This window comes from Bos javanicus, chromosome 27, assembly GCF_032452875.1.
Source record: "Bos javanicus breed banteng chromosome 27, ARS-OSU_banteng_1.0, whole genome shotgun sequence".
NCBI lineage: Eukaryota > Metazoa > Chordata > Mammalia > Artiodactyla > Bovidae > Bos > Bos javanicus.
In genome coordinates this window covers 37364788-37607523 of record NC_083894.1, presented here as the reverse complement: position 1 = coordinate 37607523, position 242736 = coordinate 37364788, and the positions used below count along the sequence as shown (strand labels likewise).

The 242736-nt window shown below is 44.1% G+C and overlaps 5 protein-coding genes, 2 long non-coding RNA genes and 1 pseudogene across 13 annotated transcripts; 4 read left to right on the top strand and 4 right to left on the bottom strand.

Moving 5' to 3' along the window:
* Window positions 1-24000: 24000 nt before the first annotated feature.
* HOOK3 (hook microtubule tethering protein 3) lies at window positions 24001-112355 on the bottom strand. 3 transcript variants are annotated; one of them, XM_061404615.1, is made up of 23 exons: window positions 112196-112260; window positions 107923-107975; window positions 103693-103778; window positions 89651-89723; window positions 86689-86739; window positions 85016-85148; window positions 81574-81641; window positions 74881-74943; window positions 73290-73373; window positions 67776-67939; window positions 64521-64661; window positions 62889-63090; window positions 59492-59602; window positions 58427-58514; window positions 53593-53662; window positions 51505-51645; window positions 46549-46636; window positions 42178-42212; window positions 40088-40170; window positions 38945-39045; window positions 37670-37774; window positions 36888-36959; window positions 24001-33726 (listed from the first exon to the last, which is right to left on the bottom strand). In XM_061404615.1, the coding sequence occupies exons 3-23, from the start codon at window positions 103713-103715 to the stop codon at window positions 33586-33588; spliced, it is 2037 nt and encodes a 678-aa protein (XP_061260599.1). In that variant the 5' UTR covers window positions 103716-103778; window positions 107923-107975; window positions 112196-112260; the 3' UTR covers window positions 24001-33585. The 3 variants fall into 3 exon arrangements, with proteins under 3 accessions (XP_061260599.1, XP_061260597.1, XP_061260598.1); XM_061404614.1 differs by lacking the exon at window positions 107923-107975 and adding an exon at window positions 34182-34353 and having other exon boundaries at window positions 33639-33726; window positions 112196-112355; XM_061404613.1 differs by lacking the exon at window positions 107923-107975 and having other exon boundaries at window positions 112196-112355.
* Window positions 58612-59485, bottom strand: LOC133240065 (uncharacterized). The gene is made up of 2 exons (XR_009734087.1): window positions 58830-59485; window positions 58612-58750 (listed from the first exon to the last, which is right to left on the bottom strand). It is a non-coding gene; the product is annotated as an uncharacterized LOC133240065 (long non-coding RNA).
* Window positions 103905-104404, top strand: LOC133239747 (large ribosomal subunit protein eL24-like; annotated as a pseudogene).
* A 120-nt stretch (window positions 112356-112475) lies between the features above and the next one.
* RNF170 (ring finger protein 170) lies at window positions 112476-146014 on the top strand. 3 transcript variants are annotated; one of them, XM_061404617.1, is made up of 8 exons: window positions 112476-112636; window positions 113117-113219; window positions 118643-118786; window positions 128100-128175; window positions 129682-129790; window positions 134889-134962; window positions 138956-139066; window positions 142961-146014. In XM_061404617.1, exons 3-8 carry the CDS (start codon window positions 118650-118652, stop codon window positions 143228-143230), a joined length of 777 nt encoding a protein of 258 aa, XP_061260601.1. In that variant the 5' UTR covers window positions 112476-112636; window positions 113117-113219; window positions 118643-118649; the 3' UTR covers window positions 143231-146014. The 3 variants fall into 3 exon arrangements, with proteins under 3 accessions (XP_061260601.1, XP_061260600.1, XP_061260602.1); XM_061404616.1 differs by lacking the exon at window positions 113117-113219 and having other exon boundaries at window positions 112491-112636; XM_061404618.1 differs by lacking the exon at window positions 113117-113219 and having other exon boundaries at window positions 112507-112636; window positions 118643-118712.
* On the bottom strand, window positions 143528-150030 carry LOC133240064 (uncharacterized). Its single transcript, XR_009734086.1, has 2 exons — window positions 149944-150030; window positions 143528-149478 (listed from the first exon to the last, which is right to left on the bottom strand). It is a non-coding gene; the product is annotated as an uncharacterized LOC133240064 (long non-coding RNA).
* THAP1 (THAP domain containing 1) lies at window positions 149976-158517 on the top strand. Of its 2 annotated transcripts, none has more exons than XM_061404620.1 (3): window positions 149976-150304; window positions 154501-154696; window positions 155682-158517. In XM_061404620.1, the coding sequence occupies exons 1-3, from the start codon at window positions 150234-150236 to the stop codon at window positions 155988-155990; spliced, it is 576 nt and encodes a 191-aa protein (XP_061260604.1). In that variant the 5' UTR covers window positions 149976-150233; the 3' UTR covers window positions 155991-158517. The 2 variants fall into 2 exon arrangements, with proteins under 2 accessions (XP_061260604.1, XP_061260603.1); XM_061404619.1 differs by having other exon boundaries at window positions 149980-150304; window positions 155616-158517.
* Window positions 158518-181082: 22565 nt separating this feature from the next.
* CHRNA6 (cholinergic receptor nicotinic alpha 6 subunit) lies at window positions 181083-195946 on the top strand. Of its 2 annotated transcripts, XM_061404611.1 has the most exons (6): window positions 181083-181801; window positions 184150-184289; window positions 190094-190138; window positions 191242-191351; window positions 191452-192430; window positions 194727-195946. In XM_061404611.1, the coding sequence occupies exons 1-6, from the start codon at window positions 181723-181725 to the stop codon at window positions 194856-194858; spliced, it is 1485 nt and encodes a 494-aa protein (XP_061260595.1). In that variant the 5' UTR covers window positions 181083-181722; the 3' UTR covers window positions 194859-195946. The 2 variants fall into 2 exon arrangements, with proteins under 2 accessions (XP_061260595.1, XP_061260596.1); XM_061404612.1 differs by lacking the exons at window positions 181083-181801; window positions 184150-184289 and adding an exon at window positions 186934-188683.
* A 3614-nt stretch (window positions 195947-199560) lies between these two features.
* CHRNB3 (cholinergic receptor nicotinic beta 3 subunit) lies at window positions 199561-236411 on the bottom strand. Its single transcript, XM_061404610.1, has 6 exons — window positions 233897-236411; window positions 223610-223761; window positions 222383-222427; window positions 210946-211055; window positions 209810-210692; window positions 199561-206761 (listed from the first exon to the last, which is right to left on the bottom strand). Exons 1-6 carry the CDS (start codon window positions 233946-233948, stop codon window positions 206627-206629), a joined length of 1377 nt encoding a protein of 458 aa, XP_061260594.1. The 5' UTR covers window positions 233949-236411; the 3' UTR covers window positions 199561-206626.
* Between the last annotated feature and the right edge of the window lie 6325 nt (window positions 236412-242736).

Genomic DNA, 242736 nt, shown 5'->3' with positions numbered 1-242736 from the left:
AGAGTCAGACAACGACTGAGTGACTGAACAACAACAAAAATCGAAGCAGCTGCCAGGGACTGTGGTAAGAATTTGGATTTTTATTTTTATTGTGTTAAAATAGTTATGGCGTAAAACTTACCTTTGACATCATTTTTAAGTGTGTAGTTTGGTGATGCTAAGTGCATGCACACGGTTATGTAACCATCTCTACCATCAGCTTCCAAAACTTGATCATCATCCTCCCAAACTGAAATTGTCTCCATCAAGTGCGCCCCATCCCCCACACCCAGCCCTTGTAACTACTGTTCTACGTTCTCTCTCTGTGACTGTGGCTGTTCTACATCCCCACAGAAGTGGAATCATGTCGTATTTGTCCTTTCATACCTGGCCTGTTTCAATTTGTGTAACGGCTTCCAGGTTTATCCACGCTGTACCAGGTGGCAGAATTTCCTTCTTTTTTGAGGCTGAATAATAGTCCATTGCGTGGATGGGCCACATTTTTTTAGTCCATTCATTTATTAATGAACATTTGGGTTGTTTCCACCTTTTCGCTGTTGTGAACAATGAAATATCTGTTAAGAGTCCCTGCTTTCACTTTTGAGTATTTACCCCGAGTGGGATTGCTTGACATCTGGTAATTGTTAGTTTTTTTGAGGAACTGTTTTCCACAGCATGTGTGCAAGGGTTCCCTTTGTTTCCATACTCACCCAGGCTTGTTTCCTGGTTTTGTTTTCATAACCATCTGAATGAGTGTGAACTGGCATTGTCACCTGTGGTTTTGATTTGCATTTCCCTGATGGGGAAACAGTGGAAACAGTGTCAGACTTTATTTTGCGGGGCTCCAAAATCACTGCAGATAGTGACTGCACCCGTGAAATTAAAAGACGCTTACTCCTTGGAAGGAAAGTTATGACCAACCTAGATAGCATATTCAAAAGCAGAGACATTACTTTGCCAACAAAGGTCCGTCTAGTCAAGGCTATGGTTTTTCCAGTGGTCATGTATGGATGTGAGAGTTGGACTGTGAAGAAGGCTGAGTGCCAAAGAATTGATGCTTTTGAACTGTGGTGTTGGAGAAGACTCTTGAGAGTCCCTTGGACTGCAAGGAGATCCAACCAGTCCATTCTGAAGGAGATCAGGCCTTGGATTTCTTTGGAAGGAATGATGCTAAAGCTGAAACTCCAGTACTTTGGCCACCTTATGCAAGAAGTTGACTCATTGGAAAAAACTGATGCTGGGAGGGATTGGGGGCAGGAGGAGAAGGGGACGACAGAGGATGAGATGGCTGGATGGCATCACTGACTCGATGGACGTGAGTCTGAGTGAACTCCGGGAGTTGGTGATGGACAGGGAGGCCTGGCGTGCTGCAATTCATGGGGTCGCAAAGAGTTGGACACAACTGAGCGACTGAAGAACTGAACTGAATGTTTTGTGATGTTGAGCATCTTTTCACGTGCTTATTGACCATTTGTGGGATTGGATTTTAAGTGGAAATTAGTGGAAGGTTTTGAGTAAGGGAGGAACATGTGATTTACATTTTTAAAGGACTCCTTTGGCTACTGTGTGTGTAATACATGCAGTAGAAAGGCAAGAATGGAAACAGATGAGAGTAAAGCTCTTGTAGCAGTCCAGGCCAAAGGTCAGAGTGTTTAAATTACGGTCCACAATTCACCAATGGATAATATAATCATTTGAGTGGACCCTAACGGAGAAGGCAATGGCACCCCACTCCAGTACTCTTGCCTGGAAAATCCCATGGGCGGAGGAGCCTGGAAGGCTGCAGTCCGTGGGGTCGCAGAGGGTCAGACACGACTGAGCGACTTCACTTTCACTTATGAGGACAAGGTGACCCGCCAGTCTCCTCCAAGTAAGGACTTGCTGCCCAGCTTTGGGGAGTATAGTCAGTGGTCAGCCTCCTGCATCGTGGCCTGAGGACAGCCCACTGAGGGAGGCAGGGCCAGGGAGGCCTGGCCATTGCAGCTTGATGGGGAACACTGACAGACACCCCCACACCCGCGAGGCTGAGGCCACCCAGTGCCTGCCTTGCCATTTGACCATTGGGTATTTGTCCCTAATCTTACATCCCAAGTTCCTTCTTGGTATCTGATCCCATGACCAGCATTTTTTGGTGTGTGTGACCAGCATTTTAAAAAATGAAACAGATGGGAAATAGTGCACAGGGCACTTAGAAAAAGAAAGTAATTTGGGGGTGAAGTTTTGTTAATTTCAATATGTTGAGGAGTAATAGATCATGTTGTGAAATGTACTTCTTACCCTGGGTCATGATTAACAGTTTTGGAAAGCAATGGACTGTATCAGTTGAGGTGGAGGTGATGAGTAGTGGATGGATTCTGGATGTTCTTTGAAGGTTAATCTGATAGGATTTGCTGACGGCTTAGCTGGATAGAGGATGCAAGACCCAAAAATAGTTAAGAATGACACCAAGGTCAGTGTTCCTTTTGACCAGAGTAGACAAAATCCTTTGACCATCCAGTCCTGTTTTAGTTCAGTAGTCCTCTGTGTTCTTTCCCTGTGGTTCTACATCCACACATATGTATTTCTAGTGACTTTAAAAAGTCATTTTTATATGGCAGACTTTAGTATTGACTGAAAAGTTTTTTTTTTTTTGGTCACAATATATCCTCTCTGTCCTTCTTGATCCAGTGATATGTATCTCTCCAAACCCCAATAACGTAATAACTCCTCCAAACTCTAATAAATGACAGAACATACTGTTTCAAGTTGTTAGTTATAGGAAGGGAAAATCAACTGCTGTTGCCACTCTTTCAAGGTAGGTGCACTACACTCTATTAGCTCTACCAACAAATCAGTCCAAATAGGAATACAATCTGAGTAAGAAGACTGGCTGAGCCTCCTTCAAGACAGCTGGATACCTGTCAGCACGTGGACCTTCTCAACATGTCCTTGTCTTCTAGATCCTTGCAGTATGCTTGGAATTGTGCACTAACTATGCACTAACACCCCTGCCTTCATACCAGTCCCTGAGGTTGTATGAGAAGCAGCCTAAAGATGCTTGGTGAAAATATGATCAGAGAGATGGAAGTCAGAGAAGGGAAGCTGTAAGATGGGGTAGAAGAAAGTCATCACCAAAGAGGAGGAGGGACAGATGGGATCTGGATGAATATCCATAAGGACACAGGCTTGCGGGACACACAGATGTCTCATCTGAGATGAGAAGAACCCTGGGGAGAAGCAGGGCACTTGTTGGTCCCCCACTTTACAAATGAGAACCTGGGCCAGACCTTACGCACTTGTTACAGGACATGGGGAAGGTCAAGAGTAAGGAGCCAACGCTCATGAAACCCAGGCTGGCCAACCCTGTTTCAAAGGATGCCTTCCTCTGTCCAGTATTTCTTTTTTTCTTTTTTGTTAAGAAAAAAAAATGATTTGGCTGCATCCGGTCTTAGTTGGGGCACCCAAGAGCTCCATTTCCGTGGCGGCATGCAAATCTTTCATCGTGGCAGGCAATCTAGTTGTCCCGCAGCATGTGGGATCTTAGTTCCCTGACCAGGGATTGAACCTGTGCCCCAGCAGTGGAAGTACGGTCTTAACTGTTGGACCACCAGAGAAGGCCCACCTGGACAGCTTTACTCAAACTGCAGTGCTGAGCCCCAGCCTCAGGAATCCTAATTTCACTGGTCAAGGGTGAGGGCGCGGCATCAGTGTATTTTCAAAGCTCCCCTCATGATTCTGAGACACAGCCCAGGTTGAAAACAACTGCCCTACTGAGTCCGTGGTGCAGCCCGCTGCTTTGTTGTCAGGTTTCCTGGGGATGTTAAGACGCCGTAACACTAGGGAGAGAGCCTAGGCAGGGTTGATTAGCAACCAGTATGGTATTCTTGCCTGGAGAATTCATGGACCAAAGAACCTGGCGGGCTGCAGTCCATGTGGTCACAAAGAGTTGGACACGACTGAACAACTTACACACACACACACATTTGTGCTAAATGTAGAAATCAGCCAATCAATAAACAACTTTAAAATAGTTTTGTTGTTATTTAGTCACTAAGACGAGTCTGACTCTTTGCAACCTCATGGACTGCAGCATGCCAAGCTTCCCTGTCCTTCACCATCTCTTGGAGTTTGCTCAAACTCATGTCCGTTGAGTCAGTGATGCCATCCAACCATCTCATCCTCTGTCGCCCCCTTCTCCTCCTGACCTCAACCTTTCCTAGCATCAGGGTCTTTTCCAATGAGTCGGCTCTTCCCATCAGGTGGCCAGATATTGGAGTTTCGGCATCAGTCCTTCCAACGAATATTCAGGGTTATTCAATGAATATTTAGGATTAACTGGTTGGATCTCTTTGCAGTCCAAGGGACTGTCAAGAGTCTTCTCCAACACCACAGTTCAAAAGCATCAATTCTTCAATGCTCAGCCTTCTTTATGGTCCAACTTAAAATGGATTACCACTTATTATATAAATAAACTAAATCACACGTGTGTGTAAAACTACTTAACAAGTGATATAAGTTGTAGTGCAAATTGTTCATCAGTTCTTTGATTATTATTACTAATTTTTTGGTTGCATTGGGTCTTTGTTGCTGCGCTTGGGCTTTCTCTAGTTGTGAGCAGGGGCTACTGTTTGCTGCGGAACGCAAGCTTTAGGCACAAGGACTCGAGTAGTTGTGGCTCATGGGCTCTAGAGCCGGCGGCTCAGTGGGTGTGGCCCATGGGCTTAGCTGCTGTGCAGCATGAGAAATCTTCCCCAACCAGGGATCGAACCTGTGTCCTCTGCACTTGCAGGCAGATTTTTATCCACTGTACCACTGTGCCACCAAGGAAGGCCCATCAGTTTTTCTATGGAGGTATATTTTACTTGTTGCAGAATTTACCTTTTTCAGGGGTCCAATTCATCATCAGTTTATTTCTGACTTTTAGGGATTGTTGATATGAGCTTTTCATTTATATGGCTAAATGACACTTATTTTGGGTTGTTCCAGGTCTTAATTGCAGTATGCGGGATCTTTAGTTGTGTCACGGGAAGTCTTGGTTGCAGCATGTGGGATTTAGTTCCCTGACCAGGGATCAAACCTGGGTCCCCCTGCATGGGGAACCAGGAGTCTTAGCCCTTGGGCCAAGGGCCACCCAGGAAGTCCTGATGCTCTCAGCTTGATTGCACTCTTCTAGAAGTTTCCCCATGAGTTGGATAGTCATTAGGTGCCTAGGGACTGTGTTAAATGCTTGAGCTTTCAACTTCCCCAAAGCAGTGACCGAGTGGAGCCCAGTCACTACATGAGATAGTGATCCGGGCAGGGGAGGATGTCCTCAAGGTGCTGAAAGAGGACCCTGCTAAGGCAGAAGTCTATGGCCAGGAAAAGTATCCTTCAAGAAAGAAAGCAAAGTAATGAGTTTTCAGATAAGCAAAAATAGAGTGGTTTGCCACTAGTAGTCACTCAAAAGTAGGATTTTTTTAAAAATAATTTTTAAAATATTTACTGGCTGTGCTAGGTCTTTGTTGCTGCTCGGGCTTTTCTGTAGTTGCGCAGCGCAGGGGCTACTCTCTAGTTGCGGTGCGCAGGCTTCTCACTGCAGTGGCTTCTCTTACTGCTGAGCACAGGCTCTAGGGCACTTGGGCTTCACCTGTGGCTCCCAAGCTCCAGAACATCCCAAGCTCCAGAACATCCCAAGCTCCAGAACATCCCAAGCTCCAGAACATCCCAAGCTCCAGAACATCCCAAGCTCCAGAACACAGACTCAATAGTTGTGGCCCGTGGCGCTCAGTTGCTCTGCAGCATGTGGAATCAGCATGTGGGATTGAACTCGTGTTTCCTGCATTGGCGGGTGGACTCTATACCATTGAGCCACCAGAGAAGCCCCTAAATGTAGGATCTTCTAAATCATGTATTTTAGGCAGAAGGACGGAGAAGGCAATGGCACCCCACTCCAGTACTCTTGCCTGGAAAATCCCATGAACGGAGAAGCCTGGTGGCCTGCAGTCCATGGGGTCACTAGGAGTTGGGCACGACTGAGCGACTTCACTTTCACTTTTCACTTTCATGCATTGGAGAAGGCAATGGCAACCCACTCCAGTGTTCTTGCCTGGAGAATCCCAGGGACAGAGGAGCCTGGTGGGCTGCCGTCTATGGGGTCGCACAGAGTTGGACACGACTGAAGCGACTTAGCAGCAGCAGCAGCATGAAGTCTTATAGCTTCTGTGTATATTGTTAGATTTAGAGCTCTCTTTTCTGTTTCTGGTACACAAAAGTAAAACTGACTTTTATATGTAAGCACTTTGCTTACATATAAAATGTAATCAGAATATATTAACATCAAAACATCTGATTGATAAAACATCAATCAGAATATATTAACAATGTGGGCAACATTGTCTGCAGTTGCCACAGACTGGAAACAATCAAAATGCTCATCAAAGGTGTGATGTGTATTGTATAATGGAATGCTATGGGCTTCCCTGGTAGCTCAGTCAGTAAAGAATCTGCCTGCTATGCAGGAGACCCCGGTTGGATCCCTGGGTCAGGAAGATCCCCTGGAGAAGGAAATGGCAACCCACTCCAGTATTCTTGACTGGAAAATCCTCTGGACAGAGGAGCCTGGAGGGCTACAGTCCATGGGGTCGCCAAGAGTTAGACATGACTTAGTGACGAAACCACCACCACCATTCAGAAATTAAATTAACTAGAGGTCACGTGATAATAAGGATGACTGTATAAACAAAATGCTGAGCAAAGGAAACCAGACTGTATAGTTCTATTTACCCCAAGTTTGGAACAAGCAACATCGTACCATCTTGTTTTTACTTAACAGTGAAACTATAAACAAAGATGGGATGGCTGGATGGTATCACCGACTCGATGGACGTGAGTTTGAGTGAACTCCGGGAGTTGGTGATGGACAGGGAGGCCTGGCGTGCTGCGATTCATGGGGTTGCAAAGATTCGGACATGACTGAGCAACTGAACTGAACTGAACTGAACTGAAACCATAAACAAAGATGGGAATCGTTACCATAGTCAGGCTAGTGGTTACCTCTGGGGAAGGGGGAGACTAAGAAGGGACGTGTGGAGATTCTCAGGCACCTGCAATATTTAATTGCCCTGGGATTGGGAAGATCCCCTGGAGAAGGGATGGGCTACCCATTCCGGTATTCTTGCCTGCAGAATTCCATGGACAGAGGAGCCCTGTGGGCTACAGTCCGCGGAATCACAAAGACGCAGACACGACTGAGCGACTGACACTTGTACTTTTCTCTGGGCTGTGGTACACTGGTGTTCACCATTCATGACAACTTGTAAAACTATACTCTGTACTATATTAAGTATATTTTCATCTGATGTATTTTTATGTGTTTGTATTATATTTTAGAATAAAAAATATTTTAAGGAAACAAAACTGGAGTAAAATGGTGAAAAGCCCCAAAGGAAAACAAATTACATTTGACAGTTGAAAAACCCAGGAGTTAGGGGTGCCAACACCCGTGCAATAGAAAACATACATATAATTTTACAGTTGACTCTTGGCATTGGTTCTTTCTGCATCTGTGGATTCAACCAACCATGGATCCCATAGTACTGCAGTCTCTATTTATTAAAAAAACAAATCCGTGTATAAGTGGACTCATGCAGTTCAAACCCTGTCATTCAAGCATCAGATCAGATCAGATCAGTCGCTCAGTCGTGTCCAACTCTTTGTGACCCCATGAATTGCAGCACGCCAGGCCTCCCTGTCCATCACCAACTCCCGGAGTTCACTCAAACTCATGTCCATCGAGTCAGTGATGCCATCCAGCCATCTCATCCTCTGTCGTCCCCTCTTCCTCCTGCCCCCAATCCCTCCCAGCATCAGAGTCTTTTCCAATGAGTCAACTCTTCGCGTGAGGTGGCCAAAGTACTGGAGTTTCAGCTTTAGCATCATTCCTTCCAAGAAATCCCAGGGCTGATCTCCTTCAGAGTGGACTGGTTGGATCTCCTCGCAGTCCAAGGGACTCTCAAGAGTCTTCTCCAACACCAACAGTTCAAAAGCATCAATTCTTTGGCGCTCAGCCTTCTTCACAGTCCAACTCTCACATCCATACATGACCACAGGAAAAACCATAGCCTTGACTAGACGGACCTTTGTTGGCAAAGTAATGTCTCTGCTTTTGAATATGCTATCTAGGTTGGTCATAACTTTCCTTCCAAGGAGTAAGCATCTTTTAATTTCATGGCTGCAGTCACCATCTGTAGTGATTTTGGAGCCCCAAAAAATAAAGTCTGACACTGTTTCCACTGTTTCCCCATCTATTTCCCATGAAGTGGTGGGACCGGATGCCATGATCTTAGTTTTCTGAATGTTGAGCTTTAAGCCAACTTTTTCACTGTCCACTTTCACCAAGAGGCTTTTTAGTTCCTCTTCACTTTCTGCCATAAGGGTGGTATCATCTGCATATCTGAGGTTATTGATATTTCTCCCGGCAATCTTGATTCCAGTTTGTGTTTCTTCCAGTCCAGACTTTCTCATGATGTACTCTGCATATAAGTTAAATAAACAGGGTGACAATATACAGCCTTGACAAACTCCTTTTCAATTTATACACATTCAAGTGTGATGAAGATGGTGCTGGAAAAAAAGTACCAAAGGCGAGGAATGTAGAATCCTGTTTTTCTGGAGTTTCATATAAGTCAAACCAACTCTAGCTAAAGGTTTTATGCTAGGCTGATTTGAAAGTGATGACTTTTGTAGAAAATTGTTTAAAAACTGTACTGCATTAAAACAATTTTCTGTTACACAAGAAAGCTGTAACTGGCCTTTCTGTGAAGGCTGCCTGAAATTATGTGAGGGAAGAGACACAGCTTTAGTTTAATTAAGGCAGCTTGCTTCTGTCTGAATACTCAGACAACTGTTAAAATACATTGGCCAAATATAATGTATAACTTGGCTTCTTCCATGGAACAGAGTTTTTAATGACTGAATGATATTCCTTTTAGATATTATACTTTATATAATACTTAGTAACTTATCCATGGTTGAGTATTTATCATTATTTATAATTTTCTCCAGTTATTTCATTCAATGAATATCTTCGTTTTAATACACATTATCTAGTAAATGTTCATTTTGTGACTTCAGTGGACCAGTTTCTGTTTTCAACTGCAAGGGAAAAAACCCAACAAAATTCCTGTTCTTATGGTATTTTCATCCTAAAGAGAGAGATAAAAAATTATAAACATAATATTTATTGAATGGTGATAAATGCCAAGGGAAAAAACTCAGGCAAGGGGGTATAGAGTGTGGGGGTGGGTTCTTATGGATGTTGCTAGGGAAGCTCTCAGGTTGTCGGTGACGTGTGAATAAAGAACTGCAGAAGGTAAAGATGGTAGGTCAGTGTGATTGTGCAGAGGACCGGTCCTGGCAGAGGTCCAGACTCTGAAGAAAGACAGGCTGATGGGTTGACCGGCCTGGGAGGCCAGTGTGGCTGGAGTGGAGTAAGTGGAAGGTTGGGTAGTAGGTGAGGAGTCAGAGGGTTAAGCTGGAGAGGGCAATGGCACCCTACTCCAGTACTCTTGCCTGGAGTATCCCATGGATGGAGGAGCCTGGTAGGCTGTGGTCCATGGGGTCGCTAAGAGTTGGACACGACTGGGCGATTTTGCTTTCACATTTCACTTTCATGCATTGGAGAAAGACATGGCAACCCACTCCAGTGTTCTTGCCTGGAGAATCCCAGGGACGGGGAGCCTGGTGGGCTGCTGTCTATGGGGTCGCACAGGGTCGGACACGACTGAAGCGACTCAGCAGAGCAGCAGCAGAGGGTTAAGCAGAGCAGAACATGCAGGGGTGGCGGAATTTTGGCTTTCACTCTGGAGTTAGTTGAGAGGTCACTGAAGGATTCCAAGGAGTGGAGGGCCATGACACAACCTGTTCCTTCTGTGATGAGAATGGGCTGTCTTTCAGCTCTTCAGAAATGGGAGAGTGGGGCGAGGTAAAATCAGGGAAGACCAGAAAGGAGACTGCTGCCTTGACCAGGAGAGAGAGTGATGCATACTAGGGTGGACATGGCAGAAGAGGTCAAAATCTGGCTAAAATTTGAAGGGAGAATTGTTGAGAGTTGTTGACCTATTGGATATGGGAGTGGGATGAGCAAAAGGGCGGGGAAAGAATGACGCCACATCCTGAGAAACGACAAGAAGGGAGCTGACATGTACAGATGTGGAAATTCTGCTGCAACAGCAGAAATTCCGTTTCATCACATGTGCATGCACGGTGGCTGGGGTGGTGATGGTTAGGAGCTGTTTCAGATGTGTTAGGATTCAGAAACCTCTTACAAATCCAAGTCTGTAGACTGAGTAGGCGTAGGAGTTCTGGAGTTCTGGTCTATGCTGGAGATTCGAATTTGGGAGTCTTGAGTCCAAAGATGTTATAGAACTGGCATGAGACTGAATGAGATCCCCAGCGGAGACAGTAAGGAGAACGGGGCTAAGGACAAATACTGGGGCATTTCAACCCTGGAGGTTGACGAGAAGGGGCAGCTCCAGTGAGAGAACCAAGAGAGCGCCCTGCAGACGGGGTAGCAGTGGAATAACTACGAAAACATGGTGCCCCGATGGTCAGTGTTGGACGGACATGAGGGTGACCCACTGCCAACAAGATGACTTCTGTGTTTTCCTTCTAAGTTGCATAGTGAACTCTTAAATTTAGGTGTATCATCGAATTTGATTTCATCTTTATATATGGTGTGGGCTAGGGGTCCACCTTTACTAAAAGGCTTCCCTGGTGGCTCAGACGGTAAATAAGCGGCCTGCAATGCAGGAGACCTGGGTTCGATCCCTGGGTTGGGAAGATCCCCTGGAAGAGGGCGTGGGAACCCACTCCAATATTCTTGCCTGGAGAAGTCCATGGGCGTTAGAGCCTGGCGGGCTACAGTCCATGAGGTTGCGAAGAGTCGGACACGACTGGCTGACTACGCACGGCACTGGGGTCCATCTTTACTCTTCTGCATGTGTAACCACCTCTCCTAGCACGCTTTGTTGAAAATAATTCTCTTGCCCCGTTGGAGGGTCTTGATACCTTTGTCGGAAAGCAATTAACCATAAATATAACGGTTGTTTCTGGACTCTCGCTTCTATTCCCTGATGTCTGTGTATAACTTTCCTAAGTATCACTTTGGTCTGATTACTGTTGATTTGTAGTCAATTTTAAAATTAGCATGAATGAGTACTTTATTTTTCATAACTGAACATTTCAAAAATACAAATACAGAGGAAAAATAATACACTGGAACCACCATTTTTACCTGTCAGGCAAATACTGAAATCATCCCCTCATAGAAACCCATTTCATCAATATCCCTCATTTGATTTCACAGTCTAGTGGATCATTTTGAAGCAAATCCAAGCATCATATAATTTTATTATAACATAAAAAATACAACTCTAGTGCAATTATCCTGCCTACATTTTTAACAATGAGAATTTCAGCTACAGCAAACACAGAGTACCAGGGACTGGATTTACCCTTCAATATGAAATAACTGGAAAACTAGGTCAAAAAAGTGAGGCGAACAGTCCTCAGATCACTGGGCCTCAGGAGGACAGTGATTCCTGGCTGATGGGAGACACACAAGGTGGATCCAGTGACTGTCCCGGCTTCCAGGCTAGGAAACACCTCCAGGTCATGATGAGGTGAGGGGAAAGCAGGCGGGACACAGTGGTCATCCTGACACGAGAGGCTCAATTTTACAGAGTAGAGTATCTGAACAGAAATACTACAAAGAGACCTCTGAAGCCTTGCAGAGGATCTCTGTATGCAGATATAGTGATCAGTGTATGCATGAGAGGAAAGTAACCAAGGTTGGACAAAGTGTCACACAAAATATTCAGTTCAGTTCAGTTTAGCCGCGCAGTTGTGTCCGACTCTTTGCGACCCAGTGGACTGCAACACGGCCTCCCTGTCCATCACCAACTCCCAGAGTTTACTCAGACTCATGTCCATTGAGTCAGTGATGCCATCCAGCCATCTCATCCTCTGTTGTCCCCTTCTCCTTCCACCCTCAATCTTTCCCAGCATCAGGGTCTTTTCCAATGAGTCAGTTCTTCACGTCAGGTGGCCAAAGTATTGGAGTTTCAGCTTCAGCATCCGTCCTTCCAATGAATATTGAGGACTGATCTTCTCTAAATGGACTGGTTGGATCTCCTTGCAGTCCAAGGAATCTCAAGAATCTTCTCCAACACCACAAAAGATAAGAGAGAATTCCCCAGGCAAACACAGGCTCAGAAGTACTGCCTGTTTTCCCTTTCTAGAGTAAGAATCTCATAACCCACAAGGGCACTGATTAGAGCACTCAGAAGGATCTTGCCTGAAACAACACTGAGACACCAGTACACACCTGCTAGAATGGCCAGAATCCAGAACACCAACACCACCAGACGTCGATGAGGGTGTGGAGCCACAGGAACTCTCACTCACTGCTGCTGGGAATGCAAAACGGCTCGGCCGCTGTGGAAGACGAGCTTGGTAGTTTCCTGCCGACTAAACATACTTTTACTGTATGATCCAGAAATTGCACTGGATTTACCCACAGGAGTTGAAAACTTAGCTCTATACAAAAACTTGCACAGGACGGTTTATAGCAGCTTCCCAGATGGCTCAGACGGTAAAGCGTCTGCCTGCAATGTGGCAGACCCAGGTTCGATCCCTGGGTTGGAAGATTCCCTGGAGAAGGAAATGGCAACCCACTCCAGTACTCTTGCCTGGAAAATTCCATGGACAGAGGAGCCTGGTAGGCTACATTCCATGGAGTTGCAAAGAATCGGACACGTCTGAGCAACTTCACTTTCTTTCTTTCTTTATGCATAATTACCAAAGCCTGGAAACAACCAAGATATCTTTCAGTTGGATTAAATGAATTAAATCTTTCAAATGGATTAAAAAAGAAACTGTGGTTCATCCCAGACAATGGAATATTATTCAGTGCTGCAAGAAATGAGCTATTAAGCCTTGAAAATACAGAGGAAAGACTAGAGATCTCTTCAAGAAAATTAGAGATACCAAGGGGAACATTTCATGCAAAGATGGGCTCGATAAAGGACAGAAATGGCATGGACCTAACAGAAGCAGAAAATATTAAGAAGAGGTGGCAAGAATACACAGAAGAACTGTACAAAATAGATCTTCATGACCCAGATAATCACGATGGTGTGATCACTGACCTAGAGCCAGACATCCTGGAATGTGAAGTCAAGTGGGCTTTAGAAAGCATCACTACGAACAAAGCTAGTGGAGGTGATGGAATTCCAGTTGAGCTATTTCAAATCCTGAAAGATGATGCTGTGAAAGTGCTGCACTCAATATGCCAGCAAATTTGGAAAACTCAGCAGTGGCCACAGGACTGGAAAAGGTCAGTTTTTATTCCAATCCCAAAGAAAGGCAATGCCAAAGAATGCTCAAACTACCGCACAATTGCACTCATCAATGGCACTCCACTCCAGTACTTTTGCCTAGAAAATCCCATGGACGGAGGAGCCTGGTAGGCTGCAATCCACGGGGTCGCTAGAGTCGGGCACGACTGAGCGACTTCACTTTCACTTTTCACTTTCATGCACTGGAGAAGGAAATGGCAACCCACTCCAGTGTTCTTGCCTGGAGAATCCCAGGGACGGGAAGCCTGGTGGGCTGCCGTCTATGGGGTCGCACAGAGTCGGACATGACTAAAGCGACGCAGCAGCAGCAGCAGCAGCAGCAGCATACGCTAGTAAAGTAATGCTCAAAATTCTCCAAGCCAGGCTTCAGCAATACATGAACTGTGAAATTCCTGATGTTCAAGCTGGTTTTAGAAAAGGCAGAGGAACCAGAGATCAAATTGCCAACATCTGCTGCATCATGGAAAAAGCAAGAGAGTTCCAGAAAAACATCTATTTCTGCTTTATTGACTATGCCAAAGCCTTTGACTGTGTGGATCACAACAAACTGTGGAAAATTCTGAAAGAGATGGGAATACCAGACCATCTGAACTGCCTCTTGAGAAATCTGTATGCAGGTCAGGAAGCAACAGTTAGAACTGGACATGGAACAACAGACTGGTTCCAAGTAGGAAAGGGAGTATGTCAAGACTGTATATTGTCACCCTGCTTATTTAACTTATATGCAGAGTACATCATGAGAAACGCTGGACTGGAAGAAACACAAGCTGGAATCAAGATTGCCGGGAGAAATATCAATAACCTCAGATATGCAGATGACACCACCCTTATGGCAGAAAGTGAAGAGGAACTAAAAAGCCTCCTGATGAAAGTGAAGGAGGAGAGTGAAAAAGTTGGCTTAAAGCTCAACATTCAGAAAACGAAGATCATGGCATCTGGTCCCATCACTACATGGGAAATAGATGGGGAAACAGTGGAAACAGTGTCAGACTTTATTTTTTGGGGCTCCAAAATCACTACAGATGGTGACTGCAGCCATGAAATTAAAAGACGCTTACTCCTTGGAAGGAAAGTTATGACCAACCTAGATAGCATATTCAAAAGCAGAGACATTACTTTGCCAACAAAGGTCCGTCTAGTCAAGGCTATGGTTTTTCCTGTGGTCATGTATGGATGTGAGAGTTGGACTGTGAAGAAGGCTGAGCGCCAAAGAATTGATGCTTTTGAACTGTTGGTGTTGGAGAAGACTCTTGAGAGTCCCTTGGACTGCGAGGAGATCCAACCAGTCCATTCTGAAGGAGATCAGCCCTGGGATTTCTTTGGAAGGAATGATGCTAAAGCTGAAACTCCAGTACTTTGGCCACCTCATGCGAAGAGTTGACTCATTGGAAAAGCCTCTGATGCTGGGAGGGATTGGGGGCAGGAGGAGAAGGGGACGACAGAGGATGAGATGGCTGGATGGCATCACTGACTCGATGGACGTGAGTCTGAGTGAACTCTGGGAGTTGGTGATGGACAGGGAGGCCTGGCGTGCTGCGACTCATGGGGCCGCAAAGAGTCGGACACGACTGAGCGACTGAACTGAACTGAACTGAAGGGAAAGGAGGCAGTCTGAAAAGGTTACATACTATGATTCCAACTATATGACATTCTGGAAAAGTCAAACTATAGAGACTATAAAAAGATCGGTGGCTGCCAGAGGTTAGGGGGGAAAGGGAGAACCAGCAGGAGCACAGAGGAGTTTTAGAGTCAGTGACAGTCACTGTATGGTCTATAACGGTGCATAGACGTCATGACACGTTTGTCCAGACCCATAGAATGCGCATGAGCAGCAGTGAACCTTGATGTAAACCCTGGACCCTGAGTGATAACCCTGTGTCAATGCAGGGTCCTCATTTGTAACAAATGTACCGTCTGCTGGAGATGTTGATGATGCAGGAGGCTGTGCAGGAGTGGAGACAGAGGGTATGTGGGAAACCTCTATACCTTCTGCTTGGTTTCGCATGAACATAAAACTGCACTAAAAAAGCCTGTTTTTTTAAAAAAAGGTTCTTGCCTCAGTGATCAGACATAATGATCCTAGGCTAAGCACTGCTCTGTTTGGGAAGGACCCAAAGTTTCCAGTGAACTTTACCCATAAACAAATTTAAGAACTGCTACAGAAATTTAAAAAATATTCAGCACTCACCACAATAAAATTCACAGTGTATAGCATTCAATTAAAAATTAGCAGGCATGCAAAGAAGCAGGAAAATTTGACTCATAATAAAAATTAAAACCTATGAATCATAATTGACCCAGAACTGACACAGATATTATAATCAACAGACATAGACATTAATATAGGTATAATTGTGTTCTATATTGGTCAAGAAGTGACAGGAGAGATTAAACATGTTAAGTAGAGACATGGAAATATATATATATATATAGTATATAAAATAATAAAAACATTAGATCTTCTAGAAATGAAAAGTATACTGTGTGGCATTAATGGCAAATTACATTACAGAAGAAAAGTGAATTTGAAGAATTCTACAGCAGTAGAAACTACCCAAAATGAAACAGAGAGGGATTAACAGCACCAACGAACTGAAGGACTTCAGCTCACTAATACATTTGTACCTGGGGCTCCCAATGGGGAAGAGCAGGGAGACAGACAAGTATTTGAATAGATAAGGGTTGCAGTTTTTATAAGCTGGAGGAAAAGTGTATACTTAGGGATCCATGAGGCTCAATGAAAGCCAAACTCAAGAAATGTGGAAAAAAAAGACATAATGGCAAATCAAAGTCAAATTACTTAAAACCAATGATGCTTTTAAAATCAGCCTAGAAAAGGAAGAAATGAAGAACCCCAGGGTCTGCACTAGCAAAAATCTGGTTCTTTGACGCCAGACTTCAAATCACCTTCATTATTATCAAAATTATATGGTTTCTTAGCCTAGTGATCAGACCCATCTGAAATTGGGCCCAAGGGCTTCACAGCTGCTACCAAAAATTTAGAGAAGAGCTTATCCGGGCAGAGGACTTCCAAACTCATTCTATGAGGCCACCATCACCCTAATCCAGACAAAGATGAAAACTTATCACCATACAAAAATAAACAAATTCTAGCAATCAGAATCCAACAACACATTAAAAAGATCATACACCATGACCAAGTGGGCTTTATCCCAGGGATGCAAGGATTCTTCAATATCCGCAGTAATACACCACATCAAAAACCATATGATTATCTCAATAGATGCAGATTTGACAAAATTCAACAATTTATGATAAAAACTCCAGAAAGCAGGAATAGAAGGAACATACCTCAACATAATAAAAGCTATATATGACAAACCCACAGCAAACATTAAGTGGTGAAAAATTGAAAGCATTTCCTCTAAAGGGAACAAGACAAGGGTGCCCAACCATTACTGAACATAGTTTTGGAAGTTTTGGCCACAGCAATCAGAGCAGAATAAAAAATTTGAATAAAACTCTCACTATTTGCAGATGACATGATTCTCTACATAGAAAACCCTAAAGACTCCACCAGAAAATTACTAGAATAATCAATGATTATAGTAAAGTTGCACAACACACAGAAATCATTCCTATACAGAGAAAACAGAAAGAGAAATTAAGGAAACAATTCCATTCACCATTGCAACGGAAAGAATAAAATACAGGAATATATCTACCTAAAGACTAAAGACCTATATATAGAAAACTAGGTGAAAGAAATCAAAGAGGAGATGGAGAAATATACCATGTTCATGGATTGGAAGAATCAATATAGTGAAAATGAGTGCACAATGGCTACCAACAGTATTCTTCACAGAGCTAGAACAAATAAACAATTTGTATGGAAGAATATCTTGATGGAACTGGAGGAATCAACCTACCTGACTTCAGGCTCTACTACAAAGCCACAGTTATCAAGTACTGGCACAAAGACAGAAATATAGATCAATGGAACAAAATAGTAAATCCATGCACATATGGACACCTTATCTTTGACAAAGGAGGCAAGAATATACAATGGATTAAAGACAATCTCTTTAACAAGTGATGCTGGGAAATCTGGTCAACCACTTGTAAAAGAATGAAACTAGAACACTGGATTAAAGATCTCAATGTAAGACCAGAAACTATAAAACTCCTAGAGGAGAACATAGGCAAAACACTCTCTGACATACATCACAGCAGGATCCTCTATGACCCACCTCCCAGAATATTGGAAATAAAAGCAAAAATAAACAAATGGGACCTGCTTCTGCACATCAAAGGAAACTATTAGCAAGGTGACAGCCTTCAGAATGGGAGAAAATAATAGCAAATGAAGCAACCGACAAACAACTGCAACTCCTACAGCTCAGAGACCCAATCAAAAAATGGGCCATTAAATAGACATTTCTCCAAAGAAGACATACAGATGGCTAACAAACACATGAAAAGATGCTCAACATCACTCATTATCAGAGAAATGCAAATCAAAACCACTATGAGATACCATTTCACACCAGTCAGAATGGCTGCGATCCAAAAGTCTACAAATAATAAATGCTGGAGAGGGTGTGGAGAAAAGGGAACCCTCTTACACTGTTGGTGGGAATGCAAACTAGTACAGCCACTATGGAGAACAGTGTGGAGATTCCTTAAAAAACTGGAAATAGAACTGCCTTATGATCCAGCAATCCCACTGCTGGGCATACACACTGAGGTTACCCCAATGTTCATCGCAGCACTGTTTATAATAGCCAGGACATGGAAGCAACCTAGATGTCCATCAGCAGATGAATGGATAAGAAAGCAGTGGTACATATACACAATGGAGTATTACTCAGCCATTAAAAAGAATACATTTGAATCAGTTCTAATGAGGTGGATGAAACTGGAGCCTATTATACAGAGTGAAGTAAGCCAGAACAAACACCAATACAGTATACTAACGCATATATATGGAATTTAGAAAGATGGTAAATAACCCTGTATACGAGACAGCAAAAGAGACACTGATGTATAGAACAGCTTATGGACTCTGTGGGAGAGGGAGAGGGTGGGAAGATTTGGGAGAATGGCAAAACATGTGAAATGTCATGTATGAAACAAGATGCCAGTCCAGGTTCAATGCACGATAACTGGGACGACCCAGAGGGTTCAGGATGGGGAACACATGTATAATTTTTTTTAATTAAAATTGAAAAAATAAATAAATAAAATAAAATCAGCCAGAGCAGCAAGACACACCACGTGCAGAACAAACAGGCTGAGCAGAAAGCTCACTGGAAGCTGCTGTCTCCACATGGTTCCTAGTGACCCTACCTCCTGTCACTCACTCCCCAAGCTGGACTTCGGGACTAGCTTTGTAGAAGTAGAATGGAGGCAATAATGATACCTTGTTTTATTGCACTTTGCTCTACTGCACTTCATAGGTTCTGTGTTTTTCACAAGTTGAAGGTGTGTTGCAACCCTGTATTGAGCACGTCTTCTGGCACCGTTTTTCCAACAGTATTTGCTCAGCTTGTGTCTCTGTGTCACAATTTGGTAATTGTAACAGTATTTCAAACTTTTTCACTCTTATTATATTTGTTATGATGATCTATGATCAGAAATCTTTGGTTATATATATATATATATATATCAGATTTTGAAACACTGTTGAAGTACCATGAAACAGTGCCCACATGAGACAGTGATCTTAATTGATAAATGTGTGTGTTCTGGTTCCATCAGTTTGCTGTTTCCCCATCTCCTGGGCCTCTCAGTTCCCCAAGACACAACAATTTTGAAATGAGGCTAGCTAGTACCGTAGGGTGGAGAAGGCAATGGCACCCCACTCCAGTACTCACCTGGAAAATCCCATGGACGGAGGAGCCTGGTAGGCTGCAGTCCATGGGGTCACTAGGAGTTGGGCACGACTGAACGACTTTACTTTCACTTTTCACTTTCATGCATTGGAGGAGGAAATGGCAACCCACTCCAGTGTTCTTGCCTGGAGAATCCCAGGGACGGGGGAGCCTGGTGGGCTGCCGTCTGTGGGGTTGCACAGAGTCGGACACGACTGAAGTGACGTAGCAGCAGCAGCAGCAGCAGCAGCAACAGTACCGTACATTGATCTCTAAGTGTTTAAGTAAAAGGAAGTGTTTAAGTCAAAGGAAGAGTCATACATCTACTTTAAATCAAAAGCTAGAAATGATTAAGCTTTGTGAGGAAAGTATGCTGAAAGCCAAGGCAGGCTAAAAGCTAGGCCTCTTGTACCAGTTAGCTGAGTTGTGAGTGCAGAGGAAAGCTTCTTGGAGGAGATCACAGATGTTCCTCCAGTGAACACATGAATGAAAAGAGAGTGAAACAGCCTTCCTGTTGATGTGGAGAAGGTTTAGTGGTCTGGATAGACCATCAAAGCAGGCAGAACATTCAGTTTGCAGGGTTTAATCATGAGGTTTCCATAAAAATGAAAAAGAGCTGATACAGAAGCTGTAGCAAGTTACCAGAAGATCTAGCTAAGGTAATTCTGAAGGTGGCTGTGCTGAACAACAGATTCCCAAAAGGAAGAGTGCCATCTACATCTACTTAAATCAAAGGACAGGCTAGCTGGTTAAGAATCCACCTTGCAATGTGGCTCAGGTAGTAATGAGAAGGAAATTTTTTAGCATTAAGGGCCTATATTAGAAAAAAGAAAGGTTTCAAGCTAATTACCTCAGTTTTTCCTTGAGAAACTAGAGAAAGAAGAGCAAATTAAGACTACAGAATAGGTATCAATGAACTAGAAATCTGAAGAAAATCAAAAGCTAGAAATGATCTCTTTGTGTCAGTATGGAACTGCTGTTTACAAAAGCATCAAAAATGTGACATATATACTTTAAATCAAAAGCTATAACATTGATCCTAAATAAATAGATGAAAGACTTAATATTAAGGTGCCAACTCTCCCAAACTGATCTATAGATTTAATACTATCCCAGTCAAAATCCCAGCAGGCTTTCTCTGTAGAAATTGAAGAGCTGATTCTAAAACTCATACAGTAGGATTTTCCTGGTGGTCCAGTGGTTAAGACTCTGCTTCCACTGTAGGGGCAGGGATCCGATCCCTGGTTGGGAACTAAGATCCCACTTGCCACATAGTGGGGCCTGATAATAATAAACAAAATGGAAAAAATAAAGAGTATGAGGAAAAACTAACATCAAAAAATAAAATTCATATGGTAAGTAATGCAAAGGGAAGAGTTATACATTACTTTAAATCAAAAGCTAGTAATCAAGATTATTACCAGTGTTCAATGTAACAGCTGACATCCAGAAATAAGACACATATAGACGACAGATGTTCAACAGAAGTGTAACATGCGGTGGAGCACCAAATGGTGCTGGCCTGCACTTGGTCACAATGTAATATGTATATAGGGTTCCACTCTAGGTGTTTAACCGAGAGGAAGAGTCATACATCTACTTTAAATAGCTGCAAAAGCTATGAAATGAACTGAAGCATATCTGTACAATTAGCCAGCAGTCAAGCTAACTGTGAAGCACCGAAGAATTGATCTTTTGAACTGTGGTGTTGGAGAAGACTCTTGAGAGTCCCTACTGCAAGGAGATCCAACCAGTCCGTTCTGAAGGAGATCAGCCCTGGGAAAGGAATGATGCTAAATGAAACTCCAGTACTTTGTCATGTTGACTCATTGGAAAAGACTCTGAACAAGAGTCTGGATATCACTGACTATGGAAGTCTGAGTGAACTCTGGGAGTTGGTGATGGACAGCCTGGCAGCTGCGAATGGGGTCTCAAAAGCTAGAAATGATTAAGCTTTGTGAGGAAAGTATGCTGAAAGCCAAGGCAGGATTCCATTTACATAGAATTGTATACTATGTAGAACAGGCCACAGTGTCAGAAAGCAGAGGTATCGTCCAGGGATAGAGGGGAGCTAGAGGGCTGGGAGAGATCACCAGGGGGCCTGAGAGAACCTTCTGGGGTGATGGAAGTGGTCATTATTTTGATCGCTGTGATGGGTTCATCGCATTATACATTTCAAAAATTATTGAACTGCACACTTAAGAATACACGGTTTAAAAATGAATAATAATTCATTAATAAAGACAGCCTGGAGATATGAGAAAAAAAAATAACAGCATGAAGGAAGGATTCAGTAGAGTGGAAAAAGCTGACAATGCCAGCCTGGGACATGGGGGAGGCGTCTGAAAACGTGTCCTTTAGGAGGAGCCCTTGTGCAGACGGAGGACTTCGGCAAGGAACACGGACAGTTTGTCACCTCACAGAGGCATTCATAGTTTGGACAGATTCCTTAAAATATCGTCCCAGAAGTTAACTGCCAAAGGTGGGAGTGGAAACATTTTATAGCTCACGTTACATGCAATCTGCCTGCAATGCAGGAGACGGGGGTTCAGTCCCTGGGTCAGGAAGATCCCCTGGAGAGGGAAATGGCAACCCACTCGTCTTCTTGCCTGGAGAAACCCATGGATGGAGGAGCCTGGCGGGCTACAGTCCACGGGGTTGCAAAGAGTCAGGCACGACTGAGCAACTAATACTTTTGACTTTTCACATACGACTAGATACCTGTCAAAAAGTCTGAGTGTTTTTTGTGGCTTCAAGCTTTGCAGGTATTGTTCAGTTTAGTTACATACCTGCTGGTTCTGCACCCCTGGAAGTGCATTTGGCGCGGGGATTAGAAAACGGGAAAATATTCTGACTTCAGAAGTATGACCTTCATAGCAACAGTCTTTCTGCTTTTTGACTCCAGAACAACGCAGCTAGAGTAACTGCGAAGTGGAGGGTCAGCCCCTTGGACCCGGTCTCGTCCGTGACAATCCTGACATAAAGGAGAACTGATGCTTGTGGTGTCGGAGGCTGGGTCCTGACAAGCTTTGGAGCTCTCTCTCGGGTTTCTCAGGCCTCCTGCTGCGTCACCAAGTCCCTCTCCCCCCGAGACTCCACCGGCTGAGTGGCCCCCCTGGCCACGTCAGGAGTTTGCGTGACGAGTGATCTGATCCCTCCCAGGTGCTCTGTGCACCCCAGTCTGGGTGCCACACGGGAGAACAGTCTGCAGACATCCCTAGCCGTGGCCATCACCAGAACTGAGTGAACGAGGGGCTCTCATGGAGACAGGCTGGTCTGTCCCAGCCCCGGGGAGGGCACGGCATCGCCAAAGCCCCGCGGTCGTGCTGCGCTGTGTGCTGCAGGGGTGACCAGATGCCGCTAAGCATCCTCACAGCTGGCTGGGGTCTGCTGGCTGGACCACGCTAGGTGGGAATTTTCCTGTCTTGGCCCCCATTTGATCACACAGCTGGTTGATCATACAAAATATATATTCTGCCTCCAGTTTTGTGATTCAACCTACCTTCTCACTTCTTCACCCTTGCTTCAATATTCAGTCCTTAGGGCAGACACTCAATAAAGGCTAAATTTAACATGTTGCATCCACGCTGGTGAAGGAAGAACACTTATATTTTGCTGACACTAAAATGTCATATTTAAATGCACATAAAATGGGCACTATTCTGGCCAGGTACATAACCGGGTTTGTTTGTATTTAATTCTGGTGCTAACTTCACTTTGGAATTATTGTAAATATAATCAATGTCTCCACAGTTGCTTCTACTCTGTGCTGTGCTGTGCTTAGTCACTCAGTTGTGTCTGACTCTTTGCGACCCTATAGACTGTAGCCCACCAGGCTCCTCTGTCCATAGGGATTCTCCAGGCAAGAATACTGGAGTGGGTAGCCGTTCCCTTCTCCAGGGAATCTTCCCAACCCAGGGATGAAACCCAGGTCTCCCACATTGCAGGTGGATTCTTTACTGTCTGAGCTACCAGGGAAGCTCAAGAACACTGGAGTGGGTAGCCTATCCCTTCTCCAGGGGATCTTCCTGACCCAGGAATCAAACCAGGGTCTCCTGCATTGTAGGTGGATTCTTTACCAGCTGAGCTACCAGGGAAGCCCTGCTACAATCTACTTAACACTGAACATGCCACAGTTCAATCATGTTGAGAGTGGACGTGGCGGATTGTGAATTTGAAAATGGGAAATTTCATAATTTTGAAATTGTGTGAATTTCAAAGGTCTACAGGCAGGAAAAGGGGTATTTATGGCCTAAATTTTGGTGTTTATTAGTCACTAAGTTGTGTCCGACTCGTGGCAACTCCGTGAACTGTAGTCATCGCCAGGCTCCTCTGCCCTGGGGTCTTCCAGCCAAGAATACTAGAGTGGGTTGTCATGCCCTCCTCCAGGGGATCTTCCTGAGCCAGGGCAAACCCACGTCTCCTGCTTGGCAGCTGATTTCTTCACCACAGAGCCACCTGGGAAGCCCCATGGCCTAAATAGGATGCTTCCAGAATAATATATTGTGAAAGAAGGTAAAGTATCTACTGTGGTTCCTGTTGGACTGTCTGTGAAGAGGGGAGAACCTAGGTTTACCTTTTATCCCTCAGGACTTTGGACAGCCAACTTACACACGGTATGTACCAGCCTAAATCAAAAGAGAACCCATTCTAGGTACTGGGAAAAAGTTCAAAGAATATTCCTGATTTACAGTAAGTCAGTGGCATAATATTTAAATTGACGGGACACTATGGCAAGTGGATGAATACTATTAAGACAATTATCAAACATGTTTGTGTCAGGGTTTAAGAGAAGAAAAAATAATCTAAGCTGAATTTTTATACAAGTCTTTATTTACAACTTGTTTAACAACTGTACACTTTTTGCAGCCTTGAAAACATTTTTGTACTTGAATGGGAAAATATAGTTTGACCAAATCTTAACTTTATTCTTCATATACATATACATATATTATATGCATACATATAAACATATACATATAATTAATACCATAACAAGTTGGCAGTCATAAAATTAAAATGAGTGACATCAAAAGGAAATACAATATAAGATTTCAAAAAATTAAAAATCTGTCTTCTGGTGATTTCTTGGACTTCATGTTTTTGTGAGTTTGGTGAAAATTTCTTTCTGAGGCTCTCTAACAAGTCATCTACCTCAGAGAAACAGTGAGAAAACTCACGAATCTAACAGAGTCAACGACTGGCAAACAGGTGCGACATTGCTCGGATGCATTTTTGTACGAAGTTGCTAAAACTGCACTGATTCAGTTTTCACTGTGAGGTGAAAAATTTAGTCCTACATGGTTTTCCTTTTTGGATTACAATGACTCAGAATGAAATTGTGAAATCACAAATTCAATAGTCAACCAGAAATAAGAACATACCTAGCAATATCCTTTTTGCAAAGGCTAAACTGCAAGGTGGATAACTACAGTGTCAAATGTCAAACTAACAATTCATAGAACAATCAGTAATACTTAAGACATGAGTATAAGGCTATAGAGCTGGGACTGTAACCAATACAACTCCAACTCCAATGTACTAAAGTGTTTTCCAGCTCATCTGAAAAGTTTAAAAAATACTGTAGGAAAAAAAAAAAAGCCTCTTTCTATCCCCAAATCTTTGATAGAATTTGTTAATCGAAATAAGGCAAATTATTAAACTATTAGATATGTTTGAATTTTACCATTCATTATGCAACCAAAAATTGGGTGCTATAAATGGTGGGGCAAATTTCAAAACAACAAGATTAAATCTGGAAATTATTCTTCTGAGCACAAAGCATTATGAATTACATATAATCTGTAAACAGCAAAGTTAGTGACAGCAATGGCATATTAGTGCATCTGAATTTTTAATAACTAAGACTATTAAAAAAACAAAAGACTACTAAAAAAAATTAAAAGGCCCCAAATCACTGATTGGCATTTGTGTACAGTCACTTCCTGTATTTATACTAGCATGTTCTTTCTTATTTCAAGCATCTTGAAAATTTCCCTTAACTAAGAATATGAGTCTCTGCAGAATATACAGTTAATATTCTGCCACCAAAAAATAATAAACTCAAATCATGCCATTTACTCATCTGTACTTGAATAAGAATTTCTTTACAGCTGTTTGTAATTTGATACTACTGGATTAAGTCTGCAGCTTGATTAAAAAGACTGAAAAGGCAGAGGAAAGTATCTGACTTCCTGACAGTATAGTTTTCACTAAATACCAAGCTGACTCCAAAGAGTTACAATTAGTTTCTTCTATTCACTAAAAAATTCAAAGATGCATTTGTATAGATCTGTTTAGTCATGCTAAGCACTTTAGTAATAAGCCAAGGCAATGAATAAATCTTTAAAAAATGTTTCATTAACTAAGTCACTGGAATAAAATCTGCTTCATACAAGAAACTTAACTTGATCCACAATCTAAGTAGTTAAGAACAAGAAACTAGGAAGAAAATCAAAGAACTATTTAGATCTTGATATGCCTTTAAGGTGATAGATGGTCAAATGTGATTTTGGGGGCATAAATGAAAAACTGCTGGCAAATCTCCTTAGATCTATATATATGTAAAAGAAACAGAACAGAGATTTAAAAGTAGCAGAATAGAGGACTATGATGTCTATCAACTTTTACCTGTAAATAAATAAGCATTCATCAGTTTCTGCTGGATAAGTGTTAGAAGCTATCATCAATTTTAAAAGACTACCTAAAAAAGGGAAGAACCTGAAGATACTAAGTTATGATTTATGAAGTTATTTAATTATACCACTTAAAAAGTAAAGTGCTAAGAATCTGTTTAAAAAATATATTGAAAACTAGTTTCAAAGAATGGGGTTTTGATTTTTCAAGGTCTTTAAAAAGGGCTGGTATTAATTTTTATAAAAAAAATACCTTTCTTTAATGATGCCAGAAAAATCTGTAAGTGTATCATAAGTTAACTGAATGTCTTTATTTCATCCTTATTTTCTCTCTGGGCACCAAATGTCAAAAGCGCCTTCTTCGATGATGGACGCGTTCTGGATCTGTGCTGCCTGGTATGGTAACTGCTTTCCACAGGTGGCTTCTGATGAAATGTGGCTGGGGGACTGGGGAACCGGATTCTTAATTTTACTTGAATTTAAATCAGCACATGTGGCTGTGAATTGGCTAGTGGATTGGACAATGCAGGTATAGTATCTGCTCTTAACTAGATTAGCAAGAAGCCAAAGGAGGCTCAAGACATTTAGAAGGTGATTTATCCGTTCAACGTTCTGTCCCCATGTGTGAGTGTGACTGTGTGTTTAATTTTTTTGCTCTGGGAGGATAAAAAGTGGCTCTCCTCTCACAGGTTAGAGTCTAGCCTTCTCTATCTGTGCTTCTGTCTTCCAGGTGACCTGCCTACGCCAAGCACATCAGCGGAACAGAGGGTGACAGGGAAGAAAGCACTGCAGCAACTGTCCACACTCTACAAGCACTTCTCTCATCTAAACCTAAGACAGAACCCTTACGAGCATGTTCTTAACGAGCGCATCTCCCTGTTCTTTGGCAGTAATCACTGTGTTCATGTTTATGTAACAACAAATACTTCAGTATGTTTTGACTATGATTTGAATATAAATATATTCAAGTACAAATGAAAAGAGTCCTGACTCCACAAAACATCTCTCAAAAGAAAAAGCTGAAAACTTCGCCATATTTGAACTTAAGAAAATGGCCAAGTTCATAAGGCATATGTTCCAGTAGGACTAAGACCACTTTTGTAGCATCCTGCCACGGTTGGTACCTGCTCCTTCCCATCACCTCATCCCCAGCGTTTTCCAGATTCTTGGACATCACAGCTCCTGGAATCTGGCTTGCTTTCTTCTGTGTCTAAGTACATGCAATGATGAAGAAACTATGAAAGTGAAGGAGAGTTTGCCAGTCTGTTTTTAGGAGACAGGCAAATGAAGGGTGACAGCATCTTCTGATGAACCAGAAGACTGTTCACTTATTGTTAATGCACCTCCAGGAAACAAGGAGCTTAAAGTGTGTCTGTATATGAGAGACCCTGCTTCATAAGTATTAACTTCACGAGTCTTATTAACATGACATAAAATATAATCAATGACTCGCAGCCCCGACCCAGCTTCAGATAGCGTTCTAGACTCAGAACTTCAAATCGGACTTTAGACATTTCAGGAAGAGAGCACAGCCCATTTATTTGGGCTGTCTTTTACGGCTTCCTTAGTGAGTCTTCCAAAATAAGGAAAAGAACCCCGGCGGAAAAGATGTACATGGAAAATGCCACAGAAAGGTAGAAGGAAAATACTTATCTAATGTTAGTAAGTAAAGTGCTGTGACTCTTGCAGTAAAGTATAAATAATACATGTGAGTAGAAGTAGTAAATAATATTAAGACATTCAACTCTAATAGTGACATATATAAAATAAACACTATATATATATTCTACACATATAGAATGTATATACAGTCATCACTGTCCACAGGCTGACAAATTACACCAAGAATAAACACAAGTCCCTTTTATAAGTTTTACAGTATCAATGCTAATCTAATTATTTTCCTTTGTCAGTTCAGAGATCTCTAAAGCAATGACGACTGCTCAGAAGTCTCCCACATGCATTAAAGCCTCAGCATGCTTTGGTGAATTTCTTTTTCTCACTCTGAGCTTGAAACTTACTCATCCTTTTAAGCTCTGAGTTGATATAATTTAGGGTATTTGATAGCCCCATCGTCCTTACATTCCGAGGCTACCTACACGCCTTCTCTGATGATTTCATCTTCAGACCCTGAACACCTAGTTCAGAGCTGGGCAGTCATGTTACCAGGTATACAAAGGCTCTCCTTGAATATATACACATAGGAAGTCTACTCTTGCCTTCATTTTAAACAAGATCTTCTGCGGGGCCACTATGTATAATTAAGGCAGACATAAAACTGAGTGTATGGTTTGTAAACTGTACACAGCAGCAGAGCCAGGTTACTTCTAGGGAGTTGGTAGTGAGTTTCAGCCACCGTAGATGTCTCATCTCATCACACCATCCTATCTTCACAGTCTTAAAGATCTATCTTAGAGAGGAATGGGTTACCAGTTTCAAGATGAAAACTGATGCTTTCCTCTCCACTCAAAAACATGTACAGTTAATCTATGCCCAGGGAGTGCCCACTGAAAGGAAGGACGATTAGAAAATATTTTTGTCTACTCTTTTTTTTTAACAGAATGACCATGGAAATTCAGAAGATTTTATGTAAACTATTACTTTAGTATTACTATTAAGACCAAGTGTAGGTTGAATGGTGTCAGCACTTCCATCTGCCTGGATACTTGTTTGTAATTAGGTCTTTTCTTCTTCCAATAATTGATCTATTCTCTAGGAATGGATCTGCCTTGGCAGCCTTAGATTACTTTCTCAGAGTTCTATGCTCTTACATGTAGCATACAAGCTTATCTCATAGGATATTATTGGAAAACGTTAGAAGGTAGAAAACTATGTGAGAGGCATAATTGCTGAAGCAGAACGCTTAGGAAACACTGATAGGCTACAACTGCCAGACTCATACAGAACGCTCAGGAAACACTGACAGGCTACAACTGCCAGGCTCATACAGAACGCTCAGGAAACACTGACAGGCTACAACTGCCAGGCTTATACAGAACGCTCAGGAAACACCGACAGGCTGCAACTGCCAGGCTCACACACTTGCCACAGTTAGGTCCAGGTCTCTTGTCTCTCAAGTAATGCCCCTTCTCTGTCACTTTAAGTGCAGTGTGAAGAATCCAAATACATCTCAGGATAACAGTAAATACAAATTTTAAAGCTTTTATAAATACATGGGAATTGGGTTGGTAAAAGGCTGTTTTAAAACAAATTATTGGTACATATTTCTCAAGAACATAATCAGTGACTGAAAAGAGATGGCGGTCATCACACCTGCCTTTTACTTTATGAAAAAAAGGAGCAAAATTTTGACACTTCCATGATTTAGGGGAATGGGGAGGGGGAGCTGTGTCAGTAGCAGATTATTTTATGTTTTTTAGGCTTCTGAGAAATAAACATTATTTGTTGTACAACTTAAGAACAATAAAATTACTGTGCTTAAATTGGTCACTAAAACATTTTCAAAGTTTTCAACAGAATGAACATACACCAATTATTATTTAAATATGCTTTATAGAAAGTAAAAAAAAAGGATGACAGAGAATAGCTTCCCTCATATAAAAAAGTCATGATACAAAATATTCGAATCATTATAGTTACAAAGAATAAGCTCTGAAACTGCTTTTTAAATGTAGTGAAACTGGGCTGTACATTACTAAAATGAGCTGCCATTTTCACAGTTGGAAATAGAGGAAGAGAGATGATCATTATAAAAAGGGGGGAAAAAAAGGAAAAAGCGTGCTAAAATAATTTTCAAAGATTCTGAGAGCCCCTCTTATTTTGTTCCTACCCTGTGGGGTACCACACAGACATCACTGCTGAGAAATGCACTCCGTAGTTCCACAGCCATTTCTAGGCAGAGTCACTTTGTAATTTGAGGATAAAAAGTCAAAACGTGGCCCACAGCTTAATGAACAGACAACAAAACTCATGTTGCTGTTTTGCTCTCAGCAAAACAAGCAAAACGCCAAGCACTGTCCTCTCCCTTCAGGGTCATAGAAGTTCTTATCTAGGTGTCTCTAAACTAACGAGGTTTACACTATCTGGGTTACAAGTGCTTTGTCAGATAAACCTCACGTGTTCCAACTGGGGAAAAGTTCTAACACTCCCAGAGTCTGAGATCTGGACCACTGGAGATTCAATGCAGGAAGTTAGGATAAGTTCAAAAATTTAGAGTTTTGCTTCAAGACAATTCTTACATTTGGATAAAGATTTTCAGACTTTTAACAGGGTGTTATCTTTAAAAGATGAATGCTTTTTGGAGAGCAAGAAACTCCAAAAACTATCTTGTATCATTAGATGTGAATAAATAAAACTGCAACTGAGGAGGAAGTGTGAGTAAAAAAATTCGTAAATAAAAATGTACCTCTCCTTCAACCTTAAACCCCACTTCCCTTCACATGGCTTACTGCTGGTCTGTCTGTAACAGCACAGATTCGCATGCCTTCCTGACGCCTGCTGATGGAATGTGGGCGGATGCTTCTGAGTGGAAACATTTAGCTTAAGTTTGTGCAGTTGAGTTGTTACTACACAGACAAAGCGGTTAAGACCTCAACAAAACAAAAGCTGACAATATCATCCTTATTATAATGAATCATCTCACTAGTCAGTTTTATCAAACAGAAATAATTCAATCCTGATCAGTGTTTAGAAAACGGAGCCTTGGGACTACCCTGGTGGTCCAGTGGTTAAGACTCTCCTGCTTCCAATGCAGAGGACACAGGTTCAATCCCCGGTTGGGAAACTAAGATCCCACATGCCACGTGGTGTGGCCAAAAAAAAAGAAAATGGAGCCTTTATTTTGGGACTTCTTTTTTTCTTGGTTATTAGGTAATCAGACAAATACTAAACAGATCTGATGGAGTTTGTATGAGTTCTTGTAAGGTAAGTACAACTGTATTTTTTATTCTCTTTTAAAGATGTGGTAAATTGTAATATTTGCTGGATTTTTTCCCCCATTACAAACTCGTTAAATACACACTGCAGAATATAAAATGTATGCTTTTGTGGTCTTCAGTTACTAACTTTGTATTTTCTCACCCTGGTTAGAAGGAAAACAGAAAATAATGTTTTTGTTTAGAAGAATTCAGACCTGGGGTGATGCCTCGCCCCACCCTTAACGCAGTAACTCTGTGCTGACTCTATGGCGCATCAGGACTGGCTCCACTGCCCCAGGGAGCTCAGGCTTCATGGAGCCACTGTGTGTGGGCATCTGTCCAGCACGGCCCAGCTCAGCTCCCATCTACCTAAGGTGCCCAGTGTCTCGCAACTTGCAGAGAGATCGTGCATTGGCACAAACCTCCTAGAGATTAATAATCATCACAGAGAAAAGAGAAATTCATAAAACCCTGCCCAAAAGCTGGGCCAAGGAAATAGGGTTCTCACTGGGACAGTGCAGTTTTATTCGTGCTTTTCAAAAAACATCACAGAATGTTTAGAAATAAAGTTTCTGTTATGGAGTGAAAGCAATATATTAAAACTTAGGATACTGTAAGGGTGAGTGAAGGTTATGAATGTAAACACCAAAACAGTGGGATGCCGGAGAAAAATGGGATGGAAAATTTCCTTCCAGGAGCTTGGCACGTGCCCATATAGAGAAACAAATCTGGGTAGGTGGGCGGGTAGTAGGCCAGGACGGGGCTAGCACTAGAGAATTAAAATGAAAACTCCTTATCTTATGGGATAGAACCCACATAAGAAACAGCTCAGGGACTCTAGTTTCAGTCCATCTTATTCTGCAGGTGTTATTTACCAGTAATTTCAATTTTACCAAGGTTAGTGTTCATGCCTTATTTTAAAACAGTTGGATCCATTCTCTAATTTGTGAAATAAGGGGATTGGAAGTGGTGGGGTGGGCGAGGCTGAACCATCTTAGATTTTAATCTTTTATTGTCAAAACATTCTATGGGCTTGGGTCTGCCCAGCCTCCGGAAGCCCCAGGATGCACCTACCCACATGGTTCTGTCCTTTACTACTAAGTCCTCCCGCTTTTCTTCTTACCAGGTGGAGGCATTCACACTGAGCTCAGACTTCTGTACTTAATGTAAAAAATTAGCTCAATGCATGGAGTCATTCCTGCACACTTTCTAATACCCTTCTTCAGGTATAGTTTCCGAGGACAAATGAAAACACCTAAAATAATTTTAGGTCCATTTTCTTAAAGAAAAAAGGAAATAAGGATTAAAAATCAGACATCCAAATATACTTTCTGAAAATTCTTAAGTACATTTAGCTTGATTTAAAGTTACTCATTTATATTTAATATACAAAACTAAATGAAACCTGAACTTCCAAACAGCAAGTACACGAAATACAATCTTAACAGGTAACCTATCTAAAACCAAAACCAAATAAACGATCAACCTAATTTCAGTAAATTTTTGCTTTTAAAAAATGGGTTGTGGTGTAAGAGAAAGGCTGGAGGGGAATATATTTAATATAATTTGGGGCCAAATATTTAAGCCAATATGGAAAGCGAGCCAGAGACATTTCATGTTTAAATGAATGATATTTTGCATTTACATAGCACCTTATATAGTCAAAGTGCTTCACAATCTCTGTTACTTGACAGCCATTCATCAACGTAAATAAATAGTTTATAATCTGTCAACAAATGTAAGCACTTTGGGGCAACCAAATACCCGAGAGAAAATCTGCCTGGCAGCAAATTCTTAGACTCATCCACAGAATTAAGAAAGAGACCTGTCAGAAACGTCACACACAGGAAGTCACTTACTGATCTTAATGACTGATAGTAAGATGTTAAGTATTAGGAATTAGTGAGAAACAGAAGGGTCTATATTAAGGAATAAGTAAGACAAATGAGGTGCAAGTCAGCAAGGAAATTACCCCGAAGGTAAGGCCACCTGTGACTTGTAAGTATATAAAAAATAAATCATTTAGACGTGGAGGGTGGTTGAAATTCAGTGTTATCCCCATTGCCAGAATCTGATCCTCAGTTACTGTGATATTCCAAAACAAAACAAAAAAAAAGAATGTACTGCCTGATTTTTGTTCTTCTGTAACTTCTCCTCGAACAGCCTAACCAACACATTCACTTCTGCCAGCAAACAATATAGCAGGAAATAATGAAATTCCATTTATGTTTTAAAAATAGTTTCCAAATCTTCAAATTTAATTTCCTATAAAACAATGTGAAAACTCGTTTTTTTCCTCTAAATAATTCTCTCAGGTGCCTTGGGTGAGAGCTGATTAGCACCTCTGCCCATGTATTTATGTCTTTGCAAAAAGTGCACTTGCCAACCATTTTATATAGTAAATATGTAAGTTATTTGAAGTGCATTTGGAAAACAATTGAAAACACAGATTAATACATCATAAAAAGATTAATTCCCTTTAAACAAAGACATTCTTAGAAAGCATGGTAACACAGAGGCACGATAGAGAATATAAATTGTATCTCAATTATTGGCAGAAAATCTAATTCATTACAAAGCCTACACCGTTGGGGAAGGGACATTTTCATACAAAGAAAAGTACTGCACTAATATACAACACGTTTAACTGGGCATTTAAAAAGGTTTTGGCACATTAAAAGGAACTGACAGGACTACAGAATAAAGGACTGAGAAACGAAAGCATTACAGATACAGAAGAGAGAAAGTCCTCCAACGAGACACAACTGAAGGGTAACGTAAAATGGAGACGAAATACAAGCTGGCTGAACCTCCTGAAACGCCGTGCCATGTAACAGAAGTGTGTGTTGAACGCGGGTGTTTCTACCCCAGCGGCAGGACTCGTCTACCTTGCGGTGGCCGGCTGGACGTGGCCCGGGTAAGACCGCCGCGTGCTGGTGGCCTGCCTCTGCCTCGCCAGGAACGACTGCCCCGACCCCGTGCTCGCAAGCCTGTCTTCAGCCGCCTTTTTGTGCAGAGTCATCCCCTACATCACAGGGAAGAGAAGTCATCAGAAACCAGGGGAACGCACTTTCACAGGGGAAAAGATCATGCAGAATTTGTTACGTGGGGTCAAAAGGCACGATTTAATCTGTAATTCTCTTCATTACAGATTAAGGTCTTAGAGACATTCTAGTTCCAACAATTAGGTACAAATCTTCCTGTGGAGAAATGAAGGCTGAATTTTCTGAATTTACAATAATCCAGACGGTAGATAATAAGAGATGGATCTTTGGAATTATATCACCCACATGAAATCATACACACTTCCCTTTCAGATCAGATGTATAAAGTGATTTTCCAAGGCAGAAAAAGGGCAGTTGATTGGTAGCGGCTGATTCACGTGGGGGGTACGGAAATCACAGGGTTCAGGTAGAACAGAAGACCACACAGCACTTGTCCTTTCTGAAGGCGGAGAGTCACACCAGGTGTAATACATACCACCGCGCTGCTTTTCTTCCCAGGCAGACTTGTGTTCTCAAGTTAAGGGAAGCTCCTGATGGCCCCCAACAGAGGGCCCACTGCACGCAGGGGTCTTTCCTGAGGACTGGAGAGGAGCCCACCCGCCGGGCCCAGGACCTCCGAACAGGAGGGAGGCAGGCTGCAGCCCTCTCTAAACAGGGAGGAGCCAACAGTGAGCACTCTGAGCAGAAGGGGAAAGACGGCCTCAGTGCTCATTGAATGAGCTGGAGACAACCCTGGCCAGAGAAATGGGAGGAGCTGAGGGTGGCCGGCTCCTCTCGCCAGTGATTGCAGACAAGACGATGGGAGCAAGTGGATGCTGGCGACAAAGAGGCGGAAGGACGAGGGCCAGGAGGAGAGGCAGAAAGACGCCCAGAGAAGCTGGGCAACCAGCACAGAAGACGAGATACACCTCCCATCACCGGTCAGCTCCACAGAAACAGGGGTCAGGGCTCAGCGTTTTAGGTAGGCCCAAGGACACAACATCCTCCATTTTCCCAATGAGAAAATCCAGGATGTGCTTTTCACTAAGTTTGAAACTAAACCATTTAAGGATCTGAGGACAATGGACAAATATCTATTGGTAATATTTAACCCACTGATTTGCCTACATATATTAACATATATTAAAGGTATATTATTAAAATACACCTTTTTTTAAAAAACTTTCATAATCGAAACAACTTATTCAACTTCTTGACACAATGTTTAAGATCTCAGGATCCATCACAAGGCCATTCTCTGAGATACTTAATACCTTTCACCAGGTACTAAGCTACTCATCACCTTCACTTCCATTTCAGTTGTCTGAAATGCAGAACTTGCTGAATGTATATATGAAGTTTTTGTTGTTGTTCCTTTAATCACTTAGTTATATCTGACTCTTTGTGACTCCATGGACTGTAGCCCACCAGGCTCCTCTGTCCATGGAATTCTCTAGGCAAGAATACTAGAGTGAGCTGCCACTCCCTTCTCCAGGGGATCTTATCGGCCCAGGGATTGAGCCCACATCTCCTGCACTGGCAGGTGGATTCTTTACCACTGAGCCACCAGGGACGCCCATGAAGCTTTTCCAGCTATCTCACCTGAACAGAACTTGTGAGATCCTGCTGGGAGATATTCCTTCATTCTCTGTGAACTTGAAAACTATCAATAGGCTTCTTCTTTAATACCATATCACGGAGTAAATCAGTTTGGTTCCATAATATGTGAAATCATAAAAATCAATCAGCTCTATGAAATTACTAGTAAGGACGGAGGGCCCGAGCTCCAAGGCTGCTGCTAACTACCCCTGACGGAGGACAGAGAGGTGCCAGCACCGGTAGAGTCAGCACCGGTTCCCAGAGACCTCCCCTAAATACAGTTTTTTCTTATTTTTTTTACATTTTATTTTCAACTAATCTATATTAACAGTAGTGGTACCATAAACCCAGTAAGATTCCCTCTTTACTTTTTTAAAATTGGGATAAAATCTTAAGTATGTATCTTTAACCAAGGCAAATAAATGTGGACATGGCATAAAATTGTGTGAATTTCTGACAAAAGCTCAAATCACACTATTAGCAGACCTGGGACACTAACCTTTAAGACACAGTACCAACTGTAACTGTAAAATGGTATAATTTACAATTATAATTATAAAATGGTATTGTGTCATGAAACACAACTACAGGGTCAAATGGGTATGGGGAAAGGAATCAGTCTCAGGCGACTAAACTCACATTTGGAAAAGGCAAAAGTGGTCGTGTTGGGAAGAAGAACAAAGAAGAAAAAGAAGGGCTTCCCTGGTTGGCTCGGTGGTAAAGGATCCGCCTGTCAATGCAGGAGACACGGGCTCGATCCCTGGTCCGGGGAGATCCCAAACACTGAGGGCAACTCAGCCCGTGTGCCATAAGTGCTGAGTCTGTGCTCTAGAGCCCGGGAACTGCAAGCACTGAGCCCACGGGCCCTAGGGTCTGTGCTCCCAACAAGAGAAGCCACTGCAGTAAGAAGCCTGCGCACCCCAACTAGAGTACCCCCCACCCCCGCACTGCAGCTAGAGAAAAGCCCACACCGCAACCAAGACCCAACGCAGCCCAAAAGGAAACAAATAAATAAAGTTATTAAAAAGACGACGAAAAGGTCTAGGAAAAAAATATTGAAAAAAAGTACAGCATTCTTCAAAATCCACAGCTCTTTGTATCTGGAAAAACCTTACTGAAAGTCAAAATGCTGGTGAGCATTTATTTTCCCCTGCCATATGTACATTTTTGTGTGTATTGGAAAATTCAATTTCAAATTTTAGGATCCCACACCGAACATTTACCAAACCCTGTGAGACAATTAAACTATCTTTGTTATAAGAACCAGTCCTGCAAAGCCAGTGAAATAGTCCCACAAAAAAACACCTACTCCATCTGTGTTTAGATATGACTGAAGTCACTATGCCCAAGGACAAATGGTTCTGAGAGACAGAAAATTTTCCATCCTTCAGGACAGTGCCCACAGTGTTCTAACCCCGTTTATGGTGGGTTCTCGTATCTGCTGTTCGGCCCTAAGATCAGCGTTAGGGTTTTGTTAGTGTGTGTTAGGACGGCAATTACTTTTCAGATTCATTTGGTAGAATGACTTCTACACTAAAGGAGTATAACAAATAATACACATTCATTGAACTTTGTGAAGTGTTTTGACGTGTTATTTTCTTACCATGTTGTACCAGGCACTGACAATATATTTCTCTTCCATCTCTCTTTGACTCTTTGTTTTCTCATATTCTTTCTAAAAAGCAAGCACATGTAAGCATGTAAACATGAAAAACATTCAACACCAGTAAAAATCTAATTTATGCCCATCTAAATTCATGGGCACCACTGTACAGCTGGCCCTCTATATCCACAGGTTCCACATCCACAGAGTCAGCCCACTCCAGGCCCAAAACAGAAAACACAGGGCTTCCAGGTGGCTCAGTGGTAAAGAACCCTCCTGCTAAGGCAAGAGACACGGGTTCCAGCCCTCGGTCGGGAAGATCCCCTGGAGAAGGAAACGGCAACCCACTCCAGTGTTCTTGCCTGAGCGATTCCACGGACAGAGGAGCCTGGGGAGCTACAATCCATGAGGTCAGGGGGTCACAAAAAGTTGGACACAACTTAGTGACTAAACAATGACAAAAAACAAACAAAAAGCCATATATTCCAAAATAGAAAAAAACAGACAAAAAAATCCATAGCATTTACACTGCATGCAGGCAGACTTGTTACTGCCTGAGCAACCAGGGAAGACCTCGCATAACTAATCTGGAGATGGTTTAGAGCACATGGATGATATACAGAGGCTGTATGCAAATAACCACATTCACTACTGCCTACAAGGGACTTTTGCATCCACAGACTTTGGTAACTGTGCCCTACAGATGTGGAGACTGTACACAGCAAGGCTTCTAGAATCAAAAATAAAAAAATCAAATGTCTTATCACATTATAGTAAACTACCTCCAATGAATGGAATTGCCGGTCCCGTTCCTGGAGCTGATTTTTAAGAGCTTGTATTTCTGGTGCTGCTCCTTGATTCTGTTTAGGATCTAAAGTACGGATAACCTGCAAAAAGGAATAAAAGGAAAAAATTTAAGTCTCAAATCTACAGTGTATAACATCTATGGCAGCAGTTATTAAAAAAATAAATAAATAAACCTTATGAGAGTCCAAAACTATCTCACAAGGATATTTTAAAATTTGAATGTATGAAATGATGTTCCCTTGTTACAACTTCTAATTATAGAAAAATTTAAAATTAAGTGAAAGAGTCCATTACAAGAAGTAATTCTGGCTTAAAATTCATCAATCACAGTGCAGTGGACACGACTGACGGCAGTCTTCCCCTTTCTGGTCCTCTGACTTGATTCAGGGGCCTCTGCCTCTGACCAGGTGTGTGAGCAGGGAACGGGGCTCGATGTCCACACGCCTGTCACTGTGACCGTCTCTGCCAGAGGCTGGGTGGGGTTTAGACTCGGGCAGGGGACACAAGTCTAGCTGGGACACCTGCAGGCTTCTGGGAAGGGTCTTTTTGGCCCAGCAGTTTTACTATCAAAACCAGTCAAGCCTGCAGAAAAATGATCAATTCTAGAGAAAACCTGAAAGAGCACAACAGTGAAACCGCATTTCCTTTAACACAGACTCCTTAGGCTCCCCCTCCACTCCAGTGCCTATTTCTACTTTTCATAAAATGGATTTTCACCCCAAAGTCCGGATTGACTTTCTAAAGGTAATTTATTTAACTGGTTCCAATGACCTCATTCTCCCTGGGAACTGCCAGCTGGGCCCAGAAGCCAGCTTAGATTCAGGCTGATCACAGCTGAGGCTCTTCAGGAGGCAGAGGTTGGCCCGCCTAGGGCGTGCAGCTCATCTTTTTGTTTTGGCCGCACAGTGCGGCATGTGGGATCTTAGTTCCCTGACCAGGGATCGAACCCATGCCCCCAGCCTTGGAAGTGTGGAGTCTTAACGACTGGACCACCTGGGAAGCTGCTCACGCAGCTAACTTGAACTATTAGGCGATGTGAGGACTGTCCCTCCTCTCCTACATGGAAAGGTGCTTTCCTCTTGATAATCAGAAGTAGCCCCGGGCTGGGGCACCGTTTCGGTCACTGCCTCCTGCTCGGGTACTTCTGGTCCGGTCTCCTCGTGGTCTGAGAGGTCATGGTTCATGCGTGTATCACGAGACGTCAGTGAGCCACAATCAGAAAGCAGAGAGACCCGCAGACTCACACTTACACTTTTGGCTTTCTCTAGGTATTTCTTATATCGTTCTTCCATTTGCTTCATTTCCTCTTCTTTCTTCCGTAAAGCTTCTTGTAATTCTTCAATTTTTAAGGCTATTGATGAGACAGTAGACCGTAACAACTTTAAAAAGACTTCAACTGACAAAACAGTAAATAGTTAACAGCTTTGAGAGATCGTTTGGTCTATTCTTATATATAATTTAATTTTTAAAAATCCACAATCTTTTTTTAACAGAGAGCTTTTCTTAGAAATAAAAACTACACTATGGAAGTACACAAATTATAAAAAGCATTCATTGAAGGCTAAAGGGATAACAAAATGTGGTCTATGTATACAAACAGTTGAGTATTATTCAGCTTCAATCCTGATACACACTACAGCATGGAGGCATCATACCCAGTGAAAATGAAAGCCATTATGCGAAGTGGAATAAGCCAGACAAAAAAGGACAAATATTGTATGATTCCACTTATACGAGTTGTATACAAGAGTCAAGTGCAAGGGGCTGAAAGCAGAATGGAGGTGACCAGGGGCTGGGAAGAGAGGAGGTGTGGAGTGGGTGTTTAATTAGTAGAAAGTTTCAGTTTAGGCAGATGAAAAAGTTCAGGAGATAGACAGTGGCTGTATGATATTGCAAATCTACTAAACATGTCACTTAACTGTATACTTAAAAATGGTTGAAATGGTCATTTTTATGCTATGTATATTTCACAACATGAAAAAAGTAAAAGTCTGTATTGCTCCCACCTCCACACAAAAGAATCGACAAAGTCAAGTTACCTACATGTGCAAATACCAACAAAAGTAAAATAAGTCTGGTTGACATACTGCCAACTGCACTACGAAGGTAATTTCATAAAATATACATTAGCATTCATAGTTAAGGGAAAATCACAATGGAATTAGAAATCTAAGCACTATTGTATAGATGACCATACACACACACACACACACACACACACACACACACACACACACTCTTTCTGTGCTTTCTGTGAACAGGGCACATTCCTTGATTGCTAGAAAATATACAATAGGGCCTATTTCTAAAAGAACAAAATTTTACATAAACTTATTATCATGAGGGTAATGCATGGCTAACCAACTGAAAACTGATCATCAGGAAAAACTTACAGCTGTTGTTAAATCTTGGCTCAAGATCTTCGATGATGGCCCTCTTCTTCTGCAGCTCGTTATTGGCTTCATGCAGCTTCTCTCTGCAACAAAATATGTAACTGTGTCACTTACTACTGTTTTGCATTTTCTTCACTTGAAAGATGTAAGTTCTTTATTCTTAGGATACAGTAGCATATAGCACACAAATGCTATGAAACAAAGATGCAAAGACTTAACCAACATAAACATATTAATATTTTCTAAAGGACTAAAACCTAGAGATAAAAATCTCAGAGTCTGAGATAGCAGCCATTCTTTCATATAAACTTTCAGCCCGGGGGGCCAAGTTCAGCCGTGGCCCGTTTCTGTGTAGAAAGCCTTTAGGACACAGAGCCTTGGTTTACATACTGTCTACAGTTGCTCTCAAATCAGAAATCGGTGGTTGTGACATAGACTATGGTTTGTAAAACCTTGTTCCTTATAGAAAACGCTTCTGACTCCTGATCCAGAGGGTCGCAGAGTCCTAGCTGGGACCGTAACTACTACTGTCAAGACTGTTGTTTTCAGCTTTGCAGCTTGTGCTGATTTGTCACGGGAGCCATGGGGAACTGATACAGGCCTCCCCTTCACTAATAAGGTGTTTTTGATGAAGATTTTTACCATGTAGACGACTGAACAAAGAACCATGGTCAGACAGTAGTTTTATGAAACAACAGGCATTCTATTTTCTGCAACAAGGGGTGGGAAATGACAAAAGGACAGACTTCAGCATGAAATTCTCCCTGCAGGTCACCTCCCAGTGGCTGGGAGGTGACAGGTGCTGTTCTAGAAGTGTAAGCACCTGCCCAGGGTTAGACCTGCTACCCTGTGTCAGTGGCTCGGAGCACTCGCTTTCCCCACATTGAAGAAGAAAGTGGACAGCATGCAGAAACTGCCAGCCCGGAGAACTCTTTCCAATCCCCGCAGGACAACCACGCGAGCTCTGTGCACCCAGGGTGTTTGGTTCACCACAGCCCACCAATGGAACACTCCACCAGGCTGGCAACCCACGGCCACCCACACTCAATGTCTGTAAGGACAGAGTTCGGCCAGGGTACAACAGGGAGAAGGACTCAAGTTGATACTAGGTGTGAGAGAAATCACAAAACACGCCTAACATCGTCAACCTCCGATAAAGAGGTTGACAAACACTTCTTCATGAGAAAACGAATGTTGTATTTTAAAATGGAATCTTCTAGATTAAAAAGTTGTGTTCAGGTATGCTTGCAATGCAAGGAAGTGTTTGAAAAGCTGCTACTGTTCACAAGCTTAATGATACTTTAAAACATTTATATAAAAAGGAAGGTTCAGCTGGCCACAGGCTCCAGAGCTGGTAGAGTGCAGCCTGGGGGCCAAATTCAGCCTGTGGCCGCTTTCAGGGTAGAAAGCTTTGGGGACACAGTCAGAGCACTGGTTTAGATACTATCCACGGATGCCTTTGAGCCACAGCTCAGTGGCTGTGGCACAGACCATGGTCCGCAGAACCTGAAGCAACTGCTCTCTGTTCTTACAGGAAACACTTCTGCCTCCTGATCCGGAGGGTCACACAGTCCTACCTGGGACCATAAACACTACTGTGAAGACAGAAAACTCTGGAAGCGCACGTGAGAACACAGTTCTAATGCAGCAGTTGGTTGATTCAAGGACCTTGGGTGCAGATGACCCTTTAGACCAGGAGACCCCCAACCCCGGGGCCACAGGCTGGCAGCAGTCCGTGGCCAGTTAGGAACCAGGTGGCACAGCAGGAGGCGGGCAGCCAGTGAGGCGGTTTCGTCTGTATTTACGGCCGCTCCCTGCCGGTCACATCCACACCCGAGCCCCGCCTCCCGTCAGATCAGCAGGGGCGTTAATAAATGCCATGTGCTGGAATCATCCCGAAGCCATCTCCCCCATCCCTGTCCGTGGAAAAACCGTCTTCCATGAAAACCAGTCACTATTAACGTGTCTCATGATCGTCTCCACCTTGAGGGCCACCCGGGCCCCTGCCTAGATGCTCTGTAACCACCAACACAAAACACTTCTGCTTCTCTGGACAACCCGACAACGGCTGCAACAGCTTTTATACTCACAGATGCTCTTCAAGCTTCTTCTTTAGAAGAACTGACTGAAAATGGAAAATAGAAAATAGTTTATTACTTGACATTTTAACGAATACATTAATTACTTTTAAAAAAAAATGACGAGTACTTGTTCAGGGTGGCAAATAACTCTGAGCAAGCCCTCAGTAAGTCCTCTGGTCAAAGTTTGAAAATACATGATGTACCCAAGTTTGTTTCTCTCTTATAAGGGAGACAACAGCTCATAAGTGATAGCAATCAGTATAAAAAAAACCCCAAACTGCATATCTAAATTCTCTATAGCCAGGGAAATGAATAAAAAAGTCCTTCAGGTACAGACCTAATATTCTTGGACACAACAGGCAGGTAAAGTCTAATAATAGCAAGAGACTTTCCCTAAGACTTTTTGGGATTCCCTGGTGGCTCAGACGGTACAGAATCTGCCTGCAAAGCAGGAGACGCAGGTTTGATCCCTGGGTTGGGAAGATCTCCTGGAGGAGGAAACGGCAATGCACTCCAGTATTCTTGCCTGGGAAATCCCACGGACAGAGGATCCTGGTAGGCTATAGTCCATGGGGTCACAGAGTCAGAACCAACTGAGTGACAAACACATACGCAAGATACTTTTTATCCACGCTATTGTTTTCCGTGCGTCATGGGACCAACTCATGCAAACACTGAGTGACTCAATCCGAGATTCCTGATATGCGCGGGCTGCAAATAACTTACATGATGGAACGCGCAAATGAAGGAAAAGTCAGCCACAGCGTTTAACATGCTGGGGAATGCAGCTTTGACTGGGTATTAAAAAAAAGTCTCCTGAGATGCAGGAGATCAGAACGTACGCAAAATAAGCAAAGAATAATGGCATTCCATACAGGACCGCCAGGTTTCATGATCAAACTCAGCACTAGCGGGGTACATATTATGAATGAATTTTATGAAGTAGTCCATGTTGAGATACATGGTTACATAATTAATTTGGTTGAATTCAAATAATACAGACTTAGAAAACAGACTGTCCAGTCAGTGCAGAGCCACATGGGGGGACACACCCCTCACACCGGGCGCTTCCAGTTTCAGCCCCCTGACTCAATAATGATTGCTGTAATCGCTTACTCCGGCCCATTCTGAGCCAGCCCTGCAATATTCAGATGCCCTGCTCTGCTGAGTGTGTCAACTGCAGCCAGGTGAATGGGCCACAGTGTTCACCACTGCGTCCCCCAGGCAGAGAGAAAGACAACAATCCTGCTGGCTTTTGATTACTGCTGTCCCCAATCCAGTGCCGAGGGTGAAATGAACACATTTTTTAAAAAACATCTTAGCTTTCATTTTGCACTCTTGTTTTGATTAGGTTCTAAGCAAAATTCATTGTCAATGTTTATTCTGAGACAGTATGCAGGAAGTAAGATGATGATTTAATCTCTCAAAAGAGAGCGGTTACCTGGCTGGGCACGGCCCTGAGGCTTGTCACAGGTGTTGACTTGTGTTAACCTCACCACAGTGGGTGCCACCAACCCCTCTGGGGGCTGAGGGATGCCCGGGCGTTTCCAGGGGCAGAGCCCGCACTAGAGCCCAGGCCTGCAGAGCCCAGCGTCTACGCACGGCCTTCATGCCCCCGCCTCCTGGGCCACATGCCTCCCCAGCTGAAGACTGGTACTCTCATAAAGTGTGGCAGGAGGGGGTCAGACCGTGGCAGCAAGCTCGCATCAGAACACTTTATAAAACAAACCAGTTATGACACTGGGTAGGAGCGCGGTGGGGAGAGAAAGGAGCCGAGTTCCTGTCAGTCTGACTTATTAGGTTTTTGATATCCTTTAAATATCTTAATTGTAAAGGACATAAACCTATATTGGTTATCTTCATTTTGCATACAAGCCCCGTAATTTAAAATTTCAACAACATCAACTATGATGGCAGATAATGCATAAATCAAAACACTGCTCAATATATAGAAATGAATAGGAAGCCATACTTACAATAGCCTTGAGCAGAGACCATGCCAAGAGACAGAGAGGACACATTAGTATGAAGCATACACAGCAGCCAACAGAAGGAACGATTTAGTAATTCATGAACAGAAGTAAAAGATATGCATTTTGTTCAAAAAATGTACATTTTTCTTTCTTCTACGATCTCATCCTGTCTTGTTCTCTGGAGTTTTATACACTGTGGCTAGCTCAAATTATCCATATGCCTGGATAGAACCAATGCTTTTCTGCTTCCACGCTAAAAATAAATGACATAAAAATAATAATAAAAATGTGCAAACCATGCTACTCTGCCTTAGGTCACAGGACTGTGCTTTTGATAACAGAAATAAGCGGAAAGTGTGTTTCTTCAGAGAGGACGCATCTCACTTGGCAGGGGTTCTGTGCATGGCATGTTTGTTGAGGCAACACTGCAGGTTGAGTGGGAGACAGAAGACAAAGCATCAAACATCTGCTGGGCAAGAACTGCACGGCGGGGCCCACGTGTTCCTCCACATCGTGAGAGTAAGGAAAGCTTCTATCTGAATCTTTATAGAGGAGAGCGCTCTGAGAGGAATTTCAGGAATTTACAGCAAAACATCTCATTAGCATGTGAACAGTCAAATAAACTAATTAACGCTAACAGTACTTTTAGGGTTGGCAACTCATTTCTGAAATATCCTCTCTTGAAGTAGTGACATGCAACGTATTTAATTAGATTTCATTCCCACAGCGGTATCTAATCAGGCCATGTAAAATTATTTTTTGTAGAATAAATCTCTTTCTGTATGTTTTAATATTAGAGAAACAAGTATAGCGGTTATTGCCCTGAGGCTGAGCAGATACTGATGTTTTGCCATGTTTACCTCCTATGACCCACACATTCTTCTCCTCTCTGCAGATCAACAGGAAGTCTCCTCAGTTTCCAAGACCAAAACCAAGATTACATTGACCTCAGTTTAAGGGACCTAGTGGTGCCACTGAACTAAGAGACGTCACTTCGGCTCACCTCTAAGACCCCCTTGGTTAGGTTTACTAGTATTTTCACACCCGAATGGTGGCTCTGCTTGGCATTTAGTGTTCTGGATAAAAGTAAATTAGTTCCATTTTAATAACGGAATGAGGTAGTTTAAATGCTGGTGAGAATCTGGGGAACTGGGAATCCACGTGGGGAGCTAAGAAGAACAACAAATTAGAGGATAAGCTGCAACCTGTGACCTCAGAGAGCACGTGGCCAGCATAACCCAGACGGTGCTTAAGAAACCCAAGAAATCAGGTCACGGATGAGCTTTCGGATCTCACACCCTGAGGCCTTGAGCAATAATACTGTTTTGTCTTCACACCCTCTTACATTACTAAGGCTGGATGGAACTGGATGGGTCTACAGCTTTGACGCGGAGCACCCAGAATGACTCCAACGAGAACAACCAAACAGGTTTATACTCAAAAGCCAGATTACGCTGGTAATGAGAAAAAAATCACCAATTGATGGAAGCAAAGATTGGTCATGAACATTGTTTTTATCGCCTCTTCACATCACTTTTGAGGACTCTGCAAGTGTAGCTCTATTGTACACAGCTCATTAAATGTACAGGATTTGTAAAACTTGACTGCTGCACGCCTTCATCAGACTGACTGCTACGTGCCGCGTGAGCACCTTGATGGGCAGGGAGCAGAAGGAGGTGGAGGAGGAGCTGTTTCTGCCTCCACATCCGTGCTGTATCCTAGGCGAGCACCCGCCGAACAGGCAGGGCTGTGACACACGGGCAGAGGGAAAAAAGGTCAGCGAGCTTCTATCTGAGCGTGTGTGTGTGTGTGTGTGTGTGTCTGTGTGTGTGTGCGTGTGTGTGTGTCTGTGTGTGTGTCTGTGTGTCTGTGTGTCTGTGTGTGTCTGTGTGTGTGTGTGTCTGTGTGTGTGTCTGTGTGTGTGTGTGTGTCTGTGTGTGGCCAAGGGGAAGGGCAGAAAGAGGGACTCATAAACCTGGAGAGGGTAGGATTCTCGGAAGGGCATCATTTTCATAAAACCGATTTCCATCGAACAGTGCTACCTGAGCATGCTGAGATCGTGTCAGCACTTTTTTTTTTGACCAGAAGGAAAATCAATACTCTGAAAACTGAGTTGAGCATCCATGGAACACAAAAGCCCAATACCTTAGCTAAAAACTACAAATGAACTTCTAATTCCCAGCAGGGTGAATCTGAGACACAAAGCACTGTCTGGTCTTTTTATAAGCAATGTTAGTAAAAGGAAAACACTGTTTCTTTTCTATAACCAATATCATCACAATTATGTTGATAGAGACCGTCAAAAAAAAAAGTTACAGCTTTTCTAAACATCATGAAACTATTGGACCATAGTTAAAAGTATATAATATACTTTTAATATACTCATAGTATAAAAAGTAAGACTTACATCTTCTGCCTTTGAGCCTTGATCCTGTAAAGACTTTTGCAGTTCTTCCACTTGTGACTGTACTTCTAGGAGTCTTTGATTCACCAGCCTAGGAATCAAATGTACATTAATTTTCCAAGTTCTGACTGAACTTATACCTTTTCCCTTAGGTTTTCACATAATGAGCAAAACAAATTCTCATATTACAGTTGGAGCAATTCACTTTTCTCATTATTTTTGTATAGCTTGAAGTTTTGACGATGACATCCATTGCAGTGTTTGACAGACACATTGTGTTGAGCTGGTGTACTTGTGCACGTATATTCGTCTGAAATTCACTTCAATATACACTTATTCAAGTGAGTGCTCAGTGCAGTGCTAAAAGGTCCTCGTGGGCTGTCGCTGGCGGTCCAGTGGTTAGGATTCAGCACTTTCACTCCCAGGGACCCAGCTTCAGTCCCTGGTCAGGGAACTAAGGTCGGGCAAGTCTCTGGGTGCAGCCAAAAACAAAAAAACTGCACTTGGGGAGGCAAAATGTAAACAAATAAAATTCAAGATAAATACTTCAACACAGCACACAGAAGTATACAGAGGAGTGAGAACTGCTCAAAGAAGTGAGGACCGCACCTAATAGTGTGGAGGGGTCAGGCCTCACCTGAACCGAGACCAGAACAATAAATAAAAGGCTTGTGTGGTTAATGGTGGAAAGGGGATTCGAGACCGAGAATTCAGCACGTCCACAGTGCACAGAAAGGGAGCAGGCACAATGAGTTCAGGAATTATATGGCTGAATTCTACATTATGACGACATTATGAGGGGAAGGCAGGCTGCAGATGAAACCAGAGGAGAGGCTGGGCCACCTTGTGTGAAATTCAAGTGTGTTTTCATTTATCCTGGGCTCAGTCGCTCAGCTGTGTCCGACTCTTTGTGATCCCATGCACTGTAGCCCGCCAGGCTCCTCTGTCCATGGGATTTCCCAAGCAAGAATAATGGACTAGGCTGCCATTTCCTGTAACTGCACCTAAAATTTGGTTGCAAGGGAAAAGAGCCCAGCCAGCATTTAAAAATGCTGACTCTGGAGCTCTGTCTCCACAAATTCTCTATAGATCATTAGGCTGCAACGGTCGGGGGACTAGTGGGTCTTGGGTGATGCTGAAGGAGCCGAGAGTATTTCAGAAAGATCACGGTGCCGTGCAAGTTGAAGAGATCATTTTGGAAGGCGGAGAGCAGCAGGAAAGTAGGAAGCCCGGGCGGAGGCCACCGCAGTGATGACTACGCTTCCCTGAAACAGACGGGGTCAGAGGAGGAGATGCACAGAAGACATAAACGAACAGAAGGAGCAAAAAACCACCAAGGACTGTACTCTCAGCAACCAAGAGCCACTTACCACGAAAGGGAACGCAGGAGGAACAGGCTGAGCCACAGCACAAAGAAACTTGCTTGCTATTTGTTGAAAACTGAGTGATGGAAATGCCTGTTACAACGGCTGGACCCTTGCAACTGGTGCCCAGCAGGAGGGCACAGCGGACCCTGGGGCCGTCTGGCGACGACTGGGGCCGTGAGCATGAACGACAGTGGCTGCAGCAAGTGCGGCCCGGCGCACAAGAGACCAGGAAGGCCCCCAGCAGATCACCAAGCAGAGGGCGGAAGGGACGGCTCACCCTGGAGAGGAACCAGGGACTCAGAAGGAACGAGCCAGGGCTGCTCCTGAAGCTGAGAAGAACTGAGGAAGGGGAAGTGATCAACCATGAACATGGTAAAGAAGGGAGGAAGAGAAGTCCAGGATGCTCCCATGGGGCTGGCAGGTCTAGTAAAAAACACTTTAGGAAAAGTCAGATGCCCCCCAATTAAGGACAAAACAGGGCAATGACTAGAATCCAAACAGCCAAGAATTTCGGCATGAAATTTTTTTTACTCAACAAGAAATTCTTATTAGAAACCTCCAGGTGCTATAATTTAGTAAGAATCACAGTAAAGATATAATAAACCTATAATAATAATTGGTATTTTTTCACATGAAGGAATCTGCTTTTCCACTCAGTGAAAGAATTACATGAAAATTCATACTCAATATGGGAACAGAGGTACATAAGTACATAACTGACTGTAACTTTGTTTAATTTTCTCAGGAAGCAATAGGGAAAATATATCAAACTCTAAGACTATTTCAACTTTCCATCCTAGTGATTTTTGAAATTTATTTCGTCAACAAATACTACTACTAGGTGGAGGCCATTGTAAATGTCATAACACATAGTCTAAAATACTAGTTAAAGTACAGCTCAAGCATGTACACACGTGTATGAAGCTATAAAACGTGTGTAAATATGTATGAGAAAGTTCACCGACAAAAGATGTGAGGATTGTAATGCCGACCTCGAGGGTCAGAGATTCCGACGTGGCTCTACTCTGGATCCTTCGTGCCTCTCCTAATACTGCTGGAGGGTCAGCAGGTATCACGGATTTTAACAAATGCCAACTTACTGGCAAAACTAACTGGAGAGGACTTTGGAGGCTGAGCTCTCCTTCTAAGGTGAGGAATGGCGTGAGCAAATTGGATTCACGGTCACACAGCCGCAAGGCCCAGTGGGACTGAAACTCTGCTTGCGTGGCTCTAGTCCAGTGCTGGCAACTGGCAGGTTAAGGCAGAGACCAGGTAACGTGAGTACTTATTAAACTCAGCAAGACAACACACGACAATTCACCTAAGAGGAAAAGCATCCAGTGAGGGGGACGACGGGAAGGAGAATGTTTCACAAATATGGCAGAAGACACACTGGTGGACTAGAGGCTTTGCAGTCAGGTAGCCTGGGTCTCAGTCCGAATTCCTCCATCTGCAAAACTTTAGTAAAGTAAGACCACATGTTTAAAACACTCAGCACAGTGTTTGGAACAAACAGTGGCTTAATAAACGCTAGCTGCTATTATTATTACTGTGGCAGGTCATAAAACCCACAGATGGCTATGACCCACAGTTAAGTTACTCGTGTTGCAATCTGATAAACCAACACAGCTGTAAGTAAGAGGCACTTGGAGGTAACCAGTCATCTGGACGTGCAAGTGCTACAGTACAAATGTCAAGTAGTCGTTCTGTTTTTAAGGAGAAAAGCTGTAGTAAGGCCTGTAAAAGACATGGCAAGTGTGATAGAAGATGTAGCAGGTGTTGATTCCTGACAAGAAATCAGTGTCGGGAGCAGGCTCTCCTGCTGCTGCTGTTGCTGCTGCTAAGTTACTCAGTCGTGTCTGACTCTGTGCGACCCCAGAGATAGCAGCCCACCAGGCTCCTCCGTCCATGGGATTTTCCAGGCAAGAGTACTGGAGTGGGGTGCCATCGCCTTCTCCAAGGCTCTCCTGACTAAGATACTAAGATACAGTGGAGGCCGAGGATGGATGGGTCAATCAAGGTGCTCTCACCTGGGCTCTGCATGATTGCCACCTATTTTCCACTGTTCTCATTCCTCTCCCTTCTCTTTTCCCACTTTTTCTAAGTATTTTTTAAATAAAGTACTCATCTCTGCTCCTAAGAGCTGATATGCAAATGTCTCCTTCTGTTTATATTCAATTACGCTCTAATAAATCACCCTATTGTGTACACTGTTTGCTGATTCTCCCTCAGCAGGTTTAAAAATTAAAGTCACAGGAAGAAAGGTAGAGTATGTAAAACTGTCATAACAATTTTGACTCCCAAGACTGACTCATACCTGGAAAATGCCAAATCTATCAGGCATAATAAGCAAAGAATCTGTAATATCACATAAACTGTGAAACTATTTATAAAAATGTCAAATCCCTCAAAAAATGACAGAATATCACAGCTCTAAGACAAAGAAAAGACACCATGTGTTTGGGATCTAAGAAACGTTTCCAAAAAGGAAAAGAATCAGAAGATTGTCACAACAAAATATAAAAGTAATCCTTGCCAGAGTAAGAATTGCTTTTAAAAGTAGTTGGAATGACTGCCTACTGCAATACTCTGAAAACTTACAACTTACAAGCAGGAAAGTGATGTGCTTATTAGATTTGCAGACTCCAAATTTTCAAAATAATTGAATTATTCATAAGATGGATGATTTCAAACAGATTAAAAAAAGAAAGCTCTATCAATTCGTTATGAGGGTTCCCACTATTTTCCTTACACCAACTGATTCTTTGAAACATCAGCTTGTCTAAACAAGGCAAACTTATTAATCTGATCATGACGACGAAGTAAAAGTGTCTCCAAAGACTGTCAATTAATGGTGACATTATTTTATCCTCTAGGTTTTTTTTAAAAAGATTTTATTTATTTTTAATGAATTAATTTTGCTTTTGGCTGCGCTGGGTCTTCGTTGCTGCGTGGGGGCTCTCTCTAGCTGTGGTGAGTGCGGGCGAATCTCCAGTTGTGGTGCGTGGGGTTCTTATTGCCAAGCCTTCTCTGGCTGCTCTAGGGCGTTCAGGCTTCAGTAGCCGTTTCCCCGGGCCCTAAAGCATGGGCTCAGGAGCCACGTCCCCCGGGGCCCTAGAGCACGGGCTCGGCAGGTGTGCACCCCGGGCCCTAGAGCCGGAGTTGCATCCCCCGGGCCCTAGAGCACACGCTCAGGAACCGTGTCCCCCGGGCCCTAGAGCACGGGCTCAGGAGTTGTGGTGCACGGTCTTCATTGGTCCTCAGCACGTGGGGGCTTCCTGGACCAGGGATCGAACCCGTGTCTCCTGCACTGGCAGGCTGTTTAAGCTTCTAGTTTTAATTAGTGATTAGGAAGGGGAAACGGCAGGACTTCGGTATCATTTTGCCTGAAGAACTGAAGATGGGGCTTCTATCACAGAGACACAGCCCTTTTGGGCAAATCTGCCTGTAAGTGGAAAAAGTACTTGTGAAATGAGATGGAGGAGAACACTCTCATTTGCCCCTGCAGCTCAGATCATTTGCCCCTGCAGCCCCTGCAGCAGTGTTTGAAGGGATCAGATCACGGTGACTGGAGTGGCCGCCGCGCCCTCACCTGTTTTCTGTCTCTAGCTCATTCTTGCGGAGGTTGGCGTCATCCAGAAGGCTCTGCAGCAAGGCGATCTTCTCATTGTCGGAACCCTCCTGGTTGATTTTCAACATCTTATTCTCATGCTGAAGACGAATGAGCTTCTCCCTGAGAGCGGAAGAAAAACAGATTAACATGGTTACCAAAATCCAGCGAGGCACCATTACAGATTTAATACGTAGAACAGAAATGAAAGAAAAAAAGAACCTGCAAGAAATTTAGCTCCTAACTGGCTGAGACAGCACATCTCAGGTCTCAAACCTTTTCTTTTTATAATAGAATTGATGGTCTGAAGATAAACAATCTCCAAGTATCATGATGTATAATGAATGAGGTTTCAAAATCCTATTTTCTTTTTGATTTAAACATTTACACATTCTGCCAAACTGCTCAAAAGAACAGCTGTATAACCACAAGAAAAAAAAATGTTTTTGTAGTTCTCTGTGGCGATGGATACTAACTGAACTTACTCTGGTGATCATTTCACAACACATATGTATCCTTCATTCACATGTCAAATCATTATGTTGTACACCTAAAACTACTACAGAGTTATACGTCAATTATATCTCAATTAAAAAACTGTATCTCTTTATTTTTAGTTTATGAGGTTTCTAACTTTTCCACACCCTTAACATTAGTGAAAATTATCACTTTTAATAGATTTTTGCAAACTGGAAAAGAAAATCTCACTATGTGTCAAGAATACTGACCTATGTCAATACTGGTCTATTAACGTGTTGAGAAGTTTCACCCCTTGCACTGTTTCACCTTGATAGCTCTTGTAGACACAGAGCATATTTTAATTTTACTGAGTAATACTCAATAGAAGCCATTTTGTTGAATCTTCATCATTGTTCTTTTCTCTCAGTTTAAAAATTCAACTTCATTACCTAAAAGCGTCCTTAAAATTTGTTTTTTGGACATAACCATTTATTTATAGGGGCTTCCCAGGTCGTGCCAGTGGTAAAGAGCCTGCCTGCCAATGCAGGAGACATAAGAGACGCAGGTTTCATCCCTGGGTTGGGAAGATCTCCTGGAGAAGGAAATGGCAACCCACTGCAGTATCCTTGCCTAGAGAGTCCCATGGTCAGAGGAGCCTGGTGGGCTACAGTCCATAGGGTTGCAGAATCGGACATGACTGAAGCGACTTAGGATGCAGCACGCATTTATTTATAAATATTCATAAAATAAGTATTTATTTGTGAAACAAATTTTATTGGTCCAATAATAAAGTACCATATCAGATGGCAAAAAAGTAAAAGGTATTTAAGATGCTTCCAAAATTGGTGTTGCGTTACACACCTTCTGTACTTAAACAAATGCTAACAATAATAAATACTGTCTTCATTTATTCAACAAATGTTTGAATGCCTATGGCAACTTTCACAGTTTATAACTTTTACATAACTGTTATTTTAGCTAATACCTCCAAGGATGCTATCAAGAATCAAGGCTGGTGTTAACTTAAAAAGGGGGCAAATTAGCCCAAATAAGGTAAAAGCAATATTCAGGATTAATCATTATCCTTTTGCTGGACAGCTGATGCTTTCCAATCATTTACTCATTCTCATACATAAAGCCAGGCATACACTAAAATAAACAGAATATTTAAAATACAAATGTAAGGAACTTCTGAGGGAAGAGCAATAGAGACAGGGCGATGTTTCCTCCTGACTCTGCTTCTGTCTTCCCCAGACCATTTCTTGAACTTAGGTAATAAATCTCAGCGACTAAGTATTTTGCAGGCTAATGGCTAAGCATAACCTTTGTCTTTGGGCCACGTGGTTTCACGGCTAAGTGTCTGCTGAGGATACCCAAGCAGAGATGTGTCTGTCTGCATGTGTGAGACCCTGTCCTCCCCAAGAGAGAAACCAAGCTTCTGTACGGCCAGCTGAGAAGGTCTCTAACGTGCTGAAATCAAGGACACAGAGCCTCGAGTTCAGATTGAAAGTGTCAGTGATAAAGAGTAAGGAACTGGTCCTCTATATCACAGAGGAGTAAGTTTTCTACAACAATACTGTGAAGTGTGACTGGACTTCCCCATCTCCTTACCTGATTTCCGGTGTGACGATCTCTGCTGCAAGACTGTCTGAAGACTCCTGACTTCCCAGAGGCATCAACCCTATAAACACACAAGCACTGACTCAAGGTCAAGAGAGACCACAACCACCTCCTTTAGTCCCTATATGAACCCTACTTTGAGCATTAAAGTACAAAAACTATGTCACAGTTGCCTTCCATCATCATCATCATTTTAACATTTTTAAGTGTACAGTTGAGTAACGCGAAGTCCTATGCTGATGCTAAGGCACCATTTTGTGGAAACATCACTACTGTCTATTTCCAAATGCTTTCATCACTCAATACATAAAATCTGTAACCATTAAGCAGTAACTACTCCCCACTGCTTTCTCCTTTAGCCCCTTGTAACTTTAATGCCAACATCTGGCCATTCTAGATACCTCACGCCAGCATCTGTCCTTCGGTGTCTGGCTCACTTCACCTAACACGCTGCTTTCAATATTCATCTATGTTGCAGCATTTATGAAAATTTCATCTCTTTATATGGCCCAATAATATTCCATTATACATACATATCATATTTTCTTTATTCATTTATCTGTTGACGGACACATGGTTGTTCCTGCCTTTTGGCTAATGTGAATAATGCTGCTGTGAACATTGGCATACCAGGATCTAGTTGAGTCCTTGCTTTGATTCTTTTGGGTATATACTTAGGAACAGAATTTTTAGATCATATGATAACTTTAACTTTTTATTATAAAGAACCACCAAACTCTTCCACAGTGGCTGACCCAATCTTACATTCCCACCAGCAATACAAGAGGGCTCTGATCTCGATACATCCTCATCAACATTTGTTATCTCCATTTTCCTTCTTTTTTAATGACAGCCATCCTGATGGGTATGAAGTGGGACCTCACTGTGGGTTTGATCTGCATTTCTCTAATGACTAATGATGTTGAGCACTGTTTCATATACAAATTCTGGCCATCTGGATATCTTCTTTGGAGAAACGTGTCTGTAAGTCCTTTGCTTGTTTGCTGCTAAGTTGTAGAAGTCCTTTATACTCTCTGGACATCAACCACTTATCAGATAAAGGATTGGCAAATATTTCCTCCCATCTTGCACGCCACCTTTTCACTCTATTGACAGTGTTCTTTGACACAGAGAAGATTTTAATTTTGATGAAGTCCAGTTTACCTGTTACTCCTTTTGCTGCCTGTGCTCTTGGTATCAATTCCAAGGAACCCCTGCTGAATCCAACATCATGATGATTCTCTATGCTTTCTTCTTAAAGTTGTACAGTTTTAGTCCTTACATTTAGGGTTCCATTTTGACTTCCTTTTCGTATATGGTATAAGGATGGACACCTTCCTTCTTCTGGATGTGGACATCCAGCTTTCCCAGCACAACCTTCTTGAAAGACTTTCCTTTCCTGCACTAAGCTGTCTTGATGCTCCTCTTCAAAATCAGCTGACCGTCTATGGGAAGGTTTATTTCCAGGCCCTTTATATTCTGCTCCATTGGTCTATACATCTGCCCTTTCACCTATACATACTATTTGGATTACTCTAACATTTTACTAAGTTTTAAAATCAGGAAGTGTAAGTCCTCAAGCTAATTTTTTTTTCAAGATTGTTTTGGCTCTTCAGGGTCCCTTGAAAGTCTATGTAAACTTTAGGCTGGGTTTTTCTATTTCTGCAAAAAATACTATCAGCATTTTGATAAGAATTGCACTGAATCTGTAGATTGTTTCCGTGATGTCATCTTAACAATATTAAGTCTCCAATGAACATGGATATCTTCCCGTTTAGGTTTTGATTTTTTTCAGCAGTGTTTTGTACTTTTCAGGGTACAAGTGTCTTCCTGGTTAGATTTAGTCCCAAGTATTTTATTCTTTTTAATTCTATTGTAAATCAAATTGTTTTCTTAATTTACTTTCCATATTGTTCACTGCTAGTGTATAGAAATGTAACTCATTTTTGTTGTTTAATTTTATATCCCGTAAATTTGCTGAATTCATTTTATTTGTTCTATTTTTTTTCGTGTGTGTAGTTTTTAAAGGGTTTCAACATATAAGAGCATGTCATCTGCAAACAGAAATATTTTTGGTTCTTCCTTCCCAATTTAGATTTTTTTTCTTTGTCCAATTGCTCTGGCTAGAACTTCCTGTAGCATGTTAACCGAAGTATAGAAGTGGTGGTAGCAGGCGTCACTGTCTTATTCCTGATCTTAGAAGAAAAGCTTCTGGTTCTTCATCACCGAGTACGCTGTTAGCTGTGGGTTTTTCGTACGACCTTCCTCATGCTGCAGAAGTTTCCTTTCTAGTTTACATTATTTCTTTAATGAAAGGGTTTTGGACGTTGTCAGTTGCCTTTCCTGCATCAATTGAGAGGATGATGCGTTTTTTCCTTCATTCTACTAGTGTGGTATATATTACACTGATCTCTATGTCTCTCTTATGCGAGTTTCACATTGCTCAATTATAGCAGTTTCACAGTAACTTTTTTTCTGTTTTTTTGACATGGACCGTTTTTAAAGTCTTTATGGAATTTATTACAATATTGCTTTTGTTTTTTACATTTGCATTTTTTGGCCCTGAGGCATGAGGGATCTGAGCTCCCCGACCAGGGATTCAATCTGCACGGCCTGTGTTAGAAGGTGAAGTCTTAACCACTGGACCACTGGGGAAGTCCCTAAAGTAACTCCTGAAATCAGGATGTGTAGGCTCTCTAGCTTTTTATTTTTTTTTGGTTATAGTGGACACTTTGTTTTTTCGTATAAATTGTATCAGTAAAATCAGCTTGTCAATTTCTACAAAAAAGTCTGCTGAGAATCTGATTGGGATTGCATTGAATCTTTAGACCAATATGAAGAGAACTGCAGTCTCTCTCCACAACTGAATGTGGAATGTGTTTACATTTATTTATATTTTTAATTTATCTTAGTAATGATTCATAGTTGTCAGTGTGGAAGTCTTGCATTTCTTTGCTAAACTTATTTGTAGTTCATTCCTTAAGATAACTACTGTAATTTCACTTTCTGATTATTTACTAATAGTACACAGAAACGTATTTACACACTGATCTTGGACATTGAAACCTTGCCGAACTCAGCTGTCAGATCTCCTTTCCAATCTGAATGCCCTTCATTTCTTTTTTCTTTTTCTTCCGTGACTGCACTGGTGAGAAACTCCATGTTGAATACTGGTGGCTAGACTGAACAGCCTTGCTTTGTTTCTGGTCTTAGGGGAAAAGCATTTAGTCTTTCATCACTAAGTATGAGGTCAGTTGTAGGATGTTCACAGATGACCTCTACTAGGCTGCAAAAGTTTCCTTCTATTCCTAGGTTGCTAAGAGTGTTTACCATGGCTTATTTACAAAATGGAGACAGACTCACTGACATAGAAAACAAACTTATGGTTACAAAAGGGAAAAGTGGGTGGGTAGGGGAATAAATCAGGAGTTCAGGATTGGCAGATGCAAGCTACTGTGTATACAATAAACCATAGGACTTCCCTGGTGGTCCAGTGGTGCAGAATCCACCTGCCAATGCAGGGCACACAGGTTCGAGCCCTGGGCCAGGAAGACTGCACACGCAGCGGAGCAGCTAAGTGCGTGAGCCACCACTACCGAAGCCCACACACAGAGAGCCCATGCGCCCCACCAACAGAAGCCACGGCAACGAGCAGCTCGAGCACTCTAACGAAGAGCAGTCCCCGCTCACACAACTAGATAAAAGCCCACACGCAGCAACAGAGACCCAGCACAGCAAGAAAAGAAACAAACAGAGAAACAAAATTATAAAAAAAAAAAAAAACTGAGCTAGGGTTTGATAAGCTGGTTCAGAAATAGGTGAAGAGGATAAGGAAAGACAGTGGTGACGAGAACACAGCTGAAATGCAGGTATGTAGGCTGGGTGACCTGGGAAAGAAGGCCATCAGCATGGTCATTAGAGGCCACAGAGGGGGCTGAAGGACGATGGAGCGAATGAGCAGGTTTGGCAGAAAGAGGGCGCAGGGAAAAGGAGGCTGCAGTCAGAGGAAAAGAGACAGTCTAGTTTCAGGCAACAGGAAAGCCAGGGGCTGGAAATACGAGTGGGAGTGAGCAGATGGTGAAGTGTACGAGCACCCAGCCAGGCTCACGTGCTCCCCAAGAGGTGGAAGGTAAACTCTCAGCTAAGCGCTGCTCCTTTCCTGTGAGGAGGAAAAGGTTTCTACTTTGGACGTTAAGTTCCCAAGTAGTGGGTGTTAGTGAACTGCTACCCACCTCACTTCTCAGCTGAAAGAAAGATCATTGATTTACAAAGTCTGATATACTTTTAAAGAGGTCACTAGAAACTTTTCAGGTTTATTATTAACACAAATGATTTAACAAATGATTTATGCTTTTGATTTAATAAAACCCAAACATTTGAATGCATTCCCAGGTGGCACTAGTGGTAAAGAAACTGCTTGCCAATGTAGGAGACACAAGAGGTGAGGCTTCAATCCCTGCATTGGGGATATGGCAACCTACTCCAATATTCTCGCCTGGAAAATGTCACGGACAGACGAGCCTGGTGGGCTACAGTCCACAGGGCTGCAAAGAGTCGGACGTGACTAAGTGACATATATATATATATATAATATATAAACATTTGAATATAAAATTAAAAAGTAGGTAAATAAATTTGGTCTCATAACTATCGTCTATTTTCCATAAAATCTGGGTAACAGTTGAAAATCTGTATCAATCTCATGGCCTCTTCTCCAACTTTAAGTTCTTGTTTTTTTGGTGCAATCATCTTAAAATGAATCCTAACATTTTTCCTGATACTACGGAAACAAATAATCCTGCTTGGGCTTCTGAAGCATTGTTACCTTGAGTTGTGAGCTGTCCTTCCTGAGCCTGAACACAGCGAAGCTCTTCAATGGTTTCCTTCAGAGAATCCCTTTCCGATCTCAACCTCTGGAGGGACATTAAGAACAAGGGAGGTCAGCTTCAACCTTCATGAATTTACTCATTAGTGGTCTCTGCCTGACCTGACAGAATGATAAACAGTGCGGAACATGAACATGTTACAGGTTTTAATCTTTTACAGAACAATCACAGAAGGAAAAGATTAGGTTTTTTCCAGTTTAACCACACTGAATACAGTCCATGGGCAAGGCAGTATTTTATCTAGTGAACCGTAAGAAACAAAACTATCCACTCCATTCTTAACAATGAGTATCTTATTACGGAAATAAAATTCAGTATTTTATCTAGTTAACCGTAAGAAACAAAACCACTCCATTCTTAACAATGAGTATCTTATTACGTAAATAAAATTCTTTTCATGAAACATAAAAATCACACAACAAAGACAGTTCATGAATTATGACAAAGTAAAAATACTTTTAGAAGCTTCAAAATATGCTGAACAACAACAAAAAGAATTGTGTCCTCTGTAGTAAACATACAGAAAACAGAAAAGCTACATAAATTTATAGCAAATCACAAGTAAGATGATGGAAAAGAAGCATCAGTGGTACAAAAGTTAAATATACAGAAAATAAATTAGAATGAACAGTCTCTCAATCTTTTATTTTAGATCTATTTCTGAAACACAAATATGAATCTTCTTTAATTTAAAAATCAACAGGTGCAGGGAGCTCAAATCCGATGCTCTCTGACAACTCAGAAGGGTGGGAGGCGGGAGAGTGGTTCAAGAGGGAGGGGACATGCATGTACCTATGGCTGATTCATGTTGACAGATGGCAGAAACTGACACAATACTGTAAAGCAATTAGCTGCCAATTAAAAATAATTTGAAAAATCAACAGGATCTCTAAACTTTAAATTTATAAACAGAACAAGAAATTAACGTACCCAAAATAAGAATTAAATATCATTTTCTTAATTTTGACACTGATCAAAACCAAAATGCCAATATACATACTCACATCCTTTTCTTTTTGAAGACTGTCAACTTTTTCTTTTAGCCGCTTATATTCAAAATCTAATTTATCGGCTTTCTTCGATTCTTCAGATAATCTATTCTGCAGTTCTACTACCTGGTATAGAAAGGTATCATTAATTTTTATAATTTGACACATTAGAAATTATCAAATTTCTTCTACAGATCTATGAAGATTATCTTCCCCACAGATACTAAAAAAAAATAGATAAGTTACAGAAGCCTGACTCAGTGGAGAACCTAGGTACAGAAATCTGCCTGGATACTGTGGGTTCTAAAACCAGACCATCTGGAAGAACAAATGCTCAAACCTAGAAAAACCTACAGGACTTTCGTTTCCTGTAACACAGGTAACTGGGCAGTCTGGAAGTCCTTTCAGCATGAAGCAAAAGAAATGCTAAGGGGGAAAAATGTCCGATGGCATTGATAAGCTTGTAAGAAAGCCTGGGAGGTCAGTTCAGTTCAGTTCAGTCGCTCAGTCGTGTCCGACTCTTTGCAACCCCATGAATCGCAGCATGCCAGGCCTCCCTGTCCATCACCATCTCCCGGAGTTCACTCAAACTCATGTCCATCGAGTCCGTGATGCCATCCAGCCATCTCATCCTCTGTCGTCCCCTTCTCCTCCTTTCCCCAATCCCTCTCAGCATCAGTCTTTTCCAATGAGTCAACTCTTCCCATGAGGTGGCCAAAGTACTGGAGTTTCAGCTTTAGCATCATTCCTTCCAAAGAAATCCCAGGGCTGATCTCCTTCAGAATGGACTGGTTGGATCTCCTCGCAGTTCAAGGGACTCTCAAGAGTCTTCTCCAACACTACAGCTCAAAAGCATCAATTCTTCGGCTCTCAGCCTTCTTCATAGTCCAACTCTCACATCCATACATGACCACAGGAAAAACCATAGCCTGGGAGGTCATCAGGGGCTAAAACTAGAGTGGAGGTTTGTGAGGAAGCTACGGGCACTGTGAGATGCCACCGAAAGTGCCAGGGGCCCAGGCCTTTAACATATTGGGAGGCAGGTGGTGGCTGTTAAACCATCTTGGATTCTGAAAGGTAGTGAGTCAGTAAATAGGTAGGTTAGGGAAAAAATCCATCAGCTGGCAAAGTCAGTAAGGAAACTTGCCTGCCTTAAAGTGAGTGTTCTGGGTTTTATAAAGTGTAACTTGAAAATGTGTAACCATAGCCTGTGGATAGATGGATTTGTGTTAGAATTTTTGCCATATGTCTTGTCTGGCAAACCCTAAACCAAGCAATTAATTTAAGTCACCTTGGTTGGTAACACAGTGGTAAATTTGGCATACGAAACACACGTATTGCCTGGAAGAACACAGCCTCAACCAGGTCCCCAGTACTCTCAAAGCTAAAGATGAGAGCAAAACCCCAAATCACAAAAGTGTTAAAGAAATAAACCACTAAGAACAACAGCAGAAAAACATTAACAGTACGAACAAAAGCAAAATAGAAGAATAAGCCCTCCAAGCAAGTTAAACTGGAGTTATACTTAAAGAAAAGAAAGAAACCTAAATTATAAAAGGAATAAAATACCACTAAATATGATCACGTAGATGTGAATAGCCACCAAAAGAGAAGTTGCAGAAAGAGAAGTATTACAACGAAAAATAAAATAACATTAAGCTCCAGATCAGAAACTAGTTCATGGGGTCGCAGAATTGGAGACAACTTAGTGACTGAACAACAAGATCAGAAACAGAGAGAATGAGTATAATATTTCTATATTCTATAGCACAATTTCACCATAATAATTATAGGTGTAGAATTCTTTTTTATTTATTCAGTTTGTAATTCACGGTTAATACTAAATCTGATGTCTTTCATTAATTCTGAAAAACGCTCAGCCATTCTTTCCTTCAAATAATGTCCCTCTATAATTCTGTTCTTCTCTCTGGAACTCTGATAAAATCATTTCTTATTTTAATTTAATACCCTTTAATCACATTCATAGCTTCTTTGGACTACATTTAACTTTCAGTAATCCTTTCAACTTAGTTGTATGCTGAAAATTTTCATAATGAAATGTGGAAAAATATATTCACCAAAAAACCCCACCAGCCATACATGGTGTACAGGGCTGTTCTAGTAAAACGTCTCTGTTACATTAAGTGAATATAACTTTGATGCCAAAATCAGAAGACAAGGAAAGCACGAGATAGAAAACTGAGTAAACTAACTGTAGAGGTAAAATATTCCAAGTAAAATAAACCAAGCGAATCTAACAACGTGAAACAACAAATAAACCTGCTACGACTGAACTGAGCTTATCTCAGGAAGGCAAGGATGGTCAAGCACAGGGATCTATCGATACAGTTCATCAGATTAACAGGAAGGAGAAGCAGCACAGGCGTCTCTCAAAGGTGTAGCTGATTAAATTCAACATCCGCTTATGAAAAACACTCATGAAATTAGGAATACAACGAAATTTTGTTACTTAAGAAAAGGTGGCTACCGAAACCAAAAGCAATCCTTATAATATTCTGGTAAAACATTTAAAGTACTGCATAAAAAATCAACAACAAGAAATGGTTGTCTATTATTATTGCTTCTGTTCAAGACTATAGTAAAGGTCAGGCATGCTGACTAAGAAGGGAAAAAAGGATATGCTGTAAAAAGAAACAAAAAGATTTTTATTTGTGTAAAATATGACTTCTGACAAGAAAACTAATAGACGTGGTTAGAAGTCATATGGGGGACTTCCATGCTGGTCCAGGGATTAAGACCCTGCCTTCCAGCGCAGGGGATTCAGGTGCCATCCCTGGTCAGGGGGCTAAGATCCCACATGCCTTATGGCCAAAAAGTCAAAGCATAAAATAGAAGCAATATAAAAACAAAATAAGACCTCAAAAATGGTCCCCCCTCCCAAAAGTAGTAATATGGGAATTGGACAAGATTGTAAAATCAGCATACAGGACTTCCCTGGTGGTCCAATGTTTAACAATCTGCCTGCCAATGCAGGGCACGTGGGTTCAGTTCTTGGTCTGGGAAGATCCCATATGCTGCAGGGCAACTAAGCCCGTGCGCCACAACCACTGAGCCCAGGTGCCACAGTTACTGAAGCCCGTGCTCCTAGAGCCCAGGCTCTGCAGCAAGAGAGGCCGCTGCAAGGATAAACCCGAGCACCTCAATAAAGAGGATTCCCCGACTGCTGCAACCAGAGGCAGGCTGAGCACAGCAGCCAAGACTCAGTGCAATACATTAAGACGTAACAGAAGTATCTGCTGTAGGGACCAATCGATAACCTCTGGATAAGAACCAAGTTTCAGAGGTGAAAAACCAAACACCGTGGAAACAAGTCAGTGGACTCTGATGAGCCAGTGTGACTCTGGGGAATTCAGCTGCAAACAACGTCAAGAAACCAGGCCAACCTTCTTACCTGTCTCTTATATGTCTCGAGTTGACTCCGAGCCGCGTTGGCTTTTCGCAGCTCCTCCTCTAGACTGACTGTGTTCTGCATATACATAGTATTCTTTTCTTCTAAGAGCTTAACTTGCCGCCTCAAATCACCTAGATCTTCTAGCTTCTTCTTATATGATTCTACTTGGCCTTCTAGTTTAGAAACTTTATCAGAAGAATGTCTAGAACGAGATGGGAAACCAGGAATCACAAACACACCCACAGTTGAAAGCTGCTGTAGACAGGGATAAACCAAGAAGATCGCCAGGAAGTAACACGTTCTAATGAAATGACGAGACCAAAGGTCGAGTCCAGCTTAGTTTTTTGGGCAGGTTCAAAAGTATGACCAAAGTGACAGCAAAATTTGTAATGAAGAACATTACATAAAATTTAAGGAATGCACGCAGGAGCAGGTAGTCACAGAGTTCCATGCAGCACAAAAGCAAAATATACTGTACAGTGTCCAAATAATTTGGCAACTGGATGTTATTAGTGACCAGAGGAACAGCTGTTTCAGAGGAGCAGTTGGGGGGGGGGCGGTGGCGAACTCTAGTGGGTTAAGGAGAGAATGTAAATCTGACCCCGTGTAATCTAAATCTGTTCTGGAGAGAAGCAGAGAGTAATACTTCTCTCACTGTTTCTAAGAAGAGAGGAACCGAAACATACAAATAGATGCTTGGCGGGGGCAGGGGGGGGGGGCGGTGGCCGGAGATTCAAATGGGAAGAGAAGTGATAACTGATGTGGCACCGGTCCCTGCAGAGCCAAGAAGGGTTCAGACCAGAGCACCAGGAGTCAGCAGTGGACGGGGCACCAGTCTGCACGCAGGCAGCAGAGGCCAAACACGGTGGGGATGCAGGAGACAGCACGCAGCGGGTCCACGGGTCATGACCCCGTCCCTCGGTGCAGGGGGCAACGTCATGCACCGAGACTGCAGCTCAGGAGTGGGGGGGCGGACGGAGAGGTGAGAAGAGTCAGGAAAACTCAGAGCAGCGACAAGCTAGGTGGGGACAGAGCCGTCCACGGATGGGCAGCAGAACGGGGGGCACATGGGGGGAGCCCAGAGGAGGGCGAGGATCATCAGTCTGCAGGAGGACAAAAATGACATCACTATGTGATTTTCTCTATTCGTTCTCAGCATTTAAAGAGCCAAAGGGTAAGATACAGATGGTTGGAAGGATCCGACGGAGGACAGGTTAAACAGGCAGAACAGTGGAGAACCGAAGCAGCAGGGAGCGAGGGGCCCGGTGAGAGCACAGCTGAGTCCAGCAAGGAAATGAGCCTCGTAGGGGAGACAGGATCTGAGCAAGTGGACGACGGATCAGCCGGACGACACAGAATGACAACCCAGGAGCAGCAGAGAGAAAGCTCACAGCTACGCAAGCATGAAGTGCTGGTCAGAGATTAACTCCTACTTAACCAACATTTATATGCAGCACTTACTGCCAGATACTGTTCCGAGTGCCTAGAAACATAGGCTCACTCAGTTCCACGTGTCAGCCTGAGTGGGCGTGTGTACTATTCCCGCTTTACAAGATGAGAAATGGTTCCATGGAGGTGAACCCCGGGGGCCTGGCGGGTCTGAGATCCCACAGGGATGGGGGGCTGGGTTACCTAAGAACATCTATTTCATCCTTCAGAGACTGAGCATCGTCTGCCAGAGTGGTCAGCTCATCGTTCTGCTGCCGAAGTTCAGAGATCTCCTTCTCCAGCTCTTCACAGCGTATTCGATAGTCATCTTTGGCTGCTTCAAGCCTGTCATCGAAACGAAACAGACCCAGAAAGCTCTACTGTCTAATAATTCTTCTTAGAACAGCAAAAGTAAGTTAAAAACAATGACAATACGTTCTTCTTGAACTTGTCTCCCACTTTTGTGACCATATGCCGTATTTCCAAGTTTTAACTATCCTGGAAACAGATTCTGCCGTTCTAAGACTTGAAGAAAGACAACAACTGCCATCCTCTACTCAGAAAGGTAGACACCAAGTGCTATTTTTCAAAATATATCAGCTATTAAGTTTTATTTTTAATTAGGAAATGAACATACTCCCTTTAGAAATTTAAAAAAATGCAGAAAAACAAAGAAGATAAAAATCATGCATTACTCTAGGCAGGTACCTACTGTTAACATTTATGGAGTGTAACTTCCAGCCTGACTTCTTTTCATAGATCTTTTCACCTCTCAAATATGGATAATATGGTTCCTAATTTATTTTAATCTGTTGCTGCTTTTTTGGCCGTACCTCACGGCTTGTGGGACTGAACTCAGCCCCTCTGCCATAAAAGCGCAGAGTCCTAACCACTGGGCTGCTGGGGAATTCCATGTACGAATCTGTTTTGCTTAACACATACACCTTTCCTTTGGATTTACAGGATTCTCTCTCACGTCACAAATATTTATCACTGGTTATTTTAATTTTGTTTATGTATTTAAAGCATAAGACTCCTAGTTTTTATCCAATTCAACTAATATATCTCACCCTTCATAGTTTTTGCTTCTAATGCACAATTAGAATTTTTTTCTTCTAATTCGTTATTTTCTGTTAGTATTTATAGGGTTCCATTTTTTTAACATTAAAGTTTTCAATTTCTCTGGAAACCATTTGGGTATATGATACAGAGCAGGAATCTAACTTTTCCTATCAAAACACCTACCAATCATTCCCAAACTATTTAACAAATAACCTTTCCCTATTGGATTAGAAAATGCCACTTTTATCATATTATAAATTTTTATATATACTTGGACTGGTTTATGGATCATTTGTGTCACTGGTGTCTGTATTTTGTTGCACGGGTACCAAGCTGTTTCCATTAGGGTAAGCATTACAATTTTTTCTTCTTCTTCATTTATATACTTATGAGCAGAATTTTCCCGGTGGTACTAGTTACTGCTAGAAAGACCTGGGACATAAGCAAAGGTGAACATAACCCTCTCTCTCTTAAATGTTTATTGGTTCTAAGGACTTCTCAGTTGGTTCTCTTCTATTTTCTGGGTGGACACACATTATCTATAAATAATGATCATTTATTTTTTGTCTTTCCAGTATTTTAATCTCATTTCTTTTTCTTATTTCATTTTCTAGAAAAGTAACAACAGCTAAATCTTATATAGCTTCTATGTGCCAAGCAATATTCTTAAAGTACTTTACATATATTAATTCATTTAATGCTCACAAAAATTCTAGAGGGTAGACAAAACTATTAGACCATCTTAGAGAAATGGAGGTATGCCAAAGGTTATACAGCTAGCAAGGGGCAAAGCCAGGATTTTTAGAGTGTCAAGAAAAAAGTCAAATAATACTAATAGATTAATACTCATCTTCATCTTATATTCTTAACTTTACTGATAATTTCATGTACCAAGCTTATTGTTTATTCTTCCTTTTCCTTTAACTTATGGAGGAGGCATAATACATTTATCTACTGTAATAGAATTAATAGTTATTATAACAGATTTAATAATATTTCTGGGATAAAGCTTATTTTTACTATAGCACTGGATTGAGTTTGCTACTCTTCTTTTCAGATTTGTTTAAAGAATACTGATAAATGAGATGTTAGCCATTTGAAAATAATAGTAATAAACCCATTATGTTAATACAATATATTGTTTATGAAACACAACTACTTTCTAAAAACGGTGAGAAGAGTGGCAATGTTTTTTACATTCTGTGATTCAAATCACTGGTTTACTCGAAGACAGCTGGGTTCTCCTGTTTCTACATGCGTCTGATGTGAGGGTTTTTTGGCTGAGGTTCATGAAGGAAATCCAGTCTAACAGATATGCAGCTGGAAGAGAGGGCCTGAAGACTCTCCAAAAGGGTCCTCAGATTACAGTCTAAACTGCGGTTGCAGACCAGAAGCAATGGACTATTTGCCTTAGGTTTCGGGGAAGACTAAGAAACTGCACTTTTTTCTGGTCAAGGCAAACAAAACAAAACAAAACAAAACATCACATCACTGGAGAAAAATAAAGACTGGTAGATACGTAACCATATCAAGTTAGTGGATAAGTAATGATACTTAATTTCACCCACACTTTTAACACTGAAAATCTATGGCTAGGTAATAAATGGGTCATGATACATTTTCTAGAAAATCGTTAACACAGTATTTTTATCATCCTGCCAGGTCCTTAGACTTTGCGCTCTGTTCTGTCTTGGAGGACACCAGATTTTCCTTTTACCACCTGACTGCTAGTGGGCCCTCTTCCTTTGTGGCCCTTTCCTCCTCGAGAAGATGTGTTAGAGGACGACTCCCTTACATCGGCTTGCCCTTTAACTACATCTGTCTCTATAAACGTCACCCCTGGCCTTTCTCTTATGCCCTTAAACTGTGCGCTGGAAGGCACAATCTTTAAATTCCATGCCTGGTTAAAAAAAATTTTTTGGGGGGGGGGGGCATCTGGCCCTTTAAGAAGATACACTTAATTTGAAATCCTATCCCTGCAGTTTGTGATCTAATTTCCTTTTTTGGTTTTAAATTTGATTTCCAATTTTGAGTGAGCTTAATCTTTCCAGTGACCATTCCTACTCACCCTCAGGCCCCTTTGCTAGTTCTTCCTGATGTTTTTCTCAGTCTGACTTTAGTTGTCTCCAAGCACCTGGTGGGGTGGGGGTGGGATCTGCTCCTTCCCTTCGTCCACAGTCACGGTTCAACTGGGGCGTTCTGTCTGCAAGTCAGGTTGAGGGCGAGAACTTTCCTAGACGTGTGCTCATTTCACAGTGTGTGGGAAGACTTTTGGGAAGTGGCTAATCACAGAGCCACCTTGGTCTGCAGCTACCCGGAAGCCCTAACACTATATTCTTAACTGCCAAAGACATTACCAGATTTTAAAGGATTAGAGCTGAGTGAGGGGTCCTTTACCTGAATGTTTCTTCCTGGAGCTGCTCTAACTGAGTCTGGAGCTGCAGATGCCTCCTTCCTGCTGGACTGTTAGGATCTTCTATAGAATCTGATTGATTAAGTCTTTCCATTAATACCTGATTCTCGACCAACAGACTGCTTTTCTCCTCCTGCAGTGCTGCGACCTGTTAGAATGTAGAAAGACAGGGGTTGTCTTCTCCAATTACGCTGGAATCTGCATTAATCACTTGTAAATCACCATTATGAATTGTGTGTGTGTGTGTTAGTTGCTCAGTTGTCTCCAACTCTTTGTGACTCCGCAGACTGTAGCCTACCAGGATCCTCTGTTCATGGAATTCTCTAGGCAAGAATACTGAAGGGGGTGGCCATTCCCTACTCCAGAGGATCTTCCCGACCTACACTGCAGGCAGATTCTTTACCATCTGAGCCGCCAGGGAAGCCATTATGAATTAAAGCCTGTTTTTAAAGAAGTACAAGTAATGTCCACTTAAAACATTTATATTATTTAGGAATATTGTACAGACAGACCAGTATGTAAAAGCAAGCAATAATTCATTTTAAAAATTTCCTATTTGAAAAGACAATTCACCAAAGAAGACATGTAAAAGGCTTCACAGGTGGCTCAGTGGTAAAGAATCCACCTGCCAATGAAGGAGATGCAAGAGATGCAGGTTTGATCCCTGGGTCAGGAAGATCCCCTGGAGTAGGAAATTGCAACCCACTCCAGCATTCCTCCGGGGAAAATTCCATGGACAGAAGACCTGCTGTGCTACGTACATGTGGCCGCAAAGAGTAGGGCAAGACTGGGTGAGAAAGCAGATACACACCCAACGGCAACTAAGTACACAAAAGAGACACTCACGATTACTCGCCAAGGAAAAGCAAGTTGAGACCATAATGTTATATCCATACACTCACTCCCACTAGGAAGCCGAACATTAGAGACTGGCTGTACCAAACGCTGGCGAAGATGCACACAAGTGGGATTTGACACACTGGTGAGAATGTGTACTGTTCTGAACGCTGTGAATACCTGGTTTGCATTTTCCTAAAAAATTAATCATGGAACCACCGCATGACGCAGGCAGTTTACTCTTAGGTATTTATTTACCACAGAGAAACAAGACATATGTCCACAAGGAGATGCAGAATGTTTATAGCAGCTTCGTTTGTAACAGCTTCCCTGGTGGCTCAGATGGTGAAGAATCTGCCTGCAATGCAGGAGACCCAGGTTCAGTGCCTGGGTCAGAAAGATCCCCTGGAGAAGGGAATGGCCACCCCTTCAGTTTTCTTGTCTGGAAAATCCCATGGACAGAGGAGCCTGGCGAGCTACAGTCCATGGGGTCGCAAAGAGTCAGACAGGATTGAGTGACTAACACAAACACAGAAAAACAAATATTTATCCACAGGTGAATAGCTAAATAACAGCACATCTATTCAACAGAAAACTGTTTGACAACAAAAGAATTAACTATTGATACCAACAATATGAATGAATCTCAAAAAAAAAAAAAAAGAAGCCAGGCAGAAAGAGAGTACAGTGTGTGTGACTCCTTTTACATGTGATTCTAGAAGATACAAGCGAATCCACAGAGACAGGAAGCAGCGCCGGGACTGGAAGAAGACGACAGAGAACCCCGTTACCCTGACTGTGGTGATGCCAAGAGGCATCAGAATTGTACACTTCAAAAGTGGGCAGTTTACCTTAGGCCAACTACATCTCAAGAACCTGGAAAAGCAGAAGCCACCTCCACTTCCAATTCTCCATCTCCGCCCCTATTTCCTCTTGAACCTGTTCCAGCAGGGCTCCTGCCCCACCACCCCCAGGACCAGCGGAGCTCTGCTTCCTGCGGCTCCCAGAACACCTCCCTCTCCTGGTCCTCTCCATGGCCCTGCCTTGGAGCACCCATGGCTTTTCCCTCCTAAATACACGGATGTCTTTCAGTAGCTGGGCTGTAAACACCACTTATTCACTGAGAGCGCGAATGTTTCTATTTCCAGCCTGGGATCCCAAACTGGGATCCTGTCCACGAAGCGTCTGACTTTAACCTGTGCAGGTGGGACTCTCACCTGCACCCTGGCCAGCCTGCCCGCCGTCTCCCCATCTCAGCAGTGCTAACTCTGTCCTTCCACTTGCTCAGTCAGGATCCGTCACAGCTCATCCTCACATCTACATCCACTCTTTCAGCAAACATCAGTGGCTCTGCCTTCAAACAGATTTTCGCCACTTCTTACCACCCCTCAATTCTGATTTAAGCCAACCTAAATTTTCACCTGATTGTTCCAAAGGCGTCTGAATCAGTCTCCATAAGTTGGCCCTCCCCCTCGGTCTAGTCTCCACCGAGGAGCCATCAAAACCCACGAAAATAAAACTCGGATCACAGGATGACTCTGCTCACAAGCCTGCAATGGCTTCCCCTTTACTGAGCCTTTCCCAAGGCCTGTCTGGCCTCTGTGGACGGTTCCTCTCTCCAGCTCCACTCAGGTGCACTGATCTGGACGCTCCTCTGGGGAAGACTGGGAGGCCAGCTCCTCCGCGTTGTTAGGATCTCTTACAAACTCGCTGCCTCCGCTGGCAGGCTTTGCTGACAACCCATCAGAACAAATTCCTCCCACCCTGCTCCCCCGAGTCTCCCTCTCTCTAGAACTCTTATCGGCACACGACAGACTGTATTCTTATCCTGTTTATTGTCTGTCTTCTCCGTGCGCACTAAGCACCTGGGGGCAAGGATGTTCATCCAGTTCTGTGTTCCCCTCAACTTCACTGTATCCACAGCAGCCACAGGGCAGGGGAAGGTCTGGAGTGGGTGCTCAATGTCTGTTGAATAAACGAATGCGTCTGAAATGCCAGCTGTCTATCTTGTCAGATTTCCATAACCGCACGAGTGTTTTCTCAGAATAGACCAACAGCTCAATTCTATACCGGGGGTCTATTTCTGCTCTTGTATTCTTTTTTAAATAAATATTTAAGGCTTTAAATCTTAAAAACTCATTTCTTTGTTCCTAATTTCTTTTAATTTATGTATTCATTTTAACTGGAGGATAATTGCTTTACAATGTTGTGTTGGTTTCTGCCATACATCGTCAATCAGTTCATGAAAGTGAAAGTCGCTCAGTCGTGTCTGACTCTTTGTGACCCCGTGGACTATATACGGTTCATGGAATTCTGCAGGCCAGAGGACAAGCTGTGAACAGCTCAGCCCTTCAGAGCCACGGGTCTCACCGTGGGTCCTCAGCCCCGACTCTGCAGCACAAAAGCACCACAGACAACACACCGAGCAATGAGCTGGCCTGTGCCACCACGTCACTCATGAGACAGAGGGCCAATCCCAGCGCACGACTGAATGTTATACTACCAAGGATAATACTTATATTCTGCTGGTAAAAACAACCAATCTTATTATCGTGAATAATTTATGCATAGCTACATTTTAAAATCTGAAAAGCAACTAACAGCACTCACATGTGTGCATGCTCAGTCGCTCAGTCATGTCCAGCTCTGTGTGACCCCATGGACTGTAGCCCACCAGGCTCCTCTGTCCATGGGATTTCCCAGGCAAGAATCCTGGAGTGGGCTGCCATGCCCTTCTCCAGGGGCACTTACATTATGACTAGGTATTACTTACTATACAACCGAACAAGTCTGCTCTCATCACAATTCTACCCGCATCCGAAGCAACGACCAACTATTAATGCCTTCAAAGAAAAATGCTTCTGGCAGAAAGCATCAGATCTGAATACCACTACCCAGCTTTAGTAAGTATCAATATGCGGCCAATCGTGCACCATCTGGACCTCGTCCACTCTCTCCTCCCCTCTGGTTTTGCTGTAAATCCAAGACAAATACATTTTATTTCTTATTCTCTTTTTATCAATGAAAGATTTCTTCAACTTCATTTTTAACTATTCTACTGGATTTTTATTTTGACAATTCTATTTTTAATTTACTTAAGTGTTCCTCTCAGTCTGAGGGGCTTCCCTGGTGGCTCAAACAGGAAAGAATCTGCCTGTAGTGCAGGAAACCTGGGTCTAATCCCTGGGTCAGGAAGATCCCCTGGAATACTAAATGGCACCCACTCCAGTATTCTTGCCTGGAGAATCCCATGGAAATAAGACCTGGCGGACTACAGTCCACGGGGTCATAAAGCATCAGACACGACTGAGCGACTAATATTTCATGTGTTTCTTGATCTCTGACTTTTTTCTTTTGAAAACAGCATCTTGTCCTTACTTTAGAGATGCAGCATCTTTGCCAGTTTCACAGGGGCATTAAATAATCAAAGAGAAAACTTTTCTACTACCCCAATTTCTCTACTTCCTCTAGGGCTAGTTTCCTGTTCACCTTGACCCTGCTCTTTTTTGCTACGCATTTTTCCTCACATGCTCTCTGTAAACTCGAGAACCCGGAAAGGTCAAAATGCAAAGAGCCTAACCCTGCGGTACTAACACTGAGTCTATCGTCCCATACTTCTGTTCGCTTAACTCTTTAGAAGAGCACCCTCTGGTAGCAAGCCGGCTTCACGTCAGGGTGTCTGCAGCGGGTGACACGCGTTGGGGGCGCTCTCCTCCAGGAGACCCCGTTGTACCTCGCTGCAGCCTTCTACCATGTGGGGGTGGGGGTGGGGGGCTCCGTGCCATTCTCTGGGGTTTGGCTACAGCAGCCCATCCCTCTTTATTGTTATTTTTAAAACTATTTATCTTTGTTTTTGGTGGCACTGGGTCTCTGTCGTTGCACTTGGGCATACTAGTTGCAGCAAGTGGGTGCCACTCTCCAGCTGGGGTGCCCGGCCGTCTTATTTGGTGGCTTCTCTTATTGCAGAACATGGGCTGCAGGCGCCCAGGCTCAGTAACTACGGCCCTCAGGCCCTACAGTGCGGACTCAGAAGTTGAGGGGCACAGGCTTAGCTGCCCTGCAACATTTCCGGGGCCAGGGATTGAACCCACATCCCCTGGGTTGGCAGGCAGATTCTTACCTACTGGAACACCAGAGAAGTCCCCATCCCCTTTTATAAGAGTTCCTGGTCACTGCATTGCTCCTCTTAGGCCATTCAGCACTTTTCCCAACTGTCTTTGGCCTTCAGAAGTGGATAACGAGTGTGGTGCGCTATTGCTGGCTGTAACCGAGCTGCTTGTTAAATATTCAGGAGACAGGTGAGCCGACTGTTAAACCATTAGCAACTGGTACTGGTCACTGGGAGTGTGTATACCGTGGAGACTGGCAAACACTACAAAAGTCAGGACTTTTAAAAATCTCCCCCTGTCTCCTGAGTGCTGGTCTCCCTCCTCTTTCTTTCTGTGGGCTTATCCCATTTTCATTCATTTATCGTGAATTTACTGGAGTTGTGAGAAGGAAGGAAAACTCTGATCTTTGCTAGGTCTGCACTCTTTTCCCAGGATTTTTCTTCTCTAATTAGGCTGTGTTATAGTCAAACTGAACTGCAAGAGGGACCCACTGTGTGTGGCGGGACCCACAGAGTGCATTTCAGACAGGTGGTCTGGGAACAGCCCTCTTACCTGCAGATCCAACTCGTGGCACCTTTGAGCAATTTCTTCCTTGGCCGACAAAGCTTCGTTTAGTTCTTCTGAAGTTTTCTTCAGCTGGGCAGAGACAAAGAGCTACAGTCAGCACTGGAATATGACACGGCAACAGCTAATAACCACACATGTAGAGCACAGAACTCCCTTCTCTTTCTGCTGACAGCAGAAATCAAGAACCCTTTTGCATGAGTCAAAACAAGACATTTCTTTTTTTTTTTTTTGATGCGTGATAAATGTTCAATGAACAAATCTGGAAATTTATAAATAAACTTCGCATTGTTTGGAAATAATTTAGACCAAATTTCTGTTGTTAAGTAGCCACTTCTAACTGTGAATATCTTTTAGTCCTAAGCTTTGTCTTTTCTGAACTTTGAATTTTGTTCTCTTGTACATCTTTTCTTATCTGGGCTACCTGGTTCTTGGTAATGTTTTGATTCTGTAATAACTGAGAAATTTTACTTTGGTAAAATCTATACAAGCTAGAACAGGGGTTCAGCTGTTAAAATAAATAGCTAGTATATTTTCAACACAAATGTTCAATCATATTAAACCTCTGTGTTAATTTTATCAGTTTCAGAATGAAAGGTTTTTATTACCCTGATTCTCAGCACAAACCAAACAGTCCCATTATTATGATAAACTCTAAGTTAGCAATATATGAAAACATTAAAGTTAATTGACTTTTTAGAAGAAAAAAATTGATGAAAATAAAATTATATTGGCTTTTCATTTCATGTGATCAAATCTCTGCGTAATGGATACAAAAACAAAAAGTGCATTCAAGGTAACAAGTTTAAACTCAGATGCCACAGAGTAAGGAAAAGACAAATAACAATTTGGGCTAAAATTATAGCATACCCAAAGATTTTCCTGCAAAACATTTAGAAACCATGGGGAAGAAATGAGAGGAGACAACACGAAGGTTTCTATTCATGCTGTGGAACAGAGGTCCCAGAGCAGAATACAGCGACTGACAATGTAACAACCTTTCATTAAAAAGCAGTAATTAAAATTACAAATCAACTTTTCTGTTAAAAACTCTAAGAATATATTGCAGAGTTCCTTAGAAAGATATAGTAGCTCCTTAGTGCATTTAAGTATCTCCTGACAGACTGTTCACATCTTCAGAAAGATGAAAGGAAAAAGAAACTTTTTCCATTGAAGAGTAACATGAAATAAAAGGCAAAATATCTTTTGTGTTCTAAATAAATCGTAGGACTAATGCATGCCATATTCCAGGACTGCATCTGTTTTCTTAAACCTGGCATACAGAAAGCTATCACTAAAAGAAAAAGAAAAACCATGACTAGAAAACACAAAATATAGTAAATTAAAGAAGCTAATTTATTTAATAAATTATGTTAGTTACAAATTACAAATTTTATTACAAATGTTTACCATCCATTAGTAAAGTGGCTTTAAAAAAAAGTGACTGTAATTCTTGCATTTTAGGTAAAAAACAAAGAATTACACCAATATATTTCATGAGCTGAAACATCCTTTTCATTAACATCCAAAGTTTACCCTTCAACCTCTGCACAAATAGAAACAATGCAAAACCAGGTACCTGGCGATCAAGGTCAACATAGGCATCATTCCCAGCAGACACAGGGGACTCTTTACTCATCAGCTGAAATCAAGATTTAAATGATTACAACCAGGAGACAGAAATGACATTTGACATAATACACTTACAACAACAAACGGGAACGCCTGGCTGCCGGAGAATTGTAAAAATTACAATGAAAAACACAAATGTAAAAGGAACATTTTCTTATGCATTAAAGCTTTGTTTTGCAGCAGGATTAGCCTTCACCTAAAATCATACGTGTGCAACTTCAGGGCGGGGCCAGTCATGAGAATCAAGTGTTACCTATCCTCACCACGAAAAAAAGACAAGCCTTTAAGTTGAAATGTGGCTAAATATTTTAAAACATTGACTTTTTAGTACAAAAAAAATAGCATTGCTAGGTAACTATTTCTGAAGAATAAATGTGGCTCAGATCAGTGTCAGCCCAAATGAACTGCTGATGCTCAGAGATGACACGCATGCAAACACAAATCTACCTCTCAGCCTCTCCCACCCTTGTGCTGCTCAGAGAAGATTCAGGCGGTGTGTGAGGGTGTGGGGAGAAAGGGTAAAATTCTGACCGTGACAAATGTTGGGGGCACACAAAACATCTCCCCATTTTCTCCTGTTTCCCATCTTACATTCTGTAAAAAGGACAAAAGAGAGGGACGATTAGAAAGGTGGGGACATCTTACTGAGAGATCTTGTCACCTCAGCCTTTATCCCACTCTTTACAGAGCTGCTCCGCTCAGCTGCACCTTCTTCTCTGTATCAGTGGTTCTCCAAGTGAGGGCCCCACACCACCACCACCAGCATCCTAAGAACTTGCCAGAAATGCACATTCTTGGGTCCCCAGCTCAGATTTACTGAATCAGAGACTCTGGGGTTAGGGCCCAGGACACACACTGAAGTTTGAGAACCACTGCTCTCTAATCCTGTCATGAGAAGAGTCAAAGTCCCTTAGCATAATTAGGAAAAAAATAAAATCTCAGGAAGTATAAAAGAAAACCGGCTTCAATTTTTTTTATGCTTTCATGGTAAGAATATTAATAAAAAGATGTTCAAAAGAGTTTTCTTCCAATTGGGAAAAAAAAACAACCCAACACAGAGAAGATGAAATTCAGAAAAAAAATACAAAAATAAATGCATTATTCTACCATCCGGAAATAACCACTTCTGCAATTCTGAACTATGTAAGAAGCCGCCTGTGCTCAAGAAAGAAAGACAGCTCAGGGATAAGGGCGGTGCCGGATCTGATTCAGGGCAGCGGTGGAGGGGGTGGGCACGGGAGTGAGGCGTTTTCCTGCGGTCTTCTTCCCATCCCCACTGTTACAAGTTAGTCCCGCCCGAGCGCAGCAGCACGCCTGGCACCCCACGCCAACACCGCCTTCTCCAGGTCACTCACAGACAGGGGGTCTGCCTGCCCCTCCCTCCCGGGCCCTGCGCTTCCGTACTCCCCTCTGGTTTTCACTCAGTCCGTCACCCTTACGATCACGTCCCGCCTCACTCTGCTCAGACTCTCCGGTGAACGTCACTGTTGTCCTGGCCCGGAGTTTACTCTTTTGTCGTCTTTTCTTTGACAACTGCCTCACTCCGGACGTCGGCTGATACAGTTCAGCATCTGTTTAATCAGTTACCTTCGCCTTCCGGCCTAGGCTTCGTGGTCTATTATTTGGTTCTAATATAATCAATTCTCTTACCTTAGTACCTTCTCCCAGGGAAAATCTCAATCCAAAACCAACCCAACCACCTTTCTCTTCTGGCTGTAAACCCTGACCGCTAAGTACTGAGAGAGTCAAGGTATTTTATAAACCACAAAACATGATGTACGGTTTCCAGGGTCAGCTAGGCCTTCAAAGTTGCCTGTTTCCGAAGTATAGCTGTCTCCCCATCATCAGCCTCTTTACTCCATTAGAGATTATTCCTGCTTCTCAAACTTCACCAACCCTCCCTACTCTTTAAGACCAGACTTTGCCTTCAGGTAAGAACAGCATTCATGCCCACCCTTCCTCCTTTAATCTGGTTAAAACTTCAGTGCTGTTCCTCCCACCCCAGGCTGATCCCTCCACTTAACACTCTCAACCCTGTCTCTTCCCAGCTTCTCAGACCCTGGACCACCTACCATTTTCTTGTGTTATCTCAACCTCTCTCCTGCTCTCTCCTGGGGCTTCCTCCTATTAGCATTTAAAGAACTGAAGGACTACTATGTATTTGACTACCATTCGCATCTCTCCAAAGAAGATACTATAACACAGCCAGGAAACACATGAAAAGATGCTCAACGTCACTAGCCTGGAGGGATATACAAATAGGCCAGGATGAGAAAGCACCTCCCATCCACTCGGATGAGGGGCAGTTACAACGGCCGATGATCGGGAGAGGAACCAGAATCCCGGGGAACTGCTGGGGGGAGTGGACAGCGATGCCAGCACCTGTGGGAAGCACCCTGGCACTTCCTCAAAGTTATACACAGGGTCACCACCTGCACCAGCAGTTCAGTTTCTCGGTATATATTCAAAAAAATTAAAAACAGGTGTTCAAAAGAAAAAAAAAAAGACCCCATATACACATTCACAGCAGCACTGCTCACAACACCCCAAAGGTGGAGGAACTCGCGTCCACGGACAACGCGTAACACAGTGAGGCCCACCCACACGTGGACGACCACGCAGCCGCGAAAGGAGCCAAATACCGAGACATGCTACAGAATCACCTTGAAAACAGCCAGGTTTATAGCTATGTGTATTGTACCACAATAGGAAAAAAGAAATCGCGATCAGCAGCACCTGAATAAAGACAGTACAATCATCTTACAAAAATGCTTCTTCAACCCCATAGGCCTGTCCAGCCCTCAGGCCCTCCTCCAAGGCCTGATCAGTCACCAGGCCTACGGACCAAAGCTCTGCAGCACTCAGTCTGCCCGCACTCGATCCGACACTGTAACCAGGTCAGCTCCCACCCTTCTCAGTGGACAATTACTAAGGTCGCATCTGCTCTCCTTTTTCTGGCCGTGTTTTCCTCCAATCCATCCTTCTCACTGCCTAGAGTTTCTTAGATACAGACTTGACAGTATTTTCTCCTTCAAAGTCTATTCACTGGTTTCCAAAATTCCACCTCGTTCAACATCCTACTGATTTTAGGGCTCTCCTGCCTCACCTCCAGCCCCCGCCACCTCCCACGTCTGCTGAACAAAAGCAAACTCTCCAGAATGTTAACAGTCTCCGGATGGCTGGAGGCTTTCTCTTCTGCATTCTCCTATCTTTCTATAATAAAAGGTACTGTATCTTTAGCCAGGTTTGCAGCTCCTGTGTCCCCATCTGCCCCCGCCCCCCAGGACTGCAGCTCGTCTCCTCCCCCAGGGCTCAGCTGAGATGCCACGTCCTCTAGTAAGCCCTCCTCACTGTCCCCATACCGACTGACTTTTCCCCATGATGGTGATTTTCACTCTGAACACTCTGGAGGTGTCTGAGCTCCTTGTCTGGCCAGCTCTTCCTTTAGACTCTCGCTCTGTGTGACAAGAAACCTTTTCCACGATTGTATCCACCGGCAGGCTGCTATTGTCCCTCTGCATTCTAAACACCCAATGGGCATCTGCTAAGTGAACAAGATGAATATGCACGGAACAGACATATCACCTGAATATCCACCTGTACATACCTTTTCATACGTTGCTTTGTTCACTTGACATTTTAAAGGTCTTCCCTTTGTCGGAAGATACTTTTGGTGACAAATTTTTATCAGCTACATAATAAACCATGGAGTGGAGGTGCTATAATGTCACCTTCTTGACAATGGAAATACACTATTTTCACATTTTTGTTAATATAAAATAGGCTAATAAAGTTGTGCCCAATCATGGCCTGAATTTCTACATAATTCCTTGGGATAAGATTCACAGAATGAAAATCAGTCAGCTACAGATTTCAGTGAAAAAGAAAAACCCAATTAAAGATACCTTTTATTACAGAAAAATTGGAGAATGCAGAATAGAAAACATCCAGCCACGTGGAGACAGTTCACATTGTGGAAAGTTTGTTTTCACACATCTTAATTTTTACTTTTTAACAAAAATGGGATTATACTGCTTGCGTGTTCTGTATCCTACCTTTTTAAACCTAATATGCTATAAACTTGGCCCACGTCATTACTTTTCAAAAAATATGCTTTAACGCTTACATAAAACGCCAACGTATGGTTGAATCATACTTCGTTTGTCCATCCCCCTGTTGCTGGGCACTGAGGTTATTTCCTGTGTTTCAGTCCTAGATAGTAAGGCTGAATAAACGGACCTGAGGTGACACAGCACAGCCTCACGGTGTGGGCTCTGCGTTATCCGAGTTCTAACTCTGCCGCTGCTTCTGGTGTGAACCTGAGCTGGTTGCTCACACTGTCCAGGCCTCTTGTCTCCTCTCTTCTAAAATGGGGACAGTGCCAGTACATACTTCAAAGAATGAGATGTAACCTTTTTAAAAGGTTTTAAATTGTGGTAAAATATCTGTAACATAAAAGCTGTCATTCTAACGATGGTTAAGCGCGCTCTTCAGCAGCATTAATCGCAGCTGCAGTGAATGTTGAGTTAGTATTAACAGATGTGACGTGTTTACTGAGTACCAGCAAAGAGCAAGTGTGAATACACGCTTGCTATTACTATTATCGCTGTCTACCTTTGTACTTCGGACTTCCTCAGGATAAACTCCTAACAGTGGAATTACAGGATCAACCACAGGAAGGCAGAACAGTTAGCGGCCCCCTTATTATTTCTTCCTGTTTTGGCTTAGTAACAGGACCCTCACATTCTCGCTGGGTCTGTGACCACCTGGAATAAAGAACACATTCTCCAGCTTCCTCGAGTGCCAATGCGAGAAACAGCTGGATAACAAGCGTGAGAATTCCTAGACTTTTTCTAAAAGGAAGTGGAGAACCTTCCTTCGGGCCCACCTGCTGGCCAGGATGTGACGTGAGGACTGGTGCACACGCTGCCAGGGCAGACCACAGGGCTGGAATCACGTGTTGGGGATGGCAGACAATGAGCGGCACATAGCTGGGCTCCTGATGCCAACAAGCCAACCCGAGACCACTGAAGGTCAATTCAGGCTCACATCTCACTGACCGTCGCTGTGTTATCTGAACACTCACAACCCTGAGTCTTACCCTCCTACCCCGGATCAGTGCTAGACTGCCAAACCGATCCTCTGTTAAAAGCTTTGCTTTGTAGTAAGGTCCTGTGTAATAAAGAACACTCTGGCTGACCTCTGTCCCCATGTATTAGAGGGAGGGTTGGGGCTTTGAGCCACTGGGTATCAGCCTGACTTCTGGGGAGGAAGGTGGTTGGAAATTTCGTTCAACCTTGTGGCCAACGATCCAATCATTCATACTTACAAAACGAAGCCCCATCAGAACTCTGGACACGAAAGCACAGGTGAACTTCCCTGGGTGGCAGCAGCACTCCGCGTACCGTCACACATTAATGTGCCAGAGGTAACACCCCTTGATTCCACAGGGAGGGGACAACAGAGACCGAGTTAAGGACCCCCCAGACCTCCACTGTAGGGAGCCATCATCACTGAGCTCTACAAGTTATTCCAGCAAATGACCTCATCTGAGGGTGAGCAGGGACCTCTGCATCCAGTCAGTCGGTCGGATCGAACAGAAGATACTTAATTTGCATTCAGCATTTCTCATGTTTGTCTGCTGTATTTTTTCCTGTTACTTACTTACATTCTGCAGTTCCTTTAAAGGTTTCTCCCACTGCTTTTATGATTAAAAAAATTCTCCCCTCCTAAGATTCACCAGTTATTAATCTATCTTTCATTTTCAATACTACAGTTCTATGTTTAACATCTGATGGAGTTAAGAACATACTGCCCCAAAATATGCACCCTGACCTGTTGACTATTTCAAGCTGAAGGAATTGAGAAAGAATGGGGACAGGAAAGATTTCCTGACCTTCCTCGGAAGCAGGTCTTAAGCCCCTCTCGGGAGAGGTACACTCCCAACGTCAGAGGGGAGACGTATCCACGCCTCCAAGGTCACAGGGATGCAAGAGGAACTGGACACCAGGACCCATTGCTGCCCTTTTTCCTCCCTGTCACATTTTCCCACAAGACTCTCCACTCTTCATCAAACCCACGCAGGCTGAAACACTTCTTCAGCCTTCATTTCTTCACAAAGCTTCTTGTGTTGTGTAAGACTTACATTAAATACGGTTGTATGCTTTGCTGTTGTTAATGTTTTTGTTGTTTTTTAGAGGCCCCAGCAGACAACTTGGAAGGGTAGAGGAAAAAAGTATTTTTCCTCTTCTACAGTTGCTAATAAATACTCATCTAGAAATTTGAGTCTGGCAGGAGTTGAAGACCGATTTTCTTCCAAACAAGAGACCCATACTTAGGTGTGAGGCAGTCTGCAGGTTAAGACAGATACTACTTAAAATGGTTTTAAGAATCAGTCAGTCTACTATTCCTAATTCATCAGCGTATTTAAAAAAACTAAGTATAGTTGCCGAATATCTACACCTGCAAGAGGAATGTTTACCATTTAAACTAAAAATGAGATAAGCCAGAACATAAGTATAAAAAAAAAGATTCTCGGAAACTAAGTAGGAGAATGTCTCTAAAATTTCTAACTCAGACACTCAAACTCAGGCTTGCTCCTTTAATTCCTCACCAACTGTAAGCACGAAGGTCCACATACCTCCTGGATGGCTGTCATGACGACATGCTGGACAGACTCCTCCATCACCATGATGGCTTGGATGTACTCTGAAAGCAAGAACAACCTGGAGTGTCAGTGTTCGAGTGACAGACAAGCGAGGGAGTCAAGGCTAAGACTTCATCAGTTCTGCTAAGAAGCTTCCCGTGTTTCGATTCTTCCTTGGAATTTCTCGTATGTGGTTAAATACATGTGTTGGAGGTAAAGTGAAAGCTGACAATCGGCACGTTTCTTTCCTGAAATTGACTCTCCCCTTCCCCATAAAGTTGAGGCTGCTGCTCAAAGTCCCAGGAATGGAGGATTTCAGCATTGTAAAGCAATGAAACAGTAAAGCCTAAGGCCAAGAAGGAAAGGACTCTGCATTGTTCCTAAAATTTAAACATCTTTCACACTGTTCTGTGTTACATGTTATAAAACTTTGATGTCTAGGTTTTATTCTTATGTGACATCAAAGTATTGAATTGTATAATTTCTTGTTGTTGTTCAGTTGCTAAGTCGTGTCCAGCTCTTTGCGACCCTATGGACTGCAGCATGCAAGGCTTCCCTGTCCCTTCACTATTCCCTGGAATTTGCTCAGAAGCGTGTCCATTGAGTCAGTGATGCTATCCAACCATCTCATAATCGTAATTTTTACCTTAATATTTTCTACAATTAAAAAAAAAATTAGGGAATCTGAGAGCTGCTTAGAACAAAGAATTAAGATGGTTTTAAGATAGAGACTGATACCATAGTTTAAAAATACTGTGTAACCCTGAGCTTTAAAGTCATGACCCACATCTTTAAAAAGTGAAAGCACCAATGTCATCAATCTTGTCCTCACCACTGCCAAAAAAGAGAAGAATCCCTGAGTTGTTAGTAGTACACAGTTGGAAAAAAAAATAATTTCTTGCCTTGTAAAAAAGGCCTGGAAGTCGTTTTATTTTCAGATCCAATAATAGATGAAAAAGTGAGGATGAAGTATAAAAACCAGGTGGATTTCAACAAATATGGTAAATATATTTTAATAAGAAATGTTTCAGAAATTAAAGTCATTAGGAAATTTTAGCCTTAATCTGCTCCTCTCTCACTTTATATCCATAAAAACACCAAAAAAACTGTCTCAGCATTCTAATATGAGATAAAGGGAGTCCGACTGTGCAATTGTTATAGTGATCTTTTGGCAAGAGACTCCTGGATCTTTAATGCCAAACTATAATCCTTTGCTTGACAGGTAACTTGTTTAAAAAAATAATGCGACCGCATTATTAAATCGTGACATTCTAGTTGTTAATGCCGAAGCTTCTAATTAAACAAAACATGTTTTTAAGGAAGTACTGCCCCAAGGATACTTGTCTCCAGCAAATGTGTGGCGATGCACTCAGACATACACAACACGTTACATGCATAAACCACAGGCGCTGTCAGAGGCAGGAACCATGGACGTCATAACCGAGTCACTCTCTGGTTAAGAAAGAAATTCCTTTAGTCTGAGCTCAAGGTTTTGTTCGATTGGTTTGTTGCGAGGCACATTCTACGAGTGTTGGGAACAAGGCACGGAATTTCCTGGCTACGGGGCCGCTGGCATGGCTGGGAGCAGAACGAAAGGCTGAGACTGTGGTGCGGGGGCAGGGGCCTGGTCAGGGGCGGGGGGAACGGGCGACAGCCCCGGGAACCTGCGGAGGGGGCGGGCGGGGGGGTTAGTCAGGTGTGAGAGGGGAAGCGTTAGTTAAGAAGCGGTGTTGCCACGTCAAGGCCCTTCCCCGCGAACACCGTAAAATGCTGGATGACATAAAATGACGTGAGAACCAGGTTAGTGCACGCTTTTTTGAAAAGTGGAAAAAAGTAATTTAAATCTTAAAAGTTAAAAATCCAAGCACGTATGATTGCTGGGCGCAGACTCAGGAGCAGTGGAGGATGAGGTGGGCTGTACCAGAGAGCTTATCCTGAAAAGCGAGCGTCTAGGTCCAGAACTTACAGCACAGTTTAGCACAAAGAGCACCAAGCTCTCATGTGGAAGAGACACAGGGTTTTGTCCTCACTGGCCTCTCACGAGCAAGAGATCTGGGGCGAATAATACTTATACGAGTCTCAGTTTCCCAGTCTACAAAAAGTGTTCTTCGCTGGGTTACCAGGCAGAAGGGAGACATTCAGTTAAGTATTATTATTAGTGTGTTTTTACTACTAATCTTTGCTTTTTCAAATCCACCACTGTGTATCTGCCCTAGTTTGAGAAGTCAGGTAGCCGAGATAAATGGATGCTGAGCCAACGCTCTGAGCAGTTGCTCTTCACTCTAGAAACTGAAAAACATCCTCTGAACAGAAAGCATGTGTTTCTGCCACGCTTTATGGATTACAGAGCACACACACACACAGGATCACTGACTCCTCACGACAATGGGGTTTCACGCCCTCACTCGGGCCATGAGGAAGCAGGCCAAGCACCGAATCCCGGGACGGGAGGTAGACGGCAGAGCCCCTGGCCAGCCTCACACCTTGCATCCCGCGTGCCAGCAACCCAGAGATTCACGGCATTTGACGCAAGCTCTCAGCTGCGCTCCTGAGGACAGAGAACACCCTCCGGACAGTGGGGTGTTAAAATCCTGTTCAGAGTGTTCACTGCTCACATAATTTTCAGGGAAAAACTCAATCTAGGTGTTACACAGAACATGCGGTCTGTGTGAGAAGCTCAATGAATATTATGATTGCTTTCCCATAGGACTACAGATACAGGTAACATTCTCATCTTTTCCTATTTGGACCCTGTAACCAGCCACTCTTAATGGCTACACACTTTCAAGAGCTGAGAACTCTCCTAACAGAATAAACATGTAAGAAATTCTTATCTGAATTTAATGAACTATGCTAAATAATTTTTATCTGCCTTTTAAAATCAAAGCACTTACTTAGAAATGCCCGTCCCACTCAACTTAAAGTTCTACGACGGCAGGTACTAGGTCGACTGACACTGTCCCAAACCCGAGCGTGATACATATATTCAGTTAAGTGTCTATGAAATAAATCCTTCAATCTAAAACATCTAGTTTTAGGTAAATTACATATCTTGCCATCTAAAATATCAAATTTTAAGTTCCCATAGCTGAACTGATCATAGGTATTAATTACTATTAATCAGTAATTAACTTGGCTGGACCTTGTCCAATTAACAGTAAATTTCATCAGACTTAGTGTCGTTAAAAATAATCTACTCCAAGAATTAGGTAGCCTTGCAGAAAGGGGAAGGACATCATCGCAATCAAATTTGTTCTAACCTGTTAAACTCTTTTTAAGCTTGAAAACAGATTACTGGTAAAAATCATAGAAAAGGGCATTCTTCATGAGTGGCCTTAAGATGTTCTTGTTTGAACATGCGATCTGTATACACGTAATGATATGAACTACTTTCCTCGGTTATTTTACATGCACGCGCTAACTTCAAATATGTTACCTTGCTTCTGTTCGCAGTTCACAGCACAGCCTAAAATAAGCTGAAGCATCCTTCCCAGCTCTGCAGTGTCGGAGTGCTCAGCGATCAGGTTCACGTCAGGAAGGGTAAAGTCATTGATCTGCTGCCCTAGAATCTGGCCAGAGAGAAACACTTGAGAGCTGCAGTGACATCTACATGGCCAACTAAAATCTGATGAGAGAGGAGTCGTCCACACCGGAAACTCCCTGCTCAGAGCAGAGCTGTCTAGTCGACCTCACTCACGATTCCTAGTTCTTTCTACCTCCCCCATGTAAGTTATAACCCTCCTGAGTTACGGCAACTTAGTCTCTAATCTTGTATGTGATGTGGACACTACTGAGCCCCCCATCTCCCCCGGAGGACTGGCTGTGCACTCTCTAGAGAAGTAGAGCCCAAGAGGCTCTAAAACCCGGGGGCAGCGGAAAGAGCAAAAACTGAAGGTAGTTCCACGCCCGCAGAAGCAGGATTCCCCTGGTCACTTTCACTCTATGTGACTCCAAAATGCTAATAGCAAGATGCCCATATCAGGAAAGAGAAGGGAGACTGGCCCTAAACAAAGTATCTGAGGACAACTGGGTAGGTTTCTGTCTGATGATGGTACAGTGAAGAAGACCCTAAAAGCACGAAAGCAAGACCAATGTGGCTGCAGTATGTGAGGTGAGCACAGAGCTGTCAAAGAGGAGGAGAGGGGGTCGCGTGGCATCCGGCAGCTCCTGGTGAGAAGTGAGGATTTCATTTTCAACACAACAGGGAGACCAAGAAGGATGATGTGGGGGATGAGAGTGACGGAACTGAATTTCCATTAACAAAAAAAAAAAAGTAGCCTGGCTTGAGAGTGGAGAACAGATGGCGGAGGGGCAAGAGTAAGGCCAGGGCCACTGGCTGGGCTACACCAGCGACCCGAGCAAAAGCTGATGACTGCCTGGGGTAGGGCGCTGGCAGCAGAGACGGAGAAAATGGCATTCTGGAGAGTTAACCAACAGGCCTTGCTGAGGGCATCAGAAGGAGGAGGACCATAGGATGATTTGCAGGGCTTGGACTTGAAATAGGAGGGTGGACGGCGGGGTCACATGCTGAGATGATGAGGACAGATAACCTAAGCACAGACATAGGCTTAAATGCAAGTCAGTTTGTGGAGAAAAACAGTAAGGAAGTAACAGGTGTTTCTAGGCTGTGGTGTGTTCATTTGCTATCTGTGATCACGAAATCTAAAGACAAACTAGTTCCACTGCCTGATTCTTTTCCCCATCGATGTCCTGACCATCCTGATACAGACTCACTGGATAAACTGAGTTAATCTTAGGATGGGAGTCTGCCAAGGAATAAGACGGAAGCAGGGAAGGGACTTGTCAGTAATTTTGCACCTTCATGAGTAAGGAAAGATAGGAGACAGTTAACAGATAGCAGAAAGGAAAGCTTATATAAATGAGTAACCCTTCACCAACTATCCATATTATAGTGAAAAAGATTATTTATCTAAAATTCACTTAATAGCTGGTTTCCTGAACCAACATCATAGAGACTATACAATGGAAAATAAAGCTGATTATTAATTCTGAGTAAATTTTTCCTTTACTTGAAATTATTTTCAAGTACTGGAAAATTAAACTATCCTATAGTAATACTTCCAAGGAAAATGAAAAGAATGTCCTTACCTCATGATTGTAATCCAGGATTCCTTTCAAAATTTTCTTTAAGTTGCTTATCTGTTTAAAGAGAGAAAAAAAACAACTGGGTAAAAGCCAACCACAGATGAAAACACACTTTAAGGTAAAAACTTTCTGAATCAACAATCATTCTTGTTAATCATAAAGTAAACATAAAAAATAAAATTCAACAGTACATTTGAATCACCATCATAAAAAAGGACTCTGAATGGTTTATTTGATCTAAGAGATTTATAAAGCAAATTAATTAAGCTTCCAATTATTAAATTAAATTTTCAATGTTCTGACCACATTGACAGAATCAGAAGGTAATTGCAGAGGACTTAACAGTAGGATCAAGGTATGTAGATTTTCTGCAGGGAAAGAAAAAAAATGTGGCATGCTTACTGAAGACTTGAGTTCAGTGCCGTTTTCCCCAGAAAAGCAGAGTTACATCTTATACAGAGGTTAAGTTCTAAAGTTAGAGAATTAAGCAAAAATTATAGTCAAAATTATCCTCACAAAGCAACCTACGAAAACAGGTTGTCACCTATGAAAGAATGTCTCAAAGCTCCTCCATGGTCAGAAAAACAGTGTGTTCATTTAGCTGAGACAAAGAAAATATTTAGGAGCCATTAGGTTAAAAAAAACTATATCTTTAAATGTTTGTACAATGCTCAGCATTGCAAGACAACAGTGCTGTAAGGAGCGTCTCAGTAACAAGACAGGCTGAGGGACTAGCAGCCACTCAACTCCGAGCGCAGGCTCCTGCTTTTGCGCCTGGGGGAAACCACAGGCACAGTCACCTGCGCTATTTCCTGCAGACTTGCATTTTCCCCCTTGTTTTCTGGACCCAATTTGTGTGGCTGGATCTGTGTCAGGGTGCACACACGGCAGGATTCCTTTGATCATCCACCTGGCTGCCCCTGGTGGATGCTCCTAGTGGAAGACATTCTAGGACAGAGGGCAGGAGCAGTGGGAGCCATGAAAGAAAAGATTCCACAGCAGTGGGGCTCAGGGTCATCAAAGCCATGCTTAGTTTTAAGGGAAGACAATAAACTGAAAACATCATCCTTAAAAAAAAAAAACAACTCATAAATAAAACATGTTCGCATCCCTAAGAAAATTTGGAGTCATAGGAAATCTATACTTTCTTTGGTTCTATGGTGTTCATTTATCTTTTAACATTTTAACTTCGAAAAAGTCTTGAAGATCAATGCATTAGTTTAAAATGGTAGTTTATTCTCCACTGGAAAAATGACAAATCTTATTATTCATTCATCAATGGTAGCTTAAAATCAATGGCATCTTAAAATTTAAGAAATACAGCTGAAAAAATAGAACACAGGATATGATACAGAGAACAGGAATGCAAACCAGAGTGGCGCCTGTCAGTTCTGAACACGAAGGACGTGATAAACACTCCCCTTCTCTGGGTTACTGCCTGCCACCCTCCTGACACTGACGACTGTGTGGGTTTGTGTGTGTGTCTGTGTACAAACCGTGTACCCAGGAGTGGAGCACGCAGCTCCTTTAGTAGCAAACGAGCTGATGAGCAGCCTGATTTCTATGTCATAACACTGAAGAGCTACCTCTTTAACTGCCTATTCTTGAAAGGCTATTTCGAAATTAAAACAGTGTCATTAAACAGCATCCATTAACTTGAGTTTAGTGAAAAAGAGGAATTAGATTCTGTCAGACCCAATGTCTAGTCAATGAATAAATATTTTCCTCAAACATGTGCTTTATGGAAATATAAAACAAACCAAGCTTGGCCCGTCCTAAGTCCAGGGATTTCACAAGCTCACTCATCTGAATTTGAGTCACTACTAAGCTGTATCAAGGGCTTCCCTTGGCTCAGGGGTAAGGAACCCGCCTGCCAACGCAGGAGATGCAGGTTCGATCCCTGGGTCAGGAAGCTGGAGCAGGGCACGGCAACCCACTCCAGTATTCTTGCCTGGAGAATCCCATGGACAGAAGAGCCTGGTCGGGCTACAGTCCATGGGGCTGCAAAGAGTCGGACACGACTTTTAGCGAGTAAATAACAAACAACAACAAGCTGTATCAAAAATAAATGATTCTAGAGTTCTCCACACCGCCAGTTATGACCACAGAATGATTCTGTGTAACAAGATTACAGAGATGGAGAGGGAGGCGGCAGCGGCCGAGGGCCCGGGTGACGTGGGTGGTGTATGCGGATGCGGGGACACGCATGTGGACAGAGCCAGGCAGGGCCGCATACACTGCACAGTACATCCACATCAGTCCTTAGATTTCATAGAAACCGGGGGATCGGTACGTGGAAATTCTCTGTACTTTTCTTTTCCCAACCCGCTATATGAGTCTATAATCATTTCAAGACAGAAAGGTAAAAAAAAAAATTTACAGATGGGCTGCGATCTGTATTTTTAAAAAATAAAATAAAAACATTACTGCATAGAGCAAGGTTAGAAACTTATCTGACTACACATGCACAGACACTTGGGCAGGTCGGAGGCTTCACTGTGAACTGCATTTCTCACTGTGGGTTTCGCTCAAAGATGATTGAGAAGTACTGAAAACTAAGGTCATTAGAGTGGAAATAAAAATAATTCATTCTCTGAGTGCTGTGGACACAGTTAGTAATGATCAGTATTTCCTCATCTTTAATAACAACACTAGCAACTAACATGACTGTCCTAAGTACATTACATGCATTAACTCGTTTATTTCCGTGGGGTGGATCCTGTCACAACCCTCATTTTATAAATGGGAAACTCAGGCTCTGAAGGGCTGAAGACGTGACCGGGGTCGTGAGCACTGGGCTGGGCTGTGGGCCTGGTCACTATGCTTCACTAGACAGCACTGTGGTGAGCAGTCTCAGCTGACTCCCATCTTTAGTTACTATTCACCAAATGCTATTTCAGACACATCAGACCAAAAGTCAGCAAGTGTCACAGTCGCCCAAGCGAAAGACATAAAAATAAAATACCTTTAGCCTCCAGTTATCTCCTACTTCAGTTTTGATTCTGTTTAACCAATTTTCATCAAAATACGCAGGATCTCTGCAAATAAGAAAAAGCTAGCATATTAAGATCATGTAGCTCTCAAGCTAAAACAAAACACACACATACACAAACACAAATGAAATTCATTTTGCATCATCACTTAATTGTTATGTAAAAATGTATTTGACACATATACGTCACAAAATAATACATGACACTGAATGCAATTACAGTAAGTTTCTCTAAAATCAACCATTATCAGCTCGTTAAAAATATTTTTTAATCAAAAACAAGCTAAAAGGTGAAAAGTGATAAGATAAAGTTAAATATATTTTTAAAATTATACACTAATCTGGAATTAGCAGATACCATACTAATATCTAAAAGCAGTCAAAGTCAATGACAATTGTTTTAAAAAGGTCAATGAAATATATTAGGAAGAAGGTTAAAATAAGCTAGGAAGAAGGTTAAAATAAGCTATTCAGTTAGTATTTCAATGCCTTTCATCCCCTACTACTTTGAAGGTCACCAACATTACTAAAATTTTAATGTGCTTAAATAGTATAAACAGAGAACTGTTTATATAATAGTAGGCATCAGACAAAATTGGATACTGTTTCTGTTTGCAGAAGCCCTAAATCTAAGATAACACTTGGATTCGGTGTGGACAAACAAACCGAAACAAGGATATAACCTGAATATACTTATGCTTATTTTTCTCAGGAAAACCTCCAAAACTCCTATAAATACTAGAAAGAAAGAAAGAAAAAGAAAAGCTTTTAGCCTGGCACGATATTCACCTTGAAGTTCTTGACACAGATGCTTTAAGAAATTAAATTGTATTTGTTCAAGACCACAAGTTGAACACCTCTGACCTGCTCTAGCAAGTGCTGAGTTGAAAGATCTATTCACAACATAACTGTCTCCATTCACCCAAAAAATGTAACAGCAACCAGAAAAACATGTTAGGACAAAATCAACAGTCTCAATTTAAACTGTCACTCAAACTGATATGCACAATCAGTACTAAATTTCAAGTTATCTTTAAATGAAATAACATGCTATCTAGAGTTTCAAAATTTTCTTATTAAAAAAGATGTACTTATTTAGGCACATGTATTTATGAAAAAAGTTACGAATAAGTTATCTCCATAGAAATCTACGATGATTATTCTTGAAGCCTGTACCAAAGTTAACATATTCACTTTATTGTCTCTTTAATTTCTTTAATTGAGATATAATTCACAGACCATACAACTCACCTGTTTGAAGTGGATTTTAGTATATTCACATTACCACAATCTAATTTTACAACTTCTCCATCATCCCCCAAAGAAATCCTTTATTCATTTAGCCATCACTCCTATTTCTCTTTTTAGCCGCTAGCAATTACTAATCTGCTTTTTACCTTCATGAGTTTGCCGTTTTGTACGTTTCATGAAATTATGCACTGTGTGGGGTTTTGTGTCTGCTTTCCTTCATTCGGCATGTTTTTTAAAGTTCATCCATGTTGCAGCATGTGTCATCCCTTCTTGCCTTTTTAAGGCTCAATAATATTCTGTTTATGGATACGCTATACTTTGTTTATCTATTCATCAGCTGATATACATGCTTCATGTGGGTATGTGCCTAGCAAAAGAATTGCTGGGTCCCCTAACAACCCTGTTTAACACGTGAAAGGTGACTAAACTGTTTCCCAAAGCAGCTGTACCGCTTTACATTCTCACCAGCAGCACACATCCGCTCCATTTTTTCCAGTCTTGCTGTTTGGTGCTATCCCTCTTTTTAGCTGTGTCTGTCAGCATGGATGTGAAGGACTGTTTCACTGTGGTTGTCATCTGCATCGTTGTAATAACTAATAACGTGGAGCATCTTTTCATGTGTTTATTGGCCATCTGTATATCCTCTTTGGACAAGTCTATTCAGAGTCTTTCCAATTTAACAACTGGGTTGTTTTTTTTGAGTTGTTAGTTTTTGTTTTTGTTTTCAGTATTCAGGATAAAAGCCCCTTATCAGACATAAGATGTGTAAATACTGCCTTGCATTCTGTGAGTTATCTTTTTACAACTTCTTGATGGCACAGTTTATGGCACAATTGTTTTTAATCTTGATAAAGTTCAATTTCATCTATGTCTGCTTTTTGTACTATATCTAAGAAGGTTTTGCCTAATTCAAGGTCAGGAGGACTCACTCCTACGTCTTCTGTGATTTTCAACAGCCTTAGTTTTCAACGTGGGTGTGTTTTTGGTAGGTTATGACCCGGGTGCATAATGTAAGCAAAGGGTCTAGCTCCATTCTTCTGCATGTAGATATTCACACTCAACTATTTTTGTTCCAAGCTTAATGTAGCTTCTTTAGTCGAAACTAATTTGAGTAAAACTGCAAAAAGAAGGAAACTGAGGAAGACCGCTGAGGTACGTGACAGTACAGAAAGGCAGTGGGGCCTCCTCGAGAACTAGACCAAGGACAGGAAGGCTGTTAGCAGTCTGGAAGGTGCTCGCCTGACTTTCCCCTTTGCTTCTGCCCGTCTATACATTTTCTTTCTGAAGACCAGCTTTGTGTCTCCACACATGCTCCAAATCTTCACCATGCCAGTTCAAGGAGAGAGTTTTGAAGAGCAGCCCCCAGCCAATCCCAATTCTAAATTCGCAGGAAACTGCAAACGATGAAGCCAGTCTGTTTCCATCCCCAGTCTGACTGTCACGGGACCAGAAGGATGGAGCGCGACACACACTGGGCCGACAAGCCCCCAAAAAGAGGCCTCTTGGCTTAAAACCTCTTGCAACAATAGATTATGCAAAGAAAAAACGATAATGTAAGTGAATTCTACTAAAATATTAAAGAATTACCATGAAAATAATTCAGAAAATAAAAAATTTCATATTTTTAATACTTAAATCATTGAAAAAACCATAATCTAAAAATCATTACCACTGCCAGCCAAGTTAACAGTCTTTCCAAATAAGAAGGACTCACGAGCAGGGCAACTTGTGAGTCTGGTGCTAAGTGGGGGATGCTCACCCAAAGCCAAAGGCACACTAGACTTACTGGTTGAGTTGTGATTCAGGGTCACACAGCTAAGAGAGACTTTCACCTCAACAGGAAACCCCTTAACTTATAAAAAAGAACGCTTTACAATGTTTAAGAAACTATACACTCTGAGAACTCCAAGACTATGAAATACTTCATTTACAAATTTAGAGTAACACAAATCGAAGAACTTGGAAAAATCTGAATAAAACATTTCAAGCCAAGCACTATGATACAGGTTGTTTCTTCCTAAAAGGACCACCGCGTCAGAACCCCAAAACGGCGCCTGAGCAGAGAAGGAAGGACAGCCCAGGCAGCTGTTACTACCCTGTACTCAGCGCCGGGAGCGTCCACGCCACGGAGCCCGGCACTCCGCGTTCACGGTGACCCTGCCAGGAAGGTTATCAGTGTCCCTGCGTGACACTGCGGAACGTCAGACTCAGGAGGCGAGTGATCGCCCCACGCTCACGCAGTTAAGCGGCACAGCTGATGGAACTGCCGTTTTTCTGACAACAGATGAGTAGTCCCGGCCACCACTGTCCGCAGAGCACCATGGGTCTGACACACGGCAGTCCCCAGCACCGAACAACGTTTGGAAAAAGCCACAGCGCTTTTACTGAATAAGCTTCCCATCTGCCGCTTGGGTGGAAGACAACAGCAACAACAGGAGTCCACAGATCCAAACTACGACACATGTGAACTATCTGTGAAGCAGAACAGAACCACGGAGGCAGAGAGCGGACTGGGAGCGGGGCGGGAGGACGTGGGGGAGGGCTGGGGGGAGGTCGGGGTTGGCAGATGTAAACTGCTGGACAGAGAATGGATACACAACGAGGTCCTACTGTACAGCCCAGGGGACTGTATTCAACATCCTGGGAGAAATCATAATGGAAAAGAGTATTTTTTTAAAAAGCACGTGTATGTAAAACTGAATCACTTGGCTGCACAGCAGTAATTAACACCGTAAATCAGCTACACTTCAATTAAAAAAAAAAAAGGAACAGTGGTCCCCAGCCGGCTTCCATTTAAAGTGACTTTTTGTAGTCAAGAACTTTGACTCAATGTGCCGGCATCTAGCCATAACTCTGTTTCTCTACGTTGTTGACAATTTCCAGTGTTTTCTTAAAAACCCTAATTAAGGTTCTCAGGCTAGGATCAAACAACATAAAGGCAATCTTCTCCAAAATCGTAACAGATTATAGTTCTGCACAGATATGTAACCAACAAGGGATAATCTTACTGGGAGTGTTCCTCATGAGTAAGGGACTATCTTTAGCTTCTTACTACGTCCTGACTCTGCTAAGAAAACAACACAAACCAACCACAAAACATACAAAGCCATTTCCTCGACTTTTCCAGTAACACAACTACTTGGCTATAGCTTCTTTGTCACAGCTTAAGCTAAAGGAAAAGCCCATTAACTTTAATCCTTCATGTAATTCCACAAATACACTGTTTTCCTGTAGTCAACTGCCTCCACAGAAACCAAAACATTAAATTTTATTTCTACTGCTGCAATTATTAAAGTACCATAATATCCTTCCTGAATCCCCCAAATGAAGAGGAGGTCTGAAACAAACACCGCAGTTTGATTTAATTTCTTAATAAGGCATTAAAACCACCGGAGTACAGCTCCTTTACAGCGCTGGGTCAGCTTCTACTATAAACAAAGCGCATCAGCTACATTATACAAATATCCTCGATATGGCATTTTTAGTAGCAAACTTCACTATTTTTTTAAATAGATATGTTGATTCTTAGGTCTATTTTCTCATGATCTTTTCATTACCTAAAATGATCATTTTGGTCCTCTGCCATTAAATGGATATTGAAGAGTTAGCTATGATATTTATATTTTACATCCTTAATGACAACAAAAACAAAGTGAACTATGCTTTAGCCCCGCCTGTGTCCGAATGAGCAACACAGGCTCCGAAGGGACAGGCTCTATCTAAACCAAGGCAGGCGATCCGGTCCCACAGGCCCAAAGAGCCCTTCCACCACTGTCCACAGCTTGACCGTCATTTCATCTCTTTCTTTTCCCTTGTTCTTGGTCTCTGAAATATAAAACCTGACGGCACTGAGAGGCACCTCTTACAACTTCTGATCTGGCTCTTTCAATCAATATGTGGTTGTGATAGAACAAGAAATAGGTTTGGTCTTCGTCTCTGGTTCCTGAGGCTGAACTCCTAAAACCCTGTGAGTTTCCTGAGCGATGGGGTGTCTTTTACAATTCATCATGAGCTGTTTCTAGCCATACTAGAGCTAATGCTAAGGGGGTGACTCACTGTGGGACCCCTAGACAGCTTTAGGACCATGGCTGGTCCCAGAGGAATGTACAGCCCCACCCCCAACCTCCAGGAAGGGATGGAGATAAAGTTCAAACTTCCCTGAGGCTAATGACTTCACTTAGGGCTCTGTAGTGAAACCCCCAAATAAACTCCGTACAACAGAGTTCAGGAGCCTCAGGGTGGGTGAGCACAGCCCTGTGCTGGGAGGGCAGTGCGCCAGGGGCACGGAGCTCTGCCCTGCCCTCAACCCCACGCTCCCCTGGACAACTCTTTCATTTGGTTCCTGAGTTGGATCTTTTACAATAAAACTGTTATCGTAAGCACAGGGCTTTCCTGAGTTTTGTGCCATTCTCACAAATATCAAACGTGAGGGGGTTAATAGGAACTCCAGCATTTGCAGTTGGCTGGGCAGGAGTGTGGGTGCCCCAGGACCCCGCCCATATCCACGTGGCGTCTGCGGTGGGGGCGGTCCCATGGGACTGGGCCTTAAGGCTAAGCCTGCCCTAAGTGTCAGAATCAAAGGACTTCGACCTCAACTTGTGGGGCCTGAGTCTCCTCGGGATATTGGCGTCAGGGAAACTTGATAGAGAATGACATAAGAGCGGGGAACTCTTCTTGGAGATAAAGGATAAAAGAAGATAAAAGTTGCTTTCTTTTCATTTCAAAGTCAACATTTGTAATTCCATATTCATTCACTCAGCTAACGTTTACAGAACACCTACTGCAGAGCCAGACAAGTGGGTCCAGAAGGTGAGGGCGGCAGCAAGTTAAACAGGTGGTCGGGGGGTGGGGGGGTACACGGGGAGACGGACGGCTATCGGGGTGCCTGGCGGCTGGTGAGGAGGAGTGGCATTTGGAGGTCTGACTGATAAACACTGGGGGCAGCGGGCCAGGCCGTGCCAAAGCCCTGGGGCAGGGGACGCGTGAGGATGAGCCTGGAGCCAGTGTGGCAAAGAACACAGGAAAGTGAGGTCAGGATGGAGCCAAGTGTGCAGGTCACGTGGGCTCTCATGTGTCACTGTGGGCCCTCGGTTTTCACCCCGAGTGACCTGGGGCACCAGGGCCGGCCTGAAGCTGGACACCTGACCAAGAAACCCTCTGGCTGCTGCACGCACGTCAGTCTGCAGACAGGCAACTGCAGAGACACCGATGCTAGCCTGGAAATTAACACGATCAGGGCGGCTAGACCAATACAGCAGCAGTAAAGCGAGTAATTTTCATCATAAACCTTTTTTAGTCCTAAAAACTTCACAATACACCTCTGATAAGTGAGGCACTTACCTTCACCTCACCCACCACGGTTCTGATGCTACACCTCACATAACAAAGAAACGCCCCCAGAATACCATCTGATATTCAGTCTACATTCAAATCTCCTCCATTGTATCCTTGAGGTGTCTTTGTTCAAACAAAACCCAAGAGTCATGCACTGTACTTGCTTTGTTTTTGAAGCTGTGGTAAGAACACTTAATGTGAGCTCTGCCCTCTCAAGAAACATTCAAGGACGGGGTTCAGTCGTTAGCCCCCGGTGCAGCGCAGCACGGCAGGCCTAGAGCTTGTGCATCGCGTGGAACGGGAACTCTGTACTTGCAGAATAGCAACTCCCCGTTTCCCCAAATCCCGGTCCCTGGCAGCCACCGCTCCACGAGTCTGACCACCTCAGACACCTCCCGGACGTCACGGGTGGAGTCTGGCCTCCTGGCAGCCGGTCGGCTACCACCTTACACGACGTCCTTGGGGGTGTCCACATTGCTGTCCAAGGTAGGTCTTCCAAGAAGAGCCATCCGACGTGTTCGGTCAGTGTCTGTCTGTCTGGGCCCTCTGATCTAGAACTGTTCACTCCTTTCTTGCTGAACAGACCGAGTCAACTGTCCCGCGGAACAGTCCACTTTCTGGATTTGTCTGGCCCTTTCCTCGTGAGTTATTTTCACCTCTTCCTCTGTAGCTCTCTATAACCTGGAAGTCAGATCTAAAGGCTAGATTTAGCGATAGTTTAAAAATGTAGCCATCAGTATCTGCTATGGGTTGGATGCGGGATGTGGAGAAATCGGAGAGGGAGGTTTTAAGGTCTGAGCAGCTCAAGGCCAGCAATGCCAACCACTGAAACTAGAGGACGTCCGACTGAGTGGGTCTGGGTAGAAGGCAGGGCTTAGCTTTAGACGTGATGACTCTGAGATGCCTTTCAGATCCGACTGGAGATGTTGAGCCTAAATCAAGTCCAGCTGCCAGAGGAGAGATTCACGCTGGAGATAAAATCTGAGCATCTCGGGATACGGATGATATTCCAGGCCGTGAGATGAATCATCAAGAGGTGAAGCAAACCAAAGAGAAGGGAAGAGGGGTGAGGCCTGAGTCTAAGGCTCTGCACCCCAAGGAGGGAGCACAGGAGAGGGAGACCAGCCCAGGAAATGCAGACCACCCAGCAAGACAGGAGAGCAATCCTGCCGGCCACAGCACCCTGGAAGCCAAATGTGAGCGAGTGTCAGAAGGAAGAAGCAGTAAGCAGATGAGCATCTGTCCCTGGAGCACTCTCATCGGTCCCGGCGAGGACTGAGAGATCCTTGGAGTGTTCCTGCCGGTCCAGGAGAGGACAGAGAACGGCATCAGCAGCACGCAGGTAACTGATGTCCCGAACAAGAGCGGCTCCAACACGATGGTGGGGACACTCTGCCGGAAGTGGATGTGAGAGAGGTTGTTGGAGGTGGTCCGGGACAGACGCTCCGCCGGGAGGAGGACTGGTGTGCTGGTCGACAGGAGCAGGGTCCTGCGAAGTCTGTTTAAAGACACAGAAGCCTGCTGGTGGATATGACCCCGCAGAGCAGGGGAGAGAAGCAGAGGGCCCACAGGGGTGGGCGTCACTGCGGGCCCCAGCCCAGCCCGCAGGCAGCAACGGGCAGCAAGGTGGCGACACAAATGCTGGCAGCAGTGGGGTGGTGGGGGACGGAGTCGGGGATGCCAGGGAGACTTTGCTGTGTGTGTCTCAATGTTCTCAGAAGTACGATGGCCCCTACCTTGGAAGGTGATCAGAGGAGAGAGGGGGGACGCGGGGCTGGGGGTCTGCAGACGGGACAACGGAGGCAGCCCCCCAGAAGGAGACAGCAGGGCTGGGGTGGCACTGATACCGGATGACCAAAGGTTCCCGCCGGGAAACGCAGGATAACGCATCCCAGCATGTCGGTGTTTTTACCAGCCAGGCTCAGCTGCATCACAGACCTAAATAGAAGCACTGAAACTGTAAAACTTCTAGAGGAAAACACAGGAGAGAATCTTAGTGACCCTGGGTCTGGTAAAGGTTTCTTAATACAGTTTAAAAAACAAAACAGGTGAACTAAAAAAAAATTATTATTAAATAATAATTATTTAATAATAAAAAGTTCAAAAACATTTGCTCTGCAAAGACACTATTAATAAAGTTAAAAGGGAAGCCTCAGGCTGGGAGAAAATATTTTAAAACCTACATCTGAGAGCGAACATGTATTTAGAATTAAGAACTATAAATTCAAGAAGAGAGACAATTCAATTAAAAAAATAGGCAAAAGGGGCTTCCCTGCTGGCTCAGTGCTAAAGAATCCACCTGCCAATGCAGGAGACATGGGTTTGATCCCTGGGCCAGGAAGACCCCACATGCCGCGGAGCAACTAAGCCCATGAGCCACAACTAGTGAGTCTGTGCTCTAGAGCCCGGGAGACGTGATTCCTGAGCCCAGGGGCTGCAGCGACGGAAGCCGGCACGCCTCAGAGCCCGTGCCCCGCAACAAGGAAGCCACCACAGAGAGAAGCCCACGCACCGCAGTGAAGAGCAGCCCCTGCGCTCCGCAGCGAGAGAACTGCCTGCACAGCAACAGAGACCCAGCACAGCTAATAAATAAATAAAAGCATCAAAAAAAAGGCAGACGGGAGAGGGGACAGAGAAAAGGGAACCCTCCCACACTGCTAGTGGGAATGTAAACTGGAGCGGCCACTGTGGCGAGGAGTATGGAGGTTCCTTAAAAAACTACCATATGATCCTGCAATCCCATCTTGGGTATGTATCTGGGGGAAAAAAAACTCTAACTGGAAAAGATACACACAGCCCAATGTTCACAGCAGCACAATTTATAACAACCAAGACATGGAAGCAACCTACATGTCCATCAACAGAGGAATGGATAAAGAAGATGTGGTACGTATATACCATGCAATATTACTCAGCCATAAAAAAGAAGAAAATAATACCATCTGTAGCAACATGGATACAACTAGAGATTATCATACCAAGTGAAGGAAGTCAAAGAGAAAGACAAATACCGTATGATATCACTTATACGTGGGATCTAAAATACGGCACAAACGAACCTGTCCGTAAACAGAAGTGGACACAGACACACAAAACAAACCTACGTTTACCAACGGGGAAGAGGGTAGACAACAGATACATTAGGAGTTTGGGGTTAGCAGATATAAATTACCATATGTAAAATAAAGTCCTACTGTGTGGCACAGGGACCTGTATATAATAAACTGTAATAAACTCTGATAGAAAAGAATATTTTAAATATATGTGTATAACTGAATCACCCTGCTGTACACCAAAAGCTAACACAGCTTTGTGAATCAATTATATTCAGTTTTAAAAAATTTTAAAAAAGACTACCACAAACTGTTCACCAAAGGAGATATAGACATGTGTATACACACACACACGAAAAGATGCCCAATGTCACTAGTCATCGTATTGAGAGAAATACAAACAAACCCCACAGTGATGCACCCCTAGACAGCCATTAGAATGGCTATAATGAAAAACACCAGCTTCAGCAAGTGTTGCTGAGGCCGTGGGGCAACCGGAAGACTCACACACTGCTTGTGGAAATGTGCGTGGTGCACTCACTTCAGAAACAAATTGGCAGCTTCTTGAACGTTAAACATACAACCAGTCATTTCACCCTTACATGGAATTTTGCCCAAGAGAAATCGAAGTGTATGTCCATACAAAGATGGGGACACCAATGCTCACAGCATTTGTTATCGACTGTGATGCTAACAGAGCCTCACTCTATCTGTAACAGCCCGGACTACAGTAGCCCAGGAGTAGAGGGATGGATTAGTGTGCCTGTACAATGGAACACGCATGCACTCCAGTAATACGGGCAACAATACGGATGAACCTCTGATTGTGTTGCACTAAAGGAAGCCACCACCTCTCCCTCTAAAGGCAAAACATACTATGAGCCTATTTACATAACTCTCTATAAAATGCAAATTAACTGACAAAAAGCAAATCCATGGTTGCCCTGGGGATGTGGAAGGGTGGGGTGGGGGGTGCTGGAAGGAGGGGCTGAGAAAAATCTTTTGAAGTAATTGATATGCTCATTATCTTGACAGTTTCCTGGGCATCTCCACCAGTTAAAAAAAAAAAACAAAACCCATCAAATTCTACTCTACAAATGTGCAATTCAATGCACGTCACTTTGATTTCAACAAAGCTATTTAAAAAAGGAGGGGTAAGTCCTCAAAAGAAATGAACGGGCGAGCCAGGAAGAGACAAGGAGGAATCGTAAATGCGCATTATTAAGTGAAAGAAGTCAGTCTATATCCTGTGTGACCGGAAAAGGCCAAACAGTGGAGACAATAAAAAGATCCGTGACTGGGGGGTGGGGGGTGACTAGGCAGAGCTCTGGGATTTTCAGGGCAGATGCTAGTCTCTGCGCTGTAATGAAATTCGAGTGTACGACATGGAGTGAACGCTGTCGTAAACTGGGGGCTGGGTGATGACAATGCTTCCACGCAGGCTCAGCAATGGTAACAAACGTCCCGCGCTGTGGGGACTCTGACAGCGGGGGGGGTCTGTGTGGGGTGCGGCACGGAGCAGGTGGCGACTCACCAGACCACTGGCTCAGTTTTTACAAGCTTCTCTTATTGTAGTAAAATATACGTATGATTTATCATTCAGACCATTAAGTACGTTCACACTGTAGTCCGACCATCACCACCATCCACCTCCAGGACTTTCTCATCGTCTCATACTGAAACTTTTTTCCACTCAGTTTTGCTGTGAAACTAAAATTGCTCCAAAAAACAAAGTCTACTGATTAAAAACAAAAAACAGAGAGAGGTGAACCTACATGGGCAAACAGCAAGAGAGAATGCAGCAACAAGATGCTGGAAGCAGAAAAGCAGATGAGCAGAAAATGACTTAAAAGAGGAGAGAGAAAAATAAGTTGTACTAACAATAAGGATACTATGAATATATTTGATAAAATTTCTACTGAAACAACAGAAAAGATCCAGTTTTTTACTGCTCGGCTCAAACAAATGAAGAGACCTGCCCTTTCTCTGGGCATCCACATTTCGCAGGCGTTCCTGGGGTTGTCCTGGTCCCTCTGCTGGAAGATGTTCTGACCAGCAGCTGAACATCGAAGGTCTTCAAGGCTTCATGTACACATGTGTTCTTCTTACTCCATATTCTTCCCTGAGCTATGTAATAATCCACGCTCACGGCTTCCATTGAGAGACACCCAAATGGACATCTTCCTCTTGGACTCTTCTGAATGCGAGCTCTGCAGAGTTGCCTGCTAACTTTGAAACGTTCACAACTTTCTCTGCAGCGCTTATTATATTAGCAAGTTTGTTTCCATAGTTATTTAAAAATCCGTTTCTCTGCAGGTTATGAACTCTCTGAACGCAGTTACCCTGCGGTCTGTGCTTCCCCCTTGTGTCACCAGCGCTGGACACAGAGTAGCTGTTCAGGAAATATCAAACTGACAGAGGAGGAAGCTTCTGTGAAGCTGTATGATGCAATTATTTAAAACAGATAATACAGAACAACATGGATAAGTCATGAAGACGTTATGTTGAAATAATCAGACACAAAAGGGTATCAACTGTAAGATTTCAATTGTAATAAGGATGGTGTGGAACTCAGAATCATGGCTATCTTGGAGACAAGGGGTATTGATTACGGAAGGGCACGCGGGGAACCATCAGGGAGCCTGAAACGTTATACAGTTCTACCGGGTGGTGGTCACACCAATGTGTGCGCACATCCATGCATACAATACATACAAACATACACATAAATTTGTCACCTTTTTTTTAGTATGCTTTTTGGTCTGTGTTATACCACAACAAAATGAAAAAAAGGGATTCATTTTGAGAAAACAGAGTGAAATCTTGATGAGAAATACATATACAAGACTACAGTAAATTAGAACAACCACTTGGCAGAACATCATGTATGTTATGATCTTGGTTTGGTAAAATAATATGTACAAACAGGCTTTCTCCTGGTTTCTACAATTGAGAGAAATCCTACCCAAAGTAACTTAAACAAAAAACTCATTTAATAACACCGACTTGGAAAGCTCACGTAGCTATGCCCACTTGCCCACAAATAATTCTTATTAAGAATTTGAGTGAAACCCTCAAGACTGTTTAAAGCGCTATCAGGGCACCACTTACAGGTGACCGTGGAAATCACAAGCCCACTCTTCTCAGCGCTAGAACCAGGGCTGGTCAGGTTTTAGGCAAGCCTCCTTGAGTGCCACCAAAAAGCCTACACGCCTGTGTATCAGGAGGGATGTGCCATGTGAGTGCAGAAGACGGCAAGCTATAGTTCTCAGGCACGGACCCCTAACGTGAAAGGCAGGCAGATTCCCCAAAATGCAGGCGTCTGAGTTGCTTCTCAGACGAGCAGCTCTACACCGCTCCCTGCAAGGCGAGCAACAGCAAGAAGCCTTCAGTGATGACACCGGTCCTCAACCAGGCTGCAGGAAACCTCAGCAAGTCACAGGCAAATCTCTCACTGTCTCAGGCTTCAATAGACAACCGTGTCCCCCAGATCACGTCACACCTAATGACATCATAAATTCACAGGTAATCCTTTACTTGAAAATTCCTAGGTCAAAAGTTCAAGACAACCTGATAATATCAATTTTATTATTATGCTTTCCAAGTGCTCAGAAGGAAAGAACTGGGATTATTTTATATCACATATCTCAAACGAGTATCTCACTCCTTCCATTAGTCAGTAAACAGAGCACCCACGATCCAGGCAGAACCAACAGAGATGCTGACATTTGACTATTTTGGATCCACAAAGAAGGGCATTTTCAGATGGCTTACTCCAAAACCAGGTACTGCCTTAGGTGCCAGGATACAGCAATGAACGAAAGAAACCTCCCACCTCCAAGTGGAGCTTAAGAGTGTGTGTGTGTGTGTGTGTGTGTCTCCACAGGCAGCAGATAACAAACAAGCCAAATACATGGCATATGAGATAGTGCTGCCTACCTCTAGAAGCACACAGAAGGTTAACAGGGACACAGAACATGGGGCATGCCTTTCCTTTATTTTATAAAGGAAACATATTTATAAAATATAAAAGTATAAACCTTGCTGAGGAGACATCTGGGCAGAGTCCTACAGAAAGAGGAAGCCTCTTAAGAGCGTTCTAGAATGGCAAAATTGGGATGCTAACATGAAACTGTCTGCCGCACTTGCTGAAAAAACACATGAAGAATTCCAAACTGCTGGAGCACTGTAACGACTGCAGCCTTAACCACCCTGCAGCTGAAACAAGCACAGACCACCAAAACCACACGTGCCTCTCGGTTCTCAGTCTACAGGCAACTCGTGGGTCACGCCAACACTTTATTTTTTGGTCCATGTTTTCCATCTAATAATATCCATGTGCATAACACTGAACAAGATAAAGCGATTTGTGCTTACATCTTTTGAAGAACCTGGGCCATCACAACCCCATTCGTTAAATCTTCCACGGTCTGGCATGGTGCGTCCACGTTAAATGTCTGGATCTGGAAAAAAAGGGGGGAAAAAGAAAAGAGAGAGGGAGAAAAGAAAGATTTCACGGTTAACCATACAGCAGAATTCTCAGGCTTCTTTACCTCATCTTGGAGGTGAATACATTTTAAAAAAGCAGAACAGATCTTTCCTTCTTCCCGGCATTAGCCGTCCTGAAGGTGGAGCTGGGCCATTTCAGGGGGTTCAAGATCTACCCAGGGCATGGGGGGCGCTATGCCTGGACCGATGGGAAGGTTTTCCAGTTTCTTGATGCAAAATGTGAGCTGGCATTCCTCTCCGAGAGGAATCCTCGTCAGATCAACTGGACTGTCCTCTACAGAAGCAAGCACAGAAAGGGACGGTCAGAAGAAAAGACCCTGCCGTGCACTCAAATTCCAGACGGCTGAAGCGGGTGCATCTCTTGCTGATGTGATGGCCAAGAGGAAATCAGAACCTGAACTTCAGAAGCCTCAATGAGAAGAAACTGGCAGGGCCACCAAGGAAGCAAAAAAGGCTAAGCAAACATCTAAAAGGGCAGCATCGGCTGCTGCAAAGGCTCCCACGAAGGAAGGCAGCGTCTCAGCAGAAGACTGGGAAGCCTGTGAAGGTCTCTGCTCCCTGAGCTGGTGGAAAATGCTAAGCTGGGCGGATTGGAGTTTTAAATAAAGATCTGTCTTTAAAAAAAAAACAGCAGAACAGTAAGAAATGTTTTCCCTTATGGGGAATTTCCTGCAGGCTGCAGTGAAATTTTTTCCTTTTGGTAAAAGGAACTGTGGCAGAGTCTGGGCAGCTTCCCCGCATTCAGCATCCTCAGAGATAATCACCTAAGAGAGTCAGGACACCTGCATTCCCTCTGCCAGTGACCGGCTCACGGGCGCTCAGGCAAAGACAATCTGGACCAAACGGACGCAGACAGAGGCTTACGTGGGCTTCCAGGGAGGGAAAGCCAACCTCCCCTGGTGTGAATAAGGATGCTGGCGGCCTCAATGGCCATGAGCAGGCATCTTGTGACTGTTAGGATGAGGCCAATGCAGTAAATGGCAGAGAAGAGGAACAGGAAGAATGCGGTCCTGCAGGCCAAAATTGAGCCACCAAACTAAACCTCAGAGCCTCCTGTGATGCGAGATCCATCCCTTCTTTACATCTTGCCAAGCTGAGATTTCTTTCACTCAGAACCAACGTATCACGGGGGACTTCCTGGTGGCCCAGGGGTTAAGACTCTGCACGTCCACTGCTAGGGGCACGGATCTCATCCCTGGCTGGGGATCCAGGATCTTGCATGCTGCAAGGAGCGCAGCCAGAAAAAAGAAAGAACCAAAACAGCTTTCTACATATGTAGAAATCACAGCTACAGCTGGGTTATATTCTCAATTCACTTTGATTTGAAACATATCATGAATTACAACATGATATAGCTGAGAATCAGTAGCCACACTTGTTATTTCTGAGCAAGATAACACGCTGAGCCAACAATGATTCTACTCAGTACTGCAACCAGGACTTGGAAAGAAATAATCTCTGAGAACAGATAAAGGCTGTGCTCCGCAGTTTATAGGTTAGTAAAACGGAAGAGTACGGGCATCAGAGGATAGAACAGGGAAGAGGGTAAATGGTGGAAGACGCGGTTAAAGAAGGAAGCACCATCCTGCAGATCCTCACAAGCCACGTTAGGACTTTATCCTCAGAGCAACGGGAACAGGCAAAGGATTCTAGGCAGGAGAGGGAGGCTGAGCCATCTGCATAGTACAAGGATTGCAGCAGCAGCAGCACGAAGAAAGGCCTGCATGGAGGAGGCAGGGAGGCCTGTGTTAACATAACAGGTTTATATGTTAACACAGTTCAATTCAGTTCAGTCACTCAGTTGTGTCCAACTCTTTGCAACCTCACGGACTGCACCACACCAGGCTTCTCTGTCCATCACCAACTCCCAGAGCTTGCTCACACTCATGTCCATCAAGTTAGTGATGCCATCCAAGCATATCATCCTCTGTCATCCCCTTCTCCTCCTGCCTTCAATCTTTCCCAGCATCAGGGTCTTATCCAGTGAGTCAGTTCTTCACATCAGGTGGCCAAAGTATTGGAGCTTCAGCATCAATCCTGCCAACGAATATTCAGGACTGATTTCCTTTAGGATAGACTGGTTGGATCTCCTTGCAGTCCAAGGGACTCTCAAGTCTTCTCCAACACCACAGTTCAAAAGCATCAATTCTTCGGTGCTCAGCTTTCTTTATGGTTCAACTCTCACATTCATACATGACTACCGGAAAAACCATAGCCTTGACTGCATGTTAACACAGCTGAGGTCAAACCAGGTAACGACCTTGGAAACACTGCAAACAATGTTCAGCGGACCACCTGCCTTCAATACGTTTTACTTACAGGGTCATATTCCTAAAAGTGAATTTGCTGGACCAAAGTGTGCGAACCTTTCAAAGTTTCCAATAAATATCGCCAAGCTGCCCGTGATAAATGCTGCAGCAATCCACTGTCCCACAGCGGGGCAGTGTCCACGTCTCTGCGCCGTGCCATCTATCAAATCTTTAAACCAAGAATGATGAAGAAGTGCAGTCAGCAGCTTCTTCACATTTTCCGCAAAGCCTGATTGGTGGAGATGGTTACACGGCGGGAACTAAGGAAATGAGTTAAAAGATTGCGTAGCGAGTGGTTTTCACTCGGATGTCTATTTGGGAGAGGTGATGAAAGAGGGCCTGTCAGGCCCCCCGACATTAACCTTATGGGTGGCAGAGGCTCAATGTATTGTTAGTAAATGAATAAATGGACCTGATAAACATCACCTGTAGGAAATGACACTGAATTTTACTCCACACCCTCGCCGGCCGCCTTCTCAATGATAATGTGGTGGTAACAATGTATTGACTAGTTTAAAAAGAACTAAGTCCACACTGTCATCCTACAGTTGCTGAATACATTTCTTTCTTGCAGGCTTAGAATAAAAAAGAGCAGCGGGCGAGTGCACACCTCACTCATCTCCTGACCCCCAGCCTGACCCAGAAGACCTCTCCCTGAGCACGCTCGGAAGGTACACAGTAACTCCAGCGACTCCGCTGGCAGTCCAGTGGCTAAGACTCCACGCTTCCAAAGCAGGGGGCACGGGTCTGATCCCTAGTTGGGGAAAAAGGATCCCACCTGCCGCGTGGCTGTCCCCCTCCCCTCAAAAAACAAAAGAACTAACTCCATCTCCAGGTTTGTGCCTAATTTGCTGGCCGTGTGACCTCGGGTATGCCATTTTACCTCTCGTAACACCAGCTTTTCAACCTTGGAATTGGGAGAAATAGCTTCTGGAGGGGATCTTTAAGAATGAACAAGAAAACAGATGGACATTAGGTACCTGTAAAAGCCTTAAGCAGTAATTCCCAGACCTGGGTGTACACTCAATCAACTGGGAAGTTGGAGAGGACTGAGAGTCTATTTTTAACAAGTTCACCAAATAATCTTCTGTGCTAGGGCACCAGTTTGGCAGGTGGAGCCTTCTGATCCAAAGCACTACCAAATGCAAAGGATGAAAGATCAGAAAACTGCCACTGGGCAATCAGAAGAAAAAAACTCAATAAAGCAAGCAATTCAATAATGCAAGTAATTTACTTGTAAGACTCTATCTGTTTCTCTCGTGGGACTTAAAACTATTTTCATTTTAGTTTTTTAAATGTGGCTTCCAAACAATTATTTTCTGAGTTGGCTCTTGAGGTTTTTTAGCTGCTAGTGAGGGTGTCCATCTCTGCCTTGACATAAAAGTAAATGCAAGTCCCAGACAGACTCTCTCTGCAGAATTCCCTTCCAACGCGATAAAAATGTACTTGGAATTAGACAGCAGTGATGGTTGCACAATCTGTGATCACACCAAAGAGCACTGAATTGTGCACCTCAAAAGAACTTTGTGGTATGGGTATTTTATTTAAAAAAAAAAAAAAATCTGTCACCTACCAGTTCTCGTAAACTCTTGAGTTAACATCTGCAGGGTGTTTCAGGATAGTAGTAGACTAAAATTTAAAGGTAATTGCAGGCAACCACATTAGGGCATGAAACTCTGCCTCAAGGGTCATAACCTCTCTTTTAATTCCAAGAAGCTCTATTAACACCAACCGGAGCTCCACCTCACCACCCCCACAAAATCATGAGAAGGGGAAAGCTTGAGCTCACCTGGAATGACTGTCTCCACAGCAGTGGTTCTCAACCGGGAGAGATCTTGCTCCCTATGAGAAATTTCTAGTTGTAACAACTGAGTGGGAGCTATTGGTATCCAGGAGGTACAGACCAGGGATGCTTTTACTATTAAACCTCCTACGGGAAGCACAGGGCAGTGCCCACGACCAACGTGATCCAGTCCCGACTGGCCACAATGCTAAGGCTAACAAACCCTGCTCTGGAGCAGTGGTTCTCAGCGTGGGGGCTCAGGTCACTAACAGCACCACCTGGAAACCTGTTGGAAATGCAGAGTAGCAGATCCTAGCCCAGCCCTCCCGAATTACAGGCTCTGGAATCCGGACCTGGCAACCAGTAGTTTGATGAGCCCTGCAATTATGTTGATCCATACTAAATGCATAGGAAACACTTGTCAGTGTCACCCTGAATACAATCTGAACACAGGTAAAGTTCCGCGTCCAAAGTTACCCACAGTTAGTATGCAGCCAAGTCAGGATTTGAACCCGGGTGGTCAAATTTCAGAACCTATACTCTAAACAGGTTAAACTGGCCCTCTACTTAGGAAAAAAAAATAAGAAAGTTAAAGCTTTTAAAAACTATGCCTTTTTGTACATCTGACTCCTTTATTCCTCCAGTAGAGGACACCAATGGTAAGCAGAACAGAGTTAGAAGGGCAGAGCGAGTGGAACGGGGGAGAGAGCACCACAGAAACACACCCTTCCTAACTGTAAGCGCCGGTGCGCCGTTTCACAGGCCACTGCACGGGAAAATTCACAAGGGTGTGTTGATGTCACTGTGTGGGGATGGTTCCTGTTCACTTAGCCTCCTGCCATTAATTGGGGGCATTCTTGACTCTGGTTTTTCACTCTCTTAACCCTAGGAAAGAGCAATCGTTTCCTGCACTGCTTGAGAAAGGAGGCCTGATAGGTGTACTAGGTAGGGCAGACTTTTTCTAACAGGTAAGAGTGCATTTTGACTCAAGAGGGTGGGGAGACAGAGAGAGTAGAAATTTTCCAGCACGTCCTGCTGAACTTGCTTGATGCATCCACTTTGATTCTGAATTTAAGCTGCAACTATTTTCCTAGGTAGGATGATACTTTGTCTCTTAACAAACATTGCTCTTTCAACAAAAATGTGGAACTTTTGGTTCTGGGGCTAACCTCTGATACAACAGTGAATTTAGCCAGCATTTGGGGCAATCAGACGTCCCACAGACATGAATTCTGTACAGGTGGCTAAAGTTATCCTTTCAAGTGCCTTGATGCTATTCAGTTCAGTTCAGTCACTCAGTTGTGTCCGACTCTTTGCGACCCCATGAATCGAAGCACGCCAGGCCTCCCTGTCCATCACCAACTCCTGGAGTTCACCCAAACTCATGTCCATCAAGTCTGTGACGCCATCCAGCCATCTCATCCTCTGTCGTCCCCTTCTCCTCCTGCCCTCAATCCCTCCCAGCATCAGAGTCTTTTCCAATGAGTCAACTCTTCGCATGACGTGGCCAAAGTACTGGAGTTTCAGCCTCAGCATCAGTCCTTCCAATGAACACCCAGGAGTGGTCTCCTTCAGGATGGACTGGCTGGATCTCCTTGAAGTCCAAGGGACTCGCAAGAGTCTTCTCCAACACCACAGTTCAAAAGCATCAATTTTTCGGTGCTCAGCTTTCTTCACAGTCCAACTCTCACATCCATACATGACCACTGGAAAAACCATAGCCTTGACTAGACGGACCTTTGTTGGCAAAATAATGTCTCTGCTTTTGAATATGCTATCTAGGTTGGTCATAACTTTCCTTCCAAGGAGTAAGCGTCTTTTAATTTCATGGCTGCAATCACCATCTGCAGTGATTTTGGAGCCCCCCAAAATAAAAGTCTGACACTGTTTCCACTGTTTCCCCATCTATTTCCTATGAAGTGATGGGACCAGATGCCATGATCTTAGTTTTCTGCATTAGTTCAACTATTTCTGGTGGAAGAACTTCTAATATGTACTATATACCTCTAGTCTCAATCTAAATGCTGCGGAGTGAAAATAAGCTCTTATTTGATATTCAGGACCATAGTTACAATCTTCAGTGATTGAATGTGGAGACTGTAGCCATATATGAAGCTCAAGGACTGCCTGACCTAGGCTGAACTTCCAGCTCTCGGGTCTTCTGTGTCACTGACAAGTGCCTGCATCTTGCTGAGTGGGGCGGTTACCTTTTCACCTGCTGTGCGCAGAGCAATTGCACAACCAGGTTGGCTAGAACTTCATACAAAATAGAGCAGATTATTTCAAATGTGGGGGGCAGTCTTTTCTGAGGAATGTACAGTATACATTTTCTTTCCTCACTTTTCATTTTGGAATTGTCTTTGGCATTAATCCGGCCTTCAGTCAGGAGGGGAGCTACTGGAGTAAATGCACATTATCAGCTACTTCAGACATTTTCCACATTTTTAATAACAACTAGAAGAACAAACCCAGCGTTAAACTCAACTTTACTTGGAAAGGATTCAACGTACAATGTTTTAAAAATGTTTCCAAGTCTTAGAATTGATTATCTTTGTTTGGACTCTGCCCTCCAGTTTTGTCATTGATAATCTCTTACCTTCCCCCTAGAAACTTTCCTTGATGACCTTCCAGTGAAATTTCAAAAAGGCTGTTTTCTACAAAGCCAGATCCTTTGACCACTCTGTGGAGCTGATCACCTTGATGATCTCCATTTTCTTAACAACTTACCACATTTTAAACAGATGCTGCCATGACGTGCTTTTGTTAGCACCCCTTCAAACTTCCCTCTGTGATTCTTCCTCTGTTACTTTTACTAGCACTTCTCACCCGAATCACTGCACTGATCACCGCCTTTTGGCAGATGCCCTTCAAACACACCTTTTCTCCCTGACTTGTCTTTCCAAACTTTAAACAATGTAGCCCTATTTCAGATTTAATACCTTTCTTCATCTTTGCCCTCTTGGCTTTTTTCTTTCTAGCACTGAGGGAGGTACAGACCAAAAATGCTCATTTTCAGATCCCCCACCTTCTGTTTACAACCTCTGCCAAATCCAGTCCTTCCACAAAATCAAAGAATGTGGTGATTCTTTCCTTTATCTCTGTCCTCCCAGTCAAACTCTGGCCACATTATGCACCTTATCAGCTTTGTCTCTGCCCTAAAATACGGCCGTGAAACCCATTTCCCCACGTGAAGTTGCACCTCACTCTAGCTGTAAGCTGTGTGAACTATATACTACTGCAAACAATTTGAAATTCCAAGAACGGCCTCATGCAAAAGTCACTAAAACAGACCCCTCTATCGCGGTACATATTGTTTCAGAAAACACAACTTGATCTGTGATGAAAGACAAATTATGACAATCTCAGACGATTTTCACTACATTTGTTACAACCAGCCTAGGGCAGTGCCCCAGTAACCCTTCCACTCGAAGGTCCCCCCCCCACGTAGGAGACTCAAGTCCACAATCCAAGCTCATCACCCAAGGCACCGCTAAATATAATCCGTTTGGCATCTGTTTCTTACCTTGAGCATTAATACATACGCTGTAGTCACCTCCATAAATATATTAGTGCTTCATTCTAAAAGTGATACTAAAAGAGATATTTAACGTTTTTTAGTAGTGAGTGAAACGAACTCTCCCCAAAAGAAGTACCGGGTTTATCCCGTGGCTCTGCAGATATACACACACACGCACACGCACACCCCAGGTACTGACAACACACTTAGGAGAAACACACAAGCTTGGGTGTTAATGTCCAGCTGTGGAAAAGGCTGCTACAGGCACGGTTTTTGGCGTGAGAACGGAACACCTTTATAGGCACATGTAAGAATTTTCATCAACATTTAATAATTGAAAATTGAGAATGCCACAGCGTGGCGCTCCCCACCAAGCCCTCCGCAAATGTCGACTCCCACTACTGACGCCCAGATCCCCCAGCCTTGCGGTTTATTTCCATCCCGAGCGCCTCTCCCTTCCTCCCGGATGCCCGGAATGGGCCTCCGTGGAAGCCCCCCTGCCCGCCTCCCCGCGCCCCGCCCCGCCCGGGGCTGCGCCGTCCTGCCAGCGTGACAACAAAGGCGGGAGCTTCGGGCCGGGGTCCCGGGAGCCCCCCCACCCCCAGTCCCCGCGGCCGCCCCGGGCCTCCGCCCAGCACCGGGGGCTCCGCTCCCCGGATGTGACGGCAGCGCCGGCCGGGCGCGGGGTGGGGGGGGGGGTACCCCGGGACGGCGGCCTGGCGGAGGTCTGGGGCCCCCCTCCGGAGCGCGTCGCCCACCTACCCAAGTGAGGAGGCTCTCGCACAGCTCCGCCCGCTCCAGGGTCTCCACGTTGAACATCTTCCCGCCGCGGCTCCGGCCGCCCCGCCCCGCCTGAAGGCCCGCGGCGCGGCCCGGGCTGCGTCCTCCGCGCGGCCGCCGACTCCGCCCGGCGCTGGAGGCCGCCGCGGCTCCCGCAGCGTCACCGGCGCGCCGCCGCCGCCTCGCCCGGCCCGCGCCCCGCCCGCCGGCCCGCGCCGCGCACGGCCCAGCCTGCCTGCCGCCCGCCGGCCGCCCCCGCGCACGGAAGCGCGCAGCGCGCGTGCGCCGCGCCCGCGCCCCGGCCCGCGGGAGGAGGAGGAGGCGGGGGCCGCGGCCAGTGGTGCCGCGGGGGCGGCGGGCGGCCCCGGAAACACTCCGCGCCTCGGTCGCCGGGAGCTACCAGGCGTCCCCGGCGCTGCAGAGGTACGCGCGGCTGAGCGCCGGCGGGGCCCCGGGCCCGGGCGGGACGGCGGGAGGCCCCGGGCGCCCGCGCCGGACGGCCGACGTGGCGAGCTCGGGGCGCGCGGACCTCGGGGCCCCGGGAGGCAGGGGACTGGGGGGGGTGCGGCGGGGTTGGGGGAGCGTGGTGCCGCCGGTCCTCCCCACCCCCCCCGGAGCACCGCGGCCTGGCCCTCCTTGCCCAGTGGCCAGGGGACTGGCCTTCACCCCCACCCCCCGCCCCGTTCCTGAGCATGCACCCTCTGCAGCGTTACCGATGAATCATTAGGCGAGACACCGTGTGCAGGGAAGTGCACGCACAGCGTGCGTGCCTAAAGACTAGTTAGTAATAAACAGGTGAAAAAAACAGCATTGCCTCCCCCACCTCCTGTTCCTTTTCTGAGCACCTTCCCTCCTCCGTCCACTGACTTCTGTGATATTCACTTTCTTGCTTTTTCTTTATAGCTTTCCCACCGACGTCTGCATACCTAGACCACGCCGTTTTTACTCTGCCTGCTTTTGAACTTCTGCGAAATTGTGTGTGTCATTTCGTGGCTTTTCGTTCCTAGTAAGTTTGTGTAGATCCATAGGTAGTTTTCACCGCTGTCTAGTACTTCACTCTATGAATATAACCGTCTGTCCACGCTACTGTCGTTGGGCAAATTTTGCACTTGTAGTTTGCGGCTAAGAACAGTGCTCTAACATTCTTATCTCTATAGACTGGTGCCACGTGTAAGTTTTTGGGGGGAATAGATGCCTTTGAATCCTAGAATTTTTGAGGTATAGGGTATGCATAACTTTACTGCATGATGCCAGACTTTTATCTGTGGTGCAGCAAAATTAGCTTCCCAGCACACACCTTTCTTTGGTTTGCGGTTCCTGGAGCCCCCTTTTCTCATTAAAACTAGGTTTTGGAGCTCCCTTTACCCATTAAGATTAGGTTTTGTCATTGAGCTTTCGGAACTGCCAAGACACCATTGGGTTTGTTTGTTTGTTTGTTTTCCACATATGTATATTTGGCTGCATCAGGTTTTAGCTGCAGCACAGGGAATCTTGTTGAGGCAAGCAGGATCTCTAGTTATGGCACGTGTGCTCAGTAGGTTGTGTTAGTTGCCCTGCGGCCTGTAGGGTCTTAGTTCCCTGACCAGGGATTGAACCAGCATCCCCTGTATTGCAAGGCAAATTCTTAATCACTGGACCACCAGGGAAGTCTCAGCATTGAGTTTTTAGTGATGCTTTTCAGAGTACCGGTTATCAGATTTTTCATTTTGTGAATGTAGAAAATCTTACCGGAAGTCTTCTCAGCGGTGTTTTAAATATTCTCCCCTACAGCATTTTATTTTAAAGGCAGAGAAACTTTTAGAAGTGATAAAATGTACCTCACCCGCCCTTGTTTCCTCTGTTGGTGCCTCTGGACCTTTGTGGAACCAGAGTTTCTACATTCTGAGCTAGGTTATATCTGTAGGCTCCCTGGCGCTGTTAAGTGACCGTCTGCCTTGTTAGGCAAGTGAAGTCAGCAAGTTGGTTTGCCCTCCTGTGCAGCCTTTCTTGGAATGTGGATCCTTTCTGGAAGGCCTGTCCCGCGTGAGCATCTTTGCTCCACCTGCTCCCTTTCTCAGGCCTTTGACCTCGGCCTCCCAGGTCTCAGGTTTGAGGGCTCACCCACAATGCACTTGTGCGTGATGTGTTCTTGAGCGTTCCGTTCGGTAGCTGCAGTTTCCCTCCATGAAGGAAATCATATTAAAAACTTCTTGCATGTGAGTACTTGTCTGCAAAAGCCATGTTTCTACATGAATTTGGGTAAAAAGACATTGAGTTTTCTCCTTTGAAGTTATGGAATTTCCTACACTTCCTTTGTTTGTCTGTGTTGTTTTTTTCCTGAAAGCTTTGGAAAAGATCAAAGGGAATCAAGTGGGCCTTGTCTTAGCTCTCTTTCTCTGGTTCCTTGGAAGCTAGTTCTCATCTACAGCTGTTTTATCAGCTTCACGTAAACACGGTGCTGTCCTTCGTGGCAATGTGCCAAATTTATCCAGTCCCCCCAAGAAACACATACTTAGAGCTCTGATTAAAGAGGGCTTGGGATGCTGCTCAGTGCAGTTGTGGGGAAGGCGTGGCTAAGTTTTATCATGGTTCCATGGACTCATTGAAGATGGTTAATAATAGTAATCAAAGTATCGTAGCTTCCATTTATTGAGAGCCTGCCAACATGCCACATGTTTTACCTATTATCTCATCAACTCCACAAAACAAGTGTGTTGTTTTGTTTTTTTTTTTTTGCCAAAAAAGTTCAACATAGTTTGTTACTTTTACGTATTTTACTTATGAGGAAGCTGAGACCCAGATTTTGCACGAGTACGCAGTTGTCTGACTGCGAAACTCGTTTTTCTTCAATATATTAAGCTACTCGATAATCCTTGGCCAGCTAAGCAGTAATGAAGCCAGTGCGGAAATCAGTTCCTCTTCTATCAGTTACCAACACCATTCCCAAGATCGATGTGTTTTGTTTCTGTAAATCTCAAATAGTTTAAGACAGAGTACTGATCACTTGTTTTCATTTAGCAGGATCCTATGAAATAGATGAGATACCGTGTTTTATAAATTTCATACCCTTTCCTTGGGGTTTCAAGCAAGTAGTGCGTTTAGTGCGAGGCCCTGTCGTGCCTGTCACTGAGGTCTTCAGAAGGTGCCCACCTCCTGGAAACCAGCAGTCTCTAAGGTGCTTGGAAAGAATGGTAGACGTCTTAAATCTTTGAGCAGTGAAGCCTAACTTTCATCCCTGAAGGGAGGAAGCAGGCACTGGCCTTTGTGTTTATTATTAAAGTAATACATCCTGGCAAAGAATTCAGACTGTAGAATTTTATCCTGGGAAAGATACGAATCTGGCTCTCCCAGGCCAGCTGCCCACTTGTAAGCGTTTTAACCTTTGCTGTTTACCTTTCCTGCCTTTTATTTATTTATTTTTTAATTCCAAAAAAACTCCGATTCAGAGAAGTGTGGTGGTAAAAGGAAATTAAGAAATCCTCAAATCCCAGCCTTTTCCTTTTGCAGAAAATGAGCGGTCCTGAGAGATTTAAGTGACAGCAGAATTGGAGCCGAACTCTGGGCCTCCATGCCTCCTCATGGTGCCTGGGCTCGAGCTGAGAACCCGCGCCCTCAGTTACAGTCAGAAGTACTGTTTTGTCTCGGGCCAGTAGAACCTGGAGGACTGGAGTTCAGGTTGACGTTGGAACTCATTTCCAAGTCATCTCTTCAAGTAGATGATTTTATTTCTTTTTATTGTTTATCCCCTGTAATGCCTCTTTCCAAACTGAAGTGGTGGATCAATACCTCATTGCTGAGCCACTAACTCCTACAGGTCCTTTTTTGACTTTGATGATAAGAGACTGCTGGCGGAAGTTAACTATTGAAACCCCCAACAAGCCGATCAGACACCGCTAGCAGTTGTCCGTGCGAGGGCTGGTGTTTCCACATGGCGAGGAAACGCAGCCGAAAGGACCACAGGTTCCTCTGTGAAACTTCCCAGCTGTCTCTGCCCTTCCCACCCTCTCTCAGCCCAGGCACCTTCTTCAGTGACACTAGAATTTGTGGAAATAAAAAGTGACTCTTCGTTTCAACAACATTGGACACTTTTGCTAGAAGATGGTGCAAATAACATTGCATGATCCTGCAACACTCAAAGTATCCTGGATCTCTGAGCTCTCGAAAATGTGAAGAAAGCAGAATCTTAAGGGTGGCACTGGTAGAAGTCATATATTTATTCAGTAGAGTGTGTGCATATATTTTTATTGAAAAGTGTAGTTGATTTGCAATGTCAACGTTAGTTTCAGGGGCACAGCAAAGCGATTCAGTTATAGGGAAGGGTGGGATGTGGGAGATTGGGCTTGACATACATACACTGCCGTGTGTAAAACAGTTATTGGCAAACCTGCCGTATAGCCCGGCTGATCCCGGGGCTTTGTGATGACCTAGAGGAGGGGGATGGGGGTGGAGGAGGGAGGCTCAAGGGGAAAGAGGGAGGGGATATAGGTATACCTATGGCTGAGTCACATGATTGTACAGCAGAAACTGACACAACATCATAAAGCATTATACTCCAATAAAAAAGGAATATATTGTGTGTGTGTGTATACACACAAATATATATATATATAGTTTATACAGTAGGATTTAGTCACCTTATCACTGATTACACCTGGAAGAATACAGAAACAAATGCAACCCATTTTTTTTTTTAAGTACAAAGTAATAAACTCCCTACATGTACAGCATATGAGAGAATCCTAGCAACCTGATTGAGTAATTAGAGGCTGGGAATCTTGACGTGGGATAACATTTGCTTATCTCTGAGCAGATGTGAGTCATCCTCATGCCCTTAGGACTTCTGACACGGCCCAGCATCTCAGTTTAAACAGAGGAAACCTGGCCATAATACAAATCTAAATTGTCCGCGTGGCCACCCTGAGATTGTTGGAGGCTGTTTTCTTCAGTTGGCTGTTCATCTGAGTGTTCTTTTGAATAAAATCCTGAGGTGAAAACTCCTTCTCTGAGTTCCTGGTGTGTGCTTTCATTAAGATTACTCAAAACCTGTCATTAGAAAGTTCCTGATGCATCAGGCCATTACTATGTGTAAAGCCGATGATAGCTGTCTTTGATCTGTTTGTTTGCTTAAGTTTCTTCCGTGAGAGGTCATTCATTTTCTTACTAGTTTTTCAGGTCCTTTTCTAAAGTGTTAAGACTTTCACACTCAAAGTTTCCTTTGAACAGAAACTCACCTGATTAATGATGCCATTGAATAAAGCTATTTTCAGGGCAGTACATTATACACATAGAGGATTTTATTTATTTTTTTTTTTTTTTTAATTTTATTTTATTTTTAAACTTTACATAATTGTATTAGTTTTTGTCATTGAATATTTATTGCCTTTATTTCCCTTTCGGTGTCTTATGAGATTTTAAGTAACTTCAGTGTTTGTCATCTGAAAGAAATAGGAATTACCTGTGATATTTGGACTCTGATGTGGTCTGGCTAATTTCCCTCATACTTACAGAAATCGGGTATTATTTTCCTCCAGTTGAGTGATAACTTTCTCAACTGGGAAGGATCCTTTTGTATGTTGCCTTGTCTCTTCATAAGGAAATTCAACCTGAGAGTCATTCTGACTGCCAAGCAGGTCACAGAATTCTGAACTATAAGCTGAGCTTAGTCCCAGCTGAGACCAGTAGTTTTCCAAGCACCAGAATTTTTATTAATTCAAGTAGTCTCAGGATAGCTATCAAAGGCTGTGTGTTCTATGGTCTTTTAACTTTTCAAATTACCAACACCGTAAGTAAGGTAAGTCGCTCCTGTTTGTTAGGTCCTGCTGTGTACAGGACAGCATGCCAGGTAGGGCAGGAACGTTTGCAGAAGCAGACAGTGTCTTTCCTTCCCTGTCCATGCTGGTACATTCCATGATTCTCATTCAGTGCCGTGAGGGACAGGATGGGGTGTGATCTACATGGGGAATGCATGTGATGTTCAGGAGTAAGGAAAGAGCCCCTGGGCGTGAGGAATGCCCTTTATTCCTTAACACTTTTTAATTTTTACTCTATTTTTGTCGATGCTGGGCCTTCATTGCTGCATGCGGGCTTTCTCTGGTTGCAGCAAGCGCAGGCTACTCTCGTTGCAGAGCACGGGCCCTAGGCTCACGGGCTCAGTAGTTGTGGCTCAACGGACTTAGTTGCCCTGCGATGGCTGGGATCTTCCCAGATCAAAGATCGGACCTCTGTCTTCTGCATTGGCAGGCGGATTTTTAACCAGTAGACCAGCAGGGAAGTCCTATTCTTTAATAATTAAAAAAAAAACCAAAAAACTCACTGCTGGAGTTATCTTCTAATGCAACCTACTGCAAGTGGGCACTAAAAGAGGTCAGCTACATTTGTGTTGTTTTTAATGGATATATTTCATTTTCACTGTACTGTTTGTAATTTTCATCTTGTTTCTTTTCCTTTTAGACCTGGAATGGCCAAATATCAAGGTGAAGTTCAAAGTTTGAAACTGGATGATGATTCAGTCATAGAAGGAGTAAGTGACCAAGTACTCGTGGCGGTTGTGGTCAGTCTCGCTTTGATTGCTACCCTGGTATATGCACTTTTCAGGTGAGACTAAAGGACAAAAGAATTGAGATAATGCATATTTCCAAGGGCAACTGACTGACTGTGTCTAGTAATGGTCAATACTTAATGTGAAAAGGAAGTGCTAGACTTCAGTGACTGTGAATACGTATTAAGGTATTTTGTTTTCCTGTCATCAACGTTGTCCAGTCAGAAAAAATTTAAATCTGTCATCCATATTTTGAATGAAATGTTAATATTTTCTGTTGGACTGTCACAGTTTTAACATGTGATTTTCATAATTGAACTCATCAACTTGCAGTTGATACAATAGGCGCAAATATATTTTCATGTTTAAATGAAAAAACCTGGGGCCAAAAAATACCTTGGACAGTGTAGAGGGACTTAAGATTAGAATTAAAGTTACTGTTGTAGAATCAGGAATAATAAAGATCTCAGATGTCTATATGCCAGTACAAGAGACAAGGTAATAAACTAGAAATGTAAATACTGACAAATAGAGGTTAATTTCATATGTATCACTGAAAACAGAAATGAGCAAAAAAGTATAAAATAGAAAAGAGATTAATTCCAAAAACTACAGATCTTTTCGTTTCTTCTAAAAATTAAGAAAGGATTATTGAACAGGGTGTGAGCGTTCTCTTTTACGTCTGCATGGTTAGTTTCTGAATTAGGGTGACATTATGTTGATTTCAGTAGAATACTTACACGGTACTTGGTGATGCACTTGTGGGCATAGTGGGGAACTGATGACCAGAAGATAGCAGATTTACTATCTGCTGAGTTTATAACTGATTGACAAGTCATTCCCAGGAGTACTGATTATGTTTTAATGTATACCAAAACAGGACACTGAATTTTTGTAGGGCTCTGACCTTTGAGCTTGTTCTACTCATGTCTATTAGCAAGTGGGTTGAAGAAGAAAACAGAAGCGCACTTATTAGATTGTTCATTGAGAAGGATAGCTGATATATTGATACAACAGAATCAAGATTCAGAAATGGGTCATCCTATACCTCTGTGGTAGGCTGGTTTTTGACAGTGGCACCAACACCTCTTAGTAGGGAAAGAGTTCAACAAATGATGTTGGGACAAGGTTACCTACATGCAGAAGAATAAAGTTGACTATATCATGTACAAAAATTAACTCAAGATGGATCAAAGATTTAAATGTAAGAACTAAAAGTATAAAACTCTAGGAGTAAATCATGGAAATTGATATGATGCCACAAGCATGATCAACAAAAGAAAATAGATAAATTGGAATTCATCAAAAGTAACAACTTTTTTTTGCTTCAAAGACCGTCATCAAGGCAATGAAGTCAGTTCACTGAATGGGAGAAAATATTTCAGATCACATGTCTGATCTGAAATATTTCAGACATAGGCCCTTATGTCTGAATAGATAGAGAACTCAAAACTCTGTAACAAAAAGACAAATAACACAGTTAATAAATGGGCAAAGGGTCAGAATAGGCATTCCTCCAAAGATGTACAAACGGCCAACAAGTACGTGAACGCGTGCCTGACATCGTTAGTCATTCAGGGAAATGCAAACCAAACCACAGTGAAATACAGCTTCACACCCACTTCACTGGGATGGCTGGGTTCAAAAAGTCAAATCATGATGATTGTTGGGGGTGTGGGGAAATTGGAGCCCTCATACACTGGTAGTGCAGGCACCTTGGAAAGCCTTCAGTTCCTCAGATGACTAAGCATAGAGTCGCCATGTGTCCTAGCAGTTTCACTCCCCTGTATGTGTACAGTGAGAAATGAAAGCATATCTCCCTGTAAAAACATGTACAGGGATGTTCACAGCAGGATTGTTCCTAATATCCAAAAGGTGGAAACAGATGACTGGATCCATCAACAGGAAAATGGATAAACAAAATGTGGTAGGTCCATGCAAAGGCATATCATTCAGCTATGAAAAGAAATGAACACTGATGGATGCGTGCTGCCTTATGGAGGGAACTTGAAAGCACTTTGCTAAGTGACATGAACCAGACACAAAAGGCCATGTGTTTGAGTCTGTTTGTATGTCCACAATAGGAAAATCTGCAGAGACAGAAAGTAGATTCATGGTAGAAAGTAGATTCTAGAGGGACTAGAGTAGAAGGTGGAGGTGTAGGGAGAGAGAGCTGAATGTTTCTTTTTGAAATGATGAAAATGTTCTAAAATTGACTGTGGTGATTTAATTATATCTCAATAAAGCTGCTTTTAAAATGAGTCGTGACTAGGTAAATTCCAAAAAAAAAAAATTTGTTCCTTACCTATTAAGAATGGGATATAGAGATAGGAATTTATTGTCATTTGAAAGTATCCACGATAAATTGTTGAGTGAGAATTAAGTGAAAGACACCTCATAAAACCATAGGTCAAGTAGCCCATTTTGTTTTTAAGACGGATTTTTATAAATTAATTTTATTGCAAAATCGTTTTCCTTTATTTTTCTAATTTCTCTACTAGGGATAATTATTGCTTGTAAATAAAAGTGTTTTCCTCACAGGCTGCAGTGATGTGAAACCCAAAATGAAAAGTTTCTATTAACAAGGCAATTGTATACTGTAGATGCCAAAAGCTTACCAGCATTAGAGTGTGTTAATCAGAATAATCAGATGAAGTTCGCATATAGATTATATTCAGCTTGGGTTAAGCATTTTAAACTGGAAGAGAGTCAGGGGAGGTTATGAAAATGGGCAAAGCTACGGAAACAAACCATATAAAAATGCCCGGAAGAACTGGGGATATCTCGCTTAGGGGAAGGACTGTAGGATGCACAAACTTTACATATGGCGAGGGTGTGTTTTGTTGAAGAAGAGAAAGTTTTATTCTGTGTAGCTTCACGGCTTGCACTAGGGTGTCCAGGAAAGACCTGTGGACATTTCCTGCTTCTGCAGTGAAGGAACCTGTTCCTCCTGTTTCTGTCTTATGTGTCTACTTCATTCTTATACGGAACTCTACTTCTGGTCACCAAATGTAGGTGGGTTTTCCCCTGCCAAGCAGTTCTTCTTGACACCATCTGGGCGTCCCACAGTTTAACTCAGTTCTGACCCTGTCTGCCTGGAGACAGTGTCAGATCATCGCACAGGTTAAGGGCTCAGTCCCACCACACTTCAGATGCCAACAGCCAGTAATAGGTCCCCAGGTTACCCACCGCCTCTGTCTGATTTCTGTCCTCAGGTTTTCCACCGGAAATCGGAGGCTCTCATAACCCCCGCCTCAGGTTTGATTACCTTGCCAGAGCAGCTCACAGAAGTCGGGGAAGCAGTGGGCTTACCAGTTTATTAAGGGGTGTGATGAAGGATACAGATACACAGGTGACGAGGTGCATTGGGCAAGGCCTGGGGCGGTCCTGAGTGCAGGAGCCTCTGTCCCTGTGGGGTCGGGGTGTGGGGTCATCCCCTTCCTGGGGTGGACGTGTTCACCTGTATGAAGCTCTCCAGGGATTTTGTGGAGGCATCTTCATGTAGACGTGATCAGTTATTAACTCTGTTTCTGGGCCCTCTCCTCTTTCTGGAGAATGGGGCCAGGAGTCAGGGGGTGGGGGACTCTGAAAATTCCAGCCTTCTAATCCTGTGCTTGTTGTTCCGGTGACCAGCCCTCATCCGGGTGCCCACCCAGAGTCACCTGCTGGGAACAAAAGACACTCCTGTCACCCAGGAATTTACAAGGGTTTCAGGAGCTCTGTTTGAGGGACCATGTCAGAGACCAAATATTATATAAAACAGGGTGCTCCCAGTGTACTTATCACTTAGGGATTTACCAAGTGTTTCTGGAGGTCTGTGCCAGGGACCAGGGCAGAGACCAGTGTGTGCTTTCTATTACCTTATATAGGGCCAGCAGGTAGGGACTAATGACGAGGTTTCAGCTTAAGATACAACTTCTCAAATAACATAAGGTGCTCTCCCAGTGCTCGGATGCTGTATTGAATCTGTCACACGATTGGACTTGGGTAGGGAGGTCAGTTTAAGTTGCTGTCTGGCTCTTCAGATTCAAATTCAGTTTGCAGCTATAATCCTGTCCCTTCCAACTGGAGCCATCAATAAGTTGAAGGAGAGGCAGCATGCATAGAATAAGAATCAAACAAAGGAACCTTTTATCTTTTTCTGTAATTTCTTTGATGTTTTTAGTCATTATGATTCATTCTTTCTTCACGTTGTGGTGAAATACCCGTAACATAAAAGTTGTCATTTAAGTACTCAGTGGCATTAGGAACATTCACAGTGCTGTGCAACCATCACCACTGTCATTTCTAGAACTTTCTCACCATTCGAAACAGAAACTCTACCAGCTAAATAATAGCTCCCTATTCCTCCTCTCCCAGTCCCTGGTAACCTTTATTCCAACTTCCGTCTCAAGAAATTAGGCTAGTCTACATACCTCATAAACAGGAATTGGACAGTATTTTGTCCTTTTGTGTCTGGCTTATCTCTCTTAGTGTAATGCATTCTAGGTTCATCTATGCTGTATCATCCAACAGAATTTTATTCCTTTTTTACGGTCGAATAGTATTCCATGACACATGTATACTATATTTATTCGTCTGTTGATGGACATTTGGGTTGTTCCCACCTTCTGGCTGTTGTGAATGGTGCTCTGTGAATGAGGGGCTACAAGAAAATGTTTGAGTACCTGCTTTCTACTGGAATTCCTGGATCATACAGTAACGCTGTGTTTAACTTTTTGAGGAACGTTTAATCTGTTTTTCATAGCAACTGCCGCATCTTACATCCCCCCCAGCAGCGCAAGACCACTCCAGTATCCCTGCATCCTGGCCAGCAGTTGATACTTTCTGCTTTTTTGATAGTCATCCTCGTGGATGTGAATTGGTATCTCATTGTGGTTTTGGTTTGCATTTCACTAATGACTAATGATGTTGGACATCATTTCATGTGCTTATTGGCGATTTGTGTATCTTCTTTAGAGAAATGTTTATTCCAGTCTTTGATGCATATTTGAATTAGGGTGTTGCCTTTTTGGTGTTTGAGTCATGAGTTCTTTCTATATTCTGTCTCAATCACTTATCAAATATATGGCTTACTAATACTCTCATTCTGTCGGTTGTCCTTTTGGCCTCTTTTTTTAATTCTTCTTTCCCTTGGTTTATTGTATTTATTTGTCTCGCTGTGCCGGGTCTTCGTCGCTGGACGCATGGGCTTCCTCTAGTTGTGGGGAGTGGGGGCTCCTCTCTAGTTCGGGCGCCCGGCCTCCTCGTGGAGCACGGCTCTCGGGCCCGAGGGCTTCAGTGGTTGCTGCTCCCGGCTCTGGAGTGTGCGCTCAGTAGTTGCGGTGCGTGGACTTAGTTGCTCCGAGGCATGTGGGATCTTCCCAGATCAGGGATTGAACCCATGTCTCCTGCACTGGCAGGCGGATTCATTACCACCGAGCCACCAGGGAAGCCCTGCTTTTATCCTCTTGATAGTGTTCCTTGATGCACAAAATTTTAAAAATTTTGATGAAGTTCAATTTATCTTTTTTTTTTCTCTCTCTTTTGTTGCCCATGTTTTGGTGTCATGGTTATGAAGTCATTGTTAAGTTGAAGGTCACAAAGATTTCCGTCTATGTTTTTTCTAAGATTTTTATAGTTTTAGCTCGTGAGTTTAGGTGCTAGATCCATTTTGAGTTAATTTTTGTATATGATATGAGCTGCTACTGCTAAGTCGCTTCAGTCATGTCCAACTCTTTGCCACTCCATAGACGGCAGCCCACAAGGCTCCTCCGTCCGTGGGATTTTCCAGGCAAGAGTAACTGGAGTGGGGTGCCATTGCCTTCTCCAATATAATATGAGGTAAGGGTTCAAATTCATTGTTTTGCATGTGGATAGCCAGTTTTTCCAACATCTTTTGTTGCAAAGGCTGTCCTTACTCCACTAAAGGGCCTTGGCATCCTTGTCAAAAGCCAATGAACCATATATATCTAAGCGTGTCTCTCTGGTCTCTGTGGTCAGCTCCCTTGGTTTATGCATTTGGCCTTGTTACTGGTACTGTTTTTACTATAACTTTGCAGCAAGTTTTGAAATCAGGAAGTGTCTTACAACTTCTTTCCTCTCTTTCAAGATTATTTTGCCTCTTTGGAGTCCCTGGAGATACCATGTAAATTTTAGGATGCGTTTTTCTATTTCTGCCAAGAATGCCGTTGGGATTTTGATAGAGGTGGCACTGAATCTGTAGCTAGATCACTTCGGATAGTATTGACATCTTAACAGTGTTGTCTTCCGGTCTGTGAACATGGGATGTCTTCTTTAATATTTCTCAGCAGTGCTTTGTAGTTTAATTAATTTCTTTTAAAATATTTTCAATTTATTCTTCCTGCTTAAGCCATTAATAATAGCTGACATGTGTTGACGGACCAGAAGCCAGTGACAAACGTCTGGTATGCAGGTTAACCCATGCTTGCATATCAGTAAACTTTGATTCCAATTTCATTTCTTGACCCAGGCTTTGGGTATCATTGCTTTCCTCACCTGAGAGGTTCCTGGCTCCTTTCCAGGGCTACGTGTAACTTAACTAGTTTGACAGTTTGGGTTTCTCCTTTCAAAGAACGTAGAAGGACCATAAATCGTTGATAGATACAACAACAGGTGTTCTTCTGTTCCATCGTGGAGCCACTCACTTTGGCATCTCAGTTTAGACCTTCTTCGTGTCAAATGCAATCATTTTCTCATCGCTAAGGTGATCATAGTATTAAAGAACAAAAATTCAGCCAGTTCATTTGAAGATCTAATTGGCTTTACTAAGCTATTCATGAATCAGGCAGCTTCCTGTCCAGCAAGTAGAGAGGTGGCCAGAGGAGCTGTATGAAATGGAAGGGTTTCATAGGCAGAAGGAGGGTGGGGCAAGGAAGTTATTTGCAAAAGTAGGGATTATTTCAGGCCGGGACTACTACTTCTGGGGGAAGGAAATGGCAGGGGTCTTAGCCTTGCAGACCACCTCCTTGGTGCTGACCCAGAAACCCCAGATTGGCTGATTCTCATCACCTGGGGAAGGTGGGCCAGGTGTGAACTCTAGGTTTGGCGTCGTGGGCTGTAGCACAAGTGACCAATGACTAACCCGCAGTTTTCTCTATCACGATATGTTCCAGATTTCTAATCTAGCTCTCAATCTATCTAAATTATCCCATTTTCTGGATTTTTGGTTCCGTACCCAAAGTTGCCGGTCACATTTAGTTACCTGAAGCTCACACCACGATCAGAATCTTGGGCTGTTTTTTCTTGTTCTTTGACTGCACCTTGACTTTCTAATATTCTATCAGATTTAAGAATTTCATATATTTTATGGAAAGAAACTAAAAGAAATACCTTCCAGTGACATGGGTTTTATATATATAAATATTTATATATAATAAACATTTATATTGTCTAATATAATATTTATATACATTTATATATTATACATATATATATATATGGACACATACTCTGAAACTCATGACTTTTTTTCAGTGAAAGGGAATGAATGGTTCTGCAGTGTCAAAGAGTCAAGAATTTCCAGTTAGCTGTGTGTTTGAAAAAGTGAAAATGTTGGTTGTTCAGTCATGTTTGCAACCCCATGGACTGTATAGCCCACCAGGCTCCTCTGTCCATGGGATTCTCCAGGCAAGAATTCTGAAGTGGATAGCCATTCCCTTCTCCAGGGGTCTTCCCAACCTAGGGATCCAACCTGGGTTTCTTGCATTGCAGGCAGATTCTTTATCATCTGGGCCACCAGGGAAGCTGCTGCTGCTGCTGCTAAGTCGCTTCAGTCGTGTCCGACTCTGTGCGACCCCATAGATAGCCCACCAGTCTCCCCCGTCCCTGGGATTCTCCAGGCAAGAACACTGGAGTGGGTTGCCATTGCCTTCTCTAGGGAAGCCCATACTGGTGTGTAAATGAGACGGTTCCTACCCTGTTCCTGGATACGTTGTTTTTCCCACAGCAGCTTTCTTTCACTGATTCATTCATTCAATCATAAGAACATAACATTTAAAAATAAATAATCCACCAAAATTTAAGATGTTTAAACAGAGTTCAAGCAGTTTCATTACATTGATGTCAAGCTTCTGATTAGATATTTGACTTTAAATTGCTTTTTTGTCATCTCTGAAATAATGGTTTTATTTTTTCAGCTTTCTTTTCTAAAATTTAAATGTTTTACTAAAAATTAAATAACCATAGGATGGATATCTGTAATTTTTCTTATCCCATTGAAATGCTGATTTGGAATTCTAGGTGCTGGGGAATATTGATTCAGCCAGAGAGTAAAGGTCCTTCTATAGATTAACACCAATGCTGAGTGGACTTGAAATATTGCCGTTAAAAGAGATTTAGGTTTAGAAAAAACTGCTACAGCCAAATGAAGTTAAACCGATTCAGATGTAAATCTGCGCTTCCCACCCTACAGCCTTAACTAGAGCTTCTGATTTTCAGTCCTCTCCTGTCTTGTCCTTTTGTATCGGCCACTAACATCTTACCTTTGATTTTTTTTTTAATTGGTGTATAATTGCTTACAGTGTGTTCGTTTCTGGTGGACAGTGTTACGAATCGCCGTATATATGCGTACATCCCCTCCCCCTTGGGCCTCCCTCCCACCTGCGCCCTTCCAGCCCTCTAGGCCCTGGCAGGGCGCAGAGCTGAGCTCCCTGTGCGCTTCAGCAGGTCCCCTCTAGCTGTCTGCACGTGGTGGTGTGTATACGGCAGTGCTACTCTCTCAATTCATGCCACCCTCTCCCTCCCCCGCTGTGCCCACAAGTCCGTTCTCTGCGTCTGCGTCTCTGTCCCTACCTTGGAAATAGATTCATTTGTGCCATTTTTCTGGATGCCACATATAGATGTTAATATGCATTATTTGTTTTTCTCTTTCTGCGTTCACTCTGTTTGACACACTCTAGGTCCATCCACATCTTGTTAATGTTTTAAGATATTAGTAGTAGTATAGGTTTGGGCTTTTCTACATCATACATTTTGGTTTGGGTTTTTTTCTGTCCCCTGTGTCCTTATAGGTGAAAAGTTGGGAGAAAGACCTGATTAGATATGGAGAAGTTTTGTCTTGCATAATAATATGAGACATTTTACAGAAAAAGTAAACGTGTTAATTGTTCTCTATATGACGTGTGAGTCTGCAATTACATTCAGTCCCCAGGGCACTAGGCCTGTGGGTTTCATCATTTGCTCGTTAAACTCGGTCAGTGCGCTCAGAATGGCCTAGAATGTTCAGTCCTGCAGCTGGAGTACAGGTGTTGGTCGTCATCTCTGCTTCTCACGTTACCAGGAGTCTGGGTCAAAAGTTAGATCGAGAAGGAAAACTGATTCATCAGACAGTGTTTTATATTGAAACTTTACTATGTTTTTCTTCAACAGAAATGCACATCAAAATATTCACCCAGAAAACCAAGAGCTAGTGAGGGTGCTTCGGGAACAGCTTCAAACAGAACAGGTACTGTCGTGACACGAGTCTGCGCGTTTGTGTGAGGAGGCCGTAGTCTTATTCCTTTTGCGGAAGAAATAGTGATGAAATATCCGTAAATTCCTTCCACAGAAGCACAGGCTTCTCTCCTGCTTGGAGTTAGTTACCTTTCGTTATCCTGTTGATTGTACGTTTTCAGATTAGGCAAATGATTAGCCTTAATCTAAGATATTTTCATGTGCTAATTTTAATTTGCTTTAAAAGACAGCAGTTTCCTATTTAACTGATAAGGAAAAAAATCACTGCCTCATTGACTTTAATGAAATGTGGTGGAAAAACTACTCTTTCTAAAATACATTCCCCTAAGACCTTCAAATAAATGACTGTAACGGGTAGGTTTTTTTTTTTTCCTTTTTTTTTTTTCTTCTCTGGTCAAAATTAACAAAACTAGCTAGGCAAAGAGGAGAACTCTCCTCTGCCTCATCTTTGTTTTGAGCTGTATGGACTCACTAAGAACCAGAAATATATTTCATGAAGGCTGGGTTAAGTAGGATATTATACACCTTCACGGGGCTTCCCAGGTGGCGTTGCCAGTGCAGGAGTTGTTAAGAGACGTGGGTTTGATCCCTGGGTCGGGAAGATTCCCTAGAGGAGGGCCTGGCAACCCATTCCAGTATTCTTGCCTGGAGAATCCCATGGACAGAGAAGCCTGGTGGGCTACTGTCCATAGGGTCGCAAAGAGTCAGACACAATTGAAGTGACTAAAGCACAGCACACCTTCATCTGAGACAGCGAACATCAAAAAAAAAAAAAATTAAAAATTGATTGCCTACCCACCAATCCAACTTTAATTCCAAAGAGAGTTTTTATGATATATCCATTTACCTCTTATTTATTAACCATCTACCATATGCCAAATATTGTTCCAGGCGTGGGAAATTCATTCATGAACTAAATGGACAAGAATTCTTGCTCCATAGAACTTTAATCCCATGACACAGAAATAGTGTAAACATATTCGTAGTATTGTGTTCCAGAGCTCTTGTTATCAATAATTCACGCAGGGATGGCGTTTTATAATTTACAAAGTGATTTCACATATAACTGTGTCATTTAATCTCCAAACATGTCACGCGGTCAGGGATGTATGAATGAAACAGATGTTAGAAATAGAAGAAAAGTGAACCCTTGGAGAGTTGCTCAGCCTACCGGATTCTTCACCGAGTGAAGGCTTCAGCTCAGCCTGCAGAGTAATTCAGGATAACTTAACTCTTTCTAATAGAGTAACTCCAGAGTTAGTCCAGGTTTTCATCTTTAGACCGTGTTCAGGAAGCAAGGTAGAGCCCGTGCAGGGTAAGGGGAACAGCAGCGGAGGCTCGTGAGTTTATCAAACCTGTAAGACCCTAACCGAGTGCCTGTCGGAGATTTCGAGGATTACGCAGTCCTGACTGTATCCTCAAGTATGCTTGAGCAAGCAGCTGATTTTGCAATGCCCATGTGTGTCGTGTCTCAACGTGCGCGCGTTTTTCTCGCCAGGATGCACCTGCTGCCGCCCGACAGCAGTTCTACACTGACATGTACTGTCCGATCTGCTTACACCAAGCTTCCCTCCCCGTGGAGACCAACTGTGGACATCTCTTTTGCGGTAAGCAAACGGTGCTGCTCCTCTGGGTAAAAGGGACTGTTTAGACCGAGACCTGTGTGTGTGTGTGTGTGTGTGTGTGTGTGTGTGTGTGTGAGTGAGCGAGCGGGAGTCCTAATTTTCTCTCCGCCACCGTCTGTATTTTTATGAGTAGGATGGATTGCTTCTGGGATCCTACTCTCCTTGTCAGCAACTTTTATTGAGTGTCTGTGGGCTTAAAAAAATAAAACCTAGTTATTCACCTCCCCAGTAAACAGCACTGTGTTTCTTTGAATAGTAAGTGTATCAGCACCACGAGGGAGTCGCTGAAGCCCTCTTCTCATCACCTTTCGGGTGTCTTCGTTTGTTACTTCTTTCCAAAGGGTCAGGAAGGGTCTTCTCTCAGGGACCTTGCCCGAGACCTTTTCTCGGCTCTGCTACCCCTTTCTCACTCTGAGTCGATGCAAAGGTTCTTCCCTCTGTTCCTGCATGACCCCCCCAGAGGCTCGGTAACCCTGGAGCATGTGGAGGAACAAGAGGAGACATTGATGTCACCCTTAGTCTCGGGGTGGGTGCTGTCTACCCCTGAATGTTCTTCCCGACCTTCCAGAAAGAGTTCATCAAGAGCAGTGGGGTATCCTGTAGCTGTTTGCTGGCTGTGGTCACGGGAGATGGGGGAAGTTCAGTTATTCCGTGCCTGCTGTGTGCTGGACACAACATACCCGCGTCTCCTCCAAGCCCACAGCCGAGGAGACTGAGGTGCAGCTGTGCTGAGGTTTGGCAAAGGGCATCCCAGCTGCAGGCGGACAGAGCTCGGTTTTAAACCCGGTCTAATGTCAAAGCCAGGGCCAAATTCTGCATGATCGCTGGTTTATACCGCGACTCTCTACTTAAGGTTTCTGTCATCACTAGACCTGATTTTTATTGAGACTGTTTCCGTTTGAACCAAGATAGGGTTCTGATCGCTCCCAGGCTGTACCCAGCTTCTGCGTCCAGACTGATTAAAACTGTATCGTACGTTGATCTGCGTATTGCCCTCGCCCCTTTGTAGCTTTTGTCTGAGATTCAGAATTCTGAGGTGTACCGTGTTCCTCTTGACGCTGTTGGGGGTGAAGTAGAGTCTGGAGCCTGTCCAGGTGACGCAGGGTTCTCTGTGCCTCGTGCTCCTTCCGGTGGTGCTTGCCAGACTATTATTGCCTCATCCGTTAATTTCAGCCTCTTCCCTCAAGTTTTAGCCTTAAGGAGCTACTGAATTGTAAAACACTATTTCATTGTGTATCCTTAGTTATCTGTTGGAAATGCTGGTGAGCAGCAAAGTAATGCACAATCAGAGGGGTGGGGGGAATTAAACGGTCATCAGAGAAAACAGCTGCTCCCTGCTCGGAGCTCTGGTCGCTGGTCCTTGTCAGCTGGAGCCCCTCGCTGAGTCTGGCCGTGGCCCCGGCCACGTTGATGTCACCACGTTGACACATTGACCACATTGATGTCCTCTTGCCCAGGACCCCAGGCCAGCCTGGGAATCTGGGAGGTCTGGCTGGCTAAACAGAGTCTGTTTGCCAGGCCAGGCCCTGGCGATTCACTGAGCAGATAACCCGGCAGCCGAAAGATGGCTGTGCTGTGCGCTTGGTTTTACCTCTGGGTCTGAGGTAATAGGTTAGACTCCTCCTCTTACCCTGCTCTACTTGTTGGACAGATTTATTTACTGTCTGTGAGTCCAAAGGTTAAAAAAAGAGAAAAAAAACAGCACCTAGTTATTCAACCTCACAGTAAACAGGAATGTGTTGCTTGGAACAGCAGTTCAAGGATGTTGGTATGAGGTGTGTGAGGGCACTCCCGCTCAGCTCCGTGTGTGAACTACGGTTCTGAGCCTTTACAGAGCCAAGGGTACCAGCAGCCCCCCACGTCCCCTTCCTTGCATTTGTAACCCACGTTATTGTATTTAATTCTCCGGTGATCTTGTGGGGTCTCATTCCCATTTTACAAAATAAGCAGATCCGCAGAGATGGTGGCCTGACTTCAGGTCATTGACTCATCTCTCCCGTCATCCAGTTGAGGTGGATCGCCCTTTTATTTATTTTTTTTTTAACTTTTTTTTTTTTTAATGTGGACTATTTTTGAAGTCTTGATTGAGTTTGTTACAATATAGCTCCTGTGGTGTACATTCTGTTTCTTTTTGGCCACTAGGCATGTGGCCAATCCTCCCCAACCAGGGTTTGAACCCACACCCTCTGCATTGGAAGGTGAAATCTTACCCTCTGGACCACAGGGATGTCCCGGATCTCCCGTTTAAAGAGGAGAAAAGTTGAGGAAGCAAGAAAAAGCATCAGGCACATCCCAGCAGATGTGTGTGAACCGAGTGTCTGATTAGTTGGCCCATAGTTTTCCAGTGTAGGCGAGCGGCCGTTACGTAACGTGCAAACAAGGACGCCTACATTCCAATTTGTGGAAATAAGATTAAATCAGTCAACATGTGTCAAAGCACACTGGACTTTGTGGGTGAAAAGGTACTAGATAGATCTGAGGCGTCATTACCGATGGTGGAAATACTCACAGATTATGATCCTTTGCTTTCACGTAGATTCCATATGACATTAGATTGCTCAGGGTATTTAGTAAATATTATCTAACACAGCACTAAGAGCAGAAGATCCCAGATACAGGCGGTTTGGCATTTAAATTCATCTTTACATTGTTGAACCAGTTTCCCCCACAGTCACTAACATCCAGGTGGGCCAGCCGAGGCTTCAGCCGTTGGCTTGCTCACCAGACCCCTCAGGTACCACTGTTTCTGCCTCTGGCACGTACTCTTTTTTTACTATAAAACCTGGAGCATCCTCCCTCCTGTGTTCTGCCGAACTAAATCTTACTGATCCCACAAAGTTGGGTTCAAATTCTGTATTCCTTGTGTATCGAAAGTTAACATGACACAGTTCAGGATTCAACGACCTTCTGATTGATTTGAGTGTGTTGCATTGGTATCCTCAGTCCACTTGTCAGTGCTCGCTCTGAATTGTGGACATGTGGTTGATCTGGAAGAATCAGAACGAGGAACACAGAGGGCTAAGCTGGGTGGCTGAGGTGAGAGGAAGAAAACAGAAGACTTTAGCAGAAACCAGGAAGCACTTAGTTCAGATGCACAGTGGAACCTGGACAATCCGAGAAACGGGAACCTGCAAAGAAGAACATGAACTGGCTCCGTAAACGTCAGCCAGTGTTTAAAAATGTTCCTTCTTCGTTTGGTACTAGTCTGAGCTTCAGTGCACATACACGGAGCTCAGTGACCACCACTTTTTAGAGTCTGTAAATCCTCCCGTTAGGCTGTGTTCACCTGTTTCACTGCTTGTCGACACGAGAAGTCCAATCCATCCAGTATAAAAACTGACTCAATTACTTAACTGGATTATGAACTTTATTTGGGCAGGAAGCATGTAATCTTTGTATCCTTTGGTTCCTTATTCGTATTACCTAGTTACTGTTACTTAAGCATCTTGGTTTTCTAAACTTTTAAAAATATGGAACTTGTGTTTTTAGAACACATGCATCAAATTTGGAATGGAAAGTTGACACCGATTTGTCAGTTATCATGTTTACAATCATGTTCAGTTATTTATTTTGCATAAGAAATGCAATACTTTCTGTTAAGCCTTACAGCACTGAAGCAGTTTACGCTTGCTTTTTTTTTAATTGGAAGATAATTGCTTTACAACGTTATATTGGTTTCTGCTATTCAACAGCGTGAGTCAGCCGTATAGATACGTGCATTTCCTCCCTTCTGAGCCTCCTGCCTTCCCCTCATCACACCGCACGAGGTCATCACAGAGCACCCAGCTGGGTTCCCTGTGATTCCAGCAGTTTTCCCCTCACTATCGAGTTCACACATGGTGCTGTGTATATGTCAGTGCTACTGTCTCAGTTTGGCCCATCCTTCCCACGCCGTGCCCACGGGTCATTTCTCTACGTCTGCATCTCTGTTCCTGCCCTGCATGTAGGTTCATCGGTACCATTTTTCTAGATTCCATATATATGTATTAATATACGATCTTTGTCTTTTTTACTTACTTCACTACGTGTAACAGGCTCAAGGTTCATCCACCTCACTAGAACTGACTCAAATGTAATACTCCATTCTATATATGTATGTACCACAGCTTCTTTATCTGTTCGTCTGTTGATGGACATCTAGGTTGCTTCCATGGCCTAGCTGTTGTAAATAGTGCTGCTCTGATCGTGGGGTTACATGTGTCATTTTCAATTATGATTTCCCAGGGTATACGCCCAGTAGTGGGATTGCTGGGTCATATGGTAGTTTAATCCTAGTTTTTTGTCTGTTTGTTTTTTTAAGCAGTCTTCATACTGTTCTCCATAGAAGCTGTATCAGTTTACCTTCCCACCAACAGTGCAGGAGGGTTCCCTTTCCCCCACCTCGTCGCCTGCATTAAATGTTTGTAGTATTTTTGACGATGACCGTTCTGACTGGTATGAGGTGATGCCTCACCGTAGTTTTGATTTGCATTTCTCTTAATCATGAGTGATGTTGAGCATCTTTTCATGTGTTTGTTGGCCATCTGTATATATTTCTTTGGAGAAGTGTCTGTTTAGATCTTCTGCCCATGTTTTGATTGGGTTCGTTTTTCTGATAACTGAGCTGCATGAGCTGCGTGTATGTTTTGTAGAGCAATCATCAGTTGCTTCGTTTGCAATTCTTTTCTCCTGTTCTGAAGGTTTTCTTTTCCTCTTGCTGTGCAAAAGCTTTTATGTTTAACTAGGTCCCATTGGTTTATTTTTGTCTTTATTGCCATTACTCTAGGAGGTGGGTCAAAGAGGACTTGTTGCGATTTATGTCAGAGTGTTCTGCCTATGTTTTCCTCTAAGAGTTTTATAGACTCTGGCTTCATGCTCGCTTTTGATTGTAAAAATGCTTGTATCATAGCTTGTAATTTAAATTAAAATGTATTTCAGTGGCTAGGAATTGTTATTAGATTTGAATTTGCCTGAAGAGTTGGTTGGATGAAGTAAAAAACATTCTAAAGTAGGTGATGTTGTTCAAATATTTCAAATATATGAAACTTTCTTGGGATATATGGACTTAACAACATCAGTATTGATGTTTTCTTCCCATTAGGTACCTGCATTGTTGCATACTGGAGATACGGTTCGTGGCTTGGGGCCATCAGTTGTCCAATCTGTAGACAAACGGTAATGTTGGTGTCCAGAAAACATCATTTATACAAGTCCATTTTATAAATTGGGCTTCCCTGTGGCTCAGCTGGTAAAGAATCGCCTGCAATGCAGGAGACCCCAGTTCAATTCCTGGGTTGAGAAGATCTGCTGAAGAAAGCATCAGCTACTCACTGCAGTATTCTTGGGCTTCCCTGGTATCTCAGCTGGTAAAGAATCTGCCTTCAGTGTGGGAGACCTGGGCTTGAGCCCCAGGTTGGGAAGATCCCCTGGAGAAGGGAAAGGCTACCCACTCCAGTATTATGATCTGGAGAATTCTATGGACTGTATAGTCCATGGGGTCATAAAGAGTCGGACACGATTATATAGTTTCTGAATCTGACTCTTGAATTATTCTTATATTTTTAACAGGACTTCATTTATCCAAAGCTTCTGTGATGTTTCTCCATAATTTTTGTTAAATGTCTGTAAGATGCCCCAAAGAAGGGAATTCCCTTTAATATCCCTTTAGTTGTTGTGAGACAAAAAACTGGTAAATGAGTCCCCCACCCCACACTCCAAATCCTAAGAAGTCTTTGCTGTAACTCCAGCAAAGGAATAACTGAACTAGCAATCAGGCTTAAGCAAATATTCCCCACATAGACCTCTTTTGAAAAAAAAACTAGTTTTTGGTTGTACTTTATTTTTCATCTCCCCTTCCATGGTGAGGATCCAGATAGCTTTAAATGATGAACAATACTTTTTTGAAAAAGTCTCTTTTGGCAACAACAACCACATTGCATTATCAGAACAGATTAGACCATCCTAGTTGATACAGAAGCTACATCAGGAGGAAGGCTTTTATAAACACATATTTAAGGCGGAAATGTTAGGACACGTGAGATGCACCAAATGGTCTCCATTCCTTTGACACACCGGAGATACAAAATACTGAAAACTCTGAGAAACTGAAGTTCTTTGTTTTACAATTAATAAATATAGCAAAGTGGGGTGTTCTATCAGTCGTACGTGGTTTTTCAAATTTTCCTTTATTTAATTTTTCATTTAAAATACATGCCTGAAAATGAGTCCTGAACGTGTGGGAGGTCTTCCAGGGCAAATGGAAGTCCTGACCAGGACAAAGAGCTTCCAAGTCGAGCAGCCAGACTTGAGCATCTCCATTTGCTCCCTTTGGCAGCCCCACTGAGACAGGAAAGCCGTCAACCCAGACAGACCACAGAACAGAACCAGAGAAGGAGCAACAGGTTTCCAAAAATTCTTTGCCAACTCTAACAGACATACAGAAAAGCACACAAAATAAAGTACAGCTCACTGACTTACCACAAAGCCACACCTGAGTAACCAACAAAGGTCCGTCTAGCCAAAGCTATGGTTTTTCCAGTGTTCATGTATGGATGTGAGAGTTGGACCATAAAGAAAGCTGAGCACCAAAGAATTGATGCTTTTGAACTGTGGTGTTGGAGAAGACTCTTGAGAGTCCCTTGGACTGCAAGGAGATCCAGCCAGTCCATCCTAAAGGAAATTAGTCCTGAATATTCATTGGAAGGATTGATGCTGAAACTGGAACTCCAGTACTTTGGCCACCTGGTGTGAAGAACTGACTCATTGGAAAAGACCCTGATGCTGGGAAAGAATGAAGGCAGGAGAAGGGGATGAGATGGTTGGATGGCATCACCAACTTGATGGACATGAGTTTGGATAAACTCCGGGAGTTGGTGATGGACAGGGAGGCCTGGCATGCTGCAATCCATGGGGTTGCAAAGAGTCGGACACGACCGAGCGACTGAACTGAACAGAGTAACCACCGCCTTGATGAAGAACTGGAGACTGGCTGCAGCCCCAGAAGCCTCTGCAGTACCTCGTCCAAGTCTCTGCCCCACCCTCGCCACCTTTCTCTATCCTAGAGGTGACCACCATGTGACTGTCAGGACTGCTGTTCTAACTACCCTAATAGTCCTAATCTGGACCAGCCTAATTGGACTATTGTAACAGTCCAATTTCCTTGATTTTCTTTACAGTTTCATTGCCTCAGCATGCTCGTCTAGATTACTGTTTGATTTTGCCTGATTTTTGGATGTTGTATATATAAAACCATGTAGAATGTATTGTGAAACACAAACAGAAGCATACACACACGTGTGTGCCTCTGAGCCGCCGTTCTGGCTTACCACTCCCCACCATCACCTCTTTCTTTTTTGTTCAGAGAGACAGAGGTTCAAGGCCTTCTCTCCTTTCTTCTTGCCTCTTCATCTCCAGATTCTGCCTCTGTCGCCCTTTTTGCCATGTGATTAGGAGAAAAGTGATTTTTTTGGTCCCACCTCTCCGGCTGATTTCACAAGGCGGTCGATGCGGAAGCTTCCCTGCTGGCGCACCTCTCATCTCTGCCAGCAACACGGAGGCCAGGCCAAAGGTCTGCATGGAAGACTAGTTCAGGCACCTGTTCCCTCTTCCTGCCACCCCCCGTGGCTTTTCATAAGGCATATGTATATTCGCATCCTTTGGACCACACCTGCGTCGACTAGAGGCTAGAAGCTGGAGATACAGTTCTTGTAATACAGTAGCTTGTAGGTTCCCCAACTGCAGAGGAAGCGGCCCCTTCATCACCTGCCTGACCACCTGCTTCACTGGGGATCGCGCACACGCTGCTGCCATGACCGCAACAGGCTCACGCGCTTCTCCTGGGTGTGCACACTTGACACACCAGCGGTCCAGCCATGTTCCTAGGGCAAGCCCACGTGTCAGGCGTTCTACACACCCCAGACAGAGGAGGTCCTTGCCCTCTGGCACCATTGTAACGGCTCCCCCAGTGCTTTATGACCGTTGCGGTCAAGCCTGCCTCGCCTTCTGTCCAGGGGTCTGTGAGCTCCAGGGGCAAGGCCGCATCTTCACTTTTTGTGTATCTAGCATTTAGCACACTGCCTCGCCCAGAGGAAGTGTTAGCTGCTCAGAGTCCGACTCTTTGCAACCCCGTGGACTATAGTCCACCTAGCTCCTCTGTCCATGGGATTTCCCAGGCAAGAATACTGGAGTGGGTTGCCATTCCCTTCTCCAGGGGATCTTCCTGACCCAGGGATTGAATGCAGGTCTCCTGCATCACGGCAGATTCTTCACTGTCTGAGCCACCAGGGAAGCCCGGCCCAGAGCAGGTGCTCAATGTTCAGTGAAGAATTCAGTGTATTAACAAGCGCCTGCAGCTGCTGTTCCTGTCACCTGCTGCTCTCTCTTAGTGGCTCCTGTGTTTTGCTGCTTGGGAAGCATCTGAGCAGTCAAGTCCTGGTTCTGTAGCTGAGCTGAGGAAGGGTCAAAAACACAGTGAGATGATTGAAACCCAGATCTGTCCTGACCGCTTCCCATTTCTCTGGGAGCTCTTACATTTTAAGTGTACTTGTTTTTGAGGTTCCATCATCTTCAGATTACCCAAATGTAGCCCCAGGACGTTTGTGATCCTCCTCACCTCTCCACAGAGGAAACAGGGTTAAATGTATACTTTATACGAGAGTGTCAAGTATTACACTTTTGATCATAGTAGAGATGGATGCAGAAACTTCATGTCTGTATTGTGGTTGGTGGCATTCAAAGAATTCAGATGCCGCTGAGGATAAGGAGTCATGATTTTAATTGAAGATGAAATCCCTAATTTTTCTCTTTCAAAATAATTAGTATATATATTTTTATGTCACTTTGCTCCTGAGTATTTTCTCATCGTTCTTGTATCTTCAAATATCCGTTAGCCCAAAGAGAGAACCACTGACTTGCTCCCTGGTGTGGATTGAAAAGCCTTTGAACCATTGTTCATTTTATTTTACAGAAGTGCAAACAACATTTTGAATTGGATTTTATTGTAAGGAAACAATAACTTACTTTCCTCGCCTGTGTGGCCTTTGTTAAAAGAAATGAGCGAAATCTGAATTCAGAAGCTTATCTCATTTTACTGAATGCTAACACAAGACGAAAAAAATTAATGCTTCAGAAAGGTGTGCAAACTTTTTTTTTTTTTTCTGTAATATCCAGGTGACTTTACTGCTACCAGTATTTGGTGAAAATGACCAGTCTCAGGATGTTCTCTCATTGCATCAGGATATCAGTGATTATAACCGGAGATTCTCAGGGCAGCCCAGATCTGTAAGTAATGTTGCAGTGGGTGCAGAGTTAGAGTGCAGGGATACTTGTCTTTTGTGAAGTGAGATTTACCAGTAAATACTCTCTAGCTGTGAAAAGTCTGGATGTGTTGGGTAAATTCTTCACCTTCATCATTGTTGTTACAGCAACTGGTTTAGAGTTCTCCCAAGAACTAGTTTTCTTATCTTTTAAAAATGGCATTATAAAACTTTTGAAAAAAAAAAATGGCATTATAAAACTTGTTAAGAAAGTGACACCGGCCAAAAAAAAGGCAATAGAAAACATTGGAGGGAAAGGTAAAATTATCAGACTCTTACGTGATTCTAATAGGGGTTGTTTATGGGAAACTTATAACTGAGAACTTCTGGAGGGAGTTTTACAGTCATGTTTCCTCTGTTTATTTACCCTGTTTGAATTGTTTCCTTAAGTAATCCTAAGTTTTGAGGGTTTTGTATGTCAGGTATTTAAAAGCATTCAATTTTTAAAAGAAATTGTGTTAATTCTACAGCTGTCCCTCCTCCCCCCAAAAGGCACCTGATAGATTAAAAACTCACACTTTACTGACTCATCCCAGTGTTCTCCAAATGCAACAGAGGATTCTAGAAGTGCATGTGTGACTGAATATGTACTTCAAAACCCAGAACACACTCAGTACAAACCCATACGGGAAGCTCTAGGCCCCGACGTCCACCTGCTCAGTGAGCATCCCAGCGGGATGTTCCTGGCGTTTCAGCCACGAGACATAACGTGAAAGGCACTGCCCAGAACGCATGTCCCTCTGCTTGTCTCCTGGCTGACTTCTCATCCTTCGGTTTGTCCGTAAACAGACATTCCTCGGAGAGGCTGTCCCTCATCAACCAGGGTGGTCTCTGTCCTCGCCCTCCGACCTTGTTCATTACCATTCTCTCAGGACACGGTTCACAAGGGTGAGGGCCGTGTTTATTTAGCCACTACTGTAGTCTCAGTGCCTGGGACACGGTCAGCCTTACTGTCTGTAGAACTTCAGTCAGTTCAGTTCAGTTCAGTTGCTCAGTCATGTCTGACTCTTTGCAACCCCATGGACTGCAGCATGGCCTCCCTGTCCATCACCAGCTCCCGGAGTTCACTCAAACTCATGTCCATCGAGTCAGTGATGCCATCCAGCCATCTCATCCTCTGTCGTCCCCTTCTCCTCCTGCCCCCAATCCCTCCCAGCATCAGGGTCTTTTCCAACGAGTCACCTCTTCGCATGAGGTGGCCAGAGTATTGGAGTTTCAGCTTCAGCATCAGTCCTTCCAGTGAACACCCAGGGCTGATCTCCTTTAGAATGGACTGGTTGGATCTCCTTGCAGTCCAAGGGACTCTCAAGAGTCTTCTCCAACACCACAGTTCAAAAGCATCAATTCTTTGGCTCTCAGCTTTCTTTATGGTCCAACTCTCAAATCCATACATGACCACTGGAAAAACCATAGCTTTGACTAGACGGACCTTGTTGGCAAAGTAATGTCTCTGCTTTTTAATATGCTGTCTAACTCGGAGAAGGCAATGGCACCCCACTCCAGTACTCTTGCCTGGAAGATCCCATGGACGGAGGAGCCTGGTAGGCTGCAGTCCATGGGGTCGCTGAGGGTCAGACACAACTGAGCGCCTTCACTTTAACTTTTCACTTTCCTGCATTGGAGAAGGAAATGGCACCCACTCCAGTGTTCTTGCCTGGAGAATCCCAGGGATGGAGAAGCCTGGTAGGCTACAGTCCATGGGGTTGCACAGTTGGACACGACTGAAGCGACTTAGCTTAGCAGCACGTAACTTAGCATTATCCTTAAGATAGAAATGACACTACACCTCTGTATTAAACACCTGTGTAGACTTGTGCTCCCATGTACGTACTGTTCCTCATTTGTGACGGCAGGTACATTTAAAGGCATACACAGTTTGCCTGTTGTGGATGGTGATGGGCCAGTCTTTTAGACGTCTAAGCTGCAAGAAAAGCTTGACCAGGTCACGACTATCCTCCTTGGGTATTTAAAAGGGAGCCTCTTCTGCTGTTTTTTATCCAGCAGTTTTCTTACATATCCTCCAGAGGCATCTTAGGACGATTCCTTGAAAATCAGTGTTTCAAATTCAGGAACTACCACTGAGGTTAAAGAAATTCATTTAAAGATATTCATCGATATTTTAAAGTGTGAAGCAAACCATTGCTCAATTATTTTCTGTGTGTCAGATGTATACTTAATGAGTAAGAAAGCTTGGTGTGTGATGAAATTACAATTTAGTAAAGACATTTAGCTCTTAGTTTGGTATTCTACCTCAGAGTTGGAGTCATACTGTGATTAATATACAAATATTTCTTGATGGCCCATTTCATATTTTCTTGTCTAATTACTACAGGTTTTGTGTAAATGATACAGTATGAGAACTGAACAAAATAGCTCTGATAAAGGACAGAGAAGTATTCAAAGGATGTATCAGCTGGTCATTAGAATATTTGAAGTAATTTACCATAGACCTTGTGAAAGCTGTATAGCTGTTTTGCTTTAAATATTAGCTTCTTCCATAGAGAACAGAAAATTGACATAGGAAGTGGTTCTAAAAAACACCATTCCTGTGTTTTGTGATCAGTTTTCCAAAAGGAGTTATAAGATTTTATCTAGTGGGGTTTTTAAAACTGTTCTCTCATCACTAGCTCACTTCTTCCCATTTTCATCTCCATTTCCCTCTCAACCTAGATGGCACTTGTTAGACAAAATAAAATACATACTTAGTGTTGGATTTATGATATTTATGCAGATGGTTAGCAGTAGGTGAACTGTGGGCAGTGGAATGACCACAGGAGGTGACGTACTTGCCCTGGCCAGTTTCTCTTGCATCTCCCAGCCCCTCAGAAATGGGACCTCAAGGGAGTGACTGAAGAGCGCCTCATCACTACACAGGACCTTGCGGGTCGCGCAGTCAGCCAGCAGCTGCACAGAGCAAGCGACAAGTCTGCAGTCAGATAGTCAGCTGACTTGCACGAGGCCATACAAATAGGCATGGGTACTTTTCTTTTTGAAACAACTTTATTTGCATGTGATTTACATGCCATAAAGCATACCTGTTTCAAGTATATAATTCAGTGGTTTTCAGTATATTTACAGAGCAAATATAATCTAATTATTAGTCTGTATATATTCAGAAAAATAATCATTTCCAGATAAGGGTAAGGCCTGGCATTCCAAAAATCATTGTGGCAATTAGTAATTCACTTAAACTCAAGTTCAACAGAATAAACATCCTAAGAAGGAAATCAGTTTCATTGATACTCTTAGATGGTCAGAGCCATCCAAGTTGATGTGTCTGTATATTTATATAATGTATATATATACTTATATGTTCTATATATATTGTCTGGGAATTTATAAAGGTCTTTTGTAACAATATCTTTTCTAGTTCTTAATATTCCTTGTGGCATATACTCAGATGCTGACTTATCTCGAGTAGGTTAAACAACTTTCCTCAAGGTCACCTGGCTAATAAGGGATTGAGTTTGAGTTCAAACCCAGATCTGTCCAACCTTAAAGTTGAAACTTGAGCTCAAGCCTCAGCTTAATGCTACACACAGGTTCTTCGTTAGTTTATTTTACTAACTCAAAGTAGAGATGACTTGAATTTTGTTTTATTAATACTGTATCCTGTATTTTAAGTTTGTTGATAACTTTAATTGCTTTTCAGTTATCTGTAATAAGACCTATTTTATAAAAACCTAGTAATCAAAGAACTATTTTTTAAATAAAATGAGTAAGAAAATACGGTATTCCATCATTATGTGAAACTCCTTCATTTATGTTAATAACTGTCTGCACATTTTAAGAAAATTGTATTATTTTGAAGTCTGACACCTTGCATACCAAATCATAATATTTGTTCTTCTTCTACCAGATTATGGAAAGAATTATGGACCTCCCCACTTTACTGAGGCATGCATTCAGAGAGATGTTTTCAGTCGGGGGCCTTTTCTGGATGTTCCGTATCAGGATAATACTTTGTTTGATGGGAGCGTTTTTCTATCTTATATCACCTCTAGATTTTGTACCCGAAGCCTTGTTTGGAATTCTCGGCTTTCTCGATGATTTCTTTGTCATCTTTTTGTTGCTCATCTACATCTCTATTATGTATCGAGAAGTAATAACACAGAGACTAAACAGATGAAAAAACATGAGTTTACTAAAACGTCTGAGCTGATGTATAACATCAGACAAAAGGACCATGGCAGTATGAAGCATCTGAATATTATCTGATGAGCTTAAAACCACTTTATGACAAACATTTGATTATCATTTGGCAAATACCTAGCAATATATGACTGGAATTTTTACATGTTGCAGATTCTAATATTAAGGTTAGAATTAGAATGATTTACAACTGTATCTTGAGTCTGTGTTGTCTATAAACTCTGTGGAAAAATATGGAATTACATTAAATGGGATGCTTATTTTTCTTGTATCTTCTCCGCGCCACCCCCCCCAAATTACTCAGATTAATTGAATATTTAGTGGGATATTGTCAGATGTAAAGTTTATCAGATTCATCCTTCTCAGTGAGTACCTACATGATAATATACTGCTATGAGCCTCACCAAAATATTTTTGTTACAATAAAATATTGTACGATATTGGGGAAAAGTCAGTGTTTCTTTGAGTACTAGCTAACTTTTGTGCATTTGAAGCAGTTCTGCTTTTCCACTCCAATATAATTCTTTGTTATCAGCTAAAAGTGAAAGAAGAAACTTGAACTTTGTTAATTTGATTTCATTATCTTGGTTTACAGAACACTTAATCAATAGAGGAATTAACAAACTGTAAGACATTTGTCTCCAGTCAGCACGCTTGATATTCTGTTACGGCATTTCCGTAAGAGTTTGGTCCTTTTATAGGAGTAGCATTTAAAAGTTTCAATAACTTCTAAAGGGAATTTTGTTCTTCAGGAACCTGGGTGATACAGCAGACACATGGCAGCTCAGTGCCTCCCTCGGGAAAGTGGTTCTCATGACTGTGAGCACCAAAGACCTCAGGAGGGGACTCTTTCCTGCTTTGTGTTAGTTGCTCGGTCGTGTCCAAGTTTTTGCGACCCCATGGACTGTAGCCCAACAGGCTCCTCTGTCCATGGGATTCTCCAGGCAAGAATACTGGAGTGGGTAGCCATTCCCTTCTCCAGAGGATCTTCCCAACCTAAAGATACAACCTGGGTCTCTTGAATTGCAGGTGATTGTTTACTGTCTGAGCCACTAGGGATGCTTATAGAAGGGTACTAGGAGCACGATTTAAATCTGACTAGAGAAATTAACGTGGGCTGTAGCAACAGGTTGACAGACTTGGTTATTTTTCTGTCAGAAAACTGTTGTAATACTGTTCCTAGATGGCAGGATGTAGCCCAGATTCATCAGGCCTCGTGCAGAAGGCAGTGAGTTACGGGAGTTATCTCGGTGTTTGGATGGCCACAGCATAAGTCGCTAAGCTCCCCTCTGCAGTTTTCTGTTTGCGAAGAATCAAAACCACAAGTATTATGGCATCTGAAGTCCCTCGGCGGGCACCGCTCGTGAATGTCCTGGGCTACAGGGTGGTCTCTGATCCCCGGGCTTGGGCAGCGTCAGCTGTCCCCCTGCAGTCCCCGCTGGTCTTCCTGTCCACCCACACGTCAGGGGGCCTCACCGTGGACAGACGGGGAGAAACGTAGATCAGTCCCAGTCTTCAGGTGAGCCAGGTGCTGTCAACTGATGAGATGCTGAATGGTGGTATGTCCACAACAGCATCTTGTCATTTGGGCCTAAGACCAAGCTGCTGCTTGTCAGAGAGGAAAACAAAATTCTTAAGTACAGCACATTGTATTTAAAGCAATTTCCTGCACACTTTTCACTTTACCCTCAAGACAGTTATGTGAAGGAGGCAGGGCATTACCTTCCTCTTCACAGATGAAACTCCTGATGTAGATGAAAGGGTTTTTTTTTGTCTGAAGCCAGGCGCAAGTAAGTGACTGCACTGGTATCAGATGCCGGGGATTCCTACATGGGGAGAAACTGGGATCCTTTGGAAGACGTTTGGAACATACGTAGGAATAGGAAAGGTCTAGAAAGATGACACATCACAGCTACAAGAATCCTGATTCTACAGTTGCCAGTCTACTTCTCACAGGGTAGCACATTTCATAGGGAAACATTTCAGTTGCCCTGACTTGGAAAGCAGTGAGTAGGAGTTTGTTACACCACCATTTACTAGTCTCGAAACGCATTTCCTAACAACTATACATTTGGTGTGGGGCTACAGCCGTGTCATTTTTTAAAGGATTTCATTTTCTGTGCATGTGTTCTGCTTCAAGTGCCATGCTTACCACGCTTTTATTGTAATATCTGGAATTCCTTCTACAGCTTTCCTGGTAGAGGTGTATTGTACCAACTTTTGTAACATACGACACTGTGTGAAGTCTTCCTAAAGTGAAAAGGGGACATGCCGGCATCTCCGAATTCTAGACCTGTTTCTTATGTCACCTTTATTGATCACTGATGATAAATGTAAAGGGATCTGAGTATATAAAGCAGGTAGAGTCAATCAGTATTTTAAACATCATAGTAGTACTTCTGTGATTGAGTTAGAGCTTATAAATCAAAGCAACAATTTGGATTTTTATAAACAATAATACTGTAACTTTCACAAAAACAGATGGTCCAACCCCACGAGCAGATAACTTGGGCAGCTCTGTGGGGCGCGAGACGGAGGAGACAGTTGTCTAACCGCCCACCAGACCAGTGGTTCCAGCGACCAGCGTTCTCAGCACCTGAAAGCAAGCAGCACAGGACAGGGCTGTGGTGGTCCCTGTGCTGGGCAGATACCTACCTCACAGAGGTGTTTCAGAGGACTGACAGTTTGCTTCAAACTTTGTGATTTAAGAGTTTGTCAAGCAGTTATTCTTTTGAATAAAAGCAACATATGTAAAATTTAACAGTGGCTGTTACTGTCTGGTTTCTTTGATGCTGTTTGCTTCAATTTCAGAACTCCTGAAATAGCATTCAATATAATGGTTGCAATGACTTTTTCACCAATTTTGCTTTGATATTTAAAAATTTTTAAACATAGAAATGTTTTTGAGGAATATTATTTAATCTGGGCAATCTATATTAATTCTAGACAGTTAAGGGTGAAATTGGAATTAGAGTGAAGACTTGTAACTTGATTCCCACCCCATGAGTGTGTATCTTACTGAAATTGTATGGTTGATAAATGAGTGAGGCATAGGAAAGGGCACTCAAGGTGTTCAGGCCCTAAGACCTAAGCGTCTCCCCAGAGCAGGCGGGTGGGCTTTAGGGGCTGCTGACAGGAGGTGATCCTGTCGCAGAGGTACAGACAGTTGTTGGGCTTCTGTTGCAGCATCAGAACCAGACCACCATCACGGTGTCTGTGCCTGTTCTGAGCGTGGAGTTCTTGACTGCAAGCACATCTGAGATGCCGTCAGTCACCATCTCCTCCATCCACTGACGCCCGTCTCGTCCCGGTCCAGACGGGGCACCAGGGCAGTACACCACCGTCACACAACACTGAGCCTGTCTGAACGCTGTCCTTTTCCTTCCAGACTCTCACCTCCTGAGGGGAAGGTAGTATGTGACACTGAAGAGGGCTAAACACTAAAGATGTTTTAGTTATAGCTAACAGTTTAGATTTTAATTTCAAAACAAAATTTAAAAATTACTTTAAAATATCTAATAATTCAGATCAAAACATTCACTCTGCTAATCAGTCTTAGAGAAAACCTACAATTTGTATCTACATGAAAATCTTGTTTCACAAATCCTAGAATGTCAGAGCTATAAGGGACCTTAGACACTGATGAATTTTTGTTTTCTCTGTGAAAATCAGATAGAAACTATGGATAGCTCCCCAGCTACACAGAAGTATAGTTTTGGTTCATTTTCAGGGGATTCAAAGAGCTGACCATTCATGGATTCCAAATTAAGAATTCTTTAGTCCTACAACCTCACCCTACAGATGAAAAGAATGAGGCCCAGAGGGAATGAATGTGGGGGTATTTTAATATAAAAACTATAGAAAAAGTAGCCTAGCTGGATAGAAACTAAAACCTCAACTATTAGAGATCAGTAATAGCTTTAGCCTTCTCCAACAGTAAAACAAGTGGCTATTATTTTTCTTCAGTGTACCCTTCTAGAAAAACTGAGACAAAACTTACCCTTTTCAGCTTAAGGGGTAAATTTTCTTTGTTCCTTAAAAAAATGTTCTGTTAGTAAATGAATTAGCCTCTTAAGACTTTGAAGAACATCAATTAACAGTATCCTTGAGTTTATCACTATTCTCTTAGATGGTCATATAAAGCTATGCATGTATTCACCTTTGATATTTATTGAAGGGGTCAAATGAGATCATATGACCATACAAACAGCTTTCTCTTAAAAAAAGGGGTGGGGGGCAGTTTTGCCTATCTTGTGTGGCCCTTGTTTGCTTAATAAGCTATTTTATTGAAGTCAAACAAACACCAAACGTAAGTCATCAGGGTCAGAGGATGCCTCATTATGTGAACACACCGTTCAACCATCACTTCAGTCAACAGAGGCGTCACCACCATCCTGTAATTCCCTTCGTGTGCCTGATTTCTTCAACATTATGTTCGTAAGAACTGTCCATGTGGTGGGGCTGCTTTATTTTGCTTGCCATATAGTTCTCCATTTATGACTGTGCCACAACTTATTCAACTATTAATGGACATTTGGGTGGCTTCCATTAACATTTTTATGTTTTTTGGTGTATTTTATTTTTTAATTTAAACTTACTAAGAAATAAGAAAAAAGTCAAATAAATAACCCAACTCCACACCTCCATTAACGTTTTTAAAAAGCAGACAATCATCTTTGAAAGTATGATGAAGTCTTTGAAAGACTTCCTCCAAGTCATCCCTTGACAAGTAAGGAACAGTTAATCCTAGCCTTAGGACATGTTAAGAAATGGACAAAGTAATAAAAGCTGATGATGGGTTAGAGGTAGTGAAAATTATTTTTCTATTAAGCAAATAAATTGGTTTGCAGACCACACAGTGAAAATTTAGTTTGGGGGGATTGTTTTTACAAAGAAAAACACAACACTCAGTTCAATTCAATAATATATATTTTAAAATTACATGCAATTCACTTTACCAGTAAATTTACCATTTTGAAGTAAGGAAACATTGGGATAATATTCAACAAATAATATTTCCAAATTATGGATAGCTGGAAGACAGAAGAGGGAAGAACAGAATTTGGGAGGGAAATTCAATTAAATGAAATGACCAGATCACAAACCTCAAAAGCGCCAGCTGGACTGGCTGAGATCTTTCACACTTCTTTAGTAGCCTGCATTTCAGACCCTGAGAACTGCTTATTCTTTCAGTTCTTACACTCCTCACTCCTACAACTCCAATGACCCAGCTTCCAAAACCACTCGCAACCCTCCAAGTCCTCTCTTCTGCTGGGACACGGCTGTTGGCTGCCTTTTTTTTTTTTTTTTTTAGGCCATCGGCATCTCAGTAAAAGGCACTGCCATCCATCTTACGTGCCCAAGCCAGAAGCTCGTGTGTGTGCGTGCACAGCCGTGTCTGACTGCCACCCCATGGACTGAAATCTACCAGGCTCCTGTGCCTATGAATTTTCTAGGCAGGAACACTGGGGTGCATTGCCATTTTCTACTCCACCTTGATTCTTCTCTTCCTCCTTTCCAACTAGCAGCAGGCCCTGGTGTTTCTACCTCTTACATACTTATCCCCTGCCACCAGCTTAGACCAAAGGAACCATTCTCTTCCTTGCCTCTTAATTGGTCTGCTCACTTTCTGTTACCCCTTTCTGATACACAGTCACAATGACCTTTTAAATATGTTTATCACATCTCCCTGAGGCCTAAAATGACTCTGTGGCTTCCCACTGCGCTACCATCCAGACCAACAACTTACAAGCCTTCCCCTCACTTCATGCCCTTCTCCCCTGGCTCACTGGGCTCTACCCACAGCCTCCATTCGGTTCCCAGAAAAGAGAGAACTCTACTGCCTGATCTCCTTAGTTAGCACCCATTCCCTGTACCGGAAATGCTCTCCCCACCATCCTTCCTTACTAGACTTTTTCCCATTCTTTGGTTAAATGTTCCCTTCTCAGACATTAGGCAGTGACCCTCTCCTCTACCCTTAGCCTTACAGCATTCTAATGTATTCAGATTCAGGCATCTTGGCACAATGTGATTTTATTTACATTTTTTGGGTCTGTCTTCCCCTTACTAGAACAGCTGCTCTATGAAGATGTGCCAGCCTTGCTCGCCGATTAAAAAAAAGAGAGACAGAGAGAGAGCCATGACAACAGTTCACCATCCACACCGACGAAAGGAGCAAGCCAAGGAGGAAAAACGTCCTTCAAACGGATTTTCCCAACACAGCACCTGGGGACCTTTAGAATTATTACAGCAGCCAAGGCCTTAGTCTCGGCCTCCCGGGAAGACTGAGCCTGGCGTGTGTGCGGGTGTCCGCTTTTACTGTTGCGATCTCTTCCCCGAGCTCCTCAGAGCTCCGAATACCTAAAGAGGCAGGTACCGGGATGGAGAGGAGCCCAGCACGTTCTACAAATCACTCCAACTGTGGCTCCCCTTTTAAAGAGAAGAACCCAATTACCCGACCCCACCTCAGCTTTGCACCTGTCCTGCTTCTGGTTGGGCCAGCGGACCCAACAGAATCACCTAATTCTTCCACCTCGGCCGCACGGGAAGCATCGAAGGGGGCGGGACTGGTCCTGCGCTCCCGCCCCTCTCCTCCCAGCTAGTTCCTTCTTCCTTCCGGAAGCTCGGGGGCCCCGCCCACTTCCGCAATGCCGGGCCTCAGCCAATGGCCTGCGTCCCAGGGAACGTTACCTCTGACCTCAGGGCTAATCAGAAACAGTAGGACGAACTCCTCGCGAGAGGTGAGGTTGAAGCTGCCTCCGCCATCTTGGAGATGGGAGACGGGCGATGGCTGTGGTCTTTCCGCTAATGCAAACAACAAAACGGGCACATTAGTGACTCCCGAGTGAGGCCCTCATCAGTCTGGTTGTTGGCCAAAGCTACAGAAGAAGCGAGGGTGTCAAAGCAGAGCGCGGCGACACTGGTAACAGCCTCAACTGCCTGCTGGGGCGGCAGAAGTGAGGTAACTGAGGACCGGAAGGATGGTACAGTCCTGTTCCGCCTACGGCTGCAAGAACCGATACGACAAGGATAAACCCGTTTCTTTTCACAAGTAAGGACCCCGCGTAGCTCGCGGGGCTGAGCCCTAGTGGGGACGCGGGGGGCGCGCGGCCGCGCTCGGGGGGCGGAGCCAGGGGTGTTTCCGCGCGAGACCTGTGAGAGGGGCGGGGCCGGGCGCGGGCCTGCGCGAGACCCAGTGCTAAGGCCGCGCTCGGGGAGCGGAGCCAGGCGCGTTTCCGCGCGAGACCAGTAAGAGGGGCGGGGCTGGGCGGGGGCGTTCGCAAGACCCGGTACGAAAGGCGCGCTCGGGGGGCGGAGCCAGGCGCGTTTCCACGCGAGACCTGTGAGAGGGGCGGGGCCGGGCGCGGGCCTGCACGAGACCCAGGGCGCAGGCCGCGCTCGGGGGCGGAGCCAGGCTCGTTTCCGCGCGATACCTGTGAGAGGGGCGGGGCCGTACAGTGGGCGTGTCCCCAAGAGCCGCATCGGGCCCGGGTTGCGCGTCCTCGGCGCGCGCCCCCGCGGCGGCCCGCCCTCACTCAGGCTGGCGCCCTTCTCAGGGTGGCGGGTTCGAAGCTCGCGGGCGCTGTATGGTGCCCCCGCTGGTTGTGAGGGTGCCACACCCGGGCGGTGAAGAGGGTAGGTGGTAATAACTCTTAGAAGGGAAGTTGAAGCGGAAGCAGAGTCCCGCCTTTCCCACCCTGCTGGTCAGGCATCGGTGAGGTGAGGACTCACCTTGCGTTGTCAGGGAGCATGTCTTGGACTCAGCTTCTGGGACCCCACTGTTAAGGACGGCTGAACTCCGGAGAAAGCCTTAGGGACTGCCAAGATGCGCAGTGTAGCCCGGGCAGTGACAGTGCGTCTTGCGTGGTGAGGGGGGTCCTCAGGGTCAGGGTTAGCGCGCCCCCGCCCTCGGGGCTGCTTCTCCTGGACGCTGCTGCGGCCAGAGTCCTAGAAGAAAAAAGCCTCTCTGAAAAGGGCCGCACAACCGAATGATAATGATGATCTGATGTCCGCACGATGCCATTTTCAATCGGCCAAATTCAATATTTACACGTTCTGTTACGTTTAAAGTGTCTTGCAAAAATTTCCTACTGTAAATGGATGATAGCTAACGGAGAATCGGTGGTAGATTATACAGATTGTTTGTAGGTGGTTGTTAAGTTGCTAAGTAGTGTCCCACTCTTTGCGACCCCGTGGACCGTAGCGCGCCAGGCTTCCCTGTCCTTCACTGCCTTCCGGAGTTTTCTCAAACTGATGTCCTTCAAGTGGGTGATGCCAGTCAACCATCTTATCCGCTGTCGCCCCTTTCTCCTATTGCCCGCAGTCTTTCCCAGTATCAAGATCTTTTCCAGTGAGTCAGCTCTTCACATCATGTGACCAAAGTATTGGAGCTTCAGCTTCAGCATCGTCCAGTGAATATTGAGGGTTGATTTCCTTTACGATTGACCGGTTTGATCTCCTCCTAGTCCAAGGGACTCTAAAGAGTCTTCTCCAACACCACAGTTCAAAAGCATCAATTCTTCAGCGCTCATCCTTCTTTATGGTCCAACTCTCACATCCACACATGACTGTTAGAAAAACCATAGATTTGACTAGATGGACCTTTGTCGGCAAAGGGATGTCTCTGCTTTTTTATATACTGTCTAGGTTTTGTCATTGCTTTTCTTCCAGGGAGCAAGCGTCTATTTTTTTGCACCTTTTAATTTCATGGCTGCAGTCACCATCTACAGTGATTTTGGAGCCCAGGAAAATAAAATCTGCCATGATTTCCTTTTTTTTTTTTTTTTCCATCTATTTGCCATGCAATGATGGGACCAGATGCCATGATCTCAGTTTTTGAATGCTGTTTTAAATCAGCTTTTTCACTCTCCTCTTTCACCTTCCTCAAGAGGCTGTTTAGTTTCTCTTCACTTTCTGCCATTAGGGTGGTATTACCTGCATTATCTGAGGTTGATATTGCTCCCGGCAGTCTTGATCGCAGCTTGTGATTCATCCAGCCTGACATTTTGCATGATGTATTCTGTGTATAAGTCAAATAAGCAGGGTGACAATGTAAGTCCTTTTCCAGTTTTGAACTAGTCAGCTGTTCCATGTCCAGCTCTAACTGTTGCTTCTTGACCTGCATACAGGTTTCTCTGGCGGCAGGAAAGTCTGGTGGTCTGGTATTCCCATCTCTTTGAAAATTTTCCACAGTTTGTTGTGATCCACACATCCACACATTTATAGGTAAATAATTACTAAAGCAAAATCTTAAATTTTGGGGGAGTGAGGACCTTCTATGTTTAATAGGCAATGTGGGTGCATTTTTATACGTTTGCTATGAAAACAAAAATCAGAGTGTGTAGGGTATAGAGAGGTCTCAAGAATGTTGATGTTTTTTCCCCTTCCAAGAAACAGATAGAACACTTAACACTTCCTAATGTTGCCTCTTGATTTATTAGAATTTCTGAAAGCTAATGGGTGGACCTCCAGCACTTCCAAAGTGAAGGAATAGGTCTGGAGATGGTGACGCGATCACAGACTTTCAGCTCCCCCCTCCCCATTTCTAATGATGTGGCTGAGGGAATCCAGACATAAGGAAAACCCTTCATTGGCACTGATTAGGGATGACATTCACACGTTTCAGAATACTGAGTTTCTGCTCGGGGTTAAATAATTGATTTGACCGAAAGAAGGGCTAATCTGCATCTCATCCCTTATCTAAAAGAACAGTTTCGGAAAGGATCTTGACCTCAGAAATAAGCGGCATTGTAATCCTTGGTCAGGAGGCCCTGGATGTTGAGTTTCCCAGTGGTTGCTGCTGTGTCTACTTCTAGAGGCACTTCCAGCAAGAACATTCTAGGAGTCTTTCTTTCTCAGCTTCTACATGGTAGTGGGAACAGATGTTCTGGGCAAAGAGAAGGGACTACCCTGAAGGTAGATTAGGGCTCCACGACCACAGCAGAGTCAGGCTCGAGCCTATCTTAACTTGGAAGAGAAGCTGTGGGACAGAGACGAAACACACTTTTTTGGCTTTTTTTCAATACCCCCAACTCACTGAATCTTTTACCTGAAAAAATAAAATCAAAATAAGTTTAAAAGCTTCGTATCTCTCTTTATCTGGGCCTAATGGGTGTATTTCAGTTGATTAAGAGGTAAATTAAAATGAATACTTTTTTCCCTTATCATTATGATTTGACTATAATTTGATTCATATTTGTCGAGATGATGGTCAAGAAAACAAAAAGCATCTTTGTCTCAGTACATAATTATAAATGTGCAGTTTTGTTTTACAGTACACAGAGGACCACTGGTAAAAAAAAGAATAATAATACAAATTCACTCTATAACGTGTATTTTACCCAAAATTTTAGTGTCTTCAATATAAAAAATTAAGCGTTAAAAACAGATAGCTGGATGGTGGAGCTATATGGTTTACCCTTGTATATTAGACGTGTCTGTTTGTGAAGGTTATTTACTGCAAAGGAGGGAAAAACATCACATGGGCCCTTGAACCTACCCTCCTATCATCTGCTCTGCCAGCTGCGTGTGTCTGTCCACGTGGCTGCCTTTTAATAAGTATGTTTTTGCATAATGTAAATCCTAATGAGCCTGACCTATTTAGATTGTATACATCAATATATCTGACATTCTTATAATTGCTTTGTGGTCAATAAGATTCCTATAAGAAATGCTGCTTTAAAAAAAAGAATACCATGCTAGGAGGGGTGACTTATTTTTCACACTAGTGATGCTCACTTTAGTTACAGGATTTTAAAACAAGTCTGTTTTTTAAAAGTTTACTTTATCTAGGTATAGTTGATTTGCAGCGTTTCATTGGTTTCTGCCGTACACCAAAGTGATTCAGTTATACATAGGTCTGCATTTTTTTTCCATGTTCTTTTCCATTTGGGTTTATCTCAGGATTTTGACTACGATTTGCTGTGCTACACGGTAGGACCCTGTTGTTTATCCCTTCTCGATATGTAACCCCAAACTCTCAGTCCCGCTCTTCCCCACTCCCCTCCCCCTTGGCAACCACAATCCTGTTCTCTGTGTCCAAACAAGTACGTCTGTAACAACTAGGGTGATAAGGGTACACCTGAAAAACTGTCAAAACAGGATTAGTGGGAGCAGGTGCGTTAATCAAACTCCCGTGGCGTGTGAGCACCAATGGTTGTAAGCTAATTCTTTTCTAAGCAGGAACGCCTGGGTGTGCCTTTTTGTTTCTGAGTTAGGCTAGAAAACGGAATCGTTTCATCTTCTTAGGTTTCCTCTTACTCGACCCAGTCTTTGTAAGAAATGGGAGGCAGCTGTCAGAAGGAAAAACTTTAAGCCCACCAAGTACAGCAGCATCTGCTCGGAGCACTTCACCCCGGACTGCTTTAAGCGGGAGTGCAACAACAAGCTGCTGAAAGAGGACGCCGTCCCCACGATATTTCTGTGCACCGAGCCGCACGACAAGGTGAGGGGCGGGCGAAGTACTGGGCGGGCCTCTGTCCCCACGATATTCCTGTGCACCGAGCCGCACGACAAGGTGAGGGGCGGGCGAAGTACTGGGCGGGCCTCTGTCCCCACGATATTCCTGTGCACCGAGCCGCACGACAAGGTGAGGGGCGGGCGAAGTACTGGGCGGGCCTCTTTCCGTAAAGTTAATGTGTTCCGCAGAAAACCTGGAAAAGCCACAGCAGTGTTAAGAATATAAATGTTACCTGGGTGGGGAGGGGAGAAAAAAAAAAGAATATAACTGTTACCTGGAACCAATCCCTTGTAAATGACCCCTGTTCACAGCAAAATACTTTACAAAACACAGAGTGTTTAGTAAAGTTAAATATTCTCACACTCAGCCTGGCTTTTAACTTACTTTAGGATCAGTCTGTATTCCTGCTTGTGTGTTTGTGCAGCCCACCGGGCTCCTCTGTCCATGGGATTCTGCAGCTGAGTACTGGAGTGGGTTGCCATTTCCTTCTCCAGGGGATCTTCCTGACCCAGGGATCGAACCCCTGTCTCTTATGTCTCCTGCCTAGGCAAGCAGGTTCTTTACCACTAGCGCCACCTGGAAAGCCCCATGTTCCTGCTTATATGTTGATAAGTTTTGATTTTTCTTGATCGATAGTTAACTTTCAGAGTATTTTCCCCCTCAGTTTTCAGTGCTAGTGTTTAATTAGATCCGATTAATCGTTTTGTCTTTTTTTGCGTCCCATTTCTATTTCAGGTAAAAAAGGAAAATTAAAACTATTCTTTTCATTTTAGACTGTTTCTATGCCAAGGAGGCAGAGCTAAGTCTAATATTCTTACATTGCACAGGTGCGGAATTTAGTCTGTTCTTTTAATCTGTTACTTTTAATAAAGAAGCTCAAACACGCTCTGCGTCTTTGTTCCAGAAGGAAGATCTCCTGGAGCCACAGGAACAGCCCCCGCCGCCTCCTTTAACGCCCCCCATTTCCCAGGTCGATGCTGCGATCGGGCTGCTCATGCCTCCTCTCCAGACCCCGGACAACCTCTCCGTGTTCTGCGACCACAACTACACCGTGGAGGACACCATGCACCAGCGCAAGAGGATCCACCAGCTGGAGCAGCAAGTGGAGAAGCTCCGGAAGAAGCTCAAGACCGCGCAGCAGCGGTGCCGCCGGCAGGAGCGGCAGCTGGAGAAGCTGAAGGAGGTGGTGCACTTCCAGAAGGAGAAGGACGGCGCCTCCGAGAGGGGCTACGTGATTCTCCCCAATGACTACTTCGAGATAGTCGAAGTCCCAGCGTGAAAACGTGAGATTGGTATTGGTTTTTCATGGGGCAATACCACCTACCCTCTTCTACCCTAGAGAGGAGTGTCATTTGAAAAGAGATTACACTTGATAACTTGTACAAAAGCAATTCAGAATATTTTTTTAAAAGAATAAATTAGATATATACTGTAAAACTGTAAATTTTTTGTTTGTAATTTCAGGGTTTTTACATTTTAGCAAAATATTTTAAAAGTGATAAACTAACCTCAGAGCTTCAGTGTAAGTTTGTTTCAAGATTGGGGATTTTTGTTTTTTAATTCAAGTATTTATAGACATGATATGAAAATAAAAAGTAAAGAGAATGAGAACAGTGCAGTAAGGATGATTTAAGTTTCAAGTTAAAAAAATTTAGTGCAGTTTATTGAAAGAACTTAGTCACGTTTTAAATCAGAAGCATAGGACATGATGTCTCAAGAGTATATATATTTACACATTCTTATTTGTAAAGTCGACAGATTCATTTATCTTAATCCCTTATCAGAGCTAACTTGGTGAGTTGTGTCATTCCATACTTAATCATAATGGTTAAATGATGTTAGAGAAGGAATTTTTTTAGAGAGTGGGGCCCTTCCTTTCTCACCCCCACCCAGCATTATAGAATTAGAAGGGTGTCTCCAGTGGAAGACACACTCTCCAGTAAGCAGACTGCGCATTGTTACCAGTGAGATGAGCAGCGGCCACTAGGGCTGACCCCAGGCTCGCCTTTTCTCTCGCTGCTCTGAGGTCAGGGGCGTCCTGTCCCCACTGTGAGTGTGTGTGCACCCAGGTTTCTGCCAGCTGTGTCGTGTGGGTAGAGTGTGACTCGTTGCATCAGGTGGGAATCTTGCTCTTGACGAATTGATTGTCAAGACGTCACACAAAAGAAGATTTCTTCACTTTTACCACAAGCGAGAAGTCACATCCTATTTACCTAAATGAGTCATTTGTATTCAGAGGCATCCTAATAGATAATGCTTATTTTACTCAAAATTGAGACTCAAATGCTGCGGTTTCTGTTCATACTGTGAGTTGTGCTTTAACTTTGTGAGAAATTTTACATAGGTTTGAAATGAAAACAGTTCTGAGTAAACAAGCACTGCCATAGGAATTACCTGCTTAAATTTAGAATAACTGCTCCAACTATAATTATTTTGTATTTCAAAGTGCTGCACAGGCCTTTGAAGGCAGTATTAAAGATTGGCAGTCGTCAGTCCAGGAGTGTCTTTTGTAGACCTGATTCTCAGTGTAGTTCACTGCCGTCTTGCCAGTGCTTTGATTCAAAAGTAGAAAATTATGACTACTTGAAATTTTATCATCTGATAACACTTAGAACTAACTCTGAGGAATCAGAGGACTTTTTCTAGTTATTCATGGGTCTCATCACTGTTTTTGGAAGCTACAAAATCTCTTAAGTAGTTTGTTTTTACATTTCATCTCTCTAGCAATTCCTGGAGGATATGTGGGTAAATATTTTACACAATATATATGTGAAAACTAAATTGTCATGGACATAAAAGAAATCTCTGTGTGTGTGTGTGTGTGTGTGTGTGTCCCCATGTCATCAGAACCAGGAATCCAACATTAATTGTATAAGTGACCGTCATAATCAGTTAGCATCTTAGCATTATGAATTAACCTGAAGCTACTTTTTTTCGTGGGACAGACATCCCTAATTGGAGAGAACTGAGCAACAGCATGTGTACCAACTATTTGCATTTAGATCACTTACTATGTTTAACACAGAATTTGAAGTACAGGTGCTGATTTCTGAATTTGAAATGTAACGTTTGTTGAAATGTTTTAAAAATTCATTTTGTCTGTTGTAGTGTTTATGACATTGCCAAGAGAAAGAGAACATTCAGGCTAAAATAGGTCCTGTTCAGTCACAGTGAAACGTGGTCAGAAACAACAGGGCAAGGTCTCCGTCTGGAACAAATGGGGAGAAGACCCCTGTGAGTTTCATCATAGTATGAAAGATGACGTTTATTTTAAGCACAGATAGTAACATCCTGAAGTTTCCATCTATGAATGATATAGTCTGGCAATAATAGAAGAAATAACTTTTTCCTGATTAGAACTGCTAGGAAAACTGTAGAATTTTAGAATTAGAAGGGAGCTAGAAATGACTGAACACTTGCGTCACCTCCAAACCCTGCAGAATCCCCTTGTGAAATATCCCTGACAACTGGACATCTGTTCTCTGTATACCGTGGATGTGTAAGCAGTGCTGTTTAGATTCTCTGAAATGAGTTTCTGGAATAGAGTAGCATTTGTTGCCACTTTTAAAAATACTTGTTTATAACACAACTATAAACTTCACTTTGAACTGCTGCATAGTTTGAACTATCAAATTCCAAATTAAAGAAGTTTTAAAATTTTGTAAAATAAATGTTTATTGTGTGCCTGCTACATGTGCTAAAAATATTTCTGTCATTGCAGTTAAGAAACAGTGGTGTCTAAAGTTAACTAGCAAAACTTTTTACTTGGAAACCTAAATACATGAGATTTTCTCTTTTAACTATAATTTGTGTAATCCCTTTCTTAGAAGGTATAGCCATAATGGTGAAGGCAGATGAAAGTTCCACTTGACATGGATTTTGTTGTTGTTTTTGTTTTAAAGATCAAAGTCCTATTTTCTGATCATCTTTAGTTATTTAAAAAATTGTGTACACACACACACCCCAAACCTATGACTTTTATAAAGTCAGTCGTGACCCTTAATATATAAAAGTCCACTTGATCTATAGAAGGAAAACTTGCAGTTGTGTGTTCCACACTCTTAAAAGGCCAACCATGAATAGCATTTAAAGGAGAAAGAACAGTTTTGCCTGTTTGGTTATTACTCTTCTGGTATTGGGGACCATGTGAATCTGATACCACTGAATGAAGAGTATTGCTCTTGATATGGTAACCAATGTTTCTGGACATTATTTTTTCTATGATTGTGTATTAAAATATCAATACAGTCCTTGATGTGAAAGAAAAAAATATCAAAGCAAACAGTGATTTGCACACAAGCAAAAGAAAGAAATGTAAGTTTGTCCTTAAAATAACAATAATTTGCTTGAAGTAATAATATTCTCTTTCAATTCCATGTCTTGATATATTATTTTTACCTTGGATGTGGCTTTGTTTTACTCAGTTTTCTCCTGAAAAATATATTTTTTTAACTCTCAGAATCTTCAAAATTTTTATTCGTTACCAAATTCATAGCAGTTTGAGTTTTAAGATGATCATAATTTCATTTTTTTAACGTCATAAGGGATAGGAATAAACTTTGATTTTTTAAACTATTTTTGGTGAGAGAGGCTACAGTATTAACGGTAAGTAGGAAATGATTTTTAGAATGACTCCGTAAGGAGCTCTGACCTCCCCACCGTAGCTACCATAAGTGGAGAAAAACAACCATTTAACGTCTGCGTGTTGTCCTAAGGGCGTACAGCACATCAACCTTCAGGAACGTTGAATCTCACAAGAAAGTCAAGACTGTGGCATTTGTGTCTCCTCTGCAACCTGTTCCCAATTGTGGCCTACGGTATGTCTCTCCCACGAGGGGAGGCTGCCAGTATTTCTTAGGACCCCCAAGTGTATCAAAGGCTAAATAAACTCCAGGTAAGTACAGCCAAAAGATCAGGACTCCCCTCCTCCACCCAGCTCCCATTTACAGGATGGAGGCTCCACCCCAGGTCCCCAGGTGTAGCAGGCCAAGAATCCCGGGACCCTGATGCCCTTCCGAAGGGCGAAGTTTCCATGCCAGGATGCGCAAGTCAAACTGAGCTCTACTAACACAGGCATATCAGTCCTAGAGAAGCAGGACATGGGGCCACTTGCCAGCTCCAGAACAGCGATTCAGGTGTTTTTTCCCCCACTGATGTGGCAGGCTGTAAGAACAGAGCACTCTGAAGCTTTCCCCAAAGGAAACTATTTTATTTGGAGGAGTGGAGTAGGGGGAGTCCAAGCCTCTGGGTGCTCTCAAGAACGGAGAACCTGCTGGTTAGCAGTTAGGAGGCTGGTAGCACCAAAAGGGCAGTGAGCCAAGTTGTACCAGTGAGAGCCAGGCAAAGTGCCAGGTAGGAAGAGCCCTCCTGGCATCGTAACCAACTCAAAGACTAGCCTCACGCACTGCCTCTGCAGCTCTGCTGCTGCGCTGCTAAGTCTCTTCAGTCATGTCCGACTCTGTCCGACCCCATAGACGGCAGCCCACCAGACTCCCCCATCCCTGGGATTCTCCAGCAAGAACACTGGAGTGGGTTGCCATTTCCTTCTCCAATGCATGAAAGTGAAAAGTGAAAGGGAAGTTGCTCAGTCGTGACCGACCCTCAGCGACCCCATGGACTGCAGCCTACCAGGCTCCTCCGTCCATGGGATTTTCCAGGCAAGAGTACTGGAGTGGGGTGCCATTGCCTTCTCTGCAGCTCTGCAAAGGAGCCCAAGTTTAACTGGATCCAACCACAGAAAAATTCAAAAACATCATCAAAAACAAAGCAATCCGCCAACAATTGGAGCTGATTTCTGAGAATGCCACCAATAAAGGCAGATCATTGAACAGATAAGGAAATTGTTAAAGATCTGTTAAAATCTGTCACCCCACCTGACTGTGTGCCCAAGGCTGCACCTTCTAAGGAATGAAACTGGAGACGTCACTAGAGAGACAGACAGGAACAGAAAGAGTATTTGGAGAAATAGCTGAAAATTTCCAAAATTTGAGGAAAAACACTAATCTACCTGGTGACTCATACGGTAAAGAGTCTGCCTGCAATGCAGGAGACCCGTGTTCAATCCTTTGATTGGGAATACCCCCTGGAGAAGGAAATGACAACCCACTCCAGTATTCTTACTGGAGAATTCCACGAACAGAGGAGCCTGGTGGGCTATAGTCCATGGGGTCACAAAGAGTCGGACACGACTGAGCGACTAACACTTCACTTTCATATGCTGTCTACAGGAGACATGCATGCGTGCTAAGATGCTTCGCTTGTGTCTGACTCTGTGTGACCCTGGATATTTTTGTGCAATGTAAAAACATGCAAAACACCAACATTACTTGTGTGTGTGTGCGTGTGCACTATAAAGTGCGTTAGGATGGCATACATATAAATCAAGCTAACGAATCCTTCCGAAGAGAAGGGAGATGCAGTCAGGGAGGGGGAGATAGGAGATTTCAAGGTTTACTGATGGTATTTTGCTTCAAAAGCTGGCACACTAGTGTTTGTGGTGGTTCTCTGCATTTTCTTTGATTTTTCTTTAAATTGCAACCAACAACCAGTAGGTGGCAGGGGAAGCCTGGTATCTGCAGCCTCTGAAAGACACGTAAAGATGCCCCCTTAAAGGTCCCACGATCAACATGTCGCTCTCCAGAGTAAAATGAATTAACTGAAATCTTTGTTTTCCTTTTTAGTCCACACTTGCATTCTGGTATGTGTGTGCTCAGTCACTCAGTCATGTCCGACTCTGTGAGACCCCATGGACTGTGGCCCGCCAGGCTCTGTCCATGGGATTCTCCAGGCAAGAATACTGCAGTGGGTTGCCATGCCCTCCTCCAGGGGACCTTCCCAACCCTGGGATCGAACCCAGGTCCCCTGCATTGCAGGCACTTCGTAATAGTAACACTTTATTTCAAAACTTATTTAACTTCTCAAGGAGGCCACTCTGGCTTTTACGCTCCTGGTGTCTTTACTGCAATGCGTGGGTGAAACAGGGTTGCTCAGTTCATGGTAACAAGGGTATGGCAGCAGGCGCATGCCGCATGCACACACACACACAGTAACACCACACATACACACACACACACACACACCACATGCTACATATATACACATCACACACTGCAAACACACCACACCACACATGCAACACACATGCAACCACACACCACACATACATACTACACACACTGTGCATATAATATATATACATATTCACACACTATATATACACACTCATACCACACACATACACACCACACACATACAATACACACTGCACACACACCACACACACACACTATACACACACTGCACATATAATACACAGAACACACATACACACATTGACACACTATATACACACACATACCACACACACACAACACACACTGCATATACACACCACGCATACTCACTACACACACAGTAAATCTGCAGCTGTCTTATCACCACCAGTTTCTCAGCACCTTCCTCTCTCCAGGTGCTGAAATCTGCTTTCATGCTCACTTCCAAGAGCTTTTCTTCTGTCTGTTTCTTGGCTCCCAAAGTGCACAGAAGTCAAGCTTTTATCTTACTTGGTTACGAAGAGCAGCCAGGCAGTGCAGCCTGGCTCAGCACTGCAATCCAGCTGTGATTTCTTGAGTGACTCAGCAAACCTCCCCTTGGCAGACACTCTGCTTCCCCCAAGAGCAGAAGTGAAGAAATTGAGGGTTACATCTGATTCTGGCCAGCAGGTATGTTTTGTGGGGCCAGAAACTATTTTACATGTTTAATGTGTCCAAATTAAAAATCAAGAGTGATCATATAGAATTGACATGTGGTGTTTCTTTTGAACAATCAGAAATGCTGACGACTTCATTCCATGTGACCCAAGGGACAGGGCCAAGGAGGATGGTGTGCAGCCTGGCAGGGCCAGAACAGGTCAGTCCTCTAGCCCTTTTCCTCTTGGCTCTAAGGTATTAGTGTGGCAGCCCTTGCCTGGAGCAACAGGCTTAAAGCAGTAAATGTTTTCACTCAGCCATGGAGAAGAATGGGATGATGCCGCTTGCAGCAACATGGATGGACCCTAGGGAGGGTCATACTTAGTGAAGTGAGTCAGGCAAAGACGAATATAACATATCACATGTGGGATCTAAAAAAAATGATGCAATTGAAATTGTTTACAAAACAGAAGTAGACTCTCAGACGTAGAAAACAAACCTATGGTTTGTTGTTGTTCAGTCACTAAATCATGTCTGACTCTCTGCGACCCCACGGACTGCAGCACGCCAGGCTCCTCTGTTCTCCACTATCTCCTGGAGTTTGCTCAGATTCATGTCCATCGAGTCAGCCATGCCATCCAACCATCTCATCCTCTGTCACTCCATTTTCCTTTTGCCTTCAATCTTTCCCAGCATCAGGGTCTTTTCCGATAAGTCGACTCTTGACATCAGGTGCCCAAAGTATTGTAGCTTCAGCTTCGGCACCAGTCCTTCCAATGAATATTCAGGGCTGATTTCCTTTAGGAACTGACTGATCCTTGTAGCCCAAGGGACTCTCAAGAGTTTTCTTTAGCACCACAATTTGAAAGCATCAATTCCTTGGCGCTCAGCCTTCTTTATGGTCCAGCTCTCACACCTGCACATGACTACCGGAAAAACCATAGCTTTGACTGTATGGACCTTTGTCAGCAAAGTGATGTCTCTGCTTTTTAATATGCCGTCTAGGTTTGTCATGGCTTCCCTGGTGGCTCAGAGGTTAAAGCGTCTGCCTGCAATGCATGAGACCAGAGTTCAATCCCTGGGTCAGGAAGATCTCCTGGAGAAGGAAATGGCAACCCACTCCAGTATTCTTGCCTGGAGAATCCCATGGACAGAGGAGCCTGGCGGGCTATAGTCCACGGGGTCGCAAAGAGTCAGACATGACTGAGTGATTTCACTTCACTTAGCTTTGTCATAGCTTTTCTTCCAAGGAGCAAGTGTCTTTTAATTCCGTGGCTGCAGTCACAGTCCCCAGTGATTTTGGAGCCCCCCAAAATAAAATCTGTCACTACTTCCACTTTTCTCCTTTCAATTTGCCATGAAGTAATGGGACCGGATACCTTGATCTTCGTTTTTTGAATGTTGAGCTTTAAGCCACCTTTTCCACTCTCCTCTGTCACCCTCATCAAGAGGCTCTTTAGTTCCTTTTCACTTTCTGCCATTAGAATAGTATGTGCTTGCTAAGTCACTTCAGTCGTGTCCAAGTCTTCATGACCCTATGGACTGTAGCCCACCAGACTCCTCTGTCCAAGAGATTTTCCAGGCAAGAATACTGGAGTGGGTTGCCATGTCCTCTAGGGGGTATCTTCCCGACCCAGGGATCAAACCTGTGTCTCTTAAGTCTCCTACGTTAGCAGGCGGATTCTTTACCAGTAGCGTCACATGGGAAGCCCAGTTAGAATGATATCATCTGCATATGTGAGTTTGTTGATATTTCTTGCAGCAACCCTGATTCCAGCTTGTTTTTCATCCAGCCTGGTATTTCCCATGATGTACCCTGCATATAAGTTAAATAAGCAGAGTGACAACATGCAGCCTTGTCCTGCTCCTTTCCCGATTTTAAACCAGTCAGTTGTTCATCTGTTGTTTCTTGATGCCCGCAAAGGTTTCTCAGGAGACAGGTAAGGTGATCTGGTATTCCCATCTCTTTAAGAATTTTTCAGTTTGTTGTGATCTGCACCATCAAAGATTTCAGTGTAATCAATGAAGCAGAAGTAGATGTTTTTCTGGAATTCTCTTGCTTTCTTGCATCAAATGTTGACAATTTGATCTCTGGTTCCTCTGCCTCTTCGAAACCCAGCTTGTACACCTGGAAGTTCTCAGTTCATATACTCCTGAAATCTAGCTTGGAGGATTAACTGAAGTCTAACTTAAAGGATTTTGAGCACAACCTTAATAGCTTAGGAAGTGAACACAACTGTACCTCGTGAGCATTCTTTGGCATTGCCTTTCTTTGGGACTGGAATGAAAACTGACCTTTTCCTGTCCTGTGGCCACTGCTGAGTTTTCCAAATGGCTGACATATTCGGTACAGCTCTTTAACAGCAGGCTTTTTTAGAATTTTAAGTAGTTCAGCTGGAATTATGTCACTTCCACTAGCTTTCTTTGTAGTGATGCTTAGTAAGCATCACTTTCCTAAGCATCACTACAAACTTCACCTTCCAGGACTTCACCTTCCAGGATGTCCAGCGCTGGCTGAGTGACCACACCATTGTGGCTATCCAGGTCATGAAGACCTTTTTTGTGTAGTTATTCTGTGTATCCTTGCGGCCTCTTCTTAATATCCTCTGCTTCTGTTAGGTCCATACCATTTCTGTCCCTTATCGTGCCCATCCTTGCTTGAAATGCTTCCTTGATATCTCCAGTTTTCTTAAAGAGATCTCTAGTCTTTCCCATCCTGTTGTTTTCCTCTATTTCTTTGCACTGATCACTTAAGGACGCTTTCTTATCTCTCCTTGCTGTTCTCTGGAACTCTGCATTCCGTTGGGTGTATCTTTCCCTTTCTCCCTTGCTTTTTGCTTCTCTTCTTTCCTCAGCTATTTGCAAAGCCTCCTCAGACACCACTTTGCCTTCTTGCATTTCTTTCTCTTGGGGATGGTTTTGGTCACCACCTCCTGTATGGTGTTAGGACCTCTGTCTGTAGCCCTTCAGGCACTCTGTCTACCAGATCTAATCCCTGGAATCTATTCCTCACCACCACTGTATAATCATAAGGTATTTGATTTAGGTCATACCTGAATGGCCTACTGGTTTTCCCTATTTTCTTCAATTTAAGCCTGAATTTTGCAACAAGGAACAATGATCTGAGCCACAATCAGCTCCAGGTCTTGTTTTTGCTGACTGTACGGAGCTTCTCCATCTTCGGCTGCAAAGAGCATAATCAATCTGATTTCGGTGTTGGCCCTCTGGTGATGTCCACGTGTAGAGTCATCTCTTGGGTTGTTGGGAGAGGGTTTGCTGTGACCACATGTTCTCTTGACAGTACTCTGTTAGCCTTTGCTCTGTTTCATTTTGTCCTCCAAGGTCAAACGTGCCTGTTATTCCAGGTAACTCTTGACTTCCTGCTTTTGAATTCCAGTCCCCTGTGATGACTAGGACTTTTTGTGTGTGTGTGCTTTGACCCAAATATAGGTTTCTCAGGAGACAGGTAAGGTGATCTGGTTTTCCCATCTAGTACCCATTAATTAGTTCTAGAAGGTCTTGTAGGTCTTTATAGAACCATTCAACTTCAGCCTCCTTGGCATCAGTGGTTGGGGCATAAATTTGGATTACTGTGATGTTTAATGATTTGCCTTGGAAATGAACTGAGATCATTCTCTTGTTTTTGAGATTGCACCCAAGTACTGTGTTTCTTACTTTTGTTGGTTATAAGGGCTATTCCATTTCTTCTAAGGTATTCTTGCCCACAATAGTAGATATAATGGTGGTGGTTTAGTTGCTAAGTCATGTCTGAGTCTTGTGACCCCATAGACTGTAGCACGCCATGCTCCTCTGTCCATGGGATTCTCCAGGCAAGAATACTGGAGTGGGTTGCCATTTCCTACTCCAGGGGATCTTCCTAACCCAGGATCTCCTGCATTGCAGGCAGGTGTAATGGTCATCTGAATTAAATTCACCCATTCCTGTCCATTTTAGATCATTGATTCCTAAGATGTCGACGTTCACTCTTGCCTGTTTGACCACATCCAGTTTACCTTGATTCATGGACCTAACATTCCAGGTTCCTATGCAATATTGTTCTTTATAGCATAGGAATTTCACCACCAGACACACTCACAACTGAGCATCATTTCTGCTTTGGCCCAGCTGCTTCATTCTTTCTGGAGCTATTGCTAACTGCCCTCCACTCTTCCCCAGAAGCATATTGGACACCTTCTGACGTGAGGGGCTCATATTCCAGTGTCATATCTTTTTGCCTTTTCATATTGTTCATGGGGTTCTCCTGGCAGGAATACTGGAGTGGTTTTCTATGTCCTTCCTCCAGGGCATCACGCTTTGTCAGAACTCTTCACTGTAACCTGTCTGTTGTAGGTAGCCCTGCACGGCATGGCTCATACCTTCGTGAGTTACCCACGCACCCTTGCCACAACAAGGCTATGATCCATGAAGGGGAACTTATGGTTACCAAAGGGGAACTGTGCAGAGGGATAGATTAGGAGTTTGGGATTAGCTTATACACACTACTGTATGTACCATGGAAGAACAAGGACGCACTCTATACATAGTGCAGAGAACTCTGCTCGATGTGCTGCAATGGCCTACATGGGAGAAGAACCTAAAGAAGCATGGACATGCGTGCATGTGTAATGAGACCACTTAGCTGTACACCTGAGCCTTTGACTGTGTGGATCACAATAAACTGTGGAAAATTCTGAAAATGGGCATACCAGACCACCTGACCTGCTTCTTGAGAAATCTGTATGCAGGTCAGGAAGCAACAGTTAGAACTGGACATGGAACAACAGACTGGTTCCACATAGGAAAAGGAGTTCATCGAGGCTGTATATTGTCACCCTGCTTATTTAACTTATATGCAGAGTACATCATGAGAAATGCTGGACTGGAAGAAACACAAGCTGGCATCAAGATTGCCGGGAGAAATATCAATAACCTCAGATATGCAGATGACACCACCCTTATGGCAGAAAGTGAAGAGGAACTCAAAAGCCTCTTGATGAAAGTGATAGTGGAGAGTGAAAAAGTTGGCTTAAAGCTCAACATTCAGAAAACGAAGATCATGGCATCCGGTCCCATCACTTCATGGGAAATAGATGGGGAAACAGTGGAAACAGTGTCAGACTTTATTTGTGGGGGGAGGCTCCAAAATCATTGCAGATGGTGACTGCAGCCATGAAATTAAAAGACACTTACTCCTTGGAGGGAAAGTTATGACCAACCTAGATAGCATAGTGAAAAGCAGAGACATTACTTTGCCAACAAAGGTCCCTCTAGTCAAGGCTATGGTTTTTCCTATGGTCATTTATGGATGTGAGAGTTGGACTGTGAAGAAGGCTGAGCACCAAAGAATTGATGCTTTTGAACTGTGGTGTTGGAGAAGACTCTTGCGAGTCCCTTGGACTGCAAGGAGATCCAACCAGTCCATTCTGAAGGAGATCAGCCCTGGGATTTCTTTGGAGGGAATGATGCTGAAGCTGAAACTCCAGTACTTTGGCCATCTCATGCACAGAGTTGACTCATTGGAAAAGACTCTGATGCTGGGAGGGATTGGGGGCAGGAGGAGAAGGGGACGACAGAGGATGAGATGGCTGGATGGCATCACTGACTTGATGGACGTGAGTCTGGGTAAACTCCGGAAGTTGGTGATGGACAGGGAGGCCTGGCGTGCTGTGATTCATGGGGTCGCAAAGAGTTGGACACGACTGAGCAACTGAACTGAACTGAATACAACATTGTACATTAGCTATAAGTAAAAATTAAATTAAAAACCAGTAAAAAGGTAAATATCTGCTTGCTTTTAAAAATAGTAAGCATTTTCTCCCCACTGCCATACATTTCCCTCAAGAACCCTGTGGAATGCAGCAGGAGGTGGGAACCTGGATTCTGTACAGGCTGTCCTCCGTCTTTCTGTCTCTCTGTTAGCAAAGAGATAAACAGCTGAAGAATACCGGATCAGGATTTTCAACTGTCTTCCAGTTTTGTTGCCTTAAAAGAAACTCATCATTTTTTTTTAAACCAAAGAGTATAATATAGTTTTCTTCTTTTCTCAGATCACCCATCAACTTTAAAAGCTTAGAAGATTTCCTATATTCTTTTCTTCTATGAAACCGTGAGTCAGTTCCCCCAGGAGGAGGCCTTAAACTCATGGGTTTGCTGGTGACGGGCAGCATATTTAGGAATGTCTTATTTTGTTGTATATAAAAACTTGGATGTAGGAAAGTACATTTTAGCATCAAGGCAAGGGACATTTGTGGAAAAAACACTTCAGTGTTTGCACGACTTTTTTGTATATAATTTAAGTATAACCTATTGAGCACGTCTTTTAAAAAAGGAGCCTCTTCATTTTCTCATATTCTTTCTCAGACTACAAGGTTTTATAGCAGGCAATTCAGTAATTGTGCCCCCGCAACCCATGTTTTTTTGCTTGCTTATTTTTTAAGGCAGTTTGACCATGTTCTCTGTTTAACAAATTGGCCTTCTCTTAAGATTCCGTATTAAGTCCAAAGCTTAACGTATGACAAATTTTAATTTCAGACATAAATGTCACTTGATTAAATTTGTTAGAGGGTCTACTTAATGTCTTATAGAATAAAACTACGTGTGCTAAGTCACTTCAGTCATGCCCGACTCTTTGCAACACTGTGGACTGTAGCCCGCCACACTCCTCTGTCCATGGGATTCTCCAGGCAAGGGTAGTAGCGTGGTCGCCATGCCCTCCTCCAGGGGCTCTTCCCCACCCAGGGAGTGAAATCTGGGTCTCCTGTGTCTCCCGCGTGGCGGGTGGATTCTTTACCGCTGAGCCACCAGGGAAGCCCATAGAATAAAATCGGGGGTTTTCAAATGACTATTTCATATATACCTCACACACGCACACACACACACACACACACGCACACACACATGCATATATATATATATTATATATATATAATATATATATGAATTCCACGGTAAACCAAATAGCCCAACTTTTTGGTCTAGTCCATTTTGGCCATTGTTAGATCAATATGACTGTAAGACTGGAGTCTTTGAAGTAATTTGATTCAGTATTTAGCTTGAGAGCTAGCCTAAGGCTGTCCTGTAGCTCCTTGACAGTTAAAACGCCTCTTTACACAGAAGGAAAGGGTCACTGGCTCGCCCAGCAGGATTCAGGCCATGTAACCACAGGCTCTAAAGCTTTCCTCCCTCTGCGATCAAGTCTTGTCTGGGTGCAGCACCTTTACGATCATCTTGTCTTTACCATCTCTCTGGTTTATGCACGAATATAATCTCCATACATTGTATTTACACATTAGATCTTTCCCTCGGTCAAATAAACACCCACACTCACTGCTAAAGGCAGAGCTATGAAATATGACCACAGAGTTTAAAAGGTTGTCTTCTGATTTGGGTAAGTGTTTTGAAGTTGGTGTTTCCAAGCCCTAATTAAGGTTCTTGAGGGTGGATGCTGTGATCTCAAACACCCATCTTGGATTAGGTTCTGAATCACTAGTCAGCTCCACCTTCTTTGCAATGATGGGTTTAGGGTTGGGTGGGTGACTTCGTTCTGATGGCCCAAATGAAGGGGGAAGTCTGCTGGGGGTGGGGGTCTCTCCTCAAGAGTCACGGGAGACAGGCCTCTAGTGGTGGGTTAAAATATGCCTCTCAGCCAACTGAAACTCCTTTAAAATGCTAAAAGGGGTTGAAAATTATATAAGCTCATAAGGGCAAAGATAATGAAAGAAAAGGACAACATTTTAGAAACGAGAAGAGAGACAGATGGGTGATAACTGAATTAATGAAACCCAAGCCAGCAGTGGAGAAAGCCCTTGGTCAGTGGGCTTGCAGGGCCCCACAAAGGCCAGGAATTGGAGGCACGGGACACTTCTGAAAGGAGGGGTGCAGTGAGGTAAAAACAGGACAATTTCTGAGTGTCTGCTCCTCACCTAGCTTAATGCAACAGAAAATCTACTTCAGAAGGGTGGAGCCAACAGGTCAGGGCCTACACGGAAGTGAAGTTTCTATATCACTAGAATTACGTTAGTAAAAATCTGAATAGGTTAGGACAAGTTAAATTGTATGTTATAAGCTCTAAATCAACCACTAAGAAAATAAATTTAAAATATGGCTTAAAAATCACTAAGGGAATTAAGTGTGACATTAGAAAAATTCACTTAATATAAAATACGACAATGAAGGACATGATAGAAACAAAAAAGCAAATGACAAATGTAACACCAAGGAAACCGTGAGGTCTAAATGGATTAAATAATCCAATAAAAAGGCAGAGAGTGACAGCCTGGATAAAAAAGAGCATGATCCAACATGTGCTGTCTATAAGACATGCATTTTAGATTCAAAGATACAAATGGGTTGAAAGCAAAAGAGAGAAAAGATATACTGTGCAAACAACAACCAAAATACACCTGGAGTGGACATATTATCATCAGACAAAGTAGATTTTAAAACACAATTTTACCAGAGATAAAGAAGGAAATTTAAGAAAGAGAAACTGGCCAATCCATCATGGAGATCTAACAGATAAAAAACATATATGAATGTAGTAACAGAGCACAAAAATAAATGAAAAAGCTGGCAGAAAGAAAGGGAGAAAGATATATATAATTCAACCATAATACTTGGAAACTTAAAATCATACAGTGTATACGTAGTCCTCTGATGGGAAAAAAAAATATTTCTTTCTTCAAATATCAACACTAACTTCTTCCTTATGAGAGTTTTGAAGGAGCTCATTTTTCCCTGTTGAAATTATCCATCTAAGTGTTCAGTAATCAAAACTAGTCAAACTTGAAAACACTTTGAGAGATATTTGGCGAATTTTCCAGAGAAAATTCTAGCACCTCTGTCAGGTCTCCAACCTTTGACACTGAAACTTTAAACCGTACAAAGTGGTAAGTAGCCATGCAGTTTGCATGCAACTTTATTATTGCCTCAACAGGCTTATTCTATGTATTTTCTCAAGAAATGTTATTAACTTTACCATGATTTAATATACATCCCAAGAGAGTATTTGAATTAAATGATAAAATTCAGGATTTAAGGTGGCTGCTCTAAGACATAAAAAAAGGCAGAGCCAGATAAGTGATTCACCATGGTGCTTGATTCATTTCAGTGTGTGTGTGTGTTTACTTTTAGCTTTTCTGGCCATCTGGATGTTACCAACTGATAGAAAGTGTGCTCTTATGATTTTTAGAACCTGCTTGGATGGCTTCTCTTTGATCACCCTGCAAAGCCATGGTGGCGTGGGGGCTTTGGGAATACTTAAGCCCTATCGTAATACACCATTAATATTGCTCATTTAATTTGCTTACATTTTTGGAAGGTCTCATTCTAGATGTGATCCTTGGCAGCTCTGTTGCATGACCGACTCACATAGCTAATTCTTCATAAGTCTCCGGTATCATTCCCTCTTCAGGTAATGTTTAGGGAAGAGTGTAAAGCGTTAGGGCGACCCCATAAACTGTAGCCCACCAGGTTCCTCTGTCCTTGGGATTCTCCAGGCAAGAATACTGCAGTGGGTAGCCATTCCCTTCTCCAGCGGATCTTCCCAACCCAGGGATCCAACCTCATTGCAGGCAGATTCTTCACTGTCTGAGCCACCAGGGAAGGGAAGAAGTGGAATTGATATAGTAGTGCTCTGATGCCTTCTAACAGTAGGCTACTTCACTAGCCTTTTTAGTAACAACACTGACACATGAGGTTACCACCAAGTATCTGCTCTTGTCTCTACTGGATGCAGCTGAGAGCTGGACAGGGCCTCATGTCCATCTGGCTGTGTCACCTCGTCTTAAAGAAGAAACAGCAGCCTGGACAGGTAAAGTCACTCCACCAGGGACTCCCTGCGAAGGGGGCCAGTGGTGGATGTCAGCAGATCTCTCAGCCCCACCTGGTAGCCCCTAGCACGCTGCCTTGATGGCCTCTTTTGGGCCACAGTCCACTTCCTTTCTCACAGGTTTGATCTCCTTTAAGAGTTCTGAATATTCATTGGAATCCTGAATATTCAGAGTCCTGAATGTTCATTGGAAGGACTGATGCTGAAGCTAAAACTGAAACTCCAGTATTTTGGCCACCTGATGCAAAGAACTGACTCATTTGAAAAGACACTGATGTTGGGAAAGATTGAGGGCAGGAGAAGGGGATGACAGAGGATGAGATGGTTAGATGGCATCACTGACTCTAAGGACATGAGTTTGGGTAAACTCCGAGAGGTGGTGATGGACAGGGAAGCCTGGGGTGCTGCAGTCCATGGGGTCGCAAAGAGTCAGACATGACTGAAGACCTGAACTGAAGAGTCATCTGTGAGCTGGCATAGTGAGTGAGCTGGCAGGGGCCCGCCATCCGCCCCGAGAGGACTTCAGTGTCTGCCATGGACACCTCCTCCTCCCGCTCATGCCTCTGGACACGCGTCTCTTGGCAGCCTCCCTCTGCCCCAGCTTTCCCAGCCACAGACAGGCACTGGGGCCTCTGCCTTTTTGGGGTGACGAAGAGGCAGGAGTTCTGCTGTGGGGGCTCCGGAATAGAAGGTGCCAGGCTTTGCAGATGGAGGCTGCTGCTGGGGGCCGGGGCAGAGGGGAAGGCTCTTTGGGCACTCCCTGCCCGGCCCCTCTCTCCCTGCCCCATCCCTCCAGCCGTCTCCCAGGATCTCAGACCCAGATCGGCTCTGGCTTTGGGGAAGACAGTTAAGCTCAGCAAAGCAGCAGGAACTCCCGGGGTGGCTGAGCTCCCAAGGGAGCACCGACAGCAGCCGGGGTGACAGGCTTGGGAGGCAGGCTGCCCTCTGCATGGCTGGGGGCAGGTGTCACTGTGCCATCGGGACCTGGGATTAAGATGACCTCAGTTATGCTCCAGCTGGTGACACCTGAGTCCTAAGAGCTCTGTTCCTTATTGGTTTCACCTGCCCCCAACCTAAAAAATAAAAGGCTGAGATAATGTTTAACACCTGCCAGAAAGGGACATCGAGGGAATTATCTCGGAGTCGATGATGTTCTATTTTGCTTTTTCGTGGACAGAGAATCTTCTGTATGGTGTATATTCTTTGTTACTTGTTGAGATGCTTTTGGTTCCTAATAAGAGGTCATTTTACATTTACATTTTACATTTAAAGTTGCTCAGTCGTGTCCGACTCTTTGCAACCCCTTGGACTATACAGTCCATGGAATTCTCCAGGCCAGAATACTGGAGTGGGTAGCTGTTCCCTTCTCGAGGGGATCTTCCCAACCCAGGGATTGAACCCAGGTCTCCCACATTGCAGGAGGATTCTTTACCAGCTGAGCCATGATAAGAAGTCAGTTTTTGTAAATGTGCATGGGTACTTGAAAAAATAAATATGCATTTTCTATAGGTATATTTCAATGTCTGTCACTGTGCCCAGAAGGTAGTAGGACTTGGTCAACGCTGAAGTCAAATGAGCCTTTTTTTTTTTTTTTAACCTCCAACACAGGGCATGTATGGCAACTTCAGAATAGGTTTTTGCTTTGTGACATACAAATTTGCTGGGATGTGTCTGTCCCAGAAACGTCTGACTCTATAATATCAGAGATGTGCTCTGCAGATCGGCTGTGTGGGAACCTTCTGGCAGCTCTCTGGAGGACTTCCTCAGGGGAGTGGAGTTGACCACCTGCATCAGGATCAGCTTGGGAGCTTTTTAAAGATGCAGCTTCTGGGCCCAACCCCAGGCCTGTGGATCAGAATTTCTGAGGATGAAGCCAGAGTCCATCCTTTTAAGACTGTCTTCCCACCTGGATTCTGAGGCGCTCGGACATTTGAGAACCACGACAGAGGAGCCTAGCAGGCTGCAGTCCGTAAGGCTGCAAAGAGTTGGACCCGATGAAGCGACTTAGCATGCATGTATATCAGGAACATGTACATCTTATTTGAAAGAATAAGAAAACTGTATCACTGTGGGAAGAAGCACTCTTGCTTCCTGGGTCCTCCCACTGCTCCCCCAGGTCTGCTGAACACATGGAAATGTTGCTCTATGAAAGAAGGGAGTGAATGTGCGTTGCCCCTGTGGTACATCAGTAGCTGCTATTACATACTGTTTCTGATTAGATCCTCATCACAACGCTGTGAGATGCTGTAGTGGGGTACACGGTGGACAGGACACAGGTCCTGACCCCCTGTGAATGTGACTTTCTATCTTCAGTGGGTTTTTTGGTTGTTGTTGTTGTTAGCTATAAATCATTAATCTGAAAACTTCTTGAAAATTTATTTATTTTTATTATAGTTGATTTGCAGTGTTGTGTTAATTTCTGCTGTACAGCAAAGTGATTCAGTTATTGAAAAGCAGAGATATTACTTTGCCAACAAAGGTCCGTCTAGTCAAGGCTATGGTTTTTCCAGTGGTCATGTATGGATGTCAGAGTTGGACTGTGAAGAAAGCTGAGAGCCAATAAATGGATGCTTTTGAACTGTGGTGTTGGAGAAGACTCTTGAGAGTCCCTTGGACTGCTAGGAGATCCAACCAGTCCATCCTAAAGGAGATCAGTCCTGGGTGTTCATTGGAAGGACTGATGGTGAAGCTGAAACTCCAATACTTTGAAGCTGAAACTCCAACTCTTCGCATGGTCACCTCATGCGAAGAGTTGACTCATTGGAAAAGACCCTGATGCTGGGAGGGATTGGGGGCAGGAAGAGAAGGGGACGACAGAGGATGAAATGGCTGGATGGCATCACCGACTCAATGGACATGAGCTTGTGTAAACTCCGGGAGTTGGTGATGGACAGGGAGGCCTGGCGTGCTGCGATTCATGGGGTCGCAAAGAATCGGACACGACTGGGCGACTGAACTGAACTGATCCTCTTTTCCATCGCAGTCCATCACGGGATATTGAATGTAGTGCCCTGTGCTATACAGTAGGACCTTGCTGTTTATCCACACTCTGCATGAAAGCTTGCATCTGCTAATCCCAACCTCCAACTCCTTTCCTCTCCAACCCACTTCCCCTTGGTAACCACAAGACTTCTCTATGTCTGTTTTCTGTTTCCATTTCAGAGATAGGTTCGTTTGTATCATATTTTAGATTCCACATCTGAGCAATACTACATGGTACTTGTCTTTGTCTGAATTACTTCACTTATTATGATAATCTCCAGTTACATCCACATTGCTGCAAATGGCATTGCTTCATCCTTTTTATGGCTGAGTAGTATTCCACTGTGTACATGGACCACATCTTCTTCCTCCATTCATCTGAAATGTGACCTTTTTTGAGAAAGTCTTTACAAGATGTGATTAAAGTGAAGGATCTGGAGATGATTTTATCCTGGATTACCCAGTAGGATCTAAATCGTATGACCACTTTCTTTACCAGAGACCAAAAGGAGACGGCACAGTCAGACAGGAAAAGGCCACGTAATGATAGAGGCAGAGGGTGCCACAAGCCAAGGAGCACCTGGAGCCCCCAGAAACTGGAAGAGGAGAGGATGGATCCTCCCCTCGAGCCTTCAGAGGAAGTGTGCTCCCGCCCATATCTTGACTTTGGACTGCTGGCCTTGGGAATTATGAAAGAAAAACTTCCGTTATATTAAGCCACCTAGTTTATGGTAATTTGTTATAGCAGCCGCTGGGAAACTAATACCGATTGGTGTTGTTATTTCTAGTCATAGAACTGGGTCTGCTGTAGTGGAATACATTCTATTACCATAACTGCTGGCCCCTAGGACAATGGTCACCTTGAACTGATTCTTCCTCCGAGGGCATTTATGATTTAAGCACATTTCTTTCTCCTGTGTTAGACCCAGAGATCATTGCTACCCATTTAGTGCAGTGAAAAGTCTGGGGAAGTTAGAAAATTCCCAGTGTCCTGGGCAGGAATCACTGGCTGGAAGAGCGTGGTACTTCGTGATGTTCACAGCACAGCCAGCAACAGCACCCCCAAACATGGCCGTGGCTGTAACCCCACACTCCTGGAGTAGGGAGCTCACCTGAGCCCGAGGCAGGGCAATCCCCTGGGCTTTCACTCGTGTCTGGTCCTGTGTCCATCATTTCAACTCCCTGCACAAATTAGCCTTGACCTTCCCAGCTCACATGAGGGATGCACTGGGAATAATAACAAAGTTAGTGCTAACCGTGGCCCATTTCAGTAACAACCCCCTAAAAATACATCAGGTTTATAAAGTATTCATGAATCTGAAAGCACTTGAGTGTAGGTTTAAAGCGAAAGCATTGCCTCTAGATTTAGACAGACCTAGATTGGAATCCTAACTCAGACATGTGGCTGCTACGGTGGACCGTCTGAGCGCCAACGTCCTCACTTAACAAAACTGGTCTCACCTCTGCGGAATGCTGTGTGGATTAAAACAAAACAGAGGTGACACAGGGCTTAGCCTTGTGATTGGATAAGAAGTACCGAGAGAGAGCCGTCATTATTATTCAATGTCTGAACATTGTAACGAGCTTCCTACTTTTACTGCTTGAACCCAGCCCAAGTTCTAAGGCGTTCTCTATTTCTTAAAATTTACTTGGACAAAATGTGGGCATTGTAAAGTTCATTTGAGCCTCTTTTATGAGCTATTTATTAAAAGTTTGTGGTCTAAAATGACCACGTAATTTGAATATTACCTTTTTGCTATTTTATTTTTCTTGTGTGGGAAATGTCAAGTGGGGTGGATTTGAAATGCTACTGACTAGGGATATTAAACATGTGAGTGTTTAATGACAGTTTAAAAAAAAAGCAAAGCCAAGCATATGGGATCATTAAATTATTGAAGATGTTTTGCTGCAGTGGATTTATAAATAATACATGTTTAAAAGGTTATTTCCTTTACATTTCTTTAGGGAAAACTGAGGAGTCTTTTCATTTGAGTTTAAAGAGAACTGACAGTGGGGAAAAGGTCAATGAAATGTTCATTCATGCAATCTCTATGCCCCAAATCCCTGAAACTTCAAATAAGAACATAACCAATTTTACGGAACCGTATCAAATAGTCTACTTTATTTGTAGAGCAGAATGAGGCAACAGCTTTAATTTAGCAGCTAGGGAGGGAAAAGCTTAAAATATATTAATAAAAGAGTTTCATATTAACCAGTATCATTTCCCCCCCACCCCCGAAGAAAACCTCCAAATTGAAGTTTGCTTCTACGGATAAAATCCAAAAAGGAAGCCAACAATTAGTCTCTGAAGCCTATCAATTTCCTGACACACTAGCTTTTTAAGGTGCTAACCTCTTTTTTTGCTGCACCATGTGGAAAATCCCAATGACCACAGATTAAACCCCTGCCCCCAGCCATGGAAGCTCGATGTCTTAACAGCTGGACCACCAGGGAAGTCCTAATTGCCTGACACAGTAGCTCTTTAGAATATGTTATTCTGAAAAAAAAGGATATGTAGATGTTGCATGGCTTGTGGTGTCATGTATATTGTTCAGATAAACTACCATTTTTTTTTGAGCCCTTAAAACTATTTTGCTCCAACCAAGACCCGCAATGATATTAATAACGGTGCTCAATATGGTGGCACACATGCTATAAGGAGAATATTAATAAATATTTTATTTTATAAATAAATTTATTTACAAATAAAATTAATAAACATTTAGAATAATATTCTAAATGTCACTAAGCGCTTCTCTGGTAGTTCAGTTGCTAAAGAATCTGCCTGCAGTGCAGGAGACCCGGGTTCAATCTCTGGGTCAGGAAGATCCCCTGGAGAAGGAAATGGCAACCCACTCCAGTACTCTTGCCTGGAAAATCCCATGGACAGAGGAGCCTGGCTGGCTAAATAACATGTCACTAAATAACAACAACAACCCAAAAAAAGAAAAAGGGAGGATGTGGAGTGACTAGGGACAGATCCTAGGAAGATGATGGAACCAATTGCAGTTGCCTCTACCCAGGGCTGCCCTCCACAGCTCTGGAACCCCCAGGAATTGTATGACACATGGTGTTTGATGCACATGGAGGGGCGGGCACAGAATCCAGAGTCTGTATCAGATATTCATGGTCCTGAAGAAAGTTAAGATCCACCTCTCCTTCCCTTTTCCCTTTGGAGCTGGCCGAGAGGAAGGAGGAGGTGCAGGTTAAGCGGGGGAAGGAGAAACACCCCAGCTCTTCCCATGTTAATTAACCTCTCACCTCCAGGCAGCCTTTCCACCTCCATAAACCATGATCAGTAACGTGAAACTTTCAGCTGGTTCAATAAGGCGAAGCAAAAACTAATCACAGAATGTGAAGTTGAAACGGTACAGCAACATCAGGAAAAGACACACTGTCTTCGAACTTTTATTACTTGAATTAAAAAAAATTTTTTTTGAAACTGTGCTTGTTTTCCCCTGTATGCTTAGTCTTAACCTCTTTCTCTGTAATTTTCAAAAATGGTTTGAAGTCCATAATTCAATGACAAAATTCGAGCATTTTTCTGATGAGGGGATAGTTTAAACATTTTCTTTGAATGGGAGAATGCTTTTACTTTACAGGCTTTTAAAATATACTCTTCCTGAAAATATTTAAAATATATTTTTAAACATTTTAAGAAATAGTTTTAAAAATACATTTAAAACATGTTCAGGCTTTAGATTCACTTAATCGTGTTACTTATTTGTACCATTAAGAGAGTGAGTAAAAATTCCATGAAAAATTGGGTAAAGAGAGATTAAAGGATTGATGTTACCGAATTTAATCACATCTTTCTGATGATGGCAGGTCTCAGGGGATGCTAAGTACTGGGGCCAGAATCCAAACCTGTCTGACTCTAAAGTCCATGTTCTTTCCTCTGCCTCCCTCACCTCTGGTGAGGTCCCTCTGTGACCCCCTCCCACCCACAAAGTTTCCCCATCCCCCACTCTGCACCTTAGCACGGGGGACAGACGTCTGCATGCTCCTGGAAGAAAGAAAGGCTGATTCTGGATGAATCCCATCAGAACCCTTCCTCTAGAGGGGCTCTTTAAGCTGACAGGGGATAGCTACATAGAAGGATGGTTGGACAAAACAGAAGATATGAGATATCGTTTTCCTGCGAGACTGCAGTGTGTATCTGTTAGAAAGTATGAAGGACAAATCCATCAAAGCCTGAGAAATAGAACCAGTAGAGAATGTTGTTGGTGCTTTGAAAACAGCCAACCTGGTTTGGGTTTTACCCTAAAAACTAGAGAGGCATAGCCCCGTTTCGGGGTATGTGGTGGCTTTTCATCCATCACGGTAAAGTGTTGTCCAGATACTTTTTCTGCAAACTCCTCATGACATTTTGGCAAAGGACAAAAGCCCCTGTGCTTCAAGGCGACTGACTAACATCTTAAGGTGACATATCTGAGGCACCCAGCCCAGCATTTGGGCTAAGTATGGTGCTAAATAGACGACCGTTCTTGCCGGAGATACAAGGCCAGTGTAATTGAGAGGGAAACTGTTGGTCTAAACTCTGCACAGCTGCCGAATGTAGTGTCTGTGATAATGTCATGGAATGCTTGGATGGGAGGACCCTGGGGCATCATCTTCGGTCTAACTCCTTTTCTTTTTTCCCTCAGCTTTAGTGAGGTGTAATTGACCAATAGAAAGTGTGACGATTTGATATACGTTATATTGTGAAATGAGCACCACGATTAGGCTAACGCATCATTCACATCACCATGATCCATTTGTGTTGAGGGGATGGTTAAGAACACTTGAGATCTATTTTCTTCGCAAATTTCAAAGATATGGTAACTGTAGTCCCCGGGCTATACATCAGATCACCAGCACTTACCCATCTATGACTGAAAGGTTCTGCCCTTCGGCCAACGCACATCATCACCCCTATCCCACTTCCTACCAACATGCCATCCTACGCTCTGCTTCTGTGAGTCTGGAATTTTTTAGATTCCACATGCACATGAAATCATACAGTATTTGTCTGCTTCTGGCTTATTTCACTGAGCTTAATGTCTCCAGGTTCATCCGTGTTGTCACAAACGGATTTCTTTCTTTTGCATGGCTGAATAGTATTCTATTACATGCACACATACACATGTATCACAACTTCTTCATTCATTCATCCATTGTGGGACAGCAGGTTGTCTCCATATCTTGTGAATAATAACGCTGCAACAATCATGGGAGTCCAGATACTGCTCTGAGAAATTGCTTTCATTTCCTTTGGATATATTCCCAGAGGTGAGATTGCTAGATCGTACGGTAGTCCTAGTTTTAATTTTTTGAGGAACCTTTCTACTGTTTTCCAGAGTGGCTGCACCAGTTTACCTTCCACACACTGTACAGGGATCCCCTTTTCTCCACTAACACTTGTTAGCTCTTGTCTTCTTACAACATCATCTTGGTAGGTAGGAGGTGATACCTCCTAATTGTGGTTAGATTCACATTTCCTGACGATTAACCCTAACCCTAGCCCTCTTCATATACCCATTGGCCATCTGTGTCTTCCTTGGAAAAATGTCTATTCAGGTCCTTTGACCATTTCTCAACTGGGATTTATTCATTTGCTCTTGAGTTTTATGAGTTCCTTACATATTTTGGATATGAACCCCTTATTTGAGTTGCCAATAAATGCCCCCATTCTGTAGGTTGTCTTCTCATTTTGCTGCTAACTGACCCTTAACCAACACCAAAATCTGGCCAGAAAGCATAATTCATCAGAAGGTTATTGACACAACTTACAGAGGAAAGAAGCAAATGATAAGAAAATGAACTGTGACAAGGATGTCTAAATAAACAGAGCAGTCCAGTTGGCATCATGTGTTCAGTATTCATTTGTCTCATTCTCAGGAGGCTGATCTCAAGTCCCTGTAGGACCATCTCTGAGCTCAGAAGGACCTGGCACTAGAAGTCAGACAAAACCAAATTAATTCTGTCCTCCCAGAGCCGCACCTAACAGGGACTCCTATTTTAGAACGTTTTCTGGTAACAAGGTTAAGCCCTGATGGGCTAGAGAACTCAGTGAATCAGAATACACGCATTGGGACCTGGCAGGCGCTTTACCTACAGCTGCAGCTCAGGAAAGGCGTGTTCGCTGCCCTCAGGACTGTGGCTGGGAAAAGATGCTCAGCAAAGATGCACTATCCATGACAGAGTTTTCCATCCCTCCTCGGGGCTGTCTGCCCGGCCGCCCCTCCCGCTTCTCCTCCTCTTCGCTCCTGCACGAGAAGCGATCTGGGGTGTCAGGAGATGAGATGACTCATCTGCTATCAGATTGAGTCCTTTGGGTTTGCCCTTTTGGTTGGCTTCAGCCTCCGATGTTGGGAACGACCGTGTTATATTGTGAAGGTTTTCATTTCCTGGAAAAGACACTTGGACTGCAGTGGACTCTGGCGATTTAAAGTCCAGTGTGAGTGGCTGGCTGAGAGCTCTTTGTTTTCCATAATCCTTTGACTGGGACAAGAAATCAGAGTGTTTTAATCATGCTGCCCCGCGGGGGTCAGGGAGCCCTTCGCTTTGCGCTGTGTGTCTGGTGGTGTGTATTTGCTCTGTGCTTTAAAGGTAGGTTTTATTTCTGCTTTTTCTCGTATTCGCTTTTTAGCTGCGTGTATATACGCTTCTATGTGTGCGCCACTGAGCAGAGATGGGATACTCTATGGATAAATATGGAGAGTGTTTGTACAGGAGTTACTCCTCACACAGCTGTTAATTAACCTATTCGTTTTTAATTGGTTGACTTAACATGTAAAATGAGATTGGGGGGAATGGGATGGGGAGGACAAGAAAACTTTGTAAACCATATTTTATTTTATTTTCCCAATGAAAATATGCAACAGTAACAATGGCACAGTTTCCTGTCTGTCTTTGCCATGGATGCGTTCAATTTCTTCTTCTGTGTTTACATGTGTTTTCAGAACTGTGCTTTATTAGCTGATACTATTCCTCAATCTATGAAGCCTTTCGTTTCGTAGGTAATTGCCTTTGTTTGGGGAAATATGTTATATCCCTGTCCTGGGGTATGTCTCAAGAGGAAGGTCATTCATTTTCAAAGTTAGGACTTAGAAACAGACAGCTGCTGCTCTGTCCATATCTACAAAGCCACACCTCCACGTGTGGTTGGCTTTGCAGGGATTTGCTTGTCAAGACTCACGGAGGGTTCATCTGCAATGTCTCAAAAGAAAAGTAAAATCTTAAAGGAGGAAAATAGGGAACAGGAGGATTTTTGTATTACCTGTTTTATGGAGAAATATCTTTATCATTATTAATAAAGATGGCAGACAATGATGGTTTATGTCTAAAATTGTTCTTTCCTGTCTTAACAGACTTATAGAACAAACTTATAGTTGACTAGAGGAAGGGGTAGTTAGGGAGTTTGAGATGGACATGTACGCACAGCTATATTTAAAATCGGTAACCAACAAGGATCTACTGTATAGCACATGGAGCTCTGCTCAATGTTACGTGGGAGCCTGGATGGGAGAGTTGTTTGGGGGAGAATGGATACGTGTATATGTAGGGCTGAGTCCCTTCACTGTCCACCTGAAATTATCACAACATTTTTAATCGGTTATACCCCAAGACAAAATAAAAAGTTCAAGAAAAAAAATTGTTCTTTCCTGCTGAAATCTCAATGTTTTCGTGTTTTCAAATGCATTTGGCAAAGAACAGGTTTTATTTAGCAGTATAACAGCTACCATTTCATTTGTTTTTGCCTAGTAAGTTGTGCAACTGCTTAAATTTTTTTTCTTTCAGGGCATAAATCCCTTTGGGAAATTTATAGCCTAATATTTCAGGTATCAAATTTGACTTCTATGAGGAAGAATAGGAAAAGGGCATTAATGAGATGAATTATGTCAAATGAAGGCAAGTACCCTACATTTAATGCATTCTTGGGAAAATACAAAGAAATATGATTACATTATTGTCTGAAACTGAATGACCGAAAGAGCTATTGCTTAAGAACTTTGGGGGTTCTTTAAAAAATATTTCCAGCAAAATTTTCCTTAGAAACTTTGCACTCTCACACATCTCCAAGATAATTGAAGTTGAAAGTTGATTTTAAAAAGGAGGAGGGCTTAAGACCTTAATAAACTTGCTAGCTATTTGTGTTTGTTTGATGAAGTTTCCCCAGCTACACACCCTTCTGGTTGTAGAAACAAAGGCCAGTCAGATCAGTCCTTTGACAAGAAAGAGCAGGGCTTTTCTTTTTTTTTTTTTTATTTAGTTCATGAATTAATTTTCAGCGGCGCTGGGTCCTCACTGCTGTGTGTGGGCTTGCTGTAACTGTGTGGGCTTCTCAGTGGCTCTCCTGGTGTGGAGCACAGTCCTCACTGCTGTGTGTGGGCTTGCTGTAACTGTGTGGGCTTCTCAGTGGCTCTCCTGGTGTGGAGCACAGTCCTCACTGCTGTGTGTGGGCTTGCTGTAACTGTGTGGGCTTCTCAGTGGCTCTCCTGGTGTGGAGCACAGACTCTAGGGCACACAGGCTTCAGCAGTTGTGGTGCACAGGCTTAGTTACCTCGTGGCATGTGGGATCTTCCCGGACCAGGGATCAAACCCACGTCCCCTGCATTGGCAGGAAGAGTCTTACCATTACACTGGACCACCAGGCAAGTTCAGGACTGCAATTACTAGATCAGCGAGACGGTGAGTTCTGTTCAGTGATGGAGCTGCCACCCGCTTGGAAGCGCTCTTCCCAGCAACACTTTGTTTATCCTCTCACCAGTCCTGAGAGGAAGGCCCAACTCTTGTCATCTCCATGACAAAGGCTAGGAGCCCGGCCAAGAGGGCCAGGTGATGTGGTCCTGGTGGATGCTGGTGCCCATGCCCGCCTCCTGGGGAGGGAAGGCCCTGGAACCTCCCCGGGGGCACGTTCTCTGCTTCTCTAACTCCTCCCTCTGTTTGGCCCAAAGGCTGTGCCGGCTGTGCATCGGAGGAGAGGCTCTTTCACAAGCTGTTCGCTCATTATAACCAGTTCATCAGGCCCGTGGAGAATGTTTCCGACCCGATCACTGTGTATTTTGAAGTGGCCATCACACAGCTGGCTGATGTGGTAAGCGCGAGGGGGTCACCACATACCACGTGGCCTCAAGGGGCTCCAACTCTGAGGGCTCTGAGCAATTCCCACTGACTGCACGGGGGTAAATAAGGGGATTTAAAAGAACTCTCTGGCAGTCCAGTGGGCAGTACTCCATGCTGGACTCCAAGGGCCCAGGTTTGAACTCAGGTCGGGAAACTAAGATCTCACAAGCCATGTGGCTCAGCCAAAAAAAAAAAAAGCAAAATCTTGAAAAAAAAAAAATAATAGGAACAATCAAGAATCTACGAAGTACCGGCCCTTCAAAGCTGGCCCATTGCAAGGGATCCGCTCCCCCGAGGATGCTGTCATTATTTCTGTTCAGTTCAGTTCAGTCACTCAGTTATGTCCAACTCTTTGCGACCCCATGGACTGCAGCAGGCCAGGCCTCCCTGTCCATCACCAACTCCCGGAGTTTACTCAGACTCATGTCCATCGAGTCAGTGATGCCATCCAACCATCTCATCCTCTGTCATCCCCTTCTCCTCCCACCTTCAATCTTTCCCAGCATCGTCTTTTCAAATGAGTCAGTTCTTTGCAACAGGTGGCCAGAGTATTGGAGTTTCAGCTTCAGCATCAGTCCTTCCAATGAATATTCAGGACTGATTTCTTTTAGGATGGACTGGTTGGATCTCCTTGCAGTCTAAGGGACTCTCAAGAGTCTTCCCCAACACCACAGTTCAAAAGCATCAATTCTTCAGCACTCAACTTTCTTTATGGTCCAACTCTCACATCCATACATGACTACTGGAAAAACCATAGGTTTGACTAGACGGACCTTTGTTGGCAAAATAATATATTTATTTCTGTTAAGGTAGTGTATTTCTGGAAATGCTCTTAGAACCAGTTTATGAAGCCAAGAGGCGAAGGAGGGGCAGTTGAAGGGGGAATACAAAAGGAGTTGACTTCGTCGTGCACCTATTATGTGCCAGTGTCTACACTTCGTGGATGTCCTTTGCATCTTATAGCTAGGGAGACAGCAGCTCAGGTCAGCCACGCTCCTAACGACACATGGTTACAGAGGGCAGCACTGCAGCTCAGTCAAGCCTGTTTAACCGCTACGCTCGTGCCTCTTTTACTCTACAGATGAATTGCTCTAAGTCTCCTGTGTTACAGAATAAAGAAAAAGTTCACTTTCTTATTATACAGGGTTCCATCGAGTCCTGAGAAGCAGATGGGTGTTTGGAGGTCTTCATTTAAATTAATTGGTACCCTGTTCAAGGGCAGGGAGGATGAGAGTTCTTTGTTTTGAACAATCTTGGCACCTAGGTGCTGGCAGAGGAGGTGTGGGGCCTGATGCCCCAGTACGGGGCGGGTTCTGGACTCCAAGCGTGGCAGGGGCAGGCTGGCGCGAGGCTCTGGACATGGACCAAATTCTAGAAATAGGCAGGCTCCTGAGGGGCGTGCGGACCATCTGTGAGACGCTGGTGTACAGACAGACGGCACATGGACTGGGTACGGGGGCAGCCCCAGACAGGGAGGAGCCCTCCTTCTGCTCAGCTTTGCTTGGGAGAAATGGTGGTGGCCCCAGGCGCGCCTAGGGGGACGCCCTTGGATAAGGATGTGAAGTCTTGGGCCCGCCCATCGTGTTTCTCCAGCCCATGCTTCCCAGGGGGCCAGGCTGGCCCTGGCCCATCCTCTGGCTTCTGGCCCAGGCTGGAAGTGTGTATACGCTGGTAAACACTGATTTTAGAAGATGAGCCAGATGTTTTCTCCCACCTAGATGGGACCACTCATTCTTTTTATTTTTTTAAATTAGCATTGAGTTCATTGGTTCCTTTTTAAAAAATAATTTTACGCACTTATTTATTTTTGGCTGTGCTAAATAAACTTATTCATTTGGGCTTCATTGCTGCTCAAGCTTTTCTCTAGTTGCGGCTAGCAGGGGCTACTCTAGTTATGGTGCGAGGGCTTCTCACAGGGGTGGTTACTCTACTGCGGAGCATGAGCTCTAGAGTGAGTCAGCTTCAGCAGCTGTGGCTCATGGGCTCTGCAGCACAGAGTAGGCAGTTGCGGCTCATGGGCTTAGTTGCTCCACAGCTTGTGGGATCTTCCCTGATCAGGGATCGAACTCGTGTCTTCTGCATTGGCAAGTGGATTCTTTACTGCTGAGCCACCAGGGAAGCCCCCACTCATTCCTTTAATAAATGTTACAATGTTGTATTAATTTCTGTTGTACAGCAAAGTGATTCAGTTAGATATATGTAATATATATACATTTTTTAAAAAAAAATTCTTTTCCACTATGGTTTATCATAGGATATTGTGCTATACAATAGAACCTGTTGTTCATTCATTCTATATTTAATAAATTACTTCTGCTAGCCCCAACTTCCCACTTTCTCATTTCTAATGTAAGCATTTAGCTGCAAATTTCATTCTCAGAACTGTTTTTATCAGTGTCTGTCATATTTTGATGTATTAGGGTTTTGTTCCCACTCAGTTCTATGTATTTTAAAAGCTTCCCTTTGAGACCTTCTCTTTGACTCATGGATTATTTAGAAATTTAATTTCCATGGATTTAGAGACTTCCCTGTTGTCTCTTTGTTACTGATTTCTAGTCTGATTCCATTGTGGTAAGAAGCACACTATGATTCCAGCTTTTCAAAATTTTTGAGGTTTGTTTGATGGCTCATGATAAGGATATGATCTATCTTGGTTAATATTCCATTCATGCTTGAAAAAGGGTGTGTTCTGCTGTTTTTGAGTGGCGTGTCTGTATACATCGATTGGATTCTGTTGTTCAGATTGTCCCTATTTTGGCTGATTTCTGTCAAGCAATTCTATTGGCTGCTGGGAATCTCTAACTCTAACTGGGGATTTATCTGTTTCTTTTTTCAGATCTACCAGTTTCTGTTTCCTATAATTCTGTTTTTGGTGCACACAGTTAGGATCATTATGTCCTCCTATAGGATTAAATCTTCTATCATTACTTAATGTCCCTCTTTGTCTTTAGAAATTTTTTCCCTCTGCGTTACTTTGTCCGATATCACTATCGCAGTCCTAATTAGTATTTTGGAGGCTACCTGTTCTCATGCGGAGCACCGGAAGTCTCTGTGGGCCATATGCGTGGTCGCCACTGAGTCATGGTGAGGCCTGGGGGTGACTGTGATGCAATAAAGCCCAGGCGTGCAATTACCAACCCCCTTCTAGAAGATTCTAGGCCAGCTGCTGCTGTTTGAGCCTCACGCTTGGCGTTAGAACACCAGAGAGCTCTACACAGAAGTGTGTTTGCTGCTGCATAGAATGACCTTGGCCACAAAGTTTACTGACTGAAGGATCTTCAGAGTAGGAGTGTTTCTACTGCCCCGCCTCATGGAGCCAGGACAGAGCCCCTGGCCTGTGTTTCTGGTGGCCTGGCATACCTGCAATGACAAATGGAAGGCTTTCAAAACGTAGCCCACCTGGCCTTTCTGATCTCAGCCTCTGAAACTGTTGCTACTGCTCCAGAATCGAGTCCACTTAAAACTGTAATTCCAATCCTTTAATTCAATCAAGGTGTCAACTCATTTATTTTCCCAAGAAAGAGATACAGGGTGATGGTTCCAAGAATGCAGGGTGGCATTGTGGGGTCTCGGGCCTCCTTCGCCTGCGCTGTCTGATAGCAGTTCCCATGGCCGTTGGTGTGGTCTGACACTGGATGGAGAATGAGACTTTCCCAACCAGGTCCTGATCCATAAATTTGGCTGACATCTCTGGGGATGTCTACCCTCCATGAAACAGGTCCACACCACCTGGAGCTCCGCCAGGCTGCGGAAGTACAGAGGGGAGAAGGGATACCGGGTGCTATTGCCAGCTGATTTTAATCCTCTGAACACAGCGTTCTAGCTCACGGCGTGCTCTGGTTCTCCGAACAGTGTATAAGTGGGCAGAGAGGAAGAGTCTTTGGAAGACGTTTATAACTGTCGCCTCTGAGACCTTTCTGGGTTGCAGAGCTAGTCCGCTCCCGACTGACAGCCGATGGATTTATTGACAAGGCCCCTGCTGGAATCTGCAGGTCACAAGGTGACCCTCCTATGAGCAGAAGGCACTGTCCTTAGACTTGGGTAATTGTAAAGTCATGGACAAGCATAGTCCATTTCTTTGCCTGCTCTGACCAATAGAAAGCAGTTAAGGAAACTCCTTTGAAAACCCTGGGGCTTACCATGACTTGACACAAACCTCTTTGGAGAAGGAAGCTGATGAGAAATTTTTTTCCTCTGCATTACTTTGTTGCTGATGAGGTCTCCAAGGAGCGTTTTCTGGGGGGCGTGGAGAACTGCAGAGCAGCTCAGGGAACCCCAGTAGGCTGGTGTCCAACGTGGCTACCGCTCTCTGAGCTGTGAGCTGTTCTCTCTGGAAGGTGCTCCTGTGTCTGGGGTAGAAACGTGGTAAGTGTTGGGAACCCACTGCTGCACTACTGACCATCAACAACCTCCTAGCATTGCACTGTGAGGTCGCTGAAGGTTCTGGATGTGTCTTCAGTATCTACTCCACTGGGAGGTGGTAGCTACTTAGGAACACACTATATCTGGGATGTCCACCTGGAATGCATTTCTTCCAGAGAGCTCTGTGACCCTCTGCCGGTCATTTAGGTACTTACTTAAACCATCTCCTCAGAGAAGCCTTCCTGCTTCACCCTGTCTAAAAGAAATGTATATGCACGTGTGCACACACACACATGCACACACCACTCAATCCCTCTTTATTTTTTCCCGTAAGACTTATCACTGTCTTACATTATGTGTGTGTGTGTGTGTTAGTTCCTCAGTTGTGTCTGACTGTTTGTGACCCCATGGACTGTAGCCCACCAGGCTCCCCTGTCCGTGGGGATTCTCCAGACAAGAATACCGAATGGGTTGCCATTGCCTTCTCCAGGGGATCTTTCCAACTCAGGGATCGAACATGGGTCTCTTGCATTGCAGGCAGATTCTTTACCACCTGAGCCACCAGGGAAGCATCTTACATTGTATCATATATCTATTTTTGATTTTCTGTCTCCTCAGGTAATAGCTTAGATACACACACATGTGTGTTAGTCGCTTAGTCGTGTCCGACTCTTTGCATGGACCGTAGCCCACCAGGTTCCTCTGTCCATGGGATTTCCCAGGCAAGAATACTGGAGTGGGTTGCCATTCCCTTCTCCATCAGACACACATAGGTAGGGGTATTTTCCAATCCTGGTTATTTCTATAACCTCAGCATTTATAGAGCACATAGTAGGTACTCAATAAATATTTGTTAATGAATGAGTGAAGCAATCAGCAGTGGCTTGGGCAGGAGTGAGAGATGTGTTGTGGGGAGTGGCAGGATCCAGCTGAAAGGCTCCATGGTGAGCTGAGCTGACACCTTGAGGGGTGGCTGGACTCAGGACTGAGAGCCTAGAGGGTGCTGGGGCACAGCCAGGGAAAAAGATCACAAAACAATGAAGCCCTCCACCATCTGCTGGATGGCCCCTCCCTCCTCCCACTCTCCATTCTCTCCCTTCTTTTCTTTCATGAGATCAGAAGGCTTTGTGGGCTGCAGAGGTCAGAAAGCCTTCACAGAAAAAGTGAAGCTTCAATCAGATTTGAAAGACAATAGTAAAGCCACATTTCCTTTTGAAGTCAACAGGGTGGGGACCAGTGTGGAAATATTGTATTTCTGGTTGATTTTTATAAGTTGCCTTTTCAGTCTTCTTTGTTTTCCTCCATTAGCATGAACTCAGCTCAGCTCTTTCTAGCTGTGATTTTTGCTCTAAGATTCACTTCTCTTAGCAGGTACATTTGAGGCTAAAAAAAAACATTGTTTCCTCTTCCCAGGATGAAGTAAACCAGATCATGGAAACCAACCTGTGGCTACGTCACGTATGTGTCTATGTCACTTACGCTTCTCTGGGAACTATGTCACTGACGTGTCAGTTTAATAATGTCCAGTGGATAAAACCCACTAAAACTCCCTCTTTCCATCTCCAGTTTATGACAGAGAATAAAATATTGTCTATCTCCAAACCCCAAACTTCAATCTGGTAACAGCTGCCTGGCTGCAAACTTCAGGTGCAGAACCTAGGGATAAAGTTCTCACTGACTCCGGCCTTTGAAGGTCTCCTATTTTTGTTTGTATCTTGAGCTCCAGAGCCAGATGCTTACCCGCTCTTTGATTCTGCTGTGGCTTGGATTCCCACTATTTGGTTTAATCAGTCATGCCATCTTATTCTTCCTTTTGCTCTTAATCTTTTATGCAGATTTTGTAATAAACCTGCCATCCTACTATCTTTTTATTATTAGAGATGGATTGCTACCAGAGATTGAACATAGTCTATGGAATGTGGAAACTGAGTCTATAAACTTGATCAGCTAATCAATAATCAATAGATGCATATCTAATATCTAGTGGATAACCTATTTTTGCCCCAATCAGCTCAACCACCTTGTTCCCCTTGAGTTTAATCTCCCAGCTTTTGGTAGAAACCAAAGTAAAGTGAAAGTCGCTCAGTCATGTCCGACTCTTTGCGACCCCATGGACTATACAGTCCATGGAATTCTCCAGGCCAGGATACTGGAGTGGGCAGTCTTTCCCTTCTCCAGGGATCTTCCCAACTCAGGGATCGAACCCAGGTCTCCCGCATTGCAGGTGGATTCTTTACCAACTGAGCCACCAGGGAAGCCCAAGAATATTGGAGTGGGTAGCCTATCCCTTCTCCCAGTGGATCTTCCCAACCCAGGAATCAAACCAGAGTCTCCTGCATTTCCACATTCAAAGGGCCATATTCAATCTCTAGTAACAATCCACTTCTAATAGTAAAAGATAGTAAGATGATAGGTTTATTGCAAAATCTGCATAAAAGAATAAGAGCAAAAGGAAGAATAAGTTGGAATGACTGATTTTTCAAAAAAATGTTGAACCAATATAGGACTAACATATTAGAAGTAAGTGAAGAATTTTTTAAACTGACTCCTATTTCCTGCAGATCTGGAATGATTATAAACTGCGTTGGGACCCCACGGAATATGACGGCATTGAGACTCTCCGTGTTCCTGCCGAGATGATCTGGAAGCCCGACATCGTTCTCTACAACAAGTATGCGCACCCCACAGCCAGTCTTTTTCCAAAGCTGCCTTTGGTGCAGGTGGACCTGAAGCGCAGGGGAGTCACTAACAGTGTCTGATTTACTTTGCAGTGCGGTCGGCGACTTCCAAGTCAAAGGCAAGACAAAAGCTCTTCTTAAATACGATGGCATGATAACCTGGACTCCACCAGCGATTTTTAAGAGTTCCTGTCCAATGGACATCACTTTTTTCCCTTTTGACCATCAAAATTGTTCCCTGAAATTTGGTTCCTGGACTTACGACAAAGCTGAAATTGACCTTCTAATCATTGGCTCTAAAGTGGACATGAATGAGTTTTGGGAGAACAGCGAGTGGGAAATTGTCGACGCTTCTGGCTACAAGCATGACATAAAGTACAACTGTTGTGAAGAGATATACACAGACATCACCTACTCTTTCTACATCAGGAGGCTCCCAATGTTTTACACCATTAATCTGATCATCCCCTGCCTCTTTATCTCGTTCCTCACTGTCTTGGTCTTCTACCTCCCTTCTGACTGTGGTGAAAAGGTGACTCTTTGCATTTCAGTGCTGCTTTCTCTGACTGTGTTTTTGCTGGTGATCACAGAAACCATCCCGTCCACGTCTCTCGTGATCCCCCTGGTGGGCGAATACCTGCTCTTCACCATGATCTTCGTCACCCTGTCCATCGTGGTCACGGTGTTTGTGTTAAACATCCACTATCGCACCCCGACCACTCACAGCATGCCCACGTGGGTGAAGGCGGTCTTCCTCCGGCTGTTACCCCAGATGCTGATGATGAAGAGGCCTCTGGACAAGATGAAGGAGACAGGAGCTCATAGAAACCCCAAAGGAGTCTCCAGTAGGCCTGCCAAAGTCAAGTTTGAGCATCACAAAGAGCCCAGACTTCTTAAAGAATGCTGCCACTGTCATAGATCTGGTGAGCCTGCCACCAGCAAGAGACGATTAAGTCATCAGCCTTTACAGTGGATGGCTGAAAATTCAGAGCTCTCGCCTGAAGTAGAAGATGTAATCGATAGTGTTCATTTCATAGCAGAAAACATGAAGACCCAAAATGAAACAAAGGAGGTAAATGCATGAGTCTTCTAGCCTGTCCACCCACAGCAGTCCTAGGGGCCCTGCATAGAACCCTAGTCTGAACTCCAGCGTGAGTTCTGTTTGCAAGACAGTCAGAGAGTGGGTGCCCTGAGATCCAGCTCTGTGATGCTGCAGTTATGGGTGAACTGCCCTGGGTGAAGGGATGGAGTAAGGGGTAGCCTCAGAGCAAATCTTTGCCTCCAGAAATGTCAACTCAAGTGAAATCTGGTTAAAACAAACACTCAGGGCAATCTTGGTTTAGTTAGACTGAGAGCCCCTGCTTAAGGAAGGCTGGGAGAGGGAAGAGCCAGCCGAGGGATAGGACGGAATGCTGCAGCTCCGATCGCACTCAGTAGACCTGACAGGGATGCAGGTGCTGGTGGGATGAGCTTCGGGGATATTTTTAGCATCAACTCAGTCGGCTCCTGCTGCCCAGGGCCTAACTATAGCAGGATAGACCTCCCCATCCTCCAGAGAGAGAGCTCAAGAAATGTATGCCAACTTTCCATCCCATCACGATGACTAGCTAGGCGCCTCTGAAAACTCATGCCAGGGCTCTGGGTCTGACCTGATGGCAGCTGCCAGCATCCATATCTCCTGATGAAAGGACATCGCAGACCTGAAGTTTGACCATTGGTGCCAGGGAGGACAGTGAGTGCGTGTCACACAGGTGCAGGGGGGGTTGGTATCAGCAGCAGGTGAGCCTGGGACTCCCTTCTGTGAGGACACCTTCATCAAACCTAGGGGACAGTTGCTCTGACTTCAGGACCACCAGGTAGGGCCCTTGGAGCTTGGGAACAGGAAGGGCAGGAGAGGTATAAGGAACTCTCCACTCTAGTGTGATGCCAGGGTCTAGAGGGCTGCTGGCTCCTGATGGGGGACCATCATCCTGCAGAGCTTATGCCCCACCCTCTGCTGCCTCAAACCCAGTTCCTGGACTTGCCGCAGGGTCAGGGATTCCATGGTGCTCATGAAAAGAGTGGGTGAAAAATGTCCCCGCTCCATCAGTTAACAATGGATGCTGTAGCCGTCAAGCCATCAGTCACTGCCGTCACCCCCAGCTGTGCACCCTGAGGGGCCTCAGGATGGAGAAAGTGGGATGCTGGCCCTAGACAGATAAGGTGCACATCCAAGGAATGATTTCCATAAGCCCAGACTCTTGCCTCTTCCTACCTATAGAAAAGCAGTAAACTCATTAACTTGAGATGTCTGGTTTTCTTTGATTAACAGTAATCTTTTTAAAAACTTAAAAAACAATTGAAGGATAGTTGATTTACAATGTTGTGCTAGTTTCTGCTGTACAGCAAAGTGACTCAGTTATACATATATATATACATTCTTTTTAAGTATTCTTGTTTATCCCAGGAGATTGTGTAGGAATAAGCCAGGATATATAGGAGGTTTTGCAAGAAAAACTAGCCAGTTGAAACATCAAAGGATGACTGTGGCACTCAGATGCAACAGAATGTTCTGCAACATCATCTTCTGATATTCTGACTACCTGGTCTTTGTTGCAAAATCTTATTATCCTGGCTCCTCCCTTACCTCTTCAGGGCAGTCCCTCAGAGTAATCTCAGAGGCTGCCTCCCAGGCTTGAAGTCCTCAGAAAATCCACGAATAGAACATAAGTCTCGAGGGGGAGGGAGGGAGGCTCAAGAGGGAGAGCCTTACATTTATATAATTATGACTGATTCGAGTTGCTGGACAACAGAAACCAACACAATATTGTAAAGCAATTTTGCTCCAATTAAAAATAAATTAATCCTCAACTTTCAGGTTGTGCTTTTTTCTCAGTTAATGCAAGAATGGAGCAATCTGAGCAGCTCTTTCAGGGCTGCTACTTGCAGCCAGGCTGGAGAAGGGAATGACAACCCACTCCAGTATTCTTGCCTGGAAAATCCCACAGACAGAGGAGGCTGGCGGGCTACAGTCCACGGGGTCGCAAAGAGTCAGACGCGACTGAGCGACCTACACACACACACACACACACACACACACACACACACACACTTGCAGTCAGGAGAAGCCCTGTGTGCCCTGCGGGAGCCTGCTGACTCTGCAGCCCTCTGCCCCAGGACTGATGGCGCACACAAACCCTCCGTCTGCAGACAAACGGTTGTTCTCTGTGCACACTACGGAGGAGACATGGGTTAACCAGAATCATAGGGATATTTGCTTTAAAAATTGTCAGCGAATCTTCTATGCAAAGGAGGCAGCTTATATTTGAAACAGAGCTTATCTCCCATGGTTTTCAGTTTTTACAGATGCTTGACATTTTGTCTTTCAGGTAGAGGACGACTGGAAATACGTGGCCATGGTGGTGGACAGGGTGTTCCTGTGGGTGTTTATAATCGTCTGTGTGTTTGGAACTGTAGGGCTGTTTCTCCAGCCGCTCCTGGGGAACACAGGGCATTCGTAAGGATGGATTTTCCCTTCATCTTCAGACATGTACAGACGCTGCGTTTATTCTCCCATCACCAGGAAATGGATAGAAAACTTCCCACCAGGTCCCCATCTAGATAGAAAAAGAGGGCCTTACTGCCAATGGCAAGCCTGGATGGCCCTCCCTCGGGGGTGCAGAGGGGTGCTTTAAGACCCCAGGGTCTGGGACCTGATACCGGAGCCCAGAGTTGGCAGCCCCTGCAGGCTTTTCTTGTCTGTACATGTTGGGCTTCCGGGGACATGATCGACCCACAGTCCAGTGAGACACGGAATCAAAGCTGAGCCACGCTAAGAGGTGTTCTTCTGCTTCTCCAGTTTATATACTTCTTGGTATAACGGACACCTGCCAGACATGCAACCCTGGACCTTGGACTTGCTGATGCCAGCAGCACCCGTGACCTTGTGTGCGCTTCTTTCTCGTGCTTGTCTCTGTGACGTGGAGCCCACACTGCGGCATTATTTGACACAGTAATTGGTCAAAAGGAACAGCAGGTAGTCGGTCTACCCTTTGAAAAAAATCGTATTGAAGTATAGTTGATTTTTAATGTTGTGTGAGTTTCTGCTACACAGCAAAGTGACTCAGTTATACACACACACACATATCTGTTCTTTTGCAGATTCTTTTCTGCTATGGTTTATCGTAGGATATGAATATAGTTCCCTGTGATGAACAGCAGGCCTTGTTTACCCATTCTATATATACTCCATTTGCTAATCCCAAACTCCCAGTCCTTCCCTCCCCCCAACCATTCCCCTGGATGTAATTAGACTCATCTGGCAAGAGACTTCAGAAGTGACCAGCACTGTGGGAGGCATGCCGTGGACTCAGAAATAGGCTCTGTCCACACACTTAGAGCTTTTTAGGAAAAGTCGTAAACACGGAGATCTCCAGGGCCAGGGGTCACGTGGGGAATGTAACCAGAGCAGTGCAGAGCATGGTGAGCTCTGGCTGGCAGACCTGGGGCAACCTTTGCTGTGGGTCCAAACGGTATCTCTCCTCCTTAGCCATTTCCACTTGTTCTGCATAGCTGAGACTGAAAATAAAAGTGTTTCTTCTCGAAGGAATGGTGATCTTGTATTCGGAGTATTTCCTTTTTCTGAGAGGGAGAACCTTGGATATTCTGTTTTATTCTACTCTCACTTATTATTTTATTTTTTGTATACACTTATCATAACAATTTTAAAGATGCATTTTAAAGTAGGAAAAAAAAAAACTACCCTGACACAGGAACTAATTTCATTTTGCCTTTTCCACTGGAGTCCCTGTCTAAAGGCACACATAATTGGACACCTCAGGTTTACCTTTCAGTTTTATATTTTGCTATTTTCTCAACATCGTGTCAGCAGCCTTTCTCAGTGATGGTGTGCAGTCGTGAAGTATAACTTTTGTGATTGCATAACCTCTGTTGTGTTGATGCACTACGGCTTCTATTTCTGATATCCACCAGGGTTCTTGACCTTCTCTTAATGGAAATTGATAGGAGGCCCTACGAGAAATCCGGGCAAGGCTTTATTGAGGTTTCTGTGGCCGAGGAGGGAGCGCAAACAAGCATCCGGCGCCCTTGCTCGCTCCTGGAGGCACGCCGGGCAGCCACGGGGGTCCAGGGCTCCCACTGGAGAGGTGGCTTCGGTGGTCTGCCCACCTCTTTGGTGGTGCTGAGTGCGGGGGCAGAGTACCCTGCTTTTGCTTCCGACTCTTCAGAAGTGTCAGTTGGGTTTTTGGTCTGTGTATCTCGTCCAGAATTTGCCCAGCTGCTCACGCACGCAGCTGGTTTTAGTTCCTTGCAGTCTCTTTGTGCTCTGTTGCTGGAGGAGACGTTTGTCCAGGGGCAGGCCCTGCAGCAGAGGGTCCCGGGTCCCAGCCTGACTCACTACCGCATGCTAATTCTTCCGTGTCTACTTCATCCCGGGGCTTAAGGCCCACTCTGGTACCCGAGGCACAGGTTATTCTGTTTGAAAGTCTTTTAACGCATCATGTCATATGAGTAGAGTGCCTCTGTTTCGTCTGTCTTCACAGAGAGAGTTCCTTGTTTTTTGATACATTTTTTTAAACTATTAAGCCAAGTCACTATTTCCTGTCATTGTTTAAATTTTAATTGTGGTGAATACACATCACAAAGGGCACCTTCTCAACCATTCGAAGTGTACAGTTCAGTGGAATTAACTAACATTAATTAACATTCCCACTGCTGTGCAACCTTTCCCACCATCCATCCCCAAAATGCTTCGTCTTGCAAAACTAAACTCTTGCAAACTCTTGCAAAACTGCACCCGTGAAGCAATAAATTTTGAATGTTTTTTTGAGGAGCCACCATGCTCTTTTCCATACCAGCTGCACCATTTTCCATTCTCACCACCAGTGCACAGGGGCTCTATTTTCTCTACACCTTTATCAATGTGTGTTATTATTAATTTTTATAATAGCTTTTCTTTAATAACAGCTGCCTAATGGGTACACGGTAGTGTCTTGTGGTTTTGATTTGCTTTTCCCTGATGATTCATGATGGTAAGCATCCTTTTATATGCTCACTGGCCATTTGTCTATCTTGTCTGGAGAAATGTGTATTTAAGTCCTTTGTCCCTTTTAAGATCGGATTAGTTACCTTTTTGTGGTTGTTGAGTTGTAGGACTTTTTAAAATACATACTATATATTAAGCCCTTGTCATATATAAAAATAAGACTTTAGGAACTGCATAACAGGAAGATGAGGGTGCTCTGTGATCCTTGAGGGGCACTTGGGGGATTTGTAACAAGCAAACAAACTAGCAACATACATTTAAAAATATGAAAAAAGCACTTGAACAAAAGAGGGACCACAGCATGGAGGTGTCTTTGTGTATCTGACCGAAAGAATCAATGCCTTAGATGGCACGGAGCTCATAGATTATTTAGTGTGACTCTCTTTAGCTCAAGAGGCAGAGTGGCATGCCTGTGATCACGTAGCTAACAAGTTCAACCCTCGAACTCACACCTCCCGACGCTTAAAACGTCTCCCTGCCCCTGGATAGTTTAGTCTCTTTCATGAGACGGGAATCGAAAAAGACAGGAAATCAACTGACTTGTCCTGTCTCCTCCCCTCCCCATCCCCAGGTCCTCCCAAAGGCCAGGGAAAAGCTCTTCTCACTGTCAGTGATAGTCACTCAGTCATGCCTGACTCTTTGCAACCCCGTGGACTGTAGCCAACCAGGCTCCTCTGTCCACGGGCTTATCCAGGCAAGAATACTGGAGTGGGTTGACATTTCCTTCTCCAGGGCATCTTCCCAAGCCAGGGATCGAACACAGCTCTCCCACACTGCAGGCAGACTCTTTACCCACTAAGCCTCCAGGGAAGCCCTGTCAGTAATCAGAAAGAAGAAAGCTTTGAATGCAAACCAGGTAGTAGAAGGAAGCAGCAAATACTCTTAGTTTAGGGAGGTCAGGACAGTTGGGGTCCAAGCTTTCTGTAGCAGGGGCTAGGGACACAAATAACCTGCGGGCAGCATGTTCGTCTTCAGAGTGAGATCAGTCAGTGCTGAGCGGAATAGCAGACATTGTTGGCATTTCAAGTCCCTGGTCCGAGTGAAGCATCCTGAGGGTTTTTCCCCTAACCACCCCATGTGTTCACGTTTCCCTCAGCTGAGGAGCGGAGACAGCGGGCAGAGGAGAAAAGCCTGGCCATCAGCAGATGCTGAAGCGTGTAGAGAGACCGACCACGAGGGGCCCACTGTGCAGGGTCTGCTCGCTGCCACCAGAGGCTGATCGGCCTGGGCTGGGCTCCGCGTCCTTCTCGTCACGCTAAATGGGGTCTGGGAAGCTTGGTCTTCTGGTTTGTCAAGATAAACCAAAAATCCAGCTTTTTATATAAAATCTCCTAACTTTAAAATGTAGGCACTAAAGTAAGCAAACATTAAGTCTCCGTGTCAGCCAAACAAAAGCTGCCTGCGGGGCTGTGTGTGGGCAGCGGTTGGCCAAACACACCGGGGCTTGATCCCTGCTGTCGGGGGCAGTCAGGCAGGAAGGACAGAGTCCAGGGCAGGGAAGGGCCCAGGGGGGCGCAGGAGGTGGACTCGGGGGCCTCGGTGTACCACCCGGGGGCCTGGAGAGCGTCTGCATAGGCTGTCCCACCGGCCCGACGTCCAGAGGCCTGCGGTGTGCCCCTTGGGTGCAGCGGGGGATAGGGAGAATGAGGAAGGGGCATCTTCCCTTGCCCAGCCCGCTTTTGACTTGGAAACTATGATCTGAACCCTTTGGTGCAGCTAGCGATTCTCAGCCAGAGCTACTGTACTCCTTATACACACACACCCCATACACTCACTCCACACTCACCACACATACCCTAGTCACCACATCACACCCCCCACCCCCACCACACTTACCACACACACCGCACACCACGTGCATCACACACACCACTCACCACCCCCACCACACTCCACACACACCACCCACTTCACACATTCCATAACCACCACACCTTTGCTCACAGGGCTGTTTAGAGGTGGCCCGAGCCAGTTTTCACAATGCTTCCTCTTCCTGCTGACTTCCCTGCGGATTCCTAATTCCTCTGGCCTGGCGAGGACCACCCCCGAGGCTTCAGGGGCACATCTAATTCCAGGTGACTCTGCCCAGAGGTGTGACATTGCACACCAGTGGATATATTGCTGCTTTTGGTTTACCTAACATTAAGATTGTCCGCGAAACAAAGAAATAATGTTACTTTTATTTTCACTACTATTTTATTGACATATTGAATAGAAAGTCTTATTGAAAAGAAGGAATGCATGTCGGGTTTAATATAAGTGGTAGTCACCACAGCTATTAGTTAAATTCATTTTGATACATAATAGTAGGTGCTTCCAAGAAAAAATGATTACACTAAAAAAAAAAAACCTACCTCAGCATAAAGATATTACTCTTTGAAAATTATAGTGTTCTAACGTAGCTGGTTAGAGACGATCTTTAAAAGGGACCAAGGTCACAGGTAAGAGTCTTCGTAAGTTTGCTGGGTGTTATGGCCACAGGCTATACTTCTAAAATTACCAGTAGATTTAGGTGGACAGATCGCCTTAATCCAAGCATTAGTTTTAACACGAATGATAAAACAGCTGGATAGCATATCCCCTTATATGGTAAATAGGAACTACGTACCATCGTCTGTGATGTATTCTGCCAGCAATACTGAGCTAGATTATAGTTGTACCTTCCAACTTACAGGAAATACAGGAAACAGGGAAAAGCTAACTGATACCAGAAGCAAGTAACCAGACAAATCCTAAAAATGAGACGTTCTTGGGGGATACTGATCTATTCCTTTCAAGAAGTCAGTGACAAGAAAGAAATTAAAAGATTTAAAAGGCACAGCTCTATGGGTTGAATCCTACTTTAGACAAGCAATTTCTTAAGTTAGGCTATTCTTGAGATAGGTAAACTTCAATATGAAATTAATGATTCTTTTAAGTATGATCATAGCATTTTAGAACTTTTTTAATGTAAGAAAAGATTTCTTTAAGATGCATACTGAAAATTACATGTGCAAACACCGAGTTGGAAATATTGGGAGGGGCTGAGCAAGAATACAAATTTGTCCTCATTTTAGACAAATAACCAAACTCTGTGGTTTGAGTTAATTAATCAACAAATAATAATTAAACCATGACCACATACTCAACTCTATTAGAAGCCACTGGGGATGGAACAGAGGGTATGCTGTAGTTTAGCTGAGGAAATAAAATTCACAGAATAAAGCAATAGAGAACAATTATGTTCTAAGCTGTATATCAGAGGCTGAAAACTCCACAGACTCTCAGAGTCAGGAGCTGGGGGAGGGAGGGCTGTGTGTTCTGTGATGACGTCATGAGGAGGGGGTGTGAGCAGAGCGCTGAAGGATGAGAGTAACTGAGGGCTCTCTGTGCGCTCACCTGGGTGTGCCCGCATGTGTGCCCTGCATGCTCACACACATGAACGTGTGAGATAGAAAGCTCGACAGGTCTTCAAACGTCCACTTGCTGGAATTAGCTGGAACGTTTTGTCTTGCTACACATTTGAAAGTAAAATTTCTCTGCTTTCTTCTGCAGTGACTTTCTTAGGATTATCATGCTATATAAATTTTATCCTTCCCCACACTTGAGACCGTCATTGCCTCCCAGTTTAGCTGTGATAAGCCTTAAGCTTCATGGGCACGTAGCAAAGCTTGGCCTTTGCTGTGTTTGTGTATGGTCAGAAGGAGGCTTGCTGGGGAAAGTGTTCTGTGTGACATTTTTCATAATTTAAAACTGAATTCAAATCTAAATGCATCTTTCCAAGATCAGTACTGTTATTTACCCAGCACACTAAATGAACTAAATCAAGTTAAATAATGAATTCAGTCAACAGTGTTCTCAATAAAATGAAGAACAGTGACTTGCCCTTTGAGTCCACCATCCCATTAGGGACTAAGGCTGGGAATTCTTGATTTTCATCACAGTGTATTCCTGCAAATCCTGTCCTAAAGCAGCAATAGAGCCGATTACATTTTCCCAAAGGAACAAAATTGCAGCGAGAATTTGTGTGGTTTAAAACTTGTTAAAGGTCCAGTATTTAGTCTCTAAGGTATGAGGTCTTCAAAGGTCATGAGTCATAACCTCTGGCTATTAACCAGGAAACTAAACTCCAGAGAGGGCAAGTGTCTCACCTAAGGCTGGTCAAGAACCCAAGATTTCTAGTGCCCTAGTTTCTACTTCGTCATGTTGCCTCCCTTTAAAAATCCAGCAAAATGTGCAGAAAAGTGATAAATATGTAGGTCATACCAGGAGCCTCCATGTTCCCTGATGTGTGCAGGATGCACATAAAAATACAATTTTGTGGAATAAAATTTTATACCTATTGAAAACAAATGCATGATCACATTGAACATGACTTAAACACCCAAAATACATAATTGTGATTTGTTTTGAAGTTTAGAATTGCTTTTGAGAGTGATTCGAGTGGAATAAGTCTAAAAACACAGTCCAGGCTATTTGAAAAAATTCTGTCATTTCTGTTCACTATGGTTCTCTGCTCAGAACAGAGCAGATCTGGGCACTTGGCAGGAAAGGAAACTGTACAATACAGGAGGGTAATGAAAGGAACCATTTTCGGGAGGCGGGATCAAGGGCACAGGGAAGGAGAGAATGGGCGTGAAGGAGAAGGGCTAGTTTGTGTGCACAGGATGGTGAGTGCCTCGAGGAAGGAACAGCAGTTTGGAGAGTTCAGCAAAGATCCAGAAGACTAACAGAGCAGGTCTGCAGAGGCCCTGAGAGCGTGCACGTGGTCCCCCTGCCACGTCTGAACACGGATGGGTTATTAACGTCAAGACACGCCTTACTTCTTCTTGCTGGGAAATTCACAATTCTGTTCCCAACAGAACCATCTTTCTAGTCTACATTCACATCCACCACCCACCAGGCAGCAAAATCAAGGTCATTCAGTCCTTCAAATCAACCCCACTCTTCTCATGGTGTGATACCACTTTGGGAGATCTTTTCAGTGTCCAGTTGCCATGGACAATTGGACCCATCTATAGGGATTTGGATTTAGACAAGAGTTGTGGGATAAAAGGCTGGCCGATGTGCTTCTTTCCTTTTCTTCTTCTTTTTTGTCCTCCATTTCCCGCTGATATTTCGGAAGACGTGTGAAATGAACACGAATGCATAGGAGTACTAAAAGACGGCTGAGGTGCTTTCATAGACTGGACTGGTGGGGGTGGCTGAAAGGTACAGGACAGACGAGATCGGGTTTACGGTCAGACCTAACAGAGCAATGGGAGTTGTGGTTCCGTGCAGGAGAATTGTGACCACCAAAGAAATTACATTTTTTCCCAGCAAACCCCTACAATGCTCCTAAGATTCTGTGTGAGGGAGACGAGTGAAGGCTGGAGGAGCTGCTGCTGTGGTTGTCCACGCCCACAGTGGCTTCCGTAGCCTGTGCTCACAGGTGTGATCATTTTGACACACGAAACACTAGAGTGTGCACTCGATCAGGGAACTAGGGCAGTGCCTGCAATCACTTCCGGCCACCATGAAGGCAGAGGTGTCCCAAAGGTAGAGGACGAGCTGTTCTCACACCTTAGAACATAAGATGTAAAGAAAAGTGACTGGGGCCAGACTTCCTGTAATGAGAAACTGCTTTAACTGTCAGGTGAATAAGCAACTTAAAAACTCCAAATATTTGAGTCAAATGACCACAAAAAAAGCATCAAAAATCAGCAAACTTAACCCCTGAAGAAAAACTGTTAATGTAAACAATAGAAGGAGACTTTAAAGTAACTACAACTGTTATCCTTAAGATAGTCCAGAGGGTGTGACATCCAAAAGAATTATAGAGTTCTTAGAAAACAAATACATGATTTATCTACAAACAAACCAATGCCCTACCTGGGTAGGTGAGCTAAATAGAAGAAGACATCATGACGGTAAAGCAAATGAGTCAGCTACAACATCAAGCTGACATTGTAAAGAGTTTAAATAAAAAGTATGAGAGAAGAGTTAATAAGACATCTAGGAATACCAAGATCCTTCTATTAGAAATTTCAAAAAGAAAGGGGAAGGAGAATGGAAGATAGGAAATAATAAAAGAAGGAAGACAGAAATATTTGTATGAGTTGAAGAAAGACATTATTCACTGAGTGCCAAGACAAGGAGAGATTCAGAAAGGCCAACACATTCAAAACTTCCTATACAAATGGCTTGGAGATGGAGTCCTCTGAAATGAAATGGATCAGGAAAAACAGGATTAGAAAAGTGAGAAAATTTAAGATTAAAAAAAATGGTGAACCAAGAAATGAATAATACAATTAATTGTTTATAATGGGGTTGGGCTTCCCTTGTAGCTCAGTAGGTAAAGAATCTGCCTGCCGTGCAGGAGACCTGGGTTCTATCCCTGGGTGGGGAAGATCCCCTGGAGAAGGGAATGGCAACCCACTCCAGTATTCTTGCCTAGAGAATCCCATGGACAGAGGAGCCTGGCAGGCTGCAGTCAATGGGGTCACAAGAGTTGGTTGGACACGACTTAGTGACTAAACCACCACCAATGGGGTCGTGGATAAAACGTGTTGTCAAGACATTTTTCATAAGAAAGAGACACATAATATAGAAAATGAAAAATGAGCTAAATTCTGGCTGATTTAGAGGAAACATAAAAGGTGATAAGGAAAGGGGGAGGTGAAAGTGATTTAGTATCTGGTTTTGCTTAGAGTGTAGTGGACAGGTTCTCAACACTGGTAAAAAAAAACAAGTTCAAGTATGTTTATTAATAGATTACTAGGAAAGGGTGCATACCTTTCAATCATTAGAGAAGAAGAAGTGACAGAAATTCAGTCAAGGCTAAAGGAGCCAAAAAAAAAGGAATAAGAAAATATCATACAGAAAACACAAACAAAATGGCATAAATCAGGTTCAACATAGTGGTGGTAAGAATTTGTGTGAAAAGGTTAAATAATTAAATTGGATTTTTTAAATGCCAGCTGCAAAGAGTTTATAAGAAACATGCTCTGCACAAAATAATCCAGAGAAGGATTTGGATTTTAGAACTGGGAAAGGAGAACAGCTATTTCAAGCTAAAATCCAGGATTTGGCATCTGTGAGAGAAAAATCTGTGAGCCTCTCCCTTGGGTCTCAGAGATGGGGTGGGGTGGGGGGGATGAGCGCTCTCAGAGGGCAGGACCAGGCAAACGGAATGGGAAGGGTCTTGGTGATGGGTTTTTTTGCGGGGGGAGGTTGGGATTTGACACCAAAGCAAAGGCAGTAAAAGCGCAATGAACAAGCAGGACTGCACAGCAAAGGGAACCATCAGTATGAAAGGCAACCTACAGAAGGGGAGGAGATGTTCGCAAAACAGACATTCAGTAAGAGGCTTCTATTCAAAATATGCAAGGACCATGTCAGCGGCAAAAACCCAAACAACCCAGTTTAAAAATGGGTCAAGGATCTGAAGAGATACGTCTCCGAAGACGGCAATCTGATGGCCAGCACGTAGATGAGAGGTGCTCAGCATCAGGGGAACGCAAATCAAAACCACAGCGAGGGGCTTCCCTGCTGGTCGAGTGGTTAAGACTCCACCTTGCAATGCAGGGGAGGTGGGTGTGATCCCTGGTCAGGGAACAAAGATTCCGCATACCACAAGCAACTACTGGGCCTGTGACCACAACTGGAGGGTCCATGCGCCGCAGTGAAAGACCTCACATGAGCAATGAAGACCCTGCATGCCACGACTAAGACCCAGTGCAGCCAAATAAATAACATAAAAAAAAAAAACCACCACCTGGAGGGATCACCTCGTGCTTATTAGGATGGTTGTCATAAGCAAGACAAGAGACAACAAATGTGGACGGGAATGTGGAGAATACATTCCAGCAAGCCCACTCCTGGAAACGAAATAATTCTCTCAAAGTGATATCTGTACCCTCATGTTCACTGCAGCATTACTGACAACACTCAAGACATGGAACAACTTACTTGTCTGTCTGTCCACAGATTAATGGATAAAGCCAATGTGATATATATGTAATGGAATGCAATTCATAAAAAGAAGGAAATCCTGTCATTTGCAACAATATAGATGAACCCAGAGGACATGTTGCTTTGAAATAAGGCAGACAGGGAAAGACAATACTGCATGATCTCATTCATACGTGGAATCTAGGGGAAAAAAAAAAAAACTTGAACTCTTGGAAACAGAGAGAGGGAAGTGGTTGCCAGGGGCTGGGGGTTGGGGAAATGGGGAGAGGTTGGTAAAAGGCCACACACTTTGGGTCACAAGATGAATAAGGTCAGAGGATCTAATATAAAATATGGTGACCACTGTTGATTACACTGCTTTGTATAACTGAAATTTGCTAAGAGAGTAGAACTGAAGTGTTCTCAGAGGAAGAAGCAGCAAGCAGAGAGGGGAGGGAGAGAGAAAAAACTGGGTGAGCAGCCCAGAGGATGCTGCTGATATGGGTTAGATTAGATGAGGGGACATAAAAAAACCATTATCAGAGTACGTTCAGAATTTCAGTTTTCTAGGAAAAGAGAATGGGTGTAATAACTGCCCTCCTGGCAGCCGATGACACTGTTTCTACTGCAAGTTATTTTGCTATGGCCTTACAGCAAGTCCCACTCCACAGCAGCCTCTGGCGTGACCACCTGAACACCGTCGTGAGTCTATGAAGGAGCCACGAGGAACCTGGCTTAGAGGTGGCCCACATTCCAGCCAGACCACGCAGAACGAATGCCAGGTTTGGGGGACTTGAGTCACCAGTCTTCCTGGAGTCTTAGTAATGACAGGTGTGCTGTGCCTGGGGTTGCCCTGGTACCCGTGTGATGCCCCAAACAGCTCACCCGCAGGGCAGGCGCATGGCTACAGAAGCAATGGCCACAATGCCAGTGCCAGCTGGCAGCCGGACAAAACCACCAAGGACACCAGCCCGTGCTGGAGTCTTCCCTTTCCTGGAGTTCTTGGCGAAACACAGCAACTGCCCTTGTGTGTCACAGGCTTGTGATCTCAGGCCCAGACTCACAATTTCTCCTTGAATGTCTGCGGAAGCCAAAGCCGGGGTCCGGGGAGGATCTGCTTAATTGACACCCAACTCGCTGTCATGGCAACCGAGGTTCAGCCTCTCTGAGGACGACACAAGACACTGTCCACCCTCGGGGCCTCCTGACAAGCACGTGGGTTTGCATGCTGTATACACATGGGGGCTGGATGTCAGCTCTAAGGTGTGATTCTGTCTTTAGGGGCGTGTGTTAGATCGCTCTGGATTCCTGCTCCTAATGGTAACTGTGTAGCCACATCTTCAAAGCAGGGGTGAAAATCAGAACCGAGCCGGTGACAGATGCGATCAGAAAGAGCCACAGGAAGATCCGGTCGAGAACTTGAGCTGCGAACTTCCAGTCTTGCACCACCTGCGGAAGAGAAAAGGACACCTTCCATTCAGGATGCTGCACGGCTGTTCTGAGTTCAGGGACTTCAAAGGAATCCTATTCGGATCACAGCCCTGCAGTTTTCCAAACGCACCTGACACCTCCCCCGAGACATTGACTTCCTGGGACCTCATGGTTGGTGCCCAAGAAAACGGCGTGTAGCTCAAGTTCAGGGAAACGCTTTCATCAACATCGAGGAGGTAAAATAGAAATAACAGAATCACTGATGCAGTTGTAAATGGTACTGACTAAAACGGAAAAAGCCTGATTTTTACCCAAATAAAAAGCCAGCATCTCCTACTGCAATGCTTCCTGTTATGGCATAGGAAATATAGCACAGATTTATAAATTAAGGATTTTGGGGGTCACTTATTTCAGTGGCCTCTTTTCCCCCACTCCACAGCTGGGTAGGGCTATGGGGGACACTCCTGGAGGAGATGACAGGAAGTGGTGAGGGACAGAGGAGACCCAGTCCCTCTGGAGGAAGGGAGGTTGGGAGACTGGTCTGCAGCCTGGGAGGGCCAGGTCAGACCAGGACAAGCTGCAGGCTGGGGGAGTCTCAGAGACCAGGCCAGAGGTCTTTCAAGGGAAAATAAAGGTCCCATTTCTACTACCTGGGGATTTGGTAAAGACAGTGCTGAGCAGGATGCCTGCTGTTCTAGAAGGAACATAGATGCTGATGTAGAACTTGAAAATATTGTGCACGTAGAGGTTTAGAAATAAAGCCTTAGGGAAAACCACAAAGAAGGTGAAAATGTTAAGTGTCAAATAACATATGGAAGAAGGCAATGGCTACCCACTCCAGTACTCTTGCCTGGAAAATTCCATGGACAGAGGAGCCTGGTAGGCTGCAGTCCATGGGGTCGCTAAGAGTCGGACATGACTGAGTGACTTCACTTTCACTTTTCACTTTCATGCATTGGAGAAGGAAATGGCAACCCACTCCAGTGTTCTTGCCTGGAGAATCCCAGGGACCGGGGAGCCTGGTGGGCTGACATTTATGGTGTCTCACAGAGTTGGACACAACTGAAGCGACTTAGCAGCAGCAGCAAATAACATATATTAACGCATATATATGGAATCTAGAAAGACGGTACTGACGAACCTATTTGCAGGGCAGCAATGGAGACCTCTCTGGTGGCTCAGCTGGTAAAGAATCTACCTGCAACGCGGGAGACCTGGGTTCAATCCCTGGGTTGGGAAGATCCCCTGGAGATAGGAAAGGCTACCCACTACAGTATTCTGGCCTGGAGAATTCCATGGGCTCTATAGTCCATGGGGTCGCAGAGTCAGACACGACTGAGCGACTTTCACTTCACTTTAATGGAGACGCAGACACAGAGATCAGACTTGTGGACACAGTGGGGAAGGAGAGGGTGGGATGAGTTTAGAGAGTAGCATTGAGACATATACACTACCATATGTATAATTAGAAAGCCAGTGGAAATTTACCGTATGATGCAGGAGCTCAAATCTGGAGCTCTGTGACAACGTAGAGAAGTGGGATGGGGTGGGAGGTAGGAGGGAGTTTCACATACATATACCTGCAGCTGATTCATGTTGATATATGGCAGAAACCACCACAATATTGTAAAGCAATTATCCTCCAATTAAAAATAAACACATTTAATTTTAAAAAGTGTCAACCTTAAGTGGGGGATTATTAGTGATGTGAATCGTCTTAAATGTTTCATATTTTCCAAATTCCTTATGCCAACAACGTGTTATTTTTATAGTTTTTTAAAAGCTACTTTTGATTTTAAAAATTTAAAAAATACTTTAGTCTTGATGTGACCCATTATTAAAGTCTTTTTGAATTTGTTACGACGTTGCTTTGGTGTTTATTTATATATTTATTTTGGCCACAAGGCATGTGGGATCTTAGCTGTCTGACCAGGGATCAAACCCACATTCCCTGCTTTGGAAAGCTTAACCACTGTATTACCAGGGAAGTCTATAAAAAACCATTTAAATCTTTGTGTTAGAATTTCTAAAAGATGTAAATAAAGAAATAGAAAACCTTAAGAATAGCTGAAATGCTTGTTCCATAGCAGCATTTCTTTCCCCAGTGCTTTAAAAAAATTTTTTAAGTGGATTTAAAAAACAACAAATTATAAGAGAGAGGAGGTACTAGGCAGTGCCCATATGAAATACAGAAGCTGTTTCTTGAAAAACCTATTCTTTCTTAAGTGTGTTTATGGCATTAGGCTGTTGGCACTAATTTTCACTGATTTTAGAGTAAAATAATAGAACTGTATAAACTGGTATAAATATTAACTCTTTTTAAGCAACAGACTACCGTTTGTGCTGAGTATTTACATGTCAAATAATATTTTCCTTCCGCAGGGGAAGGACCATTTAGAGGAGGGAGAGATGGAGAGAAGAAAGATGAGAATTAATGTTTATTGTCTGCACATCATGAGACCATGTGTGCTGGGCCCATAATACATATTTTGTACTTGATGTCTGTAATTCCTCCCTTCAAGGGAGAGTTCAGAAAACAAGGTCAGGTTAAGCAGCTTTTCTCAAGCGAGTGGAACATGGGTAGCATCTGCAAGCAGAACTGTTTTGAGTCTTAAATCCATATCCTTTCCACATCTTAAAAACTAAATTTGTGAACTAAATACTTGCTGTTACATCATGTTTTGTATTAATATAAAGCTTGACTCTTTCTGTTTTCTGATTTCCAAATATCCTGAATAGAGCTATCCATCATCCCATAAAAAAATGAGAGATAAATGACCAGAGACCTGGACAAACAACTTCAATGTAGAATTGAATTATTTAAATAGACTCACATCTAATATGAAGGAGCTGTGCTTAATCTAGAGTTGCTTCTCTTTTGCTCATTCTGTTTTTGTGAAGGTCTCCCTGAAAATTCATACTGAAGTCCCTATTCTGTGTCAGGGCTTGTGTGAAGTTATATGCATGTCAAGCAGGTAGCTGATAAGGTCACGTTTGAAACAGGGACCCTATTTGTTGCAAACAGACATTAAAAATCTCAGTCGGGGCTCACAACAGCTCCCTCACCTGGCTGATGAAATGCTCCTTCTTCACGTGGCTGGAAATGTATCTGATGGAATCCGCCGCCTTTTCCAGGAGAGCAACCAGAACTTTTTCTCCATCACTCATCTGCTTTTGTTTCCTTCTTTCGAGGACTTGACCTCTCAGGGCGGGTTTCCTCTCCTCTTTACCTGGGAGAGAGTAGCGATCCACGTGGTCCTTCATGCAGAGTAACTTAGGAAGGGTTTGCAGAAAGAGCCGCTTAACCCAGGGGGCCATGGGGTGGTAGGTTGAGGAAGATCTGTGGTGGACGTTGATGACAAACACGGTGACGATGATGGACAGGGTGACGAAGACCATGATGAACAGGAGGTACTCCCCGATGAGCGGGATGACCTTGGAGGAAGACGGGATGATCTCCTCAATCACCAGGAGGAAGACCGTGAGGGAAACCAGGACAGAGGTGGATAAGGAGAGCTTCTCGCCCTCGTCGGAAGGCAAGTAGAAGACCAGCACGGTCAGGAAGGACAGCCCCAGACACGGGACGATGAGGAAGAGCGTGTAGAACAGGGGCAGGCGGCGCAGCACGAAGGAGTAGCTGATGAACGGGTACCAGTAGGCGCCGTGCCTCCGGCCCCCGGCCGTGCCCTTGGCGTTCAGGATCTCCCACTCTCCGTTGTCGAAGAAGTCCTTCCGGTCCACGTTCTCGTCTGTGAGGACGAGGTCCACCATGGTCCCGTCGTAAGTCCAGGACCCGAACTTCATGGAGCAGTTCTGCCGGTCGAACGGGAAGAACGTGACGTCCATGGTACAGGAGCTCTTGTAGCTGGCGGGAGGCGTCCACGCCACGGTCCCGTCCGATCTGACCACAGCCTTGGTCATGAGCGAGCCTTCGAACCGGCCGTCGGCGCTGTGGAAAGACGGTTCGCTCGCGCTTAGCCTAGGTTAGTCTAACACAGATTAGCAGTCTCCCCCTGCGCCCCCCCCCCCACCACTGTTCTATTTGTATTTTATTCCTTTCCTATCACAGCATCAAACAAGATTTCCGAAAGGAACAATTCTCTCATCAAGGTTGTACCTTTCTCTTAATTATTTTGGCACAATCAGGCTTTTCTATTTCCATGCCTCATCGGACTAGCGGATTTGTCTTCTGCGAGACTTACTTTTCAAAGAGAACTATGTCAGGAAGCCAGAGAGATTCTGACGGAACTTTAATGGAATGAATCCCACCGTATTCATCCGGATTCCAGCGTAACTTGTGGTCTGTCCATTCCTGTGTGGAAATGAATATAAATTAATAAAATTATTTCAGAATAATTTTATTCTGGAAATTCAGTTCGAGTTTGGAATCTCCAAGTTCCTGTTAATTTATGAATCTCTTGTTTTATTTTAAAAGAGAAATACATCTGCTTTAGGCCTATGGCCCTGGTCTGTGACTCAGGGCAGTTGAAGGTATAGCCCGAGCCAGCCTGGTGTTTGATGGTCTAGACTCTCACACCTGTCCAGCCTGGGAATTCCAAAATTGCCATGACCACCTCACAAACGATAGAGGCTCAGCAACAAACTTCGCTGATTTGTGACCTATTTGTTTTCAGCCTATTTTCTCTGAAGAAACAAAAGAAAAGCAAAGACAGCTCTAACTCAGTTTATTCTTGGAGAGTTGGTCCATCCAGGGATATAGTTATCTCATGAAAATGGATATCAATGATTCTGAATATCAATCAAGAGTCTTGGACAAAGATCCACACAGTATGCTAATATGAAATATCCAGTATCTGCTGACTACTCTTGAGGACATTATAAGTTTTATCTAATGGAAAAATATTTTCCAAGAATTTCCTTTTACATTCTAACCTGTTCTTATTCTGTGAAGCACCAAATCTAGTTTTAAATTACATTGCTAAATGTTGTTAGCTTGCATATTTTTCCTCGTAATAGAATGAAATCATTTAGCATGGTTTACAGGGGCTGATGGATCCAGATTAACAAAACCATTAATTGATTGGATTATGAAGGTCGAAAGGATGATGTATGGATGACCCAATTGCAGTAGAAGCGGACTTAAAAAGATTTGGAATCCAGAATATTATGAAATCTGACCTGAAAGTGAATTATCCCACCATCTGTCATGTGAACAGTTGAGGAATAATGAAGGATAATATTAAATGACATTTCAGAAAGTCAGGAGGGTGTGCCCAGTATGAGGCTCCCTGCAGCCTAGTGATGCCAACTTTGTCATTAAAAAATCAGGAGTCAGCAGATGGATGATTCACTAGATGGTACAATATTGAAATATGCATGATGCCTGGAAAAGGATGGAATGATACACTCCAGATGAGACACTGTCTCTCTTAGACAATATTTGTGAGGCTTGACCCTTGAAAACCAAATTTTAAAAGGTAGGGACTTTAGAAAGCTACACTTAAAGGATTAAAAAAAAAACTGCATGACTCCGTATGGAAAACCATGCATATGAAGGCTGGCAGTTTAAGAGCTCAAACTAATAAAGCATTTACCATGCTTACTCGGTACTCACAGGCTTCTCTCTTCCTTCCTCTTCCTCTGCCACTTTGAAAAGCAAATACAATTTCCTTTCTATGAATAATTTGTCTCCTGCTAAGGAGACTTGGCAACCCACTCCAGTATTCTTGCCTGGAGAATTCCATAGACGGAGGAGCCTGGTGGGCTGCAGTTCATGGGGTCTCAAAGAGTTGAACACGACTGAGCGACTAACACAAGCAGACTTCCACTATCAGCAGCAAGTCTGAATCTCAGAAATGTTGAGGGGAACCCAGAGCAGCATTTTTGGTTTTTCACTTTTACGTTTAAAATATTTACATACAATAAAATTCACTCTTTTGTGTCCGGTTCTATAGTCAAACAGTTGGATAGTCATGATCACCATCAAGATACCAGGACAGCTCCCCTGCCCCCAGTTTTCCTTAGGCTGCGCTTTGTAATCAACACTCGCACCTCCCCATCCCTGGCAACCACCGCTCTGTTTTCTGATCCTGTGATGTTGCCTTTCCCAGAATGCCAGAGAATGGAATCACAGTCCATGGCCTGTCCATCCAGACTTCTTTTACCTATTGAAATACATTTTTGGATTCTAGGTAGGTTGTTTATTTTTTATTAGTGAGAAGTATTCCATTGTAGGGATATAACACAATTTTTTTAATCCATTTACCAGGTAAAATGTTTGTATTCATTCCAATTCTTAATGACTATAAATAAAGTGACTATAAAAATTTTGTAGGTTTGGGGGTGAAAAACATTTTCTTTTCTCTTGGGTAAATACCTAGGAGAGGATGGCAGGGTCGTAGGGTAAGTCTATGTTTAACTTTATATGGCACCAGAGTGGCTGGATCATTTTCTGTTCCCACTAGCAATGCATGAGCATTCCAGCTGTCTGGCATCATCTCCTGTTCTGGGTACAGTCACACTGAAATGTTTATAATAGTTGTAAAGTAGTATCTCATTATGGCTTTTGCTATACATTTTCCTAATGACTAAATGACATTGAGCTTTTCTTCACATGCTTATTTGTCATCCATACATTTTCTTTGGTGAAGTGGCTGTTAAGTCCTCTGCATATTCTTTAATCAGGTTGTTTGTTTTCTAATGACTGAGGTTTTAGTTCCTTATATATATGAAAAGTATATTTTAACATATAAAATAGACCTCGAGCAGGGAACAACAGTGGAAACAGTGACAGATTTTATTTTCTTGGGCTCCAAAATCACTGTGGATGGTGATTGCCCCCACGAAATTAAAAGACACTTGCTCCTTGGAAAGAAAGCTATGACAAACCTAGTTCAGTTCAGTTCAGTCGCTCAGTCGGGTCCGACTGTTTGCGACCCCATGAATCGCAGCACGCCCGGCCTCCCTGTCCATCACCAACTCCCGGAGTTCACTCAGACTCACGTCCATCGAGTCAGTGATGCCATCCAGCCATCTCATCCTCTGTCGTCCCCTTCTCCTCCTGCCCCCAATCCCTCCCAGCATCAGGGTCTTTTCCAATGAGTCAGCTCTTCGCATGAGGTGGCCAAAGTACTGGAGTTTCAGCTTTAGCATCATTCCTTCCAAAGAAATCCCAGGGCTTATCTCCTTCAGAATGGACTGGTTGGATCTCCTTGCAGACCAAGGGACTCTCAAGAGTCTTCTCCAACACCACAGTTCAAAAGCATCAATTCTTCGATGCTCAGCTTTCCTCACGGTCCAACTCTCACATCCATACATGACTACTGGAAAAACCATAGCCTTGACTAGATAGACCTTTGTTGGTAAAGTAATGTCTCTGCTTTTCAATATGCTATCTAGGTTGGTCATAACTTTCCTTCCAAGGAGTAAGCCTCTTTTAATTTCATGGCTGCAATCACCATCTGCAGTGATTTTGGAGCCCCAAAAATAAAGTCTGACACTGTTTCCACTGTTACCTCATCTATTTCCCATGAAGTGATGGGACTGGATGCCATGATCTTAGTTTTCTGAATGTTGAGCTTTAAGCAAACTTTTTCACTCTCCTCTTTCATTTTCATCAAACCTAGACAGCATATTAAAAAGCAGAGACATCACTTTGCTGACAAAGGTCCATACAGTCAAAGCTATGGTTTTTCCAGTAATCATGTATGGATGTGAGAGTTGGACAGTAAAGAAGGTTGAGCGCCAAAAAATTGATGCTTTCGAATTGTGGTGCTAGAGAAGACTCCTGAAGTCCCTTGGACAGCAAGGAGATCAAACCAGTCAAACCTAAAGGAAATCAACGCTGAATATTCATTGGAACGACTGAAGATGAAGCTGAAGTTTCAATACTTTGGGCACCTGATGTCAAGAGCCGATTCACTGGAAAAGACCCTGAGGCTGGGAAAGATTGAAGGCAAAAGGAGAAGGGGGTGACAGAGGATGAGATGGTTGGATGGTATCACCAACTCAATGGACATGAGTTTGAGCAAACCCGGGGAGATGGTGAAGGACAGAGAAGCCTGGTGTGCTGCAGTCTATGGGTCGCAAGGCATCGGACACGACTTCGTGACTGACCAGCAACAGCAAAGGGAGCAAGCAGCAGGTACACAGGGACGAGCCTTGCAGACAAACACATTTAGGCAGACTGACTAGAACTGGTCTCTTACACTCTGGCTCCTTCTTTAATATCAGTGTTAAGTGAGCACAGTGTTAGTGAGCCCAAACCCACAGTGTCTCCGCTTGGAACCTAAAGATCTCCAAAAAAATCGCCTGCTTCTGGAATTCAGCCTTCTCTCTTCTACAGGAACTGGTCACCTTTATCGAAGCCTGGCTCTGCAGCCCAGGAAGAAGTGGGGAGCTCAGATTCCAGGGGCAAACGCACAGCAGCTGTGCAGACTGTGCTCAGGGAAACGGGCCAAGCCCCGGGGGAGAGGTGGTTCCGTTGGAAAGATTCGTCTTGCTCATCGCACCTCCAGCAGCAGGATGGAGAGCTGTGGCCCGAGGAAGTCCAGAGGCTGTGCTTCAGGAACTTAATATTCGGGGGAAATTAATCCATCCCACAAATATGCAAGGCTTATACCAGCTCTGAGCAGGGCCACCTTGTCCTCCTACCTGGGGCTGCCTCAGACCAGAGCCCGTGATAGACCATTCAGTCCTCTTTCTGCCCCCCAGACAGACTCACACTCCTTTCTGTGGGAACTCCTGGTGGGGAGTGTGTGTGTCAGCTGTTCAGTTGTGTTGACTCTTTGCGACCCCATGGACTAGAGCCCCGCAAGGCTCCTCCGTCCATGGGATTTTCCAGGCAAGATTGCTGGAGTGGGTTGCTATTCCCTTCTCCAGGGGATCTTCCGAACCCAGGGATCAAACCCAGGTCTCCCACACTGCAGGGAGACTCTTTACCTAACTGAGCCACCAGGGAAGATTCTAGAACCCATGAACTAACAGGCAAACCATCACCCTGTGCTCACGGCCACGAAGGGGGTGGTTTGGGTGAAAAAATGGGGGACATTGAGTGGACAGGGAAGGCGGTTCTGATTGGATGACACTGTAGCTGAGACAGAGGGCAGGAGCGGGCAGTGGGTACCATGGAGGAAGGAGCAGGGCTACTGAGGATTCTGTTCCAGGATGAAGAGCAGATGTGAGTGGCTGGATGAATGAGGGGCATGTCTGAATCCTTGAGGAGGATATAAAATCAGCTCCAGTGGATTCAGGGTACGTTCTTGAACAGTAAAGAACAGGTGGGACTCATGGTCAGTGGGACTCTGTTGGGGGTACCCAAGACAGAGAAAGAGAGAGAGAATGCATTGAACATCAAATTAGAGTTCCACCCCTGGACCATCCTTCACTGGCTATGCTCCTTTGCAAGACTGGAGAGACATTCCTTACAGTCTCAGTGTCCTTCTGAGGTCAGACCTGGGGAATTAGAGATGCTGTCCCCGCCAACATGCCATCAGAGGGGCTCACCAAAATCCAGCAGGACATGATCCACCATGATGCTGGCTGAGCCCCACACCACAGCATCATTGCTCGTACTAAAGTCAGCTGAATCAGGATGAGGATTCAGAGCCCAAATCCTCTGTCCTGCTCTCTAAGGGGCTGTGAGGCTTCTGGTCATTTCCCTTCTCCCTCTGAAACCCTGGGGTTGGAGATTAACCTCCTGTCTCTGCCTTTCTAAAGCAGGAGATTAGAAACAGTATCCAGTGTTCACACAGCATGTCCCAGCCAAGATTCTCAAAGCTCTGTACAAACATCAGCTCCACTTTGCCACAGTCCCGGGCTTGAGAGCTTGTTATTATTATAGGAACAGGGGAGCACAGGGTAGGTCAGGGCCAAATACCAAAGTTAATCTCAGACTGAGAAAAAAAATAGAAAAATACTCCCAGTCTAGCTTTCTTAATTCCAAAAAGTGCAACTTCAAATCCATATCATATATATTTCCTTAAAATTTTCTTACATATATTACCTGAAATATCATTCATAAATGTCAAGCTGCAGAACAATCCAGAACCAAATTTCATTTAAACCTAAATCATAAGACTTAAAAAAGAAATTGTCATGACTTTTAAAAATAATAAATGAAGTCTTCTAATGATTCTTAATAATTAGAAAAATTATTATTATAAACATTAATAATTATTAATCCCAAGACCAAAAGATAGCAAGAAACAAATATTCCCTGCTGGTGCCTTGATCGGCAACCTCTGGGACACCCTGGGATTTTCAATTACCTCAAAGTCAGGTGTGAAATTCTTAAAACTAAATTAATGTCGGAATTCCTGCAGAGCCAGTGGTTAGGACTTGACACTTTCCTTGCCATGGGCCTGGGTTCGATCCCTGTTTGGGGAACGAAGATCCCTCAAGCCATGTAATATGCCACCCCCCAAATTAAATTAATGAAATTATTGTTGATTCATTTTAATCTTAAAGACGGCAACATGGCATATTATATGTCTCATATTCCCATTGGGGCGTCCCTCGTAGCTCAGTTGGTAAAGAATCTGCCTGCAATGCAGAAGACCCCGGTTCCATCCCTGGGTTGGGAAGATCCCCTGGAGGAGGGCATGGCAACCCACTCCAGTATTCTTGCCTGGAAAATCCCATGGACAGAGGAGCCTGGCAGACTACAGTCCATGGGGTCAAAAGAGTCGGACACAACTTAGCGACTAAACCACCATCATATTCCCATTATATCTGAGTTGTCAAGGCCAAGAAATGGGATTTGTCATTAAAGATGAGAAAGTCTATGAAGAGGGCACCAGGAAATGACATTTATTGAGTTCCCACTACCTGCCAGACCTCAGAGGAGTCACATGCACACACATAATACCTTTTAACCACCCAGCGACACTGCAGCTGGGTATTGCCTTATTTCATAAATGAAGAGACAGAGAGTCAGAGAGGAAGTGACCTGCCAAGTTTATACAGCAAGACTCTGGATCCCCGACTCACTTCAGTCTTACTCAGGGTCCACGTGAATCAGAAGACCATACGGCAGGGCCTCGTCTGCTAAGGTCAGAGTGAGGCTATGGAAAAGGAAGGAGATAAGAAGGTGATGGAGGTTTAAGGTAAATCCCTAGAAGTATAGGTGCTGTTGGAGGTTGGGGAAGATAACTAGGCTTTGGGCAAATGGCCCAGACCTTACAGCAAGGCCAGCCTTTCCTTAGGTTTGTTTAAAAAAAAAAGCCAGCATCTTGGTTTTCTCCTCCAAAACCAGCTGCAGGGATCCACCCAATGAGGCCTTCATATTTCTGAACTTACTGTGATCTAAAACAGGAATTCAGGGACTTCCCTGGTGGTGCCGTGGCTAAGACTCTGTGCTGTCAATGCAGGGGGCTCAGGTTCAATCTCTGGACAGGGAGCTAGATCCCATGTGCCACAAGTAAGACTTGGCATAACCAAATAATAGGAAAAGGGGAGGACAGAGGATGAGATGGTTGGATGGCATCATCGACAAAATGGACATGAGTTTGGATGGGCTCTGGGAGTTGGTGATGGACAGGGAGGCCTGGCGTACTGCAGCTCATGGGGTCACAAAGAGTCAGACACGACTGACTAACTGAACTGAACTAATAAAACACACAGGAACCAGCTGTTGGGAAAACCACATTGGTCCAAGATGCTGTCCTTGTAAGATTCAGGGAGCTCTGTGTCCTCGGGGTTGCTGTGGCCTGGGACAGCAGCCCACATTCAGTAACACCTGGCCACTCAGAACCTTCTGGCTCAAGGACTTTGCCCCCAGAGTTGAGGCCCAGTGCCCTATATGGCCCTGGCACATGGTAGGTGCTCATGAAGCACTAGTTGAGTGAATACACTTGGCATCTGTCTTCAGGGTGATTACTCACAGGGTGACATTCAGACAAAGGGCCGACCGTCCTGTCAGTAAGGAAGGGATGATGGCTTTGTCTTCCATCCCCTTCAGGTGCTTGCGATGCGGTTTTCCTACCCTTGACAAAGACTAAGTGGAATCTGAGTGGCTGGGGCGGTGAAGACCTTGTCACAGAGTTGTAGTGAGTCCATGTTAATAATCTATTTATGGGTTGTACGGTTTTTATTACTCTCTGGAAGTACGAAGACAAGTTTGCAAAATAAAATCAATACCACAAAAATAGCTCTCCATAGAGGACTTTCTCAGGATGTTACTAAATTTGTGCCTGTAAAGGTCTGCAGTTGGGAGGATAGACGAGAAATGTCTAAATATACCAGACAAGATGAAGGAAATAGAAGATAGAGCAGAGGAATCGGGTTAAAAAACAAAACAAAACACCAGTCACCTCACTCAGGTATGCTGCAGGAAACCTGCTTTAGGACCAAGCAGGCAGAATTTTATTGTCTCCATGAACTAAGGAGCATTTTTCAGTGTCTGAGAGGGCAAAGAGAAAAGAGAGAAGTTTGGTCATTATTGTCTTTATTTTTACTGAGGTAGACAGAGGTGATTGGAAAGAGTTTCTTATAGCTTTGCTCTGGTGTGAGAGCTTTGGAAAGTCATGTGTTTGGGAAACCTATTCAGGTGGGTGACAATTTCTCCACTTTTATGGATCATGGAACCTCTACTGATCCTGCAAGACCCCACCAAAATGTCTCCTCCCCTTGGAAGACTTCCATGATTTGTTCCCCATTTCATTGTCATAATTGTAATGACTCAGTGTCTTATGTATATACGTTACTTATAGTGTCTATCATATTACGGAGATTATTTTTACACAACTAACACCAGATTCTCTCCTTGAAGGCAGGGTTGTGTTTTACACTCTGTACATCCTGAATCTAGCAGATTACCTGGCCCTTAGTTGATGCTCAATAAATCCTGTGGAATCAACGAAGTGACTCCCAGTCTCATTCTCTCCTAAATGCCTTTCTAGAACAGCTTCATGAGAGCTCCCAGAGGTTAAGGAACCAAAGCCTTAGAAGGCCAGGATTAGGAGCTAGACTTTACAGGGAGAGCCCCGAGAGGACGGCCGGGTGTCTCCCAACAGCTCCTCAAGTCGGAAGAAGAAAATGATTTCTTTTCACCAGACTGCAGTTACTAGTGTGTTGCCTGAGACAAGTCACTCCAGTCCTCCAATCCTCAGTCTTCTCATCTGCAAAGTGGGAATCATAATAGACCTTGGAAGGTGGCTGTGAAAATTGAATGTATTCGTTCCCATGACACGTGTAACAGACTGGGCACTTAACAGATGCTCAATAAACTTTAACATTGTCGTTGAAACTGAGGTCTGTGTAAAACACTGTGCTGGTTTTTTTAAATGTCAGTTTTATCTTCTTTTTCCATCTGTTTCCTTTAGTCCTTTCCTTTACTATTTTACACTTAAAAAGCTAAAACATAGAAAAGAAAGTATAAAAGTAACGTCGTGGTGGAGCTCCAATGCCTCCTCTTCCATGCAGCCCTCCCTGCCTGCCACCAGGCCAGAGATTCTCCTTTTTGCTCCCACACTGTTTGTACCATAACACAGCCCTTGTTGGCTAATCCCTATTGTGACATTCCCACTCCAAACCCAATCTGTGTGAGTGGGTTCATAGCTTCATCATGTTCTCAGTGGTTTCTCCTACTTTGAATATTCCTCTAATTTAGAAATAGGGCTGGATGTTTTGCGCGGGGCTAGATGTGCAAACAAGGCTCCAGCTGGGGAAAGCTGGTTCTAGCCAGATGAAGCAGACTCTTCTGTCTCTGGTAACAGGCATAATGATACCCACTTTGCTAATTTAGAGAGGTTCAGAAATGTAAATGGATAAGAGCTATGACAACGCATTGCAAATTAATGCAATGAAACCATGTTCCCCCTGTTTCTTCTATGACATGGGAACCCAAGTTCCCAGCAGGCTTTCCTAAATGGCAGCTAGGCACTCTCTCCCTCCCCCTGTAGATTTCTCTCGCTCCGTTCTGGGATTTTTAGGTGTCAGTTCTGTCTTGACCTGGAGGGGCTCACCAGACAGCGATTCCAGGGGCCTCGCTTTGCTGGAGGTCATTTCCAAAGTACAGCTGAAGCCTGAGGAAGACGGTTTCTTCCCTTCATGTCTAATCTTGTTCTCTTTGTCTGAAATGACTTCTTGTTTCCAAAATCTCAGGAAAGTGAAAAGTCCCTATACCCCAAAAACCAAGGCTCCTCGACCACTCTCTTATGTGTAAGGCTGTAACCTCAAGGGGCAGCTGGAGGAGGTGTGTGTAGAGGAGTGAGTCTGTTTTATTTTTGCCAACATCCTAAGCTTATTTACACTTCAACAAAGAATTTTTCTTCTCTTCTGTGAAAGTGCAAATACAGGACTTCTTACTGACTTTTATGAACTCAAAATACCTTCAAACTCCACAGCCTCTAAAGTGCAAAAGTAGAATAAGTCCCAAGAAATGTATTGAAAAATACATTTATTCATTTTATTTTAAAAAATTATTATTATTTTTACATTAAAAAAAAAATTTGGCTGTCCCAGGCGGTGTGTGGGTTATTAGTTCCCTGGCCAAGGATTGAACCCATGACCCCTGCCTCAGAAGCTTGGAATCTTAACCACTGGACAGCCAGGGAAGTCCCTATTTATTTAAATTGTATTTTTATACCTACATTCCCAGCTTATTATTTTCTCCTGAACATTTTTATTTACAAGTAAAATAATATGCAGATCCATTTCATAATATGCTAACATATCTAGAAACTAGCAAAATTTATACTAATTACCCAAATCTGATCAAAACCTTTGAGTGGGTGAAATCTGATGACCCCAGATGAGATCCAGAAAATCTCCTGAGAGTCTTTTATCCATTGTTCCTTATAGACCATTAGCAGAAAGACCTGCACGAGTGTGCACTAAACTGGCACAGATAAACAACTCATTTCAACATAAGTGAAGAATGTTATGTACATATGTTAAAATTAAGTGAGATAGCTAACATACCTAGATTTTAAATCTCTGGGAGATTAGGTAATATCTGGACATATGGTAAAAAAAGAAAAAAAAAGTGTTAACAAAACCAAAAAAGTAAGTAATTAAATCAACCTTTTCATTTCCTGTCAAAGAAGTACTAATATTTTCTCCTTTACATGACAGGTATTATTTGAAGGGTAACTGTTTCCTGGCAACTCTACAAAGAGCAGGAGACAGGCTGTGGTCAGGCTGAGAGCTAAACATCATTCCTGTGCTTTTGTGGATTCAGCGTCTCGTTCTGAGGTTGATAGTGGGGGCCTCTGTCATCCCGTTTTCTCTTTCTAGAGAACAGTATTAGGGGAGGGGCAAGATCCTAGGGAGGATGGGGGAAGGAAGGGGAACTAACATCGCTGATTTTCTTATCTGGTTGTCTTAGCTTCAGTGGGGTAAGTTGCACTCTGGAACTTGGCCCCCTTTTCTCCAAGGAGCCCAGGGACCAGAGCCTGGGACTCACAGTCAGGGTCACCTGCCCACCTGCCGGCTCAGAGACCCCCTCCAGGAGCAAGAAGACAGAGCCAGAAGACAGCACCTACAGGCTTCCAGACTGACCTCCGACTTGCGTGGAAGAAAATAAAAAAAGAAGAAGCCCTTCCCCAAACACTCCCAAATGTCTCCCTGAAGAACGCAATGCACTCTTTAAAATAATTATTTTTCCATAGGAACCTTTCTCAGTGGAAAGAACGGTGACAATTAGACAGCAGGCACAGTCCTCAGACTGACAGTTACCTGTTTGAGCCACACGTTTGTCGTCATCAGCTGATTCTTTTCATCCTAAGAAAAGGAAAAGTAAATTCAAATTAAGTGAAAATGTGTATTGGATTTTTTTCTTTTTTTTTTTGTCACAAAGACTTCTTGAAATCTTACTTTTGAGCAGTCCAAAGTGGGAAGGATTCTCAACTTAAGAACAGTTAAATGGCATCGAGTGGGTGTTAGTCACTCAGTTGTGTCTGACTCTTTGCAACCCCCTGGACTGCAGCCTGCCAGGCTCCCCTGTTCATGGGATATCCCAGCCAAGGATACTGGGGTGGGTTGCCATTCCCTTCTCCAGGGAATCTTACCACCCAGGGATTGAACCCAGGTCTCCTGCATTACAAGGCAGGTTCTTTACCATCTGAGCCACCAGGGAAGCCCCATGGCATTGGGACCCTACAATATTAGGCATACTTTGTTTAAAATGAAAATAATAATGAGAGCAAGTAGCAGTTCCTTGTGGTGATGTTTGCATAAATTGCATAACCAAAGGCACAGTAAGGGGGTGAAGTTGAATGAAATGCTAGCTAAATGGGAGGTGGGCTTTGTATGATTTTCTAGAAGGAATCTTGGGCTTTGAGTCAGTTTGGGGGTGGTGATGATGAATGGATATGGCCAATGGGGGAACATTGTTCTGGGACTTTGGGGACTGCAGTAGCATGGTTTTGCAGAATTTGGGTTATCAAAGTTCACAGATTTCCCCAGGAACCTCATGACAGAAATGTGGACTCAATAGGAAAATTAAGGTATGGGGTGTGTCAGGGAAAGATCTGGGGTCCCCAGGAGATCCAGGAGGGAATGGGGTCACCCAGGGACTCTCTCCAGGGCTGTCACCGCGGCTCTCTCTGCTCCGACCCCTGCCCGCCCTGGCTTGGCTCAGGGGACGCTGAGTCAGCCCCGGGCTCAGCCCCGTCTGCTCTTCACCTTGGCAGCTCCAGTAAACCCATCAGAGAGATGCCCTCCTAACCACGGCCCACCTCCCTCCAGCAAGAAGCCCCCCTCCGCCTACAAAAGTGTTGCCGTGAAAATGACATTCTTTCCTTGGGTCACTTCACTGGCTTCCCGGGGCAGATTTTCTCTCATGCCGAGTTATTTTTAAAACTGAAATGGCAGACACAGGGAAAGAAAACAAAATCAAATCTTAGCCTTGACACGGGTGAAGGAATGCATGTTCTTTTCAGCTGAGGGCCAGGGATTACTCACCACATCCACCAGCTGAGAAATTTTCAATCCAAAGTAGACTTTTACAGTGTCGTTGGAATGTAATACGGGGCGAACCCATTTCTGGTAACCTTGGAATAAGTGTCTGAGCAGTGCATCTTCTTCTTCGGCTATGGACCTGAATCCCGCAGCAGCTGGATGAACAGGAGGGGACCCGAATTAACCGGGGAGGCGGGACAGCTGACCTTACATCTCCAAACTGGACCGTCGTGTGTTTCCAGACAGCCTGATTCAGCGAGGCAGGACTAAGGCTCCTGGGCTTCTCAGTCAACATTCTCCTGTTCCACCTCAGCTCCCTCCCCAACCACACATAAATACTCTCCTTCTGTTTCTTTAATGTGGTCCCTGTCTGAGACTGTGGATATTCACCAACCATCCTGTGGTCATCCTTCTGTGATGGATGTGAAGTTGAATCAATATGCTGTACATCCTAAATTTACACAAGGCTATATGTTGATTACATCTCAATAAAACTGGAAGAAATAAATAAATAAAGGTAGGCTCTATACTTTTCCCTGGAGGAGAGCATGGCAAATCACTCCAGTATTCTTGCCTGGAGAATCCCCATAGACAGAGAAGCCTGGTGGGCTACAGTCCATGGGGTCGCAAATGGTTGGACATGACTGAAGTGATTTAGCATGCATGCAGACTCTGTACTTAAGCCAGAGCTTTATTTTTCATAGGACTTTCCCATCATGAGGTCATCACTTGACCCCTGAAGGATCACCCACAGCGCCCGCCTTGTCCTGTCTCACCTCCTGATGATTGCGGTCTCTGCCTGCATGCACTGCCCACCGCCGCGCCTGGCCTGGCCTCTCCATGTCCTTTTCACAGTCTGTCTGTATTTGTCTTTGTCTGTCCTCCCCTCGGGGTCCACGAGGGCAGGCACACTCCACGTTGTTTGATGATGTTCATCCAGCACATAGCACAGTGCTCAGCCACACCAGGAGCTCACCGTGTATCTGTCTAATGAATGAGCCAATGGAGGGAGTGGCCAGGGCCGTTTCCCATGCATCCAGCCTGTGGTCACAGAACACCCGCCACGTGGCCTGTCTGCTCTGTCCTTTCCTCCTGTGCAAGACTTCCCTTACAACAGCCAGCTTCTGACAACTCTTCTCTGCCCCTAAATGTTCGAAAGTCCTAATTTCAAGCTTTAACTCTCAAACTGAAGAAATGGTTTAGGAATGTGGTCTCGAGGTCAGTTTTGTTTCTTTTCAGGGCTGTGCTATCCAATTTCAAACCAGGAAGATTTTCATTGTTTTATACATATTTTTTAATTTAAAAGATTTTAAAAATTAATTAATTATGGCTGCACCAGTATGTACAGGCTCTTAGTCCCCTGACCTGGAATCAAACCTGTGCCCCCTGCATTGGAAGCTCAGAATCTTAACCACTGGACCACCAGGGAAGCCCCTCCTTGTTGTTTTAACTATGCTCCCCTTCCTCTGTCCAGGATGCTCTTCAATCCTACAGTGATTCATTCCACACCCTCTGCTTTCCCATAGAAAACCTTCTCTTCCCACTGAGAGACACACACATGATGGGCAAGGTCACGTGCAAGACACAGCCCCACATTTGACCAATGAAAACCATGAGATGCTTTGTGGAAAGAAAAGCAAAGTCACACTCATTCCCCACAGATGCGTGGGACCTCCACTTCCCTGGGGAGATGATTCTCAGCGTAGTTGGTAACCCCCTCCCAGGGTGAGCAGGGCGTGGATAATGGGTCTGATGCTCTGGGTGCCGCACCCTCTCTCTTCTGCACCAGAAAGCTGATGAAGATGCATCTGAGTGGTAGAGGTGCGGCCTTACATTTGCGCTTACTAACTCAAAGGGCTGGGCTTTCCTGGTGGCTCAGTGGTTAAAAAAAAAAAAAAATCCACCTGCAATGCAGGAGACGTGGGTTTGATCCCTGGGTCGGGAAAAATCCCCTGGAGAAAGAAATGACAACCCGCTCCAGTACTCTTGCCTGGAAAATCCCAAGGACATAGGAGCCTGGTGGGCTATAGCCCAAGGGACTGCAAAGAATCAGACACAGCTGAGCACACCCACAGACACTCAAACGGCCAGCCAGTCTTAAACTTGGATACTTCATCTATTCTTAGCCAGCAGAACTGCACTGAAGAGCAGGTCAGAGAGTGGCGGCCAGGACAGCCCTCACCCTAAAACCTTCCTGGAAATGTGGGCAGTGGGAGGAATAGAGAATCGAAATTTCCTGAAGCCATCTGAGAGAGGAGGCTGCCCTTCACGAATTCCCTACTGGATATCCGGGCTTAGCTTCCTTCCAAATACCAGGCAGCTCTGATGGCTCCCAGCTCCTCTGCGGGTACCGCCCTGACCTCAGACCCCATCACCTCCCCCATGGATCCGTGCACTGCCCGCTAATTGCTGCGCTCACCTCTTCACTGTCCATTTTCCACCCAGCAGCTGGATCATCACTTAAAAGCTGGGGAGGATTATGTCAGCTTCCTGCTCAAATCCTCCCCGTGGTTTCCCATCAGACTTGGGAAAAAACAGCCCAGTTCTTACCATGGCCTCCCAGGCCTTTCAGAGTGCCTACCCACTCCCACCTGGGCCTCACCCCTCATCCGCAGGACCTCAGACACACCACACACACCACACACACACCACACACACATCATATCCACTACACACACCATACACACACTGTACTCACACCACACACCATACACACCACACACACCACACACAGACCATACACATACCACACATACCACATATACAGCACATATCAAACCCACAACACACACCACACAATATACCTACAGACACCACACATACCACACACGCCACACACGGACCATACACACACCACACAACACATATATACTATACACACACCACACACACCACATTCACATCATACCCACCACACACACCACACATACCACATACACATCATATACATACCACGCACACACACACACAACACACACCATACACACAACACAGAGATCGTACCCAGCACACACACACCACACACACAACTCACACACCAGGCACCACGTACCACACATACCCACCACGATCACTACACACAACACACACACACCACATCCATCACACACAACACCCACCGCACACATACACCACGCACCACTCACGCGTACCGAATGGGCTTCTTAGCTGGAACGGCCTGACGCCATCGTGGTTTGGGACGTGTGAGAAGCATCCTAAGAAGGGCAGAGACTGGGCCGCGGAACTTCCTTCCTGGCAGGATAACCTTATTGTCAGTTTGCAGGCAGTGGGAGCTGCGTGCTGGGAAGGGTCCCCTAAGACTGTGACCTGACCTTCCCCAGCCCCTGCAGCCCCCAAGCCCACCCGCTCTGAGAGGACGGCTGGACCCTGCTCTTCACCAGCTTCCAGAGGGAAGCGAGCAGACGTGCTCTCAGGACTGTGTGGGTTCTGACCCTGTGATCCACGTCAGAAGCCGAGCTGCCATCTGAGTTGAGGAGGAAAAGGTGTAGCTCTGTCCTGGCTCTTACAGGCTGGATGTTTGTCCTGTAAAATCCATATGTTAAAGCCCGAACCCCCAGCATGACTGCATTTGGAGACACGTGTGCGTGCCAAGTTGCTTCAGTCATGTCTGACTCATTGTGAACCTACTGGCTATAGCCCGCCAGGCTCCTCTGTCCATGGGATTCTCCAGGCAAGAATACTGGAGGGGGTTGCCGTGCCCTCCTCCAGGGGACTGTCCCAACCTAGGGATTGAGCCCACATCTCCTGCAGTTCCTGCACTGGCAGGCGGATTCTTTACCGCTGAGCCACCAGGGAAGCCAGCATTTGGAGACAGGACCTAAAAAGAGGTAATTAAGGTTAAATCCGGTTATAGGGGTGGGGCCCTAGTCTGACAGGGCTGGGGTCCTCATAAGAAGAGGGGGAGACCCCTGGACTCTCCTCCGGCTCGCACAGAGGGGAGTTCATGTGGAGACACAGCCAGAGGCAGCTGTTTACAAGTCAGGAGGGAGCTCTCACCAAGCTTGCTGGCACCTTGCTCATGGATTTCTAGTCTCCAGGACGGTGAGAAAAGAAATTTCTTTCAAGCACCCAGTCTGTGGTATTTTGTTATGGTGGCCTGAGCTGACTAGTACAAAAGGGTCTTGACCAAAACAGACCTTACCAATAAAGAGAAGACAAAGGCCAAAGGTTGGCTGCTTTCTGCCTAGTATCTTCCCCAAATAGAAACTGAAGTCACTGATGTTATTGAAGCAGATGTAGAGGACAAGCCTGGTTTGTTCTTGTAAAATAGGATGTTATGAGGAAGGGCAAGGACTTCCATGTTGATTCTTCAAGGCTAGGGCCTCAATAAACATGAGCTGATTCTAGGGAATGAGCAAACGAATGAATAAATGCACGGAAGGCTATAATTTTCTTGAGGGGTGGGGGCACGGGACCAGCTCGTGGCTCCAGAAGATGGAGAACCGCAGATGTTCTCTGGATTTCCAGGACAAGTGGTCTCAAGAAATAAATGGATTCCTTCTAATATACAACACAAACGGACTTATTTATGAAACAGAGACAGACTCACAGACATAGAGAAGAGCTTGGTGGTTGCCAAGGTGGGGGGTCGGGAGGGAAGGACTGGGAGGGTGGGATTAGCAGATGCCAACTGTGATGTATAAGATGCACAGGGACCTCCCTGGCGGCCCACTGGTCAAGAGTCTGCCTTCCAACGCAGGGGACGTGGGTTTGATCCCTGGTCACGGAAGTTAAGATCCCACATGCTGCAGGGCAACCAAAGCTTCACACAGCAACTACTGAGCCCTCGTGCTCTGGAGCCCAAGCACCACAACCGAGAGAAGCCTGCGTGCCACAGCTAGGGGACCTCACACGGCCCAGTGAAAAATCCCACGTGCAGCAAAGAGGGTCCCCTGGGCCCCACCTAAGACCCAATGCAGCCAAATTAACTAATCAATTAATTTAACAACACGGTCCCACTGTATAGCACAGGGACCTATATTCACTAGCCTATGATAAACCATAATGGAGAAGAATATGAAAAAGTATCAATGCGCGTATAATTGAACCACTTTGTCATACAGCAGAAATCAGCACAACGCTGTACATCAACTATACTTCCATAAAACTTAAAAAGCAAATTAAAAAAAGAAAGAAACAGATTCCTGAGAGGTTGTATATAAAGCAAATTTTTGTAAACGGACTTATATTTCAAACTCATTAGATAAGACCACTCTTCTAAGACACATCTCAGTGATTCACTGACAAGTCAGAAAACTGCTCTTGGAAGATGAGTGAGCCTCCTCCCTGCTCTGCTGTGGGGGTTTCGTTTCCCAAAGTCAGCTCCCTGGGGGGAGGGATGGGAGAGCCTTTCAGCATTAATTAAAGAGGAGAGAAAGAGGAATGATAACGACATGAAGACAGTGGAGCTGGAAAGGACTTTCAAGACACGTAAGCCCCTCACTTCACAGGTGAAGACCTGGGAGAGCTGGGAGGGGTCACCCGCAGAACGGGGGCGCTGTGGTCTTCTGACTCCCAACTTGTCATCCTTTCCACCAGCTCATGAAGTTCTTCGAGGATTGAGGAGGCAAAGACTGTTCCCCCCAGCGTGTCTCCCAGCCACGTAAAATCTGCTCCAGCAGTTCACGTCTATGAATGCACACTCAATGTTGCTGCTATTTTTGTTGCTGTGGGGCTATCGCTGTATTTTCCAAACTGTTGTTCCAAGTTGTGTATCTTTGGGGAGCATGGTGTCCCGGGTGGTGTTTGTGTGGTCTTGGGGAGACACTCGGGCCTGCTGAGAGTGTTCTGTAGCCTGCCCCCAGCCTCCTCTGCAGCAGGAGGCATCCAGCAGGCTGCTTTGCTGTGGGTTTTGAGGGGCAGGGGTGGGCTTCTTGAATGGGTGCTGCTCTGAGGTCGCTCTCTGAGGAAGGGGATGCCCAGCGCTTTACAGTCACAGAACAGAGCCATCCTGCTTCAGACTTCCCCACGTTTCCCTGTAGCCTCCCCAACATACACATACAGCACACACATACACGCCGTCTAATGCACACATACATCTTCAAAGAGTGTGCGCTGCCTGTTAGAAACGCTTTTCACCATCTCTTTTGGTGAAAAAAGGAATTTTGCTTCCCCCTGGAACTTCTTTCTCTCCTTTCTTCTCTTTTTCTTAGTCTTTTTTTTTTTTTGCCTGCCATGTGGCTTGTGGGATTTTAGTTCTCTGACCAGGGACTGAAGGCTTGGCCTCAGCTGTGAAAGCACAGTCTTAACCACTGCACCGCCAGGGAACTCCTGTTTCTACTTGACTGTTTGCCCCGGTTTTCTTTGTCAAAATCTTTCCCCTGGGACCAGATAAGCAGCCCCGCAGGAAGAGGGCAAAAAAAAAAAAAAAAAGGAAGAACCAGAGCACACCTGAGAGCAATGTGGAGGACGGACAGACAGACAGGGCTGCAACGCCCTGCCTGATCCTAGCAACATCCTCCGCTTGAAACTGGGCGGGGGCCGTGCTGCAGGAGGGCTCACTGCCCTCGGCTCAGGCCACCGAGTCTCTTGCCAAACTCATCACTCAATAGAAAGAAGAACCTAATTAATATTTATCCACATGGAGAGGCCCTGAACTCAGACTCAGAGACAGTTCCTGATTCCAGGCCATGAAAACAGGGCCGTAGATGACGGGGAAGGTCTGGCCACCCACATACTCTGTGCCTTCAGGGTCTTGACATCCATGAAACAGCCACAAATGGGACCCCTTATTGCCCATATTTGCTGTTCCCCAAAATACAAAGAGGGCCGGCGTGTAAGCTGCAGCCTTGACTGGAGAACAGCTCTTCACCCCTGGCTGCAGCGGAGAAGGGATCCAGGTAACCGTAACTAGAGCTATCCCGGGACCAGGCGCTGGCTGTGATGAGCTTCGGGCTCTCTCCACACCAGAGGGTGGAATTGAGACACATTTGGATCGGCTTCCCAGAACCAGCTTGAGACCAATTTTTCTTTGGAACCTACGACTTGAGGCTCTGCTCTCTTTATTCCTCAGGACTGTTTGCTCTCCTTTCTTTGGAGGCTCAGACTCTGTGCCCTCCTCACCCCCACATTAATAATCACTTTTATCAAAATTTTGACAAACTCTCTCACACTGAAATATGAATAACTGATAAAACCTAATAGATGATAAAAAGATGACAAAGTAATGAATATAACTGAAAAGAAGCAGACTCACAGGTAAAAAGAACAAACCAGTGGTTACCAGTGCGGACAGGGGAGGGTAATACAAGGCAGGGGATAAAGATGAACAAGCTATTAGGTATAAAATAAGCTACGAGGACATGTGTACAGCACAGAGAATATAGCCAATACTTTAGAGTAACTATGGAGGAAGTGTGGCTTTCCTGGTGGCTCAGTGGTAAAGAAACCACCTGCCTATGCAAGAGATGTGGATTTTTATCCCTGGATTGGGAAGATCCCCCTGGAGAAGGAAATGGCAACACACTCCAGTATTCCTGCCTGGAGAATCCCATGGACAGGGCTACAGTCCACGGGGTCACAAAGAGTCAGACATGACTTTGTAACTGAACAGCAACATAAAGGGAGTATCACCTTTAAAAACTGTGAATCAGGGCTTCCCTGGGGGCTCAGGGTAAAGACTCCACCTGCCAAGGTAGGAGAGATGGTTTCGAGCCCTGATCCAGGAAGATCCCACATGCCTCTAAGCCCGTGCGCCACAACCACTGAGCTGTGCGCTAGAGCCTGGGAACCCCAACAAGAGAAGCCACCGCAGTGAGAAGCCACTGCAGTGAGAAGCCCGAGCATCATGCTGAGGAGGAGGCCCTGCTCGCTGCAACTAGAGAAAAGCCCAGCAGTGAAGATCCAACGGCCAAAAGTAAACAAACAAATACAATAATTTAAAAATTGAGAGTCACCATGTTGTACTCCTGTAACATATAATATAAATGACCCCTACTTCAAACTTAATAGGTGAAACTTCCCATGATTATTTATGATTTTACTGAAAATGCCACCCCTGTTTATTCTCAGCTAGGAGAGAAAACAGATTATTGAAGAATTTCAAATCTCAGCAAGTATTGTTGAGAGAGGTATATACTTTGTTTGACACCTTTTGGTGTATTTTGATTTTGCCTTTCATTCATTATCACTACCTCATCCCCCAAAAAATCTTCCCACAAATAGTCTCTTCTGCCAACATGTATAGCTAGCTCTCAGGATGGACTCAAATAATAAATATTTGATGGCTTTTTGCTATCATGAGAGCTTCTCAGAACAACTATTTTATTCCTCCATGCATCCCCGACACTGGAACAATTCCTGGGATGTGGTAGACCTTCAATAAATATTTTTTTAATGAATAACACACATCTTGTGTTAAGAATGATGGGAAGAGGAATAAGATATTGTCCTATTTCTGGAGTGGACAAAAGTGTGGCCATAGATGGCAATCCTTCCACCAGGACCAGAGAAACAGAAATGAGGGCTTGTGCCTTGTCATTTGAAAAAGGTAGCTTCGTGTGAGAAAGGGAAACTGTTTTCTTTACGATGAGCAGAGAAGTTAAAGAACTTAAGGAAAGGTGGCACAGATCTATAAATAGAAAGAGACTCTCCAGTGGATCTAGAAATGCTCACAAACTCCAGAGTTATCACAGGCGACTACATGGACTTGTTACAGATCTGTGACAGGTGCATACAGCTAGGCACACATTTCCAGACTCCCGCAGCACACGTACGAAAGCCGGGGGCCAGGCTCTCGTCCGATTCCAACCGTCTTATGCAGCTGTCACTGCGTGCAGAGAAGCAGGCGTGGGTGAACCTGCTGAGGGTGAGCCTGAGGGTTTATGCTAACCAGCCCTGCTGACCCGGGAGATGGCTTCTCTGCTGAAAGAATGCTGAGACTCAATTCCAGCATAGGAAATAGGATGCTCTAGTAATTAGCAGAGAAACATCAGACATGAATTGCATAGAAGCTGATTATGTTTATGATTAATTACATGCTAAAACACACAGAAGTTTATTATTATTTTTATGATTGGCAAGGTGCACTGCAAGTTTAGGATCAGTAGATGCAAACTATTTAGAATGTTTGCAACAACGAGGTCCCACTGTACGGCACAGGGAACTATATCCAGTCTCTTGGGATTAAAAAAAAAGGAAAAAAAAAACCACTTTAAAAAATGTATATATTTGTATAACCAAGTGCCTTTGCTGTACAGCAGAGACTGACACAGCACTGTAAATCAACTACACTTCAATAAAAAAAAGACTTGGAAGAAATAAAATTCAGTGATATTTCAAACTGGATTCAATGCTCTCTGCACTTAGAAATGACTCTGTGTGCTTCTGAGCCCCAGGTTTGAGCACAGGCTACGTTTTTGAAGATATAATAATGTTCACGTGTGTGTGTGAGTCACAGGATTTTAAATCCAAGAGTTATTTCAGGACTTGGGCAAGTCGATCTCAGTGCCTCTGGTTCTCCGTCTGAAAATGACAATACTCCTACGTGGCCAAAACACTAGCGACAAATAAAGACAAATCGCTACAGGAACCACACTGTTTCCTCACCGTCTGTCCCCTGGCTCTGTATGGAATCTGGTGTCAGGGGAAGGGCTTTCTGTTCTTAAGTTGCAGGAAACGTGAAATGATTCCCACACCCAGAAAGCTGGCAGGTGACGGTGCCCACTGTTCCCTAAACTTCCCAGTTATTTTCTCCCACTTTCCTTTCCTGCCCTCTGTCTCCTTTATTTGTCCTCATTCTTTAAATGCCTTTATTTTCTGGTGGATGATAGTCACAGAAAACTCACACAGCTTCACGGACATTTGCTTAACTGTGATGTAAAAACATACTAAATATACCTACATGCACAAATTTATGAAAGTATTTTTATATCTGCACAATAGTTTGGACAATAAGCATCTATGCACAGCTAGAGTGATTGTTAATAAATATGATACTAAAATGTTGACATAATCCCTATGCCAAATATTTTAACAATTTTCTGAGTACCATTCAGTGCGCTTGATAACATTCCCCTGCTTTCATATCTTCCTACCAAGCTCATAGTGATTCCAAAGGAATAACACAGTCAATGGCAAAAGTATAAACATTATGGAATTCATATGCTTTCTTTAGCAATATACAGACTTCATGGAATTACTCATCGGAGCTACATTTTTAAAGGTTATCTTAAAGAGTAACCTAAAAATACCTACACATCACATTTTTTAATCCTGACATTATCAGCAGGGGCAACGATCAAGTTTTCATTTGCTTCAGCTTGAGCTTACCTGAGTGGGTGATACCAAGGACGCTGAACACCAGGATAAAGTCTGCAAGCATTATGATGTCGGCTGGACAGAGATAATGCCTTCCTCCTCTTTAACAACAGGATATTTCCATCAGAAAAGGGGGTTTTCGAAGAGAAAACGCAGAGCTTCAAAGTCCAGAGTGGAGCCCAGAGGACGCAGATACCTGGAGAGGGGAAACCAGGCTGAACCCGGCTGGTGTCAGTCCGAGGTCTCTGAAAGCACACCTCATTGATTCCCAGTCAGCTGTCAGATCCTGTAGGTCTGAGAACTATCTCTGGGTCCTAACTCCTGACTTATTAATTCACTCTCCCGCCAGGAGATGCGGGGCAGTGGAGGGGGGGTGAAGGGTGAAGCCGGATAACAGCGAGAGCTCTGTGCTGTTTTGCTCATGCTTGGAGACCTGTGTAAAAGGGAGAAACCGTGAATGAAGACACGCAACACGGAAGCCAGTGCAAGTTTCTCCTACAGCGTTCTCCATCGTCGTTCATTTTGGACGTGCAGCTTAAGAACAGTGAATAAGAGTCAAAAGCTACAGATCCCAGTTATGAAACAAACCCTGGGGATGTTTGTACGTGGAGACGATGGTTAATAATGCTGCTGTATTCAGTCACTCAGTCGTGTCTGACTCTTAGTGACCCTATGGATTGCAGCCTGCCAGGCTCCTCTGTCCATGGGATTTCCCAGGCAAGAATTACTGGAGTGGGTTGCCATGCCTTCCCCCAGGGGATCCTCCTGACCCAGGGACCGAACCCGCATCTCCTGCATCTCTTGCATCACAGACGAATTCTTTACCGCTGAGCCACCAGGGAAGGCCATAGTTAATAATACTGTACTGCATATTTGAAAGTTGCTAAGAGAGTAGATCTTAAAAGCTCTCATCATGAGAGAAAAAAAAAACTTTTTGTAACCGTGTGTACTTATGGGTGTTCACTGGACATGGTGGTTTTCATTTCACGAGGTATACAAATGCCCAATCTTTATGTGGTGACCCTGAAACTGACACAGTGTTATATGTCAATTGCCCCTCAGTTTTTAAAAATTTAATTCTATTTATTTATTGATATTTGGCTGCACTGGATCCTCACCGCTGCACCCGGGCTTTCTCTAGCTGCAGCGAGCCAGGGCTACTCTGCAGCTGTGTTGCACGACTTCTCATTGTGGGGCTTCTCTTGTTGCAGAGCACAGGCTCTAGGGTGTGCGGGCTGTCGCTGTGGCTCACGGACTTAGTTCCCTCGAAGCATGTGGGATCTTCCCAGACCAGGGATCAAACCTGTGTCCCCTGCATTGCAAGGCAGATTCTTAACTCCTGAACCACCAGGGAAGTTCCACATCTCAGTTTTTAAAACGAATGACCATGCCCTTCATTGCCCTGGTCTAGGGGCTCTGGCATGCTTCATGATCAGAGCATCCTCTGGGGTTCCCTGGAGCCCCCAGGGCCTGCGGATAATCCACAAGAGAAAGGACAGTTGGAGTACTGTCTTTTTCTGTATCGCTCCCAGGACCTGGAGGCTGAAATCACCACCTCGTCTTTGGATTCACCTTGGTCGCAGTTGGTCTGATTCTCACCTAGCTCAGCGCTGTCCACACACAGAGGGTCCTCCAGGAATGCAAATCTGCTGATGAGGCAAGAGTAAGTGAGGGCTGGAAGGAGAAGAGGGCCTGGTAGGAGCAGAGTCCCCCGATGGGGCCCCAGTACTGGAGTAGCACCCTCCGGGCACTGCCAACCCACCCAGGGCCACACTGATTTAATCCAATCGAAAATTTCCCTCTACCTCATTAAGGCTCCTCTGAGAGCATCGGTGACTTCCAAACACCCGGTGATGCTCAGCAGGGTACCAGCTCGGAGTCCAGACAGACCTGCCAGGAAAGGCAGGACCACGTCCCCTCCTCCAGCTCCCTCTCCTCTCCACTCCTCCAGAAACCCGGCCCCCACAGTCTCCATTCCCCAGACCACAGGCTCCTCGGGCCTGGCTGGGTCCTCTTACCCTCTCTCCCCAGCATCCCCAGAGCCCACTGCACGTGAGCGGTTTAGAAGGAAGAGGAAGGAAACAATTAGACACTGATCTCCCATCCATCTGAACCACATTCCAGGCCCGCTGTGAGTTTACAACGGTCTCAGGAATCAATTAGCCACTAACCCAGGGGTGCAGGAAGTGTCGCTGTTCTTCATTTTCAATAAATCAAAGAAAATGGAGCTTGCCATTCCACTGAGCAGGCAGGAAATACCATCTCTGTCATTTCAGGAGCTCAGGGCAGCAAAAGCCTCGTTTGCAGCCCCCAGTCACAAGCAGGCTGTCGCCTCTGGCCCATCTTGACGGCAGCGGAGGGTCGGCGGGCAGCCACGGGGTCCCAGTGGAAGAGGCGGCTCTGTTGCCCTTTCCTGGCCAGGAAGTCTGGGTGACAGGGTCCCCTAGTCGCTGGTCTCTGCTGCTGGAGGGGCCGGCCAGTCTCTGGGGATTTCTGGCCCATCTCCCTTTCGAAGACACTCACCTCATCTCCATCCTGCTCTGAAAACATCAAATAAGCCCTTCAGTGAGTTTACACTTGTGGTAAAAGCTGATGTCAAACAGGAAGAGAGGTTGTCTTTAATGGCTTCTGCTTTCAGTCTCTATAAACATATCAGCCCTAGCTCCTTTCTTGGGAAATGTAGGGGAAAGAAAACTACAGAGAACACAAATTTGTATCAATTCATGTCTCAAAAAATCATCCTGCACTGAGCCAGCGTGTGCTCTTTCCCTCACCTGTTCTTTGCTAAGTCGGGTCCAACTCCTATGATCGCATGGACTGTAGCCCACCAGGCTCCTCTGTCCATGGAATTCTCCAGGCAAGAATACTGGAGTGTGTTGCCATTTCCTTCTGCAGGGGATCTTCCCGACCCACTGATGGAACCCATGTGTCCCGCACCAGGAGGTGGATTCTTTACTGAGTGAGCCACCAGGGAAGCTCAAAAAACACGTGCACGCAGACACACACACCCCTTTGACCAGCTGTTTCTCGGGGGTCTGTCCCAGCAGACAGCCCTCCTCCTGCTCAATCACACTCCTCAGCTACATTGGAACTTTGTGCCACCCCGTGGACTGTAGCCCGCCAGGCTCCTCTGGCCATGGAATTCTCCATGAGGCTGCAATACTGGAGTGGGTAGCCCATCCCTTCTCCAGGGGATCTTCTTGACCCAGGGATCGAAGCTGGGTCTCCTGCATTGCAGGTGGATTCTTTACCAGCTGAGCCATCAGGGAAGCCCCATGTGTCCTATAACCAACAATAAACATCGACTGGGATGGGGGGGTGGGTCCACAGAGCAGAACAATCAGAAGGTCTCCATCATCAAGGGGACACATTTGCATCCTGAGAGCCAAGGAAAACCGCTGCTCATCCGTCACTGACCAAACATGCTCCCTGTGAGGACTGAGTCTGCTCCTTCCAGTGACTGGGGAACGCTGGCCAGATCACTTCCAGGAGAGACGTTGTGAGAGCCACACGACAGAGCAGAAGGTGACGGGAAACAGCTGTGCTTTCACTTGAAGGTCTAAAAAGTTACGATTAGTGGACTTCCCTGGTGGTGTAGTGGATAAGAATCTGCCTGCCAATGCAGGGGATGTGGACTCCATCTCTGGTCCAGGAAGACCATCATGCCTCGAACAATGCCTTGAACAATGAAACCCATGTGCCACAACTACTGAGCCTGCGTGCTGTAACTACGGAAGTCTGTGCACCTAGAGCCCGTGCTCCAGAACAAGAGAAGCACCGCAGGGAGAAGCCCGCGCCCCGCCATGAAGAGTAGCCCCTGCTCGCAGAAATTAGAGAAAGTTCTCCCAGCAGCGAACACCCAGTGCAGCCACAAAGAAAAAAAAAAAAAGAGTTATGATTAGTATTTTTTAAACTGTAAAAGTAGTACAATCCTAACAGTACACTGAAAGTAAGATTCACAATCCATCTTCCTAATCTAATCACCGTTGAGATGTTGGTCTATTTCTCTCCAGTGTACACGCTCCTGCATGCTTGCTCACACACACACAGAGTTGTTATCTAGTTTGTATACAACTTTATCCTTCAGTTGAACTGCTACTACTAGTTGAACTGCTATTTGACACCATTATAAAGGAGAATGTTTTGGTATCAACTTTGAAAACAGAAGAAACTTTGATCTCTGTTCTGCAACCTTTTATCCCTATGTGAATAAAACTGTTATCTCTTTACATCAGAGTCTTGAGAGTGGGCTATCGTGTATATTTCATGTTTGTTCTCTGTTACACGTCTTTCTTATTCAAGAGCCTATTCTATAAATATCTTACAGAGTTCGAAAAACTAAATTCCATTGAGGCGTTCAGTTAATGAGTTGCCTTCCTTGCAAAGAATGACAGTACAGTTACATAGTACTGAGTCTGCAGGTTGCTGTGAGAATGGCGTCCAGACTGTCTGGGATACTGTCTTTGTTTAGGGAAATGCATTTTAAGAAAGTTACATATGTTCATCTGGGGTTGCGGGGGCTGGGGAGCGGGGGAGAGTCAGGAGACCCAGAGTCCAAGAGGAAGGAGTTTAGATCCAAAAATTAAGTCTGAGAAAGCTGTCTTTCTGCTATGAAATGTTTACTCTTGACAGTTAAGTCCTCCATGCCAACACCATTTTACAGGCCAGATACTGAGGCCCAGGGAGCAGGAGTCATTGTCCTGGGTCACATGGGTAGAACTGGGCCAGAATCCTGTAAAGAAAGAAAGAAAGTGAAGTCACTCAGTCATGTCTTACTCTTTGTGACCCCATGGACTGTAGCTTACCAGGCTCCTCTGTCCATGGGATTCTCCAGGCAAGAATACTGGAGTGGGTTGACAAATCCTTTTCCAGGGGATCTTTCCGACTCAGGGATCGAACCTGGGTCTCCCACATTGTAGGCAGGTGCTTTACCATCTGAGCCACCAGGGAAGAATCAAATAAGCTGCTATGAAGGAGACCATACCAGCTCACAGAGAAACGGGTGTGGAGAGGACACCCAGCCTGGCTTCTGAAGACCCATCCACACCCTCCCTCCCTGGCTGTCCATCAAGGAGGTCCCTGGCCTCTTCTCTGGGCCCTTCCTGTGTCCTCAGACATTCCTGCAGCCTGTCTGCTGACATCTGGTCACAGTCATTGGAGTTTCAGATGCTCGGCCACCAGCAGTGGGAAGGACTGGTGATGGGAGTTTGCGCTCATAGGAGTCAGAGGGCTGGAAGCTCAGTGCCTGAAAAATCTCACTGCCCTCCAACATAATCCCCATTGACGGCTACAGTTTCACTCTAAAGAGAATTCCTTTTTTTCCCCCCTGATTTACTCATTTTTTAATTCTTAAATTTAAGAATTTCCTAATTTTTCATTCTAAATTCCTGATTTACTTACAACTTATAAATAAACTTTAAATTAACATATTACAGTTAACATATTAAACTTAAGTTAATTCTAATTTGGCTTAAACCTTTACTAAAACCAGGACCCTAATAGGTTTTACTAAATTTACTATAAAACCAGACCGTTTTTCTGGTTCTGCACGTTGTGTGACATCCTCGCAATAGTAACATTGCTCATTATGCGTAGCGATTTGAAAATCACGGTTTTAAAATAAGTGTCGAATTCTTCCCTGAGCTCAAAGGATGAAAGCCAAGGGCTGCTGGGGGCCTTTGTGCTCCCTCGGGTCCGCGGAGCAGAGCCCGGACCAGCGGTGCAATGGGCACCGACGCCCCCTACTGGACTGTGCTCAGACTGCAGGTTAGCGCCAAGAGGCCCCTTTCCGAAGGGTGTGTACTTTAGATGTCATTTCTTCCTTAAACTTTAAAAAATAAAATAGCAAAACAAACACAGCCTGCCTGAACTCAAAACGAAGCACTCGAAGACAGCAGGCTGTTGGCCCAACAGTTCCAGAGAACCCATTCGGGCTGAGTTGATGCCCCCACGGCAGGAGTCAGCCCAGCCCCAGGGCTGGAAGGGTCCGCTCTGCCAGTCCTGGCGTTTGTTCAGAAAGAGGGTTTAAGCAGAGGGAAGAAACCATCTGTAAAGTTATCACCCACGCCAGTGCTTCCCAGTCATTCTGGGATGCTTTCCCTGGGACTTCTGCTTCAGTGGGTCTGGAAGGCGGCCCTTGTGGCTTATGGACCACAGACCACTGACCAGTATCCTCTTCCAAGTTCGGTACCGCAAGGACCCAGAGAAACACTCAATGACAGGGAACTAACCACATGAAACACGGAGACGAGGAGGAGCGTGAGAGCAGCCAGACCACGAGGACCCAAAGGCCCAGCAGTCCTAGAACCTCCGTGTCCTCCGGAGGCTGGCTCTTAACACCAGAGGGGACACCCCTGGCTCAGGCAGGGGAGAGGTGGATTTCTCATTGTTTTTCTGCTTAAAAAAAAAAAAAATCTAAGAAGACAATTCGGATTATACAAATATTTGACCCTTCATGTAGTGGATGGGCTCCCCTTAATGGCTCAGTTGGTAAAGAATCTGCCTGCAATGCAAGAGACCCCAGTTTGATTCCTGGGTCTGGAAGATCCGCTGGAGAAGGGATAGGCTACCCACTCCACTATTCTTAGGCTTCCCTTGTGGCTCAGCTGGTAAAGAATCCACCTACAACACAGGAGACCCTGGTTCGATACCTGGGTTGGGAAGATCCTGGACTGGAGAAGGGAAAGGCCACCCACTCCAGAATTCTGGTCTGGAGGTATAGTCCATGGGGTTGCATGGATAGATCTTGTTTTTGGAAAACTGCAAAATAAGGCAGAAGGCAGGGAGCTTTTATAGGATAAAGAATAAAAAACAAGGGAGAGAAGAATGGAAAATATCCAGTTGGCTGGGGCACCAGGGTGAACCTGATTTGGACGGGAAGCCCAGCCTTGGGTGGTGAGTGGGGTCACTGACTCACTGACTGCATTTGCCCCGTGAATCCAGGTCAAGTGGCCTTTAGGGCACACGAAAGTCACCTAAGTTTCTCTTTGCTATGGCGGCACCCCACCCAGGAGCAGCACCATTGTGGGCCTAGAAATTCCCTTCCACACGCCTCATCTCGCTCTTCACCTGCTTGTTTGGTTTCCCGTCTGAGGGGTCACCTCCTCCTCTTTGAATGACACGAACTGCCTTCACTGTTGTCATCATTTTTCAGGGCTCTCTCCCGGTCAGGGTAACAACTGAGCCACTCTTGGTCTGATTTTCCAAGGCTTGCACCATGCCGAGGCATGTTACTTCCTCCTAGGCTCTGCATCCTCAGCAGTGGGGCTTGCTTCGAGCTGCAGGACAAGTGGTCAGACAGCCAGGCTTCCCCTTGGCCTGGGGAACAGGATCCTGTGGATTCTGCTTATTCTACAAAGTAAGTTCTGTAGTCAAAGGAGCCTCCTTGCCCTCCTGATGGGGGTGCCTCCAGGTGGGCCCTGGACCCAGGCGAGTGGACCCAGGTGAGTGGTCCCAGGCGAGTGGGCCCAGGTGCCCACAGCAGATGTGCTGAAGGACCTCCAGAGGCTGAAGGGAAAGAAGGCCAGGGGTGGAGGCCAAATTTGTAATCAGGGCAGAGGGCATCCCTGGGTCAGGGGTAGGGACTGGGTCTGAAATCCTCAGGAGCAGCAGGGAGGGAGGAAAGTTGGAAGGAAGAAGAGAGCGTGGGATCTCAGTTGTGGGCACATAGCTGGCTGCTCTGGGATGGCTTTATTGAGGCTCAGACAGCGGTGTGGGGGCGAGTTGTCCTAGTTACTTGCCCTGGGCCAGGGTTAATTGCAGGTAACTCTTCAGTTATCATCCTCAAAAGAGTTGTGGTGTGTGGGCAGAACCCTGACCTACTCCTAGGGACCCTGCGTTTGCCCCTAATTAATCATGTGATCTTGGATGAATAATCTGTTGTGGTGTCAGATTCCTCCTCTATTGGGTGAAGATGCTGAATTAGATCAGTTGTTCTCAATGTTCCTTTGGGGAGCTTTTCAAAAACACTGATCCCTGGTGTTGCACCCAGGCATTTTAGACCAGAATTTAACTGGTTTACTGAGAGGCCCGGGAATCAGATATTTTTTAAGCTCTCCAGGTGATTTTAAGCTATAGCCAGAGTGTTGATCCACAGACCAAAAGAACTCTGTGTCCCCTTTGGGTTTGAAATTCTATGAGTCTGGATGGTAAGTAGGGAAACCAACCACCCCAGTTTGCCCAGGACTCTCCCAGTTTTAAAACTGAAACTCCTTGGCCCCAGCAACCTCTGAGTCTCAGGCCGTGGTCTACATCACTCCCCATCTGACATGGTACAAAAAGAGAGAAGAACTTAGGCCTGCTCAGAGCTCTCCACGGTGTGTTGTGAGCGTGGGTTTTGTGTGTGACGTCACCGGGCCTGTTGGTAAGCAAATATATGACTCAGCCACTCACCTGCCTCATAATTGCCGTGTGTGCAGCTAAGTACACATTTGGATAAAGCTTACCTCCTGTGGATTTCTAAAGATTATACATCAACCATCCTAGCCTGTTTCCTGTTCTCCAATCTGATGCTTTGAGAAAGCATGCTTTTATTTTTTCTTTCTGACTCTAGTAAAAGGAAGAAAAAGTAAGAGCAGAATAGTTTTAAAAGACATTCATTCATTCAGATCTATCCAGCCTCTGCCTTCTCTGCCCCGTGTCCATTCCACACCAAGTCATATTTTTCTACCTTCAAGACACCTCAAACATATCCCTTCCAATTTCCCTACATCTATCACTCTTGGGCAATAGTTCTCATATTTGAGGGACATTAGAGTCATCTAACAAGCGTGTTGCAGTGATAATTCCAGGGCTGGAGTTTCTGGTTCAGGAGGTCTGGAGTGGAACCGATTTTTCATGGTTCCCATAAGACC

Bases quoted from the DNA above. Each gene is read 5' to 3' on its own strand.
- HOOK3 (XM_061404613.1), bottom strand. From the start codon at position 112,252: ATGTTCAACGTGGAGACCCTGGAGCGGGCGGAGCTGTGCGAGAGCCTC. The intron at 64,662-67,775 runs GTAAAGGACCCC...TTTCGATGACAG, and splicing joins CTCCAGGAAGAAACATTCAG to GCTTGAAGCAGCCAAAGATG. The intron at 51,646-53,592 runs GTAAGGAGATGG...TTCCGCTCTCAG, and splicing joins ATCGTCACACCGGAAATCAG to GGAGAAGCTCATTCGTCTTC.
- RNF170 (XM_061404617.1), top strand. From the start codon at position 118,650: ATGGCCAAATATCAAGGTGAAGTTCAAAGTTTGAAACTGGATGATGAT. The intron at 118,787-128,099 runs GTGAGACTAAAG...TTTCTTCAACAG, and splicing joins CTGGTATATGCACTTTTCAG to AAATGCACATCAAAATATTC. The intron at 139,067-142,960 runs GTAAGTAATGTT...TTCTTCTACCAG, and splicing joins TCTCAGGGCAGCCCAGATCT to ATTATGGAAAGAATTATGGA.
- THAP1 (XM_061404619.1), top strand. From the start codon at position 150,234: ATGGTACAGTCCTGTTCCGCCTACGGCTGCAAGAACCGATACGACAAG. The intron at 150,305-154,500 runs GTAAGGACCCCG...TCATCTTCTTAG, and splicing joins AAACCCGTTTCTTTTCACAA to GTTTCCTCTTACTCGACCCA. The intron at 154,697-155,615 runs GTGAGGGGCGGG...TCTTTGTTCCAG, and splicing joins GCACCGAGCCGCACGACAAG to AAGGAAGATCTCCTGGAGCC.
- CHRNA6 (XM_061404611.1), top strand. From the start codon at position 181,723: ATGCTGCCCCGCGGGGGTCAGGGAGCCCTTCGCTTTGCGCTGTGTGTC. The intron at 181,802-184,149 runs GTAGGTTTTATT...TTTGGCCCAAAG, and splicing joins ATTTGCTCTGTGCTTTAAAG to GCTGTGCCGGCTGTGCATCG. The intron at 191,352-191,451 runs GTATGCGCACCC...TTTACTTTGCAG, and splicing joins GACATCGTTCTCTACAACAA to TGCGGTCGGCGACTTCCAAG.
- CHRNB3 (XM_061404610.1), bottom strand. From the start codon at position 233,948: ATGCTTGCAGACTTTATCCTGGTGTTCAGCGTCCTTGGTATCACCCAC. The intron at 223,762-233,896 runs GTAAGCTCAAGC...CTGTTCATCCAG, and splicing joins CCTTGGTATCACCCACTCAG to CTGCTGCGGGATTCAGGTCC. The intron at 206,762-209,809 runs GTGAGGGAGCTG...TCTCTTCCGCAG, and splicing joins AGGAGCATTTCATCAGCCAG to GTGGTGCAAGACTGGAAGTT.